Source organism: Saccopteryx leptura, chromosome 9, assembly GCF_036850995.1.
Source record: "Saccopteryx leptura isolate mSacLep1 chromosome 9, mSacLep1_pri_phased_curated, whole genome shotgun sequence".
Lineage (NCBI taxonomy): Eukaryota > Metazoa > Chordata > Mammalia > Chiroptera > Emballonuridae > Saccopteryx > Saccopteryx leptura.
Window position 1 is genome coordinate 33,041,254 of NC_089511.1, and position 283,371 is coordinate 33,324,624.

Consider the following 283,371-nt stretch of genomic DNA (forward strand, 5'->3'; position numbering starts at 1 on the left):
CCCCTGGTTGCCAGAGGTGGACGAGCCCATGCCTGCAGGACTGGTGAGGAGAGTGGAGCCAGGCCCACCCCAGTGACATTTTGGCCCCGCATGCCACCATTTGCGTCGTTGCCTGTAGTCCAGGAACTGTGCTGAGATGGGGACAGCCGGGCACCTGCTCATGCAGCAGGCCACGCAGCAGCTCCTCTCTCCTGGCCCAGACACCAGGCCACTCCTCCACCTCCACCCAGGCCCCAAACACATAGCGCCTCCAAGGCCCTGCCTGGACCTGACTGTGCCTGCGGGCAGTGCCCGGCCCTGCAGGGGGCAGATGGCCGGCTGCCCCGCATGCTGGAGAGAAGAAGCCTGTCAAGGGCCCCGGGGACTGTCAGGTCCTGCGGGTTGTAGCCCAGTGAGCAAGGCACGGCTCTTGTCTGCTCAGACAGACATCCCCTTGGGCTGGCCATCTCCGCGCCCAGCACTCAGCACAGCGCCCCGGTGCCAGCTTCGGACTGCCCTTCTCTAAGGACGGACAAGCAGGATTCGGTCAGGGCAGAAAACTTGGAAATGCAGATAAGAAACAACTCTACTATCGAGCCAGTGATGCTGCTGCTGCTGCTGATGATGATGAAGAGAACACGGACGGTGTCCAACCAGAAGTCAGCTGTCGTCTCAACTCAGGGCAGTATCAAGGGAGACCAGCGAGGTGCCATTTCTGGAGAAACCAAAACCACTCACAAGAGGCTCTGTCTCCTTTTAGGGAAGGAGTCAGGCAAAATCGCGCCACTGGGCCGCAGGAGGTGCTGCCAGTACACTAGCTCAGCCACTCTCTGTCCCTTCCTTGTCCCATCTGTAAGCTGCTAACACCACCACCTGCCTCTGAGAGCGGTGTGAGATGAACTTACACAAAGCGCTGAGCACGGGCCTGGCATCTGGTTAGGATGTGATAAGTCATAGCTCTCATGATGATCATTGTTATTCCAACCTCTGCGTTCTCTCCAGCTCACCGTGCTTGGCCGGCAATCCTAGCCCTCTCCCTCCCTCGCTTGGCTCCCGGCCCTGTCACCTTCGCCCCGAGCCAGTGGGGCCTCTAAGCTGCTTTGCAAGGTCCTCACGGGGTCTGCCTGTGGTTCTGGCAGCTCCAGAGTCCAAACCAGGAGGGGGGAGTACCACCCTGTGCGGATGCAGCCACTCAGCGCTGCGGGGCTCCGAGGAGGAGCAGGACTGCCTCCTCACAGGGCAGGGTGGTGAGCACCGACACCCGCTGTCGGGATGGCTCCACTGCTCTCAGCTTCATCCTGGCCTCCTCTCTTCCCCCCTCCTCCACCTCCCATCCGCAGGCTTTCAACATCATCTCTCTGCCAACAGCCCCACACTGACACCCCAGCCTCAGCACCCAGCTGGAGAGGTCTGCAGGCGTCTCACCGTGGAAGGGCAATGCTTGATTCCCCCGCACTCCTATATTCTCCCCTCGTCATCCATTGCACCGCTGAAACCAGAAAAATGCCGGGGGTTCTTGACACCTCCCTCCTCACTCACCCCTCGTGGGGGCTGGAGTCGGCTCAGGCACTGAGAACCAGATGTACACATCTCTTCCCATCTCTGCACTTCATGTCAGTGGCTTGAAATCTATTGTGGAAGGAATATTTTCACCTCAGGAATTGGCAGATGCTACAAATCAGGGCTCTTCTTTTGGGGAAGTCAGTCATTTGTTTCACATTTAGCAGGATACTGCTGCTCACTCTCCAATTTTAACCCCTCACCAAGTCCTGTTGATGCCAGCTCCAAAATGAGGCAAGCAACCCCTCCACTCTCCACCTAAACTGCCAGCATCTTGGTCCAGGGCACTGCCAATCCTTGCTGAGCAGCCACTGTGCCTACTACCTCTCTCTGTCTCACTCTGCCCAGTCCCAACACGCCCAGGCTTGAAGCCCCGATAATACCCAAGGTTGTCTCTGGGCCTCCAAGGCTCCATGTGGCCTGGCCTTGGCCAGCGCCTCAGAGCTCCTGCTGCTCCTCAGGAAGCAGCCCCTCCCTCCCCTAGGGCTTCCACACCTGCGCACCCGCCATTCCCCCCCTCATCTCCCCGCCCCCGCCATTGGGACCAAGCCCACCGCAGCCGAAATGCCGCTCCTCCAGGAGGGCTTCCACAGCACCCAGCACCACAACCCCCTCTCATTTGCTTCACTCTAACTCTGGACACTTGGCAATCAAGCACTTGTTGGCTTGTCTGGCCTGGTTCACGGAGACAAGGACCCTATTGGTTAACCAAGAACACGCTCACGAAAGCCTTTAGTTAGTATGATATAAGCCCAGCACACACCAGGCCTCAGGAAGTGCAAGCTCCAGGTACCCCTGGTTTGAACAGCAGAGAATCGGAGATGGAGCTAGAGAGGCCTGCCCAGAACCAGAGGACAGAGAGGCGGGCTGTCATGGGCAGAGCTGGAGGCGGCAGGTGAGGACGGTGTGGTGTGCCGCTCTGGGAGGAGGCCAGGGGGTCCGCTCTGGCAGGGCCTATAAGGGGGCCTAACAGCAGTGGGGAGCGCTGGAGGTGGTCCAGCAGGGAGTGCAGGCTCTACTTTGCCATTTGTAAAAGACTCTAGTCTAGAGGCATGTAGGGCCTCAGTAGAAAGGGACAGGGCTGTCCTCATAGACAGGACCCAGAGCCTTTCCACAGCCCTCTGCTTGGGACTTCACTGCTGGGCCTGGAGCTCTGCTCTGGGGCTGTTCTCCTGCCCCGCCACTGAGGGGAGGGGGAGCTCACAGGACACTAAGCGCACCAAGGCCTGGGGCTTTTTTAAAATTTTTTTAAAGCAGAATGTAAAGCAAAGAAAGCAAGTATGCCCATGCTTTCGGGGACAAAGAGCCACAGCTATCAGAGTGGAAACAGATCAGCAGCCCCAGGGCGGCTTCTGGCCTCTCTCTTGAGGTCATTGAACTTGGAGTAGAATGGACCACATACCTCTTAGAAGTGCCTGGAAGCAGAAGCGGCTCAGACGGCTGAGCAGCCTGGTGCTGCTCAGAGGGCTGAGGGGCCTGGGACAGCCCTCGGAGGGGTCACTGGTCCAGGAAAGGCCTCCAGTGGTGTGTGCAGGGCTCCATCTTCACCCTTGACCAACTCAGTATTCTCATCAAAGAAGTAAACATTTGGAAAGCATGCTAATCTATCTGCTCAGGACAGAGCCAAGAGGTCCCATTCATGATCAAAAACACGAGTCTATCAGAGAAGTCTGAAAGCAACAAGAGTGATTCATTCATCCAATTAATATTAGTTGAGCTACTACCGTGTCCCAGGCCCTGGGCTCAGCATTTGCAGAACATCAATGAACAAAACAGAATACAGGACATCCTTGTCTCAATGTGTCTTCACTTATTATGATTACTATTGTTTATTATACAAAGATAATGGCAATTAGAATTTTAAACATCTAAGCTTCCCGGCCCCGGCAATCATTCTAGCTCCCTTGCCCCGCCCCCCATTACTTTCCGGTTCCTGGCCACAGGCCCACGGCATCAGGCACAGCACCCACGTCATTCCAGAGTTGGCTTCCCTAGTTTCTATCATACTTTCCGCCTTGCCACCCGGCTCTGCAACTGCCATTTCCAGCCTGTCCCCCCAGTCTGCAGAATAGTCCTGTCTGAGCATTTGCCACCATTTACTGAACGATTCTCAGCAGTCGGGCACAGAAGTTGCAGAGGCTGTAGAACTGAGTCAGGGAAACCAAATCACGGTAAATGAGCAAGATGACATTGAGGTTCACTCAGTTGGTTGAGTCAATAATTCCTTGGGCTTGTCGTGAGGCCCCCACCAGGGTCACCAGCTGACCCCTGCCATCCCAATGGTCTGGCTCTCCTAAAGATATATGTCTCTTTTAGACCTTGTGACTATTCCTGAGACAGCATCGAGAATGTGGTTTACAAAAAGATGGGCCCTCTGGTGGAAGGGGGCGAATGTCCTGGGCACCTCCCCAGGCCACACAGTCTCCACCGTGTATCTCAGCTCAGATGCAAGAACAGAGGGAGCCCGCCCTGCTGCACACGGGTCTCCCCAGTGAAAGTCCCCATGTCCCCCCACTCCTAAGCACAGTGGTGTCAGAATCTCTGGGACTAGGGTCAGGGCATGGGTATACAGACCTTCGAATTCTCCCCCACGTGATTCTGTTGTGCAGTGGGGATGAGAAGAACTGCTGTGCTATTATTCATACCTCATGTACAAGAAAATGGAAGCTCAGAGAAGTTAAGTCACTTGCCCAGAGTCACACAGCTGAAAGTGGTGGAGCCAGAATACTGGTTTGTCTGACTTTAAAGTGGAAGCTTTTTACACCCCTGGCTGGACTCCTCGTCCACCCTGACAGGGAGAGAGGTACGTTCCTTCTCAGCCATAACTTTTGCCCTGGTTTTTTTTTTTGTTTTTTTTTTTTTTTTTTTTTTAGAGAGAGGAGAGAGAGAGACAGAGAGGGAGAGAGAGAGAGGAGAGAGAGACAGAGAAGGTGGGGAGGAGCTGGAAGCATCAACTCCCATATGTGCCTTGACCAGGCAAGCCCAGGATTTCGAACCGGCAACCTCAGCATTCCCAGGTCGACGCTTTATCCACTGCGCCACCTGCCCTGGTTTTTAAATTTAAAAATGGGGGGAATCCAGAAACACAGAATGTGGCTGGAGCCCTCCCCCCAGCTGACCCCTGTGCAGTCGCTCCTCCAGGGGCCTGCCCCAGACGCCCCCTCTAGCTCCTGACCTCCCTTGTCTTTCTGTGGGGGGCCAGGGCACGGCCTTCCCCAGCATTGACACTGTCTCCCCAGGCATCCATGGTGACCCCCCAGGTCATGAACCTGTGCTGAACCCTGGCAGCTCACACATGTCCTCAAGTGCCATGCAGGGGCTCTGCCACAGGCATACTGAGGTCTGAGCCTCCTCTCCCACTTCACTGCTGTGTGGCCTTGGGCAAGTCCCTCTGTTTCTTCATCTGCAAACTAAACTGGCTGTTGAAAATATTTTCCCAGCTCTCTGGTTGTCGGGAAGATCAGTGAGCTTAGGTGAATGACCAGGCTCTGTAAACAGTGAGGCACAGGGCAAATATTAGTTCCCCTGTCGGGTGCACCAGAAGGGCCAGGTCTTGTCATGCCTGGTCACAGTCCCAGTTCAGCCACATACCGTGACTTGAGGCCACATCTTGCACTCTCAGGGCCTCAGTTTCCTCACCTGCAGCATGGGAGAATAGTAACACCATGCCTTCCTCACTAGACTGGTATACGGGTTGAGTGTATGGCTCCCTGAAACACCCTACAGTGCGCGCGCCTCGTGAAGGGGTGGGCGTGGGGATAGGCGGGCTTTTCAGGAGAGTCCCTGAGCTGTGTCTTTGTACCTGAGACAGGAGGGGACTGTGTTCCTCTGTTTCTTCCTTGTCTGGCTTTTCCCTGGTGGTCCCCAGATTGTGCAGTAGCAGCCTGGGTTTGAGCCCCAGCTCTGCCGCCCATGCTGTGTGGCCTCAGGCTCAAGATTGGCTTCTGAGCTGCAGCTGTGTGTGGAGGAACTTCAGTCCACAGTGCCCAGCTCCTGGGCATACCCAGCAAGTGGCAGAGCTGTGGGAGCCACCACAAGGGAGAAGAGATGAGGAGCACAGGGGGAGGGGGGAAGGGGCATAGAGTGGTTCCTCTGAGTGCTCCTGGGATTCTTTAGGGAGAGAGGAATGGTGGTTTTGATGTGGGGGCAGAGGAGATCCATTTAAGAACCAGGACCTCCCAGAGAAGCATCCTGAGGCTACCCTACCTCCTCTTGCGCTGGTTCCCCGGCTCCCGAGCACGGGCAGGAGGCTTGGAGGAAGCCTGGAGGGTGGGGCAGGGTCTGCCAGACCAGGCAGAACAGGTGGATGAGGCTGAGCTCCCCCCCGAGTTCCAGGTCCCTGCCCTCCGCTGCACTGATCAGCTGTCACCCCCTTGCAAGCCCCGCATTGGCAATACCACTGCACAGATGAGGAATCTGAGGCTCCGAAGGGAAGTGTCTCTCCCACGTCACACTGCCCAGCCCCTTACAATGCTCCAGTGTGACCAACGGTCCTGGTTGCTCAGGACGGCGGGGTTCCCAGGTGCGGGGAGCCTTCAGCGCTAACCCTGGGAATGTCCCAGTCTGCAGCTGCCAGCGGTGGCACCAGGTCCAGCAGAAACCTGATGAGAGAGGAACGTGTAAATAAATGTCCCAGCAGCCACGTGAAACAAATAAAAAGCAACGGGTGATGTTAATTTCAATAATACATCTTATTTAACCCAAGGTGTCCAAAATATTTTCATTTCCATATGTAATCCATGTAAAAATTACTCATGAGTCCTTCCTGCCTCCTTCCCTTTTTTACTGTCCTAACTTGGAAATCTATTTAGTATGTACTTAACACAGTGAAATTTGCCAGATAAAATACAGAGTGTCCAGGTAACTTTGAATTTCAGATAAATCATGGGAAAAAAATTTAGTGTAAGTATATCCCAAATATTGCATGGATATACTCGTACTGAAAGTTTATTTCTTATTTATCTGAAATCCCAAGTTCCCCGGATTTTTACTTGCTAGGCCTTCCACCCTACTTTCATCACATCTGAATTCAGAGGCTCACGTTTCAGGTGCTTAATAGCCCCTTGAACTTGTGGTGGAGAAGGGGACAGGGCAGGCTGAGAGGAACCAGGATGCCCGGTGGAGTCCGAGAGCACAGGTCCCCAGAGTCAGCCTGCCAAGGGCCCGCTCCGCTCCTTCCCTCTCCACAGCCTCCGCTTTACCTATCACCCCTTTGTCCGCCTGTGACATTCTCTCTCTTTGTCTTAGTCAAGCTTTCTGGAAGCAATTCAACACATTCTATTTCTGATAATCTCTGGTCAATAAACAGATGACAGGGAAGAAAGTCCACATCTCGCCCACAATTCTCCATATCAGCAAATATTCAAAATGGGAAAACAGGTCAGGGCCAGCGGGTGGCGGGGCTGGTCAGGGAGGAAATACAGGCCGGAGCCAGGGGATGAAGGTCCCAGGAGCCCCCTTCCCAGTGCTCCTCCATCCCCAGCCTACCCAAGCCTCAGCCTCACCCTGAAGCGGGAGCCTCTGACCCTGGGGTGTCTCTCTCTCTCTCTCTCTGCCTCAGCTTCCACGTCCAAAGCCCTGGGAAGGTGCCCACCAGAGCCCTGGGATGGGGACGTGGGGCCGGCGCGGCGGCCGCGGGGGAAAGGTGCAGCCTGCACGGGAGGTAGGTCACCGTGGCTGTGCCGTGGCCCTCGGGGGCTCCTGTGTGGTCAGACCCCCAGGGATCCTGGGCTGCTTGCGGCCTGCAGGTTTAGCGTGTCAAAGAGTGTTGGCAACGAGGCCACAGCTGGAGCAGGGGCCCAGAGAGGTAGACCACCAGCCCGAGGTCACACACACAGCAGCAAAGCTGAGGCCTGGAGCAATGGGCTTCCCTCTGTCCCCCCACATGCTACGTGATCCCGGGGCGGGGGGGGCGGGGGGACGGGACACTACAGCCAAAGAGCCCAGGAGGAAAGGACTGTGCCTGTGCGTGCATTTTCCCCGGTTAACGTGAGGCTCCGAGGAGGCAGTGCCTCGCCCGAGCTCATCCAGCCGGTAGGGCTGAGCCCCGAGACCAGCTCTACCCAGCCCACCCCGACCCACGCCAGGTGCTGCCCAGCCCGGGCTGGTCATGTGATTGCGTGGCTGAGAGTAAAATGAAAGTGTGGGACTGCTTGTTCAAAAATTACTAAGGATTTTCAGGCGATGACAGCAGCAGTGAACCAAGTGCAGGGCCTTCTGAGGGTGAGGTCCCGGGCGCAGGCACACAGCCAGGAGCCCAGACCGGGCCCCAGCAGGCTGGCCCCGGAGGCTGGCTCCGTGCTGCCGCCCTCCCTCTCATCGCCCCAGCCCCTGAGGACCTGGGGTGGACCCGACTGCCTGACCTCTTCCCTCAGCCCAGGACCACCAGCCCCTCCCCGTGCCAACGCTGCTCCCCACTCTCTGTCTCTCTGCCTCTCTGCCTCTCTCTCCCTCTTCCTCTTCCTCTCTGCATGTCCCAGTAAGTCTCTGCATCCTCAGAAAGCCCTGAAGTCAGACCTGGTCCCCTGTGACCACCAGGATTAGGAACAAGATATCTCCCTGGCACAAAACACAAGGACCACCAGCACACTCCAGTAACCCACACGTAGCGTGCTGGTGAAATGTTTCTAAAAATCAGAAGTCATGCCAAAATCCGGGGTGAATACAATACTGCAACAAGATGTCAAACAAACACAGCACTGGTGATCCGATTCTTTGCACCAGGCTTCAAAATGGCTCAGCACTTCAAAATAATTTTGTTATTTTTTTTTTTTAATTTCATTAAGATGCTTTTTTTTTTTTCTGCTTTTTTTTGTATTTTTCTGAAGCTGGAAACGGGGAGGGACAGACAGACTCCCGCATGCGCCCGACCGGGATCCACCCGGCACGCCCACCAGGGGCAACGCTCTGCCCACCAGGGGGCGATGCTCTGCCCCTCCGGGGCGTCGCTCTGCCGCGACCAGAGCCACTCTAGCGCCTGGGGCAGAGGCCAAGGAGCCATCCCCAGCGCCCGGGCCATCTTTGCTCCAATGGAGCCTTGGCTGCGGAAGGGGAAGAGAGAGACAGAGAGGAAGGGGGGGGGTGGAGAAGCAAATGGGCGCTTCTCCTATGTGCCCTGGCCGGGAATCGAACCTGGGTCCCCCGCACGCCAGGCTGATGCTCTACCGCTGAGCCAACCGGCCAGGGCCCATTAAGATGCTTTCTTGATCTGTCCGTGTTCTTGGAACCCCCTTAAGTTTTACTTGCAAGGTGAGTTCTTCACTCGCCACTCCCAGACCCCTATCCACTGGGCAGGGCTGCAGGAGAAGTCCCCAGATAAAAGGGTGACACGTGGGGGACAATCACATGGATAATGAAAATAACAGCTACTAGGCACACTGAGGTCTGCGGGCCAAACACTGTCCCCGCCCCATCCCGCCCTCCCTCCCTTCTGGAGCTCCTACTGGGTGCTAAGCACTGTTCCAGACGCAGGACAGACCGGAACCAGTTACACTTCCCTCCCCACACAGACCCACATCCTGGTTTGGGGAGAGAGACAATAAAATAAGCAAGAATCAGCAGCATGTGAAGTGTGCACTGCTGCCAGGGAGCACAGCGAAGTGGGAAGAGGCAGGAGGCAGGGTCACCAAAACGAGACCCAAGTGGGGGGGGGCTGATGCTTGACCCCCAGTTTTCAAACAAGGAAACTGAGGCAGCTTGCCCAGGAAGGAGCAAAGCTGGGTTCTCAGCCCAGGCAGCTTGGTCCCAGAGGGCAGGGTTGTTGTTGTTTTTGGGGGGAAGGGGGTAGAGGCAGAGTGGAGACACCAGTGGAACCAAGTGGAATGAGGGGACGGAACTCTTTTCTCCACTTAAAGGGGCCACCTCTACATTGGGCAGAGATCTGTCTCCTCCTCCCTAAGGGAAAAAGCCAGGTTGGCTCATTCAGGGGTCCCTGGTTTCTCCACTCACTGACTGAGCCCCAGGGGTGGGGACCAGCCTCGTCAGCGCCCAGTCCCTCCCTCTGCCACACGGACCACCCTTTGGGAGGACTCCTTTAAGGCTGACCCCGGAGCACGCAGGATGATTGCCAAGTTCATTCATCCAGGGGCCCCTGCTGACTCACGCTTATGAAAGTGATTTTTCTGGCCCCGCCCACCGCCCGCCTCTTCCCAACCCTTGAAATACCCTAGCTTGCCCCGGCCTTTCACAGCTTCTTGGATCCCCCAGGGGTAACAGGCGTCCTCCCTCTGTGGACACCCTGACCTCCCGGCCCTCACAGTGTCCGATCAGGCCAGGCTCACTGGTCCCCCTCATCCCCTGCGGTTCAGGTGAGTAGCTGGGGCAAGGTGAGGGGGAGGGATGAGACATAGTGGCATGTCCTGGGCAAGGGGTGGCCAGCAGGGCCCTGGAGCCAGGCAAGGGAACCACCAGGTGGTCCTGAGAGGAGGCCCACCCTGGCTTCCGGGCAGCAGGATTCTCCCCCACCACCAGGTTCCTCTTCCTGGCCATGCCCGTCTCCAGGTGCTTGGCAACCTCAGCCGGACAGCTGCCTGCTGCAGTCAAAGTGCACCCCGGCCATGTGACACTGCTCTTGGCAGGAAAGAAAGAGGGGTGTAGCCAAACGTGGGCGTGCTGCCCGGTGTCTCGAGGCCACTGGGTTCTGAAGCCAGACTGGGCGCTTCCCTCAGGGTCCCTGCCTCTCCTGTTCACGTGAGGCAGAGTCCAGGGACTCGGCTTCTCGCGGAAACTCAGGGGTGCCGGGATCAGCAAGTCTGGGGACCTCAGGCTCCACCTGACGGAGGCTCAGGGGGCAGAGCGCCTCTTCATCCGCCCCCTGCCACACCCTCCTGTCACTTTCTTGGTGGCGCTGACAGGTATTAAGGGGTAGGATTTGTGATCGCGGGCATGGTCTTGGACATTCCTGGGTGACTTAGTCAAGCCACCTCCTTCCTCCTGACCTCTGGCCTCCCTTCGGTTAAGAAAATCCACCTGGAGGAGTTGCGATGTCACATGAGCAAAGGGCCAGTGTGTCAGCCATGTAGGTGTCCCAGAGCTTAGAGCAGTTAGAAGCTTAAGACCTCAGAAGTTCCAAAGCTACAAATGTAAAAAAACAAACAAACATCATTTCCAGTGCAATTTTTTTCCATTTTGTTTATGCTTATCTGCTTTTGTGAATTTGAATCAGCTTTTTTTTTTTTTATCAGTTTTTAATGTTAATTTTTCTAGATGATATTTGCCAACTTAACCAAAGGGACTTACACAAAAAGTTAATATTAAAAATTGACTGCTTTAGCTCCACAAAACTAAGATGCATAAAAGAAATGGAAACAGTAAAACTGTCAAATTGTCTCTTTCAGTTGGCAGCGTGCCTTCTCCTGAAGTTAGGAGAGCTTTAAGCTGCTCTGGACTTTGTGATGTCTGTGTCACTGCACAGGAAGTGACCACTCGGGTCAGCCCTGGGGTGACCTCATGGGTGCGACATCCAGAACCTTCTGGGAGTTAGCACTGGACTTGGAGCACAAATGCCCTGGTGGGAAACAGGCCCCTCTGCCTCCTGTGAAACATGCTAGGGCCATCAGTCCGATCCCTCACCTGTCACTGAGGGCTCCTGCAGACACCCCCCCCCCCCACATTGCGCCATGGTAGGGTTCGAAGAGAGAGGAGGTGAAGGGGTGGCTGGGGTGGGTGCACCAGGGGAGCTCGGAGCAGGCTGGCATCCTCACTGGGGGGACGTAGGGTATCTAGGTGATCTCAGCCCATGGGGATCAAACTCTAATTCCATCACCCACTGGCTCTGGGACCTCGGGAGCATGGCCTCGCCTCCCCAAGCCTCAGTCTTCTCGTCTGTAAAGTAGGTTACCATGAGGATTAAAGGAGCTGATGCATAGGGAGCATTTAGCAAGGACGTCACACACATCCCCTTTGCTGTTACTCCTGGGGACAGTGAAGATGAGGAGCAGGTGCCCCAGGGGCTGGTTGAAGGCAGCAGGAGAAAGTGAGAGAAGCAGCAGCTCTGGGAACTAAGTTCCATCTCCAGGGCCACCGGTAGTTACGGAGAAGCCGCCCCGTCCCAGCTGGGAGCGTCAGCCTCCTGGCCCTCCTCCCGCCACCAGCGGGGACCGGGCAGTAGGGTGAGCAGAGACAGATGAGCGCTGTACACTTTCACACTTTCAGCCTGGGCCGGGGGCCTCTGCAGGAGCTGTCACGCCCTGTCACACTGCACTCTGGAAAAAGATGGCCTGGACTCAATCCAGCTCAGCCTGTGCAAGCCAAGGCAGAACTCCTCACACAGCATACAGGGATGTAAGAAGCTTTGTGGGCCTCAGTTTTCCCATCTGTAATATGGGAATGATTGTAAGAGCACTTACAACAAACCAATTAAATGAAAATTAAATTAGTTAATGTATACAAAATGTTTAGAACATACTTGGCTCCTAGCCAACTGCACAGCCATACAGGAATGTTAGCCTGTTGTATGAGTGGTGGTGGTTTGCCCCACAATCCTCTCCTCAGGCACACAGAACAGGCCTCTGCAGGAACTGGCCCCCCACATCCGCTGGATGCCACCATTTGTCTCCCCAGGGCGATGCGGGGCACAGCAGGCTCACCCAGACAGGAGAGGGAGGCTGTCCCGGGCCCTAAGCCCTAGCTGAGGTGACAGGCCGAGCGGCATGGTCACAGGCAAAGGCCTGACGCCAGAAGTGCTGCACGACCCCGAGAAACCCCTGCAGCCTCGCTCAGCCCTGGTTCTCACGGCCGTTCAACCGGAAAGCAGTGCTGACGGTAAGGTCTGCACTCCGCCGGTGTGAGAACTTGAGAAGTGTTTAATTACCCACCAGCTAGCAAGTAAGTGCCCACCCACTCCTCAAACACTCCCATGGATGTTGACTTGTGGCCCATGGGACATGGGACGGCAGGGCTGCTGGACAGTCGGTGAGGCGGGGCCCTGTCAGCGGGTTGGGGGATGTGGAGAGAAGGTTGGTCTGGACCAGGGGTCCCCAAACTACGGCCCGCGGGCCACATGTGGCCCCCTGTGGCCATTTATCCGGCCCCCGCCGCACTTCCAGAAGGGGCACCTCTTTCATTGGTGGTCAGTGAGAGGAGCACAGGATGCGGATGCATAGGACGCCGCAAAGCACGGTGTCACTCACGTACAGTACTACTTCCGGTGACGTGGGATGCAAGCATCACTCCGGAAGTGCATCATATGACGCACATCCGGTCTGCGGCTGCGGCGCCCCACATTGAAATACTGGTCAGTTTGTTGATTTAAATTTACTTGTTCTTTATTTTAAATATTGTATTTGTTCTCATTTTGTTTTTTTACTTTAAAATAAGATATGTGCAGTGTGCATAGGGATTTGTTCACAGTTTTTTTTATAGTCCGGCCCCCCAGCAGTCTGAGGGACAGTGAACTGGCCCCCTGTGTAAAAAGTTTGGGGACCCCTGGTCTGGACTCTTCAGCACCTACCGCCCTAAAAACTAAATTTGGGTCCCCTTGAGTGGTTCTGGCCTGTGGCCAGCAGGGGGCGCTGATGCTCCACAAATGAGCAGGTTTACAGGCATTTTCCCAAAACCAAGTTACTCCAGGCTTCCAAATTTCCTCCTAGTCCACGTGTTCCAACCAAATCCCCAGGGCAGGCAATAAACTCAGGTCTTTCCCCAGTTGGCAGATTTGCTGAAGGCAGATGCTTCTCCTACATGACCTCACTGTGTCCCTGACAGCCCTAGGGAGTAGCAACATTATTCCCATTTTACAGATGAGGAAGTTAAGACCCAGGGAAATTCAGGAATGGGCCCGTGGTCACCAGCTAGGAAGCACCTCACTGGGGCCAGGTGATGGCTCCAAAGTCCACCAAGCTACACCCAAGACCTGAGGGCTGAATTGCAGGCTGGGCCAGATGGCTAGCACAGAAGTGCTGGGCAGGGACTGCCCCCTCCCCACCCCTGGCTTGAATATGGATAACAGGCTTTGGGTATTGTTACTGCCCCATGGGTGAGATGGGGAGAGTGGATCGAGGCTCAGAGGGACAGAGGTGAGCAGGCTGGGGACTCTGCATGATTGGGGGAGGAGAGAGGGCCTGACTGGAATGGAGCAGGTGTGAGACAGGAAGAAGGGAGAACAGAGTGACATCCTTATACGCCTCAGGGAGGACCTTGGGGTCGACCCCGAGGACCACAGGAGGACGCCTTATATATAGGAAGGGACCGCGTGACACCCAAGGCTCACCCAGTGGCCCTTCCTTCCCTGTGCCTCCAGGTGAGCTGCCAGCACCAGGCCCCCAGCCCACTGCAGCTATGAGCAACTGGAGGAAGGACCACGTTGGTGCCAGCAGCTCAGAGCCCCTCAAGGTCATCATTATCGGTGAGTGTTCCCCGGGGGCGGGGCGGGGGGGCGTCGCTGAGCTCTCTAGGGGGCCCCAGCATCAGAGGGCAGGAGCTAGACTGGGCCAGACCTGGACTTTTTTCTTTTCTTTTCCTTTTTTTTTTTTTTTCATAATTGTTGTCTTTAAAATTAGTCACTGAGCATTCACTATGTGCCCAGGGCTATGTTTATAATTTATGCAATATTGTTCTATGTCATCGTCCTAAGAGCCTGTGAGGCAAGAGCAGGGAGGGTGAGGGCCTGGGCTGAGTCTGTGTGTTCCTGTGCCCTCCCCGAGCCTGGCACCATGCTGGGTGCCCCTGTGAGAGGGTGCACAGCTGAAACGTATGGCCCTGTCCTCAGGTCTGCAAAAATGGGGAACAGATGGCCCCGCCTCCAGGCAAGCATCAGGTTGAACCACATGAAATATGGCTCATTTTGTACAACAGTTGAACGTCAGCAATTTCATGTGGTTCATCCTTTCTTAGTAATCTACATATGGGTGATGTTCTGAATAGGGCAAGATAAAGGAAGAGGGGGAAAGATAAGAAGAGAAGCAATGTCATGAGGTTAATTGCCCAAGAAATGCCACAGATAAACTGTGTGATTCATGCAGACTTGGGGTCAGGAGGCCCCCAGGTGGCTTAGCACCCTTCCTGAGCACCCAAGGTCCCCAACTCACCCCCAGAGCACGTAGCAATCTGCACTATAATATTTCACTCATCCATCTGACTAGCTGGACGGTTAGCTCTGGAAGGACAGGACTAGTTCAGAGTTATCTCAGACTCTCGGTGGTTTGCTGTGTGACCACAGGCAAGTTAATTAACATCTCTGTGCCCTAGCTTCCTTCAGCAAAGGAGGAAAAGAGTAGTGGGCACCTCACTGAAGTCATTGGGAGAGCTCAGTGGAATGATGCAGGCCCTTCGGGGGCAGGAACAGCAGCAGCAGCTGTCAGTTTATTATTATTTTTTTAATATTAAAATCCTTTGACACAAAGCTTGGCACACAGTCAGCAGTCAGTAAATGTCAACGGTTATCACCACAACCTTACTGTCATTTAAGTGGTACAGCTCCTGGCACCTACTAGGTGCTCAACAGTTGTTCGTTACTTTGTTAGTAACCTGGCACATGCTAAAGGCTTAATAAATGTTTTATTTTTATGAATGAAGAGTGATTCAGTGTACGAGTCAGATCAAGACCAAAGCCCTAACAGCAGCGATCTCTTGCATCCCAGAGCACTGCCCTCTGACCGTGCCCTCTTTCCCCAGGCAATGGTCCCTCGGGCATCTGCTTGTCCTACCTGCTCTCCGGCTACACCCCCTACGTGAAGCCGGGTGCCGTCCACCCACATCCCCTGCTGCAGAGGAAGCTCCCTGAGGCACAGGGGGTCTCCCTCCTGGACCAGGTGGGCCAGGGCTCTGGGGTGGGGTGGCGGTGGGCACCCCTCTGGGGAAGCTCTCCCAGAAGCATGCACTTGTTAGACAAGCCCAAACATGGAACGTAAGAGGCCACAAATAAGCCATGGAGACTGTGAAAGAGAAGCCAGGGCCCAGGGCTGCCTTTTGAGACCTACAAATGCCCCCAGCAGCTGTCCCACCTCCCCTGACTGGGGCTTCTAAGCTGGGCACGATTTTGCTCTCCAGGGGACACTTGGCAATACCCGTAGACAATGGCAGTTGTCACAACTGGAAGGGAGCTACTACTGGCTTAGGGGGCGGAGGCCACAGAGGCTGCTGGGCCTCCTGCTGTGCACAGGGTGACCCCACCACAGCGAGTCAGCCAGCCCAACGTCAGGAGGGCCAGCCTGAGAACCCCTACCCGGGGTTTTCTCGTCCCACTGTCTCCTGCCCAGCAAGCCTTACAGATTCCCCCTCCTCGCCTGTTGCCTTCCTGGAGGCCACTCACTGTCCACCCTCGGTGTCACCAACCTCCCCACCCCCCGCCCTCCAGTTGGTGGATGAGGAAGTAAGCCAGGGTTTGGTCTAGATCAGCATTTTTCAGAATGCTTTCTACAGGACACTAGTTCCTCAGTATCCTACGCAGAGAAAATGTTCCTATTCCAGTATGTCTGAGAGACACTGGATTTAGCACAATTCAACAGGCAAATGGCAGCTACAGGACTTGTCAGAGCCTGTAATATACCGTTGTCTATTATCTCCTTCTGAGCGGCAGCATTCCCCAGCTTATCTCACCACCCTGATATTCGGGTGGGAACGCAGGACTTGGGCAGCCATCGTCTGGTGCCCCTCTGACCTGTCACCCCCTCCAGGACCTGGAGTACCTCTCTGAAGGCCTCGAAGGCCGGTGCCAAAGCCCCGTGGCCCTTCTCTTCGATGCCCTCCTGCGCCCGGACACAGACTTCGGGGGAAACATGGAGTCCGTCCTCACGTGGAAGCTCCAGAAGGAGCGAGCCATCCCCCACGTGGTGCTGGGCCGGAACCTGCCTGGGGGGGCTTGGCACGTAAGTGGGACCGGGAGGGCGGCAAGGGGGTGGCCGAATCTACGTGAAGTCTTGGGGAGACTCCCACCCTAACTCAGGGTTAGGACTGTTCCGTTTCCCACATCTCCCTATCCGCCCAGCCCTCCTCCCTTCCTCTCCCCTCCCCCCCTCCTTACTTCTCCTCCTCCCCTCCCACTCTCCCTCCCTCCCACTGAGTGAGCTCAGGCCTCCTGTGCCCTCCAGCCCAAGTGGGTAGGGGTCTAGCAGAGGCCTGGACCAAAAGACTCCTTTTCCACACAGTGCATTGAAGGCTCCATGGTGACCCTGAGCCAAGGCCAGTGGATGGGGCTCCCGGACCTGCCGATCAAGAACTGGATGCGCAGGAAGCGGAGGTGAGGCCCCCGGAGAAGCCCAGGGTGGGCAGGGAAGGCCAGGGCCAGCCCCCACGCTGAGCCAGGAGCCAGAGGTAGAGGGGCTTTGGGGATCCTCCTATTCCGGGGGGGGGGGTAACTGAGGCTCCGCTGGGAAAGGGACTTGCACAGGACCACACGGCATGTGGTCAGCAGGGCTCACCCCAGGCCTCCTTGTCCACCACTCCTTTTCCGTCCCCCATGGCCCCTGACGAGGCCTTCCCCTAGCATCCCAGCCTCTAAGGAGGGGCTGACAGTCGTCTCCCCGCCATGCTCTGCTCCGTGCTCCCCAGTCCTCAGGCCTCCTGCTGCCCCTCCCACCATTCTGAGTCTGGCCTGGAACAATCTCTCCTTCTAGGTCAATTAAAAGGATATACTTCCTTTGTTTATTTATTCATTTATTTTAATGCTCTTGCATTAGAAACACAACCACACTATAGGCAATTGAACATTGAGAGAGGAAAGTCACCCCGAGCCTACACTTCTGCCTATTGCTGTCTCATCTCAGGCTGTTTTCTCCCCGTCTTGTTTCTTGCTCCTTACGAACACACTGCACACCTCTGACTGCCCTGGAGATAGTTAAGTCACTGAATAAATGTGTTCCAGCGCTGTTTGTCCCGGGGCGCGAGGCATAGAGAAGCCCAGTGGTCCAGAGCGTGGGCCACCTCTGCGTGATGTCTGCCCCATTTCCTTCACCCTCGGGCTGTGATGGAGACATGGTACGCCCACCCAGCAAGCACACAGCCTCTCCAGGACTCAGTCTGTCTCTCTGACATTTTGTCCCTGCAGATTTGGTAGAACATCCAATGCATAGCCATATATTAACAGACAGGAACTTAAATTTCACTTGTAGACATGCTCTTTTATAGCCAACTTAGAAAATGTAACATTATGTCATAGCATCGCATGTGGTGAGTACCGTATTTGCAACCATCCTTGTGCATGGCCACGTAATATTCCCCAGGGAGAGTGAGCATCTCCATTGGCTACTTCCTATGCGCAGAGCCTGGTGCTTAGCTGATGGAGCTGAACCCCCGACAGGGGTACTCCCTGCCCTCGAGGGGCTGCCGCGGTTCCCAAACCACTGCCCTGTCGCGCAGCTTTCACTCTAACACGCCATCTTCACAAGCAGCACCGAGCTAACGTCTTCTGAGGGCCAGTCCTTTAAAACAGAGAAGGGGAAATGAGAAACCCACAGAAATTCCCGAGTTCCAGTTTCAGTAGCAGACTCCTGAGTTAGGCTGGCTGGAGCGGCCCCAGGGGCTGAGCCTGAGCTCATGCTGCAGCTGGTTGTGCTGGCTGTCCTTGGGATTCCTGGTAGGTACATTTACCTCTAAGAGCATGTCCACAGTTGGGGAAATTAACTGCCCTTAAGGGCACGCAGGTACATACAGGGTGGGGCTGAGAGGATGCCACAGCCTGCACCTCAACCACTCCCCACACTGGCCCAGACAGCGTGGTGACAGTAACAAAATAATAATAATAATAATAACAACAACAATGGTCCCTGTTGTTACTGTGAGTACTGGGGACTATGCTAAGTGCTTTTACCTGGGTTATTCTTTTAATAAACTTGTTTACTGAAATATATATGTATGGAAAGGCCCACAACTCGTATGTGTACAGGTAGACAAGATTCCTCTTTCTTTATTTCTTTATTTAACTTATTGATCTTGAGAGAGAGGGGGGGGGAAGGGTGAGAGGGAGAGAGAAAAAAAGATCCATTTGTTATTCCACTTACGTATGCATTCATTGCATGCATTCCTGTCTGTGCCCTGACTGGGGACTGAACTTGCAATGTATCCGAACGACACTCTAACCAACTGAGCTACCTGGTCAGGGCAGTGGATGAAATTTCTCAAAGTGCACACATCGGCGGCCAGCCACCCAGACTCAAGAAATAGATCCCCTCTCCCCAGAACCTCCTCAGACCCTTCCCAATCCCTGTCCCCTTCTCCTCCCCAGAGGTAACCATTGTTGACCTCTGACTCCATAGATTAGTTTTGCCTGTTTCTGAACTTATGAAAACGGAACCCTACCATATTTATGCACGACATGATTTAGTCCTAGAAGTAATATTAGTAGTAGCCAGCCCTTATCTGTCACTTATTGCCTGTCAGCTTCTCTCCTAAGCTCTTCATTCCTATCGTCATGTAATCTGATCAACAATGGCATGAAACAGGTGCTGTCACCGTCATCACTCTCATTTTGCAATGAGGAAACTGAGGCAGAGTTCCAGGAAACAGCTCATTGGTGGCAAAGTCAGGATATGAACCCAGGCCATCTGCATCTAGAGGCCACACTCTCAATCCCACCCTAAGATAATCTTATCAGCTCCATTTTACAGAAAGGGAGACTGAGGCTCCGGAGAGGTTAAACCACCTGGTTGAGTACTAAGGCTGGTGGGTGGCACAGCCATAATTGGCTCCAGGACCTAACACTAGCTTGGGCTTCCCTGTCCCACCTCATTAAGCACCCACACACATGCGCACACATGCCCCAGCCTATTCTCTGTCCCTCACCCTTCGTGTCCTCCCCCGCAGAGGTCTTCGTAACAGCCGTGCCACAGCTGGGGACATTGCTCACTACTACAAGGACTATGTGAACAAGAAAGGCCTGGGGCACAATTTTGTGTCTGGCGCCGTGGTCACGGCCGTGGAGTGGGGGATACCCGAGCCCAGCGGCTCTGGGGCCCAAGACACCAGCCCCCTCTTCCAGGTGAGCGGCTTTCTGACTGCCGAGGATCAGAGCCAGCAGCCCTTCTCCCTGTATGCCCGCAACGTGGTCCTGGCCACAGGCACATCGGACAGCCCGGCCCGGCTGGGCATCCCTGGGGAGAACCTGCCCTTCGTCCACCATGAGCTGTCAGCCCTGGAGATGGCCATGAGGGTAGGCACAGTGACTCCAGCCTCGGACCCCGTCCTCATCATCGGCGCAGGGCTGTCGGCGGCTGACGCGGTCCTCTACGCCCACCACTACAACATCCCCGTGATCCATGCCTTCCGCCGGTCTGTGGACGACCCTGGCCTGGTCTTCAACCAGTTGCCCAAGATGCTGTATCCTGAGTACCACAAAGTGCACCAGATGATGCGGGAGCAGTCCATCCTGTCACCTAGCCCCTACGAGGGCTACCGCAGCCTCCCCGAGCACCAGCTGCTCCTCTTCAAGGAGGATCGCCAGGCTGTGTTCCAGGACCCCAGGGGCCTCCAGAAGGTCTTTGGCATCTCCCTGGTGCTGGTCCTCATTGGTTCCCATCCCGACCTCTCCTTCCTCCCTGGGGCAGGCGCTGACCTCGCCATGGACCCTGACCAGCCACTGAGCGCCAAGAGGAACCCCATCGACGTGGAGCCCTTCACCTACCAGAGCACACAGCAGGAGGGCCTGTACGCCATGGGGCCGCTGGCCGGGGACAACTTTGTGCGGTTTGTGCAGGGGGGGGCTCTGGCTGTGGCCAGCTCCCTGCTAAGAAAGGAGGCCAGGAAGCCACCCTAGCACTCCACGGACATCCTCACACCCATACCCAAAAGAGGAGGAGAGATCACCATAGCCCTGCTGGACACAAGATGCCCCAGGGGATAGGAGTGGCCATGAGCTTACACAACCGGCTTCTTGGATGAAGAGGAGTGTAGAACCCAGGCTGCCGGGACTCAGACCAGTGCCCAGGGTGGGAACAGTGACCCAGAACTGCGATTTGAGGTGAAAGGTGCAAGTATGAGCAGGGATCACCAGGGCCAGCTGAGCACCGAGCCAGGAAGACGTCAGGCCCACTCCTTCCAGAATCAGGTCCCAAATAAAACCAGCGCCTGCTTCTACTCATGTGTCTTGAGAATTCTGTTCTTGGAGAAGGGCAGGGTGCTCAGGAACCTGCTCTAGGAGCTAGGGGTAAGGACAGGGCTATATGGGAGGAGGTGCTTGGGCTGGGGTTTAGGGGACAGGGAATGGTGCCCCAAGTGTGGCAGATGAGAAGGCAGCTTGTTAGAGAAGTGAAGGGAGGGTGTGTATGAGGATTGGGGTGTTGCAGAGGTGTTTCAAGCTTCCTCCCACTCTCCCTTGTAGCACATTTTTGCCTTTCAGCCCCTTATGTCACCATGCTTCCTTCACCAGCCACAGGGCCTTTGCACATGCAGGTCTCTAGCACACTTTCCATCCTTTCTTTAACCCTTCCACTTCTTCCACTCTCTCAGTGTAAGAATCATTTCTTCTGGGAAGCATTTCTAATACAAACCCCTCCATGGGCATCAGGGTAAATGACCAGCTCATGGCCCAGGGGGCCACCTCTTCATAGCAGTTCCGTTTTAATGGTTCATTTATTTGTGGAATCTGTCCAGTAACTGGCTCTGCCCACTCAGACATAAACTCCAGGAGGCCAAGAACCCCAATCCCTTTTGTCCATTATCGGTACCCAGGGCCTGGCACCTAGTTTTGCTCCTTATGGCATCCATTGGAGTGTGAAGGAAGAGGGTGTTCTGGGGCGAAGACTGATCCTGGGAAGGGAGGTCAGAGAGAACTTAATGCCCGCAGGAGGAAGGATGGGTGCCCGCGAGAGTGGTGGTGGAAGCCCTGCGAGTGAGCACCGATCCCGGTAGCTGGAGCCGGCAGAGGGCGCCCGGGGCTCGCCGGACACCACGCTCCGGCCCTGCGGCGGCGCCACGGGCCGGGTGGGGGAATTTGGGGGACGTGGGCAGCAGGAGACTTTCATGGGCAAAAGCGCCCCAGGGATGCCCCCCACGCAGCCGGACCCCCACCAACCCCGCGCTTATTAGGCAGCCCCCTCTTAGGACGGGTCGGGGTTCAGCCCCCCGATCAAAGCCCCAGCAGGCAGCCCTCTGCTGCCGCGCTGAGCCTCCAGGGAAGGGGGGGCGGTGGACACGGGGCACGTGGCTCAGGGTCCGGGCGGAGCGCACACCCCTCCCCGCCTGGTCCCCCCGCGCCGGCCCGTCCCCGCGGTGGCCGCAGCCCCGGGGACAGAGGAAGGGAGGGCGGGGCGGCGCGGGCGGCGGAGGCGCCGGGGAGGGGGTCGCGCGGGAGCGGGAGCGGGCCGCGGGAGGGCGGGGGTCGGCGGGCTTCCGGGCGGCGGCGGCGACGGCGACGGCGGCGAGCGCGGCGCGATGTGCGAGCGGGCGGCGCGCCTGTGCAGGGCCGGCGCGCACAGGCTGCTGAGGGAGCCGCCGCCGCAGGGCCGGGCGCTGGGCGGGCTGCTGCGCTGGGTGGGCGCCAGGATGGGCGAGCCCCGGGTGCCGCTGGTCCCCGAAGCCCCCGACGCCCCCGCCGTGGACCCCGGCCCCTGCCCGGGCCCCGCCTCGTTGCGCGGGGGCACCGCTGTCATCCTGGACGTGAGTACGCGCGGCCCGGGACCCCAAGCCCCCTTTTCCCACGGGAAGACCCCGAAGCCGCCCTCCTTGGTCCCCGCTGGGACCGGCGAGGACCCCGGCTCATTGCCCTCGGCAGCTCAGAGCAGGACCCGCACCCGGCCCCTCTGCGTCCCAGAGCGCGAGCCCTCAGCCCCTCCACGTTCTGATCGGTCTCCATCCCGCTCCAGGCTCGTCCCCAGTCCCGTGTCGTCCCTGGACCAGGACGAACCCCCTCCTCCCGTCCCCTCCCTCAGCTTCTCTGGACTCCCACCTTCTGGGAACCGGGATCCTGGAGCCCCCTCGACCCTGCCACCGCCCCGCTACTTTTGTCCTGGCCAAATCCCCATCTTTCCCCAGCCCTGCTCGTCACCCTTCACCCTCATTCCTTCCCAGGACGGGAGCCCCTGACTGCCCCCAACCCCATCCTCTTCTCCACGCTGGGTCCCTGCCTGAGTTGCTACTTTCCGGAGACCACCTTTCTCTTCCTCGCTAGACCCTGAGCCCTATTCTCACCCCCAAAGACCCTGTAGCCCTGCCACCCCCTCCTTGAAAGGGGAGCTCCCTCCCTACCTCTGTCTTTCTGGTTCCATTGGTCTTTCCCTCTCCTACTGGTAGAGCTGGAACCCACCTCCATGGCCCCTGAATTTGAACCCCATGCCACTTGAGTCCCTTCTGTCCTTCATTCCCTTCCCCACCCCACCCTTCCTCTCTACTCACTCCCCCATCCTCTCTGGAACCCAAACTGTTCATCTCTGGGAAGCCCATCCCTAACTCCCACTCCCCAAGTGGGAGGGAGATTCTGCAGGGTGGCTGGCAGTGGAGGGGGCCTTGCCCTGTGGAGTGCTAGGAATAGGTGGAGGGGCTTCACAATGCCCACCCCACACCCCCAGCATGGCGGTGGGTTGTGCATGTTCCAGTGAGGGTCCTGTGTCTTAGGTGGCCAGAGGATGGGGGTTGGGGTGGATTTTGCATGTGTGTGGTAGGTTTCTGAGAGGTGTGTGTGTACCACAGATCCAAGTGAGTGTGGGGAGTGAGCATTTCCTCTCTCCTTTCCTGGAACCCACAGCTGGCTCTGGGCAGAGGGCTGGGCAGGGAGGGGAGGGGAGAGCTTTGCCAGGAGACCTTGTGGTCCTGGTGCTCCCAAACACACACTCACACATGCACAGCCCAGCACACGCTGGACCCTCTCCATGAGGACCCCAGCAGAATTCACAGCTGCAAGCCCGGGGCCCGCAGGGGGTCCACAGACCTAGGCCCCGCCCTTGCAGGGAAGTTCTGTCCTGACCCCTCCTGATTCTCTCCAGGGTTCTAGAGGGCCGTGTGAGGGCTCTAAGCCTCCATTTCCTCATCAGTGAAATGGGGTGATGAGCAGAGGTGGGGCTCACGCTAGCGCCGACAGACTCCTGGCGCCATGTCCTGTGGTCGTATCATTCACTTAACACCCAGGCCCAGAGTGGGCACCTGAGGGTGGGACCCCAGCCTCAAAGAACCTTGTCAACAGGAGAAGGGGTGTGGGGTGCCCAGGCTGAGGCTTTGAGGAGGGCCTGGGTGCTCTGATAACTGCTCCCCTTTCTGCCCCAGCTGTGGTGGCTCCTGCCTGGTACTCTGGAATCGGGGTTCAGCTAAGGAATGGGGTGATGTCTGAGAAGCCCTCTGAGCTGCTGCTTCAGTTTGTCACAGCCCCAGGTGCCTGATACTGGGTGCCTGCCCCATTGTTGGGGGGGCTTCTGTCCTTGACCTCAGGGAAGGACCAAAGGTGGGATGGTCAGAGGGGCTGTTGCCACCCTCTCCTCCCATCAGTGTGGCCTACCTGGTCCCCAAAGTCCAGGAGGAGTTAGCTGGTCTCCAGGCTCAGGCTGAGGTGGAGGGTGGAGCTGTCCCTTCCTATACCTGCCTGATGCAGCAATGGGTACTCTGAGTTCCTGGCAACCTGCCTCTACTCACTCCCCCACCCCAAAAACCCCATCCTGCCCAATGCTGGTTCTGTTGCCAAGCCTCAAGGTTCCCTTAGCAGACACCTCTGTTCAGCCTTAACCCAACCCTAGAGAAAACTGGGGCCCGGAGGGTTTCTGGGAGGGGTGTGAGGGTGTAGGACCTGTGGCTACATCCATGGGACACAAATTCTGGGTGTGCAGCTAAGCGTGCAACAGTGGGTGAAACTACATGGACCAGTGGCTCTGGGAGCGCATCCCCAAGCATGTGGATGGTGTGAGCCCGAGTGTCCACACATGTGTGCATGTGTCTGTCAGCATGGCGGGGGCAGACTGGCGGCACAGAAGGGAGAGGGGGCGGCCGCTTCCGCTCCTGCCAGCCCCTCCCCCGCCCTGGATTCCAGCCTGCAGGGTCTTCTTCCTGGGGAGGGAAGAGGTGGGGGCTCAGTTTCCCAGGGCTCCTGGGAGGAGTGGGGTGTCTGTACCAGGTCAGGGCCGCTGGAGGGCGCCTGCTCCTCTGGCCCTGGGCTGACTCAACCACCCTTTCTTCTCTGCAGATTTTCCGCCGTGCAGACAAAAATGGTGAGTATTCCTCCCAGACTGGCCCCTGAATGAGGGCCGGGCTCTTTCTATCCTGACAGTTCACAGGAAAAGATCAGGGGCAGGGACTAGACAACTTTGAACCTAAAGGTTAAGAGTACAAGTCTCTGAAGCTTGAAGGCCAAATCCTGGCTCAGCTCTGTGCCTCAGTTTTCCCCTCTGTACAATGGGCTCCCATAGTTCCTGCATAGTAGGACCGCCAGGGGGAGTCTGTGAGTGGATGTCTGAGATGCCGAGATGTCTTGCCTAGGCTAAGTGCTTGGTGTGCTTAAACCCTTACGCAGCTGGGCCCGACCAGGGCAGCCCAGGTGGAGGGAGACCTAGAGACCACCCTGTGAGGAAGCCCCAGCCTCACTCCGGGCACTTTCTCCTCACAGCAACTTGAAGCATTTGGTGCTGCATCCTCTGTTCTATTTTGTAGTAGCCCAGAGAGGTTAAGCAACTTGCCCAGGGTAGCCCAGCTGTGTGAAGGCAGTCAAGGCTCTGCTGCAGCTGCCTTGACTCACATCAGTAGAGGCCCTTCTACTCACATCACATAGCCTCCCTAACAATGTGAGCAGCGCAGTGTTTTGCCAAAGAACGCATGACACTCCACTTCTGACTGCTCCGAAGGCCCCACCCTGCACGGGGAGAACCAGGTTTACCCAGGCCCACCCGAGCCTCGCAGGTGCAACAAAGAGCGGTACCACTTCCTGTTGTCACTACTCTGGGCGCACAGCGACTAGACCTGGCTTTAACCAAGGTGCATTCCCTCCCCAGGCCTCAGTTTCCCCATCTGTAAAGTGGGCTGACACACATAAGCTGGCTACTGCTTCCCTAGGCTATTGGCAAAATACAGGCAGGAGATGTGGGAATAGGCATTTTTTAAGGAAAATTAAGCAGTATTCAGGGTTTATTTGCTCGTTTATTGAAAAAATACTAATTGAGTACCAAAGTCTATGCTGGGGGAGAGTGGGGAACAGGTGGGGCCGCCCCTCTCCTGCATAGGCTGGAGTCCAAGGAAGCAGCGCTAGCCTGGGTCCCAGCACCCCCTCCCTCCCTGTCCCCGGGCGTCGACCTGCTGCCCCATGGTGTTGGAGGATGGAAGTCAGTGCCCAGGGGACTCCATTTCTGCCCCCCATCCCTGGGAGTGATGGCTCCTCCCAGGCCTCTCAGTTCCATGTGGAGCAAGGAGAAAGGAAAGACACTGGGGGGACTTCAGTGGGACCCAAGATGGTGGTGGCATCAAGGCCTGAAGAGTCTTAGAGATAGGAGAAGGGGTGAAGGGGCTCGTCCCTGTCGCGGGCCCAGTGCCCGGCACTCAGTAGGTGCTGGGTAAATGCCTGTGGATGGAGACGAGGGATATATTCACCGGTGAGAGCGCGGCTGTGTAGCGCTGCGGTGCAGCGCCATGTCTGGCTGTCTCCATGCTGCTGCCTGGAGTGCGTGCGCCCAAGTGGGTGCAGGGTTGTGCGGGCGTGCGTGGGTGGCAGCCACCCTGGTTCCCACTCAGGCACAGACAGGCTTTGGTCTTTATTATTTGTTTCCTCGTCAGAGGCTGTGGCTCCGCCCCCAGGGCACAGCTGTGGGCCCCACAGGGGCCTAGCCAGCTCCTCCTCTTTGGGCCTCAGGTCTTCTTCTCAGCGCTGCTGAGTGGCTGGGGGGGGGGGGGGGTCACCAGGGCTAATGTGTGTGTGGAATAAGGATACTATGGGAGGGAGGCGAGGGCCCCTCCTCTGTCACAGAGACTGCCTGGGATCAAGCCCTGGCTCAGCCATTTCCCAGCTTTATGACTTCGAGCCAGTCACCAAACACTGGGGCCTCAGTTTTCCCATCTGTAAGTAGGGATGACGCTAGTACCCAGCTCAGAGGGCTGTTGTGAGGGTGAAGAGTGGGGCTCTGGCCCACTGTGAGGAATCAGTGAGCCCTGAGCCGGCTGAGGTGTGTCGAGCACCTTGGAATATGACTTTGGCTTGTCAACAGGTGTTGGGTTCCCTCCCTGCCCCTCCCTGTGCGCCACAGGGCGTCTGTGGGCTGGCGGAGGCTCCACGGCCGCCCAGCATCTAGGCACCAAGACTGCACGGACCCTCTCGTGTGGTCTTCACTCTGCTCTTTCTGGGATGGGAAGCACCACCCCTCTTACTACTGATGACATAGCAAGGCCTGGAGAGGGCCAGCGCCAGGCTGCAGAGTCTCGGTGGGGGAGAGGGCAGATGGGTTCGGATTCAGCCCAGCACAATTTGGCACCACGGTGTGGGCAGGGGACGGGGGTAGTGTGCACTTAAGGGTGAGTGTGTGTGTAGATAGACGCACAAAGGCACAGGCACATGCACACACTTGTTGAACAGGAGTGGATGCTGGACCCCCTAGCACCCACAGGAGTGAGATGCCTGGGGGGGGGGGGCGGGAGGTGGGCGTGTGGACTGAGCAGCGCCCTGGGTGGGGGTTGGAAGGAAGGGAATAGGCCCTCAGGATTACAGGAGCACGGCCCCTCTGGCCCGTTCTGTGCCTCCCGGGGCGCAGACTCCTTGACGGAGATGGAGACAGCAGGGCTCCGAGGGGTCTGGGGTGGCGGGTGCCAGGCTGCATTTCTCTCCAGGGGTGCAGGCTCCTGGCATTTGAAAGCTCACTGTGACAAGAGGCTGAGCTCATGCTTATTAGGGAAGACACCTGCAGATGGTCCGCTGGGGCGGAGGTGCTGGCCCACTGGTCTAATTGGGCGGGGGCCTGGGTAGGAGAGGCTGCTTCCCTCGTTAGCTGATCTGGGTTCATCAGAGCTATGGTGGGACATTCAAGGTAAATGTCAGCCACGAAGGCTTTGTGCGCAGGAGGCCTGCTGTCCTGAGTGCAGTCTGACAGAGGTACCTGACAGACAGGAGGACAGGGCTCAGGGAGACTCCCTGCCGTGCTCACAGACATGACTAATCAATCATTGCACACTTCTACCGAGTCTGGACTTGGCCTCGGCATTCCTTGTAGCCCTGTGACTGGAGGTCTCGCCTTAAGACCCTGCCCATGATGGGTTGAGGGCACGGACTTGGGAACTAGATGGCCTGCCCCTCCCTGTGCGCCACAGGGCGTCTGTGGGTTGGAGCCTCAACTGTGGGGCCTGGGTCTGTTCCTTCACTGCTCTATGCCTCAGTTTGCAGCTCTCTAAAATGGAGGTGATGGGTACTATCGTGCCATGGGGTGTGGTGAAGACTGAATGAGTGGATACGCAGTAAGAGCCCAGTATTCTGCCCTGATTCTGCACTGTGGTTCCTGGTTTTTATCCCCAGTCCTGCCACAGGGAATTTGGGAAGCCCCTTTTGCCCAGACTACGAAGAGCCACAGCTTAGAGTTTAGTATTTCACAGCTGGTATCACATATGTTTTGTGTTTGGGTCTTCCTTGTGGGTGTATTGGGGTTGGGGGGGGGGGACTCTTGTTCTTTGAAAGTTACAAACTCGCTCTCCCTCTGCAACATTGAAACCTGAGCCGGAGGGTGGGGGCACCCTGGGACCTTGCCCCTTCCCTCGGTGCAAGTGTGCGCTCACATTAGTATTCTCACTCTCTCCCAGCCCCTGACACTTCAGGACAGGGGGAGGGAAGTCACGACAGAGGGTGAGGGTCTCCGTCTCCTGAGCTTGTTCCTCTGCCCTGCTTTGAGCCCACACAGAGCTGCTGGGAGCAGAGATCAAAGCTCCAGAGCCTTTAAAATGTACGAATGACTTCAGGGCTCAGGTAGGTCTGCCATGTATGGTTGGGCAGGTCATGCCCTGCTCAGTGACCTCTACCTGGGCCTCAGACCCAGCCTGCACTCCGCTCCCAGCCCATGGGCCCTGACCCTGGGCTCCATCTCCCCACCCCCAACCAGGCAAGGTGTCTCTTTCTGACCCACGGATTTTTGATTGCAGACTGGCTGGAAGTCACGGAAGGGGGTTCTGCATAGAGGGGCTGGCATTCTCTCTGACCTCCACTGCCTCCCACAGACACGGCTCCTTTAAGAAGGAGCAGGAAGCACCCTGAGATCACTAAGGAGGGGGTGATGGCTGCAGAGGGGTGGAGATCAGCTTTGGGGAATTTGCTCAGGAGGTGTGCCAGGTGGGAGCAGCTGAGGGTGGAAACTTCAGGACTTTCTCCTGGAGGCACTGTTGTTCTGCTGTGAGTACTCCCCTCAGCGGCCCCTCCGCCCCAACCCGTGAGAGCTTCCCCGGCAGATGCTGGAGCCAGGGTGACTGCAGGTGGAGGGAGGGATAGGTGGCATGTATCCGCTGTGGTACCCCTATTACAGAGCCCCACCCCCACCCCATCCCAGGGACCTCCTGGCCGCCTCAGTGGCACAGTGAGAACTCCGTGCTGACTGTTGGCAACATGTCAGACCGCGCAGAGATTTGGGCCTGAAGTTTGCCGAGTGGACGGTGCAGAGTGGAGAGGGGTCGTTCCCTCTCCCCACATCAGGATGGGCGCTAGTGTTGGGCATAATTTAAGTGTGGGGAGATTACCTGAGTATCTGGAAGAGAGAGAGAGATGTCCCTGCTTTGGCCTGCCTCTTACAGGTGTGCTGTGCTGCTCTAACTAGTGCCCACCAGGTGTGTCAGCAGGATAGATGAGAGGAGGCTGCTCAGCAGGGAGCAGGTGCTCTCGTTGAATTCCTGCTGAGGGAGGCCCAGCAGACTCGCTACTTCTTGTGTTTGTTGGTTTGGGAAGTTACTGAATGAGTCAGTAATTCTCCGTGAACTGGAGTTTACTGGTTAATCTGGGAATTAGCCGGGTAGGCAGGGATTACTGATGGGTTTCATCTGTTAGTGTGGGAATTGTCTGGATTGGGGGGTGTCCCCGTTGCTCAGACACCAGCGCTCTCCCTGTTTCCTCCCTTCCTCGCAGACGATGGGAAGTTGTCCTTGGAGGAATTCCAGCTCTTCTTTGCAGATGGTGTCCTCAACGAGTCAGAACTGGAGGGTCTCTTCCACACCATCGACTCGGACAACACCAAGTGAGCTGAGTCCTGGCAGCTGAGCAGGGCACCCAGTGGGTCTGGGAGGAGGCGCCTTCCTTGGTCCCTCAGGAGGGGGCCGGGGCTCTACAGTCCCCAACTCGCTAATCCAGCAGTCAGAGGCCCACCGGCTGGGTGATCTGGGGAGTGGGCAGATTGCCACTGCGTTGGCAAGTTGGTCTTTTCTGAGCACCCGTGGCCGAGCAGAGAGAGACCCGAGATTTTGCAGAATACTCACAGGACGGTGAAAGGGGAAGGTGGCAGTCATGTCACCCTTCTGCGGAGCTCAGTTCTGACCCAGTGCCTGGCGCTTCATCCCGGACGCTAGTGCTGTCACCTTGATCCCACCAGATGCTGCCTGAAACCGACTATACCTGAGTGCTCATCCTAACTCTACTTTTATTTTTCTCTTTCAATTACAGTTTACTTTCAATATTACTTTGTATTGGTTTCAGGTGTACAGCAGTGGTTAGACAATCACTAGTGTTTCCAAAGTGTTTCCTCCCCACCTGGCACCATACGTAGTTATTGCAGTATTATTGACTATCTTCCCCATTCTTCACCTCCCCATAACTCTACTTCTTAACCTGAACCCTACTGCTAACACCACCTAATTAAACCTTTTCTTCAACCCACTCAGAACCCTAACCTGCGTTTCAGAATCAACCAGACTCCTGCCCCAGCCCACCCCTAAATCAAGAGCAAATTCTACTCAAGCTTGCCCAGGCCCTGCCTCAACCTTAATTCCCTCTCTCCCTTTCCTTGGGGTTCCCCTGCAGGATAAGTCCCCTTCTCCACCCCACATCTGGTCACCTTCCTCAAGCCCACCCCTGGAATGCAGACCAGGGTTCCTGGGGGCTGCGTGGGGCAGACTTGATAAGTTGGGGTCCCCTGAGACGGGCTAGAGATGGTTTGAATAAGGAGCTGCCACCAGGTCCGTCTGCAAGGGACCCAGCACAGTGGTGGCCTGGGCCAGAGGCCGCAGCTTCGAGCATCCCAGCCGATGGGGGCCGAGGACCAGGTGGGCCAGTGCAGCGGGCATCTGGGCATCATGGTCCAGAGAAGGCCACGTGAGAGAAGCAGTTACCTACTGCAGAGGGCAGTGAGGGGCTCTGTATCTGAAACCAGGTGGAGGTTTCTGAGGCTCTCACCGTCCCTGGGGAGCTTTGAAAGGCTGCGGCCAGTGATGATTCATTCTCCTTTGCTGCTGCCTTTTGTGTTGGGCCAGCTGGGTGCGGGGGGAGGGGCGGGGGCTGGTGAGAGGATGTGAGCCGGTGTGGGGAGGACTCGAGTTGTAGAAGTTCAAACTCTCAAGACCTTGAGGAGTATTTCCTCCCACACTCCCCGGAGCACGAGCTGTAAATGTTCACTCCTGGGCATGCCAAATAGGCTTTCTGTCCAGACAGTTCACACAGCTCAGAAAGATTGCTGAGATAAGCACAATTAAACAGGCTGCCTTTCTGTAAGACTTCTAAGAACTTTTACTGACATGCAAATTAGGGGAGCCTCCAAGCCAGCTTGCAAAACCTCTGAACCAGATTTAATTGGTCACAGGAGCCGTTTCTCAGCAGCAAACGGTTGAACCTGGGTTGCGGGCACACTGTTCTAGACCAGCCTAGCTCCCTCAGTGAGTGCGCGGGGCCCAGAAAGCCCAGGTGTCAGAACCTGCAGGCCCTCAGTCCCCAGGTGCCCACCATGCAGCCTCCGGGGTCTCTGTTCCGAGGCTGCTTCCCCACATGCACCTTCACCAGCACGGCTGGCCCTCGTTTTCAGCTTCCTAGCAGAAGGACGGATCCTTCTCCATCCGTGCTGTGGGAATGGAATGCAGACCCTGGGGCTAGGGTGAGGACAGGGAGGGCTGTCCCGGGATCCCAGGACCCAGCAGGCAGGAATGCGGGGATGGGGTGGGTGGGGTGGGTGGGTGAGCATTAGCCCCATCCTCGTCCCATCTGCCCATGATGCGGTCAGCAGACTTTGGGAGAGGAGTTGGAGTTGTGAGGGGGTCAGACAGACTGAGGGGCAGACGGATCTCTGCTCGGTCCTTCAGAGGGGGCGGTACCATTTCCCTGTGGCACCCTCACCTATAAAGCAGGCTCATGGTGCCCGAGTATGGAATGAAGAAAGAGAGGGCAGTGTTACCAGCTGCATGGCTGTGCACACTGGGGCGGGGGGGGGCGCGGGGGGGGGAGGACAGGCCAGCTTCTGAGTGCCCCTCTCCCTTGTTCTCTCTCTCTGTAGCCACGTGGACACCAAGGAGCTGTGTGGTAGGTGCCTGGCTAGGCTCTGCAGGGATGGGGTGGGGGTGGGGGGTGGGGGGACAGAATCCTCCTGTGACCACTGACCTTTGCTTCCTCTTCCCCCAGATTACTTTGTGGACCACATGGGGGACTATGAGGACGTCTTGGCCTCCCTGGAGACCTTGAATCATTCTGTCCTAAAAGCCATGGGCTACACCAAGAAGGTCAGCAGGTGTGGGTGGCCCCTGGGGGTCCAAGCTTTGGTTCCAGATTTTTTCTGGGGCACCCACACCCAAGGGTGCCTGGATCTGTGGTGACAGGTATTAGGTGGGCCTGCCTCTGGGGTGGGCTTTGCTTGGGGCTCCTAGAGGGAGCTGAGGTAAACTGTGAGGGGAGTAGAGCAGCTCCATGAATGGCCCTGCCCATCCCCCCCACCAGCGTCTGGGGTCTGGGTGGAGGGTGAGACCCTTTACCAGAATCGGGCAGGGAGAGTGAGCCGCAGGCCGCCCTCCAGGGCCCTTGGACAGGTGTTTGTACCTGACTGTCTCTTGCCCTTCTACAGCAGGGTCCGAGGTGGGAAGGGGAGGGAAAGGGACAGGTTCGCGCATGAGACCATCCCGAGGAGTCCCACGGTGTCCGGTATGAGAATGCTCAGCCGGCCAAGCCCGAGCTGGGCAGTGGCACTGTTAGGAGAGACTCCCTGCGTGTCCTGGAGAGAGGTCTCTGATGTGGCTCCAGAGCCTCTGCCTGCAGCCCCGCCTCCTCCTCGCTGGACCTGTGACCTGGAGGAAGACAGAGGGCAGGGAGATGAGGCCAGGTCGCCCAGCTGGGGTCACTGTGCCTTCTAGGCTGTAGCTCACACGGGTGTAAGCAGCCCACCCCCAGGCTCCATTTCCTGCCTCTGAATGTGAACCCCCACTGGGCTGCCGGCTGCTGGCAGGGACTGGCCGGGTGTGTCCTCTCAATGCACCAGGAAGAGGTGCAGTAAACGTACTGAGGAACTAGGATGGCCAGGATTAAATGCTCAGCTTAATCCTCACAACAACCTAGTGGGTGGCTACTCTCACTCCCCCCATGTCATGGCTATGGAAATAGAGGCTCAGAAGGATGAATCCCACAAGGTTATAGCCAGACAGCCATACCTGCTGGCTGAAGTAAGAGGGGAAACTGAGTCAGGGACCTGTCAGGAGATACAGAGCATAGCATGGGACTTCAGGCCTGCCCAGGGGTGACTTGAGTATCAGCCAGCCAGGAGTAGAGGCAGCCTCTTGGGCACACTGACCAAGGCACGCAGGGAGGGAGCTGGAAGCAGGCCGTGCTGTGAGGGACACCTAGACACCCATGGGCTTGCAGTGACCCGTGGGAGCTCAGAAAAGACCAGCCACATCTGCTAGGTGAGGACAGGGAGCTGAGCTGATAAAGTCAGACCTGGCCCTGGCAGGTTGGCTCAGCGGTAGAACATCAGCCTGGCGTGCGGGGGACCCAGGTTCGATTCCCGGCCAGGGCACATAGGAGAAGCGTCCATTTGCTTCTCCACCCCTCCCTCCTCCCTCTCTCTCTCTTCCCCTCCTGCAGCCAAGGCTCCATTGGAGCAAAGATGGCCTGGGCGCTGGGGATGGCTCCTTGGCCTCTGCCCCAGGCGCTAGAGTGGCTCTGGTCGTGGCAAAGCGATGCCCCGGAGGGGCAGAGCATCGCCCCCTGGTGGGCAGAGCGTCGCCCCTGGTGGGCGTGCCAGGTGGATCCCGGTCGGGCGCATGCGGGAGTCTGTCTGACTGTCTCTCCCCGTTTCCAGCTTCAGAAAAATACAAAAAAAAAAAAAAAAAAAGAGTCAGACCTGGCTGAAGGACTCAGAGCCGGTCATTCTCCTTTCTGAGCCTCGGTTTCTCCATCTGTAAAATGGGAACATTCACTCTGTAGGATCCTTATGAGGACTGAATGAAGTAAAGTCTCTAAGCTGCTTAGCATAGGGCCTGGTACAGAGCCAAGGCGACTAGTTTTAGTATTAGGCTCCTGTTGTATGCCCAGGCATAGGTAAGACCAGTTCTGTGCATTTTTTCAAATGCTACTTAGTTACAGCTTTACAGTGCATTAGAGCAGTGGTCCCCAACCTTTTTTGGGCCACGGACCAGTTTAATGTCAGAAAATATTTTCACAGACCAGCCTTTAGGGTGGGACGGATAAATGTATCACGTGACCAAGACAAGCGTCAAGAGTGAGTTTTAGACGGATGTAACAGAGGGAATCTGGTCATTTTTTAAAAATAAAACATTGTTCAGACTTAAATATAAATAAAACGGAAATAATGTAAGTTATTTATTCTTTCTCTGCAGACCGGTACCAAATGGCCCACGGACTGGTACTGGTCTGCGGCCCGGGGGTTGGGGACCACTGCATTAGAGAACTCCTTTCTTCTCGTTATCCCAAAATAACTGAGCCTAACCCTGAGCCTCCACTGCCCACATTCCCAGGGTCATGCTGTTTTGAGTCTTGATGTTTTAAAGTCTCTTAATAACATGCAAAACCGATTCCATTTCATTGTTTGTCCTATTTGATGTTTGAAAGTATCAAGATGGGAGGTAGATTAAATGGAACATGGAAAGACCCAGACTCTAGAATCTGAGTCACGCAGACAAGGACATCAGCCCCAGATCTCCCAGCAGGCTGTGAGGCGCACCTGTACCCACGTGGGACTCCTCGTGATTGCCACTCCCTCCTTGAGCCTCAGTTTTCTCAGCTTTGAATAGGGCTGCTTCTCAGCAGTGTGGTTGCAAGCCATTGCGAAAGTGCTTCTGGGACTTTGGTCATAACTCTTCAGGAGCCGAGACCCAAGTCTTCATTCAGGAGAGGAATTTAACATCTGCCAGTACAACGTGGACCAGTTTGGGAGGTTTTGCTCTCAGAAATCATGCAGTTGTGATGTTCAGTGCAGCCTTTGGAGCGTTGTTAGTGGTGGTGGTCACAGTAGGTTATTGACGCTGTGACAGGCATTTTTTTTTTCTTGTATATTTTCTCACCAATTTTTTGTGTAGAAATGCAGCTCGTTGATTATTTCAAATGTATGTCTTGCATCCATTGATTTCAGTTTGACTCAATTTGCTTTTGCTGAAATGCAGTCAGAGCATCAGTTATGAACTGCGTTGGTTACTTTCTTCACTCTGACGCGCCTCCTGTTTCTCTGTTGTGTCCCCTTGTATTTATCCCAAATCCTAAAACATTCGAAGGTGCTACGTCAGGATCCTTGTTTTGCTTCAAGTGCATCTCTGTAGTACTTCTCCACTAATCATATTAATACCAGCTCTTATTTGGGGATCCTCTTTCGCCTGTTCAAAAATTATTTTTGCATTCTTTTCATTAAATTTTGTCTTCGGAGGTGGCAGTGAATTTTTTCAAATGCCTTTTTGGGTTTTTTTTTTTAAATGAGCATGTGAGTTTTCCTAAGCGATTGATGGGGTGGATTCTATTATTAGATTCTCTCCTATTGAACAACTCTTAGCTTCCTGCGATCAACCCTAATTGGGACATTATTCTTTTATCACATGGCCGAATGCTCGTCACCAGCTGAGCATTTCGTCTCTGTCTCATTCGGGAGTTGAAACTTGATGATAGTTTGGGAATGAATTGTAGGTGGCTTTGGATATTTTGTGTGTGAATCAGTTTCTCTGACAGAACTGGTTTCCTATTCAAAATTAGAAAAGTTTATCTATGAGGCTTGAGTCAAGGTACTAAACAGGGGAGGGGATTATTTTAGTAGTTATTTTAAGGTCAAGCCTTAAAATAGTTTTAGTTACATTTTTTACTTCTTATGTCCATTTTAGTGTAGTTTTAAACAAAACTATCATAGGCATGGTCAGTTTTATGATCAATTTTGTGTCATATGTCCTTAGAATTTAAAAAAAAATTAAAACATTGATGCAAAACAGGCACTTAATGCAGATTAAGTTCAATAAAACATCTACTGTTGTAGCTCAGTTTTTTATTTAATTTTTGTCCTATTTTGTTACAGTTTAAAGACTTATATTAACAGTTCTGCTCATTTTCATTTGTCATTCTAATAACCAGCCCCTGGTACATTTATTCACATTTCATGATGTTTTCTACCATGTTTATAGTTTTTACCATTATTATTTTCTTCTTCCTTTTTCCTTAGGTCTCTTTATTGTTGCTGTTCTTTTTCACATGTGAACTAGAATGCTTAAATTTTTTATGATGGAGTTTGAATTGAAGCATTCACCTTTGAATGGTATTTTCACTGCAACCATAGATCTTAGTATTATTCTCTAACAGTCTGTGCCCTGCCCTTGCTCATTCTTTATTTAATGGCATTAGATAAAACCAAGTGACCGGTAAGGTTTCTACACTATTTTTTTTAGTGTGTTGTGATTTCTTCATGACATATTATTTGAATTTTTTTTTTCTGAAGTTGGAACAGAGAGGCAGTCAGACAGACTCCCGCATGCACCCGACCGGGATCCACCCGGCATGCCCATCAGGGGGCGATGCTCTGCCCATCTGGGGCGTTGATCTGTTGCATCCAGAGCCATTCTAGTGCCTAAGGCAGAGGCCATGGAGCCATCCTCAGCACCCGGGCCAACTTTGCTCCAATGGAGCCTCGGCTGCGGGAGGGGAAGAGAGAGACAGAGAGGAAGGAGAGGGGGAGGGGTGGAGAAGCAGATGAGCGCTTCTCCTGTGTCCCTGGCCAGGAATCAAACCCGGGACTCCTGCACACCAGGCCGGCGCTCTACCACTGAACCAACTGGCCAGGGCCTTTATTTGAATTTTTTATAAGTATCTCATAGATGGTTGAGAAGATGTGGATTAGACTTTCAAAATTTGAAAATCACTATCTATTCTTTGTTATGAAATCTATGCTGTTAAAAGACAACTTTACAAACAAGGTAAAATCGTGTCTCTTGGACAAATATAAAACACACGCATGCCCGAGATCTTATTTAACTCATTCATTAACGCGAGACCCAGTAAGAGGTTATAGTTGGCCCAAAGGAACCTGCAAAGAGCACATGCCATGTGTACAGGAACCAGGAATTCTTTAATGAAGCCGTGAGTAAATGCAGAGGTAGTCACTGTCCACGGGGTAAAGGTCCATTACATTCTGCCAGACAAAATGTATATGCATTTCTAGGATGAGAATTATTTGCATTACTATCTTTTTTACATCTTCAAGTATTTTTATTTTTATTTATTTATTTATTTATTTGTATTTTTCTGAAGCTGGAAATGGGGAGAGACAGTCAGACAGACTCCCGCATGCGCCCGACCGGGATCCACCCGGCACGCCCACCAGGGGCGACGCTCTGCCCACCAGGGGGCGATGCTCTGCCCCTCCGGGGCATCGCTCTGCCGCGACCAGAGCCACTCTAGCGCCTGGGGCAGAGGCCAAGGAGCCATCCCCAGCGCCCAGGTCATCTTTGCTCCAATGGAGCCTTGGCTGCAGGAGGGGAAGAGAGAGACAGAGAGGAAGGAGGGGGGGTGGAGAAGCAAATGGGCGCTTCTCCTATGTGCCCTGGCCGGGAATGGAACCCGGGTCCCCCGCACGCCAGGCCGACGCTCTACCGCTGAGCCAACCGGCCAGGGCTAGTATTTTTATTTTTAATTTATTGTATTGACATGGTTTCAAGTGTCCCACTCAATATAACACCCTCTATACACTGCATCGTGCCCTCTGTGACCCAGGCAAAATCTCTTTCCACCCCCATTTCCCCTCTCTGCCCTCTTCCCCCCTACTTTACCCCCCACCCCGGGAATTGCTACCCTGTTGTCTGTGTCAATGTGTCATGTATATATAATTAGGCTAATCCCTTCACCTTCTTTGATCCCATCCCCTCCTCCCCCTTCCCTCATCCCTCTGACAGCTGTCCACCTGTTCCCTGTGACCCTGCCTCTGCTTCTATTTTGTTCTTTAGTTTATTGTGTGTTCATTGGATTTCACATATAAGTAAGATTGTATGGTATTTGTCTTTCTCTGCCTGGCTTATTTCACTTAGCATACTAATCTCCAGGTCCCATCCATGCCATCGCAAAAGGTAAGATTTCCTCCTTTTTATGGCCACATAGTATTCCACTGTGTAGATGTACCATAGTGGGTTTTTTTGTTTTTGTTTTTTTATATAAAGTGTGAAGTATATTTTTATTTATTTATTTTGTGTGTGGCAGAGACAGAGAGAGTCAGAGAGAGGGACAGATAGGGACAGACAGACAGGAAAGGAGAGAGATGAGAAACATTAATGCTTCGTTGTGGCTCCTTAGTTGTTCATTGATTGCTTTCTCATATGTGCCTTGACTGTGGGGCTACAGCAGACCGAGTAACCCCTTGCTCGAGCCAGCGACCTTGGGTCCAAGCTGGTAAGCCTTGCTCAAACCAGATGAGCCCGCTCTCAAGCTGGCGACCTTGGGGTCTTGAACCTGGGTCCTCCACATCCTAGTCCAACGCTCTATCCACTGTGCCACCGCCTGGTCAGGCTGTACCATAGTTTTTTTATCCACTCGTCCACTGACGGATACTTGGGCTGTTTCTGGATCTCAGCTATTGTAAACAATGCTACAATGAACATGGGATGCATATCTTCTTTTGAATTAGTGTTTTGGGATTCTTAGTATATAGTCCTAGAAGTGGGATCACTGGATCATAAGGCAGTTCTATTTTTAATTTTTTGAGGAATTTTCATACTGTTTCCCACAGTGGCTGCACAAGCCTGCATTTCCACCAGCAGTGCAGGAGGGTTCTTTTTTCTCCACACCCTCAACAGCACTTGTGGTTTGTTGATTTGTTAATAAAAGCCATCTGGCTGGTGTGAGGTGATATCTCATTGTGGTTTTAATTTGCATTTCTCTGATGATTAGTGACGTTGAACATTTTTTCACATGCTTATTGACCATCTATCTGTATGTCCTCTTTGGAAAAGTGTCTATTCAGTACCTTTGCCCATTTTTAATTGGATTGTTTCCCTTTCTGATATTGAGTTTTATAAGTTCTTTATAAATTTTGGTTATTAATCTCTTATCAGATGTATCTGCAAATATGTTCTTCCATTGTGCGGGTTGTCTTTTTATTTTGTTAATGGTGTCTTTTGCTGTGCAAAAGCTTTTTAGTTTCATATAGTCCCATTTGTTTATTTTGTTCTTTATTTCACTTGACCAAGAAGCTATATTGGCAAAAATATTGCTTTAAGAAATGTCTGAAAGTCTACTGACTATGTTTTCTTTTAGGATTTTTATGGTTTCACAACTTACATTTAAGTCTTTTACCCATTTTGAGTTTATATTTGTGAATGGTGTAAGTTGGTACCTGTAGACCTTTGGTATAATATTTTTATTATATAAATGGAACATATTCAACATGTAAATTTCTGGGAGTACCTGTCCAATTCTCTCAACACCATTTATTAAAGAGACAGCCTTTACTCCACTCTATACTCTTGCCTCCTATGTCAAATATCAACTGATCATAAGGGCCTGGATTGATTTCTGGGTTCTCAGTTCTGTTCCACTGTTCTGTGTGCCTGTTCTTATACTAGCACCAAGCTGTTTTGATTACAGTGGCTTTGTAGTATAGCTTGATATCAGGAAGTGTGATGCCTCCCACTTTGTTCTTCATTTTCAAGATTGCTGAGGCTATTCAGGTTCTCTTTGGTTCCATATACATTTATAGAATATTTGTTCTAGATCTATAAAGTATGCCTTTGGTATTTCCACAGGAGTTCCATTGAATGTATAGATTGCTTTGAGTAGTATGAACATTTAATGGTGTTAACTCTTCCTATCTATGAACAAGGTATATATGCTTCCACTTGTTTATATCTTTCTTTTTTTCAATATTATATAATTTTCTGAGTACAAGTCTTTTACCTCCTTGGTTAAAGTTATTCCTAGGTACTTCATTTTTTGTTGTTGCAATAGTGAATGGAATTATTTCCTTAATTTCTCTTTCTGTTTACACCTTCAGATCTTAAAAATAGCTTCAACACCAGGAAAGATGGAGAGAACCCAGAAGGGTGAACTAGACAAGAAACCCAGTAATCATTTTGCCCATTTTAAGACTCACAATTTTTCCTGACACTATTTATTTTGTCTACTTTATCTGTCCTGTGGGACAGTAATGAGCTAATTTCTCACACTAAATTGTGTTTTACAACTTATCTTTTCAGTGTTTTTCCTTTCTATTTTTTAGCCACGTTATTTGATACCTGTAGACCTTTGGTATAATATTTTTATTATATAAATGGTACATATTCAACATGTAAATTTTTGGGAGTAGAGTGTAAAGAAAAATTTCAAATCACTTCTAATTCTCACTGTCCCTAACTACAGTTAACATTTTAGTTTATTACCTTTGAGCCTTTTTTCCATATGTATTTCTTTAATATATTTAGAATAAAGCCAGAAATATCACACTATCTGACTTTTTTTTATTTTATTTTTTTACAGAGGCAGACAGTCAGTGAGAGGGATAGATAGGGACAGAAAGACAGGAATGGAGAGAGATGAGAAGCATCAATCATCAGTTTTTTGTTTTGACACCTTATGTTCATTCATTGCTTTCTCATATGTGCCTTGACCGTGGGCCTTCAGCAGACTGAGTAACCCCTTGCTCAAGCCAGCGACCTTGGGTCCAAGCTGGTGAACTTTGCTCAAACCAGATGAGCCTGTGCTCAAGCTGGCGACCTCAGGGTCTCGAACCTGGGTCCTCTGCATCCCAGTCCAATGCTCTATCCACTGCGCCACCGCTTGGTCAGGCTCTTTAATATATTTAATATTTTTCTGTGTGCAAATATTTATTTTCTGATTTTTCTACCTAAAATTTTTAACATCTTTTTCCTTAAAACTATTCAGAAGCATCAATTTAAATATTCTAATTTAAAATTATTTTCCCATTGATTTGAGAGAGGGGATCGGAGGGAGAGAGAGTGAGAAGTACCAGCTCATTGTTCTACTTAGTTATTCCACTTAGTTGTGCACTCGCTGATAGCTTATTAGATAGACATGCCCTGACTGGGGATTGAACCCGCGATCTCGGCACACTGGGATGATGTGTTCTCCACTGACCCACCTGGCCAGGGCCTAAATAGTCATATTTAAATTTACTTACTATTCTTCTTTTGCTGAGCATTTTAGATTTCCACGTTTTTTGCTGTTTTGAACAATATTGGTACATAAATATATGTCCACCTTTTGCATTCTTTCTTTTTTTTTTAAATATTATCTTTATTTTTTATCCATTTTTTAGAGAGAAGAAAGAGTGAGAGAGAAAGAGAGAGAGAGAGAAAGAAAGGGGGGGGGGAGCAGGAAGCATCAACTTCCATATGTGTCTTGACCAGACAAGTGCAGGGTTTTGAACCAGCAACCTCAGCATTCCAGGTCAACACTTTATCCACCGCGCCACCACAGGTCAGGCTGCATTATTTCTTAAGGGTAGATTATCAAAAGGGGAGAATTATTGGGCCGAAGAACATGAGCAGTGTCGGGTTCTTGCTATAAGGCAGAACTGCTTTATGAAGTGATTGTATCCGTCTGAATCCCCACAGCCGTGCTTAGCAACTGTCCTCTCCCACTGCAGGAGGATTTAATAACACTCTGTCCTTGTTATGCGTGATGCCTTTGTCATTATGTCCTTACCCTCCTCGTGTAATCCTTCCTCATTCACATTCTACCTTGATGATGATATTGCCACTTATCCTGTTTGTCTGATGAGATTTGGTTGCAGAATCTTTGCACTGACTTTTCTTGGTGAGTTATTCCGTCTGCATGTGCCTCCAGCTGGGTCTCATCTGATCAGACCTGGCTTTGTGTCCTCACATGGGGAAGTTCAGGCTGCGTTTCCTTATTGTCATGATCCGTCTGGCCTGACTGCTCTCATCTCCTTCTATGCTTCCTTTGTCTCTGACATTTGAGCTTTGGATGGTCTGCTTTGTTTAGAGTGTTGAGTCTGACTTTGAAGATGAACATGGTAGTTTTCATTTCACTAGTGACTTCTAAGTCATACACATTGTTAACATTCATAATCCTATTAAGCCTAGCTAATAAAATTATTTCCTATTCCCTGTTATAAAATGCAAGAGCTTTTTGAGACTGTCAATTATTTTTCCATACTTCCATACTCTTGATTGACTTAATCCAGTGTAATTAAAATGTCACAGTGAATGATAAATGCTTTTACTTCCTGACTTCTGTAATCTTTTGTGTGTGTGTGTGTGTGACAGAGACAGAGAGAGGGTTAGATAGGGACAGACAGACAGGAAAGGAGAAGGATGAGAAGCATCAATTCTTTGTTGACGCACCTTAGTTGTTCATTGACTGCTTTCTCATATGTGCCTTGACCAGGGGGCTACAGCAGAGCGAGTGACCCATTGCTCAAGCCAGCAACCTTGGGCTCAAGCTGGCGAGCTGTGCTCAAACCAGATGAGCTGACTTCTGTAATCTTAATGCTTCCTTTGGGTGATCACCATCATTTCACAACTTCCCTGTTCAAGAATTCTAACTCTGATTCGACCTAGATGGTTTGGGGGGAAATTTGTAGGCATTCTGTGCAGGAAAAGTATTCATCTGGTAAAATTTGATAGATTTGCAGATTTCCGAATACCTTCTATTATAGGGCAGATGAGGAATTTGCCCGTGTCATGCCAAATTCCTGCATCTGACCCTTTCCCTCCGGACTCTGTGATCTGTGGACCTGGCCTCTCAGCTGAGGATCGACTGTGTGGATGTGACATCTGTAAACATGGCGTTTTTATTCCTTTGAAAATAACTTGTCTTTTTGGAATTCAGCTAACTAGGTAGAGTTACCCCTGACCAGACCACACCCGCAGTCACTGACCTGGGGGCTTTTGACCCACTTACATTAGCTCATTTTTCTGCTTGATGGATTCTGGCAGCCTTTCTCTCTGTGTTTACATGTTTGGGTCGTCTTGTTCGATTTTGGCCATTCATTCGTCCAGAGCCCACTGAGCACAGGGCTGTGCGTGAGCTCACCTGTCTGCCAGGAAGGCTCATCCATCATTGCATGCGTTCAGTTACCAGAAACTCACATGCTTTTGGCCACAGATTCATTCTCTGTCGGGGCCTCTCTCCAGCGTGCCTAGTCTGGCAGTGGGCCCAGGATGTCCACCTCCATGCCTCCGCTCTGTGGGTGCCCCTCCCTTGGCCTCTCGGCGCCCCAACCATCTGCCCCAGCCTCCATTTCTCCGTCTTCTCTAGCTCTGTTTCCCATTGTGTAATTACTGCTAATTAATTCCCAGTCAGAGTGATGGATGGTTTAATATGCTTTCCTTGAGAGCCCTGTTTTCCCTTGCCTCGCCAGCGACTGGGCAGAGCTCCAAGGTTCCCCAGGGCAGGCGACTCTGGGCGGTCAGGGCTGGCTGGCGTGGGGGAGCAGCCCAGGGTTCCGGGACCAGCATCTCCCCATGCAGCGTCGCTTCAATTGTTATCACCCTTGAGTGGCCAGCTGAACCAGAGCTCTCTCCCTTCCACTGGAAAGCGTTTTGCAGCCCAAGGAAACTCATTGGTTCCAGAAACCTTAAGAAGTGTCTTTGCTGCAGTCTCTTAACAAAAGGGGAAATTCTTTCTCTCATCTCAGAGCAAACCTTGTAGAAAACCCTTTTTATCCACATTTTCCTCCGCGTTGTGTCCTCGTGGCCCCGCCCTCCGCGCACCGCATCTCAGGCACTTTCTTTGGGGAGCCAGTTTACGCTCTCCAGCTGTTTAGATTCTTGTCTGTCGTTTCCCTGAGTAATAGTGTGAAGGCCCAGGAGCCCAAAGAATCCTCCTTGGAGGAGGAAGGGGGAGAGGAGGTTGTAAATTTTTCTTCCCTAATACTTTATCTCTGTCACCAACATCAGGAACAATACCACTCATCACCATCACTACCACCATTGCCACCGTCACCACCACCATCACCATCACCACCACCATCACCACAAACACCATTGTCACCACCACCATCACCATCACCACCACCATCACCATCACCACCACCATCACCACAAACACCATTGTCACCACCACCACCACCATCACCATCACCACCACCACCACCACAAACACCATTGTCACCACCACCATCACCATCACCACCACCATCACCACAAACACCATTGTCACCACCACCATCACCATCACCACCACCATCACCACAAACACCATTGTCACCACCACCACCACCATCACCATCACCACCACCACAAACACCATTGTCACCACCACCATCACCATCACCACCACCATCACCACAAACACCATTGTCACCACCATCACCACGGTTGTCATTAACCTCATCATCATCATATCACCATTTTCACTGTGGTCACCATCACCACTATCATCTTTATTATAGCAGCTACTATTTATTATTTGCTAGGTGACAGGCACTGTGCTGAGCATTTTATATACATTTTGTCATTTAATCCTCATTAGGACCTTGTAAGATATATACTACAGTGACTGCTGGTATGGCTATAGAGGTCACAGAGCCAGTAAGTGGTGAAGCCAGGACTCAAACCTTGGCCTCTGAGTCCATAGCCCCTACCTTGATCCAGGAGCTCTATGGCCTCTAAGATGCAGGAGGCAGTAGTGGAATGGGGTCCCCTCTTCCCACTGCAAGGCAGAGACAAACCCCAGGTGTCCCCTAACTCTGTGCCAAACCCCACACCCAAGATCCCTCCCCAACCCTTTAACACTTAGTGTCCCCTCTCTTCCCTCCATAGGTATACGAGGGCGGGAGCAACGTGGACCAGTTTGTGACCCGCTTCCTCCTGAAGGAGACGGCCAATCAGATCCAGTCGCTGCTGAGCTCCGTGGAGAGTGCGGTGGAGGCCATCGAAGAGCAGACCAGCCGGATCCGGTGCGTCCAGGGGAGCTTGCAAGGTCACACACTGGGGCGTGCTGCGCACATGCACAGGCCAGCTTGCTGCTTGGGGTGGGGATATTTGTGTACTTGAGAGCTGGGTGACTTTGGGCAAGCTGCTGTACCTCTCTGTGCCTTCATTTCCCCAACTGTACAACGAGGACAAATATCTACCTCCTTGGTGCTCGTGAGGATTGAACGAGGTCATGTGTGCTTAGAAGAATGCCTGGTGCGCGTGCAGTACTTACATACAAAGCATACACACAGTTACGACTGTCCCCTACCAGGCGTCCCCAAACTACGGGCCGCAATGCGGCCCCCTGAGGCCATTTATCCGCCCCCACTGCACTTCTGGAAGGGGCACCTCTTTCATTGGTGGTCAGTGAGAGGACCACTGTATGTGGCGGCCCTCCAATGGTCTGAGGGACAGTGAACTGGCCCCCTGTGTAAAAAGTTTGGAGACCCCTGCTAGACTCAAATCAGTTTCAGCACACCCCCACACCGCTCACATTATTGTTTACCAAGACTATTCTGTTGCTTGGCTTATTTTTGAAAACTGGAAATAAGTTTTGGAAACTGTGTGGTTACCATAATTGGAAAACAAGCCTCACATGCCATAAATGAAGTCACTGTAGGACTAAGCACCTGCGGTCAGCTGGACTCCGGAGGCCAGCTCCCTCGCTGCTGAGAGACAGGGACCGTGCACCAAGCCTTGAAGACAGACGTCCCCAGGAGGACAGAAAGGGAGGTGAAATGGAGCCATTTCTCACCATGTTATTTAGTGTTACTTCAAGCCATGACTGCATGCCCTTGGAGCCATGGAAAAGCTTCTGCTCCCCACTCTCTGCTGGGGACACTGTGGAGGTGGCAAACCTAGTGTCTAGAGAGAGACAGTTCTTCTGGCTCAGCGGCCCATCCTGGGGGGTCACGAGCCCTCGTGTTTACTGCCCCAAGTTGAGACGGACTTCTCTTGGCCTGTTCTTCCCAGAACAGCTGACGTGCCGGCATAAAGGGGAAGTAAAGACACGCACATAGACAGGAGCAGGAGCCTGGTGTCTGGGCCACAGGTTTCCCAGGCAGAGGCCTGGCATGGCGGGGTATTGGTTGCTATGGGGTGGGGGTTGGAGTATGTTTTTTGGTTGCTATGGGGCTGGGCCCAGTCAGATATGATTGCAGAGCTGCTCAATGATGCTGTTCCCAATATGTGTTTGCTCTGAGCACTTGCAGCCAAGTCACCTGGGAAATGGGAAGTGCGGGTCCCTGGGGCCCCCGCCGTGCCCACTGGGTTGGGATCCGTGGGAGCTGAGCCCAGAGCTTTGCCTCGGCGATTGGTCTTGTGATTCTGACGGTCCCCAAAGTTAGCCACAGCTCTGGAAGCTGACACTGAGATTTCTTTCCTTTTTTGTCACTATCCTGATTTAAAACTGGCCGTTTTGATCCCGCTGTAGAACAGATAAGACAGCTGAATGATTTTCATCGCCTGTTTCCTGCACTTTGCTGGCTCCATCGCATGTCCGCCCCCACACGGGAATCTGACTTTGGAGTGTTGGTAATGAGGGTGATACATCTCAATGGGGACACATGTCTGCTCCTCACTCCTACTTCAAACTGCCTGAAATCTCAGTTGTCTCGGCTCCTCTGGGCTACAGGTCCCCTTAGGCCATTCTCTTTCCTGCCCCAGGATTATCATGTTCCAGAAACAAGCCACCAGTTCAAACCTGCTGCCCCCATTTATGGTCTGAGGGCCACATCTAATTTGCTGCTGGTTTGTAGAGCTGCCAGGATTGATACCTCAAAGACTGCCAGTCTTTCTGAAACTGCGGGGGAATCAGGTTTACCAGGGGAGCCTGTGAGCTGTCAGATTCAGAAATTCCAGACACACGAGGCAGCGCTGACCGAAGGCGGAAGAGGGCAGGGATCATGTGTGTTGACATGCACATGGGAGTGTGCATGTTGTGTGGACACGCGTGTCAGTATGTGTTTATGTGCCCATGGTGAGTTCTGCAGCATCTTGTGCACACGGGTGTTCAGACATTCACCGAGCAGCGGTTGAATCCCTGCTGTTGTGCCAGGCACAGGGCTTGGTGGGCTGTGTGGGCCTGTCAGAGCATGCTGCAGCTGTGCACGTGCGGTCACATCAGTGTGCATGGGAGTAGGGACAGGTCAGGCCTGGCCGCTCTCTCAGACTGGGCTGACTACACTGTCCTGTCATATGCCTGCCTACTCTTGACCGTGTCCTAAGGCGCCATTTTTCGGAGAGGGTACAAGCTCAGCCCCTCCACCCACACCACACAGGCCACCAGGTTGGCTCTTAGTGAGCTAGTGAGGCAGGCAGGGAGGGGGAGGGAAGCCGTGAGCATAGGTGGGGGCGGGGGCGGGAGTCTGGAACTGAACCTCGCGGAACAGGGCCAGGCCGAGTCCTGGTATGGGGCTGAATTCCTATTCCATCGGCCCCGCCGGTGAGTGTTCTTGGCCAAGTCCCCCACCTGTGGGCCTTGTTTCCTCTTCTATGAAACGAAGGCCGTGAGGCTCACTTCACAGGCATGGGCTCAGGCTCCCTGAAGGACACGGTGCATACTTCAGCCCGCAGTGTGTGCTTGATGTTTGTCAAAGCCACCAAAGTGGTCAGAGCCCCACGCTTCCCTCCTAGTGTGTGTTTCTCTCACTCACACAGCCAGAACCCCAGCAAACCTGCCCCTGGGGTGGCGCAGACCTGGTATGGAAGCCCGACTGCCCCCTGTGTCCCTAGCCACAAGTTCATGGCCACGGAACAGGAGAGGAGCCTACCTTCTGGTGAGAACACGCGGGAGCCCGGGGCGGGGGACATTGGGTGGGGATCCTGGGAGGAGTTCTGATAGTGGGACTGGGACTGTGAGGGAGGCGACAGGTCAGGCCCCTGGGGAGGCTGGGAGCTCCCCTCCCCCAGGCTGGCCCTGCCCAACGTCGGTGTCTCTGCGCCTCTTTCCCAGTCACCTCAGAGCCCAAGGAGGAGGGGCTGGAAGCCCAGATCAGCCGCCTGGCAGAGCTAATAGGACGGCTGGAGAACAAGGTAAGGTCCCCGAGCACCCATCTCTGTTCCCCCACGCCCCCCAGCCCCACCCCAGGGAGGGCTGAGCTAGGTCCGGAGTTTGGGACGGAAGTCAGGGAGCCTTGGGAAGCCTTCCCCCCGTGGAGTAGAAATGGAGGACAGAAAGAACATGGACAGACCCAGGAACTATGTTCACTGTGCAAGCTCACGGAGAGGTGTCTGGGGTGGAAGGGGCTGTGGCGGGGTGGGCGGGCAGCCAGGGTGTGCATCTCAGGGAGCAGGTAGCAGTCAGCAGGGCCATGGAGGCAAGGGGACGGAGCTTCAGGGAGCTTTAAGGAAGCCTGGGCAGGGAGAACCAAGATACAGCATGGTGGGGCGGAGGGATGGTGACGCCCCAGGAGAGATTAATAACAACCCGAATGACCAGTAGCATGCAATCTTTTAAATATGATATGGCACGTCCACAGTTAATGGAATTTACCCAACCTTTGCAGAATCCTGTTTCCAAGGACCGTTTCATAACTCGGGAGGTCCTCACAGTAAGCCTGCACCAGCTTCCTGGGACTGCCATCCCGTGCACCATACACAGGCTGGGGGCTTCAAGAGCAGTGCAGGGCAAGAAGTGGGGCCCGGGGGTGCACCGGGCTGCTTTATTCTGAGGCCTCTCTCCTTGGCATGTAGACAGCTGTCTTCTCCCTGTGTCCTCACACACTGTTTCCTCTGTGTGTCTGTCCTAATCTTTTCTTCTTATATGGACACCAGGCATACTGGATTAGGGCCCACCCCGTTCCCTCATTTTAACTTAAATACCTCTTCAAAGGCCTTCTCTCCAAATGTAGTCACACGAGGTACTGGGAACTGGCCCTTCAATTTGGGGAAGACACAATTCAGCCCATGACAATGAGCATTTCTTGGAAGAAAGAAAACAGGTTGCCTTAAGGTTTACCAACAGACCCAGGTATCAGACTGACCAATTTGAATCTTGGCCATATCACTTAACAGCTGTGTGACCTTAGGTCAGTGACTTACCCTCTCTGAGCCTCAGATTCCTCCTCTAGTGATAGAGGGGGGGAAAAATTGGAATAGTGCATCTCACAGAGTTGTTGTGAGCAATAAATAAAATAATGTCTAAATGGCCCACAGAGCCTGCTGTGAAGTTAGCTTTAACATTAGCAATGTTAGCAATTATTAGACATTCTGGTGCCCAAAGCTAGACAGATGTACATACCGTACCCATATACCTACATAAACCAAGTATCTCAGAGCCCTGGTTGCAGCAATTGTACATTTCTCTGACTTTTATGAGTTTCTAACATCATTTGCAAAAGGGCAAAAGTATTTTGATGGGTTTGGGGCTGGCTCTGAGGTATTCGTGAAGGCAAGGGGAGGCCATATGGCCAGGGGGATGCTGAGGCCAGGACTAGGGGGGAGTTGGAAGGGAGCGGCAGGGATCCCACCAGCAGGGCTGAGGCCAAAGTAGCATCTCCCTCCCGCTTATAGCAGCGTCTGGGTGGGAGCGGTTTTGTGGACCCGTTGGCCCGGTTGTCATAACAACTCCACAGGCGCCTACAGAGGGAGGCTCTTTGAAGTTTATTTTTAGCGCCCTGGTCGCCCTAACAACAGGCTGGCTGGTAACAGCAGAGCACCTGGGTGGCCTGGAGACTGGGTGGGGCTTTACAGGTCTGGCTCCGCCCACCCACCGTGGGCCAACCTGAGCCACTCCTGGCTCTGCCTGGGGCTGGATGGTGGAACCCTGGGGCGGCCAGGCTGGCAGAGCAGATGAGGGTGCCACTGTGCCTCCCCAATCCTCCCCTCATTCTCCTCTTATCCTCCAGCCAGGAGAAGCCAAGAAAACCATCCCCTGCCTTCTGGGAGTCCATCTACATGGTTGTAAAACAATGGAAACAGACTTGCCCCTGGCAGACACATCTTGGCTCCCTACAAAGCAGGTTTATCTGTGTGTCCTGGAAAAGTCAGGCCTCTCTCCAGGACCAGCTGTGTTATTTTTAGGTTCTAGTGCAAAATGAACGGACAGGGCCCCTTGTTCAAACATTATTAAGAATTTCAAGATGGTGACTGCACAGGACACAGGCCAACCCATCTGCCTGTGCATTTCCTTAAAATCCAGCCGACGGGCCACACACATGCTTTGTGAGAGGGAACTAACTGGGCACGTGTGACTGGGCACCAGAGACACAGCTGTCCTCCGAGAAGGTAGACAGGAGCATTTATTGGGGTTCCCAAGTTAAAGGGAGAACCAGGATTCTGTATCAGGAAAAGAGAAGCCCCAAGTTCAGACCCAGGCTCAGTACCTAACGAGCTTTTGTGGCGTTCAGAGCCCGGGGTTCTCTGCTAAAATAGTGACCCCTGAGCATCCATGAGAGTGGGTCCTGTTCTGGACACCCACATGCGGTCGTAAACACTGGGGTTCCTGCTGTCCTGGGGCTTACAGTAGCAGCACCTGCCTCATGGTCTGGAGAGTTCAATGAAATGTATTTGTAAAGCACTCAGCCCGGAGCCTGTGGAAGGCCGGTGAAAACAGGCACCTCATTCAGACCATTAGATTCCAGGGGCACCCAGGGTTGAGATTGGGGTTGGTTTGTAAGTTGATAGGGACTCTCAGGGCTGTTACCAGCAATTATGGCAAAAGCCCAGCAACTTGGATTCAGAGATCTTGAATCCCAATCACTGTCTCTTCCAAGACCCCCCCCCACCTAAGCCCCCAGAAAAATTGGAGCCTCCTCCATGGCTTCTGCTGTAGATCGGCTTAGTCTCTGTGGTTTACTGGGTCCCCTCTGAGCCAGCACTGTACATGGAGGTAGACTGAGCCCTGTCCAGTGAGGCCCTGTCCCTGGGAGCTCCCACTAGCCTGGCAGACTCCAGAGCCCCTAGGACCTTGGTGTGGAGCGGCTGGGGCTCTGTAGTGGCCCTGGGGTACTCTGGTGTCATTGTTGTGGTCCTGGAGGCCTTCCTGATGGAGGTGGCCTTTGTCTCCAGCATCACTTTATGCTTGGTTGTTTCAGACCCTCTGGTTTGACCTGCAGCAGCGCCTCTCAGATGAAGAAGGCACCAACATGGTGAGGGCCCCCTCCCCTGACACCTCTCCTCCCCTCCTGTGGCCCCATCCCTGCCTGAGCCCGCAACTCCAGATGCAGGTGGCTCAATTGACCTGCCACCCCATCCCCAGGGACCACCATGTGAGGAGAGGTTGCCCCAGCACTTATTCTTTAAGGCAACAGGGCTTTTTTTTTTTTTGTATTTTTCTGAAGCTGGAAACGGGGAGGCAGTCAGACACCTGCATGTGCCCGAGGGATCCACCCAGCACGCCCACCAGGGGGCGATGCTCTGCCCATTCGGGGCGTCGCTCTGTCAGGACCAGAGCCACTCCAGCGCCTGGGGCAGAGGCCAAGGAGCCATCCCCAGCGCCCGGGCCATCCTTTACTCCAGTGGAGCCTCGGCTGCGGGAGGGGAAGAGAGAGACAGGAAGGAGGGGGGGAGGGGTGGAGAAGCAGATGGGCGCCTCTCCTGTGTGCCCTGGCCAGGAATCGAACCCGGGACCCCGCATGCCAGGCCGACGCTCTACCACTGAGCCAATTGGCCAGGACCCAGGGCTTTGTTTTAAAATTAAAAAAAAAATTGGCCTGGAGCAAAGTGAGGAACAGGACAGTGACATCAAAACACTGACTTGGTCAGAAATGAATTTGCTGGTCACTGATTTGTTGTATCTCAGACCCGGGTGCCTCGCAGGCCGCTCTGGACTTCCGTAGAGCCTCTTTAAACACACTTTTCAGCATTTGTGGGACTACTACCTGTGTTTGGCTTTTTAAGTTCTTGTTCTTGTTTAGCCCATGTTTGTAAGAAAGGAAAGTGTATGCACGGGTTTGGGGTGATTTTGTTTTATTTTGACCAAAGTGTCCTGTCCTCTCTGGAGGGAGGTCTGGGGGGCTGGGTCTTGGGCTGTACCTGTGAGTCCTGCAGGGGAGCGGGCTGTCCAGGAGCCGAGGGGCTCACTCACCCTGTGGCCCCACAGCACCTGCAGCTGGTCCGGCAGGAGATGGCCGTGTGCCCTGAGCAGCTGAGCGAGTTCCTGGACTCGCTGCGACAGTACCTGCGAGGAACCGCTGGGGCCAGGAACTGCTTCCAGTGAGTACGCTGCGGGCTGGGCGGTGCTGGGGAGCTCTGCCTGGGGTGGAGGACGGGACGATGACCTGAGGACACGCCATACCCCAGGGAAGCGCCCCGCGGGGCAGTTATGAGAGCGGGGTTCAAGTCCAAGCTCAGGCTCTTCCCCTCTGTGCAAATAGGGCAAGTAGTGACTTCATCTCCCTGACCTCAACTTAACTTGTCTGTAGAGTGGGACCCCTGACTGGACCCACTCTGCAGGCTGTTGGCAGCATAAAGGGAAGAGTACACGTGCAGGGCTTAGGCCAGTGCCCAGGGTGCAGTTGCAGCCTGCTTAATGCCAGCTGCTGCTCTTACTGCGTGGCTGCCCCTCGCTGCTTCACCCTCGGGCCGCGGCTGTAGAGACTGGCGTTGCTTCCTGGCAAAGCTGAACCAGGTGGGCGTGGCCGCATCACGTTGGGCCACAAAAGATAACAGCCCTCACCCTGGCTGGGGGTGCTTCCTGAGGGCTGGCTGGCTGGCTGTCCCAGGCCCTCCCATCCGTGCCCAGGCCAGTCACTGCGGCCTTGGTGCTGTTCTCTGCCTCGATTCTCTCCCTCTCCAGTTTGCTTTTTCCATCTTGAGAGCTTGTGTGCCTTCACCCAGATTCCTGGCCAGGCCCTGGGGACACACCCCTGACCCAGGTGGCTGCTCTTGCTGAATGTTTATTCTAGGCGGTGGGAGAGGGGCAAAGGAAGATGCTTCTGAAGGGCGATGGGTACTGCGGAGGCACGCGCACTGGGGCCTGGGGCCTGAGCATCTAGACCGCAGAGTCTGAGCAAGGCCAGCATGCGTAGGAATTAGCAGGTGCCAGGGCCAGGGGAGGCCAGGAGAAGCTAAGAAAACCAGCCCCTGCCTTCTGGGAGTCCATCTACATGGTTGTAAAACAATGGGAACAGACTTGCCCCTGGCAGACACATCTTGGCTCCCTACAAAGCAGGTTTATCTGTGTGTCCTGGAAAAGTCAGTCCTCTCTCCAGGACCAGCTGTGTTATTTTTAGGGTCTAGTGCAAAATGAACGGACAGGGCCCCTTGTTCAAACATTAAGAATTTCAAGATGGTGACTGCACAGGACACAGGCCAACCCATGCTTGAGCAGTGACAGGGGAGGGCCAGGGATGGCGGGCAGGACCCACTCACCTCTGCCTCGCTCATTCGGAGTACAATGGACCATATTGGAGAGGCGTAAGTAGGAGCGAGACACAGTCTGGTGTCCTCTGTGTGCAGAAGGGGGCAGGGGAGGAGAACAAGGTGCAGCAGGGTGGCCAGGGCGGGGCCCCGCGGTGACCCGGGGAGGGGCCCTGGCCTTGGCACGAGCTGGTTAGGGCTGGGATCTGTTTTGGAGTACAGCTGACCAGCTTGCTGGTGTCTGGGGGGAGGGGAGGGGTGGAAGGGAGAGGAGGCAGAACCGGAGATCGGCAGACGCTCGGTAAGAGGCTGCCGCCCTGAGCCGAGCTGGGAGTCCAGGTCAGGCCTCCGGAGCGGGGAAGTCACACGGGCCGTTTGGGCCACGTTAACTTTGAGATGCCAGGTGAGGTGCCAGCGTCGGAGTGCGGAGATCCTGGGAGAGTGGGCTGGGCATGGTCGATGTGCAGGTGGCACCTGAAGCCACAGCACAACGTGTTCACTGCCACCGAGGACAGGGCCTGGGGTGGGGTGGAGCCACGAGGGGCCCAGCGCCCCTCCTCTGCACACAGGGAGCACCCAGCAGGCTTCACACCGTGTCCTCCTGCCCATGCAGAGGCACCCCCTCCCCCCAAAACCCAGTCAGTGCTTCAGCTGAGCAGATACAATCACCATGACTGCTTTCATCTTGCTGCAGTTGCCAGACTTAGATGCACCAGATCGGATGACCTTTGTCAGAGAGAAAAGCCCATTAAGCGCCTTCTGAAGCTGGCAAAGGGCCAGGGCTGGAGCTGATTAGTGGGCAGTGGGCAGCCTCGACCCCCCACCGTCTCATCGAATTACAAGCCTACAGCGCCATGTGTAATTTTAGCTGGATAATAATGAACTAATGGTACCACTATTAGCAGTCTTGTCTCCCTGCTTCTATCCTCTTGGCAAAACCTGGAATTGCCTGTAATTATACAGCAGACGCCACCCATGACAGAGCTCCCCTCCTCGAGGACTGTTCGGGGTTCTGTTCTGCTGAGCAGGTGAAAAGAGAGGCAGCCTGGACGGGCGAGGGCCCGAGGGGCAGTTAGAGACCATGTGGTCTCGGAGTCAGCCTCCGCCCCCCCCCCAGGTCTGCCACGTTCTTGGGAGCACCCCCTTGCTTTCTCCCCCAGTCCAGAGAGCACAGTCCTATTGAAAAGGAGGTAAATGGCCCACCACCATCACACAGGCAGTGCAGGCGTGACCTGGGACCTGCAGGACCACTGGTCCAGAGCAGGGCAGGCCCTGCCCCTCCCTCAGCTGGCCTGTTCTGACTTACAGTATTGTTTTAAGGATTCAATGAGATGACAATTATGAAGTAGAACGTAACAGGAGAAAATGAACATTTAGCCTTTAAAATAATATTTCATTATAATTCATTCAACAAACCTATACTGGCCACTCTCTGCTGCCAGGCCTTGCTCTGGGTGGTGGGATACGTGCTGACCCGATCGGACTCGGTGGCTGGGCCTGCAGGCTCTGGGCTGTGCCCATCAGGAAGGCAGCAGCATTGTGGGTCATAGCCTGGGGCTGCTGACAGACTGGCTACCTGTCCTGGAATACCTCTGGGTGTGCCAGCTTCTGCCGGCTCCCATTTCCAGGGTCTTAGGTATCACAGCCTGGCTCGGTGACGCCCTGTCTATGCTCTTTTGAGAGTAGTGGTGGGGACAGAAGGGCTGGAGGAACGGTTCCGGAGGGCCCAGGTCCATGGGGGCAGGTGCATGGGTGGCCCAAACGTGTCCACTGACCCCGACCTCTCATCGCCCCTTGCAGCATCGCCACTGGGAGGCTGTCAGACGGCTTCACCTTCGTGATCTACGAGTTCTGGGAGACAGAGGAGGCATGGAAGAGGTAAGCAGGGCCATGCCCACTAATACCAGGCCTGTGGCAGCTGGCCGGGTGATAGGACGTGGGAAGGGGGGGCTGACCTGGCCCCCAGCACCGTTCCTTGTCCCCGAGCGTGTGGGAAGGGATGAAGGGGGCAGAGAGGACAGGGCAGTAATGAGCCCAGGTTCCAGCAATATCCACCACCCAGAATGCAGGCCTCATTGGCCGACGCGTGCCCTTGAGCCAGTGGGAGGTGGTTTCTCAGTGTGGAGTGTGACCCTCCCTCATCCCACTCCTCTGAGCTCTGAATCCAGGTCCCTGGGTCCTGAGGACAAGGCCTCTCCTATTTGAAAACTGCTGCCTCAAGGGATAAACATCCAGAAATGTTACCTCATTAAGGACACTCACTTGGGGGCCAAAAACAGGCTGTTCTTTGCCCAAACCTGCCACTCACTCTCCAGGGCCCCAGCAATCAGCCTCCCGGGGGCCTGACCTTCTTATCCTTGCATGACGGCTCTGAGCCCCAAGACTGGCTGACTGGTGTTCAAGTCCCCATCCCGGGCTGAGCCAGGATTAGAGCCCAAGCGCCTGTCCCAGAGGCTGCCCCGGCCACCCAGCCCCGAGGGCTCACTGGTGTCCCCCTGGGTTGCAGGCACCTGCAGAGCCCCGTGTGCAAGGCGTTTCGGCACGTCAAAGTGGACACACTGAGCCAGCCCGAGGCCCTCTCCAGGATCTCGGTGCCAGGTAGCAGCGGGAGGGGCGGAGGGCCTGGAACAACAATGGGGGGTGGTCCCTGGTTCCCCCGGGAGCAGCGGCCATCGCCAGGCCCGGGAGGCTGAGTTGAAGGAAGGGGAAGGCCCGACTTCCGACGACCCTTTACTGTTCCCTTAGCTGCTGGTCCTCTAGTGACTCCACAATGAGCACTCAGCAGCAGTGCCAGGTGTGCAGAGGGTCCTAGAGGCCAGGAGCCAGAGTGCTAGGCCAGCCCCCACACTGGAAGGACAGGGGCAGGGACATAAGTTGGCCCTACAACCTCAGTACAATAGGAGAAGCTGCAGGAAGAAGGCCTCAGACAAGACCAAAGGCGCCAAGTACATGGGCCCAGAGCCCAGAGTGTGGCGAGCCTATGCCAGAGGCCCAGAAAGTACCCCCCAGTCCAGGGTGGGCCCCCCACCCCCACCCCCACCCCCACCCCCAGGCATGTGCTTTGCCATCGGGACACCCAGCGAGCACTTGGCAGCCTCTCCTGTGCACTGGCAGGCGGCCCAGCCCGGCACAGAGCCGGCCCTGGACGGAGGGCACGTGCTTGCCGGGGAGCGGGGGAGGGCTGCCCTGCCCCTCCCTGCAGCCCCACGGGACACGTGCTGCGGGTCCCCAGCAACTCTCCCCGCTTACACGTCTCTCCTGCCCCATCCCTAGCTGCCTGGTGCACAGTGGGCCGAGACTGACCAGCTCCCCAGCACCCCTGCGGATGAACCTGACACCCTCCCCTCTCTACTTACAAAGGACGTCCCCTCTTTTCTAGAAACTTTGGTATATGAGCTGTCTTTTCAATACACTTCCAAACAAGAATGTGTTTTCCCTGCTGTTCGAGGTGAAGGCGAACCCCTCCCCCAGCATCCCCACCCCTCTCACCCTTGTTGGCCGAGCAGCGTCTGAGCGGCGGGGGGCCCTGCTGAAGCCAGCCAGGGCCTGCGGTGACGGGGACGGTGATGGGGAGGCTTCCTGGAGCCAGCACCCCCGCCCTCACCCCACCGAACGGCCACGCATGCCCAGCCTCCCACCACCCCGGCCTCCTCCGTCCTCAGCGAGACTCACCCCTCCGCAGGCCACCCCTCTCCTCTGTCTCTTCCACTCCTGGTTGACATTCCTCTTCTGATAGGAGCCAAGACCCTGTAGTGCCCAACCTAGGCCTGTGCCGAGTCTGCAGGCGGCAGTAGAGCCCGCGTAGCCCGTGCCACACTAGGGGAATACCGCTGAGACAAGCACCAAATAAACTCCGGCGGGGAACAGCTGCGTGCTCTGTGTTTCTGTTTCCCGTTTTCTAATTGGTAACAGCTGGAGGAGCAGAGCCATCAGGATGCATGGGCCCCTGAGCCCCTTATAAGCCGTGAATTCTGGACCAAGTCTCCCTGTACTTCAGTGTTCCTGTCTGAAATGGAGGTGATAACCATGAGGTCCATATTTTGACAACTAAGTTCATGCCTGTTACAAAATTCATGGTCCCCAGACACCCCCCCCCCCCTAAGTTTCAGTAATTCACTAGAAGGACTCACTGGACTCATCAGACTCATTGAAGCCACTACACTCATGTCCATGGATTGTGGCAGCCAAAGGATAGACTAAAATCAACCAGGGGAAGAGGCAGGTGCGTAGCCTCCATTGTCCTGTCCCAGAGCAGTGGTGCAGAAAGCACCTCCTTCTCCCAGCACTAGAGGGTGACATGCAGAGTACCACCAACCAGGGACGCTCACCAGAGCCTCCATGATCAGCGTTGTCATTGGGATTGGTCATGTAGACATGGCTGACCTTGACCTCCAGCCCCTCTGAAGGCCAGACTAATACCAATGGCCCAAGGCCCCAGGTAAACAAAGACCCTCATACCAGGAAGGACATTCCAAGGTCCTAGAGGCCACCTCCCAGGAGCTGGGCACAAAGGCCAGACCCCTGGGCACAGTTCATCGTCCATGCACACTTGTCAATGAGCTCTTTGAATGAGACAGGAGACCCAAGACCCTAGACTTGAAATAATGTTTAAATTCTATTCTAGAACCTGGGTGGCAGCCCTGCTTCTATTTCCTTGTCCTGGTTAACAGGAAAGACACCGCCCACAAAATGCTCCAGGGACAAAGGAGGAGAGAGCCATGGGTTCCTCTCCTAAGGCAGGATGGAGAGGGGGGCGGGTGGGGCACGGATTCTGGGAGCAGCAGAGGCCTGGGGTGGGGGTGGGGGGTGGCGAGCAAGGAGACAGGCCCTAAAGCAGGGTGGCAGTGGGTCGGGCCCAGTGGGCGCCCGGGAGGCAGGACCACGAGTGTGAGTCTTCCCACCTCCCACTCTGGGCCTGGAACAGCAGCCTGGGAAGCATGGTGGTGGTTAGAGCCATCACGTTGGGTGAGGTCTCTGCCCACACTTCCCTGCCTCCTCTAGCATGTCCCCTCCTGCCTTGGGTCCTGCCACCTCCCAGCCACCTGCCTCCTCAACAAGGCCTGGTGCCAGCTGCTCATGCCGAACCAGTAGCACAACCGTGGGCTTGCAGGAAGGGTAAGATGCAGATCAAGTCCCAGCTGTGCAGCTCCGAGCTGACTGTCCTTGCAGCCCGTCCCTCAGGGCCTCTCCCTCGTCTGTAAAGTGCGGAGAGGACCCCCCTACTCTGAAGGTCAGGGACTGCCTGGCCCATAAGAACGCCCCTTAACTGGGTCCTGCTGGTGGCATCGGCGAGCAGAGGAGCTGCCCCCGCCCACCTCACCCCAAAGCTGGTACTGTTCCAATCAGCTCGGCTATTTAAAAAGTACTATTTCTAGGGGGCCGAGGCTCTCTGGGGCATGGCTGAGGAACGCCGCCAGCTGGGCATGTTACACTTCTGCCGCCCATCACACCCGCACTGCAGCATCTCCGCCGGTGGCAGCCCACAAACATCTTAGAGCCTCCGCGAGTCTGAGTGGGTGGAAAAGAGAGAACAACTTTCAACCCTAACAGTATGAGAGTACCCACTACTTTCCACTATAGAGCCCGGCATGGAGTCAGGCACGTGGGGCACACTGTCTCCCTCAGTGCTGCCTATGCCATCCTGTGATCAGCAGGGTGGTGGTGGGGGGGGGGGGGATGTGGAGACAGAGAGGGCAAGTAACTCACCAGAGATCACACAGCAAGTAGCATCACTTCTATCCAAACCCAGAATGGTCTGCCCCCAGCCCTGACCATAGGACCACACAGCATAGATCAATGGGGAGAAAATGCTCCAAATGAATAGGTTTAAATCCCAATCAGTCTCCTTGAACAGTTGGAGAATTACCGTGTGACCCAGAAATTCCACCCCCCCGGGTATAGCTGTGTGCATGCTATGCCCACAAGAATTCAAAAGATCCACTGAAGCAAATGTGCACAAATGTTCACAGCACCGTTCCCAGCGGCCAAAAGGTGGAAACAACCCAAATGTCCATCAACTAATGAATGGGCAGCATGTGCTCTATCCACACACGGGCATGTTATTCAGCCATAAAAAGGAAGGAAGATCTGACACAGGCCACAACAAAGGATGAGCCTTGAAAACAATATTCTAAGTGAAAGAAGCCATCACAATGGACCACATATGTGTGATTCCATTGACATAAAGTGTCTAGAACAGTTGAATCAACAGCAACAGAAAGATTCTTGGTTGCCAGGGGCTAGCTGGGGGAAGAAGTAGGGAGTGACTTGGTTTCTTTGGGGTGATGAAAATGTTTTGGAACTAGATGGAGGTGGTGGTTACTCAACATTGTGAACGTACTGAACGCCACCAAATGGTATGCTAAAGAGGTTAATTCTCTGCTTCATGAATTTCACCTCAAATTAACAACAACAAATTTCAACCATCTCACCTGCCCAAACAGAGAAGTTCACCACCTGCCTTCAGTGGCCAGTCTGCAGCTTTGTCATGTCCGGGTCAAAACCCAGACCGTCCTCGGGAGGCACGCAAGGCAGTCCCGTGTGGGAGGTGGGCAGCTCGCTAGGTGCTTGGGGCCAGCTGCACCCTGGGCTGCGTCGCCGTGCAGTTACACGGGGACACCTGAGTCGGTGGAAAGGTGTTTCCTCAGGAAACTCAGAGGCCCCCCAGCCGTGCCGCTCGGAGCAGAACTAGTCATCATACTATAAAATGTCACTTGGCCACATTCACATACATTACGAGACATGTAGTATAGGTTCCACTCAAACTCCAGTGTCACCATTGCCCAGGAGTGTGTGACAGGCCAGGCTCTGGGCTTCGGGCTTTGCAGGTGCCCAGGCTAAGAAAAGCTCAGAAAGCTGAGGGGAAAGGGCTGCTCAGAGACAGGCCTGGCCACGGTCACGCAGCTGGTGACTGGCAGGTAGGGTCCGCGCAGGTCTTCTAGACCCAGAGCCCATGCTTGAAGTCCAAGGATGCCACCCAGCCCTTGCTTCAGTTAGTGTCTGTCACAGACTTGAGGGAACCGGTTAGTACTGGGGCAGGGCAATCCAAGGGAGAACTCCTACCTTCCTTTACTCTGAGGTCGCTCTCAGCCATCAGAGGGCGACACGCCAGCCGGCATTTCTTTCACCGCATTGCTTTTCATTATGATGGTTGAGTTGAGGCTCACTCCTATGAGGATCACATCTGTACCTGTCACAGATGGAGATGGAGCCTACTGTCCCCAGTGGTGATATCTGTCACTCTTTATAGAGCACCACCTCATTTCACTTTCGCATTCAGTGCCATTCCACTTCCAGATCTGCTTTCCTGCTTTTGGGTGAGCCTGACTGTCCTCTTATTTCTCCGTTTTTCCCTTGGCTGCCAGGAAGCTCAGTGTTTACCTGCTAAGGTCAACCTAGGTTTTCTGGAAAACTACTTTTGTTTGGCTTCCCCTCTAGCTGCTGTAGATACATCGCCACCTTTAATCCTCCCAGGAGGCCACATCGCATCATACACAGTAAGCCTGCTTGCTGGTGGAGAAACTGATTCTTAGAAGAGGTTTGTTAACTTTCCAACTCTTCAGACAGCAAAAGGCAGAGCCAGTGTTTAAAACCAGTCGTCACACAAGTGGATTAAAAAGCTTTGGTAATATACACTATGGAATACTACTCAGCCATAAGAAATGATGACATCGGATCATTTACAACATGGATGAACCTTGATAACATTATACTGAGCGAAATAAGTAAATCAGAAAAAACTAAGAACTATATGATTCCATACATAGGTGGGACATAAAAATGAGACTCAGAGACATGGACAAGAGTGTGGTGGTTAGGGCAGGGGGGCGGGAGGAGAGAGAGGGGGTTGGGGGAGGGGAGGGGCACAAAGAAAACCAGTTAGAAGGTGACGGAAGACAATTGGACTTTGGGTGATGGGAATGCAGCATAATCAAATGTCAAAATAACCTAGAGATGTTTTCTCTGAACATATGTACCCTGATTTATCAATGTCATCCCATTAATTAAAAAAATGAAAAACAAAACAAAACAGTTGTCTCATTCCAAAGCCAATTCCTACACGGCCTGCTTTTCTGGCACAGCCCTGACCCCATCACACTTCGTTCTTATCTGTGACTCTCCGTGCATGGTCCCAGCACCACCCCAGCCTCCCTGGCCAGCGTCGCAGCACCCAGCAAGCACACAGGGTACAACCAATACATGACTGTCACGGCTAACTGCCGGCACTGGAGTGATAAATGCTCCATTAAAGCGATTCTGCCCCATAGGTCCTTGTCTGGGAGGAGGCCGAGGTCACTGAACACAGTGTGGCAGGTCAAGGTGGGGCTGGACACCAAGGTCCTGTGTCCCCTTCACTGGGTCAGAGTCTACACCTGCAGTCACAACTTCTCACCTCCACCAGCAGCCAGGGTGGAGGACAGAGCATCCATCCCTGCCCATGGGGTCAGGCAGACAAGTTCCCGGCCACCTTGGCCACTGGAGCAGAGTGTGAAGTAGAAAGGAAATGGACGAGGGAATTGAATCCCAAATCGGCCCTGACTCTAACTGTACCTCTCCGGACAGGTGGCCTTGATTTTTCCCGCTTGCTGGGGGAGAAGCTGATTCTGAGAAGAGGTTCATAAACTTCCCAAATCTTGAGACGGCAAAAGGCAGAGCCTCGGTTGCCTTACCGATAAAATGGACAACTTTGAAAACATTCTGTTAAATCAAAGAAGCCAAACAAAGAAAAGGCTAGACCGTGCATGAGTCCATTTATGTGAGATGTCCAGGAGGCAGGTCTGTGGCCGCCGGGGACCAGGGGCGGAGGGAATAGGGAGTGGCTGCTGCTGGTGCAGGTTTCTCTGGGGTAACGTCCTGGAATTAGATATTGGTGATCGCTACACAACTCTGTGCATCGACTAGCACCCACTGAATTACCTACTTGAAAAGGGTGAGTCTTTTGGTATGTGGATTATGTATCTCAAAAGAAATAATGCAGGTGGACGAGCTGGAAAAGAAACCCAAAAAATGGTTTCATCATCAACAACCTCACACGGCCCCATGCACACGACATAACAAGCAGCACCCACCCTGAGGGAGGTGTTCTGGACCATCAGCCCCGCGGGCCCCGCTGGCTCCCACCAGACGACCCCAGGCAGAGGAGGAGCGGCCTGAATCCAGCAGCGTCCAAGACATGGTGCAGGGTCAGTGCCGGCAGTCACAGCGACACGGGGGAGCAGCCGGGGCCCCGTCCGCCTCCCCCCTTCTCCCCACCCCACCTCTTTCCCCCCACCTGGCCCTAGGGCAGGCCCTTGGTCCCCTCATCCTCAGCTGCAGGTGTGACTCTTCCCTGCAGAGCCGGTTTGGGCTCGGAATGGATCTGTGGAGCAAACAGTCCACTTGGCTTCCAGGCAATTCAGGTGCAGCCAGTAGAGGGAAAGAGGGTTCTCCGCGGGGTTCCCTCGCCGGAGCGTGGGCCAGGTGCAGGGCTGTGTGGCCAGTTCTGGGCATTCATCTCCTTGGGCACCTCCTGGTCACAGGCAGGATTTCTGCATTTCCTGTGCCCGGGCCAAGGACCAGCCTGAGTCACCTCCACCCCAGCGGACGTCACCCGAAATCCTTCTTTGGGCTCTCATCCCCTGTGCACGACCTTCGCTCTGTGTCTTTGATTTCAGCACCCCAAAGCACGGCTCTCTGGGCCTCGGCCCCTAGGAATTGAATTGTGTACCCTGAAACATTAAGTTCTAACCCCTGGAATCTGTGAACGTGACCTTCTTTGGAAATAAGATCTCTGCAGATCCTAATTAAGTCACTTAAGATGAGGTCATGCTGAATTAGGGTGGCCCTGTAACACAATGACAGCATCCTGATAAGAAGAGAGAATTTGGCCCTGGCGGGTAATTCAGTTGAACATCGTCCCAAAGCTAGTTCTATCCCCCGTCAGGGAACATGCAGGAACAGATCAATGTTCCTCTCTCTCTCTCTCTCTCTTTTTCTCCCCCTCCCTGCCTCCCTTCCTCTCTCTGTAAAATCAATAAAATAAAATTTAAAAATTTTTAAAAAGAAATCTTTATAAGAAGAGGGAATGTGACACAGATACAATGGAAGAAGGCCATGCGGAGGTGAAGGCAGAGAGTAGACAGGTGTGGCCGAGGAATGCCGAGGGTTGCCCGCAGCCCCACGAGCTGGAAGAGGCAGGAAGAATCCTTTCCCAGAGTCTTCAGAGGGAGCATGGCCCTGCTGACACCTTGACCTGTGACTTCTAGCCACCAGGACTACGAGAGAATCAATTTCTGCTGTTTCAAGCCACTGGTCTGTGGTCATTTGGTAGGGCAGCCCCAGGACACAAAGGCATTCTCCTCACCACTGCACCAGAAACCCTGGAACCAGACGCCCCAGTGAGCAGCCTGGGAAGGCAGAGGTGGCCGTTTCTCCAGTGTCTTTATGATGGAATTACGTTGGTCTCCGGTCTGGGACCAGAGCAGGGAGGCTACTCCTGCTCAGGCGTGGCCGCCCTCACAGAAGCTCCAGGACAGCGGCCACTGTGCTCTGCCCAAAGATGAAGGTGCCAATGAGCACGGACAACACTCCCCAGACCTCCAAGCAGCACCTGCCAAGTCAACAAACCCATGTCAACATGCACATCTCTGGGATTTTGCACAGACAAGCCAAGCACAGGCAAAAAAACCCCCACATTATTTGAAGCCCAGTAGAGGTGCCGATTTGGAAAACATTCAGGATATCCTCCCTTACCTGTAGGGACGGGTTTCTGAAACAGCAGGAAAGTAAGTGCCCAGGGCAATTTTTTAAAAAAAAACTCCATCTGTCATTTTTTTTTTTTTTTTTTTGTATTTTTCTGAAGTTGGAAACGGGGAGGCAGTCAGACAGACTCCCGCATGCGCCCAACCGGGATCCACCCGGCACGCCCACCAGGGGGCGATGCTCTGCCCATCTTGGGGTGTCGCTCTGCCACAATCAGAGCCATTCTAGCGCCTGAGGCAGAGGCCACAGAGCCATCCTCAGCACCTGGGCAAACTTTGCTCCAGTGGAGCCTTGGCTGCGGGAGGGGAAGAGAGAGATAGAGAGGAAGGAGAGGGGGAGGGGTGGAGAAGCAGATGGGCGCTTCTCCTGTGTGCCCTGGCCGGGAATCGAACCCGGGACTCCTGCACGCCAGGCCGACGCTCTACCACTGAGCCAACCGGCCAGGGCCTCCATCTGTCATTTTATAACCTCGTTCCTGCCCAAAGTCTTACCAAAGCCAAAGAAATGGGAGGAGGGGCACACTAGTTTCAAACTCCCTTTCCATGCCTGTTCCTTTTGGTGTGGGGCATGAAGCTCCCGGAAATAATGGAGAAGAAAGCCCTAAGTCACACGCGATCAAACAATGGCGAGGGAACGCGTGCGCAGGAGGCAGAGGTGGCTGGAACAGGCAGCCACCAGGGCCACGTCTCAAGCTTCATAACGTAACCAGAAGAGACGGCGCAGACACGAGACAAGAGGGATAGCAATGAGGTCCTCGCAGAATGGCAGGGCCACCAGAGATATTTCTGGCTCCATTAACAAAGGTCACAAGTATCCGTTGTCATGGAAAGAGCACCTCCAATTAAGCAGCATCTCAGAGCGGCAACACAATAGCGTAAACATCATCCATCCATCTGAAGCGGGGAGAGGAGGTGAACGTGACCGGGGGCGTAGGGCTCCTCAGAGCGGCTCTGATGGCCCAGACCGCCCTGCGGCTGTTCTAGAATTAAACCTATCTTGAAAGCCCATCACTAAAGCTCCTGTGAGCTGGGATCAAGGCACAGAACAAGAGCAGCAGGACTTCAAAGAGTGCTACAGACCATGAGCCAAGGAGGGGCCCCCAGGCCATCAGGGCGGCTCTAAGCCCAAGGCAGCTTTAGAGACGTCCAGAAAAACTCTCCTCAGCCCAGAAGGGAACCAAGCCGAGGAAAAGCCAAGCGTGGGAAGTGACAGACAGAGGCACGGCACCAGCCTGCAGGTGCAACCCACATCCGTGAATGCTGTAACTTAAGAGCTTCTTCTGTACTGGGTTGAAAGGTGGTCCCCAAAATTCACATCTACCTAGAACCTGTGAATGTGACCTTATTTGGAAACAGGGTTTTTGTCAGGAAGATCCCAAGTCCACATAAAGCTCCAACCACAGACCACAACCCTCAGGGCCGAAGGGAAGGCCATACCCAGACTGAAAGGTAACAGGCCATGGAGCTGCTTGCCTGGATTCGAATCCTAGCTCAGGCTCCCTCGCGCAGTGTGGACGTGGCCCTACCCCCGTGGCCAGCAGTGTTCTTATCTGCAGGATGACGGGATCTCCCCAGCCCCTGTACCACCCACATTCCCCTCACTCAGAGCCCCTTCGAATGCCTGAATTGCCCCCTTCCTTGGTGACACTTACTTGACTCGTGGTCCTATGGGTTCAGTGCTGATGGCACAGACAAGGCACAGACCTGCAAAAGAGACGGGGTCACCCAGCTCTTCATTATGGAACCTATGGCAACCCTGAGCTCTCGAGAGCTCAGTGGACACCCAGCAGACCCCTGGGACCTGAGAGGCCAGCAGGACCTTCACTCAAAGTGGCCTCGGGCTCACCCTGCTTGTGCCAAGGTGGCACAGTGTGGTGGCCAAGGGCCTGCTGTGAGGTCCCGGCTCCACATCTCCCTGAAACGTTGGCCTCTCTGTGCCTCAGTCTTACAGATGACAGTGACAGCACACCTGCACGTCAGGTCTCTATGATGATATGTTCAGGGCCAGACTCGGGTCTGACACCTGGGATGAGTTCAACAGCCAGCAGTTGCCGTTGTTTCTCTCTCTCTCTCTTTCATTCTCTTTCCTTTGTTTTTAAAAATAATTCTGCTGGGATCTGAGGCCAGACAGCTCTGCCTGAAGTGCCACGGCATGTCCCCCATGCCAAACCTATCCGGGCCAGTCCTTCCCAGCATGAGAAACAGCTGGAGCAACGGCCCCACCCAGAGCATGCGCACCGAGCCCAGCTCAGTACGTGTCAGGCTGCAGATGAGCAGGACAGAAGCAGCAGCCCTGGACCAGGAGCCCAAGGGAGGAGGCGATCCGCCTTCAACACTGTCAGGGTCAGAGTCAAGGCCAGGGGCAGAACGGGGCTGGGGCAGCCGCCCTGAGCGCCAGCAGCCCGTCTGAGGCTGAAGGGTCTTCAAAGGTGATGGAAGTGTGGCCCAGAGGCCGAGGCCTCCTTACCGGTCCCGCTAACCCTCAGGACATGTCGACATTCACTAACATCGGAAAGGTTTCCTAAGGGATTGTTAGACACTGTGTTTGCCTCCCAGGTTGGGGGTGGGGTGGGGACAAAGTGGGACAAAGATTTCATGGGAGACCTTTAAACATAAGAATTTCATGTAACCGAACACAGTTTTACATTTCATATAATTGAGCACAGTTTTCAAAAATAAACTCCTGCGGCGAGTGGCAGCAGTGGGAGGTGGGCAACGCTGTGAGGGTGACTCAGGCCGGCCCGTACTGGCCAGGCCCCCGGGAGGCCTCCAGACCTGGGTCTGCCTGTCTGCAGGCAGGGAAACAACAGAGGTCCCAGAGCTGCGTCCATCGAGGGCGACAGAGATGTTTGCTGAGGGACAGTCTGTAAAGGCCCCAGCGCATGCCTGGCCAGGGAGCCATCCTCCCTACAGGGGCTCCTGCCCTCCAGGACCCCGACTCTCACATGGGGGCTCCCTGCCCAGAGGAGCGTGGAAGTCCAGCAGGCAGGAGGCCCGGGAAGCGGCGCCTCACCTGGGAAGGTGAAGATGAAGAAGGAACTGATGCCGCCGATGATGCCGATGATCTGGCTGAGGTCCGGCAGGAACAGGGCCGTGGCGAGCGTCACGGTGACCCACAGGGCAGTCAGCAGCATGCGGACCGCCAGCCCCGAGGGGTCGGCCAGGGCCCTGGGCCCACACGCCTGGCAACAGCTCCTCCTCCAGAAATCCTGCATCACCGACCTGGAGGCCACGCCAGCACGGGCACACATGGGCATACATGGGTTCCCGGGGCTCCAGCCCTTGTTACCTGCCTGCCATTGACCTTAGAGTCCCCTCCCGATTGCCCTGCACGCCTGGCAGGGCTCCTGTTCCACCAGGGGCTTATTCCCCAGGTACCACGCCAGCCCTCCGGTGAGTCAGTCCATGTCAGGCCACACAGTGGGTGGCCAGGGGGTGCTCCAGAGCAGGCTCCAGCCCTGATGCTACTACCTGGTGATGCCGGGCCAATTACCTAGTTATCTGCCTCCATTTACTCCTCCGGAAACAGAGACGACGGCCGTCCCCACAACACACCCACTAGCAGCGCCTGGCACCTGCTAACCGTGATGTGTGTCAGTTGCCCACCGAGCCAGCCTCACCTCCCCAGGAAGAGCGCAATGGGGTAGACGGTCACAATGGAGACGGCGAACAGGACTCGGGCGATGATGATGACCCCGTCATTCCCTGGGTAGGACATCAAGATGTCAGCAGAAACCTCGGTCCCGAAGGTCAGGAAGCCATAGACACCTGGGAGGCAGGAAGGGCGGACGCCAGGAGAGCTGCTCAGAAAATGCTGTGCCCCTCCCCACTCTGACACACTGACGGCATCCGGCTTCTACCGCCGCTAAGGTTTTCTTCTAGGTGACGAAGGTTCTGAAAGAGCTCTCTGCTCTGCCATTTCCCAAGGCTTTCCTGTTCTCAGCCTATGTGATACTCTGTTCTTTGGCCTCAAAACTCCCGCTGAGCAACACTATTGCTAACCCTCCTTTCAAATGGCTCACCAGTGGTCTGTTTAGGGAGTGGGCTTGACAGGAAGCGCACAGCACTCTGAAAACTGTATCAATGCCTTCCATGCCCCACCCATCCCACTCTGACAGCACCTTCTAAGTGTGCTGGCCATGCACCCATTTTCCTGATGGGAAAAACCAAGACCCAGGGTGTCAGTGATTGCCGGAATCACACAGACAGCTAGTTACCAAAGATCCAGACCCAGCGCACCAGGACCCTTGCCTGCAACACCAATGCTGCCTCTCACGTCCTGGTCACCTGCCCTGTCCTGACATAACAATCTCTGGCCAAGAGCTATGGCTCATTTTGGTCCCATGATCCTGCTGAATCTGAGCCATCTAGAGGTGACTCTCAATCACTGGGTCATGGCCTTCTGATCCAGGGGCCACAGACTGACAGGTACCTCCCTTGCTGGGGAGGGGTCACCCAGCAAGTTTCTTGAAGCCATGGTGCCCAAGGCACCTGACACATTCCCTGTAGCCCAAGGGCTTTCCCGGTTAGTGGTTCTAATAGGCAGACGAAAGAGTGAGCCTCTGGGCATGAGGAAGGTGCCCAGAAGTCAGCATGGGACCTGGGCTGTGCCATGGGCATGCTGTGTGACCTTGGACACATCACAGCCCCTCTCTGAGCCATACTTCCATTACCTTTGAAGACCCTTCTGCCTATAGCACAGATTTGTGGGTACCCAAACCTGTTGAGTCCATGAAAGCACTTTGTAAATTGCTACCCAGATGTAATGCTTATGATGACCATTATTATCGACGTCTGATAAGACAGCGGCAGGTGGGGGGAGGGACACAGAACAGGGGCTTTGGAGATATGCTCGGCCAGGGTTAGGGTCACAGCTTTGCCATGTCTAGTTTGGAGAGCTTGGCCAACCCATGAAAGTCCTCTGAGCCTCAGTTTCCTCACCTATGAAATGGGAACTCTCCTACAGGGTGTTACAGATTAAGTGAGCAAAGGCACTCAAACTGCATAGCGCCATGCCCAGCATACTGTAAGCTCTCTCTAAATACTTGCCATTATTCCCATAACTCCTGCTGACCCTTTCCCAGCTGCTGGGTGCTTCAGGTAGGGCCTCACCTGTCAGCGAGTAGACAAGGCAGCAGGCCAGCAAGGACAGCACGGAGACCAGGGCCCAGTGCGACAGGCTCCGGTTGCGCATGCTGCAGTAGATGGAGACAGCAGCTTCGTGACACTGGAAGACAGAGGTGGGGCGCCATGGGGCCAGCTGGGCATCAGAATCGCCTAGAGCAGGGGTCTCAAACTCGGGCCTGCGGGCCGCATGCGGCCCGCCCACCAATTTTGTGCAGCCCGCAGACTGGCCCGCGCATGTGGCACGCGGGTCCGAGTTTGAGACCCCTGGCCTAGAGCAATCTAAAAAGTGTCAGTGTCCCAAAATACAGGATACCACCCAAATATTCATCAACCGTAAAAGGCATAAGTCAATTGCCAGATATTCCTATGGTGGAATAATACATGGCAATGAAGAAGGATGAACACGTGACACACCCCAATAGGAAAGAACCCCTTTTGTTTTGCAAAAGAAGCCAGACACAAAAGAACATTTCCATGTAAGTGAAGTTCGAATTACAAGCCAAACGAGGCAGAGCAGGGGCATCCTGGGCGTGTAGGATGTTGAGCAGCATCCCTGTCCTGGAGCCACTAGATGCCAGGAACACCTGCCCCCAGTTGTTACAGTCCAACCTGTCTCCAAATACTGGCAAATTTCCACTGGGGGGAAAAGGAAAACTCACCCCTAGCCAAGAACCACCACTTTTGGTGACAGAAGGCAGAGTAGTGGAAAATGTCATAAGGGAGCCTTCCATGGGGGCTAAGAGTGTGCTATATCCTGACTGGGGTGATGGTTACAATGGGACTACGCATAACTTATGATTTCTATATTTTATATGTACCGATTATATTGTCATAAAAGTTTTAAATATAAAACGCATCTAGCCAATGCCAAGAGCTCAGCTGTGATGGGGACCTTGTTTACCTGGGGCGGGTCCTGGACAGTGTGTACAAGCATCCCAGGAGCCCCTGACAGGCAGGCAGGGTCGAGTAGCGCCCCTGCATCTCGACGTGCCCTCTGGGTTCCGGCCTCTTCCCAGGCTCCTGAGACAAGGTTCCCACTCTCACGACCACGTACTCGCTCACTTCTGATCAGAACCAAACGTGCTAATCTACATCTACCCTCTCTCCAGGCTCCTCGAGAGCCACACCCCTCTCCCTCACTGAGCTCAGTCCAGCCTGTCCCTCTGCGGTGCCTCGGGGGACCTTTCTCCAGCCGTTTCCTCCACCTGGGATTCTCTCCTGGTCAGCCAGCTCCTCCTCATCCTTTAGGAAAGCGTGCCAGCTGGGCCAAGCTCCTCTTTCATGTCCCCACACCCCCTGCACCCCATGAGCAAGGCTGGGTTTGCTTGTTTGGCATCTGGCCATCAGAGCCATGACAGCAAGGACCACATCCTCCTCACTCATGCCCAGCAGGGAGTCTGGCCCACAGCTGAAGAATGCTCCAGGGGTTACTCATTTACCCATCTCTTGAAATAACCCACCCGGCCACCACGAGGCTGCCCTCTACCTAGCCCTTGCTCTCTGGCACTCAAATGCTTACCAGGCTGACACAGTGCAAGTCTGGGGTACCACGTAAACTAGCCCAACACGGTCCCTGCCCTCATGCAGTGCACTTTTGGGAGGGGCTGGGAGGCACTGGCCTCAGTCCTCCCCGTTGCAGCTGCTATGGCAGCAGCCAGCCCCGGATGATCTCACACCGCCCCTAGGGACCCTCAACCAAAGGGCAGCGGAACATCGTGGATCAATGCGCCCAAGTCCTGTCTTCCAAACTCAGAAATAGGTAAAATGCTGAGTGGTGGCTGGATGGAGTCCTGCCCTTCTTTCTCAGTCCTAACACTCCTGGGTTGCATTTCTCTTGGTTTTATAGGGGAAACACTGCACGCCCCCTGGTGGCGGGGCTGCCTGCTGGAACAGCCTGTGGGACGGTGGCTGTCTGCGTGCAGGCTCACTACCCACTCAGAGATGGGTGCAGAGCAGGGGCCCCGCATGTACTGGCTAAGAGGTGGAGACCAGCCCTGGCCGGTTGGCTCAATAGTAGAGCGTCGGCCTGGCATGCAGGAGTCCCAGGTTCGATTCTCGGCCAGGGCACACAGAAGAAGCGCCCATCTGCTGCTCCACCCCTGCCCCTCTCGTTCCTCTCTGTCTCTCTCTTCCTCTCCCACAGCCAAGGCTCCATTGGAGCAAAGTTGGCCCGGGCGCTGGGGATGGCTCTATGGCCTCTGCCTCAGGCGCTAGAATGGCTCTGGATGCAACAGAGCAATGCCCCAGATGGGCAGAGCATCGCCCCCTGGTGGGCATGCCGGGTGGATGCCGGTCGGGCGCATGCAGGAGTCTGACTGCCTCCCCGTTTCCAACTTCAGAAAAATACAAAAAAAAAAAGAGGTGGAGACCAGCTGAAGAACAGATAAGTAAACGGTGGCAGTAGAATACGACTCAGCCATGAAAAGGAACAGAGAATGGAGTGCTGACACACTACAACACGGACGAGCCTCAGGAACACGATGCTGAGTGAGAGACGCCGTCACAAAGAACCACGTGCCATTGGATTGCATTGATCTGGGATGTCCAGAACAGGCAGATCCGGAGGCAGAACGGAGACTCGTGGTTGCCGGGGGGGGGGAGGGGGGGGGGGGGCTGCGGGAGGGACGCGGGGGTGGGCAGCGACTGGGAACAGGTACAGGTTTCTCTTGGGGTGACGAAATGTTCTAAACTTGACTGGTGATAGTTACACAACTCCGAGAACATCCCAAACGCCAGTGAATTTTACACTTTAGATGGATGAAACTTATATGAGTTATATCTCAATAAAGCTGTTTGAAAAAAACACCCCACAACAGAGAATGCCGGTTGGCCAGGGTGGCTGGGAGCAGAGCCTGCACCCCACCTCTGCTCCCTGGGGGACCCTCAAGCCAACTCTGTGCAGGCTGGTGGGGGTGCTCCGATGCTAAATGTGGGGGTGGTGTTTGAGCCAGGTCAGAGCCCCTGATGACAGGACAACCTCCCCTTCCCCACACAGCCCCATCAGCCTGCCCCCACCCTGCTTTCCTACCATCATCTACATCTACTCTCCTTCACCCCCAGATCTCTGACTCTTAGGTCCTGGCAGCCCCACCTCTGGCCCCCTTGCACCCTGCAATTCACATCTTATTCCAACTCCCCATGGCTACATCTGTGTCCCTGGAAACCTCAGCCCAGGCCTCGGTTGCTAGGAGAACTGAAGGAGGGAGCCCAGGCAGAGGTGAGGGGGGCGCCCCCTGGTAAGCATCTGAAAAGCAGCCCCCCCACCCCACCCCGTGCGAGCCTGTCACACCATATGGTGCTCGGGCCCTGGAGACAGCGGTGGTTCAAGCACAACAAACAGCTGACAGCAGAATCACTGCTTTCAATCTTTCAAAATATTGGGTGTGCAAGAAAAACACGTGAGAAATTCCTGTAAACAGCTTGCTAAGCCCCAAAAGCAACACCAGCAACTCATTTCTAAAGAAAAGAAATGGAAATGTTTCAGGATTTTTTTTTTCCCTAAAAAATTGTTTCTCAAAACGCAAGAGGAGAACAGAAACGGGAGCTAGCTGATGAACAGGGGAAGGAAACACCCCAGTTCGGAAGCTGAGATGCTGTCACTCCTGAACCGCTTTCAACCCTGCCAACTGGATTTTGCTTTGAGTTGGTTTCATTACTGGTGTGGTGGGTAGGCTTCTGAGAGAGAGGCAGATCTTCCCTAAAATAAACAAGGAAAGAATGAAGTACGCTGCCACCTGCTAGGAGCCAGGAAATCTCTGAGAGAGACTGGAAGGCAGGGAGCAGAGCCCACACTCTCCACTGTCCCCCCAGCTCCCCCCGGGGCACCCACCTAGCAGAGCCCACACTCTCCACTGTCCCCCCAGCTCCCCCCGGGGCACCCACCTAGCAGAGCCCACACTCTCCACTGTCCCCCCAGCTCCCCCCGGGGCACCCACCTAGCAGAGCCCACACTCTCCACTGTCCCCCCAGCTCCCCCCGGGGCACCCACCTAGCAGAGCCTACACGCTCCACTGTCCCCCCAGCTCCCCCTGGGGCACCCACCTAGCAGAGCCCACACTCTCCACTGTCCCCCCAGATCCCCCCGGGGCACCCACCTAGCAGAGCCCACACTCTCCACTGTCCCCTCAGCTCCCCCTGGGGCACCCACCTAGCAGAGCCCACACTCTCCACTGTCCCCCCAGCTCCCCCCGGGGCACCCACCTAGCAGAGCCCTTTACAGCTCTGCAGCCCCCCCCCCCCCCAGCTAGACCGCCCTCCCCTTCGCCTGGCCGCCTCCTACACATTCTTCAAGATGCCTTTCAGACATCAGTGCATGAGAAAGGGCGTCTCTGAACCTGCCCCACCCAGGGCTACATCAGCAGCCCCCCAGCCGGACTGCACACACAGAACCCATTCTCACTCCATGGCAGGGGTCCCCAAACTTTTTACACAGGGGGCCAGTTCACTGTCCCTCAGACCGTTGGAGGGCTGCCACATACAGTGCTCCTCTCACTGACCACCAATGAAAGAGGTGCCCCTTCCGGAAGTGCGGCGAGGGCCAGATAAATGGCCTCAAGGGAGCTGCATGTGGCCCGCGGGCCGTAGTTTGGGGACGCCTGCTCCATGGCTTTGTATCAGAAATTCTGTCTCTCCTGTCCCATACTGTCACCATGCAGCCACCATCAGCCCTCCTAGCCTCCCGAGGCAGGGTCTTTCTCTTCCAAGGCCCCTGGGGCAGAAATCCATCTGGCATTCTGCATGAGGAAGTGGACAATTCCAGGTGTCCGGGCATGGCGACAGTCCTGGGAGGACTCTGCAGAGGAAGGGACAGGTGCCGAATCCCCACTCTCTACTCTGGACCCAACAGATAGGACGCTGCTGGTGGCTGCCAGTGGGGGCTGGGTTCCCAAGTTCAGAGGCAATTCACACCCCACTGAGCCCAGACTCCAACGCACATGTGCTGTCTCCAGAAGACAGCCCATCCCATCTGAGAACAAGTCTTCAAACCTCTCTCCCCTGACAGGGAGGCCACACTCAAGGGAGCAGGGAGTCACCACAGCCTGCAGACGCCTCTCTCTTCAACACAGACATGCAGGTTACCTGAAATCCAAAGCAGATGGTCGGGAAGACGCTAAATACGGAAGTCCAGGAGGAAGGACTGCAAATAGATGAGAATAGGTGTTTATTACAAAAAAAGTTTAATTCAAAACAACCTTCAACTTGAAGATGAGTTTTAAACAATAGCGGGAAGGTGTAGCTAAACATGACTGTAAAATATGTTTTAAATTATTGCACCCACTACCAGGCTCGGGGGAAATGGAAAAGGATGCGTGTTCCGTGCTGCACTTTCTCAAGACATTTGTGCTGACATTTCACTGACTCGATGTTCTCCGCGCAGGCAGAATTTGGAAAGGGCATGACTGACAGGAATTTCCAACCTCTCCCTGAGGCTGCCTGTTCCTGGTGAGGTTAGGGAGTGGGAAGCACAGGCAACATTCATCAGAAAGACCCCCAACAGTGCAAGGATGGTTTGACTTCCATCCGTCTGAGCTGCCTAAAGGGACTGAGGTGTGCACGGGGCAGGATTTTCAGGATAGTGGTCCTCCCACCTCCTTTGACAAGCAGCGCGCTAGGTGCCAGCATCCAGCACCTTTGGGGACACATAGTGGAGAGGGGCATAAACAACACCTGCTATAGAATCCGGGTCCCCTGGCTGTGGCAGAATAATAGCCCCCAAAGAGGTCCATGTTCTCATCTCAGGAACCTGTGAATAGGTGACCTCATGTGACAAAAGGGGACTCTGCAGATGTAATTAAAGGGAAGGACTTGAGATGGGGAGATTATCCCTGCTTGTCTAGGTCCACATGCAGTACACAGATCCATGAAATCAGAGAACCTTTCCAGACTGTGGTCAGAGGGAGCCGTGACTACACAGGAGGGACAGAGAGAAGCAAGCGGCTGGCTTTACAGATGGAGGCAGGGCCACGAGCCAAGGAGTGTGGGTGTTCCCCAGTAGCTGGAAAAGGCCAGGAAATGGATTCTCGCCTAGAGCTTCCAAAAGGAATGCAGCCCTGCCCACACCTTGATTTCAGCCCACGGAGATTCATGTTAGACTTCTGGCCTCCAGAGCTAGGAGATAGTGAATCTGTGAGGTTTTAAGCCCCCGAATTGGTAGTAATCTGTCACAGCAGCCACAGGACACATACACAGGGGCATCTCCCATTCTGCGCTGGGAGCTGGCTGACTCTCAACTCTGGATGCCACCCACAGCGCCTCCCCAGCAAGCCGACTTCCCCGGCTTTCCTCGACAGCACTGTCCCCAACGCCGGGCTTCCTGTGCACAGCTAGGAGCAGAGTGCCCATGTCTGCCTGCTCCATCCACCTGCCTGCGCCCTCAGGGCCCCCCTGTGCTATCCCCTCCGGGACTTGAGAAGAGGCAGTCTGAGCTCCAGCACAGGCTGAGTCCCCAGAGCACAGGGCCCCTCCCTCCCCCAGACCCGAGGCTGTTGACAAGCAGTGAGCCCGGCCCTCTCCTTGGTGGCTTTTTCTTCTCTAAGGGATGGTCCGTCAGCAGAAACAGCGGCTGGCGCCTCTGTCCCCCTTAGCTCCTGCCCACTCCTCTCCTCCCCTCCCCTCCTCAGAAGCATTCCTTCCTGCCTCCTTCCCTCTCTCTGGGACCCAGTGCACCTGGACCTTCACCCCCAATCCTGCTCTGACCAAGTAACCTCACTAGCAGCCTCCATGGCCAAATCGATGCCCAGGACTCGGTCCCATGTGACCCAGAAGCAGCCTTTAGCAATGATCACACTCACTTTCCTAAAATTTTGTGCACCGACATCTCAGATCCACCTTCTTTACCTTCTATCCTGGTTGAATAGTGACTCCCCCAAGTTTATACCCACTGGGAGCCTCAGAATGAAGGCTTATTTGGAAATAGGGTCTCTGTAGATGTAATTAGTTAAAGAACAAGTTGAGTGCTCATGCAATGACTAGTGTTCTTCTAGGGAGAGAAAACCGCCACCCGGGGAGAGGCCGTGTGGCGAAAGGGACAGAGACTGGAGTGGCGTGTTCATCTGTCTGTCAGCCACGGACCACAGGCAACTGCAGGGGCTGGGAGAGGCAGGAAGGACCCTCCCCCAGAGCCTTTGGAGGGAGCTCGTCCCCGCACACCTTTACTTGGACTTCCGACCTCCAGACCTGAGAAAGGACACATTTCTACCCAGGTTTGTGGTCATTTGTCCCAGCAGCTCTAGGAAGCTAGCACATCCTCCTGACTGCCCACCCCTCCTCCCCCTTCCCCAGCTCCTCCCCCTCCCCCTCTCCCTCCTCGTGCCAGACACAGTGCTGTGCGTTCAGAGAATGGTTCTCCCCGGGCTCCTGACTGTAAATGCCATCTGTGGGCTGACACTGACCACATGTCTCCCTCCCGCCCAGGCCTCTCTCTCTCTGAACTCCAGACACACAGGTCTGACAAACTGCCCAACATCCTCACTTAGACGTTTCAAAGCCGACTCCAGCTGTACACCTCCCACCCGTCCTCCTCCCCGAGCCAGCCGCTCCTCTCTGTTTTATCCATCCGAGGAAATGGCACCGTCAGCCTCCCCAGGGCTCGGGCCCAAAGCTCAACATCACCCTGGACACCTCTCTCTCACATTCCACTTCCAATCTGTCGGCCAGGAGGGACCACATAATTTGCAGGGCCCATTGCAAAACAAACATGTCGAACCCTTGTTCAACAACAATTAAGAATGTTGGAGCCCTGGCCGGTTGTCTCAGTGGTAGAGCGTCGGCCTGGCACGCAGGAGTCCCAGGTTCGATTCCTGGCCAGGGCACACAGGAGAAGCGCCTATCTGCTTCTCCACCCCTCCCCCTCTCCTTCCTCTCTGTCTCTCTCTTCCCCTCCCACAGCCAAGGCTCCATTGGAGCAAAGTTGGCCCAGGCACTGAGGATGGCTCTGTGGCCTCTGCCTCAGGCACTAGAATGGCTCTGGTTGCAACAGAGTGATGCCCCAGATGGGCAGAGCATCACCCTCTGGTGGGTGTGCTGGGTGGATCCCGGTGGGGCGCATGCAGGAGTCTGTCTGACTGCCTCCCCATTTCCAGCTTCAGAAAAATACAAAAAAAAGAGAAAAAAAAAAAAGAAAAGAGGAATGTTGGAATGCCCTGGCCGGATAACTCAGTTGATGAGAGCATTATCCAGATATGCCAAGGTTGTGGGTTTGATCCCCAGTCAGGGCATATAACAAGAATCAACCAGTGAGTTCAGTAATAAGTGGGACAACAAATCGATATTATTCTCTCTCTCCCCTTTCCTTCAAATCAATAAGTTAAAAAAAATGTTGGGGATGGTGACAGCATAGCGTTAAACCAAATATGAGGCCTTTCTAAGCAGAAGGCCCTGGGTGACTTCATAGGTCACACACCGGTGGAGCTGGCCTGTCACCAGCTGATCTGATTTCAAGTCCCTGCTGCGCTCAAAACGCTACGGTGGCTTCCCAGCTAAACCCGAGTCCTCACCGAGGCTCCGTGTCCCCACAGGACTCCCAGCCGGCCCCCCTGGTGGCCTCACTCAGGCTGGGCAGGCCACACGGTCTCTGCGCATCCCTGTTCCCTCTGCCCCCGTTCCACTGCCTCCAGGCTGCAAAAGCCTCGGAGGCCCAGGGTGGTGTGGAGCTTAGTGTTTTTCTGTCCCTGGGCCTGTCCCGGTCCTCACTAACAACAACTGTGTCCATTCTGAAGGAGGAAAGGGGCCTTGGCTGGGCCCTTTTTACACCAGAGACACAAGGGCTTCACAGAGAGGAGCCAGGACTCTGTGCAAACTATGGCAGAGGGTGGGTGGGGCAGGGAGGGAAGCGTCCTCCCTTCAAGGGTCCCCTGCAGCGCCCCAGGAAGCCAGGAAAGGCAACCCTCAGACTCACCTCAGCGCAGGGCGAGTCTCACGCACCAGGCCCGGGGGCCCGAGGTAGTATTGCACCATGATGACCAGGGCCAGGTAGCAGGCGGCCAGGGTGCCTAGGATGCTGACACACAGATGACGCGTGACCATAAATGCAAGGGGACACCAGCCCATTCGCCAGCTAGAGCCTGGGAGCCACACAGACTGGGGTCTGAATGCCATTACCCTGAGCCTTGATTTCCTTATCTGCACAATGGGGACAGCAGGAGGACCATTTCGGGCATGACTGTCCTCAGGCCCAGAGGTCAGATTGGTGGAGTTCCTAACGGGACAGTCACCTGCGAGGCTGTGATGGTTACCGCCCCCCCTCAGGAACAGCAACAGCCTCATTGATTGGAATCTAAGTCAGGACACCAGCTGCGGTGGAGGGGGACCACATGACACAAGAGCCTGTGGCGGGCTGGGGGCACCTGGCAGGGAAGGGGCTCCAGTGTCCTGCCCACTCTGTTTGCAAGGTAAAAAACTGCTGCTCTGAACACAACAGGAAACTCAGGTTGCAAATTTGCATGAATTCTTTGGCCAGACTTAATTTTTTAAAAAATATACGTAAAGCCACAGACCACAAAATGAAAAAGAGTATGGGCCCTGGCCAGTTGGCTCAGTGGTAGAGCGTCGGCCTGGCATGCAGGAGTCCTGGGTTCAATTCCTGGCCAGGGCACACAGGAGAAGCGCCCATCTGCTTCTCCACCCCTCCCCCTCTCCTTCCTCTCTGTCTCTCTCTTCCCCTCCCGCAGCCAAGGCTCCATTGGAGCAAAGTTTGCCCAGCGCAGAGGATGGCTCTGTGACCTTTGCCTCAGGTGCTAGAGTGGCTCTGGTCGCAACAGAGCGATGCCCTGGATGGGCAGAACATCGCCCCCTGGTGGGCGTGCCGGGTGGATCCCGGTTGGCTGCATGCAGGACTCTGTCTGACTGCCTCCCCGTTTTTGGTTTTGGAAAATACAAAAAAAAAAAAGTGAAAAAGAGTATGTCTGTGTGCACAGGTGTGTGCATATAGTCTGCACTTAACTAAATGTCAGCAGCAGGCTGTGTCATTATGGTAGTTTTCTTTTTTGCTTATCGATATTTTCCACCACACATATATATTACTTGTATAATTTTTAATTTCCTCCTCTCCAAATGGGAAGGCCGATGCTAACAGCCCCTGTATCAGACGTGGGCAGAACCCCCCCCCCCAAACACCAACCACGCTGGGACCCAGGCGAAGCCGCGGCCACGCCAGGAAGCATCCGCAGCCTCATACCTCGTGTATTTCTGGACCCCAATCTCCCTCGGGGAGGACAGGGGCAGGATGACCAGCACGGAGAGCAGGGTCAAGGTGAAGCGCTGGTCGGTGTACCAGGGCTGCAGGGCTGGCGGAGCACCGGGCAGCAGGAAGTCACACACTGGCAGGAGGGCGGGAAGGAGGCGGGGGTGGCGGTCAGAGCCCTGGCCACGAGCTCCCAGCTCTTGGGCCCTGCTAGGGCTCACCACGGGCACTAAGTCAGCCCTGGGAGGCTAAAGGCATGGGACAAGCATAATGGGGCACCTGTCACATTGTGCCACCACAGAGAAAGGAATCTGGCTGCAGGAAGTGATTCCCTAGACGTTCCCTGAGCCCCTGCCAGCCAGGCACTGCTTTCAGAGCTGGGATCCAGCAAACAGCACAGCCTTACCCTGGAAGCCCCTGGGCCCTTCTGTTCTTGTAAAAGATCCTTTTTGTTTCCGCTCAGGAGCTCAGTGGGTGTTTGGGGCTCGCTGGGGCCTGGAATGGCATTTTGGCACAGGTGCTGGACAGAGCCACTGTTTTAAACTACCCTGAACGGTGGCCTGGAGGGCCCACGTGGTGACCTGGCCATGAACAGGGAGTGAGGAGACGGGGCAGGGCTGAGCTGGCCACTTCTGCTCCACATGGGACTGGTCGGGGAGGGCTGGTCTAGATGCTTGATGGCTCTTCCCACACCAGGTGCCTGGTGGGAACACCTGGGCCTCCCCTGCAGACCTGGGGCCTCTCCACAAGGACCCCTCAGCAGCCTCGTCCCATGGCAGCCAGGGGCTCCCAGAGACCAAGGCAGAAACTGCCTGTGCTCCTGAAGGCCAGGCCTGTGACTGCCATGGTGTCACATCTCCATACTCTGCTGAGCCACGCGGTCACAGAACCCACCCCGGGGCCGTTCTATTCTGCCATGGTATGGTGGAGAACTTGGAGTTGGTGTCAGAGGCAAGGCAGATGGGGGAGGGGAGCGCAAAGGGAAGACGGCAAGGTGGCTTGAGGCAGGAACTGTGGGATGCGGTGGCCCCCACAACCCCACTGGGGGGTGGCTGAGAGCTGAGTGCTGTCATTATTACCCTTTCTTTGTTCTCACCAAATGCTCATTAAAGCCAGCCATGCGAAGAAAAAATGCCTTATGAGAATAGCTTGTTTCTATTGAAATGACACAAAGGGACAGTTCCACATTGCAGTCATTGTATCACGTGGGAGGGGACAGCAGGCGTTCAGGGCCAGGGATACCAGGAGGATGCCTGCACCAAAGCTGCACAGAGACCTCGGTGAGTGGCAGACCCAGCGTGGCGTGGGGCGGGGTGCAAGCCCTTCCCTCCATCTGGGGTTTCTTCAGCCAGGAAACCCCAGCTCTGACATCAGGGCTACAGCGGCTCCTCCCTGCACCCGCACTTTCTAGGACATTCCTCAATGTCCTCAGTACCAGTCACTTCCAGTCAACTCAGCTGTACACAATCCACTTAGTGGCTTCCCCAACCTCTATTCAGTCCTCCTCCAAGAAGCCTGGACCTGCTCACAGAAAGACACTCCCCAAACGCCTAACCAGAAGCACGCACACGGTGCTCTCTCCACCCCACTCATCCACCCGGAGCCAGGTGGCCTGTGTCCCCACCCCCCTACTCAGCACTCTCATCGCTCCAGGCTCTCCGCTACAAAGCCTGAATGCAGCTCAAGAATCCCCCTCCTCACAGCAGCTCTGCCAGCTGACCCGAGCTGAGCTGAAACTGACACGACCTCCACCTGCCACTTGGAAGCAGGGCAGTTTTGTCCCCATTTACCCACCACAAGGCTCAGATCTACCGACCTCAATGCTTCTTGGGATGAGAGCTGTCCCAAAACATAGCTGACAACGGCCCAGAACCAGGGACCTTTTCATTCATGGTTCAGGTGACAGAGAGGACAAAGAAACAGCAACATGGTAAACTGAAGTCTAACCATGTCAATAACTACATTCCAACTAAGTCTGTCTGAACTCATCAAGATGATACAAAGCAAGACCTGACCATATGCTATCTACAAGAAATGCTTTTTAAAACTCGTCACAGTTGGGTTCTCAGTGAATGCACAGGAAGAGAAATACCGCATAAACGCTAATCTTAAGACAGCTGGAGCGAGAAGGTTGATTTAATGACAAAGTATTACCAGAGACAAAAAGGAATATTTCATTATAATAAAAGGGTAATTCATGGGTATGTGCCCAACAATGGAGCTTCAAAAACTAGGAGACAAAAATGGACAGGATTAAAGAGAGAAATAGATAAATCTGCAACACAGTTGGAGATTTTAATACCCTCTCTCTCAGACTAACAGAATAACTAGACTAAAAAAAAATTAGCAAGTCTTAATGGACACGCTGGTCAAACCTGTGGACCACCTAGAAAACACTGCACCCAACAGCTGCAGAGGGCACACCCTTTAAGGGCATGAGAAACGCTTACCAAGACAGAGCATGTGTGACCCACAGACGAGACTCAAATGCCAAAAAATTGAAATCACACAATGTGTTCTCTGACCATAAGGTAATTACGGTAGAACCCAAAAGGGATCTAAAAACCTCCCAAATAATTAAAAATCAAACCACACAATGCTAAAACATCCCAAGTCAAAGAAGAAATCACAGCAAAATTTAGCAAATGTTTTGAATGAAACAGAAAGGCAAATGGACCATATCAAAATTAGTGGGATGCAGCAGAAGCCATGCTTAGAGGGGAATTGTTAGTGGGGTGCTAGTGGCCAAGGTGCACGGGGTCTAGGCTCTGACATTCCCACATCCAAGGCATTATAGGTTATCTCTCAAAGGGGCTTCTTTGCAGTTGAGCCCACTAGACTTCCCAGCCACAGCCGGCTCCGCCCCCTGTCATGACTCTCATTGTGCAGGTAACCAGTAATTCCAAGTCTCCCTTCCCCTGGGCATTAGAGCTCAGGGGTGGTCTTGGTCCTGCTGTCTCCCAGGGTCCAGCTCAGGGTCCATGTCCCGTTCAACAACCAGGAGCCCCGGGAGCATAAGGAACACCCAACCCCGAGGCCACTCCACCTCCAGCACAGGTACTTACACTTCTCCAGCTGGTCCCCGATCACCCTTAGGAAGGCCACAGAGATCATGAGCAGGTTGACGATGAAGCAGGCCTCACACAGCTTCCCCATGGCAGGCCCACACAGCCCTCCAACCACGCCCTGGTAGGTGGCCTGGCCGCTGACGGAGGCAGCGTAGCCCAGGATGACCAGCCCGCTGATCAGGAAGACCAAGGAGACCTGCAGAGCAGAAGGTGGGCCAGGTATTCCCACAGGCCGCCACCCCAGTCAGCTGTCCTGAGGGACTTTGATATGGCTCCTTCGGGGGGGGGGGGGTCGTGCCTGCTGAGGTCACAGCTGCCTGGGGCCGGGGTGGCGGGGGCGGCTTCCCTGCCCCAGAGCTGCAGAGCAGGTGGATTGTTGAAACCTCATTGGCTGTCAGTCTGTTCATCTGGGACTCATTCCATTCTGCCCAGTTGGACATGTAAGGGCTCAGAAAGCCGGAATCTAATTGACTGTCCTAAAACTGCACGGGCTACACGTGTAAAAGTGCACCGATCAAAAAGCTACAGAAAACATACCTCTATCAAGATATGGAACATCTGCCTGACCTGTGGTGGCGCAGTGGATAAAGCGTCGACCTGGAAATGCTGAGGTCGCCAGTTCGAAACCCTGGGCTTGCCTGGTCAAGGCACATATGGGAGTTGATGCTTCCTGCTCCTCCCCCCTTCTCTCTCTTTGTCTCTCCTCTCTCTCTCTCTCTCTCTCTCTCTCTCTGTCTCTCCCTTTCCTCTCTAAAATGAATAAATAATTAAAAAAAAAAAAGATACGGAACATCCCACCACGCTCTGAAGTGCCCTCCTGTCCCTTGCCGGTCACTTTCTGCCCCCATCCTGTCCCCAGCAGAAACCACTGGTCTAACAGTTTTCTACTTTCACATATTTTCACATCTGGCTTCTTCCCCTCGGTGTCATGTGAGATCCAGCCGTACCGGAGGCGTCTGTTGTGGCTCCTGTTTTTGCCACAACAAAATCTGTGCCGCTCCATTGTACGGATATGGTCACAACTGCCTCATCCAGACCTCTGCTGAAAGACATCTGGGCTGTTCTTAGTTTTTGGCTACAATGAATAAAGTACTGAGCACTCTGGAACAAGTCCTTCTGAGGATGTGTTTTGTCCTCCTGGACGCAGACTCCGGAGAATCGCAGGATCATAGGATAGATGCATTTTTAACTCAAGAAATTGCCAAACTGCTTTCCAAAGTGTGTGTGCCACTGGACACACACAATGCATAGGAGCCACTGGCTGTATGAGTTAAATGGTTTTGAGTCTCTCCAGGACTGACGACTACCTGTCCCCAAACTGAGAGTGGTCTCCAGGCCCCAACACCCCTCCCACGGTCCCGGGGAACAGAATAATGCATGCGCAGGGAGATGATCAACCAGGATGTGAGGGGGAAGCTGGGATGGTGGTCTTCAGACACAGTTCATGCCCCTGGACAAGCAGATTTGCTCTGTGTTAGTCCCGAAGCCACAACTACAGCTGCTGAGAAGCATCTAATTAAACTTGAAACTTCAGAGTCAGAAGGGACGCATGGCTCCCCCCACATTCCCCACAGCCATTGAAACTTTGCCCACACTGGTTCCTCTGCCTGCCTCCACCCCTCCCCCTTACCTGGGGAACCCCTCTTCTTCCCCTCTCCTCTCCAAGGTCACTTCCTCCAGGAAGCCTCACTGCACTCCAAGGTGCCCTCAACCCCCCGTCTCGGGCTCTGATGGAACCACGCCTTCTTGGGTACACCCGTGCCCATAGAAGGCTGCATGGTGGTCCCCCAGAAGATACGTCCACATCCTCACCTCCAGAACCTGTGAAAGTGACTGACTGGGCAGTCTCTGAGGATGTAATTGAATAAAAAGGGTCTTTGCAGGTGTAATTAAGGACCATCTGGGTGACCCTGAAACCCAACACCAAGTGCCTTATAAGAGACAGAAGAGAAGACTTAAAATGGAGAAGGCTGTGCGATGGCGAAACTGAAGTTAGAGTGATGTGGCCACAAGCCAAGGATTGCCCGGGGCCACCAGAAGCTGGAAGAGGTAGGAAGAATCTTCCCCTAGAGCCTTCAGAGGGAGTGGAGCCTGGCTGACACCCCAATTTCAGACTTCTGGTATCCAGAACCGTGAGAGGCTACATTCCTATATTTTCTAAGCCACTCAGCTTGTGTTCCTTGGTCTGGCAGCCCAAGGACACATGTTTATAACAGAACCTACATCTCAGTAGCTCCTGCCTCTCTCACCCCAGGCTCTAAGCTCAGAAGACTGCGATTGTGTCGATTTTTGCTTACCATTTAGACCCCAGAGAAGTGCCCGACACACAGCACACACTAAGTAGATATTTGCAGAAGAAGGGAAGGGAGGTGGATGGGGACAGGCGGGACAGCAAAGAGCCCTTATCACCTTGTGTCCAGGCTCCACCTCCCCGCAGCTTCCAAGAGAGGGCCCGAGGTTCACTGAATTTCAGCAATCCTCCAATGCTAACGGGGTCACGGTCCAGAGAGACCTCCAACCTCGCAACTCTGGCCTCCTGGTGGTGGGAATGTTTAAATGCTCCCCCAGCTCGTGTTGACACCTTGAAAGGGGACAGGCAGAAATCTTGCTGGCTAAAAGGATGGGAGAGCTGGGGAGGGCCAGTGTGCCCACCAGCCTGATTCCTTTCCTTGTCCAGGGTTTCCAGGTATTCATGTCTCTAGAGTCTAGACCATCCTGCACAACGTGTAAGCCATACCACCAGCAGCAGAAACTGTGTCACTCAGAGCTCGTCAGAAATGCACCGTCTCAGACCTCCCCAGCCCTGCTGAACCAGCGCCTGAACTTCAGCAAGGTGCCCAGGAGATGGTGCCCAGGAGATGCTGCCCCAAGTGTGAGGAGCAGAGACGCACAGCTCTGCCTCTCAGCCCTGCCTGCCACCCCGGAGCGGCCAGCTCTGTGCTTGACCACGCCCCCGCCCCCGCCCCTGCAACCCCGTGGCTTCTCATTCACATTGGAGCTGGAGATGGGGCTTCTTCCTCATTGTTCCGAAAAGGGCAGCCTTCCTGCTGCACGTGTGCAAACACAACTACATTGTCTCTCTCATGCACCTGGACAAGTTCTCCCATTTCCACTGGGGCTCAGCTCAACGTCACCTCCTCAGAGAGGCCTTCTCCGACCATCCGTCACGTGACCCTTCTAATACTACTGTCTGAAATACAGGCAGCCCCCTGGGTTACAAATGAGATACATTCTGTAGCTTTGTCCTTCAATTGAATTTGTATGTAAATTGGAACAGGTACATTTACCTATTAAATAGAACTTAGATGTTTGTCTTAACATAGTATTTACTTTTACCTTTACTCTGTGCATATAATTACTTAAACATTTCCAAACCTACAGAACCTATCTCGTTCATAGCCTGGGGACTTACCTGTACTTTATCTGACTTCCTGTGTCCAGCCCTGTTGCCTACAGACAGTTACAAGGGGACCATTATCAGCTGGCCGCCAGAAAAAAGCATTAGGGATGCCTGTCAAAGAACTGACCACAAAACACAGGGCTTCTATCCGCCAGGAGAAAGAATCTTTGCAAATAAAATAAAGCTGTGCTAATCAGTGGTTCTCCACTGAAGAGGCTCAGCCCCTGGCCTTTCTGGAAAGGGACTCCAGGCTGGGATGCAGCCAGCAGCAGGGGCCTCTGACATGGCAGAGGGCCTGGCCCCGCTCGGTGTGGTGGCGTCACAGCCAGCCTTAGTCCCGACCCGCCCTGCCCACGGACCGAAGCGTGAGGTGTGGAGTGGGGCCCAGCAGGCAGGTGAAGTCCACTGGCCAGCAGTTGCTGTGAGACTGCGTGTTCTCTGCTGTTTCCCGGCTAGAATGTAGGGTTCACTGGGTTCAGGGGTTGTGCCAAGACCCTCCCAGCCCTGGAGCTGGCAGCAGACCTGGGCATGTAGAGGATGTTCTCTGCCCAGGTTAAGTGATCTTCTCCCCTCCTGAGCTCAGCGGGCAGAAAATCAAACCCCACGGATGTAGTTTGTAAGACAGGCAGCTCCGCAGACCCACTGCTGGGGATCCCGCCTGGATGCTGCCCCGGGACACCCCCCCCAAACGCTCCCCAGGGGCTTACCAGCTCCACCAGGAAGGCGGGGAGCACCCCACCGGCCTTGAGGAAGGCCCAGGGGAAGTTAAGCAGGCCGGCTCCCAGAGCGGATTTCAGGAGGATGAAGACGGCGCCCAGTGAGGACAGACCAGAGCTGGCAGTCACAGGCTTCTCCGAAAGCTCTCTGTTTCCAGGGGCCTGTCCCTCCATGGCTAGAAGCAGCAGAGGGGTGGAGAGAGGGGACAGTCTTCGCACTTTGTTCCCAGGTCACAGGCGGTGTCGTTCTCCGGCTGTGACAGGCTTCTCTCCCCAGTTGTCAAGAGTCTCGCATCTGTCTCACTGCCCCCAAGCTGCCATCTCCCTCTCCCCGTGCCTCTGCCCCCCCTCACCTTTCGCCCATCACTTATGGTCCCCATTGCTTTCCACTTCAAGAAATGTCGCCCCTACGCCATCCCCTCTAGCTTTCTGCCCCTGTTTGTGGTCCCCCCCTAATCTTCCATTCAACCCAAGGCCACCGGATGCCTCCTCCGCTCTATGAAACCTCCAGCTCCTTCCTGCCCATCACTGCCCTCACCCTCCACTTCCCACCCCCTGACAGCCCTGGTCCTTACCACCAACTGCAGAGTGTACAGTGAGAGACGGTCCTCGGCCACCACGGACCACAGGGACTCAGGCTCCCTCCAAGTGGCTCAGCTTCATTTCTTGGGCCCGGAGGGGAGGAAGAAAGCAGATTCTAGGTCTTCTGGGGCAGGTAATGAGTCATGAATGAAGGGAGTCCTAAAGAGCATGTGTTTGGGTCATGTCCGAAAACCTATGGGGACAGGGACAGGAAGTCAGGGCCATCTGTCCCAAGAACTTGCAGCTTCTGAGACTTCTGGCCTGGGAAAGGGAGTCTTAAGATTCCCTCTCCTCCCCCAGGGGCGGGGCTTTCCCCATGCAGAGAGGGAGCTCAGCTGGGAGAGGTCAAGGGGGCACACCTGACCTCATGCAGCGACCTGGGCCCGTGTCCGCACGCAGTGCCTCCTCCCTCCGTGCCTTTCTGAGACCTCAAGTCTGGGCGAGGCGGTGGAAAGAGCTTAGAGCTCAGCGTCTGTCACCTGTTAGCAGTGATCTAGTTTCCCATATGCCCGCCTTGCAGGGGAGGCACTGGAAGCTAGACTGAGGCACACAAAGGCCCAGGGAGGCAGCAGACGCTCCCAACTGCCCGTGCGCAGAATCATGGCGGGGGTGGGGGGGGCTTGTTAAAACGCAGATTCCTATTCACTCCAGCTTGAGAAGAGAAGAGACTCCACCTTCCTCACCACTCGGGGAGGCAGCAGCTGTGGCCCCTGGACTTTGAGTAGAGACCATCAATCTGACCCCACACATTGTCAACTAAGATGACAAGAGCATAAAAAATGTTTTTGTTTTTTTCCCCAGAAGATGCAGGCCCCTGAAGGTCAGGTCTTGAATTCAGATGTGACTGTTCATCCCTGGCGCCCAGCCTCAGAGCCCCTCGAGGGTGTGCTGAGATGTAGATGGCGGGCCCAGTCCCTAGCGTTTATAATTCAGTGGGTCTGATTGTCACCAGCTCCCAGATGGTGCTGACACTGCTGGGCCAGGGGCCCTGCTGTGAGAACTGCTGCCTTACGGTCCACATCTTCGATGCCAGAGCCTCACCCAATCAGCCCTTATCTGTCGGACATCAGGTAGGCCCCACACTTTTTCTCAGTGTGGTTTCTAATAGTCTCAACCTCCTTGAGGCAGACTCTCTTCATACCTTTGCAAGCTCCACACAGCAGGTAGTCAATAAACAAGTGGCCTGAAGAGTGGCCAACCTCCCGGCATGCACTGGGGCGAAGGGAGCACGATTATGGCCCAGGAGCTCAGAGCTGGGCCATGCCTCCGGCAGTATTTACACTGACACCATGCGAGCAGTGCTCCCTGTGACCAGGACTCACCCACTCTCTGGGGGCGCTGCCATAAAATGACACAGGGCTAAATATGGGCTCAGACAGGGGAAGCCAATGGCAAAAGGTCGTCACTGGCAAGTGACAGGACTGAAATTCAGTCCTGAGTGTGTGTCATCTCCAAGTCTGTGATGTCATGCTGTCTCCCACACCATGCCCTGACTCGGACAGTGCCCTGGATGGGAAGTGCTGAGGGAATGAATGACTGAATGAATAAATGAGTGAATGAATAGATGACGGGATGAATACACAGACTCCAGAAAAGAGAATAAAAGCGAAGTGCATGGCTTCCCCTATGTGTTCATCTCGAGTCTGCCGTCAAGAATTGTCACAAGCCTGACCAGGTGGTGGCACAGTGGATAGAGCATCGGACTGGGAAGCGGAGGACCCAGGTTCGAGACCCCAAGGTCGCCAGCTTGAGTGCGGGCTCATCTGGTTTGAGTAAAGCTCACCAGCTTGGACCCAAGGTCACTGGCTTGAGCAAGGGGTTACTCAGTCTGCTGTAGCCCCACGGTCAAGGCACATATGAGAAAGCAATCAATGAACAACTAAGGTGTTGCAATGCGCAACAAAAAACTAATGATTGATGCTTCTCATATCTCTCTGTTTTTGTCTATCTGTCCCTATCTATCCCTCTCCCTCTCTAAAAAAAAAAAAAAAAAAAAAAGAATTGTCACAAGCTGGGGGGCTTAAAACATGGGTCTGGAGGTTAGAAGTCTGAAGTCAAGGGGTCAGCTAGGCCATGCTCCCTCCAGGTTCTATGGGAGAAACCTTTCTGCCTCCTCCAGCTTCTGGGGGCTCCAGATGTTTCTTAGCTCATGGCCGTATTACTCCAACCTCTGCCTCTGTCTTCACATGGCCTTCTCCTGTGTCTGCGTCCTCTCCTTTTCTTATGAGAACAGTAGTCATTAGAGTTAGGGCCCCCTCAGATATCCTAAGATGATCTCCTTTCAACATCCTTAATTAAACCTGCAAAGACCCTTTTTCTAAGTAAAAGCATATTCACAGTCTCTGGGGCACAAACATATTTTTAAGGGTCACCATTCAGCACCCTATACACCATATATCTGGAGTCTGATTGTGTTCTCAATCATTTAGTCAGAGAGTCAGTCAACAAACACGGATTGATTGAGCACCTACCACATGCCAGGCCCTGGGGATTCAGAAGTGAAAGAGAAACTCTCTGCCCTGGAGGAGGGGATAGATGGGGTGGGGGGAAGATTAAGACTAGACAAACAGGCCCTGGCCAGTTGGCTCAGCGGTAGAGCGTCAGCCTGGCGTGCGGGGGACCTGGGTTCGATTCCCGGCCAGGGCACACAGGAGAAGCACCCATTTGCTTCTCCACCCCCCCCCTTCCTTCCTCTCTGTCTCTCTCTTCCCCTCCCGCAGCCAAGGCTCCATTGGAGCAGAGATGGCCCGGACGCTGGGGATGGCTCCTTGGCCTCTGCCCCAGGCGCTAGAGTGGCTCTGGTCGCGGCAGAGCGACGCCCTGGAGGGGCAGAGCATCGCCCCCTGGTGGGCAGAGCGTCGCCCCTGGTGGGCGTGCCGGGTGGATCCCGGTCGGGATCCCCGTTTCCAGCTTCAGAAAAATACAAAAAAAAAAAAAAAAGACTAGACAAACAACCATGGTCCAATGGGAGAGGGAAATCTGGGGGAGCTTCTTGGAGGAGGTGCTAGGAGCTGAAATGTCTATGCACCTTTGGGGAAAGGTGCCAAGGGACACACACAGGAGTGTGGTGAGTCCCTTTTAAAGGCTCAGCCCAGGGGATAAGCCAATGTTCCCAGGAGGGCTGAGGGGTCCTGGGGTGGGGGTTCCCTGGGTGGAGACCCAGGTAGGAGCACCTGGGGAAGGACTTCTTACTGCCCCAGGGCCCGAGGCTGGCAGGGCATGGGGGCAGGGACTATGGGGTGGCAGGCGGAGCCCATGCGGCAGCCGGGTAGAGGCAGGCTCTCCAGGCCTCCCAGTGAGCCCCTCCTCTCCCGAAACTGCCCTGAGGTGGGTGGGGGAGAGGGCAGCGGGCTGTGGCTTTACACTCTTAATCTCAGCACCAGCACCTCCTTGTCCCCGCCTGGGTCCCTCATTAGCTGCCCATTAACGTGCATGACTTAGAAATTGGCCACTGGGCTGTGAAATTCCACTCAATGGGAAAACCTCTTAATTCTGAGGGGCTTTGATATGCTCTCTGCCAATGTCCCAGAGCTGGGTGACCTTTCCCTGCAGCAGAGAGGCGCCCTGCGGGGCCCCATCTGTGTGGGCAGCACGCAGTCTGGTGCACAGGAGGGCAGTGAGGTGGCACATGGTGCCTTTAAGGATGAGATAGGTGGTGGTTTAGCCCAGTGCCCACACCAGGGAGCTGTCTCCTTTCTCCTGTGTCACCCTACCAGGAGAGCGACTGTCATCAAGGGTTGTTCCCACAGTCCCTCGTTCCCTACTCCAGAGTGTGGGTCACAAGACAGGGTAGGCAGTTCCAGGAGAAAGTGACCTCAGCTGTCTCCCAAAAAGTGTGACAGAACATTCTAGAAGACAGACGAGGGCAGGTGTCAGGAGCCAGAGCGTCACTCGCCGACTGTGATCTGGGCCTCGCTACAGTCATCTGCGGAATAGGGTGGTCACAGCTGCTACCCGACAGCGCTGTTCGGAGGGTCCAGTGGAAGGTGCTCACGGCCCAGAAGTGAGCAGTGCGTGTGAGCTGTTGTTGAAACAAGGACACCCCAAGTTCCATTGCTGGCGTTTGTTTTTCTGCCTGATTCTGAGCTTGTAGAACAGCGTTCTGAACCGTGGTCACATAAGAATACCCAAGGCACTCTTCCAAGTGCCAATGCCAGCCCCGCCCTGGGGGCTGCGGATGGAGTTGGTCTGGTGCAGGCGGACTTCGGGATTTCTGTACAGCTCCCAGGAGATGCCAACGTGCTGTGAGAACCGTGGTTCTGAGCAGGCTGTGGCACTGTCTGATCCCCGTCCCTGAGCCCACAGCCCCTTCCCCTCTCACCTCTCTGCCCGGGCCTGGCCCACAGAAGGCAGCTTTGAAACGGCTGGGTGGCGTGATCCAGGCGCTGAAGGGGTCAAGACTCACTGACAGGAGCTGGTCCCTCAGGAGACAGGAACCGTGTGGGCTTGCAAAGGCAGCTCCACCTGCAGCAGTGAGCCAGGAGGGACCCAGGTCCTCCTGCGAGAAATACGTGACAGCTCTGAACAGAAACCCAGCCTGGTCGGCTGGCCAATGGCCTGTAAGGATGTTCTTGGCCTAAGGGCATGGCAAATGGAACTTTGCGATGAGATTAAATTAAGGATCTTGACATGGGGTGAGTATCCTTAATAATCTGGAAGGCCCTAAATAGGGTTGCAGTGTCCTTAAAACAGGGAGGCAGGAGAGGTCAGAGGTCAGAGATAAGGGGAGGTGATAACAGAGGCAGGGGCTGGAATGGCAATAAAGGAAGGGGCCACGAGCTAAGGAATTTGGGAAACCTCAGGGTCCCCAAACTTTTTACACAAGGGGCCAGTTCACTGTCCCTCAGACCGTTGGAGGGCCGCCACATACAGTGCTCCTCTCACTGACCACCAATGAAAGAGGTGCCCCTTCCGGAAGTGCGGCAGGGGCCGGATAAATGGCCTCAGGGGGCCACATGCGGCCCACGGGCTGTAGTTTGGGGAAGCTTGCCTAGAACCTGGAGAAGGCGGGAAAACAGATCTCCTCTGGAGACTTCAGAGGGACCCAGCCCAGCTGACACCTGGTTTTAGCTCATCGAGGCTGTTTTTGGACTTCCAGACTCTAGAACTGTAGGAGAATAAAGGTATTGTTTTACGCCATGTCTTTGTGGTGATTTGTCTCAGCGGCAAGGACAACGGGGCCTGCGTTCTGATCACTGGGAGCCCCCTGGGCCCTCACCCCTGGGCGCTCCACAGCAGGGAGTGTCTTCTGCAGAGCAAGTCTGGAGACTCTCGGTGAGACGCGGCCCCAGGGCCCAGGCCTTGCCCACCCTGCTGTTTCCTCCCTATAAGGAGAGGCTGGTGCCAGAGTCCTGCTCAGGGTAAAGGAAGGGGAACTGCACCTGGAAGGGAAAGGACGCATCTTCGAAGCCGTACTGCTGACCTCCCTCCTGCCCGCTGCATGCTAACGACACTCCAGGGAGGCTGCAGCAGCCAGAGGCAGGCTGCACCACGAGGCCCTGAGGAGGGCCAGCTGGAGGCACGGAGCCCCTGCCGCGGCTTCATCACCTGAATCCCGACCCCAGGGAGCCCCCACCCCCCTCTTCAAGCCGGGGGCTCACCTTGCCTGTTGACAAGAATCCTCTTGGAAATTTGGAGATAAAACTCATGGAACAGGAAATTCACCAGTTTAACCATTTTAAAATGGACAGTTCAGTGGCATTCGGTAGTCACAATGTTGTGCAACCACCAGGCTGCTATCCAGGTCCAGAACATTTTCATCACCCCAAAGGAAACCCCAGACCCTTAGCAATCACTCCTCATCCCCCCCCAGCCCTAAACAACCATGACTGGTGTCTCTGGATCGGCCTGTTCTCACATAGATGGACGCACAACCAGGTTGTCTCTTAGGTCTAGCTCCTTTGACTTAGCATGACGTTTTCACACTGGTCCATTTTACAGGTGAGCTCCGCAGACGCAGTGCGATGGTTGCTGGGCAGGCCCACCAACAGCAGGGCCCGTTCCTGTTCCCTTGGGGTCATCGTGCAAGAGGCCAGAACCTGGAGGAGCACAAGCTGGACAGACAAGTGCACGTGCAGGGAGACCTCAGACCTGCGTGGCCCGTACACAGGGCGGGGCTGAGGGGGCTGCAGCACCTTGGAGCTTCCTGCCCTCGGAGCCCCGCCTAACCCGGGGTGAGTCCTGGGGCCCAGCCCCTCTCGCTCCCCCAGGGTCCGCATAATGTATCTGTGGTTGTGAGGGGCTGGTGGCTTTTTTTTGGTTTTTGAAAAAGAAATACTTGTTCACTAGGACAATGCGAGTCCACACCAGAAGAAAATGTTCCTTCTAACCAGGGAGTTGGCTTGGCCCGGGCCCACAGCCTTTAGGCACAGCTGTCACCATCATCTACACTGTCAGGGACAATGCTGACATGAGTGAGCACTAGCTCTGTCAGGCACGCGTCGGTGTGCGGGCCATGGCCGGGCAGGGAGCAGTGAAGGCCCACGGCAGGAAGTGGCCAGTCGGGGACTGGAACCCAGGGCCAATGCTGTAGTTCAACACCTGTGCCCTAGATGGTGATATCTACTCTAGAACTTTCCTCCCAGGCGGGCCCGGGAATCCCATGGCAGCCACCTGACAAAGCCTTTCTCCTTGGAAGGGCACCGCACGCCTGACCCACCGACAGGGTCTTCCCAGTCATTCCCCACCCGTGGGAGCTCTCTCCACCGGGACTTCTCTCCCAGCTCAGTCTCGGCCACTCCTTCATCCACCTCACTCCTTCTATGACTCTGTCCCAAGACCCCTGTCCAGTCATCCTCCCAATATGTCACTGTCCCTCCCTCAAGTGAGGCAGACACGGGACGTCATGCAGATGCCAGCGGGGGGCAGAGGTGGACACTCAGGCTTCATGCCAATCCTGCCTGCACTCCTCACCGTGTGACTCTGGAGGGTCCTGAGCCCAGCTGCCACTCTGCCCTGAAACGGAGCCCGTGATGCCTACCCCCCATGTCTGTACCAGAGGCCATGAGCGCCCTGCTCCACGGCGCGGTGGGTCCGGCACCCGCTCCTCACAGAACCATTCCGGCCGCGGGCAGGGAAGGGCCTTCGCTTTCTGACACAGCCCTAGTGACACAGCCCCTCTGGCAGGGCAGGCACGTCGCACTGCTGCCGTTCAGGGCAGCCCATTCCAGGCCCCAGGGCTTCAGTTCTGCAGAGCTTCCTGGATTTAAGGACCCAAGTTTCCACGTTGCTACTGAACTTCACCTGGTTAGATTATCCCGCATGCCGGTTCCCTTCTTGGAGCCGCAGTAACCACAGGTCCCTAAATATCTTGGTATCTTGGGGTTTTTTTTGTTTGTTTTGTTTTTGTATTTTTCTGAAGCTGGAAACGGGGAGAGACAGTCAGACAGACTCCCGCATGCGCCCAACCGGGATCCACCCGGCACGCCCACCAGGGGCGATGCTCTGCCCACCAGGGGGCGATGCTCTGCCCCTCCGGGGCGTCGCTCTGTTGCAACCAGAGCCACTCTAGCGCCTGGGGCAGAGGCCAAGGAGCCATCCCCAGCGCCCAGGCCATCTTTGCTCCAATGGAGCCTCGGCTGCGGGAGGGGAAGAGAGAGACAGAGAGGAAGGAGAGGGGGAGGGGTGGAGAAGCAAATGGGCGCTTCTCCTGTGTGCCCTGGCCGGAAATCGAACCCGGGACCTCTGCACACCAGGCCGACGCTCTACCACTGAGCCAACCAGCCAGGGCAGTATCTTGTTTTTTTTTTCATACGTGATCACTTGGAGTTTAATTTGTAAAAATCTTAGTGTCTTAACTCTCTTCTGTCAATGCCTTAGCCTCACTGTCTAGGTGTCCATGTTTGTCCATCTCTGTCCTCTCCTGCCCCAACTACGTGACCCTACAAATGGGCACCGAGACTGCTGTGAGTGTGCTCGGTGCTGGGGCTGCTGGGGCGCCCGCCACTTAAACAGCAGGCCCTGTCTCTGGACAGAGCAAGTAGGGCAGCGAGCGGCCTCCACACTAGGAGGAGATGGGAGTGGGGGGTGGGGGCAGGAGAGCCAGTCGCAAAGGGACACATGTAGACATACAGCTCGGGCAGGAACAGGGGACATCTGGGTGCAAGCACCATTTTGGGGGGTGAGGCACCCGAGTGCCCAGAGAGACAGGAGAACCTGAGGCTGCAGCCAGCGTGGGGACCGACACGAGCTCCCTGCATGGGGTCTAGAACTTCACTCCGAAATCACCTCGCCTACAGTGTTTGGACGACTGTACGCGAGATGGAGAAGCTTTGTCTCGTTTACATAAAACTTTCTGTAATTCAAGCATGCGCCAACATTAAAACTGGGAGGTCTCCAACAGATTTCAGGCTTCTCTAGAAAAACGAGGATGTGCCGTCCCTGAGACCGCCTGGGCCTGGGCGCTCCAGCACATACCAGCCTGTGACCTGCTTTCACGCTGGGCCCATGTCCTCATTCCCCTGTGGGACAAGGATGGGCCGCGGCCCTAGGCTTTGTTGCGTGGAGCAGATGGCGAGACGCCCACAGCTGTGGAAGGTGGGTGGGGAGACCAGAAGGCCCCACAACGAACACCGCACAAGCCCCCTTGCTCTGATTCCTCGAAGTGATGCTCAGATCCTCAGCCCATCTGAGGGCAGCGCGCTGTGAGCCTGAATGCCTGTGTTCCCAGGGGCGCTTGGGATGGGGAGAGCCTTAAAGCGACAGCAGCCACAGAGTGCGGTTAAAAGGGCAAGATCACCAGCGTGACCTGCCAGGGAGAACCCATCACAGACAAGGTAGGCCTTACTGGCGCCTCCATCTCTTGGCATGGGCCTTTTTCTCTCCAGAACTCCCCACACGGCCTCTGCCCACCTCCTTTCCACTCACTCAGTGCATCTCATCTGTGACATGAGGGCCAAGGTCCAACCCAGCCAGTCAGCACACAAAAAACAGCCTGGTCAGGCAGGGGTTAAAAATTACAAGCTGTCATGGATTGGTTTCTTAGAAATGACACCTAGTGGATAAAAAGGGCTTCATCAAAAGAAACACTTTTATGCTTTAAAAAGGAGATCGTCAGGAAAGTGAAAAAGACAGCAGAACAAGAGAAAATATTTGCAAGTCATGTATCTGGTAAGAGACTTGTATCTGGAGTACATAAAGAACTCTTACAGGTCAACGATAAAAGGACAGCCCAATTAGAAAATGGGCAGAGGCTCTAAATAGATGTTTTCTCTAAAGATACAGAATGCACCAGAAGCTCAGTGTCTTAGTCTTTAGGAAAATGCCGATCAAACCACAGGAGATACCGCTTCCCGCCACCAGGACGGCTGGAATCGAGACGGCCAGCAGCGAGGGTTGGTGAGGGCATGGCGAGAGCGGGCCCTCACAACACTCCGATGAAAGCGTAGGAGGAGGCAGCCACTCTGGAAACAGAGTTCGGCAGCTCCTCCAAAGCCTAAGACACACAAGCTGTATGACTCTACTCCCAGGAATCTGCCTAACAGACATGAAAACTCATTGGTGTCCACATGGACACTTGCACACAAATGCTCAGAGCAGCATTACTCACAACAGCCAAAAATCAGAAACAACTCAAATGTCCATCAGCTGAGAAATGAATAAACAAAATGAGAAATATTACTCTGCCGTAAAAAGGAATAAAGTACTGACCTGCTACAACATGAATGAGCCTTGAAAACACGCTAGATGAAAGGAGCCAGTCACAAAAGGCCAAGTAGCATATGGGTCCCTCATATGAAGTGTTCAGAATGGGTAAATCCATAAAGACGGCATTAGTGGTTGCCACGGTGGTGGGGGAGGGAACAGGCTGACTTACCAATAGGGACAGGGTTTCTTTTGGGGGTGATGAAAATGTTCTAGAATTATGGGGGGGGGGGTTACACAACCTTGTGAATATACTAAAAACCACTGAACTGTATACTTTAAAATGAAGATTTTCATAGTATATGAATGTGAATCACATCCCAACAAAAATTAGCAGGCTAATACAGAAACCATTCTAGGCTGTCATCAAAACAAAATGGGACAGGTGGAAACTGAGCTCATGAAAAAATTCTTTTTAGCTTCATACAGTAATGCATATTTATTGAAAATTTTCTTCACCGACAATGGTGAAATCAAGACCCCAAATTACAAAACATGATGGCAATTGAGACTTATAAAAATAAAGCGAAGGTCTATGTCCCACAGATCTGTGCAATTTGCCTTCAAATCTCAGTCCGTCCTTTCATCAAAAAGATCGTGAAATCCGTGTAATTCCTCATGATGGCGTAAAAAACTGCATTCCATTGACAAAAAAAATAGCTTTGCTTCCAAATAGCACAAGTTTTTAAAGTGACTTTTCCCGACAATAAATATAGAAAATAGCCTTAACGAGCATATCTTAGCTTGGTCAGTTGTATCATTGTTTTAAAGTACATCCTCCGTCCCGGGTCAGGAGACCCCGGCAGCCTTCTGGTGTCGTCCGAGTCTTTGGTGTGTGCAGCGGCTGGATGAAGCCCTTCCTGCAGGGCCCGGCCCTGAGATGCCAGGATGTACGGGAGCCTCCATGCATCACAGGGCAGGCCCACTGGGAACGGACTCTCAGACCCCAGCAGCTGAAGACTCAGGCCCTTTAAGCGGGTGGCCCCTCTGGAAACGACACAGGACTACCTGCCCACCAAGGCCATCGGGAGAGGCTCTTTCTGGCTCTCATGGTCAGTGGTCTGTTACACAGAAGGGGTCTTTGGTGGGTGAACCTGCTGCATGAGCTGTGGGCGCTTCACCCGGGGTTTCCTCCGCTTCGGCCTGCTTTTGGCCTTGTTGATTTGTACCACAAAGAAGGCCAGGACCACCATGGCTCCCAGGAAGGCAAAGACAGGGATGGTCTGACCCACCTCCTGATTGTAGCGGCCAGGCATGATCCCTGCAAGAGGACAGCAGTGAACAATCAGTGACACCAGCCTCTTCTCTGAGAGGCAGGCTCATCACAAACGAAATACTAATTTCATTAGCTAGGCTTGCAGGGCAAATATACTTTTAAACCTCAGCTGAAGTAAGCCCGGTCATTTGTAGAGAATCTGTGAGAGTGACCTGCAGCTGCCTGCTGTGCATGCATGTGTGCAAGTGTGTGTATGCAGGTGCGTGTGTATGTAGGTGTGTGTGCACTCATGTCCTTGTGTGCCCGCATATCCATGTACACGCATGTGCATGTGCACACGTGTACATGTGTATGCACACGTGTCTGGAAAGTGCAGTGAGGTCTTTGCTCCCCGTCCCTGTGCTCATCTCAGACAGAGACCAGGACGGGCCTTTCTTCTGTCACAGACAATCTACAGTAGGGTTGGCCAGAGGTGCTTTTTGTTTAAATACAATGAAAGATGGACAAGTTTGGCTGCTGGGAGGAGAGAGGGTGCTTCCATCCTAGCTGAGTGGAAGGAAGAGGGAGAAGGCCAAGCAGGAAGGAGGATGGCTGGCTGTGCCCCACCCTCCCGGGAGAGCCATCCACAGATGGGACATGTGGTCAGAAACCAGTGGCCACTGGAGAACCCTGCTTTAGAGTCAGATGGCTCTGCAACTGAGTAATAATGCTGGGATTCAGAGCACCCAGGCCTGCAGGCAGGTCCTCGGAGGCTCAGCACCACTACACAAAGTTCCCAGGGTTGAACTGAATGGGACCCCAGAGTGTCTGGCTAGTTCTTGGAACCAGGAGAAACCTTGTGTGGCAGTGTAAACCCTTGGAAGGGCACAGGGGTTCCGGAGCAAGAGAGCCGCCGGCACTGCCGGAACAGCTGGATGCCACTGTCCAGGTAAGGGAGAGCCTGCCCAGCCAGGCCGAAGCCACTAGTCTGTAGAGGGTGCATTTGATGCTCCTTAGGGAAAGGGGACAGAATCAGATCAGATCACCTGAATTTAACAGAATCCCAGCGAAGCCCCACCCAGGTGGGGCAGGGCAGAGTATCAGTGGAGACCTCTGGGCTCAGCAACCAGCTGGGACCAAAACCAGCAGGTGACAGGCATCCCCTGGGGTATATAATACATGCTTGTTTGCAGAACTTAAATAAGAACGTGCAAGTCACTCTGTTGGGAAAAATTTAAGTGTAATATCGGGCCATCATAAAAGAAATTCAATTTTGAAAATCACAGAAGTTTCAGTGGGAGATGGTGGTGAGTTCCTCTCTTAGGTCCACTTATGGCCTTGCTGACCCGCACCACGAGGCCAGCCAGGGTCACCACGGCTCTCAGGAAGGCAAAGATGGAACTGTCCAGCCCATCATCTGAGGAGGGAGGACGGAGAGGACCCTGAACAGACTACATTGGGACTCAGTGCAATAATGAAGCCCCTAAGAACTGACCTCCAGGAATGTCCCAGGCACCACTTTCTCCAGGAGACAGGGGTCTCACTTGAGGGCGATTCGATCGGAAGTTGGGTAATACCACTTTGTCCAGGTCGATGGAGAGTAGCTTCTGATGTTTCCAAAGATTACTTTAGGAAAACAGATGAAAATAAAACAAAAATAAGCAACTGTACTAGCCTAGGCGGCTTAGCCAACATCTAAGAAACAGAAAGTGATTTAAAGAGAAATGTGAAATGATGTCCCATCTACATCTACCTGAATGCAACTGTGTAACAACTATAGTCACCACTTCCAGGTCCTGAGACAGAAATGTCAAAACCAAGGCCATACCCACAGATTAATATCTGAGCAGAGATCAGTTCTACTGAGTTTATAACATGGCCATCTGGGAAATTCACCAAGTGCTGGGAGAGGGAACGACACGTCATCTCTGAGAGGGGCTCAGATGGCAGGAACAGAAGCCAGGGCTCTGTGGCAACAGGCCAGGCTCAAGGCTCCGTCTCCAGACACTGGAGCGGGAGCTGCCTTCTGACGAGTGAGTGCAAACCAACGCAGAAGGGGGCTGCCCTGGAACGGGAGCCACAGACAGTCTGCCCTCAAGGGCACCACCATCAGGAGAGAGAGGCAGACACACGGGCACCTGCCTTGCTGCAGGGCTGGGAAGGCCGGGAAAGGAAATGCGTGTTCTGTGAACTGTGCTGACTCGTTCCAGTAGCACTGTTATGATTAATTCTGAGATCAGAACAACTTGTTCAGGCCACTACAACTGAGACCCGAGAGCAGAAGCTGATCCGCAGCAGAGAGCAGCAGAGCGCCTGGGAGGACACCGAGCTATAGGAGCAGAGTGCAAACGGAAAAATGGGAAGACTGTTCTGGCCAAGTGAGGGAAAGGAACGAAATATGTTTGCAAATTATTAATTCCCCATTCCTCTGATTCCTATTCATTTGGAAATGGTTAGCCTGTCTCTTACTTCGGCCAAATAAAAGCAAAGGATGTTCAATCCTATTGGCACTCAGGGTGAAGGTCGGCAGGAAGCCAGGCGACGCGGGATCTGTGGAGATTTCTGTACAGGAAAGAGATAAACTACTATCGTGCGCTTCCACCTGGGTGGTGCCTGAAGATGCCAACGAAGATCACATCCTGTTCTACTTTATATGATTTAACTTTCCATTTCAGGTTTAATCAGTGTGAAAATTAAACTGTCAATGTTCAATTATAGAATCAAATGACATTTAAACTTTATGAATCTGTAGCTCAATACATACGTATTTTAATTCTAACAGGTAATATCCTGTCTGGAAGTTAACTATATGGTAATGGCGCTTTCCTAGTTAGGCAACTGTGGCAACAGTGCCTGACGTTATCCTGAGAATTCCACAACACTCTAATGGAAGGACAGAAGGGGTAGCCTCACCAGGGGCCCCTGGGGGGTAACACTCCTGCAGCTGCTCTAAGGACCCCTGACATTTAACAAAGACACCAGGAAAATGAGCCTGCATTACAGAGACATACAAGACACTGGCACTCAGCACTGACAGACACCCTGGCCATTCAAGGGCAGTCGGTCGCCACCTAATGTCTCAAATATCTTCAGATTCAAAATGCAGACCTAGGTCTGGGTCTCTGAGAACCGAGAAGAACAACCAACAAGCTGTAAAATGTGAGATAAAGGTGAAGCCTCGTGGGAGTATGAGGAAGGAATTCCTGAGCATGACATTGAAAATCAAATTCCAGGAGCTATCAGCACCCTTAATGGGCCAGGTCGATGTGTGATGGATCATCTGATGTAGACAGAGACCAAGGATGGGGCTCTCTGTTCTCAGAGTCCAGAACAGCACCATGAAGAGTAATTAGAGTTCGGGAACTTTGCTAATGGCTATCCAATGAGTATGAATTGTTGATTACGGCTAGAACTGAAATCTGGTTTGAATACTAGATAATGGTGAGTTATAAATAGATGACATGTGAAAATGGAATCTTATTAGAAATTTTTAAATGATGGGATGTTAACTGGAATGGAAAAGTACTCAGCAATTAACATCTCAGGAAGAACACTGCTGACGGGAAGACAACGTGATGAGGCGACAACTGCACTGCTCTGTTGAGCATGTTCTAGACGAGGACACGTGGTCAGTGAGTGGTGCACTCGGTGCTTCTGTTCATGACAACAGTAGAGCAGAGGCAGCTCCGAGGCCGCCTCCTTTTGGCAGCTCACAGCAGAGACAGCAGCCCTCCGTCCCCGGCCACACCAACACCTGCACACACTGAGACCCAAGCAAAGCAGGCAGCCCGGTGGGGGAGAGAAGGCAGGAGCCTCGCTAGAGGGGAGCTCCAGCCGTCAATGTGCGTGCAGGGTGCTGCCCGTGCGGGGAAGACGGGCTCTCGCAGCTCCGTGCACAGGAGAGGCAGTGGGAGGAGTAGCCCACAGCTGTGCCTGGGACACGGACCCCTGCTTCACTGTGTCAGGACCCCAGTCAGGAAAAGCCCCTTCTCCTTGACGGAGCAGGGTACTGTCCATGGATAACTCAAAGTTTGGCTTCTGAAAAGAAATGACGCCAACGAGGTCAAGTTGGACAGTAAGGTGGAGAAGCAGGCACATCAACGACGTCTGGGCTCCATGTACAGAAGTGCACTGACCAACAGCGACCCTGGTAGGTCGCTTTACCAGGCTCAGCACTCAGCACGGGAGAAGGGTACAGACACACATCCGGGCCAGGCCACAATCAAGGACCAGACCCACCCCGAGCAGCCCCAGTCCCTGGGGCATGACAGAAGAAAGGACCCGTCTGTATTTCAGCATCAACATCGCAAACAGGGAGCATTCAACCCCCGAACCCCAAACCCTAGGAGTCAGCGCTTCATCACTATCAGATCACAGCTTTTTAAGCAAGAATCGACCAAACCTCACTCAATGCCAGTCACCCAAAGTACTTCTTTATGCAGAATACCTCCCGAGAACAGCGCTCGCTGATTGAAATAACCACCACAAAGTGACAAGCTAGAAGATTTGGTTATTTGATAATAATGCCAGTATTTTTTTAAAAAGCAATGAATCATAAACCCTGCAGGAGTAGAAAGCACAGGAAAACACTAACCTGGGAGCTGTCTCATTTAAAGGCTGCGGTTTGGCCCACGACAGGTGCGGACAGGCCGGCAGAGCGCGAGGCTCCGGGCCTCCCAGACGGGCCTCCAGGACCTTGGAATACCGGTGCAGGTGGTTCCCTGGGCGGCGTCCACAGCAATCCACAGTGACAGCAGCAAATGATCAGTGTTGTGAAGATGTAAGGGGAGGAATGGAGCTTCATTAGTCATCTGCCTGCGGTCCACTGTGTGCGCCTCGCCTGTCCTCGGGCAGGGGCTGGGAACCTCACTGACTATATATACACGTACCAGGCTATACTTCAGGAGCCCAACCTATGGATATGCTTCGTGGAAAACTCTTTAGCTTTTAAAGTATTTAATTCTCATACAAAAAAGAAAAATCTGCATTTTCAAACTTCAAAATTTCTTTTATTACTTAGATCTATGCTGTCCAAAACTAGAGCCACTATCAATATATGACATCTGAATTGGGGTGTCATATGTTTAAATAACACTGCTGTATACTAGGTTAGTCTTTTATTAAAGTGAATTTCACCCGTTTCCTTTTACCTTCTAACGTGGCCACTGGGAAATTCAGAATCATGTCTGTGGCCGACACTACCCTTCCATGGACAGCGCTTAGAGGCTCAGGCACCTGGGTGTGAGGACCCGGACCAGCCCTGCCTGCGGGACAGCACACGCGAGCCCGGGCTCCCCTCGGAGCCTTCTCCTCAGGCTCCACTGCAGCGTTCCTCCACCGTGAACGCAAGTCCACTACCTATTTCCACAGGGCTCTGAGGACCTAGCGAGGGAATGACTCTGTGTAAAGCACCCGGCCCAGTCCTGCTACCTAGTGAGGACTCGGAAATGTTGGCTGCTCCTCCCAAAGACCCCAGGAGCGAGGTCTTCATCTGTGAGGGGGATGGTCAACCTTAACTGGGAGCGGTTTGGAGACCTAGGAGTGAGCAGGAAAAGCATGTGACACCGAGGCCCTGGGTACAGTCCATCCTGTTCACCTGTTCACGGGAGAAGAGCCCCGTCTGCAGGCCAGAGCTGCTGGCCTCTATTCTGCCGGCAGTGGTTATGAAAAACCAGCAGGGACCCCACTGACTGGCTCCGCTTCCTGGCAGATGTGACTATTTCTGGAAGCAGGCCGAGCTGGGCTGCCCCCACCCCCGCTAAGCGCCCGTGGGCCCACTCACCCTCCATCCTCTCTGGAGGCATCGAGCCGGCCCCGCTGGGAGGGCGCTGCCGGTTCCCAGAATGACTGAGGCTGGGTGGGGTCACCCCGTACGACGTGTACTGAAGCAGTGCATCCAGGAGCCAAAAGCAGTCTGTGGGTTCAATAAACACGCTGCTTAGGATCAGATTTTTTAAAAAGGAGTTTCTACAGGAAAATAAAAGCCCTCAAAATGGAGAGAGAAAGTGAGAGGTGAGTCGATTACATCAACATAAACTCCATTCTCCATGGTCAGAGCTAGCCACAGAGAACATGAAGAAACATGACCTGGCCGTGGGCTTCACCCCGGCTCAGGGCTCGGGCAGGGCGGTAACACTGGGCACTGGCTGGATAAGCTGTCAGAGCACCGCTGGGACCTGGGCCCCTCACGACGAGGACAGAACACAGCTCATTCAGGGTTGGTGAGACTACGTGACACCCATGAGAACAACTGCTCAGACTCGGGGCTCTAGGTACGAGAACCAGGTGCTGAAACTGCTGTCAACGCCCGAAGGCTGTCCTGACTTACACAGTGAAGGCAGAGCCAGGACTACCGTGTGTGCTTCACAGCGAGGTGGCTTCAAGGTCACTACAAGCGCAGAGTCTAATAACTTGGGCTGCCCTTTGAGTTAGTGGGCCCCAACGACCAAGTCTGAAGGAAAATGCTCAGTGGTTCTGGGAGACGATGCAGGGAGTCCAGATGCTGGGCTACGATCACAGAGCCAAGTGGAGGGATCTTTTCTACCAGGAGACAGATGCGATCTCTCCTTAATCCTGAGAGCATCATTTCCAGACCAATTCTCCCCACAGCTGCCACTCCAAGTCCCACCAATGCCAGCCTGGACCAGACGAGACTTCCGAGAGCAACACACCAGGAGCTCCTGCACTAAAGAGCGCTCCTGGAGGAGTGCTCGTGCCCTGACTGCCGTCGGAAGTTTAAGGACCAGTCCTCTCAGGCATCTATCATTTTAACAAGAGTCTTTCTAGAAGATTTCAGGTCTTAAAAAAATATCTTGGCCCTGGTGGGCTGCTTAGTGGATGGAGCATCAGGCCCGGCGGGCGGGCATCCTGGGTTGGATCCTCCATCACGGCACACATGAGAAACAACAATTTCCTTTCCTTTCCCTCTTCCCCTTCTCTCTCCCCTCTCACAGCCTGTGGCTCGAATGGTTCAAGCATTGGCCCCAGGCACTGAGGATATAGCTCGGTTGATTCAAGCATTGGACTCAGACAGGAGTAGCTAAGTAGATCCTGGTCGGTATATATGCGGGAGTCTATGTCCCCTCCTCTTTAAAAAAAAAAAGCTCTGTGTAAATAAAACATTCATCTTCTTTCAACTGTGACTTTAACCTTCACTTTTGATTTTTTTTCCACTTTTGATTTTTAAAAAGACCAACTGGATTCTAAGGACTTACATAAAACCCTAGGCATTTCGTCAACTTCAAGTTGGAGGAGAGGTGCAGCATACAGCTCCCAGCTCGCGCTCCGGGGCCTCGCCCTTCCTGGCGAGCCTGCTAACTGCTCTCAGTGTGACTGATTCCCTACGTGCCCTCAGCCTGCTTCTCCAGGGAGTTCCAAGACTGGGTTTCAGTCCTGGTTTTATCATCATCTGACCCAGCAAAAAGATGTTAACACTTTACCATTCCATTTCCTTCTTTACAAAAAGAGCAAAATAAACCGTGTCCAAGCTTGAAACCCAAATATGGAGGCTACCTCGAGAGATGCTGAAAAAGAGGAGGAGTGTTAGGATCCGCCTCCTGCCCCTACCCACCTACCCACCCATGGACAAAGCAAACGCCCCTCACTGGTCAAGGCTCCTAACAGCCAAAATGCCCTCGTCTGGCCCTCCAGGATAAAGTGGGTCCGCCCTGCGAGGGGCACCTGCATGGCAGTGCCAGTGACGTACCGACCCCAGAGGAAAGCCAGGTGGGGCAGGCCAGGTACGCCAGCAAAGGGCCTCTCCGAGGCAACGTGGCAGTCCTGGCACCTGCTGGCCCCAGGACAATGACTTTGGAGGGGAAGGCAGCAGAGGCAAGAAACAAGCTTCATTTTGCTTATTAAATGCATCCAGACTTATATACCTATCAAAATATTCCAAGCATTTAAAGCAGCAGGTATGTCCCTGGCCACACATGGCCCTCCTGAGCAGGTTCTCGTCAATTCACCAGCATCTCATCGGTGTCTTTCCAGGGACAAGGGAAAGAAAGGATCTGACCACCAGAGTCACAAAGCACAGTCTCCTTTTCAGCCACACTACCCGTCTCACCCTTCTGTCGGTGACTGTCATCTAAGCAATTGGAGTCTCCATACAACACGATTCGGCCTCCACCCTCAGCTGGGATCTGATAAAGTCCCAAAATGGGGACGTTTTCAACAACTGCTGTTTCCTGTTTTAAAACCTCCAATCCTGAAACAACACAAACAAAAACAGCAATGAGAATTATCGAGGAATAAATGATTTTCCAGTTGCCACCTAACATGTGACAGTAAATCACAGCAAAATCCACTCTTTAATCACATCAATGCAAACTTTTAGCATAGAAAAACAATGCCTTGAGTGCCATTAATTTGGGTTTTAGCAAGATTCACTTACATGTGTGTATATAATGTATATATATTTCCATACACATCTTTTTTTTTCACTTGAAATGGTGGTAACAGTATTTACAGCTTTAAAAATTTCATGTTTCCCTTTTTTATCTTAAAAACATAAACTTTGATCCCTTCTTATCATGCTGAATGGCTATGTCCTTGGCCGGCCAGGCAGCTCTTGCTAAACACACAGACACCTCTACAGACACAGTGACAGACATCCCGTTTCTGGTCTTATTATTCAAAGCTAGGACAAACATAACTGATTTTTAAAATATATGTCCACGATATTTTAAATTTAGATTTAAGATATGTTACATACATCTCACAAATACAAGTGTTCCAAAGCAGAGCCTTATCTCTGCCCAAACAGATGGCCCAATTTACAATGTTTAATGAAACAAGAAGTCAAAAATGCATAAATGCCACAGACGCCGAGTGCGAGTGACATCATATCATCTCAGTCTCTGAGCCTGAAGCAACCAGAAGCAACCTCGTTCCTTGGCACTAAATGACAACCATCTTCGCCAGAAGCCAGATATACCCCGTTGGTAACATCTAAAATGTCCGTGGCTATAAAAATGCAGCACTTCCTGTTCTCGGTGTATAGTTCCACGAGGAGCTGCGTGAAGGGAGAAGCAAGGCTTTCCTGGTGCGCGGGCAGAGACAGAGCGACACAGCAGCTGAAAGGGGAAAGTGCCCCCCGCATCGCCACGGGCCTCATGGGTTAGCAGTGTGGATTCCGACAGCAGTGTGGTCCTTTGAGATCCAGCATAACCCAGATCTTCAAATTCCTTCTGCACCCAAGAGATTATTCAACTTAAAACCTATGTGGAAGTAAAAATCCCCTTAAGGATTTCGAGGTGACTTTTATTTTCAGGCTAGCAGAACCTCAGAATAAAGCACACACCTTTAAATCTACTTCTTACTCCTCTCCTAGCAAAATGGGTGCTACCAGTTGGCCATAAGACCACTGCCGTCACCCCCGTTTGGCCCTTACCAGAAATGACAACTGCCCTGTGAGAAACTGAATCCAGAAAGAATCACTAACCTACGGTAAACTATGCCAAGTGACTGAGAAATCATGATTATTTATGTGCTCAAGTTAAACTGCAACCCTGTGCACACACACCTATTGATTGACCTGGCCTTGCTGAAGGGAAAAACCCCTTCCAGGTAATACAAAAATAATTTCAGCCTTGCAAATGCAAATAGATGAGCAGGAAGTCCTTCTTGCCTTCTTAACATTTTAAAAATGAAACTGTCCCTAACTTCCAATTACAGAAAATGGCAAACTTTACAATGGAGGGGACTCCCATTCTGAAATTTTCTGACTTGCATGAGAAAACGAATCCTTCCTGTAAATTTCCACAAGCCTGTCCCATTGGGCACCGAACAGTCTCACAACTCTTGGCAGAGGTGAGAGAGACACATGGTGAGGAATCCCGGCTCCGGAGTGGGGACGGCAGGAGGCCGCCCAGAGCCGGAGCAGGCAGACAGCTTCCCGCGGTGGGAAGGGCAGATTCAGTCCAGGCCGCCCGGCTCCTCCCTGCTCCTGGGTTTGCTCAGGGCACTCAGCAGAGTCCCGGATGCTGATGTGAGGGACCGCAGTGTTTGCCTTCCTGGGTGATGTCTGGCTGAAGTCAGATCAAAACTGAAAGGGAAGACCTTTCTTCCCTTCAAATTCTTAAGGGAATTTTAAGAAAGGACCCTACAATTAATATTCTTTACCTTTATACAGTTAAAAACATCAAAACATGGTCAACATTTTCCCCAATTTTAGTGATCTAGCAATCATGGGAGCAGAACAATTTACAAATAGTAACAAAAATTTAAAGCAACTTTAAAGATAGTTTTAAAAAATATCTACAAATATTTAACAGCCCTTCTGCAGGAAATGCAATTTATTTTGCAGTAGTCAGTATACACATATATTCAAATTATCAGCAAGGGGCAGTCTTGTCTATCTCTGCATCTATCAGAGCCACTACCAGAAGTCCTGCCTAAAGTAGGTACTACACAAATAGTATTGCAATAAATTATTAGAACAAAACAAAACTGCTGGTAAGTACGGCGATGTCTTTTGGAGGTACTGAAGATCCTCTGGAAGTAGTCGTGATGAATGCACAACTGTGTGAAAACACTAAAAATCACTGAATTGTACACTTTAAAATGGTGAATTGCATACAATAAAACTACTACTTAAAAGGAAAAAAGAAAGAAGGAAACCAAAAAGCCTATGAAGAACATCCCTTACCTTGGTCTTTAAACGTCTGTGTTATCACTATGCCATCTTCTGGAAATTTAGCGATGCTGCACCCTGATGCATAGTACACTGGAAAACAGTTGTCCGAGTTGAAGAACACAGAAACACGGAACGTTTTATTAACAGCTACTCATTCACCTAAAATGCATTCTTTAGACATTATATATTTTCTAAAATTGCTTTTAATCTTAGAAGAAGAGCTGCTATTACTGATATTTAAATTACAAAGAATGACCTCAAAACTGAAGTTGAAAAATACTACTAATAAGATGTCTGAAGAGATTTCTGAAGCCTGAGCTGTTACAGACTTGAAACAACTAAGTCAGGATAAGCAGAATCAGTAACAACTGTGCTCAAGATATTGTTCTAGAAACTAGTTCCCAAAAATCTATGGGGAAACTTCTTAAACGAGATTTGCCAAGTAGTTTCACAAACAGAATTGTGTAAATAATCAGGAACCTGTCAGGTATTTCCTATTTGGGAAGATGCAAAATACAGAGCACCAATGGGCGGCATTAAAAGGAAAAATGCTTGTGGGAATTATCATTTAAAATCCCGGACAGAACTAGAGGGGTCAACACCAGCTTCCTAGACGCCCTCTGTGGGACACTGAACCATGTTCTCCACAGCCTCGCGTCCTCAGGACTCACTCCATCCTCCGTCTGACACTCAGACCCTGGGCACCCCGTTAACACAACACGAAGCTTACTGTCGTGGCTCGCCAAAGTAAAATCCCCTTCGTACAGGCCATCGCTGAACCCCATGTTCCAGACAGACAGAAGTTCGTTCAGAGCTGGGATGTTGGCTCCTCCGGTGTCTGGCATCCACCACTGCCTGTCAAAGTGACAAGGAGGCGTGAAGAGGACTAAACTGAAACACTCCACATACACTTACTCTCTTCTCAACAAACTGTCCTCTTTCAGAACCCAGTCCAACCACACCGAGGGTTCAGCTGAAACTGCTAGCCTGGGGGTGAGCAATACCATAACATAAATGCTTCAGCCAGTGCACGAGGGTGTTACTTATTAAAGTGCACCTCATACGACATAAGTGCATTGGAGCCCGAGAGAGGGGGAAGAGATGAGCAAGAAGCTTACAAAGTTCATCACAGACTCTGAAGAAAAAAATTCACCTTCATAATACATTGGATAATATTCATAACACACGGGGAATCTTTGGTAACTAATCTACTAGAAGCTTTCTTTAAATAATAGGTCCTTTGGTGCATTTAAATTTGTACAGATTCAGTAATAAAGCGACAGAAGAATAGAAAAGAATGGAACAGAAATTTAAAGCTCAAGTATCTATGATCAACAAGGAAAGACAATGAAGCCTTTAAATTAGCACCTGGAATCAACCAGCACTTGACTTACTGGACAGACAGCCTCAGGAACATTGCTACCACCCCGAGAGAAAGCTCTCTCTAACCAAGCGCCTCAACCAGCGGTCCATTTCTGACCGCTGAAAGGACCACTAGTGGGCCAAGCAGGCACTTAAAGTATTTTCTAGGTAGAAGTTAATTCCCAAAAAGTCAGATTTCTTATCCAAATACCAACTCATATCAGTACCTCGTGTTTTCATCATAGAACTTGACTTTTCTCATAACAGACGTGTTGTACCAATCACTGAAGACAATGAGTGAGAGGCCATTGTCCACGTCCCGCCGCAACTTGGCGACCTCCTCGGGGAAGTACTCCTCTTCACTGTCCACCATGAGCAGCGTTCCTGAGGGACAAAATGCCAAGCTCTGAGAAGCTTCACCTCTGAACGACAGGGGTCCCTGTCAGAGGCAGCATCTCACTGGCCTCCACACCTCCGGTTACTGGCTCCTGGCACTCGGTTTGTGCCCTGGGCCGCGGGAGGAGCAGGTGAGAGAGAAGCCTGGAGAGAGAGAGGCCCGGGCCTGCAGTGCACACCAGCCAGCGGTGGCCTTCTGTTTCATCTGCAACGCTTATCACAGACACTTTACTTTCCGCAGAGGAGGCGAAATACAGCGCTAGAGCTTCTCTAATTAAAAATAAACAAAAATGAGCAAACTTCTTTGTCCCCACTTACTCTGGGTGACGCTGGTTACCACCGTCACTGCACAGAGGAATGTGCGCTGCTCCGCCTGGGGCCTTCTTTTGGCTTCCAGGGGACGGGGAGACCCCACACACGCTCCCTCTGCTGGCCTCTCACCTTTCAGACTTCCCACAAACCCTGACAGAGGAAAGGGCCCTGGCTAGCACACCGTTGCTCACCATACTGACTGGCGTCAAAGCACGTGAAGGGGGAGCCGAGGACTTCAACAAAGTAGCCCATGCTTCTCAAGTGTTGGTACATGTCCCTGAAGTTGGTGTGGATGTGGTCACCATTCCTGAAAAACAGCAAGTCCCGGCACTGCACTGGTCAATCTCTCCTCGGAAGAAAGGCCCTCCGGCCAGAGTTACCTCCGAAGGCCGGCGTCTCTGCAGGAGCACAGCTCCACGCCCAGCAGAGGCCTGGGGACCGGCCGCAGCACAGCCGTCACTCACACTCCCAGACCAGCTGGACTGGCATACAAAATGGGTAACAGGAAATCATGCTCATAGCACAGGTAGGAAGGGATGAAGAGACAAGAAGAAAAGGCCAAATAAATGCACTGAGACCTCGCTTTAGCAATGGCACACATGTAAATGGCACAACCAGCATTTGACAAATTCAGCACGGGAACACAGACATGCTGGACCAAGCCACACAGGGCGAGTGAACTACGATGGTGATGGACAGTTAATCTTATGTTGCGGCTACTAGTCACTTTTCCATCCCGTCTCCTCCTCAACATGCTCGTTTTCCCACTGTGTCCTCTGTCAGCCACCTACCCAAGTGCCCCAGAGAACACCCCCACCTCACTGCCCAGCAGTCTGCCTGGCCCCAGAGAACACCCCCACCTCACTGCCCAGCAGTCTGCCTGGCCCCAGAGAACACCCCCACCTCACTGCCCAGCAGTCTGCCTGACCCCAGAGAACACCCCCATCTGACTGCCCAGCAGTCTGCCTGACCCCAGAGAACACCCCACCTCACTGCCCAGCAGTCTGCCTGGCCCCAGAGAACACCCCCATCTCACTGCCCAGCAGTCTGCCTGGCCCCAGAGAACACCCCCACCTCACTGCCCAGCAGTCTGCCTGGCCCCAGGGAACACCCCCACCTCACTGCCCAGCAGAGTCTGCCTGGCCCCAGAGAACACCCCCATCTCACTGCCCAGCAGTCTGCCTGGCCCCAGAGAACACCCCCACCTCACTGCCCAGCAGTCTGCCTGGCCCCAGAGAACACCCCCACCTCACTGCCCAGCAGTCTGCCTGGCCCCAGAGAATACCCCCATCTCACTGCCCAGCAGTCTGCCTGGCCCCAGAGAACACCCCCACTCACTGCCCAGCAGTCTGCCTGGCCCCAGAGAACACCCCCATCTGACTGCCCAGCAGTCTGCCTGGCCCCAGAGAACACCCCTACCTCACTGCCCAGCAGTCTGCCTGGCCCCAGAGAACACCCCCACTCACTGCCCAGCAGAGTCCGCCTCCTGAGCAGGGCTGAGCCCGTCTGCTCCTCTCCAGACCTGTGGCCACTGCCCTGGTCTTTCAGCTCCTCCTCATTTCTTGTCTACCTGCCTCTGGTCTGAGCCCCCTGGATCTGCCTTCCAGACACCTTTTTAAAGAGCAGAACTGACCTAGAAAGTGTCCTGCCCAAATCTTTCAGTCATTGCTGCTCACCATTTTCAGCATCAAATCCAAACTCCTCTGCTTACACTAGGGCAGAGCTGAACCTGGCATATGGGCAGAAGGCAGCCCAGCTGCCCGGGAGGGGCTGCGAGGGGGCAGGGCCTGGTGGCTTGAGGATGACATACCAGGAGGTCTGGATAAGCAGCCACTGGAGTTTTATGCAAATTGTGAGAGAATTTATGTTTTTAGGTGACCAGGGCTGCTGTATGGACAAGGGATTTAAGGGAGCAAGAATGGCTACACTCAACAGGAGGCGACTGATACCATCCAGGCAAGAGATGACAATGGACTGAACGACAGAGGGAGAAGAGGCGGTGGCCAGAGAGGCAGGAGGCAGGACACTCTGGAGGGAGGACTACCAGGGTTTGCTGAATGAGTCAACAGAAGTAAGGGAAAGAGCCATTAAGGACGAGTCCAGGGTTTTGTACTGCACAACTGTACAAGTCTAACACGGTACCCTAAGAGCACAATGAGGACCTGCAAAGGCTGGGGCTGCGGAGGCCCAGGCTCCGCGAGGAGCGACATCTGCTTCCCACAGGGACAGCGGCCCCTGGTCCTGCTGCAGAGGACGGGTGAGGAGCACTGTACTGGGTGGCTGCTTACCAGTCCAAAGGGTCGTTCTTCATCCTCAGGTTATCCCTGGGGAAGTAGCCGGGGGGGTAGCGGAGGTTGTGGTACTGGTCCCAGAGAACTCTCTTGCTTCGAGGAGGAGCAGGAATTATCTTCACCTTAATTGGGAGCTTCACTGTTGAAGTCTGTTCTGCACCATTTTTTGACTGAAAAAAGTAAAAGAAACTTGGCAAACTCCCTTTTGCTCAGAAGAAACTTCCTGGTTTAGGGGTTTATTTAAGAAGTCGATTCTGTTTCTAATAATTTGAACACAAGAATTTCCAGTAACAAATGTAGAAAGGAACCTCCATGTATCACAGTTAATTCCATTAAAAATCTTAAGAGTTTGAGACTTAAATTTGAATCACCCTGTTCCTGAAACACTAGTGCTATGTAGAATTACCCCTGCATTCCCTTTTAGAGAACACATATTTTCTGCAATCATTCTGAGCCTGAAATTGAGCACAAAATGGTCCTATCTGCTGTTGCTCAGCAACAGACTCAAAGGCAGCATCACTCATTACTGCGCTGGCTTTTCAACTCCAGCTGCTCTGTAGGCCCCGGAATCAATGATCATGGCCTTCAAGCCTAATCACACCAGCTGTGCTTCAAATGCGAGACCCTAGGTGTTCAGCCTGTCCCTCCCTTCCCAGTGGCGATGGTGAAAGGTTAAGAAAAGCCCTCCCTGCACTCACTTACTTCCATCTCTGCTGGAGATGCGATGGTGATCATGACGTGCCCCTGTGCAATGCCCTCCCAGGAAGCTGCTTTCTTGGTGACAGAAATCGAAATGGCCAGGTAGCCTGACCAAGGCCATAACACCGAGGAGTAAGAGAAAGCCACTTCGATGTTGTCCCCATTCTGTGGTAAATAGGGCTGCCAGTCAGGCTGCAAGAGAAAACAAGCAAAGGCCAAGGTGAATGCTCAATTCCTAAATTATCTACAGCAGTTTTTGAGAAATAATGTCATACTTTAAATAAGGCAAAGTGAAATTTATATGCAGACACTAAGTAACCTATAACCAAATTAGCCTAAGGAATGCCTAGGACATCATCCATTAAAAAAGTCTGGAATCCACTATTTCTGACAGCCTCCAATTTTAAAGAGAACTTTCCCCCACACTTAAATAAGAAACAAAATGGGACACATAGTTTGCCATACAACTTTACCTGATGGAGAACTTAAATAAATGCAAACTCTCAGGTTTGAGGTTAGATTCCAATTAGTTAGTTGTACGCTTAAAGAATCACATTTATTGAAAGGACCCAAATAATAAAATGACATGGAGGCAAACTGTCCCCAAATCCTGACGCCAGTGACCGAGCGGGCGGAGGCTCCTGGCGGGCCCAGAGGGAGGGCTGCTCAGCTGGCCGGAGGCCGCCCTTTCAGTCCAGTCAGGTCTGGGGAAAACGGAAGGGAAGCATGACCGGAGAGCATCTGCAGGAAGCGTAAACTAGCTCCCATAACATTCCAATTTTTAATATTTCAATAACCGACATTTCAAACTAACCTAAATTACTCATTTCCCTCATAAACCAGAGAACAACAGTACATTCCCCAAGTGAGTCAGCATATTAAAAAATATTCTGAAAAAGGTGAAAAATATTTGTAGGATAAAGCATCACAAATAATGAGGAAGGAAAGGGATTTTTAGTAAATGCTCTTGAGATAACTGGTTAGCAATTGAGAAAAAAAAAGTTAATTTTCATCTATCATTTATATCACACATCAAATTAAATGTTTTAAATTACATATCTAATGAGCATAAAAGAAATCAATATAAAGTGAAATTGAGATTTGATTATATCTGTGGAGAAATAAGTTTCTAATTTTTCAAAGAAATCACAAAAGATTAAAATTCAACTACATGAAAATGTGAAACTCTCAAGAGAACTTCCTCCCTAAGATAAAAACCACCGCTAATATCAAAGAGAAAATTAAACAATAATCTGTGGGAATTTTTTTGCGTAAAATGCAACAATGGTTAATTTCTCTATGATATGAAGATCTTGCTAGGATGAATAAGAAAAGCCTAACTTCCAGTACATAAATAAATGGGCCAAGTTGATGAAAAGCTAATTCATACAAGAGGAAATACAATTAGTAAACAAACCTGGAGATATTCACCTCACAAATAACTGAAGTGCACAATAAAGAAGGCACCCATTTTATCCCCTCTAAATTTAAAAGATGAACCACCTAGCCCTGGCCAGTTGGCTCAGTGGTAGAGTGTCAGCCCAGAGTGTGGAAGTCCCGGGTTCAATTTCCGGCCAGGGCACACAGGAGAAGCGCCCATCTGCTTCTCCACCCCTCCCCCTCTCCTTCCTCTCTGTCTCTCTCTTCCCCTCCCGCAGCCAAGGCTCCATGGGAGCAAAGTTGGCCCGGGCGCTGAGGATGGCTCTATGGCCTCTGACTCAGGCGCTAGAATGGCTCCAAATGCAACCGAGCAACACCACAGATGGGTAGAGCATCGCCCCCTGGTGGGCATGCTGGGTGGATCCTGGTTGGGTGCATGTGGGAGTCTGTCTCTCTGCCTCTCCGCTTCTTTCTCACTTCAGAAAAATTCAACAACAACAACAACAAAAAGATGAACCACCTAGAAACAAACCAAATGTCCATTAGACAACATGAGATCCATCCACGCAATGAAGTATTATTCAGCCACAAAAAAGGCTGGAGCATGGACACATGCTACGGTATGGATGCACCTTACAGACATCTCATGAGGTAAAGGCCAGTCACAAAAGACCACGTATTATAAGACTCCATCTGTAGGAACTACTTGGAATAGATAAACCCCGAGACAGAAGGTGTGTTAGTAATTGCCAGAAGCTGGGGGGGAAAACAAAGGGGAAGGACTGCAAACAGGTATTTTTGGGAGGATGATAAAAAGTTCTAGAATTGTATATAGTAATGATGGTGGTATCAGCACTTGTGAGTACACTGAAAACTACTGAACTGCACAACTTAAAAAGGTAAATTTTATGGTATGTAAATTTTATTGCATTTTTTAAAAACCTCATTGAATTCAGAAAGAATGTACCACCCAGCACAGGCACGATCGAGATGGTGCCCTTGGCATAGCACCGGCAGCAGTCTGAGATGGTGTGTTCTCTTGGACATAATCTGGTCATTTGTGCCAAGAGCCGTAATAACGTCCACACCCTTTGTATTCAGGACTCCAATCCATGGAGTTTCCATCAAGGAAATAATTCAGAAAAAACATTTGCAAAGCTATTCAGTGAAATGTTTATATTTGAAAACCATCAATTTTTGTTTATGCAAGGGGAAATAGAAAGCAAATTATGACTTGACAGTTCTATACAACATTAAACAAACATTAAAATGTATACTGGTGCCTGTATACATTTTTAAATGCTTTCAACTAATGAAAACTAAAAAAAAAGACTAAATATTTGGCCTGCTGCATAACAAAAAATATATATTTCAGATAAAGGCTAGAAAAGAACATTTATAAATTAGTGCCTATGACCACTAAGCTGTACAACTGAAACTAATATATATAAAATGATACGAAAGTGGCCAGTTGGTATGCAAAATTTTTTAAAAATGGCTATTAGTGTGTTGGGACTGAAAGTAATTTATCTGTTCTCTTTCTCTATTCTTTACTGTTGTGATCATGTTTATGTAGTTAAGTATAAAAATATATAAAAATGAGCCCTGGATGGCTAACTCAGCGGTAGAGCATCAGCCCAGCGTGTAGAAGTCCCGGGTTTGATTCCCGGCCAGGGCACACAGGACAAGTGCCCATCTGCTTCTCTCTTTCCTCTATGTCTCTCTCTTCCCCACCCGTGGCCAAGGCTCCATTGGAGCAAAGTTGGCCCGGATGCTGGGGATGTCTCCATGGCCTCTGCCTCAGGCCCTAGAATGGCTCCAGTTGCCATGGAGTCCCCTGGTGGACATGCCGGTGGATCCTGGTGGGGTGCATGCGGGAAGTCTGTCTCTCTGCCTCCCCGCTTCTCACTTCAGAAAAAAAAAAAATTAAAAATAACATATATACTTATTATTATATAATAATAAATATATAAATATATATATATTTAAATGAAATTCAAAAAAGACTATACTGGCTAGACCATAAGGCCCATTCATGCTCATTAAAGGATAAAACAATTACAAGTGTGCTTTTAATTATAGGAGGGAAATAATAAAGAATCAAATATAATTAGTCAATTCAGGAGGCAAACTCAAGATGCCAAAGTAAAACAATAGCAAATGGGTTTCACAAATTTATCCCTGACTTATATGTAAAAGACTTAGGGGAAATAAATCACTGTATCTAATCTAATATTCTGGGACCTGGATAGGAGGAGAGAACCATTCATATTTTAATTTCAGGAGAAAATGCTAGGGCACAAAGGTCTGGGCCAGGTCTAAGTTCATGACAAGCCAGAGAGCAGTTTTACCTTGTCTACAATTCTTCCTGTGACGCCCATGCCGTTGAGAATCGTGACATTGACGATGGTTGGCATTCCTCCATAGTAGATGGGCTGGGAGCAGTAGGGCCACATGTAGGGACACTCAGTCAGATCTATGTAGCTGGGGCTCAAACTGAAACAAAGAAGACAGTTTAGAGTACAGCATGTTAGAAAATAACAGTGAAGCAATACACCTGTATGGGAAGTCAACATGGTGGACCTGAGCCTTAGAAGGGCCTGCTTCTAGCGCTGCCCTCAGCAGGCATCTGGGAACTTGGCTTTGAAGTGCTCCCTGTGCTGAGCAGGCCACTGGGGCAGCTTGCCTAAACTATCTGCACAAATGACAAGATGATGCAGACACCTCCTTCCTTCTGCGAGTCTGAAACGTTGGTGGTTGTGGCTGGAAGAGAATGAGGACGTGACCAGCCCGTGAATGCTGCGTACTCAGAGTCTCAAATTGCTGGGGCAGCCCTGGCTGTCTGGTTCAGTGACAGCATCGTCCTGGCGTGTAGATGTCCTGGGTTCGATTCCCACTCAGGGCACACAGGAGAAGAGACCATGAGCTTCTCTACTTCTCTCTCTCTCTCTTCCCCACCCTGCAGCCATGGCTCAATGGTTCCAGCGAGTTGGCCCTGGGCACTGAGGATGGCTCCATGGCCTCTGCCTCAGGCGCTAAAAATAGATCCACTGTGAGCAACAGAGCAATGGCCCAGATGGGCAGAGCACTACCCTTAGGGGGCTTGCTGAGTGGATCCCAGTTAGGGCACATGTGGTAGTCTGTCTCTCTGCCTCTTCACCTCTCACTTAAAAAAAAAAAATCACTGGGGCAAAGATGAACTTTTTTTTTTTTTTACAGAGACAGAGAGAGAGAGAGTCAGAGAGAGGGATAGACAGGGACAGACAGACAGGAACAGAGAGATGAGAAGCATCAATCATCAGTTTTTCGCTGCACAATGCGACACCTTAGCTGTTCAATGATGCCTTCTCATATGTGCCTTGACCGCGGGCCTTCAGCAGACCGAGTAACCCCTTGCCAGCAACCCTGAGTCCAAGCTGGTGAGCTTTTGCTCTAACCAGATGAGTCCACGCTTAAGGTGGCAACCTCAGGGTCTCGAACCTGGGTCCTCGGCATCCCAGTCCTACGTTCCATCCACTGCGCCACCACCTGGTCAGGCAAGACGAACTTCTTAATAAATGCAGCTATGACAAATGGGTGGTCATTAGGCAAAAGATAAAAATATAAAATTGGATCCAGACCTCACATCACATACAAGAATAAATCCCGAATGTTTCAGGAGTCTCAAGGAAATAAAAGAAAGCAAACAAGTATTAGAAGAAAACCTGGGTGAATGTTTTTTCACTCCAGTGCAGAAAAAAGCTTTTGTGATTTAAAAGCCAGGAGCAACAACTACAACAGACTAATAATGTAGACTATATATATTAAAAAAACCCCGGCATGACAAAACACTTCACAAAAAAATCAAAACTGACAAACTGGGAAAAACACCTGCAAATACACATCAACAAACAATTACTACCCTTAATGTATAAAAAACCGTTAACACCTGAGAGACAAAAACCCCAGAGAAAAAATGGGGAAAGAAATGAACAGATACTTAACAAGAAAGGTATAAAGATGGCCTTTAACCGCAGACATAAGTGTTCAAACTCACTCATAACTATAGAAATGCAAATTACAACAATCCTGAAAGACCTCTTCTTACTTCTGAACTGATATAATTAAATATCCTTCTTTATTTATATTTAAATAAATAAATATAAATATTCCTCATAGATAAATATTCCTCATAGAATTCCAATTAATGAATGAGAGAAACAAAGTCACCAATGGGGCAATCTCTACAGTAATAATCCCTGCAGGCAAGAATCATCAATGGATGTTAAAGTTAGTGGAAGTACGTTAAGAAACAAGCATCTGAAAGTGCATCCCCACAAGGAACACTTAGTAGTCACAAAGGGACAGACAGTAACTGCAGTGCAGAAACCCGGCAGAAACCACCAAGGCAGGCACCGCGAGCCGCGCTGCTCCATCTCCTGTCAGAAGCACAGCTGCTGTCCCCTCCAGACCCTCCGCCACCTCTGTGCCCTGGCTCCACTTTCCCTGGGCTGCTCCTGGACAATGACTGAGCATACGGAGGTACTAGTGCAGGCCAATCCCTGTGGGACACTCTTACAGGTGACCTGGGTCAGATTCCCCACAGCAGAAATGTCCTGAGGCCTGTGCTGCAGTCTGAGAGTCTTCCTCTGCAGTTCCCCTTCCCCCACTCCCGTTCACAGGCACCCGGCCAGCAGGACAGTGCTAAGACTCTCCCTGCCTCTCCCCATTATCCTTCATATGCCTGCCCCCCCCCCCCCCACTGCCCGCGCCAGAATCTCTCTTAGATGGCTAACCCCATCTTGGCGTGTGCTTCCAGGAGGGCCTGGACTGACCCATAACCTAAATTAAATGTACACAAATGAACTCCACCATTAATAAGAGGAAGAAAACCGAGGAAGTGTCCCTGATTGGAGGAGACCAAGGAGAGTGACAGCTAAATCCAATGTGGGATGCTAGACTGGATCCTGGGTCAGGAAAAAGAATAGGACAGTAGGTGAAAACTGAATGGTCTATAAATTAATCAATGGTAACGTATCCATTAATTCCCAGGCTTTGAGGATTATACTACAGGGTGAAGCAAAAGTAGGTTTATAGTTGTTCATATGAAAAACAATAATTAATAAATAATAGTAACTTTCATGTACTCACAACTGTAAACCTACTTTTCCCCACCCCTGTATGGTTATGTAAGATGACATTAGGGAGAGCTTGGTGAAGAATTTATGGATCCTCATGTACTATTTTTGAAACTTTGTTGTAAACCTAAAATTATTTCAAAAAAAAATAAAACTTACCAAATATATATATATAACTTCAAGCTAACCATGAAAAAGCATCAGAAAAACCCGTATCAAGAGAGTCTATAAAATAAGTAACCCACATTCCCAAGGAGTCAGAGAAATGAATAACAAGGCAGATGAACTGTCCAAGGCTATAGGAAACCCACACGACAGGACAACTACAGGCGACATGGGGCCTGGATCCTGGCCCGAACGGAGATCACCAGGGAAACTGGCGAACGTGAATAAAGCCTGCAGACTGATTACAGTACAGTATCAGTGCCACTTGTTGGTTTAAATAGTTAAATTATGTTTATATGCTAGCATTAGAGGAAGCTCAGTAAAGGTATATGAAAACTCTCTAAACTATTTTCACAAGCTGCTATAAACCTAAGATTATTTCGAAAGAAAGTTTTAATAGGAAATCATTACTTTAAACCATTCATATGAAAAACAGAACATCAGGAAACGGAAAGCAGTCACGTTCTGCCAGCCAGCACCCTAGTGGAGGCCGCAGAGTGAAGCCCTCCACGGGGCCCTGAGTGTGTGTGACAGGTGATCGGTTCCTTCGGAGGCTGACATTTGTGCAGAGGAAGAAACCCCCTCGGCCCCAGTGAAGAGAAAGGCCTAGGCGAAAGGAAGACATACTGACCTGGCCTGTGGTTTGTAACTGTTGAGGATCTGATAGGCTCTGAGGAGGTCCAGCTTGCCGTGGCCTTGCTCAAACATATTGACGCCGGGAAGCCTCCGGGCCGATGCAATCAGGGCCTGCTTCATACTGGCCGGATTCACCAGTTCACGTTTCTGCACTGTGCTGGGGGGAAATTACGTAGCTGGTCATTTTCTCGTAAAAGAGTGAAAATCTGATCAGTCCTAAACTGCACATGTGACCTTCAATCTAGTTCTGGCTGTAATGAAAGCTTCCTTGGCAGGGCCCGCGCCAAGATGAGAATAAAGGTGTGCTCATTTCTGCACCAGACTCAGGAGTGACCGGTTATTAACCTTCCTCACGGCTTGGGAGAACAGTGACTCAAGCGGCCAGTGCCTATTTATACTAAATGGATCAGAAAAACATATTTTCCAACTGAATCAACCTCACAGGTTTTAGGGGGGCAAGAACAGGGAAGGGTACTGGCTCCTCAGGGGATGCCAGGAGGAAGGGTACGAGCTGGGATATGGCCTCGCTGGGAAAAGGACAAGTAGACAGATGGGTCCTGGGAAGAGAAGCTGACACAGGACGGGCGAGAGGCTCTGCATCTCAGTGAAGCCCACCGCCTCCCCAGCAAGACCCCGCCTCCTTTGTTTGGAAGGCCTGTGTGTGGCGCCCCACCCTGGTGACGGAAGCTGACAGAACCATGCAGACCAGAGGCCACCCTGAGAGTTTCATCCTCAGGGTGAGTCTGGACAAACCTCGACACAGCTCCCTCTGGCTAGGAACCTAGTGACACTGAGGCAGTATCAACCTCTTAAGAAACACTCACTTTTGTATATCTATGCATTATAAACACAAGTAAATTTTAACCTCTAAATGCTGGGAAGAAAATCCAGTAAGCAAAAGAGAAAAACGTACTCTCCTAAATTCCTAAATCTTTTTCTATAATGGTGGTTGGTCTTGAAGCGTTGGCAGTTTTTCTGACAGGTCTAGATGGGAAATCGGGCATAAGGAGAACAGGACATCAAGTGGAAGCGACTCTCAATGGCAGTAAGGAAACTGCTAACAGCTCAGCTAGAGGTGAACAATCTTACCTCCTCCCGCTGATAAAGTAAGACTCAAGGTCGGGCTCTAGCTCTTCACAGAGCTGGGTGGCGGGAAGCTGAGGAAGCACTTCCTCGTTGCTCAGCATCTGTCATGAGGGACTGGTCAGGCCACAAAAACACTTCCGAACTACCACGGTGGCATTTTTATCTGCTGCAGGGAGACGAGGGGAGCGAAAGGTCTCCTTGACACTGACTACGTCTGCACTGAGAGAGCATGGGAACAGAGCACACCCCTCGTCTCCCCACGCGCTGGACAGGAGGGAGAGCTGAGGACCGAGCAGTGGAGCCCGAGGCCACGCTCCTGGTAACAATCAGGGCAAGCGGGGGACACAGGCCAGCATGTCTTGTTTCACACCCAGAAAGAGTGGAAACAAAAGCCCCACTGGCAAATACAGAAGCCCACGGGAGCCAGGGGACTCCGCAGTCTGCACGCCCTTCCTTCTTCTCTCACCCTATGGAACGGGGTGAGAAACAATTGAACAGAAAGGCAATGTTTCCAAAGCGCACACGGTCATTCTCCAGAAACTACACCGGCCAGGCAATAATTTCAAGAACTTGGCTCTGAACTACAAAGAAGATGGAAAAGGAGAAAAAGGTAAATACCTACCTTCATGATGAAATATTAGTGAAAAACATCTCTGCCATTAGAAGCTAATCTCAACACAAATTTACTTCCCTTTAAAGATAATTTTAAATATAAAAACATTTACTATGGTTGGTCTATTTTAAATTTAATTTTAAAATTAACATAAGAGTTTAACTTTGAAAAATGTAGAGCTTTGTTATCACAACACAAAAAGCTCAACTAAAGCCTCACCTAGATAGACTTTTTCTTGGGGAAGGGGAGTAAAATACAAAGGCCCTGGCAGGTTGGCTCAGTGGTAGAGCGTCGGCCTGGCGTGCGGAAGTCCCGGGTTCGATTCCCGGCCAGGGCACACAGGAGAGGCGCCCATCTGCTTCTCCACCCCTCCCCCTCTCCTTCCTCTCTGTCTCCCCCCCCCCCCCACCGCAGCCGAGGCTCCACTGGAGCAAAGATGGCTGGGGCGCTGGGGATGGCTCCTTGGCCTCTGCCCCAGGCGCTAGAGTGGCTCTGGTCGCGACAGAGAAACGCCCCGGATGGGCAGAGCATCGCCCCCTGGTGGGCGTGCCGGGTAGATCCCGGTCAGGCGCATGCGGGAGTCTGTCTGACTGCCTCCCCGTTTCCAGCTTCAGAAAAATACAAAAAAATAAAAATAAAAATACAAAGTAAGTGCCAGCTCCTAAGACATCTCTTTACGATTGTGCGTGTAAGGCACCATGGCCGAGCTAAGTCAGAGCATGTGAGAATCAATTCAAGTCGAATTGGAGAACTTCAAGTTTCATTAACTGCAAATTAAAGGTCGATCACTAAGTTCCATTCCAACAGTGGATAGGATTCAACAAGACAAAGAGCATATATAAATAACATAGCAAAACTTGTCTCTCATAAAGAAGTGGTGACTGTCACCCCCACTGCCTGCTCTGACAGCTCCTTAGCTAACAGAGAACATTAGAAGGTGAGTCCCCAAGGACATGGAGGATATGGCAGGGAATATCTTACCCTTTGACCCCTGCCTGACACACACTTTTTCGGATAGAATAAGAACAACTCTAGCATAAAATGGGGATGTGGGAAGCTCTTACTTTCCTCCCAGTTCTGCTGTGAACCTAAAGCTGCTCAAAAAAAAAAAAAGGTCATAAAACAAAACCAGACGTCAAACATAAAAAAAGCAACAGTATTTTGAAGTTATATATTGCTTTATGGTTTAGAGCAGGGGGTCTCAAACTCAACTCAGCATGTGGGCCGCAGAGCAAGATCACAGCCATTCAGCGGGCCGCACTAGGTCTACAAAAGGCAACTGTTACGCAACACTTTTCTCACTGCAGTTGAAAACAAAAAAAAATCAGTACAACAAGCACAATCGTACATGCAGTTTACTCAGTGTCACAAAACGACCAGAAACTGTAGTTCGCATTACAACTGCTGTTAACTAAGCTAATATCTAGCTAGGATGCTAGAGAAATGAAAAATACAAGTAGGCCCCTAGGCTTACTTAATTTTATCCAAAATATTTTGAACTTCGTGGATTAGTCTGCGGGCTGCATAAAATTGTTCGGCGGGCCGCGAGTTTGAGACCCCTGGTTTAGAGTTTACAGAGTGTGATCCCATGTGTGTACGGTAAACTCTCACAGGAATCCTCTATCGAAGAATGAACTCTGACCTCTTCTTTTGTAGTGATGAAGCAATGGATGGAGCAGGTCACAGGATATGCTCCTAAACTCTAAGTTTGTGACAAGTGAGGCTTGGCTCCTGGTCTGCTGGCACCGCCTTCTCTCTGCTAGGCAACACTCACCTTACTAGCAAGGTGACAGCACCGGCGACCACTGGAGAAGCCACGCTGGTCCCCGAGAGGGCTCGGCAGCCCCCTTTCATGCCGGAGCCCCTCACTCCCGCACCATAGGTGACAATGTCAGGTTTCACACGGCCATAGCCTCCTGGTAGCTCCTACAATAAAAGTAGGTTGGTGTCTACCACAGCACATACACTGACACAGGCATGTGTAGCTATCAGTGAAGAGAATGGGAACAGAAACGTGGGTTATTTGAATACAGTGTAGCCTCAGTAAGGTACTAGTTTTAGTTGAAATTCACTGCAATACAGGGGGAAAAAAAGTTTATATGATAATGTATAAAATACAATTATTTTTGGAGTGTTTTATAATAACCAGTGCAATAGTAATGCCATTAAGCAATTAAAAAGTGAGTATTTTTATTTTGTTAGTATGCAACACTAGATACTCGAAACTAATTTATCTTTAGATAACTTAAAAATTAGACATCTTAGAAAAAATCAGAAAATTAATAAAATTTAAGAAAAGAAAACCATTTTCTTTATAAGGAAAAATTATATAATAAAACTGACCATTTCAATCTGCCACCAGAGGGGAAAGAAAAACACCAATCAGAATGATAAATGTAATCACACAAGTAACTTAAGTTTTAACTGAGTACTGTAAAATATCCTGCAAACTGAGGCAAAATGAGACAATAGAAAGTACTATTCCAATTGAAGTGAAAACACCTTTCATGGCAATCAAACATAAATGGGCTTTGCATTCATCTACATGGGTTACTGCATAAAAGTATCTTCAACTACCGCTCTGTAGATGATTCAGGAACATTTTTCAAAACGCCATTAAAAAACAAGGTCTCGAGCCAAACCAGTGGTGGCGTAGTACACAAGCGTGTTGGCCCGAGACACTGAGGCCCCAGGTTCGAAAACCTAAGGTTGCCGGCTTAAGTGCAGGATCATCGACATGATCCCAAGGTCGTTGGCTTGAACAAAGGGTCACTGGCTCAGCTGAAGACTCCAGTCAAGGCACATATAAGAAGCAATCAATGAAAAACTAAAGTGACACAACTACAAGTTGATGCTTCTCATCTCTCCCTTCCCGTCTCTCTCTCTCTCTCACTATAAAAAACAACAACACGAGGCCTTGACAAAGGCCAAGGGCATGACATTGCACTATGTAATTCCATGAAAGTATTTACAAGAGAGCCAGAAAGACATCAACTGAGGGAGGTATCGTTTCCAAGTATTCACCAGTACAAAGAAAGTACTCGGAGCACAGGGGAACGGATACAAAACCCAGCCCTGGGACAGACTTTCTCAGGGTGTGGTACACCAGGACTATGGCGACAATGGAACATCATCAGGAAGAAGGCACCTGAATGCGCAAGGCATGGACCTACTGTGGAGCTGGTTGAAAATGGCACCAGGAGACGCGACCGTAGAGGGAAAAGGATATCCCATAAACCAGCGCCAGCGTGGACGAGGCCACAATACTTTCAGAGGCTGAGACTCTTCTGGGACTTCCCAAGACATCAAAGCTGGGCAGCCTTGGGACAGAGCACCAAGAGGGGATCGGACCCTGCAGACCTCAGGGGCAGGGAAGAGCACCTGCTGCCTGAGGGAGCACCTATCTGACTTGGACTCCACCTCTGTTCTGATGGGTAAGAGGATGAATTAGCTGCATGATTAAATCCAGAGCAACTGAATTAACTTGCTGACGTTATCTCCACTTTGTCCAACTAAATATATACTGCCCACAAAAATTAGGAGATACCTCAAAATTAATATGAAGCTATAAAATATCCCCTAATTTTTGTGAGCAGTGTAATTATTTTTGTGTTAGTAGGATTGGTATTAAATTCTTCTCACTGGCTTCTCTTACTTCTTAAAGCCAAAAAAAACATCTCACCTATCACCAAGAATGACTACTCACTTTCCTACTAGTTAGGATAAATGGATATAACTCTAGTTGACCTAAAAAGTGAGTCATTCAGAAATAAGTTAAATAGAAGTGGAACTGGGAAACACCTCTCAGAACCAGCACCCACCTGATGCACCACAGTGAAGCAGATGTCAAAGGGGTCAGGTTTCTTGTTTTCACAGTTGGGCAAGTACCCACACCCTGGTTATGCCATCTACGCATGTGAGGGTCAGGCTTACAAGCTGCTTTTCTGTCTGCACACTTATAAATACACCCAAAGGTTCTTAGACAAATGGCACATTCGACCAACGAAAAAAGCCTACCCAGGTAGTCATTCCCCTTGAAGAGAAACGGGCGATGTTATCCTCAAAGTCAATGCCACCTACTCCAATCACATCCATTTGATCAGCAGGGTTATTCAGAGTGCTAAATTGAGGCACAAAAAACACAAGGAAAGAGAAATAATTTTAAATGAACAATTCAAATAAGGGCAAATATTCCCAGAAAAATCTAAGACTGCATTAGGGCCTTCTGTGACAGGAAATGCGGCCAGGATGGACGGCGGCTACTTACCACTGTCCTATGGAGGGCCATCCTCACACTGGCTCACATCCTTTTCTTGCACTTGGCACTCCCTTTCTGACTTTCCCTCCCTGTCAACTTACTGTACTCTGGCCCAAGGCTTACGTTTTCCCTCACTACCTCCGGGCTTGAAGGAATCCCTCTTCTCTAATGTCACAAGACTTAACACTATGACAATTCATCACCTACTCATACATTCTCACATCACTTTCAAATTGATCCAAGTGTAGTCATCTTGCCTCCCCAGTTAGATCCTATATCTCTCTGGGAAGGAGCTGTAATCACACGTTTGCATCTGCCAGCTTTCAGAAGTCAGTTTTCAACTGGTTGTTTACAAGGTGTTTCACCGCCCTCATCAGGAACTGTGTAACTTACTACTCCGTAATCTAGAGCCCCTCAAAGGGAAGATGCAAAGAAAATACTGTACCACATAATTCTTCTCAATACCTCAAGTGGACTATTGTGCAAAGAAATTATAATGAAATCAATAATGACAAAATGTGTAAACTATAAAGTCAAAATGCAGAAACTATCTGAAAATATAAAACAACCAGTTATGGAAGCACACTTCTGAGCTTTATCTATTATTGCTCTGTTCCCCCCAAAATTAACTCTGACACTCCAACAACCAAAACTGATTCCAAGTGGCTTAACTGATATTAGTATCAAGATTCTAGAGCATGTGCTTTTAACCAACTACTTTAAAAAGCACATTGTGTCAAGCTGGCATTGGCTTCTTTGCCCATTGGACACTGACATGCTACCAGGTGGTTGATTGGAGGTACCAACAGTGATATTTTATGGCTGAGGCTAAATATTTATAAATTTCTATGAAATCGAAGAGAGGCAAGATGGCGATGGAGTAGGCAGATGTACCAACTTCGACCTCCCAGAACCAAACTAGATTACAAACTAATTTTAAGAACCATCATCTGGAAAAACCAACTTTGAACTAAACTAAGAGGACTCTTCAACCAAGAAACACTGAAGAAGCCACACTGAGACTGATAGGAAAAGCGGAAACACGGAGAGGACTGCCCAGCTCCCAGGAGCGAACGGCAGCCGGGAGAGACTCGCGTGGCGGGAAGTGAGTTTAGCAGAGAGGGGAGGGTCCTGAGTCCCAGGAACAAAGCCCCAGCCTGCAGCCCCAGAGCCTAGAAGGGCATATGGACAGTATTTAGCTGGAAGCAAGACAGGATACTGTTTGTGAGAAAGAGACTGATTTCTCAGACCCAGGATTCTTCTTAAAGGGATCGCGCAGAAAACCTCTCTCACAACCACTCACCCGGGGCTCTGGGGACGGAGAGAGAGGAGAGGAGCGGAGTAGCAGGAATAGAGTGTAATCTAGGAGGCACAGGGAGAAGCATTTTGAGAGACAGCCACCCTAACGCCTGGGACAAGTCACTCCCCAAATCTGAAGTGAATATTTCCCCTGGAAACAGCAATACCAACAAAGGGAAGCAGGACACCAGCCAAACAAGCTCTCTCGCGGCACTCAGAGCAGAGTCGCTTAGAAGGAGGGAGCTTCCGGGACTATAGTAGTGAATTTTAGGATCTGAGCTGCAGCGCCCCCACCCACATGGCTGAGGACTCGCCCGAGGGCGGGCAGGAAGCAGAAGCGCAGTTCTGTGGGCAAGGGCGGAAGCCAGCTGGCCACCACTGGGCCCAGGTGTGAGCTCAGTCTTGCCCAACTGGGGAGGAACGGACATGCAAAAGTGGTCAAGCCCAGCTGCGGGCCACCTGCAACCCAGCCTGCTGGGGAAGGGCAGGAGACCCACCCTTGAGCAAGGGCGCAGGAGCACAGCCTTGCCCTGCCCGTGGAACTGAGGCTTGTGGCCTGACTTGGGAGCCGGCTCCTCCCACAGGGGTGGAGCCAAAAGCCCAGAGCAGGCGGAGTCCCACTACTGAACCACGCAGTCTGGCCCTGCCTGTGGAACAAAGGCTTGCAGCTGTCCCACCAGTGGGCTCCTCCTGCAAGGGCAGGGCGAAAGCCCGGAATCAGACGGAGACCCACAGCTGAGCAAAGGTGCTCACCCCTGCCCTCAGGGCTGAGCATAATGCCACCTGGGGGGTCGGGGCGAAGGCCAAGACCACCGAGGCTTGTACACCCGAGCACGTGATCACAGCCAATCCCATGAAGGAGAGGTGGAAACCACAGCAACAGCGCCAGTGGACAGGCACTGGCAACGCCCATACCCGAATGCCCTAGGCAGCAACAGCAGAGGGGGTGGAGAGGCTGCAGACAGACCACACCTAGGGAACACAGAGGCCACACCCAGTGGACTCCAGTGGCCAAAACCTTCTTTTACACAGACAAAATGAGAAAGCAGAGAAATGCAACACAAATGAATCAAGAGAAATCCCCAGAAAAGGACCAGAATGAATCAGATATAACCAAATTACCAGATGCAGAGTTTAAAATAACGATTCTTAGGATGCTCAAAGATATTAGAACAACAATAGATGGTCATTACAAACACGTAAATAAAGAGATAGCAAATATAAAAAAGGACATTGAAATAATAAGAATCAGTCAGAAATGACAAATGCAATATCAGAAATGAAGAACACAATGGAAGGAATTAAAAGCAGGATGGATGAAGCTGAGGATCGAATCAGCGAGTTAGAGAACAAGATAAATAAAGGTATAGAAGCAGAGCAGGAAAAAAAAGAGACTCAAAAAGTCTAAGGAAACTCTGAGAGCTCTGTGACAACATGAAGAGAAATAACATCCGCATCATAGAGGTTCCTGAAAGAACAAGGGATAGAGACTTTGTTCAAAAATATCATAGCTGAAAACTTCCCTCAATTAAGGCAGGAAAACATCTCACAAGTTCAAGAAGCACAGAGAACTCCATTAAAGAGAAACCCAAAGAAACCTACACCAAGACACATCATAATTAAAATACCAAAGCTAAGTGATAAAGAGAAAATATTAAAAGCTGCTAGAGAAAAAAAGACTATCACCTACAAAGGAGCCCCCATAAGAATGACTTCCGACTTCTCAACAGAAACACTTGAGGCCAGAAGGGAATGGCAAGAAAAATTCAAAGTAATGCAAAACAAGAGCCTACAACCAAGACTACTTTATCCAGCAAGGCTATCGTTTAAAATTGAAGGAGAAATTAAAAGCTTCCCAGGCAAAAAAAAAAAACTCAAGGAATTCACTACAACCAAACCAAGGCTGCAAGAAATGCTAAGGGGCCTGTTGTAAACAGATCAAAGGAGAAAAAGAATATAGCAAAAGAGGAATACAGTTTTAAAGAATAAAATGGCAATAAACAATTACATATCAATAATAACCTTAAATGTAAATGGATTAAATGATCCAATCAAAAGACATAGGGTAGCTGCGTGGATAAGAAAACAGGACCCGTACATATGCTGTCTACAAGAGACACACCTTAAAACAAAAGATGCACATAGACTGAAGATAAAAGGATGGAAAAAATTATTTCACGCAAATGGAAATAAAAAAAAAGCTGGGGTAGCAATACTTATATCAGACAAAATGGACTTTAAAACAAAGACTATAGTAAGAGATAAAGAAGATCACTATATAATGATAAACGGAGCAATCCAACAGGAAGTTATAAACATTATAAATATCTACGCACCTAATGTAGGAGCACCTAAATATATAAAGCAGACTTTGATGGATTTAAAGGGCGAGATCAACAGCAATACTATAATAGTCGGGGATTTCAAAACCCCACTAACATCACTAGATAGATCCTCAAGAAAGAAAATTAACAAAGAAACAGCACACTTAAAGGACATACTAAATCAACTCGATTTAATAGATATCTTCAAAACCTTTTACCCTAAAGCAGCAGAATATACATTCTTTTCAAGTGCTCATGATACATTCTTTAGAATAGACCTCATGTTAGGGCACAAAAGCGGCCTCAACAAATTTAAGAAGATTGAAATCATATCGAGCACTTTCTCTGATCACAATGGCATGAAACCAGAAATCAACCACAACAGAAAAACTGAACTCAAACACTTGGAAACTAAATAGCATGTTATTAAATAATGAATGGGTTAACAATGAGATCAAAGAAGAAATTAAAAAACTCCTAGAAACAAACGATAATGAGTATACATCAACTCAAAATTTATGGGACACAGCAAAAGCAGTCCTGAGAGGGAAGTTCATAGCATTACAGGCATACCTCAAGAAGCTAGAAAAAGCTCAAATAAACAACTTGACCCTGCATCCAAAAGAACTAGAAAAAGAATAGCAAGTAAAGCCCAGAGCTAGTAAAAGGAAGGAAATAATAAAGATCAGAGCAGAAATAAATGACATAGAGGCTAAAGAAACAATACAGAAGATCAATGAAACCAGGAGCTGGTTCTTTGAAAAGGTAAACAAGATCAATGAACCTATAACCAGACTCACCAAGAAAAAAAGAGAGGACTCAAATAAATAAAATTAGAAATAAGAGTCGAGAAATAACAACTGACACAACTGAAATACAAAATATTGTAAGAAAATACTATGAAGAACTGTACGCCAAAAAACTAGACAACCTAGATGAAATGGACAAATTCCTTGAAACATATAGTCCTCCAAAAATTAATCTGGGAGAATCAGAAAACCTAAACAGACCAATTACAACAAATGAGATTGAAACAGTTATCAAAAAACTCCCCAAAAAGAAAAGTCCTGGGCCTGATGGCTTCACAAGTGAATTCTACCAAATATTCAAAGAACTAACTCCTATCCTTTTCAAGCTATTTCAAAAAATTCAAGAAGAAGCTCCTTTTATGAGGCGAGTATAATTCTGATTCCAAAACCAGGCAAAGACAACACAAAGAAAGAAAATTACAGGCCAATATTCCTGATGAATATAGATGCTAAAATCCTCAACAAAATATCAGCAAACCGGAGCCAACAATATATGAAAAAAATCATACACCATGATCAAGTGGGATTTATTCTTGGGAGGCAAGGCTGGTACAATATATGCAAATCAATCAATGTGATTCATCACATAAACAAAAGGAAGGAGAAAAACCACATGATAATTTCAATAGATGCAGAAAAAGCATTTGATAAAATCCAGCACCCATTCATGATCAAAACTCTCAGCAAAGTGGGAATACAGGGAACATACCTCAACAAGATAAAGGCCATCTATGAGAAACCCACAGCCAACATCATACAAATGGGCAAAAATTAAAAGCAATCCCCTTAAGATTAGGAACAAGGCAGGGTGCCCCCTTCCACCACTCTTATTCAACATAGGTCTGGAAGTCCTAGCCACAGCAATCAGACAAGAAGAAAAAATAAAAGGCATCCAAATTGGAAAAGAAGAAATAAAGCTATCATTATTTGCAGATGATATGATATTGTATATAGAAAACTCTAAAGTCTCAGTCAAAAAACTACTAGACCTGATAAATGAATTCAGCAAGGTGGCAGGATATAAAATTAATACTCAGAAATCAGAGGCATTTTTATATACTAACAATGAACTGTCAGAAAGAGAAATTAAGGGAGAAATCCCCTTTACCATTGCAACCAAAAAAATAAAGTACCTAGGAATAAATTTAACCAGGGAGATTAAAGACTTGTACTCGGAAAATTATAAAACATTGATAAAAGAAATCAGGGAAGATACAAACAAGTGAAAGCATATACCGTGCTCATGGTTAGGAAGAATAAACATCATTAAAATGTCTATATTACTCAAAGCAATTTACAAATTCAATGCAATACCGATTAAAATACCAATGACTTACTTCAAAGATATAGAACACATATTCCAAAACTTTATATGGAACCAAAAGAGAACATGAATAGCCTCAGCAATCTTGAAAAGGAAGAATAAAGTGGGAGGTATCACACTTCCGGATATCAAGTTATACTACAAGGCCATTGTACTCAAAACAGCCTGGTAGTGGCATAAGAACAGGCACATAGATCAATGGAACAGAACAGAGAACCCAGAAATAAACCCACAGCTCTATGCACAACAGATACTTGACAAAGGAGGTAAGAGCATACAATGGAGTAAAGACAGCCTCTTTAATAAATAGTGTTGGGAAAACTGGACAGCTACCTGCAAAAAAATGAAACTAGACCACCAATTTACACCATTCACAAAAATAAACTCAAAATGGATAAAAGACTTAAATGTAAGCCATGAAACCATAAGTATCTTAGAAGAAAACATAGGCAGTAAGCTCTCCGACATGTCTTGCAGCAATATATTTGCTGATTTATCTCCACGGGCAAGTGAAATAAAAGACAGGATAAACAAATGGGACTATATCAAACTAAAAAGCTTCTGCACAGCTAAAGACAATAAGAACAGAATAAAAAGACAAACTACACAATGGGAGAATATATTTGACAATATGTCTGATAAGGGGTTAATAACCAAAATTTATAAAAAACTTGTAAAACACAATACACCAGGAAGACAAACAATCCAATCAAAAAATGGGCAAAAGATGGCCCTGGCTGGTTGGCTCAGTGGTAGAGTGTCAGCCTGGCGTGCAGGAGTCCCAGGTTCAATTCCCAGCCAGGGCACACAGGAGAAGCGCCCATCTGCTTCTCTATCCCTCCCCCTCTACTTCCTCTCTGTCTCTCTCTTCCCCTCCCACAGTCAAGGCTCCACTGGAGCAAAGTTGGCCCGGGCGCTGAGGATGGCTCCATGGCCTCTGCCTCAGGCGCTAGAATGGCTCTGGTCACAACAGAGCGATGCCCCAGATGGGCAGAGCATCGCCCCCTGGTGGGCATGCTGGGTGGATCCCGGTCGGGCACATGCAGGAGTCTGTCTGACTGCCTCCCCGTTTCCAACTTCAGAAAAATACAAAAAACCGCCTGACCAGGTGGTGGCGCAGTGGATGGAGCATCGGACTGGGATGCGGAAGGACCCAGGTTCGAGACCCCGAGGTCGCCAGCTTGAGCGCGGGCTCATCTGGCTTGAGCAAAGAGCTCACCAGCTTGGACCCAAGGTCGCTGGCTCCAGCAGGGGGTTACTCGGTCTGCTGAAGGCCCACGGTCAAGGCACATGTGAGAAAGCAATCAATGAACAACTAAGAAGTCGCAACGCGCAACGAGAAACTGATGATTGATGCTTCTCATCTCTCTCCGTTCCTGTCTGTCCCTGTCTATCTCTGCCTCTGTAAAAAAAATACAAAAAACCCACACAAAAAAACAAGAAACCATAGAGATGTTTTCTCTGAACATATGTACCCTGATTTATCAATGTCAGCCCATTAAAATTAATTTTAAAAAAAATGTAAATCATCCCTCACAAAAAAAAAAAAAAAAAACAGAGCTTAGACTAGGAGTCACTGACGAAACTTTCTACAGGAGCTGATGCAAAAGAAGCCACCTTCCCACCCTCCCTCTACCTGTCAATCCCTATAATACTTCATGTGCTTTAAACCTTTACAACATAAAGGAAAGCATCAAGAGATCTTTGTTGGTGCTTAAAGGTGGGAAGTTGCAGCTGCGGACCCTGTGCACCATGAGGTCTCAGTGTCAAGGTTGCAGGACCCTGAGAGGGCTCATAGCAAGGGATATCTAGAGATCTGAGCATGATTTCCACAGTGGCTGACAGCTCAATGCCTGCAATAAGTGACTCAGCAGTTTGTGTACATTACTGTCATCAAATCAGCCCTACCCAACGCCCAAGCAGTATGCCAGAACCACACAGATGTGCCATGCTGACTCTATGCCATTCCCAGCACCACATAGCAGTGGCAGATGCCAGAGCTCTGCGCAGCTCTGAGCATACACAAGCAGTCTGACACAGGGCCCTCCTTTCCACAGCTCTTAACACACTAGAAAAAAAACAATTTTCTGATTAGAAGCCACTGAGTGTGACTGACCAAAGAAGTCACAGGATTTCAGAAGAGCAACTACTGTGTGACAAAGCAGTCAGAATGGCAATGTAGGGTCCTGGCCAGTTGGCTCAATGGTAGAGTGTTGGCCCAGTGTGTAGATTCCTGGTCAGGGCACACAGGACAAGCAACCATCTGCTTCTTTACCCCTCCCCCTCTCACTTCTCTCTCTGTCTTCTCCTCCTGCAGCCATGCTCTATTGGAGCGAGTTGGCCCGGGGCACTAAGGATGGCTCCATGGCCTCGCCTCAGGTGCTAAGAAGAGCTCGGTGGCTAAGCAACGGAACAACACCCCAGATGGGCAAAGCATAGGATGGGTGGATCCTGGTAGGGGCATATGCGGGAGTCTGTCTTTCTGCCTCCCCGCCTCTAACTGAAAGAAAGAAAGAAAAAAAAAGAATGGCACATGAAAGAGCAAGGAGCCCACAGCTGTGAACAGAAGAAAGACACGCTAGGAGGGGTGGCAGGAGGGACAGGTGATGGAGACTGGGATAAACATGGTCTCCACAAGGAGACCCAGAAGACGACCAGATCTGAGAGGTGTACATGCAGCAGTGGAAAATAAAGCTGAGCCAACAGCTTCAGGCAACAGATGGCAAACTATGGCAGGGGGCCACAAGAGGCCCACCCTGTTCTGGTATAAAATTTTATTGGAACAGAGCCATGCCCATTAATGTACACATGCCAAGGCTGCCTTCACATTACAAGGGCCTTTGAGTAGTTGTAACACCACATGGCCCGCAAAGCCTAAATATTTATTATCTGATCCTTTACAGAAAAAGTCTGCTGACTTCAGGCTAGAATACTGAGAACCTTGAAAACCAAGAAGAAAAATTTGGATATGATTAGGCAATTACCCACTGCAGAATCTTGAATAAGAAAACTGCTAGAATATGTTTTAACAGTAAACACATACACACACAAAAGGAAGAAAAAGAACCACCACCACTTGTAAAGGCTCACTATTCATGTACTTTCCCTCCACCATGTAATTTCATCCTCAAAACCACCAACGATATGCATCTGTGACAGGTGAGGAATTTGAAGCTCAAAGAGTGAAGGGCTCATAGCCTGCAAAGGACAGGTGGGACTAGTCCAGCTCCACACCTGCGTGCTTCCCACTCCCCCACGTAGCCCATGCAGGAGCTGGGGTGGGGAAAGACTGAGGCAAGAAGACTGGCTAGGAGACTTGACTGACAACCTGAGGACTGAGCAGATGAGGGCTGGCCCTGGGTGGAGACATCGGAAATGGGAGAAGTGGCAAAAGCATGAGAAACACTTGCAAGAGAAAACAAGAGAACTTGATGAGATGACTTAGAAACTAGTATATTTCATGGTAGAGCTATAGTTAGATGTGTTTATGCCACCTATGAGGCAAAACACTACCTACGACACAGAAAAAGCCACAGCCTTGAACCCCTGACAAGGAGCTAGGGCACTGCCTAAAGATCACTGAGATCAGAACATGACCGCCACATGCATGGTTTTTGACCTATAAACACACTAATTTTGGATACTCAGCCTAACCCTACGCCCTGAATCCTCTGCATAAGCTCAGACCACGTTCAAGGCTACCTGCTGGTTTCCCCAGCACACACTCTCGGGGATGTCGCTGCGAGATGCAGCGAGTCTTTCTAAAGGCACAAGCACACATCCCACTGTATTCACCAGACACCACGCATGCACGGGGGGGGGGGGGGGGGGAAGGCGGGTACATGCATCTCTATGTTTTACACCCAGGGCGGCCTCTGCATTTTCTCTTTCCATTTGGTAACCTCAGACTCTTTGTAACTGCACCGAACTTCATACATCCCAATAAGAAAGAGTGACAAATTCTACTACAAAAGCATTTCAGCACCGGAGATTATATACATTACTTGGAGAATAAAAATCAGAGCTGTAGCTAGAAATAAAACTGGGACCTCTAGCCCAGTTTTCTGCCTGTGATCAGTGACTAATGCTTTGCATCTTATGCTGCATTAGCACGGTGACAGCCAGGTTACAAAGGGGCGTTTTCAGGTCACCGTGCCTTCCAGCTGCCCTCATGAATTCCCACAGCACCACGTGACTGTTCTGTGACCTTCTCCCCCCTTAGCTGAGCTGTGTTCATACCTTCTCCCCTAAAGGGGCAGGCCCTCCTCAGCCCACCCCTTTGCTCTGTGCCTCGTACAAGTGGGTCTCAGGAAACACTGGAGAACCCACTGATTTCTAACAGACTTTCCTCACTGATTTTGAAATAAAAAGAATAAAAACTTCAGGCCCTCAAATTTCTATTTATAGCAAAGTAATTAAACAGAAACAAAACCGGCCCTGAGTCGAGAGGTGCTGAAGCCAGTGATGGAAGGTGAGGTCCATCACACAGCCCGTTGTTTGGTATATTGAAAACCCCCACATGCAGGCTTAATTATAGAGCTATAAAGAGGTATAGAGAAATACAGAAACAGACTGACAACAGTTTTTCAGTTATTTCAGGGAGAAAAATACACCTTTAAGTTCATCCTCATTGGAGATACTTACCCATAAAGAGGCCCATCATTGCCAATAGCAGAAACCATGATTACGTTGTTAGCTGTTAATTCCCACACCTACAAAATTAGCAAACATTTATTTATGAAAGTATATCACTTTTAAACAATCAACAAATAATTGTCAAGAAATAACCACAACTTTAAAAAATAGTCCTAAAAAGCCTGGCCTGTGGTGGCACAGTGGATAAAGCATCGACCTGGAATGCTGAGGTCGGCAGTTGGTAGCCCAGGATTGCTTGGTAAAAGCACATATGCTTAACAGCTACAAGCTGATGCTTCTCGCTCCTTCCCCCACCTCCCTCCCTCCCTCCCTTTCTCTTCCCCTAATCTAAAAATTAATAAATTAAAAATAATTAAAAAAAGGAAAAGAAAAAGAATCCTAAAAAAATAAGGGTTTTCCCTGAAAATGTAACACTAGACCCTCCTAGGCATGAATATGTTTGGTAACCGGTATGTTAGGAGATGATAAAGCCAGGACTTAGGACTATGTAGCAGGTGAAGCAGACATCTGTTTTCCAGGCATGTTCAGAAAGCATGGGTTATGTGTTTACATGAGGAGGAATCAACAAGGCACCATGTGTTACTTCTGACGCAAGTCACTAAAGCTTGCTTGCGTCATCACCCATCTGTCCTTACAAAGCAGTCACCTCGTGAGTATAAACCACCACTCAATGGATAGAGTGTTGGACTGGGATATGGAGGACCCAGGTTCAAGACCCTGAGGTCACTAGCTTGAGCGCAGGCTCATCTGGTTTGAGCAAGGCTCATTAGCTTGAGCCCAAGGTCGCTGGCTCCAGCAAGGGGTTACTCGGTCTGCTGAAGGCCCACGGTCAAGGCACATATGAGAAAGCAATCAATGAACAACTAAGGAGCCGCAACAAAGAATTGATGTTTCTCATCTCTCTCCCTTCCTGTCTGTCTGTCCGTATCTGTCCCTCTCTCTGACTCTGTCTCTGTCACAAAAACAAACAAACAGGCCTGACCTGTGGTGGCACAGTGGATAAAGCGTCAACCTGGAAATGCTGAGTTCACTGGTTCGAAACCCTGGGCTTGCCTGGTCAAGGCACATATGGGAGTTGATGCTTCCGGCTCCTCCCCACCTTCTCTCGCTGTCTCTCTCTCCTCTCTCTCTCCCTCTCTCTCTCTCTCTCTCTCTCCCTTTCTCTCTCCTCTCTAAAATGAATAAATAAAATTAAAAAAAAAAATAACAACAAACAAACAAACAAAAAAAACCCACCACTCAAAGTTGAGACGTGGGAAGGAGTCATCATCAAATGCAATGTTCTGGGCAGTGTTGTGACCAACCTTGTCGACGAAGGGATGGTCCATGAAGTCAGGGCCGCCGATGCTGAGGTTGAGCACGTCGATCTTCTTTAAGATGGCATAGTTGAAGGCGTCCAGGAACCAGGATGTGTAGGAGACCTGGTTAATGTTAAAACAGTCCTTCAGGTGTGTCAGGAAAGCACAACAGAGTTCTTAATGTGAAGGGTAAAGTATAAACTCTTAGTAGCATGAAGTATTAACTTAAATATCAGAAATAAATCCCAAGAATAAATAATGTTGTGATATGTAAACTACTAGTCCCTGGAGGGAGCTGGACTTCAGCCAGAAAGCATGTTCTGAGGATGCCTGTCTCTCCAGGTCTAAGATACAGCTCTTTACCTTAAAGTATACCTTCCAAGGCAAAATCCCAGACTTCTAACTGCTCATCTCATAAAACAATTTATTCTAAGATACTTGTATTAAGTTGAGCGTTTCTAAATACAGTGTGTCCATAAAGTCATGGTGCACTTTTGACCAGTCACAGGAAAGCTACAAAAGACAATAGAAATGTGAAATCTGCACCAAATAAAAGGAAAACTCTCCCAGTTTCAGACCTATTCAGTGCAGTTCGATGTGGGCTCACGCACAGATTTTTTTTAGGGCTCCTTAGGTAGCTATCCTGTATAGCCTCTACAGACTCGTCACTGACTGATGGCCTACCAGAACGGGGTTTCTCCACCAAACTGCTGGTTTCCTTCAACTGCTTATCCCACCGAGTAATGTTATTCCTATGTGGTGGCACTTCCTTATAAACGTGCCGATATTCACGTTGCACTTTGGTCATGGATTCGAATTTAGCGAGCCACAGAACACACTGAACTTTCCTCTGTACCGTCCACATCTCGACTGGCATGGCCGTGGGCTGCTCTGCTGTATACACGGTGTTACGTCATTATCTGCGCATGCGCACATGCTGCCACATCATCCTACAGAAACTGGGAGGGTTTTCCTTTTATTTGGTGCAAGATTTCACATTTCTATCATCTTTTGTTGCTTTCCTGTGACCAGTCAAAAGTGCACCATGACTTTACGGACACACTGTAGTTTAATGTATTTGTCTAAATATATTTGCTAAATGGGCTGAAGGACAAATGGCATCAATAAAAGTTATCTCACAGAATTATTTCTTTGATGTTCAATTCCTCCTGGTTTCTGGACAGAAGTTAAATTACTTTATATATCACCATTTAGATGTTTCTATAAAATACAAAATTAACGATGGAAACAGAATGAGCATAATAATTAATAATATTTTTTAAAGGCTTTTAAAAATAAGACTACATATTTATATTAGCTTGAATATGCTAAAGAAATCCAGGGAGGAGGAAATATAAGAAATTCTGAAAGTGTCACATGAGAGCCGGGGGGAGTGGGGAGTCAGGTAAGCACCTGCCAGATGGTGACACGGTTGGGAGAATTACCATGTTGCCTTTTACATAAATACATAAAACTGTGTATTACCTATACAAAAATTAAATTTTAAAAATAAATACTAGGGCCCTGGCCGGTTGGCTCAGCGGTGGAGCGTCGGCTTGGCGTGCGGGGGACCCGGGTTCGATTCCCGGCCAGGGCACATGGGAGAGGCGTCCATTTGCTTCTCATCCCACCCTCCTTCCTCTCTGTCTCTCTCTTCCCCTCCCGCAGCCAGGGCTCCATTGGAGCAAGGATGGCCCGGGCGCTGGGGATGGCTCCTTGGCCTCTGCCCCAGGCGCTAGAGTGGCTCTGGTCGCAGCAGAGCGACGCCCCGGAGGGGCGGAGTGTCGCCCCCTGGTGGGCAGAGCATCGCCCCTGGTGGGCGTGTCGGGTGGATCCTGGTCGGGCGCATGCGGGAGTCTGTCTGACTGTCTCTACCCGTTTCCAGCTTCAGAAAAATACAAAAATATAAATAAATAAATAAATAAATAAATACTAGGACCCTCCTCCTTCGCTAGAAATAGTTTCCAAATGAAGAGTAAGGGAAAAGGCTCATAAAGCAACATTACTCAACACGATGCTGGATGCCAGGCTACACAGGTGACCCCTAAGGTGGTCACAGTCTAGTAGGGGTGGAAACACACAAACGTGATTATTCTCTCACATAGAAAGTACTCAAGGCCCTGGCCAGTCGTTCAGTGGATAGAGCATTGGCCTGGTGTACAGACATCCTGGGTTTGATCCCCAGTCAGAGCACACATGAGAAGTGACCATCTGCTTCTCTTCCCCGTCCTTTTCCCCTTCTCTCCTTCTTCCCCTCCTACAGCCAGTGTCTCGACTGGTTAGAGCGTGGTCCTGGGAGCTGAGGGTAATTCAGTTGGTCCCAGCGTATCAGCATCAGGCTCTAAATATAGCTCAGTACTCAAGCATGGGCCCCAGATGGGGTTGCCAGGTGGATCCTGGTCAGGGAGCATGCAGGAGCCTGTCTATCTCCCATCCTCTCACAGAAAAATAAAGGGGGGGGAGGAAGTACAAGAAACGAGTCCAAGACATGGTGGCACAGGAGCCTCAGCCAGGCCCAGAACAGAGGACGGAACACCTGTGTGCACCTGCCCCAGCGCAGGCCTGCGGGGTTCAAGTGAGACTGAGGAAGGTGGTGGTGGGAGAAGGGCAAAACCACACAAAGAGAGAGTGGAGACAGCATGGTACACGTGGGACGTCAGCAGCAGCTCGGCTCACTGATGTGTGCTGCATTTAAACCAGTATGTATTTTCTAGGGTTTCCATTTTTTACATTTTAATACCAATTCTTTAAGTTTTGGGGGCCCTCAACACCCACCTGGTTGTTGGTAAAGACTCTGAAAATATGAAGTTCGGCATCTGGAGCAAATCCTTGGCACTCCCTCATGCTGGCTATCACACCTGCCACAAACGTGCCGTGGCCCAGCCCTGATGTCCATAAGGAAAAGTAGTCATAAAACTGCTGGTAACGTGCCAACACATTTCAAACCACCAATTCAAACAGACTCATCCTCCGAGTCCTCGTTCCAGAATCTGTCCTCCACCCCGTCTTCCACTCAGAGCCCAGGCCGTACCACCCAGCTCTGGTCTGGCCACTCCTGCTCTCTTCCAAACAGGGAGCTGCTCCTTCTAGGCACCCTTCTCTCCGTAACTCTACCTCCCAACATCCTGAGACATTTAGAAAAATTTCTGCCAAAAGGCACAACAACATGAATTTGTCTAAATAATTATTGCACATGAACTGTTTAATCACTGACACACAGAACACTTAACTGATAAAACGGGATGGGAGTCATGCACGAAGCCCATGTGACCAGAACGCCCCACTCATGGTCTCACCCCGCTACACTGCCACCTACCGTCGTCCAGTGTCCGCTCGTTGGTCCAGTTGGTTCTCTCCTTCACATTTTTGAAATGGGGATGCTTCTCACTCAGCCCAGTGTCAAAAACAGCAACCCTAACGTTAGCACCTTATCCCAAATAGAAAGCAAAGCACAATCAGGTTTGAGAAATAATTTTTTCAAATTTTTGTCTATAAAATACAAACCTCCTTGAGACTCAGAGAGAACATAGCTTCAAGGGCCAAAGCCAGCCCAGAGAGCGCATGGTTAAGTCAGATGCCCCAGGGACCCCCGGTGGAGCTAAGACTAAGAAAAGGGCACAGATGGAGAACACCACCATCTACTGCTAAATGAGATTTGAGGATCAACCGAAAATCTCTGAACATTCCTCAATTGTCACCCACACTCAGACATGAACCAACTCTCCCCACTCCTCCACCGATGACAGATTTTCCCCCTTCTGGTAATTTCCTCCAGGTCTCCATCCCCTCGTCTCCTTAGAGGGGCAGCCACAAAGCACACACCTCTGGGAGAGGGGGAAACTATCTCCAGTTCCAACAAGGACAACAACTTCATCACTGCTGCTCATGTGCGACAACAAACTGCAGAGAGGGACTGTCAACAACACACAGGGGTGATCCCATTTCAAGAAAAAACACTTTTCTAAGATAGGAAGTCTGTTTCAGATACTGGTCAAAGTCATCTGCACCAATATCAAACAACTGATCCAATCAGATCAAGAAATTCTAGAAAACACGTAGGAAAAAAAAGTCAGATAATTCTATTATGTAACAGCTAACCACTGTAATGCAAGTATTATCTTTCTGGTATGAAAGTTGTGTTTCCGTATCAATACTACCTTAAATGATTACAGTGAGATAACCATCAAAATGTATTGCTTACTTTTTTTTAAATGCTCAGATAAAATTGGAAACCATTCGGTTTGGTGGGGAATAAGAAATGCTTTTCTGAAGATTAGAGAATTTGTTTTGTGAAGGATTTTCACCCTAAAAAGATAAAACCAAGAGGGAACAATTATTTTAATAAAACGTCCATCTACCAGGCTGAAGCAGGTCGGCATGCTCAGAGGCAGGGGTTAGGAAACCAGAGAGGTGAGGGCTCTGAGTCCGGGAGCTACGAAAAGACACCTGGACACACTGATGTGCCGGGGAATACAGAAACCGGCTGACATTTAGGTCAGGGTTCAGCCTGACCAACCAGTGGCACAGTGAATAGAGCATCATCCTGGGACTCTTGAGAACCCAGGTTTGAAATGCCCAGGCCTCCGGTTTGAGTGCTGGGTCATCTGGCTTGAATGTGGGATCACAGACATGACCCCAGGGTCACTATCTTGAGCCCAAAAGTTGCTGGCTCGAGCAAGGGTCACTAGCTCAGCTGGAGCCCCCCAGTCAACGCACATATGAGAAAGCAATCAATGAACCAAGGTGTCACAACAAAGACTTAATGCTTCTCAGCTCTCTCCTCTTTCCTGTCTGTCTCTGTCTCTCTCTCACTAAAAAAAAAATAAGTAAATGTCAGGGTTCAAATCTTCACATTAGTTGAAAAAAATTTTCTGCTATGATGAATCAATAAGAAAAAGAAATTATTAAGTGTGAATTTCTTTCATAGGAAATGGTCATTAATATTGTTTCCTGTCCTAAAACAAATGATCAACCAGTGCAACAGTCAATGACTTAGCCATTCTGCACACAGGGCACCACACTGGGGTGATAAACATGCTCAGGAAATTGCCCAAATCAAGGTACCGCTGTATAAGATGCACCCTTCTGAAAAATCTGGGGTCTGGCCTGACCTGTGGTGGCGCAGTGGATGGAGTGTTGACCTGGAATGCTGAGGTTGCTGGTTCAAGGCCCTGGGCTTGCCTGGTCAGGGCACATATGGGAGTTGATGCTTCCTGCTCCTCCCCCCTTCTCTCTCTCTCTCTCTCTCTCTCTCTCTCTCTCTCCTCTAAAAAATGAATAAATAAAAATAATTTAAAAAAAAAATCTGGGGTCTGAAAACTGGGTGCGTCTTATACAGTGGTTGTGGCATTTCAAATACCATAGATGGAACTGAGGACAAAGCAAATATGTGAAGACAATGATTCTTCATCAGACACAGATGAGGACAAGCTAATGGATGGGAGTTTTGATAGTGATGAGGAGTTGTATGAATTTTATGATGACTAAAACTTGAGTTCAATAACTTTATATAATACATTTTTTTTTAAATTTCGAGCCCCAAAATTAAGGTGCATCTTATCCATGGGAGTGTCTTATCCATGGGAAATATGGTAAGTTTCTCTGAATTTGATCTCTTTCCTTGAGAAGTACAGAACTTTGCAGGGCGACCTGATCAGCTCTAACGGTGGGCAGCGCTGTGTCTGTGCCTGTGCGTGTTGAGAGCAAAGAAATGCTTCACAACCTACCCCTTCTAACCTCAGAAATGGTGCAGGAAAAAAAGACACAAAAAGTGAGAAGGATTAAACTATTAGAAAAGCCACAACACAAGAGGGGTCAAAGACCAGGGGCAGTCGACTGTGTCCAGCTCAACAAATAATGAGAAGCATGGATGCATGAAGCCACCTGGCTTCAGTGCTTAGCACTCGAGAGGGAGGCCTCCTGGACGCCAGACCCTGCGCTGCTTCCGGTTCACAGCACACACCTGTGTATCCCATCTGCCAAAGCACGTCCGCCTGCAGCGTCTGGGCAACCTGGCGCGGGATGGCTCTCAGCAATCGTCGACTCGAATGTCGTCCCGTAGCATGCCAGAACCCGGAGCCCAGGGAGAGACTGGCTCTTCGCAGGGGACGGGACGACTGCCACTTCTGGCTCCATCGGGTTTCATTACAGGGCACTGTGGGGTCAGCTAGAATCAAGAAAGAAAAAGTACTGAAATGACACAGTACTTGTCAGAAAAACAATCATTTTAAATAGCAACAATTACACTCTGAAATCCTGTTGGAAGGAAAACAGGATTCTCTCCCTTTGCTAGGAGTTTCTCAATGCCTTTATAGCCTATTATTAGCCATCATATGATCCCCAAATAGTTTTTTACCTGGAATTTTCTAACCAATGTTAGAAAGACTAAGGTAATAATTTTTAAGCAATAAAGTGAATTGTGATACTAAAACTGAAGATTTTTCATCAGTAACTTGTTCTCACTGAACCACAAAAAGAGGGGGGGAAATGGAAGAGAATGGCCACTACTCAGTCGTGAAATTTCATTCACAGCACTGGACTTCTGGGCCAGAAAAGTGTCATCCCCTTACCCCCCCCCCCCCCCATCTCTGGGCAATCATCAGTGGGACCTTTTCCCAACTGTCTATGTCTTGATATTCTAATATGCTTATCTACTGGAATGCCACCTTTCAAAAAGCAAAACTACAGAGGAGGCAGGGGCATTTCTAAGGGCAATGGAACTACATTGTATCTTGATTTGGTTGCTGGGTCCCTGACTGTATACTTCATCAAAACTTGCCAAATTGTGCATTAAAAAGCATGGATTTTACTTTCTGTAAATATCTTTCTTTTAATGGAAAAAAAAAGAAACAACATGGGTTGCCCCTCTACCTTTCATAGACCATGCTATAATGAAGAAAAAACTGTATTTCAACTCAGTTTTAAGAAGAGAAAATCTGTAATTCTACTGAAGTTCTGGTTCTAAAGCAAATTACTATCATTTTTATTCTGGTCTTACCAGGCTACACCCATGAAAGGGCAGGGAACTGGAAAAATATATAGTCATGTCAATTCTATTAAGTAATTATTAGCAGTCCAGCTGAAATTATTCTGTACTGAACTTCCTGAGTTGATTCTGTTCTTTAAGTCAACAATATCAGAGGTACTCAATAAAGAGCAGTATTTAGAACAAGGAGGGGTATGCTCTGCTTTACCTTAAGTACTGAATTCAGTTCTGGCCTCATTCTTTGAAAGCAATTTAGAAAAACTGAAGAATAGTCCAAGGAAAGCATTTAAAAAAGGAAAGTCAAAGGTGAGGGGACTTGAAATCATGTCATATGAATAAGGGTGGAAGGAACTAGAGACTTTTGTTATCTTGAAGAGGCAATTCTCAAGAGTGGACACCATGGATATCTTTAAAATACATCTTTAAGTAAGAACTATCTTACAGAAGACAGGTTAGCTCTGAGTTGGATTGGATTGGGGATAAGATCCAGAGTGAGACAGGTTTCAGCCTAAAATAAAGCAAAGCCTTCAAACAGAGCCATGGAAATAATCAACATTTAATGTCTACTTACAATACCCTAAAACCTCTGCTGAGTTGTCTTCACATGCACTATTTCATCTGATCTTCACAGGAACCCTGAAGTAGGTAGTATTATCTCCATTGTTAGGTGAGAAAGTTGAGACTTAAAAGAAAAACTGGTTACCACACCAGGTCAGGAATAACGTGAAGAAACTAGGCCAAGGGGGAAGTAGATTCTCTCCTAAGTCAAGGACAGTCAAGCACAGCATCAGGCAACCATGGTGGAGAGTGTATAAAGAAGCCCAGCCATGAGATTCTATGATTACTGTGTGAAAATTAGGCATTTCCATGTTGTCTAAAATATTCTGAAGCTTTTTAAGACAAAAAAAATAGCCTGACCAGGTGGTGACACAGTAGACAGAGCATCAGACTGGGACACAAATGACCCAGGTTCGAGACCCTGAGGTCACCAGCTTGAGCGTGGGATCACAGACATGATCCCCATGGTTGCTAGCTTGAGCCCAAGGTCACTGGCTTGAGCAAGGGGTCACTCGCTCTGCTGTAGCCCCCCCCACCCACCCACCCCCATCAAGGCACATATGAGAAAGCAATCAATGAACAACTAAGGAGACTAAGGAGCCGCAATGAAGAATTGATGCTTCTCATCTCTCTCCCTTCCGGTCTGTCCCTATCTGTCTGTCCCTCTCTCTGTCGTTCTCTGTCTCTGTCACAAAAAAATAAATAAAAATAAAAAGGAACAATGTATAATACATTTGGCTAATTGTACAGGATTGATTTGTTTTTATATTCCTGAATTGTTTTGAGGTTATTGCTTTTTAAAGAGAAAAAGCATCACAAACATCTGGACTAGTAGAAAGAGCTCTGAAGACATCAGACACCTGCGCTGTAGAGCGGACTGAGAAGCTGCCACTCACACTATGCAAATTAGTTAGCCTCCCCCCCACACACACCCATGCGTTTGTTTTTTTTTTAAACCTTACTGGCTCTCAGGCCTAGGAATAAAAGAAATGATAACAGAACTAGATTGTTACCTCGATTTATAACATGTAGGGGAAAAAACTTTACTAGTACACATACTTTGGAAAATATTATGTAATAAACAGATAATTAATTTTTGAGAATAAACTCTATCTTAACAAGTCCAAGGTGTAAAACTGTAGGAAAGAATAAGTCCTTGAGCTGAAAAGGCAATAATGGAGGTTTTTGCATCTTCACACCAGCTTGGGGCTACAGTGAGCCAGGGAAGGCACCACGGAGCCCGAGGCAGCACTGAGAACACAAAACAAAACCAAGGCAAAGCCATTCTGCAAGATGCCGTGAAAAAGGAAAACATACAGACAGAGGCAAAATGCTAGAGAGGGAGGAAGCTCAGAGACCCCACCTTTCCTGTAAGGAACATCATGGCCTCACTGTCTGAGGCTCTGTGATCTACCTGGGTGAAACTCACCCCCCACAGAAACAAAAATCACTATTATCCTCCACTGGAAACTGTCTTTTTCCCACCAGAATAACATGAAGCCTCTTTTTTGTTTTTAAATTCCTACCAAGAAAATGTTCAGAATTGAGGAAGCTAGATGAAAGGACATGGATATTCACTGTACTATTTTTCAACTATTCTGCCAGTTTGAGAGTTTCCAAAATAGAGCCAGTGAGGTTGAGGGTGGGGTGGGGTGGTGAGGCACAACATGGGTGAACAGGTACACTCTCTCCGTAAATCCCAACAACCCGGAAATGGACGCAGACCAGTCTGAGCCCAGTACTCACACTCGGCGTTCTTGAGGGAACGGAAGACTTTCCGCTGGGGTGTTACCCGTTTGATGTTTGGATGATCTTCAAGTGTTAACAGCCCCGCTTTCTGTTTCTCTTTTATCTGAATCACCTCAAAATCACTAGGGTAGTCACTGGATGGATTATTTCGAGGAATGATTCTCCAGTTGTCTATTTCACTGCTCTTCAGGGCACTTGAAATAAATGAATTTCTAGCTTTTGCTGTAAAGTATCCATTGAAAGCCACAATATATTCTGAAATCAATGACCACAAATAAAAATAAGAATTTATGTACATATATAAGAGTATATCTAATCTAAAATTTCCCTGGTAAAAGAAAACTTACCATCTTAAAACCCACAGTGGAAAGAGCAGTAAACAAAAAGATTAGTTTAAATGATCTGGACAGCAGTTCCCAGAGTTTTGAATTAAAATGAATTGTATAAATCCCCTGATCACAAGCTACATTACTCAAAATCAGATGTTTTATTTTTTTAAAAGCAGTTATTAACAGAAGTTTGAATATACAGCAAAGAAATACATGTACATTTTTCAAACAAGCAAAAGGAATGCAGAGACATAAAGGCTCAATTTTGTTTTACCGAAAACAGCAACAAAATCTGGAGATGATATAAGACTATTTGCTAGTTATCATATCTGCTCTCTTGAACTTCAGAATATAAACATTCAGCCAAACTCCCCACCCTCACCAGTAGCACCTGTTCCATGGAACCAAGGTTTAGAAAAATAATTCAGATCATCAATTTTCCTTGCTTCATATAAGCCAGCTATGCTACAGCAAAGTTAACATCCAAGCGCTATGCACTCAACCCATTTAAAGTATATTGTAAACAAACAAAAAAATTTTTTTTGGTAAAAGCTAATGTTTAAAGTAAGTTTGAAACAAAAAACATGGATGGAAACATTTAAAATAGTATCATTACCATATTCCACAACTGTTGAGGAGAATTCCACCTTCAAAGTCAGGTGGGAACAGCCAGGGCATGGGGCCTTTTCAAAAGATCTCTTTTCCAGTCGGTCACCCAGATGTTTCTTCCCACAGAGCAAAACCACTAGCAGAAGCAGCCAGATGTTGACAAGCTTCATGGTCATAAGTGAATATGGTCATAAAATCGCATAAATTCAAATCACACTTTTTCTTTCTTGATTATAAGTTAATTTTTATTTCAGCTAAAAGCTGAAACATTACTGACCAGCCGCTTTACAGTCCTGTCCAATGTAAATAAAAGTTAAATTTCATGGCCTTTTGTTATTTGGCCTGAAAAGAGGCTTTCATTTCTTTCTTCGTTTCTTCTCCATCTTGGACATTAGGCTTCTGTCATTCTAGCCCAGACAACTGCATCCTACACTCCATTTGCACCACAGAACCACAGTCCAAGGGGGGGGTGAGCAATCTTCTGCGAGCCAATCTACAAAACAAGCACAGAGACATTAGTAGCACAATGACACAACCAGGTGGGATTTACTTACAGGTGCAATTTAGATAAAGGGTCAAAAAGATACCCCAGTTATGAGACAAAATAAATGTATGACACAACCATGAAACACCTTATTATTTCACTTTGTTAGTCCTCATCTCTTTCAGGGAAAAATAAAGTTTTAAGTCTGTTTCAACAAAAAAAAAATAAGGAAAGATAAAATAAATGAGAAAAATGAAGAAAGCTAAGGATGAGAATTAAGGAATATTAAGCATATTGGCTCGAACATTCTGGCAGCAAAGAGAAAGGGGAATCACGTACTTTGCTTATCAACCTTCACTTTGCTTCTATTTAAGATTCTGTATTTTCCTATCATTTGCAATTCCTCACCAACAGGCATTTTCCCATCAACACTTTAATTCCCCACAAATTTCACTAATTTTTCAGGCATATACACCCATATTTTCTAATATAAACTTAATACCTAAAAACAAATTGATTTGTATTCAAGTCATGTACTTAACATCTTGAAGAGACACTGTGCATTAAAATTACTCAAGCTACACTCAGATTGTGAAATATTTTCTGCCAATTCTATGAAATAAGTATCAAAGGGTTTTTACAATCATTAAATTTATTTTATCTAATGCCTTAACTTAAAAGAAATTTAACCTGCTAAGTATGTTATAAAACCAGATTATTTTTTTATTGGAAGTACTGTAATATGAGAAAACAGTTTGTGAGGTAAGTTGTTCCCAAAGAAAAATGCCATATGAATATTAAATTACACATGGGCACAGATACATTTCAAAATACCCAGATGGTAGAAAAAAAAGATTATTCTAAAAATCGAGCAGCAGTAAAAAACAATGCTGGCTGCCCTGGCCGGTTGGCTCAGTGGTAGAGCGTCGGCCTGGCATGCAGAAGTCCCGGGTTCGATTTCCGGCCAGGGCACACAGGAGAAGTGCCCATCTGCTTCTCCACCCCTCCCCCTCTCCTCCCTCTCTGTCTCTCTCTTCCCCTCCCGCAGCCGAGGCTCCATTGGAGCAAAGATGGCCTGGGCGCTGGGGATGGCTCCTTGGCCTCTGCCCCAGGCGCTAGAGTGGCTCTGGTTGCAACAGAGTGAAACCCCGGAGGGGCAGAGCGTCGCCCCTGGTGGGCAAGCCGGTGGATCCCGGTCCGGCGCATGCGGGAGTCTGGGAGTCTGTCTGACTGTCTCTCCCCGTTTCCAGCTTCAGAAAAATACAAAAAAAACAAAAAAAAAACAAACAAACAAAAAAAACACAAAAAAAAACAGTACTGGCTGTAGCATGCCCCCCAAAATCAGTTGCACAGATCACATCAGAAACATAAGTCCAGCAAGTAAGACAGATGAGTAAGATCGGATAGGCCTTATATTGCCATTTTCTAAAATGGAAACACCAGTTAGCCCCCTTTCAGGAGAGGGCTGCCAAGCTGTTAAAACTCATCTTTTAGCAGAAATTGGTGCTTTAGAGTAACAAGGAGTTTGTAGTTTCTGGGACAATTCATATGTGCTTCTATAAACATGACAACACTGAGTAAGGGGCGAGAGTCTAAAGAATTCTGATAAGGTTAATAATTAGGACTTTCATTGCTGTAATGACAAATGATCCTGAAAATGATCTCAGGAACTAAAAACTAAGCGTGCTGACACAGAGCTCATCAAGTAGAAACTTTAAAAGTTATTTCCATATCGACATTAAAACAATGAGAAGGCCAACCATAGAACAAAGAAATTAAAGACAGACAGGAACAGAAAGACCAAAGAAAATGAATAGGTGACAGACACCAAAAGCCACACCAAAGTGTTTCATAGCAATCTGCTTGGAAGTGAGCCCCAATTTTTTTTTTTTTTTTACATTGACACTTGAGCGATGAGGTATCACAGAATTTAACTGCATGAAGCATATGTCTCACATAATTATAGTATTACTGGTCAAAGAAGAGAAAGCTAATCACTGGTGATGAGTAATCATGATATATTAACTTAACTTATAGTTAAAAAAAAGATTTAAATGGGTCTCTCACTTAAATTAAAAAAAAAAAAATCTCTTCTGCCTCAAGCTAAAGAATCCATGACATATTTGAGCTACATTTAATACAAATATTAGAGAGTGATACTACTGGGAAAATCTTAGACCTACCCGGATCAGACCAACTTTAATTAAACCTGTTCCCAAAAAATTCAATGCAGCTTATGCAGAAAAGATAGCAGATGTTCTCTTACAGCTGTGGCAAGAGCCTGACTTTTAAAAAAAGAGTAACAAAAAGAAAAGGCTGGGAGAGGGGGCATTAAATTTTAAAGTGTTTAAGATAATCAGTTCTCTCCCAAATAGAAAACAAAACTTTTTAGGCTTTTGGAAAATAGGACATTGCACTATCCTAAGACGTTCTACCTTAATTTATTCATTAAATCTTATAAGTTTATAGAATGCTAAGCAAGTTGAAGACACCGCCAGGTAATGCACAAGAAACAAGTATTGTTAGTGAGGGACACAGTCCTCGAAGTGTGACCCAGCAAATCGGCCAACATACCTGCAAACTGCTAAGCATGGCACAGGAAAGTGCCAAAGGGAGGCACAGGGAGAGTAACAGGGCCACAGGGTTGAGAGTCCTTCCCGGGTGTAAAGAGGAAGGGGAGGCTCCTACTGATGAAGTGGAGGCAGCAGGCTTGAATGGATGTTGAGGGGGTAGGGCTGGGAGCAGGGAAAAGAGAGGGGAGAGGGGCATCCTGGGCAGAACCCCATCACAGAAGAAGAAAACACAGGCCATGCACAGAATCAGCAAGTCATCATATGAGGGGGGGCGGCAATGAGGGGCCAGTCTGGAGAAGCTGAAAGGTGGAGGGCAAGGCTCTCAAGCAGGTATGAAGTCTGAGCAGAACATCAGCAAACAACTGGACACAAAGACCCTGTCCATCAATAGGAGTGAGCTGCACAGAGATAAAAGAGAGGCAAGGTGGGACTGCTGAGCAAGTCTGTTCTCTCAGTACTCATCTACTGAGCAATTCTAAAGAGCCAGGCACTGTTTCCAGGTGGTAGGAACAGAGCAGCAAACAAAATAAACAGAAACCTCTGACCTCATGGAACTGACCCTTAGTGTGGGAAAACGGGGTGATATACAAGACAATTAAAACATACTAAGCTAGTGATAAATACTGTATTTTAAAGGAGTAAAAAGGAAGAAGAGGATAGACATGTTGGGGGAAGCGCTGAACTTTCAGAGTGCTCCAGAAACCTCTGAGCCTCTGATGGAATCGGGAGGCTTGTCCAACCATGTAGAGAAAGAACCTCGGGCACTGGAAAAACAGGTGCAAAAGCCCTGAGGCGGGAACATGCCTGGCTCATGTAGAGAAAGGAGGAGCCAGTGTGCTTGGAGGGTGTGAAGGGAAGCAAAGATGAGATGTGATGGCAGGGAGGGAGACTAGGCAGGGCCCTGTGGGTGAGGACAGGCCACAGCTTCCTCCGCGAGGGGGAAGGGAATGCATGATCCGGGCAGAAAAGCAACACAGGCAGGAGCAGGACACCAACTCGAAGTCCTGTAAAGAGGGTGGCTTGGGTCGGGGTGTGGCTGGGGAGCAGAAGGGGTGAAGAAAGTGGTCACATTACAGATGTGAAAGCAGAGTTAACAGAATCTGCTGACAACCAGAGGTGGAAGGTGTGCAAGTGAAGAGCCAAGGATAACACCGAGGCCTCCTGCCCCTCACTGACATGAGAGGGAGAAAGCTGCTGGACAGCTGACTTGGGAAACACCAGCGGGAGGTGAGTTCTCAACATGGGAAAGTTTAGGAGCATCTGAGTTGGGAGGGCATGGCTGAAGACAGAAGGGAACAGGGATAAAAAAATCAGTGAAAAGAACTTTCCAAATGAAGGGTGGTCAAATGAAAGAGACCACTGGCTTAGTAATGAAGACATCACTGACCTCCCCCCCTTCCCCAAAAGGGCACCTTAGGGAAGGCCAGCCTGCTCTAGTCTCCAAACCCACCAGGGGCTGGAAGGAAGATATCCTCAAGTAGAAAAACTCTATGGGGACAAATAATAAGGTTGAGAATAACAGGGACAAAAAGATAACTGTTTTGTTTGGATCTGGCTGACCTGCTTACGTACCTTAAAGATGAACTAAAGTCTGGGTTCTGAGAATACCCTCTCTCCAAAGATCTGTATGTCATAAAAGTTATGACATATACTGAGGTTTCTATGGTCTTCCAATCCCAAAATAAGAGGGCTTAAAATATAAATTTGCTTTGAGGAAAACAAAAAATGCCACCAGGGAGACTAGAGGTATGGACACTGGGGTCGCAACACCAGCCACTTACAACCAACCTCCGTGCTTTTGACCTGTTTGTTTTGTTTATTTATTTATTTATTTATTCATTTTAGAGAGGAGAGGGAGAGACAGAGAGAGAGAAGGGGGGGGAGGAACTAGAAGCATCAACTCCCATATGTGCCTTGACCAGGCAAGCCCAAGGTTTCGAACCGGCGACCTCAGCATTTCCAGGTCGACGTTTTATGCACTGCGCCACCACAGGTCAGGCCTGACCTGTTTGTTTTAAAGGTGGCCAGTCCCCCTACTGGGCCTTTGAAGGCACAGACTGCAACTTCCCATCTAAACATCTATTCATGTGTGTCCACGACCTTCCTCGCTCTCACCATATAATGCAGACATGTGAGCACTCTCCCAGGGCAGGCTTACTATCTAGTGGCAGGTAGATAAGTAACAAGTGTAAGATAAAAAGAGAGTATATAGCCTGACCAGGCAGTGGCGCAGTGAATAGAGCATCAGAATGGGATGCGGAAGGACCCAGGTTCGAGACCCCGAGGTCGCCAGTTTGAGCACAGGCTCATCTGGTTTGAGCAAAAGCTCACCAGCTTGAACCCAAGGTCACTGGCTCCAGCAAGGGGTTACTCGGTCTGCTGAAGGCCCACAGTCAGGTACATATGAGAAAGCAATCAATGAACAACTAAGGTGTCGCAACGCGCAATGAAAAACTAATGATTATGCTTCTCATCTCTCTCCGTTCCTGTCTGCCTGTCCCTGTCTATCCCTCTCTCTGACTCACTCCCTGTCTCTGTAAAAAATAAATAAAATTTTTAAAAAAGAGTATATAAACAAAGACACATACATATACACATATGACACACATGAAAAGAAAAACACATTTTAAAAAGACTTCTCATTTCTCCTTTTCTTCCCTTTCTGAATAATTCAGCTGAGGACCAGACCTAGTCACTGGTGGGAAGGCCACAGTGGCCTGGAGTGGGGCAACAGGGCCTGCGAGGGTCAGAAAGGTCCACGTGTGGCAGAGAGGGACCTAGTAAGGGGTATCAGAGCCTGAATGGGGTGATGGCAGCAACAAAGAAAAATTGATTTCATCAAATATTTTACAGATAATGGGAGGCAGATTTCTCACTGTCAGAGAATGAAGTCACAAATATGAAAAAGGAAGAAACTTGAATGAACCATGCAGAATCTGACTGAAATTGGAAGTACTGGTGTGAACTCAAGGTTTTCAATATATAGACAAATACAGAAAAAAGTATATGCAGACGTGTGTATGCATGTGTACTCACACATACACATTTCCTAGCTTTGCCTACTGAAAGGACGTGGGAGCAGTGACATCCCAGTAAGAGGAAGCCACCTCACGCCCAGAACTAGTCTTCTAAACACTATTCTCCACTAAAAGAAGCCAGGCTCTCCAGGGAAGGAACTAGTTCCAGGATTGGCAAGTTAAAAGCAGCTGAATCTGGAACATCTTTCTTGCAGGAAGGGAAAAAGTGCTCAAAGAATTATGGGGATGTGTCAAAGGGACACAGAGGCCAGCTGGGAATAATATGAGCATCAAAATAAATAATGAAAGCAATAGATCCTAACCCACTGAGTAAAAAAGGAAAACATGAGTCCACAATGACACAAATAAATCAAATAAATTAAAAGTTTAAAGAATGAGTTATTTACATAGTCTTGGAATGCCTCCCAACAAAATCCTGATTTACAAAGGGAAAAATGGGTAACTTTACGTGGAGAAGCTTCGTTAAGTTAACCAGCAATGGACCACTGAGCAGATGCCTTGGAAGACCGTGGCATCCCCCCGGGGTTCCTGCCAAAGATGTACAACCTGAATTGGATCAGGAGTAAATGTCAGAACCCAAATCAAGGGACAGTCTTCAAAATAGCGACCTAGAACTTTCCTAAGTACCAAGGTAATGAAAGCCAAGGGATGATTTAGATACGGCTCCAGGTTAAACATGACCCCTAACTACAACTCAAGATTCAGAAATGGGGACCTCTGCCAGGCGGATGTTACAAGAACAAGTGGCAAAGCCTGAACGGGCCTGCCTGTGATTAGATAGCAGTGCTGTATCAAGACTCATTTCCTGATTTTGAAGGCTGGGCTTTGATTATATAAGAAGGTCCAAGCAATTGCAGGAAATGCCCACTAAGTATCTGGGGATAACTGGCATCGGGCCATTTGAACTTACTTTCAAATGGTTCAAGGAGGAATAAAGGTTTTTACTGTTCTTGGAACCTTTCTGGTCGGTTGAAATTGCTTCCAAAATATGCAAATAAGTAAGTCCTATACTTAGTCTCCGGTGCTTCGAATGCACTGAGAATGGTGGGATTTCTGAATTTTAAAATGTGAGGAGAGCACTTACAAGCCTCTTATATTAAACTGTGTACATAACCAGAACACACAACATGTCAAAGAGATTTACACACATCAACTGTTAGCAGTGAATGACATCTTAACAGATGAGACTGAGCTAGTCAAAGTGAAATTAAAAGTATTTCTCATTATAAGGGATTGAAAGAACTCCTGAAAAGATCCATGATAAAGTAAATTTCAACTAAAATTCACTTGTGTTCCTATAGTTTATATTATAAAAATTAAACATCATCTTCACAGACATAAATTGAGACTCAGTATAAAATACAAATCATGTTTAAGGTCATTTGGGGTTGACCCAAATGAGTACTCTCATATGTTGCTCGTGAACATAAAAGAAATTCTTACCGTCTTTCAGAATGGTAATTTGCCAATGTGTATTTAAAAGCCTGAAAAATGAATATAAAACAAATGTTGGTCTAATACATCCAGTAATAACAAAAAGGAACACTTGCTGAGCCATTCCAAGTAATCTGCATGTATTATAACTCATTTAATTCTCAAAACAACCTGTTACTACCCCATTTTTAGGTGAGAAAACTGAGGTCCAAGGTAGCTTAGAACCTTGCCTGGAGCCACATGGCCAGAGAGCAGGAAAGCTGGGCTGCAAACTTGGGAGGTCTGGCTCCACAGGCCACACTCTTTGGCTACACTGCTTTTCTAAAATCTCCCCTAGAAATTCTTTCCATATATGTGTGAATTTGAAAGCACACAGTGATTCATATCCAAGGATTACAACTGAGAAAAATTAGAGACCATCTGCCAGTGTAAAAGGGAACTAGCTAAATAATTCTGGTTCATGGAATGCCATGCAGCAATTCTCCTTTAGAGAGCTGAATAGTGGTCCCCAAAAGATGTCTATCTATTATACATCCTAACTCCCAGAACCTGTAAATGCTACTTTATTGCCCAAAGGGAGTTTGCCAGTACGTATAATGAAACCAAGGATCTCGAGATGGAGAGGTTATCCTGGATAACCCAGGTGGGTCCAATGTAAGTACAGTAAGAGGGAGGAAGAAGCACTGAGCTGGTAGTTGGAGATGTGATGATGGAAACATGAGGCCAGAGAAACCAGAGGAAGAAGTTTGGAGCCAAGGAATGCAAGTGTCTCAAGAAACTGAAAAGCAATAGAGCCCTGCTGACCCCTTGACTCTAGACTAGTGACACTGACTTCAGACTGTAGACCTCCAGAACTGAGATATTAAATTTGTGTTGTTTTAAGACACTAAATTTATACAGATTTGTTATAGCAGCAATAGGAAACTAATATATTTCTGGCCCTGGCCGGCTGGCTCAGTGGTAGAGTGGCAGCCCAATGTGTAGATGTCCTGGGTTCGATTGCCAATCAGGGCACATAGGACAAGTAACCATCTGCTTCTCCACCCCTCCTCCTCTTCCTTCGCTCTTTCTCTCTCATCCCCTCCTGCAGCCAAGGCTTGAATGGAGTGAGTTGGCCCCAGGTGCTAAGGATAGCTCCATAGCCTCTACCTCAGAGGCTATGGCCTTGGTTGTTGAGCAACGGAGCAATGCCCCAGATGGGCAGAGCATCGCCCCCTAGTGGGCTTGCTGGGTGGATGGGGGTGTGTGCATGCGGGAGTCTGTCTCTCTGCCTCCCCTTCTCTCACTAAATTAAAAAGAAAAAAAAGAAAGAAACTAATATATTTCCAAAAGACTATGGGGAAATGCTAATGAAACATTAAGTAAAACAGTTCATGTACAGTGTGATCCACATTCTAATTTTTAAGTATGTATTTTTTGTGCACAGGAAAAAAAAAACATGAAAGACGTTTACCAAAGTGGTAACAGTGGTTCTACATTTCAATGGTATGATTACAGGTATTTTCATTTTAATTTTACTTATGTTTTTACAAAGAGTGTGTTACATTTTTATAATTAGGTAAAACATATAGTATTTAAATACCTTATAAATCTTTTAAAATAAATTTCATAGAAAACCATTTTCTGGTTAAGACAGTGTGGCACACAGAGATTCTTAAAATTTTAATTTTATTTGTAATATAGCAGAGTTTAAAAGAGGTCTATTTTCCTAGGAATTTTTTATTAAAATCTGTGTCAACCTCCTCAAGTTAGACTAAACTTTTAGTTAGTTCATTCCGAACAGGCTTATCATCTGCAGTATTACTTACAGGGCCTATTAGGGCTGTTACTGAATCCACTAAGTGTCTATTGGATTTAGTATCTATCACTTCTTTATAGAGAAGACCTGATTACCTTTCTATACCAGGGTTCGGGAACCTTTTTGGCTGAAAGAGCCATGAACGCCACATATTTTAAAATGTAATTCCATGAGAGCCATACAACCACCAACCATGTACATTAGGCATTATCCAATAAAAATCTGGTGTTGTCCCGGAGGACAGCTGTGATTGGCTCCAGCCACTCGCAACCATGAACATGAGTGGTAGGAAATGAATGGATTGTAATACATGAGAATGTTTTATATTTTTAACGATATTATTTTTTTTATTAAAGATTTGTCTGCAAGCCAGATGCAGCCATTAAAAGAGCCACATCTGGCTCGCCAGCCATAGGTTCCTGACCCGTTCTATACAAAGGTTAGCTCTAAATGATGGCATTTACATAATCACGGGTTTCCATAATTAAGTATAATTATGCCACTAATACAGGTATAATCAAAACATATTGGATATCAAATACTAAATGCAAATAAAAAAAACAGTTCAAATAATACATGCCAAGAATAAGATTTAATGATATATGTGTAAACCGGATACAAAGTAGAGGAAATATATTACCTGGGCAATCAACTGGTCTGGCTGATAGCTAACATTCCTTGCAACTCTGAGATTCCTCTACTTTGCATCACAAAAGATTGTTACTATAAGGTTATAACTCTGGGTACAGCTAAAGTGCATTTAAAATTACTCTTTGTGCCTGACCAGGCGGTGGCACAATGGATAGAGCGTTAGACTGGGATGCGGAAGACCCAGGTTCGAGACCCCAAGGTCACCAGCTTGAACGTGGGCTCATCTGGTTTGAGCAAAAATTCACCAGCTTGGACCCAAGGTCGCTGGCTCAAGCAAGGGGTTACTCGGTCCGCTGAAGGCCCATAGTCAAGGCACATATGAGAAAGCAATCAATGAACAACTAAGGTGTCGCAATGTGCAATGAAAAACTAATGATTGATGCTTCTCATCTCTCCATTCCTGTCTGTCTGTCCCTGTCTATCCCTCACTCTAACTCTCTGTCTCTGTAAAAAAAAAAAAAAAAAAAATTATTCTTTGCAAATAAATTTTTTTTTCCCCCTGAAGCTGGAAACGGGGAGAGACAGTCCGACAGACTCCCGCATGCGCCCGAACGGGATCCACCCGGCACGCCCAGCAGGGGGCGTCGCTCTGTCCCGACCAGAGCCACTCTAGCGCCTGGGGCAGAGGCCAAGGAGCCATCCTCAGCGCCCGGGCCATCTTTGCTCCAATGGAGCCCTGATGCGGGAGGGGAAGAGCGAGACAGAGAGGAAGGAGAGGGGGAGGGGTGGAGAGGCAGATGGGCGCCTCTCCTGTGTGCCCTGGCCGGGAATCAAACCCGGGACCTCTGCACGCCAGGCCGACGCTCTACCACTGAGCCAACCGGCCAGGGCCAATAATTTAAAAACAATTCAGGTGAGAGAAAATTACTTGTACCACCTGATAGTCATCTAATTATGCAGATATGCTTTGCTTTTTAATGAACCTTCACTAAAATAGCTCCAGAGAAAACTGAGCTGTGTTTAGGATATGAAAGGGTACCATTCAGTTCAATTAAAACTTGGCTGTAAAAAATACCACTTTTGTAACTAATTGCATAGTTGGCTGTATTATCAATGTTTAATAAGCTAACATTTAAGTGATGCCAAACCACATTATCTTTTTAAAAGGTGTGTTCTTGGCCCTGGCCAGGTAGCTCAGTTGGTTAGAGCATCGTCCCAGTAAGCTGAAGTTGAGGGTTAGATCCCTGGTCAGGAAACATAAAAGAATCAACCAATGAATGTATATATATAGACATGGAACAACAAACCAATGTCTCTCTCTCTCTCTCTAAAATCAATCAATAAAAAATTTAAAAATCTAATACTATATTTAAAAAGGTATGTTCTCAAGCCTAATTGAACCATTACTCCTAGCACATTCTGTCCTTTATTAGTATGTTCTGTAGAGGAGGAAAAACAAATAACTCAGCCCAAAGAGTCAACAGTGCCAAAGTTAAAAAATATTGGTCTGCACTGTCTTTTATTGCCTATTCTGTACAATAATATTGTACTATAGTATTGCCTATTGCTCCTGTCTCCTGTTCTCTTTATCCTTCAGTCCTCTAGTGCTGGCTAGTCACATATGGGACACCTCCAAACTCAACACTTTCCTCATTTTACTTAAAATCATTTCCTTAAGCAACAGACATTGTCAAGATTACTAAATCTAGTTAACAGATTTCTGCAGCACATCAAAACTGATGAGGAAGACAGAGAAGAAAAAAATCAACTTTAAGTCTCTCTTAACCACCTCTTAACCTGTCTTAGGCAAAACACTGGAAGAGACCAAAGTCCCCTACCCAATTAACAAATACAAGGTCTAGCCTCCCGTTCTAAATATGTCAAGTCACCAAGAGTTGGAGTTGTCAAGTTTTTCCAATAAAATATGACCAATGTCTCAACTCTCTTCTAGTACAAAGAGGCAATTACGAATCTACCTCTCTCCCCAAAACCCCTGCTTAAATCACTAATGGGAGCCATGTGCAGTTCACCTACATCTTCAGCCTTCCTAGCTTTTGCTACTTTATTTGTGCCACCAAAATAAGAGGCAGTGAGAAAGAACTGCCACCAGAATGACAGAAAGTGCAATCAAAGAACACGTGGATTTGAAGGGAATGCTAAAACCCTCTTGCCTAAAAGAGAGCCCATGGATGCTTCAAAGGCTCTGCAAGCACTTAATTAGGATTTCTCTTTCTTCATAGGTACAAGCAACTTTTGATTATACTGGATGCTTGAGGAATGCAATGGAGAGAACTAGTAGACAACTGTCACTACCCCAACCTCCAATAAAAGGCTTTAGCCATCAACATAAATTTTATTTGCAAAAGGTGTTCTGCATGAATGAACAAAATATTTTTATCCATAAAAATAAAATACTGGGCCATAAAAAGGAATGGTGATACATGCTACAACATGGATAAACCTTGAAAACAATTATGCTAAATTAAAGAAACCAGACACAAAAGACCACATATGATTCCACCTGAATCTATTAATTACTGTATCTGAAAAAGACAGATCTAGGGAGAGACAGACAGACTAATGATGATCTGATCTGGGGCTGGGTTTAGAAAAGAGTAGTGACTATAAATGGGCACCAGAGATCTTCCTGGGGTAATAGAAATGTTCTAAAAGTGGGGTGTGGTGATTGACTGCACACCTCTGTGAGTTTAATTTGAAAAAGTCACTGAATAAGTACCTTAAAACAAGTGAATTTCACAGTATGTAAATTTTAACTTAACAAAACTCTTACATTAAAAATATGTATGTATATAACATGGGTGCTGCAGGTAAAAAAACAAAACAAAACTGGGAAGAATCACTGTTTTCCAGGCCCCTCATTTTTATACATATGCAAAATGAGACCCTGAAGTCAGAAAACTAGGTAAAGTACTAGCATAGTTAAGACTAAAGGGCCATAGGAAACTAAATTCTCCAGAGTTCAACTCAGATCTTATGCCACTCTATCTTACTTGGCATAAGTAAGTCAATGTAAATAATGAACTTAATTTGCATTCACAAATAGGCCAAGATTCTCACCGGCCCTAACAAAAACAAGGGGTTAACAGCTTAATAAAAATGATGCTGATCTATAATATAATAGTCATAGGAAGCACATCAGGACAGAGCAAGGCAATACTTTAAGATCCCACAGATCTGAAAGGCATTCTGGTTCTGAGAGTAAACCCAAGAGCGTCAGGGGCCCAACTTGTGACGAGTTTCTCACACTGCAATTCTGAAAATCAGTGGAGCAGTGTGCACAGACTCAGCTAGGGCAAAGGACTGAGGTCATCTAAAATCTGATACCAGAACCCTTCTGGAAGTATACCTAGCACTACGGGTACGTTCGGAGGCTGAGGGTCAAGTCATAGCCTGACATATTGTTTCACTCCATTAAAGCTTATTTCACGTAAAGAAAACGAAATTGAGCTAGCTACCACACGGTGTAAACACGGAGAAAAGGCCGGGCAGGGACCCCAGCCGTAAATTCAGGCCGAGTCGGGCGAGCGGAGGTGACCATTCATATCCTACCGCCGTGCACGCCGCGCAGCGGTGCATTTAAATGCCTGGCTTTACCGCACGCCCCCCGGCCCGCGCCCCACGCCCCGCGCTGCGGGTCTGCTCCCCACGTGTCCAGGGTCCAGGGTCGCAGGGAGGCCCCAGCCACGGTCCGCGCAGACCCCCACCCTCGGGGCCTCAGGCACAGGAGCGTTGCACGCGTTGGCTGCCCCGCAGATGAGGAGAGAGGGGCGGTGCCTCCAAGAACTGGCCGTCTGACGTACCTGCGGCTGCTTCAAGCTCGGGTCCGCAGGGCCCGGGTTAACGGCGCCTCCACGGCAGACATACCTCGAGCCCCCATTCGGGGCTGTTTATTCCCAACTCTCGCGAGACTGCGCCATCGGGGCGGGGAGACTGACGGCTGAGAAGGCCAGCCCCGCCAGCCGTGCGTACCCTGCGTGGGTCTGCGTGCGCGCTCTGGACGCTGGGGACCGCTGGATCCGGGCTGGGAGGACGGTCGACAATCTCGCGACGTTTGCGACCCCGGTGAGGGGGCGCGGCTATAGGCAGTGGGATATGGTCGTTTTTCTCGGACTGAGTTGTCGCGGAGAACAGATTGCAGGAGCCACCCAGCGTGGGATGTGCTGGGCTTGGGGCCAAAACGTTAGAGAACGGGCATAGGCACGAAAGCGGCCGTGCTGACCCAGGTCCTGCGAACAAACTTGACCGAACGCCCCAGTGGCCAGCATTGCCTATAAATGCTTGAAGCTGTACTCTAGCGCTTCCTTCCTTTGACTTTTTGGTATCCAGATCCAGAGCCAGGCTCGGGCGGCACCCCCTAGGCATCCAGTCTGCAAACCTCTACCCACCGACGTGACAGCTGAGACGCGGGCAGGTGGACCAGTCACCTGTGAGTCAGTCACCTGACTTCACCCTGATAGGTGAAACCCCTGTCCCAAACCTTGTCTGCTCTACTCCTGACCCCTCTCCACCTTGTCTGGATCACTTAATTCCAAGTGCTACCCTTTTTGAAGAAACAAGGATCAAAGTTTGCCTCCCAAAAAAATGTCTGGGTGACTTAGATACTAGGATCACAGACTATTTTCTGTCTAAATGCTGACTTGGCACACATATTGCATGGGGCACAACTGAGGAACTAAAAACGTGTTAGGTAATGGTAATGGAAAATGCTGTGCTATCTAAGTCAGATAAAACTGCTGTCTTGTTTAAACTTTCCACCGCAGCAGGATATGCTGAATGAAACCAATATGGCCAAAAAGATAAATAAGAATCGCAGCACTTCATCTTCCCTTTAACAAACTGCTTTATTATAGTGGATAAATACAGAATCACCTGCTAGCTTTGTGATCATGGGCAAATTGTACGTGTTTATACTTTACCGTCCTCACTCCAAAAAAGATATTAATACCTACCTCATAGAATGAGGGTTAACTAAAACATAGAGCCTGTGACACATGTTCAATAAATGGTGACATATCTAGACCAACCCACACCTGATTTAAAAAAAAAAAAAAAACCTACCCCATTTTGAGATTGTATCAATGTTAGGAACTTTCAGAGAATTCTTGACTCTCTAGCATTTGTAAATCCTCAAAGTTAAGCACTCCCTGCTGCCACCATTAATGCACTTGATCTCAAATTTAACTGTTCTGATTTGGGATAAATTGGTCTTGGTTAGGGTTCTTTTAACAGCCCTTTATGTCACTATGCCATGGAAAACACAGCCCAACAGTTAGGGTCTGAGGTAGGCCAGTGAATTGAAAACATCCTTGTCATTGTGATAGTGAAGCTCCAAAATGGGAAGAGAACAATGCTGCCAACTCCTGAGAACTCTATAAACTGAAAGAGGCCAGGACATGAGGCAGATAGCTTGGAAATCTACCAAGAAAGGATGAGAGGCCCAGGCCAGTTGGTTCAGTGGATAGAGCATTGGCTGTGTGTGCAGATGTCCTGGGTTCAACTTCTGGTCAGGGCACACATGAGAAGCAACCATCTGATTTCTCTTCCTCTCCCTCTCCCCCTTTTCTCTCTTTCCTTCTCGCTAGCGGCTTGATTGGTTTGAGCATTGGCCCCGGGCACTGAGGATAGCTCAGCTGGTTCAAGCATCAGCCTCAGGTGCTGAGGATAGCTCAGTAGATTCAAGCATTGGCCCCAGCCGGGCTTGCTGGATAGATCCTGGTCAGGGCATATGTGGGAGTCTATCCTCCCTCCTCTCACTTAAAAAAAAGACAGAAAAGAAAGTCTGAGAGCCACAGGATCCTGGTCTTCCAGTTTTGTACCACTCCAGGTTCTATAATAACTTCTTAAAACCACGCTTCATGTGTGTAATAAAACATTTGCAATTCCATGGAAGGTAAATCTTTATTTAAACTAAATGTTGTTTTAAAGAGTAACAGCTTAGCCAATACTGAGACAGAGACACAAAGAGACTGGACTTGGTTTCAGAGGGCACACAAATTCAAAGACAGGGGACACCATCTAAACCCTCTGATTCCCAAATGTGACAAGATTTTAAGTGAGGTTAAAACAAAAAGATGCCTCAACAGAGCAGTCTCTCCTTGCTGTCTCCCTGTTCTTCTCATTCTTTTTTGAACCCACTATAATCTACCTTCCCCACCAATCAATGAAATGGCTGATGGCAAAACTGCCAGTGATCTCCATGGTGCCAAAGTCAACCTTCATCTTACTCAACCTATCAGGAGAATGAGATGAAGAAATCAACCTAGTATTTTCAAAATACATGCTTATGTAAAATTTTCTTGCCAAATTACTGGCTCTTAATGAACTGCATCCACAGGTGTTAATAAATTCAGTTTTTGCTATTTTTAATTAATTGTTTTTCTATGGGAAAAAATGTATCTCTCATTCCAGACAACCCATTTACAAATATATGGAGCAAAACCTCTTCCAAAGTAGGAAGCAACCACTTTCATTGTTAAATTCTCAATTCACAAATTGTTTCAAAGGTTATTTCCCACATTCTTAGTAAGATACCCCATCTACAGTGGTCCAATTGACAAAAACAAACTCTTGGAAAAAGTATTTTATGAAAAACAAAACCTAAAGAAGAATCTTGGTTTAGGTATTTCACTAACTTTACACCAATCAGCTTATTTACATGTGTCCTTGCCAAGTAGATAATTTTAAAACATCACTGACATGATTTCCTTCTTCTCATCATGTAACAATAATTCAATACCTAACCTATAAATGTAAGACATTGCTGTACTACATAACACCTTAGGTATAAATTTGGTATTTCTAACATAAAAAGTTGCTGCTGCTTATTAGACATCAAACTTCAGGTCATTGTGGCAGGAAGTCCATTTTTTTTCAAGCTTTAATGACCATAAATTAATTGTTGGATGAGGGAAAATGCCAAATATGACCAAATAAAGGTTTCTAAGCTTAACTCCATCAAAATTTCCAGTGTTATGTAGTATCACTAGTGTGTAGTATCACATCTAAGTATCTTCCTCTGGAATGATAAAGGCCTGCTTTGTAAGTGGAAGAGCTTCTGAACTGAGTCCAAGTCACACCTGGAAATACTGAGGCAATGTCACTGGAAAATTGTGGGTATAACATAAAAGTATGCTTAGGCCTACTCATAATAGAACATCATCTCAGGAGAAAACAATTCCATAAAAGTCCTGATTTTGGCCCTGGCCAGTGGCTCAGTGGATAGAACATTGGCCCGGTATATGGACATCCCGGGTTTGATTCCCAGTCAGGGCACACAGGAGAAGCAACCATCTACTTCTCTCCCTCCCTCTCCTCTCCTTCCCTTCCCACAGCCAGTGGAATGATTGGTTTGAGCGTGGCCCTGGGCACTGAGGATAGCTCCATCACAGAACCACAGCCTCCAGGAGCTAAAAATAGCTCAGTACTTCAGCATCGCCCCGATGGGGTTGCCAGGTTGATCCAGGTTGAGGCGCATGCGGAAGTCTGCCTTACTATCTCCCCTCCTCTCACATAAAAAAAAAATTATGAAAAAGTCCTGATTTCAATAAGGTTACTTAGCTTCTGCATCAGTGTCCCAATATTAAAGTCTGAATTTTTACTTTACACATATTGTCATATTCAGAGTGATTTACAATAGTCAAAGCACTAGGCATGTGATCCTCAAAATGTCTGACTTTATAGGACCCGAACCAAAACACTTCACAGTATGTTTTAGTGCTAACCCATATTGTGGAGGGTTGTGCATAATTATCTTCACACAAATAAAAGTATTCACTACAATGCATAAATTAATTACAAGAACCAAGAATGAGCTTCTTATTTCAACAGATACAATGCATATCACACACACAATTTGTCCGTATTTTAACTACTATGCCATAAATACTTGATGTTTACACCAATTATTACTGGAATGGAATAATATTACATAGAAAAGTATGTGAAAACCAGATATAACAAGCTCAAAAAGACTAAATTTTAAGTTTTAAATTGGGTCATATGCTGAGAAATCACTATTTAGCCACAATAATTATAAATCAAGAGACTACTCACAGTCAATCATTACATGTCCAAATCAAAGAATGAATTAACTCCAGGGAAGAGTAAAAAAAAAAAAACCAGAATGTTACAAGTAATATTATACATGGCAAGCCTATAGCACAATTGGGTAAGCTTGTTTAGTATTAAGAATAATATAGAATTTTAATACCCTGTAAGTTTATACATTAAAACATCTTGACAAAAAAATTTTAACTTACCCATAAAGTTGCCCAGATGCACACAACATTCATACATATATAATTCTCTAATGAAGAGCAGCACTTCATACACAGATAATCAAACAACTAGAGCTATACAACATTAACACAACATGGATTTCCACTGCTAATCATACCAGCAATCTTATAAATAACACTTTTAAATAGTCTTTCCTGATGAACATTTGAAAAGCAGTACTACAATTCATTTACTGAAATAATTTCCCTTAAAAAACACCTGAAATTATAAGCGGTAACAAGTCACGTTGTAAGTACATTTCACTATCAGATTGCTGCAGCTCCTAGAACAACATAAATCACACAACATCTGAACAGCTTAGGGGAAAAAAAGCATCAAAGTGTAGGTTTCCTCAATCAGTTCTTGTACCTCAGTCATTATTTACTCTGTGCCATCCACATGGTCCTTGAAGTTTTTCCACAGCATTCTCTAAAAGTAGTATGTCTGCTTTGCAAATGATGAGTCAACAGTATGCTAAATAACCAGTAATAAAATATAAAAGATAAAGTAAATGTGTTCTTCCACATGTCAGAATACTGTAGGTTCCCATGAATTGGCAAAACTTCCTAAACCATCATCCAGTTTCATGCTTTGCAGGATAAGGCCTCCTTACGTAAAGAACGATTGAGAATATTTGCTCCCCACACCCAGAGCCATTCAGGCATATACTGGGCAAAAAGAAACTAAAAATGAAAGAGAAAAAGGTTACAAGATTAGAACCCGACACCACTGACACTGAAATGTACAGATCAGCATCTGATTTAGTCCAACAATTATCACCAATCACTTTAAATACAAAAAAGAAAAAAAGAGTTTATGTACTTTTACATAAGACCCTATGTTAGACTCACAGGACTAGAAACATGATCACCATCCACCCACCCACCCCCTTTCTCTACTGAGACCTACATGCAGTAATACAATTCCATTTTTACATGACATGAATAGTATATCAATTTGCTTTATTTGGTTAAGAATTACAAAATCATTCCAGAAGGCAGCTGAAATAGATAAATGCATGTGTTAGTACTACGTGAGAAAACAGCTTTGAGAGGCTGAATGGAGCCAGGTTGAACAAGAACTGAGCCCAAAACCCCAAGACCCTAGCATCTTGTCTTGAGATGTGATGAGGATGGCTTGGGAATCCAGGCAGGGAGTCCTGCTGATGTTGTTTTGCTACAAGTGTTCTCAACCAGGGCCATTTTGTGCCCCCATCCAGGGGACATACGGCATTGTTCAGAAACATTACTGGTTGTCACAACTTGGGCAGTAGCACAACTGGCATCCAGTGGGTAGAGGTCAGGGATGGGCTAAACATCCTATAATGCATAGGACAGCTCCACAGCACGGAATTACCGAACCCCAAATGCCAATAGCACTGAGGCGGAGAAACCCTGTGTGATACTGACAGATCTGTCAGTGTAGTAAAAGTTACACTGATGGAAGTTCTAACACTTATATGCTAAGAAAAGGAGATGGGCAGGCCCCAGGAAGTGTGGAAACTCTAGCTTCGGTTACTCTGCACCTCCAGAGAACCACAGATAGGTTCCCCGGAGGGGTCCCAGTATGACGAACTGCAGGATGATGGTCCTGGCACTGCAGCCATTCACAGCAGGTTCCAGAGAAGCTCCAGCTTGCCACCTCAGGGACAGGAGCCCAGCATTCAGCCTGGGTCACTTTCTGGGGAAAAGACAACGGTCTCTTTAGACCTCTTTCAAGAGCCAGGATCTCATGGGGGAAAATATACCTGGATCTTCCTCCTTGGAGCTGCTGTCCTAAAGCAAAAGGTTCTAAATCCAAGGAGATAAATGATGTCAGCTTATGGTCCCTGAGGAGGACCCTATAAATGTTACACTTCAACACATAGGCACCAGAGACAGACTAGATAACTAGATCCCCCTTCAAAGTACATTTTTCAGTCTTTAGTAGAGAAAGAATCATCATCTAAAATCTGTTTGTTTTCAATTTCCATCCATGACCACTGCCTACTGCAGAAGGACCAGCATTAAAGTGTAGTTTGATCGTTTCCTAAGGTGTTGCCCATGGAGACTTCACTGGCACACCATGCCTGGCCCATCCCAACGAGGTTTCAGCATCCTGGGAGCAAGGTGGAAAGAGCGTGATGAAAAGAGCTAATGGAAGAGGAGGGGAAAATTTCATCCCCTGGGTACCGACAGATAAACTAAAAGGGCTGACTCATTGGCCTGTTTAGATAACAGTCACTGGAAAGGAATGCCAAGTCTCTGGGCACCGCTAACTGCAGAAGAGTACCCAAAGTGAAGAGGAAGAGGGTGTGAGTGTATATATGAGAGAGAGGGGAGGTTCTGTAAGGCGTTGTGCATGTGCAGGACTCCTGTTACTCTGCACATCAAGGGTGTCCAGGCCTAAGAAAGGAGCAGGTCCTCCTCTGCAACAGAACCCGAGGGAAGGGATTTAGCTTCTGACAGAGGTCAGCCTGGCCCTTGAACCTTAACCCACATTTCAAGAAGGCCACAGGGCCTTCTCCTTTCCACAGAGCTCCACCTGTTCCCTCAATGCCATGTTTTCTCTTTTCAACAGCAACATACAGAGTATGCATGAACAAATACATCAAAAGTAGGCTGAAATTCAGAAAAGGCTATGAGCCAATTGGAGAGCTCAGATTTTCCCCTCCGCTCCCCATTCCCCGGAGCTTTCTGCACAGATCCTATCACTTGGAACACAGCCTCCATGTTCAGGAGCAAGAGACCTACTAGTCAAGCTGTCAAATTATTGTTTTTTTCAACCAGACACATACCAGCATGTTTTAGGCCTTCATGTAAAGGATCACAAACAGGTGTAAAAGGAACGCTCTCCTTTTTCTGTGGGACCTACTCAGTGTTCCAAAGTTGGCAATTTAATATTGCCTAATGCCACTTCTGAAAATAAGAAAAGTCCCCAAATAAAAGCAAATACATTTGACTCCTTTCTAGCTGTTTTTAAAGTCCAAATCATTTTTTTTAATTTTTTGTTTGCAAAGTCTTATTAAGACAACTAGCATAATATACACAAGGTACAACTGTTAAATTACATGAAAGGTCCTGAGAGAGCAAAGATGTCATGGCTGTGAGTCAGCTGTAACTGCTACTGTTTAGAAATGCAGTTTACAGACCTGTGTAAAGAAATGAGGATGTGTGTGAGGAAGGCTGAGGCATGGGTGGAGTGAGGAAACCTCCCTAACCTCTGTGCTAGCTCATCAAAACTAACCCCTTTTCACCCAAACTTAGAATGTTCTCAGTAAAATGCTATGAGATGCCTCTGGATGCCATCTTTGAAATGGCTTGCAGAAGGGTAATGCACACGTGGCCATGCTGAGTGCTGCTGGAGAAAGCCATCAGTTCTCACCCTCTACCGTCATCACTCGGGCCTCCAGCCTCCGCTCTGCTCAGCAACCCCGATGGTTCCTCAGGTGCCTCTCCCTTTCTCACAAGGGTTATTTCAAACGTCCTCACTCTCTCCAGCCTCACACCCCTTCCGCCTCACCCTCACTCTGAGCCATCAGACGGGATCCGTCGGCCTCCAAGTGGACTCCCAGCCTCTCCTCTCTCCTCCTTCACTTTCTAGTTATGTCCGCAGTCCATATCATGTCCCTTCTCCCTGTGCTCTCAGCCCTACTCCCCAACTTCCAGGAACCATGCCTGCTTTCTCCTGTCCCTACATTCTTTCTTCTCCACACACCCCTTCCTCCAGCGTTTAGGTCAGGTCGCTGCGAACCTGCACAGATGAACTAACAAGCAAACAGAACTCCTTCCTCGGACCCAACCTGCACAGCCTTATTTCTTGAGCACACTGTCTCCATGTCCCCATCTTCTCCACACTCAGCTACTCTCTGCATTCCGGCTGCTCCCTAAAATGCCTTCAAAACTAATTTCATAAGGTCACCGAGAATTTCCAAGATTTTAAATTCAACAGACATTTGGTCCTTATGCTATGGGACAGATGGCAGCACAGGACACTGATGACTGTGCCATCTCTCCCCTTGGCGCCCATGCTCCACTCTCCTCCTCTCCCACTGACCCAATGGCTGCCCTTCTCAGTCCCCCTTCCCCTGAAATGCTGGCATGCCCCGAGTCTCTGCCCAGGAAGGCTCTCTCTCCTCCTCTGCACACTCTCCTTGGATAATGTCACCGGCTCCACAGTTTATCATCCAGCCAGCACTGATGACTGGTAAACCTACACTCCATGCAGACCTTGCACCTGAGCTCCCGTCTGTGCAACTGCCGCCTCACGTCTCCTCTCCCCAGAACCTTCAAATCCAGCATGGGTAACACTCTTCCTGTTTCTCCAAAACCTGGTCTCTTCCTCTCATGCTGCCTATTGAAGTGGCACCACTGAGGTTCTGAAGCCAAAAACCTGAGAATATGTTCTTCTTTTCCTTCAATCCCTCATGTTCAATCTGTCACCTATCTTGTCAAGAAACAAATACAGTCAGTCTATCATTCTTATTTTAGTCATAATTCTGTGACACAGAATTATGTATATATTATGTATATATTATGTATATTATGTGACACACAGAATTATAAAACAAAACAGCACAAAACTAAACTTCATACAGTATGTTTGGAATATCATACTTCATATACTACATTTCTTATAAACTAAAAACAGACAGTTGAAATCTTGACAAAATTTAGATCTTTGCAATCTGAGAAAAATGAATTCAGAAGAAATTATTATAAAAAAAAGTCGCATCAGCAAAAGCTATCAGAGAACTCTTCTATGGACAAAACAGCAATCAATGAATCAGATCTTTGATGTAAAACTGAAAAAAAACTGACAATGTTGAAAATACTTTGAGTGAAATAAAAATGAAAATAGAAAAAAATGGAAAGGTTTAACTTCTCTGTATAGAAAATTATTCTAAGAATTAAATTAGCTCAACAGAATTTCTTGGCAGAAAAATATACATACATTCTCAAGAAAATGAAGTTTAATTGTAATTAAAATACTGGTATTTATAAATGCAGTTCAAATATCTACTGCAGCTAAACATCACCTTTAATATACCTTCATTTCTCAGGAAACTACATGGTTAGTGGCTTCGAAAATTATTTTAGGTTTCTTTGCTTTTCTCCACTAATTGAGGACCTGGAAATAACCACTTAAATAAAACTGTTTTTTATTAATGAATCTTTTAGTTAAAACTTTTGATAGCCTGACCCGTGGAGGCTCAGTGGATAAAGTGTCGACCTGGAATGCTGAGGTCGCCAGTTCAAATCCCTGGACTTGCCTGATCAAGGTCCATATAGGAAGCTACTACTACTTGTAGATGCTTCCTGCTTCTCCCCCATCTTTCTCACTCTTCCTCTCTTTCTCTCTCTCTCTACCCCTCTATCCAAAAATCAATAAATAAAATCTAAAAAAAAAAACAAAAAAACTTTTCATAAAAAGTAAAATTTCACTGCTGATTTACTTATGGTATTGGTCAAGTTAATGATCTTCGTGCAAAAGTCCCCCAAAATATCTGCTGGTAATTTGGGGAAATCTACATAATCAAAAAAAAGAATTCTACACCAGGGTACATCTACTTACTATGCCAGATAAATATACACAAGTTTAAAAAAAAAAAAGAGATACACAAGTTTTATATAATAAATTATGAGTTATCTAATACTTAGAATCAAATTTTCAATTATTTTATAGTTACTTTTTAAAATATTAAAGACCCAAATCATTGTCATGCAAAAAAAGGTCTAAACTTCTTAAACAAATGAGTCCAAGGATATGCTGCGATTACTGAGCTATGTGACAATTATGTTACTTGAGATTTAGACCTATTTTGTGGTTTTATGTCTTTGAATCACACTGTTGACTTAGAGGTGACCTCTCAAGTATTACTATAATCTCTTTCCTTTGAAATTCCCATCTAAAGTCTTAATATCTTTATACCGCTACCATCTATTTATATTAACACAGCATATTTCATCTCTTAAGTGTCAAGTAGATTGAACTTCTGAATGTTCTTAATACCACAAAAGAATATTTAGTGACTTAACCAGAACCATTAAAAGTGTCATGTTTGGAACCAGCTCTTTGAGCATTAGTTCACCTGTCTCCAGGCATGGACATTTCCTAAAAAATAAACCCTTACTTTCTTTTTTTGAAAAAAAAAAAGAGGAGTGTCAGGTTTAAGAATCAGAATCTGGCCTGACCAGGTGGTGGCGCAGTGGATAGAGCGTAGGACTGGGATGCGGAAGGACCCAGGTTCGAGACCCTGAGGTCGCCAGCTTAAGCACAGGCTCATCTGTCTTGAGCAAAAAATAAGTAAGAAAAGCTCACCAGCTTGGACCCAAGGTCTCTGGCTCAAGCAAGGGGTTACTTGGTCTGCTGAAGGCCCACGGTCAAGACACATATGAGAAAGCACTCAATGAACAACTAAGGTGCTGCAATGAAAAACTGATGATTGATGCTTCTCATCTCTCTCCGTTTCTATCTGTCTGTCCCTATCTATCCCTCTCTCTGACTCTCTCTCTGTCCCTATTAAAAAAAAAAAAAAAAAAAAAAAAGAACCAGAATTTGCAATCCTCATCTTTCAGCTTTAGGCTTCAAATTCCCATGTATCGTTTAGAAAGATTTAGAATGCATTAACATAATTAGAAGAGTGAATGCATACTGTTACCTGGATAGAATGTGACCAATATCCTGTGGTCCTTTTTGAAATGCCAAGGGTAGAAACAGCATGGTGTGCGTATACTTTTGGTGAAGGCACCAACCACGGGCACTTGTGCAGAAAGCTGCCAGGTGCAGTCATGTTGGTGGCCACATAGAAAGGGATCAGACTCTGTACAAAGATTCCTTTGGAAGCATATTCATACTGCAATGCTCTGCTGAAGTGGTCTAAATATGCCTGTTAAAATGGAGCAAGGGAAAAGACTTTTAAACTTGGAAAAAGATTCTGTAGGGAAATAAAGGCTTGCTTATTATCATTTCAGAAAAAATACAGCATAAGCAAACATGAATCGCTGACAAAGAACTCAACAAATTGGGCCAAACCATTGTAATAAATGTCCTATTGCATTATGATTTCACTGCCAATCGGGAATACATTACCTTGGAAGCAGAAAAGGCAGCCAGCTGAGGAGTTGGTTTGCAGCAGGATCCGGAGGCGATAGTGACGACAGCGCCTTTCTTTCTCTCCACCATCCCTGGTAACACTATGTGGACCATCAAACTAGCTGCAGCAATGTTTACATTTATGATGTCCCAGAGTTTGTCCTCGGAGACCTGAGTGAAATACTGAGGGTAGGGATAAAACACGCCCACATTATTTACCAAGATGCCAATGTCTTTGTCTTTTAAGGCTTCTCGAATGGGCTCATAGATCTCACGGCCATTGCTGAAGTCTGCCACTATAATATCGGTTTCTACTTTGTAGGTGTCAGCGATGTCTTTAGCAACCATCTGCAACTTCTCTTGGTTCCGACTAATCAGGATGATATTGAGACCACGGCTTGCTAACTCTTCTGCGTAGGCTTTTCCAATCCCATCTGTCGCACCTATAATACAACCAGGAAAAGTGAGCACACTCATTTCATGGTGAGATCTTTAATAAAATGCACCTTAAATACCCCACTTTGCGTTTCTAGGCTTAATCAGGGAAAGAATTATACTAGAAGTGAAGCAAGTTATTTTTTTTTTATTGATTTTAATTTATTATGTTTACATAGATTCTAGTGTTGCCCTGAATGCATCCGCCCTCCCCCATGAAACAAGTTCTAATACTGCTCAGTCTAGCACAATGTCATAATACAAATAACTGGGAGAGTTTCTACCCTAATAGGTAGAAAAAGAGTTGTTTTACATTAACAAAGCTGAAGATGAGACACAGTAGAAAACTGTTTTTAAACATGTATATCTAGCTTGAGTAAGTGCCAGCAGGTACTTTCCTAGGAAACAGTAATCTGCCTGGCCTATGGTGGTACAGTGGATAGAGAGTTGACCTGGAATCCTGAGGTCACTGGTTCAAAACCCTGGGCTTGCCTGGTCAAGGCACAAACAAACAATCCATGAACACCTATAGTGAAGCAACTATGAGTTGATACTTCTCATTTCCCACCCACACTTCCCTCTGTAAAATCAATAAATAAAATTTAAAAATAAAATAACGAAGCATTTATGGAAGTGGTGACAGTTTGTAAGGACAATTCCAAAACAGAGAGCAAAAGGAAAAGCAAGGCGTAGGAAGGTGGGGCGGGAGCCACACTGGGACAAAGGAGGGGAGACTAAGACCAAAATCAAAGGAAAATTCTTCCAAGGTGCTGGCAGTAAGAAAATGTGAACATAATCATAGCAGAAGTAATAAGTTTTATTTTTGTATCAGCAAGTTCCCATGAAAACATCACATTAAATTCAGTAACTCCTTGAATAACGCACCCAACTGAAAACACAAACAGGAGAGATTATTCCCATGTTAAAATAGACAAGAATCAGAATCTCATTTCTCACCACTCACGACCGCCCATCGTCCATACTGCTTGATCAGATCTGCTCTGCTCACCAGGCGAGGGACAAAGTGCAGCCTGATCAGGCTGTAAAAGTCACAGACGACAGTGATGCTCTTTCTGGCTGTATACCACGCTCCCACCAAGGCTAGAGCTTCCATGTAGCAATTGCACGACCTGGCGATTTCCCTGTACAAGAGGTAGAAGCTGTCAACGGCAGCCATGGCAACCTGCAGGGAAGGGAAAGAGAGGTGTTCTGTGCTTAAGTTTAAGGAACATGCATAATCTGAAAGAAGAAAAACATCTGAGGACATCAGAACAGAATAATTTTGCATTTGAATAATGGTAATAGTTCAAATTCATGTAGCTCCTGTATCTAGCTCATTAACATTTGTAGTTTATAAAGTCTTTTCTTCCAAGATTAGTCAACACAGCTACCAAGAGTTACCAAATTCCTACTGAAATTCAGGCACTGTGCTACATGTTGTGACACAGAGAAAAATATAATATGCTCTGTGCCCTAAAAGAGCTCCAAGCTCTGAATAATAACATACAAAGACTTTTTAATTCATATAACAGATGAGGGGATGTTTACTTCTTTGCTTTATTCATAACCAGCAAGTAGAGGAGGCCTACTGCCCATGTGGACAAAGTAGAAGAAATAGAAACAATATTAAGTCATGGCCTTTCCTGCAAAGAGCTTACAATCCAATTGAAATGAACGTGTATACTTAAAAAGAAATACTCCCCAAACTTGATGAAATGGTTTTCTCAGATGACAACGGGGTAAGCACTCCTCCATCTTACCAAGTTAATTTGTACAACATTATCGTTGGCCCCTTGTGTGAGGGAACAAAAGTCAGTACAACTCTTACAAGTGTTCACATAGTAAACATCTACAAAGCACCTACTGTACTCCATGTGCTGTCACAGATGATAAGGAATCAAAAATGAGTTAAATAATTGTACCTAAAAGTAACAGACATTTAACAGAACAATTTTTTTCAATTTTATTTATTTATTTATTTTTTACAGAGACAGAGAGAGAGTCAGAGAGAGGGACAGACAGGGACAGACAGACAGGAACGGAGAGAGATGAGAAGCATCAATCATTAGTTTTTCGTTGCGTGTTGCAACACCTTAGTTGTTCATTGATTGCTTTCTCATATGTGCCTTGACCGTGGGCTTTCAGCAGACCAAGTAACCCCCTGCTGGGGCCAGCGACCCTGGGCTCAAGCTGGTGGGCTTTTTGCTCAAACCAGATGAACCTGCGCTCAAGCTGGGGACCTCGGGGTCTCGAACCTGGGTCCTCCGCATCCCAGTCCGACGCCCCATCCACTGCGCCACCACCTGGTCAGGCTAACAGAACAATTTTAAATGCCATATGAACTGGTGTACATGTGCCTGCAGAGGTAGACAAAGTCTGGGCATGAACAAGGTTGATGAACTTCATCCTATATGGGATCTAGGGAGCCACTTATCCAACTGTGCACTATCAATGAGGGACAAAGTATCAGACCAGAAGAGAGAGCAATTAAATTACAGGGTGCTCAGATATTCACAAACACAAGGCTATTATAGCACTTATTAAAAAAAAAAAAAGAAAATTTGACTTTAAGCAGATATACATGTACATAAAACTTCTGAGATTAGTCTCTTTTATACAAATCTCATTAAAATAGAAATAACAAATCCTGAAACTAAGAAAATACCCAACAATAGCAGTAAAACTTGATATAAGCTTAAGGAAGAATGAGTGAATTTCCTCTCACTCTGCTACAATGTGAGATCAACCAAGTTGAAAAGTAAAAAATTAACTAAGCAGGAGAAAATAAATTAACCACAAATGAAATATGTTTATATAAGAATGATACCATATTGTAATTAAAAGTTACGTAAAATAATAAAAAACTATTGAATAGCTCTGGCCGGTTGACTCAGTAGTAGAGCATTGGCCCAGTGTGTGGATATCTCGGTTCAATTCTCAGCCAGAGCATACAGGAGAAGCGTCCATCTGCTTCTCCACCCTTCCCCCCCCCCTCTCCTTTCTCTCTATCTCTCTCTTCCCCACCCACAGCCTAGGGTCCATTGGAGCAAAGTTGGGGGGGGGGGCTGAGAATGGCTCCATGGCCTCTGACTCAGGTGCTAGAATGGCTCAGGTTACTGCAGAGCAATGTCCCAGAGGGTCAAAGCATCGCCCCCTGGTGGGCTTGCCAGGTAGATCCCAGTCAGGGGCATGCAGGAGTCTTCTCTCTGCCTCCCTGCTTCTCACTTCAGAAAAATACAAAAAAAAAAAAAAAACCCACAAAAAACTATTGAATATACATATGAATATATGTGCTGAATATTAATTTTCATAGTCCAAATTACAAACTACCAAAACATACAAAAGAAATAGGAAATAGGATAGAAAAGTGAAGTAATAGATGGGCGGTAGGATTCTTAAATGTCCCAGAATAAGGGTATAATCTCTCATACAAAATGTTTTATATTGCTACAATACTACAAATTAAGCTGATACGGCATTAAGTAATTTAAGAATGTTTTTCTCAAATAACAATATGTGCCCTGACTAGGGATTGAACCTGCAACCTTGATGTATCAGGATGATGCTCTAACCAACTGAGCTACCTGACCAGGACCCAAATACAGCAGTCCCTCGTCTATCGCTGGGGTTAGGTTCCAGAACGCCCTGCAATAGGCAAAAATCCGCGAAATAGCAATCTTATATTTATTTTATTATATATCTTTTAAGGCTTTATAAACCCTCCCCACACTCTTATAAACCTTTTCCCATACTATTATTAACCTTCCCCACACTCTTATAAACACTACCTATGCTCTTAAACACTTTCTACATCTTAAACATGTAAAATCCTGCAATATAGCAAGAAATATGTGATACAAAATTAGATATATACAATTTTAAAATCCACGGTACAGTGAGTTTGTGAAAAGTGAACTGTGATATGGCAAGGGACGACTGTACCTAGTTGTTTTTTTAAATCATAGTTTTGTTATTCCTAATTTTATTACATTTTGTTTGAAAAGTACTAGTGCATGCAAGTGACCACTGGCCCTACTTACTTCCTATAGATAAAAAGCTATATAAGGGGGATCTGTTCATAGAAACTGATCACAAAAAGAAAACATAAACTTTATTAAGCACACAAACCAAATACTTAAAAACAATTAAATGTTCCTTTTGGGTAACTTTTCTTCATGGACCAAACTGGGTAAGATTTCCTAAAATATGAAGTACCAAGACCAACAAAATTTGGAATGAAGATGCCTTACTCTTCCTGATCAATCCACCAGACAACAGACAATAATTCTCCTTGTTGCTCCCATTTAAAGGTAGGATCATTTGTCTTGAAACTGTTTATTCTTTTTCTGAGGTACATGAATGCCTCTCAAAGTTTCCAGACACTAGAGGAGCGAATGAAGGGTCCCTTGCTCTGCCATTTCAAGACACAGCTAAGTCTCTGCTGAGGCAGGAGTTGACTGATGTGCCCTGGACCTGACGTGGTATCAAAGGCTTCCCACTGGTCGCAGTCCCTGCATAGTATAGACAGCAAGATCCCAAAGAAGTAGCCAAAACATTAATTTCTTATAACAAAGAACATAAAAACTGAGATTCCATGTTAAACCATCCTATGTTGAAAGTTCCTGAAATAACATTTTAAAGGGTACATGTGCTTTGTCATAACTAATCAAATACTAGGTCGTGAGATGAATAAAATAATCACTTGCATGCACTAGTTTTTCAAACAAAATGTAATAAAATTAGGAATAACAAAACTATGATTTAAAAAAAAAACTAGATACAGTCGTCCCTTGCCATATCACAGTTCACTTTTCACAATCTCACTGTACCATGGATTTAAAAATTGTATATATCTAATTTTGTATCACGTATTTCTCGCTATATTGCAGGATTTTACATATGTTTAAGATGTAGAAAGTGTTTAAGAGCATAGGAAGTATTTATAAGAGTATGGGGAAGGTTAATAACAGTGTGGGAAAAGGTTTATAAGAGTGTGGGGAGGGTTTATAAAGCCTTAAAAGATATATAATAAAATAAATATAAGATTGCTATTTAACGGATTTTCACCTATTGCAAGGCGTTCTGGAGCATAACCCCAGTGATAGACGAGGGACCACTGTATTTGGGCTCTGGTCAGGTAGCTCAGTTGGTTAGAGCATCATCCTGATACATCAAGGTTGCAGGTTCAATCCCTAGTTAGGGCACATATAAGAACCAACCAATGAATGCATAAATAAGGGGAAAAACAAATTGATGTATCTCTCTCTCTCTCTCTCTCTCTCTCTCTAAAATCAATAATATAAAATCAAATAAATACTTGGAATATTAAATATTTTCTTCTAAATAACAGGTGGGTATATATCTAAGATGTTAAAATAATGGTTTCAATGAAAAAATAAATACCACATATCAAGATCCAATGGGTTGTAATCAAAGCAATACTTGTGTGAAAGATAATTGTACAAAGTTCTAGCTAAAAAGGAGGAGGTTAAATATGCCTCATGGAATGACCTCATACTAATAAGAAACTAAATTTCTTATCCTCAAATAAAAAAATGTTTTAAAGAATTTGAAAGATGCTTGACTACGAAGAAGTTTCCTGATTTTCTGCTCTAGTCATCAACTACCCTGGTTTCCTCTTACCTCCTCTGCCAGTCCTGGGCCTTCAGGAATATGCTGTTCTGTCTCTTCTTAAGGCCAGTCTGTGAACAGAAACCAGCATAAAACAATTTCCTTTCTGGTGCCCTTACAGCTTAGCTGGGAAAACTTTACATAACACTAAGATCAAAGATTTTTAAAATTAAGAAAATGCAAAAATTCTTGTGCCATGAATCCCTGTACGCACATACACATATAAATTATGTGTATGTATATATTGTATGTGTGTGTATATATACATGCAGCAAAGCACTTCCTCATCTCAGAATAAGGAAGGCACCAAAAGCATCTGTCTGGAGAAAGGCCCGGCTGGAATGGCAACCTGTTCCTGCACCTCTTTTCTTAAGGAACATTTCATCAAATGGGACAAGACCTGTTCAAACAGAGCAGAGATGGCTCTCTGCACAGATACCAGGAGCTCAGGACACAACACACAAGAAGAAGCCGGCCTCCCAGGAAAGGAGGCAGCCACAGCCATCCTCTCTCGCTCTCTCCCTGGTGTCCACCTGGCTCTCTTCTGGGCCTCATCTTTCTGCATCATCTTCCTGCGTTCCACCTGCAGAGCACTTGCACTTTCATACAACTGCAGCCACCTGACATCTCTATTTCAAATTGCTGGCAGAGATTCTGGCTGGCCCACTGAGCTCAAGTATCCAGGAATCAGCGGGTAGAGGTGGCAGGGCGGATGTGTCCTGCGGTATTTGGAATAGCCCCTTCTAGCCTGTGAGTGGGACCGGTGCTGTGAGAATAAGGAATTGGTACACCTTTCCCTCTTTCCACCCTAGACACTGCGTTATAACTGTTCTGTTTTTGAACCACCTCGAGGAGGCTGAGTTCCTCTAGGGCTGAGGCCAAAGCTTACACCTGTTTCTCCAGTACCTTTTAGAACCCCTGGCACAGAGCAGGAGCCTAACAGGTGTTTGTTGCATTAAGCAGTACCTCCCAGTCCCTGCCCACCTCCCAAGCCATTTTCCCATCCAGCTCTCAGTCTCCACACCACCTTGTTCCTCCCACTCCCGAGGGGACCAAGAAACTCCTTTGATCCTTTACAGAGAGAAGAACCCCATGTGCAAAATCCACCAGGGACTTCCTGCTTGAGTCCAGCAGGAGAGATGCCCCCACTTCAGGGGTGAGTTGAAAACAGCAGTGTCAAGAGGCTTCAACCTCAGGTTGGCCCCACTTCTCAACTCGATTCAATTCTCCTTCACCATCTTGGGGGGAATATCATTACCATTTTCTTTTCTTTTTTTTTTTTTTTTTTTGTGACAGAGAGAGGGACAGATAGGGACAGACAGACAGGAAGGGAGAGAGATGAGAAGCATCAATTCTTCATTGTGCCACCTTAGTTGTTCACTGTTTTCTCATATGTGCCTTGACCAGGGGGCTACAGCAGGCCAAGTGACCCCTTGCTCGAGCCAGAGACCTTGGGCTCAAGCTAGTGAGCCTTGTTCAAACCAGGTGAGCCCGCGCTCAAGCTGGCGACCTTGGGATCTCGAACCTGGGTCCTCCACGTCCCAGTCCGATGCTCTATCGCAGGGGTCCCCAAACGTTTTACACAGGGGGCCAGTTCACTGTCCCTCAGACCATTGGAGGGCCAGACTATAAAAAAGCTATGAACAAATCCCTATGCACACTGCACATATCTTATTTTAAAGTAAAAAAACAAAACGGGAACAAATACAATATTTAAAATAAAGAACAAGTAAATTTAAATCAACAAACTGACCAGTATTTCAATGGGAACTATGCTCCTCTCACTGACCACCAATGAAAGAGGTGCCCCTTCTGGAAGTGCAGCAGGGGCCAGATAAATGGCCTCAGGGGGCCACATGCGGCCCGCAGGCCGTAGTTTGGGGACCCCTGCTCTATCCACTGCGCCACAGCCTGTCAGGCTATTACCATATTTTAACATTATAGTTCCACTATCGATGAAAAACACCCACTACCATTGCTATATGTTTAAAAAGACACAGAGAATCTGAGGGCTCACGGCATTCCTGGTCTGGTCTTCAGCCCTGAGGTACAGAAAGGCAGCTTGATCATTCCCGAGAGGCAGCTCAAGTTGAAGAGATCTGACTCACACCAACCAAACTCACAGAAGACTGATAAATTCAAACGTCAATTTATTTATGAATAATAGACAACATAGCCAAGAAGCCTAAGCATGCACAGTCACTGATCTGTAGGAAAGTCTTCGTGGAAATCCAAACTACTAGAACAGAAATGAAGAAAACTACGTGTCGGATGCTGAGGACCGATCTCGAATAAGCCAGGTGTCCCTGCCACCCCATGTACACAGAATTTGTTAAAAGATGAACAAAACGATTCAATGCCACGTGGCGAGGGTACTGCTGAAGAAGGTGTAAGACTCTCCTGGGCAGAGGAGGCAAGGGCCCAGCAATGTAAAAATCCAGCGTGCCAGGAAATGGTGACAAGTTCAAATGTGCTTACAGCACCCAGGGCTGTAAAGGGGCAGAGGAGGCCAAATGGTGAAATGCTTTTATGCCAAATGAAAGCATTTGGCCATACTCTCTGAGTAAGTCCCTTGGCCAGTGGTCCCCAACCCCCGGGCCACGGACCGGTAGCGGTCCGTGGGCCATTTGATACCGGTCCACAGAGAAAAAATAAATAACTTACATTATTTCCGTTTTATTTATATTTAAGTCTGAACGATGTTTTATTTTTAAAAAATGACCAGATTCCCTCTGTTACATCTGTCTAAGACTCACTCTTGACGCTTGTCTCGGTCACGTGATACATTTATCCGTCCCACCCTAAAGGCCGGTCCATGAAAATATTTTCTGACATTAAACCAGTCCATGGCCCAAAAAAGGTTGGGGACCACTGCCTTAGGCCAAAGGAATGAGCTAATTGGGTTTGCAGTGGAAGTTAGCTGGCAGGAGAGGAGGTAGAGTAGTGCAGGCAGAAGTGAGGAGTCTGCAACCCAGTCTATCGGATGGGGGATGGAGCAAGGCGGGACGGAGAGCACAGGGCTTTGGGATTGATTCCTTGCTGCTCCTCAGACACACCATTTTCACACATTTGTTCATGCCTTAATGGACCATAAATGGAAAACAAGAAATTACAAATTCCTTATACTCTCTCAATTTTCTTTCTTTTGTTAGTCTCTCAATTTTCTTTCCAACCCTTACGTACATGATGAAAAGAATGTCTTTTTGCCTTGGCAGGATAATATGGTTGGTTAGAGCGTCATCCCAATACGTAAACGTTGCAGGTTCGCTCAATCTCTGGTCAAGGCATATACAGAAACAGATCAATGTTTCTCTCTTCCTCTCTCTCTCCCCCCCCCCTCCTCATCTCTCTAAAATAAACCAAAAGAATTTTTAAAAATGAAAATAATGACTTTTTAATGAAAGAGGACATCAGGACTTCCCCCAAAGCAACTGAATTCCAGGAAAGCTCATGGTAACACAATTTTAAAGGCGTATATTACACACATAAACCTAGAAGCGACAAGGATGTGTACAACATCAGCTGGATTTCACTTGCTGTGGACATTAGACTAGTCCATTTCTCTGAGGGTATTAGTCTAAAACTTAGAGAAACTCATTATTTAGAAAACAACTCTTTTTTTTTTTTTTTTTTTACTTTTTTTTTTTACTGGGCCTCAGCGTAATCCTATTGAGCATGATTTTTATGTCATCATCTCTCTTCGAGACAATAAGGGTTGTCATCATTGACTAGAAAACAACTCTTAATCACAGTAAATTCTGGTCTCTGCACAACCTATCTCAGAAGTTATTATCAAACTCAGTTTTCTTGCCTTACAGAAAACTAAAACATCAAGGGACAAACAGGAAAATAGTGAGCAGGAAAATGGAAAATAGTTAAGTCAGGACTGTCCCAAAACAGGAAGAGCAGGCAATTCCCTGCTGTCTGTGAGGCACCTTCCACTCCAATAAGGCGATACTCACCAGGGCTAGTTCATCAAACACTCACAGGTCTCTTAGGTAGACTGTGGACTTCGGGATTGCGATGTCAATGTAGTTTATTTTTGGTAAAAAGATGCTGTTCTGATAACTGATTTTGATAATGGGGGAGCCTCTCTCTGCCTGTGTGGGAGAAGGTGGTATGTGAGAAATCTCTGTACCTTCTTCACAATTTTACTGTAAACCTAAAACTGCTCCAAAAAAAGTCTAAAAATAGAAAATTGTAAAAAAAAAAATCTTTAAAGGTAACAATACAACTATAAAAGTGTCAGGGGAAAATTATGGTCAAAAGTACAAGCAGCAAAGTCACCTTCTCAAAGCACAACTGCTTTGGCCTGTACCATTATCCTGACCCAGAGTTCAGCTGACTGGACTCAGCAGTGACAAGGGCAACCGAGTCTACTACAGGCATACCTCGGAGATAATGTGGGTTCGGTTCCACCGTATGCCTGCACAAAAACCTTCAGGAATCAAGAATTCTGGGAAAAGTGTCCTGCTGAACACAGATATCACCAGGCCATCCAAAAGAATGACACTTGGGTTGGATGATAAAAGAACATAAAACAGACTGGCCAAAATGTTTCAAAGAAAATAAAGCAAGTATCATGGGAAGAAGACGAAGCACCACCAGTCGGGTATTGCAGTTGTCTGAACAATGGTCCTCCAGGATGTCCACATCCTAATCCTCAAACCTTGTAAATATGCCATCTTATGTAGCAAACAGGACTGTGCTGGTGTGATTATGTTAAGGATCCTGAGATGGGGAGATTATCCTGATGATCCAGGTCTAATATGATCACATATATCCTTATTAAAGGGAGGAAGAAGGCCAGAGTCACAGGAGATGTGACGAAGAAGCAGAGGTCAGAGAGGGACAGAAAGAAGAGATAGAGATTGATTTAAAGATGCTAGGCTGCTGGATTTGAAGATAGAGAGAGGGATCACAGGTCAAGGAATGCAGGCACATCTAGAATATGGCAAAGGCAAGGAAATGGATTCTCTCCTGGAGCCTCCAAAGTGACACAACCCTGTTGACACCTTGACTTTAGCCCAATGAGACAGATTTCAGACTTCTAGCCTCCAGAACTGTAAAAGAACAAATATGTAATGTTTTAAGTCACTGAGTTTGTGGTTATTTGTTACAGCAGCCACAGGAAATTAAGATGGATGGATGGATGGATGGATGGATGGATGGATGGATGGATGGACGGATGGACGAACAGATGGATAGACAAACAGATGCATGGACCGACGGACAGTCTAGTTTTTAGGACAGTAAAGAGACACGTTGAAAAGCTCGCAACACCCTTTAAACCAAAACCTCCTGAACTCTATTCAGGAACCAGAAAGTAGCCTCAGAGATTCCTATGATCTTCAATTCACTAGGGTACACCTGAGGTGGTCCTCTCCATCCTCACCAACAGCCAGTATTGCAAAACTTTTCAGTAAGACTCCAGGGCTTGGACTTTATTTTCATTAACATTTTCTTTAGGAATCTTACTTCTTTTACACAGAATCTGAATCTGCCTTGTTTGCAGCACTCCAATCCTATCTGTCCTTCTAAGAACAGCTCAAGAGATGGAAGTCCCATTCCTTCTCCACAGTTCAATCCTAGCACTGACTGATAAGCACCAATGCACCAAGTCCAGAGGCCCACACACCTCTTCCCTTTCCTTCCCAGCTCAGTGCAGGAACTCCCACCTCTGAGTTCCCCTCTGACTCTCTTGCCCACATGGCACTTACTGCCCTGCTCTGCATTCTACTTAAGAGTTTAACCTACCTTTGTCTTGGTTCCTCAACTACCGCATGGGTCTCTTGAGGGCAGGAAATGTTATCTAAATTTTTTTATCATTTAAAAAAACTGAAAAATACACACAAAAGTTGTAAAATACAGTGTGTCCGTGAAGTTATGGTGCACTTTGACCGGTCACAGGAAAGCAACAAAAGACAATAGAAATGTGAAATCTGCACCAAATAAGAGGAAAACCCTCCTAGTTTCTGTAGGATGATGTGGCAGCATGTGCGCATGCGCAGATGATGACGTGACACCGTGTATACAGCGGAGTAGCCCACGGCCATACCAGTCGAGATGTGGACGGTACAGAGGAAAGTTCAGTGTGTTCTGTGGCTCACTAAATTCGAATCCGTGACCAAAGTGCAACATGAATATCAGCGCGTTTATAACGAAGCGCCACCACATAGGAATAACATTACTCGCTGGGATAAGCAGTTGAAGGAAACCCGCAGTTTGGTGGAGAAACCCTGTTCTGGTAGGCCATCAGTCAGTGACGAGTCTGTAGAGGCTATACGGGATAGCTACCTAAGGAGCCCTAAAAAAATCTGGGTGAGCCCACATTGAACTGCACTGAATAGGTATGAAACTGGGAGAGTTTTCCTTCTATATGGTGCAGATTTCACATTTCTATCATCTTTTGTTGCTTTCCTGTGACCAGTCAAAAGTGCACCATGACTTTACGGACACACTGTATATTATGCACAGTTGAAAGAATAAAACAAAACACCCACATAGTCACCCTACTTCACAAATAAAGCCACTCGTAGAAGCCCCCTCTGCTTCTAAGATCATATCCCCTTCCACCATCCTGGGGGTAGCCACTCTCCTAAATTCTGACATCATCATTCCCTTGGTTGTACTATTACCCTAGCATGGATTCTGAAATAACCACATTCAGTTCTGCCTGGATTTGAACTTTATATAAAGAAAGCATACTGCATTCTTTGGGGACTTGTCTCTTTCACTTACATTGCTTTAGAGACTCATCCATACCCCTGTAGCTGTCAGTTACACTTTCACTGTTTGCACACTATCTCATGGTACTAATACATTATATTCATATATTCATTCTATTAACGATGGGCACCTGGGTTGTTTTGTTGGTTTTTATTTGACAATTATAATTAGTGGTGCCATGGACATTTTTATGCATATCTCCTGGCCATGTGTGTAAGTTTCTCAATGAGATAAGCCTAAGAGTCAAAGTGTTAGGCCATAGACATCTGTGTATTCGAGTAGACACTGCCGAAGTGGCTGAACCAATTTGCACACCCACCAAGTGTGAGTTCACACTGCCTCTTCCTCAGTGGCTGGCAATGTCCAACAGTTCACCTTCTGTCGTGTGGTTAAGTGGGATCTCATTAAGGTTTTAATTTACATTTCCTGGTTACTAATAGGCTGGCATTCTTCTAACATTTACGCACTGTGTCTTCTCATCCATGAAATGCCTAGTCCTACTTTTTGCCTTATTTCTATTTCTTTTCATTTCAGAATTATAAAAATTTTTTCTATAGTCCAGGTACCAGCAGTTCTCTGTATGTTTTGTCTCTTTATATAGTACATTCAATAAACTGTCTTAATTTAATGTAGTCAAATTTATCAATCTTTTTTCTGTATGGTTTGTGTTTATGTTTTATCTCAGAAATCCTGCCTTAGCCCCAGGGTATAAAGATATTTTTCTATATCATTTCCTAAAAAAGTGTTCCCAGTTTTGTTTTTTCAGATTTCAATCTTTAGTACCCCTGCAGCTTTGGGAAGGTGTGCGGCTGGAGTTACACCCACCTTGACTGCTCCTCTTCAGAACCTGGCATGGCGCTACATATCCAATATTTATTTAATAAACAGAATTACTGCTTTGCATTCAAAGCTCAAATTTCATTCTTTTTTTTTTTTGCATAGGGATTTATTTTATTTTATTTTATTTTTTGTATTTTTCTGAAGCTGGAAACGGGGAGAGACAGTCAGACAGACTCCCGCATGCGCCCGACTGGGATCCACCCAGCACGCCCACCAGGGGCGATGCTCTGCCCACCAGGGGGCGATGCTCTGCCCATCCTGGGCGTCGCTATGTTGCGACCAGAGCCACTCTAGCGCCTGAGACAGAGGCCACAGAGCCATCCCCAGCACCCGGGCCATCTTTGCTCCAATGGAGCCTTAGCTGCGGGAGGGGAAGAGAGACAGAGAGGAAGGAGAGGGGGAGGGGTGGAGAAGCAGTGGGCGCCTCTCCTGTGTGCCCTGGCCGGGAATCGAACCCGGGACTTCTGCACGCCAGGCCAACGCTCCACCGCCGAGCCAACCGGCCAGGGCCATCAAATTTCATTCTTAAGGAGAAAAAACTTAAGAAGCTTCTCCAATTTGGTGTGAGCACTTTGACAAAGTTATTATTGGTGTAGGGTGATTTTTGGAATTTCCTTAACATCCTTTGCCAGTTTTTAGGAGACCACTAAATTGAATTAGTGGGAAGCTAAGTAGAAGCTGAGTTAAGTGCTCATTGAAGATCCAGTTTCATGGTCTCCATTGTGAAGTGGGAATTAACATAACAATAGCATCTATTCCTAGGTATACTGTATACCTAAGATAACTGAAAACTTATGCTCACACAAAAACTGGTATAGCCATGTTCATATCAGCACTATTCGCAATTGCTAAAAAGTGGAAACAACACAAACGTCCATCAACAGATGAATAATAAACAAAACATGGTCACTCCAAACAATGGATAAAAAGAATGAAGTACTGACAGAGACTACAACCTAGACAAACCTTTAAAACATTTTGCTGAGTGAAGGAAGCCAGACAGAATAGGACAAATATCATGCTGTCAAGTATATGAAATGTCCAGAAAAGGCAAATCCACAGAGACAGGAAGTAGATTAGGGTTGCCAGGGGACAGTGGAGTAGAAAATAGGGAGTGACTGCTAATGAGGTGAGATTTCTTTGTGGGGTGGGAATGTTCTGGAATTAAATAACGGTGATGATTGCACACTGAATATGGGTCTATGAAAAGCACACTTTTAAATGGCTAACTTCTATCTCAATTTAAAAATAATACCATGCCCCTGGACTATTACTGTAGTGATTACAACCACAGACTTCCTGGATTCGAATCCGGGCTCTCCATGTAAGAGCTGTGCGTCTTGGGTGAAGGTGAAGTTACTTCACCTCTGAGCATTTCTTACATCACCTATAAACATGAGGATAATAGATCCCGCCTAAGATTATAATTAAATAAGGTCATACACGTATAGCACTTAGAACAGTGTCTAGGACATAAGTGCTCAAAAAACCTTAGCTATTAGCCACTATAATTCAGTGTTCAATGTTAGCTATTGGCTATTTGTGGTGGTCAGGGTTAAAACTGAGAGCTGGCTTTATGCAAAAGGCTCCTAAGTGCTTTTTTCCTGTCCGTTCACTTATTCTCTCATCAACCTTATGAGACAGTGTTATAATCATCCCCAGTTTACAGACGGGAAAACTGGTGCTTACAGAGGTGAAGTGACATACCCGGGACCCCGCAGCTAAGAAGTGGGTGGTGGGAATTCAGATCAAGGTCTGTCAAAGTCTAGAACTCTGGCTGCTGGCCGCACTGAGAGACCCCCCCCCCCCCAGGCGGGCATCCTGCTGGCACCACTGAGGGCCGCAGGGCTTGCTGGGCTGTGTCTGGGTTGCACGTTCCTTTGGACAGAGGCAACCTCACGGTTCTCCAGAATCCCTCCCCTCTAGAAACTGCCAGGGCCAAGCAAGCCCGAGCGAACACCGCCGCTTTGGGAACTGGTGGTGCCCTTTCTTCGAGTTCTACCTTAGTCTTAATTACTTGTAATTCAGAACAAAGACAACAAATCCCACTCATACCAAGTCCTTGGTAATAAGAATAAAGAAGCACAAACAAAGGGGGTGATTTTTCAGATCCTCGTGAGGAGCACCGGGTCAGGGTCTCGGGGAGATGGGGGCCCAGCGCTTAGGGTGGGTGGGGCCCCAGATCCACTGGGTCCTGGGGGGAAGGGACGGGCCCAGCAGAGAGGGTCCTCTGGGATGCAACGCCGAGATGAAGTTGGGGAAGGGCGCTTTGGGGTTGGGGACATGGTCTGGAGGGAAAGGTGCTGGAGGTGAGGGTCTAAGGGAAGGGAGGGACGAAGGGCTCCGAGGTGCCGACACGCAGAGGGGCACCGGTCCCAGGGGGCGTGGTAGAGTGCGGAGGGAGAAGACTGCCCCAGGCTCCGCAGTCGCTTAGGGGCACGAAGAGGGTCTGGGGCTCGGGGTCCGGCGCGGGGGTCGTGGTACCTGCAGAGGCGGCGGAGTCTTGGAGCCGCTCCCACCGGACCCGCGGGACCGCCACCCCCCTCACCGCGGCCGCCGCAGCTACCATGGGCCGCGCCTCCACGTGACCTGCGCGGACGCCGCGGGGCGGAGCCGTTGTGAGGCCCGCCCCTGGCGTCCCGACGTGCGTTCCCATCCCAGTGCGCGTGTGCAGCAGTTGCCGTGGAGACCAGGGAAGCGTTGGGCTGCCAACGTCGCAGGCGCGAGGGGCGGGCAGGAAAAGAAAGCCAGACCTCTCTGGCGCGGTCGAGGGTAATAGCACCCCGGCTAGACAGGGCTCCCCATTGCCACGGGTGTACGGTGTTTCCGGAATAAACATGCACCCCGAGGTCTCGGATCCCACGGCGGACGAGGGAGAGAAACGGGACTGCGCTCAGGAGCCAGGCGTGGACTCCGGCGTGGAGGAGTCTGCGGGTGACCACGGGAACGGAGGCCAAGTGGGCTGCAAAAAAGGTGCTGACCGCCACCCCAGGGAGGCGAGGGAGTCTACGGGCTGCGTCCAACACCACATGCTTGATCTCCACAGCCAGCAATAACAGTAATAATAATAACAATAGCGGCCCACACTTATTAAAGGACGCGCTCACCGCATTTGAGCAATGCACCCACCCTTAGCGGTAGGCACTCGTCTCCCCCATTTCATACAGATGAAGACACGGTCTTTTTTTGTTTTTTTGTTTTTTTTTTTTAAGTGAAGTGAGAGGCAGGGAGGAAGAAAGACAGACTCCCGCATGAGCCCACACCGAGATCCACGGGCAAGCTCCCTACCCGGAGATGCTCTGCCCATCTGGGGCTGCTGCTCTGTTGCTTGGCAACCGAGCCATCTCAGCACCATGAGGGGAGGCCGTGGACACATCCTCAGCGCCCCGGGCCAACTTGCTCCAACCATTCGGGCCATGGCTGCGGGAGAGGAAGAGAGAAAGAAAGAGGAGGGGGAAGGATGGAGAAGCAGATGGTTGCTTCTCCTGTGTGCCCAGACTGGGAATCAAACTCAAGACTTCCACACGTCAGATGAAAGCTCTACTGCTGAGCCAACCGACCAGGGCCAACAGGGACTTAAAGAGATTACAGAAACTGCTTCAAGCAGATTACTCTTAGCCAGTCCTGTACAGTCTGACTCCGGAGCCCAAGTCCTTACCCAAAACACCATTCTCTCCCTACCAAACTTTGTTGTGTTTTGATTGTATTCCTTTATTGCTATCACCATTTAAGTTCACAGTGTCCATCCAGTCCAGTGCCTGACTCATGACAGAGTGAATGAAGAGCTGGTGGTTCTGGAGTCAGCAGGCGACTTCTTGCCAGTTTCCCAGAATGAGCATAGAAGACAGGTTTCAGCTTTTGTTCCCACTTGGCTGTGGCCCCAAAGGAAACCTTTTAGTGACTGGATAAAGAAATTACTTGACTTGTGTTTCACTTTTTGAACCCAGTCAACAAATATATCTCAAGTATCAACTGTCCAGGCCAGCCCTGTATAAGGAGCTGTTGAAAAGCCATGTTACTCTGTAGAAAGCCACTCAGGTTGGGTTCAGATTACAGCTCTACAATTGGACAGTTTATGGCTGTTGGCCCAGAGCTTAATCACTCTATGGAGCAGTCTCCTCATCTGCAAACAGGGATAATTATAATAAGAGAGTTTCTGTCATACAGTGGATCATTAACACATCTTATTAATGTAATCAATTATTATGCATTTTGAGTACCTGTTCTTTATTTCACAAACCTTAATCTGGTGTTTATTGTGACTGGGCATTGTATGCAAGGGGAATAGGGGAAGTGTAAGACCTAGTCCCACACATTTGGTGGTGGTGGGGGGTGTAGAGTCTTATTCAATAGACCTCACAAACACATAGAGAGCAGAAGCCAGAGACCCTTAAGATTAAGTGCATTTGAATTGGCCAATTTTGTTTGACCTTTAAAAAAAGTAAGTTCATTTGAATGTATTCATTTCCACTATTTTTGTTTTTGTATTTTTTTCTTTTGAGAACTTTTAATAAAAGAACAGAGAACATTATACAAAACACCCATATATCGTCTGACCTGTGGTGTCACAGTGGATCAAGCGTAGACCTGGAATGCTGAGGTCACAGGTTCAAAACCCTGGACTTACCCGGTCAAGGCACATATGGGAGTTGATACTTTCTGCTCCTTACTCCCCTTCTCTCTATCTCTCTCTGTCTCTATCTCTCTTCTCTAAAATGAATAAATAAATAAAAATAATTTTAAAAAACAACACCCATATATCACCACTAAGAGCTGAAAATGATTACCATTTTTATCATATCCACTTGAAGTCTTTTTAAATCAAAGCAATAAAACACTTCAGATAATTTTTTTATTAAATGTATTGTGGTGACATTGGTTACTAAGATCATATAGGTTTTAAGTGTACATTTCTATGATACAAGATCTGTATATTGCATTGTGTGCCCATCACCCAAAGTCAAATCATCTTCCATCACCACATAGTTCAGATAAATTTGACGCTCCTCCCCTCCCACCAATCCTAGTCCCATTCCTTTCTCCCCTTCCCCAGAATTTTGTATTGATATATAAATTCTTTCAATCACTTCTCACTCTCCATATATATATATAATATCTTAAACAATGCATAGCATTGGCTTGTGTATTTTTAATTTATATAAATGATATCCTATGCCTGACCAGGCGGTGGCGCAGTGGATAGAGCGTTGGACTGGGATGCGGAGGACCCGGGTTCAGGACCCCGAGGTCGCCAGCTTGAGTGCGAGATCATCTGGTTTGAGGAAAAAGCCCACCAGCTTGAACCGAAGGTCGCTGGCTCCAGCAAGGGGTTACTCAGTCTGCTGAAGGCCCACGGTCAAGGCACATATGAGAAAGCAATCAATAAACAACTAAGGTGTTGCAACGCGCAATGAAAAACTAATGATTGATGCTTCTCATCTCTCTCCATTCCTGTCTGTCTGTCCCTGTCTATCCCTCTGTCTGACTCACTCTCTGTCTCTGTAAAAAATAAATAAATAAATAAAAAGAAAGGTAATATTAAATGATATCCTATGCTTATTATGAAACTTGCTTTTTTTACTCCATGTATATTTTGGAGACTTAGCCATATTGGTGATATAGCTCCAGTGTATTCTTTTCCAAGGCAGAATAATAATCCATTATTTTATTTAACTAGTTCCTATGGATGGACATTTGCACTGCTAGCGGTTTTTGGCTGTTACAAATAATGCAGAAATGATTATCTCTGTACACGTCTCCTTGTACACTTGTACAAGAGATTTTACAGACGACCTACCTAGAAGCAAAATTTCCATAGTGCTTTAAAATTGTTACACATTTAAAGAGTTCTGGTGTTCCACACTATGAGTGGACAGTTATTAATCAAGTTGCAATTGGGGGAACTTTTAAATACCAGTACATTTTTTATCTCCATAGAACCAATCTCTTAATTTTACAGAAATTAATGATCCTCAGGAAACATGTGCGGGTCCTTGTGCCACATCCTACGAAACTGAGCAGAAACAGAGTGGTGACAGCAGGTCAGATGGTTGCTTAGCACACCAAAGAAATGACGAGGAAGATCATGGCCCCAGGTATGTGGGCATGGTGCTGCCAACTCTAGCACACATTTACCAAAGAAGGCAGATGATGTAATCACCCCATTGTACAGATGAAGAAGTGTGGCTCATGGAGACTAAATAGCCCATTGTCCGTAATAGTGGGGTCAGGGTGGCCTGCTTCTGTAGTACAACTAACCACAATCTATCAAACTTTAGTGTAGCAGCTGGAGAGAGAAACATCAGTTCTTGATGACACTATTATAAGTATTTTTATTAGAACATATGTTGCAACTTTTAAGAATGCTGAAAGTAACAATTTAGATGAAGCCTTGAAAGCTATACAAAAAAAAAAAAAAAAGAAAGAAAGAAAGAAAAGAAACACTCAGTTATCAAGCAGATAGGATATTGTGAATTTGGGGCAAGGAATGGATGTGGTAAAGAATTTTTGGAATATATTTCAAAGCTGACAAATAAATTTCTTGTTTTCATTTAACAGAATGACTAAAACTTTCCTGCAAAAACTCTGCAAGCAACACAAGCTTTATATTAACCCAGCATTGAATGATACGCTGTATTTACACTTTAAAGGTAAGGATCTGGTAGAGGAGGTATCTCAGTCAGGCAGAAAGACTGGTGGTATAAAAAATTACTTGCAGGAATCCTCTGGAGTTCTCAGATTATATTTAAGTAGAAATTTCAGAGTTTAGTGAAGATTTATGGAAAAGCAAAGTATTTCTTTGAAGAAAAAGTCTTGGCCCTGGCCGGTTAGCTCAGTCGGTTAAAAGCATCATCCCAAAACAAACAAGGTTGTGGGTTCGAGCCCTGGTCAGGGAAGCAACCAACTAATGCATGACTTAGTGGAACAACACATGAATGTGTCCCTTCCCCCACCCTTCTCTCTCCCTTCCTCTCTGTCTCTATGAAAATCAGTTAAAATTAAGCCCAGGCCTGATGGTTCAATTGGTTGGGGTATTGTCCCAAGTGCAGAGGTTGCCAGTTCCAATCACTAGTCAGGGAGCATACAGGAACAACTCAATGCTCCTGTCTCTCTCCCTGCCTCTCTCTCTCTTTCTCTCTCTCTGTCTATCTCAAAAAAAACCCAAAAAGAACACGAGTCTTACCTTAGAGTTTAAAAAGGGGCCACTGGCTCTATGGATACAAGGAAAACACATTGATGTCTTTTATTTCCATTTTCCAAAGACTTAATAATTTTTCAAGCCAGAAGCTAGCTGTAAATGCTTCTGGCTTGGGAGTGATACGCTGTGAAGGACTGAAAACTGACTGACATAGACAAAAAAGGATGAGGGTCACGGGGTGCCTCTCAGAATGGAGAGGTATAAACAATGGCAGCCCCAAGGGCGCACGGTTGGTGCCCAGTATCATAGATAAGCTTAAGTTCGGGTTCATAGAGAGGGATATTCCTTGCAATGATCAAGACTGACGACTCCCAGTCAGGGCTGAACTGGGGATGGCCCACCTGCCTTATCAGCCCTCTGTGTTATTTAGCACATGTTTTCCGATGGCCTCAGTAGACATACGGCTCACTGCTAGAGACCCGGAGCTGGATATGGTGATGATATCCGTGGTGTCCTGGGGGATGGCACAGCCACTGTGAGGAGTGCCGGTCCAGGGACCTTCAGCAATACAAATACCTTAACGATCTAGGACGACTCCCAACTAGTCTCCTCGCCTCCACGTTGTCTCCTTCAAAATTCTCCGCCCAATGTCCAGGTGTAGCAGTGATGACTTAGAAAGGTAGATACCAGGGAACCAATATTTAACAGGTGGAAAGAAGACCCAGTCAGTTAGGCCAGGTAGGAAGAGTCAGAGAGGTAAAAAAAAAAAAGCTGGGAGAGATGTGCTCATGTTATCTACTGCTGCATAACAACTCATTCCCAAATTTAGCAGCTTAAATGCATCATCTCACACTGTTTTGGAGGGCCAGGAAAATGGGGATGACTGAGCTGGGTGGTTCTGGCTCAGAGATCACAAACTGTTGACTGTTTTGCTAATCTTTAATTTGGCTCATGAGACTGAAAACTGAATTAAAACAAGGCCCACAGATTGCACTAGCTTCAGGCTTAGCTATATCCTGGTGCTCATAACGTACCTCTGTAAGGTACTTTCTCTCTCTTTCTTTGCCCTGCTTTCCTCTAATTCATTTTAGGTAAGTCACCCCTCACCCCCACCCACTTGCAGTGTGAAGGGAACATAGCTGCTACAGTGCCGGGACCACCTTGCCACACTGGCCACTCCCACATAAAGACTGCCTTTTTCCAAAGGAGCCAGCCACACTCCCCAGGATTCATCCAAGTTGGCCCTGCTTGTCTAGGCATGACCGGCCCAGAAAGAATCGTTGTGACTCTGAGAGCCATAGGGTACTGTCAAAGAGGGATGTTCCCAGTGGTGGGATTCAAATAATTTAACAACCAGTTCTCTGCCCTAATGGCCGTTTTAAGTATAAAAAATATATACCAAAGGTAGTCTATTATTTCATGCATTTAATACTTAAATAAGAACGCTAAAAGAGGCACATAAAACTAGATTCTGTTATAAGAAAGAGTTTTAAAACATTGATGAAAAAAATATTAAATAATACCTGACAAAAACCAAAACTGCTATTTAAGATATTTCCAAGTTGCCGCTTGATTGGCATCCTCACTTGCAATTTTTCCCCCCTGTGGATGGAATGAACATTACTATGGGTGCTTCGAACACGCTGTTGTGCTGATGAACGTTAAAGAAGAGGAAGGAATATAAATGTGTGATTTCCACATTGGGAGGCTGCCCAGGTTCCCACCTTAGAGAAACTCTGATTACAGTATCATTTTAACAACCAGTTTGCCGAACTCAATAAAAAATTAACCTGACCTGTGGTGGCGCAGTGGCTAAAGCGTCAACCTGGAATGCTGAGGTCGCAAGTTCAATCTCTGGGCTTGCCTGGTCAGGGCTCATTTGGGAGTTGATGCTTTCTGCTCTTCCCCCCCCCCTTCTCTCTCTCTCTTTCTCTCTCCTCTCTCTCTAAAAATGAATAAATACAATCTAAAAAAAAAGAAATCTTAAAAAAAAAATTGGGTATCAGTTCTTCCAAACCTGGCTGAATGCCACCACTGGAAGTTCCTCAGAGCAAAGTAGCAGCACCATCACTAAAGGAAGGAGGTGTGGATGCTAAGCCAGTAGGCAGAAACAAGGGGGATTCCTGTGTCTCCTACAGGCACGGACTCACTAGCCTAATCGACAGCCACTTCTCTTTAGGTTTCGATCGCATCGAGAACTTGGAAGAGTACACAGGACTGCGTTGTCTCTGGCTGCAGTGCAATGGAATTCAAAAAATCGAGAACCTAGAGGCCCAAACCGAACTGCGCTGCCTCTTCTTGCAAGTGAACTTGCTTCATAAAATCGAAAACCTAGAACCTCTGCAGAAACTGGATGCTCTTAACCTCAGCAACAATTACATCAAGACCATTGAAAATCTCTGTGAGAATGCCCCCACGAGGGGTTTTTCTAAATGCCATGATGTCGACTGCTTTCCCCTGGGGGAGGTTCTATAATTTTATATTATGGGGGAAAAAATTTTTATACCTTTGTTGTTTACTTCTACTGACCTCATCTTGCAGCCTGTCTGCCAGTCCTGAACACCCTCCAGATAGCTCACAATCACTTAGAGACGGTGGAGGACATCCAGCACCTCAAGGATTGTTTGAGACTTTGTATCCTTGACCTTTCCTACAATAAGCTGACTGGCCCAGAGATCCTGAGCATTCTGGAGTGCATGCCGGATTTGGTAAAACACACAAAACTTACGTATTTCAATGTTTTTTAGATATTAAGTCTTTTCCTCTCCTTCCTTCCTTCCCTCCCTCCCTCTCTCCCTCCCTTTTAGACACTCTTTTCCTCTTTGTATTTTTAGCTGGAGTATCTCTTTTTTTTTTCGAGCTAGAGTATCTTAAATGCCAGATGCTATATTATTTCACCCACAAATATTTAGTGTGTATCTTTGAGAGATAAGGACCCCTTTTTAGCACGAAGTACTGTTATTATATCTAAAACATTGTAATAACAACATTTAATGTGCAGACCATGTTCAATTTTCCCCATTTGTCTCAAAAATGCATTTTGACTGTTGGGTTGTCAAATCCAGACCAGATCCATGCATTCACATTCGGATTGTCTCTCAAATCTCCCGATCTCTCACTGTTTCCCTTCTTTGTTTTCCCCTGACCCCATTCATCTGCCAAAAGAAGCAACAAAAACAAACAAAAACAACTGGGTCCTGGCCAGTTGTTTAGAGCGTTGTCCCAATAGACCACGGTTGTGGGTTTGCTCCCGTCAGGGCACATACAAGTGTCAACTGGTGGATGCTTAAATAAGTGGAACAAGTCAATGTCTCTCCGTCTCTTTCTCCTTCTCTCTAATAATTAAGAAAGAAACTGGGTCCTTTCCCTGGCAGTGTGCCACACTCTGGACATGGTTGATAGCATCCTCATGGTCTTGTTTAGCACGTTCTACTGTGCCCAGTAGTTCTTGCAGAATGACAATGGAGGCAGAGGCTTCATCAGATCCAGGTTCAATATTTAACTTTGCATCACAGTTGCATCACATCATAGAGTGTATAACATCTGGCAGCCTCTCTTTTAGTAACTTTAAGACTGATTACTGGGTTCAACTGTGGTCAGCCTGACAGAGCCATTATAAAGTCGCCATTGATATTTCTCCCAATTGCTTTAGCAGCCACTGATGGGCATTGCCTAGAGGTGTTATTCCATTAGGAGTTGCATGATGGTCATTTTCTACTTCTCTTCCTCCTTCTGCACCTTATTAGCTGGAATGCTCTACAAAAATGAACTTCTCTCATCAACTAGTGGTTCCCTAATATATAGTTGATACAGAAAAAGCCAGGAAAAAAGGCTTTTTTTTTTTTTAATTTATCAATTTTCAGAGAAGTGAGTCAAGAACCTAACAACAATTAATGGGAACAATGAAGGGTTGGTTTTTTTTTCAGTATCATTATGATTTATATGTACAGCATTTGATATGATTTAACCCTTGCTGTCATTTTAATTTTGTATGCTCAAATGGTCCTATCTTCTGGACTCTGACAACCCTTCAAGGTGGCACCTGTGTCCTTTTGACTCAACCCCAGGGGCCTTTGATGGCTTCCGTGCTTTTTAGGGTGTATATGCTGCCATTTGTGCTAGGAAAAAAATATTTATAACACCACACAAACTCCTCGAGTTCACTGTTTGCTGCTTAGGGTATGGATACATAAGAAAAGCGAGTCAATGAAAAGAAACATAGTTCAGCAATAATCTGCAGAGGATACTATTAAGAAGGACTATTTTAGAATTGTTAACACATGGTGATTATATAAAACTGTATTATGTCATAATACTTTTTTTTCTCACCTAGCTTCCATAACAGATTACCAGGGGCTTGGGGGCTTAAACAACAGGAATTTATTTTCTCATAATTCTAGAGGGTAGAAGTCAAAGATCAATGTGTCAGCAGGGTTAGCTTCATTCCAGGCCTCTCTCCCTTTGGCCATCCTCTCCCTGTGTTTTCTCTGTGCATGTCTGTGTCCCAGTGTCTTCTTTTTATAAGGACACCAGTCATATTGGATTAAGCCCCACCACTGTGACCTCGTTTAGTCTTTTTTTTTTTTACAGGGACAGAGAGAGAGTCAGAGAGAGGGATAGATAGGGACAGACAGGAACGGAGAGAGATGAGAAGCATCAATCATTAGTTTCTCATTGCGACACCTTAGTTGTTCATTGATTGTTTTCTCATATGTGCCTTGACCGTGGGCCTTCAGCAGACTGAGTAACAACCCCTTGCTCGAGCCAGCAACCTTGGGTCCAAGCTGGCGAGCTTTTTGCTCAAGCCAGATGAGCCCGTGCTCAAGCTGGCAACCTTGGCATCTCGAACCTGGATCCTTCTGCATCCCAGTCCGATGCTCTATCACTGCGCCACTGCCTGGTCAGGCTCGTTTAATCTTAATTTACCTCTTAAAAGGCTCTTTCTCCAAATACAGTCATATTCTAAGGTGCTGGGGGTTGGGACTTAAGTATATGATGCCATTACAAAAGCAGCCTGCCTGTAGTTTGTTTTGTGATTGCTTTAACATGTCCCACACCCCCAGTTAGTGCCTGTACTTGGAGCATGCTGCCTCCACCACCCCAGCCCCCACAGGGTAGGTCACTTGAAAATATGACAAGAACAGTGAAGGCAGTAAGAGAATAAAGTTAGGGAAAGGCTAAACTAGTCCACAATATATTTTCTCCAACAAAAAAGAAAAAAAAACACCCACTTTTGATATGAAAACTATTTCATCAGTCTAACCAATTTTAAATGGTTCACCCACATGTCCCCTTATCCGTTCGCCCTCTTTGAGTTTCACAGACAGAAGAGGGGGTGACAGTATTTAAATATGGGGGACGGCGGCACGCTGTCACTGCATATTCCTTTCTCTTCCGTGATCCCTACGTGACATGTAGGGGATGCTCAGGCCTGGAGAGAAAGGCCCTCGCTGGAGATGAGCGGGCATTTTCCATCCTTTCCCCTTCGTCACTGCTTTTTATCTGTCTAGCGCTGTGTACTCTTCTTAACACGAGTCCCGGCTGGGAAGAGGAGGAAAGACCATCCAACTGAGATAAATTTCCGCCGGAGAGATCGTGTGAGCAAAACTAATGTAACCACTGCTCTTGGAAAAGGCTTTGGGAAATGTTTTGCACTGTTGTTCCGGAAGGACAGTGAGCTGAAGGGTCTGAAGCTCATGACAGAAAGGGCTGCCCTGTTACAGGACAGTCCTGATGGCACCAAAACAATGGCACTCTTCTGGCTTCACTAAGGAAGTCATCAGGACACGATGTTGGCACTTCCTTTTTGGTTATTTAGTCTTAGCGTGCAGCACATATAAAACGTTTAAGTCAACTCCATTTTTTAGTAATTAATTTGGTTCTCCTGTTTGCTTACAGCGTGTCCTGAATTTGATGGGAAACCCAGTCATTAAGCAAATCACTAACTATAGGAGGACAGTCATTACTCGACTAAAACACTTAACGTTCCTGGATGATAGACCAGTTTTTCCAAAGGACAGGTAAGGAAGAGAAGACTTCTGATTATATTTTAATATGCAGTAGTTGAGCTTGCTTATTAAACTTTTTTAAAATTCTAATTTTTGAGCATTTTCACCCATCATAAAATTTCTTGGAAACAGGTTTAATGGTTACATAATTATTCATAATAGAAAATTCTGTATTTTTGAGCATTTATTTAAATGCTCACAGGTTTTTTTAAATAATCCTTTGATAAATATTGTTGTACATAAGTCTCTCACCTCATTGCTGATTATTTCCTTAGGATGCAATTCAAGGAGTTATATTGAATCAAAGAATGTGGTCTGAGTTTTTTCAAAGGTGTTAATATTTTCTGATTGTTTTCTAGAAAGTTTGTAACAATGTATATAGCTTCACCAGATATTGCCATGTAAAAGAAATATTTGCCAGATGAACTGATGAGTGAAAATGGTGTCTCCTTTTAAATGAGCATTTTGGATAACTGATGAGGTTGGTTACAGTTACTGTCTTTGTCAGACATTCATATTTTCTCCCCTGTGAGTGTTCCATTCATGACTTCCTCCCAGTTTCCTTTATTCTGGGATGGCTTTTTCTTACTGATTCATAAGAGCTCTTTTTATATTAAGAATTATGAGCTAGGAACAGCCATATGTATTGTCACTATTTTTATCTGTGTTTCTTTTTTTGTGTGTGGGGGGGTTGTTTTTTGTTTGTTTGTTTGTTTGTTTTGTTTTGTTTTTGTATTTTTCTGAAGTTGGAAACGGGGAGGCAGTCAGACTCCCGCATTCACCCGACCGGGATCCACCTGGCATGCCCACCAGGGGGCGATGCTCTGCCCATCTGGGGCGTTGCTCTGTTGCAACCAGAGCCATTCTAGTGCCTGAGGCAGAGGCCATAGAGCCATCCTCAGAGCCCGGGCCAACTTTGCTCCAATGGAGCTTTGGCTGCGGGAGGGGAAGAGAGAGACAGAAAGGAAGGAGAGGGGGAGGGGTGGAGAAGCAAATGGGCACTTCTCCTGTGTGCCCTGGCCAGGAATCAAACCCAGGACTCCTGCACGCCAGGCCGACGCTCTACCACTGAGCCAACCGGCCAGAGCCTTATCTGTGTTTCTAATTGTGATGACTATTGATTCTAACTTACAATAAAACCTCAGTCATATGGACAGCTTGAAGGGAAGTGCAGTCTGAATTTGGCATGATATAACATTTAAAAAGAAATGTAGCTGGTAATATGTTTTAAACTCACAAATTTCAGTCAAACTAATAAATATTTCTAGTAGAAGTGAGAGCCTCCGCTCCAATTAGATGAGAAAACCAGACCTGCTTCTGGAAGGTGGGTGGAAATACACACAGTTCCCTGGGCCCCCAACCCCAGGGTGGTGCTGGGGCAGCCGGTGGAGCCTGTGTGCTGACTTGAAAGACCAGCTCTGTGGCCAGAGTCATGTCTCCTTAGGTTGGCTTGCTAAGCTCCTAAGCCTCATGTTCCTCATCTGGAAAGTGGGGACAGCACCAATCACAGGGTCTTCGTGTGTACCTGTGAGTAACATATGGGACTTGAGCAGGTACAAGGCTCATAGAAGTGAACCAATGGGCTCAGCTGTTGCTGAGAATTCTGAGCTCCACCCTGGGGTAGCACTGACCAGTGGGAACGTGTACACTGGGGTGTGAGACAAACCCTTCACAGTGATACCCATTGCCCTGTACAGTGTAGCACGGCTCCAGTTCAGGGGTCAGATTCAACTGGTGCATCCTAATTCCACCACTCACTAGCTGATCCATGTTGGGCATTTGCTCCTCGCTCTGCCTGGGATGCTCATCACAGGTGTTGGCAGGTGTCTGCTCACCTGTCATCTTATTAAGATCTCCATGACCCACCACCATATCCAGCTAGCACCTTTTCCGCCTGGTGTCTCTTCAGCCCAATTTCTTTTCTTAGGATGTAACAGCCGCTGACTGTTCCCTTATTTAGGGTCTGTCTTTCCCCATTAAGAGCAGCTCTAACAAAGAGCAATGGCATCTCCTATGTTACCTGCTGAAGCCCCAGCCTAGAACTAGAACAGTTCATTCAAAATATTCAATTCAGTGGTTTTGAGTAAATCCATGGAGTTGTGCAACCACCACCACAATCAAGTCTAGAATATTTTCATTCCCTTGGAAAGAAACCCTTATTCATTAGCAGTCACTCCCCACTGCCTCTCTCCCAGCTCTTGGCAATCACAAATCTACTTTCTATCTCTGTAGATTTGCCTATTCTAAACATTTCCTGGCCCTGACCGGTTGGCTCAGTGATAGAGTGTCGGCCTGGCATGCAGGAATCCCAGGTTCGATTCCCAGCCAGGGCACACAGGAGAAGCGCCCATCTGTTTCTCCACTCCTCCCCCTCTCCTTCCTCTCTGTCTCTCTCTTCCCCTCCCACAGCCAAGGCTCCATTGGAGCAAAGTTGGCCCGGGCGCTGAGGATGGCTCTGTGGCCTCTGCCTCAGGTGCTAGAATGGCTCTGGTTGCAACAGAGTGACGCCCCAGATGGGCAGAGCATCGCCCCCTGGTGGGCATGCCGGGTGGATCCCGGTCGGGTGCATGCGGGAGTCTGTCTGACTGCCTCCTCGTTTCCAACTTCAGAAAAGTACAAAAACATAAATAAATAAATAAATAAAATAAAATAAACATTTCCTTTAAGTGGAATTAGATAGGCTGTGGTCTTTTTTTGACTGGCTTTTTTCACTTAACATAATGTTTTCAAGGTTTGTTGTAGCAGATGTCAGTAATTCATTCCAAAGTAATGTAAAATAATATTCTATTTGGATCTGCCACGTTTTACTTACCCATCAGTTGATGGACAGTTGTGTTGTTTCTACTTTTTGGCTCTATGGCTAGTGCTGCTATGAATAATTGTGTGCAGATTTTGTTTGAACATTTGTTTCCAGCTCATTTGGGACAATATTTAGGAGGCTGATTGCTAGTAAACTATGTTTAGCTATGTAATTTCCAAAGTGTCTTCTAAAGTGGCTGCGCCATCTTGCATTGTCACCAGCAGTGAACTAGAGCAGTGGTCCCCAAACCCAGGGCCGTAGACTAGTACCGGTCCGTGGGCCATTTGGTACTGGTCCGCAAGGAAAGAATAAATAACTTATATTATTTACGTTTTATTTATATTTAAGTCTGAATGATGTTTTATTTTTAAAAAATGACCAGATTCCCTCTGTTACATCCATCTAAAACTCACTCTTGACCCTTGTCTCGGTCACTTGATACATTTATCCGTCCCACCCTAAAGGCCGGTCCATGAAAATATTTTCTGACATTAAACCGGTCCGTGGCCCAAAAAAGGTTGGGGACCACTGAACTAGAGTTCCTGTTGCTCCACATCCTTAGCAGCGTTTGGTGCCGACAGTGTTGTAGATTTTAGCTATTCTACTAGGTGTGCTGTGGTATCTTGTTTTAATTTGCATTTCACTAATCTCATAGGAAATTGAACATCTTTTCATATGCTTATTTGCCATCTATATATCTTTTTTGGTGAAGTGTCCAGATCTTTTGCTCCCCCTTTTTTTAAGTTTTGAATTTTAATAATTCTTTGTATGTTTTGTATTTTTCTGAAGCTGGAAACGGGGAGGCAGTCAGACAGACTCCCACATGTGCCCGACCGGGATCCACCCGGCACGCCCACCGGGGGCGATGCTCTGCCCATCTGGGGCGTCGCTTCTGTTGCGACCAGAGCCATTCTAGTGCCTGAGGCAGAGGCTATAGAGCCATCCCCAGCACCCGGGCCATCGTTGCTCCAGTGGAGCCTTGGCTGCGGGAAGGGAAGAGAGAGACAGAGAGGAAGGAGAGGGGGAGGGGTGGAGAAGCAAATGGGTGCTTCTCCTGTGTGCCCTGGCCGGGAATCGAACCTGGGACTTCTGCACGCCAGGCTGACGCTCTACCACTGAGCCAACCAGCCAGGGCCTCTTTGTATATTTTGGATACAAACTATTATTCATTTTTCTTTCTGCAAATATTTTCTCCCATTCTATGTCTTACCTTCTCATTCTTTAAACCTTTACCCATTTTTAAATTGTGTTGTCTTTGTGTTAATTAGTTGTAAATTTCTTTATATATTCTAAGTACAAGTCCCTTATCAGGTATATGATTTACAAATATCTCTCATCTTTGGTGGGCTGTATTTTTACTTTGTTTATGACATTCTTTATACTACAAACATTTTTAATGCTGATGGAGACCAGTTTCTCTATTTTTTTCCTCTTTCATCATGCTTTTGGTACCATATCTAGAAGACTTGCAAACCATTCATTCAACTTTAAAGATTAAAATGTACAAAAAATGATTAAAATGTACATAGGTTAATGTCTGCCCTTGAAGTCATGTGTTTTGTGTGGCTTTGGTTTGATTTTGGGGGAAATAATCAAGTTTGGTCCGACAGTATATGTGTTGAGTTTATCTTTAACCTATGAAAATTCAAACCTCCCTGATTTCTGTTTCTTCCTTAAATCCTTCTGAACAGAGCGTGTGCCGAGGCCTGGGCTCGGGGAGGGCATGCGGCCGAGAAGGAGGAGAGACAGCAGTGGGAGAACCGGGAACGGAAGAAGATCACAGACAGCCTCGAGGCCTTGGCCATGATGAAGCAGCGGGCAGCCGAGAGAAGGCGGCAGAAAGAGAGCCGAGAGAAAGGTGTGCCTCTAGCCCACGGTGCCACCGGAGCCCTGTTCACATTAGAAATCCACACTGTCACTCTCGCAGTCTTTTATCCCTGGGATGTGGGGGTGTTTTTTTTGGACCATTTACTCACCTACCTACAGATCCATCTGCACTTGGCCTCCTCCACCTGCCAGGGGCAGTGAAAATCCCCAACATTTACGTGCAGTTTCAAACCACTTTTAGTGATTAAAATGCAACTTGTTGCCCTGGCCGGTTGGCTCAGTGGTAGAGCATTGGCCTGGCATGCAGGAGTCCCGGGTTCGATTCCCGGCCAGGGCACACAGGAGAAGCGCCCATCTGCTTCTCCACCCTTTCCCCTCTCCTTCCTCTCTGTCTCTTTCTTCCCCTCCCGCAGCCAAGACTCTACTGGAGCAAAGTTTGCCTGGGCATTGAGGATGGCTCCGTGGCCTCTGCCTCAGGTGCTAGAATGGCTCTGATTGCAGCAGAGCAATGCCCCAAGATGGGCAGAGCATCGCCCCCTGGTGGGCATGCCGGGTGGATCCCGGTTGGGCGCATGCGGGAGTCTGTCTGACTGCCTCCCCGTTTCCAGCTTCGGAAAAATACAAAAAAAAAAAAAATGCAACTTGTTAACAGAGCCTGTTTTCCAAATGAAATGATATACAGTACTGTATTAGTTTGCCATGACTGCTATAACACATCACCACAAATTTACAGGCTTACCCAACACAAATGTATTATCTTACCACAGTTCTGGAGGTCAGAGTCCAACTCAGGTCTCCCTGGGCTGAAATGAGGGTGTCAGCAGGACAGGACCCCTTCTGGAGCTTCCAGGGGAGAATCTGTTTCCTTGCCTTTCCTGCTTCTAGAGCCACCCACATTCCTTGGCTCGTGGCCCCTTGCTCCACCTTCAAAGCCAGCAGCACAGCACCTTCCAACGTCTCTCTAGCTCTGACACTTTTTCCTCTCTCTTTTAAGGATACTTGTGATGACATTGGACCCCGCTGGATAAATCTAGGATATTCTCTCTTCCTCTTAATCCCATCTGCTAAGTCCCTTTTGCCATGTAGGTCACACATTCACATTCTAGGATTAGGACGTGGACCTCTTTGTGGGGCTATTATTATTTTCTGTCTACCACAAGTGAGTATTACGGCCTCATATCAAAGCAGCGTGGTATTGGGCTAATTTCCTAAGCTCCACATCTAGTGTCATTAATAGAAATAAAATCAGCCAGCATATATACAGGGTGCTCAGTCAGTACCCTTTTTGCCTTGTTTGCATCAGAGGGGTATGGCAATCTTGATTTTTTAAGTTGTTATTAGGGTTTTTTTTATTATTCCTGTTGCCCCTTTGAATCGACATGTCTCTGCACACAGAAAGGTCTCTCTGCCCGTTTGGTGGAGGAGCATTTATAAATGAATGGGTTTCTGCACACCAACCTCAGGTGCGGACACACTCACGCACACACGTGGAACGAGCACGCAGACATGGCCGCAGATCCCAACAGAGGGAGAGATATGGCTCTGCCTCCTCCAAGGAGCCTACCGTTTCCCTGGAGGGGGGCACAGAGGGATACCAGACACCCAGATTTGGAATCCAGTTGTAAATTGGGAAATTATATAAGGTTAGCTAGGCTGGGTGAGATCTGATCAATAAGGGCCTTGGAAACCAGCCTTAACAGGGCCGGAGTCGGGAAGGCATGGGCTACGAAGAAGATGGCTGTCGTGGAAGTGGTATTTGCGGCATGAATTGGTGGCGGGGGGGGGGGGGTGCAGGGTACACACACCGGGGAGACAGGCAGAGAGCTGCGGCCCCAGGGTTGGACAGAGACCTGTGCAAATCACCATAGAAAAGCTTGGAGGCCCTTGACCTTTTTAAAAAGTGAGATGAAATCCACATAACATAAATTAACCATATTAAAATGGCACTTAGTACATTCACAATGTTGCACAACCAGCACCTCTATCTAGTTCCAAAACATTTCCTTCACCCCAGAATATGACTTGACCTTGACAGTTCAAGTCTGTTAACTCTGAAGGATGGCTGCACTGCCTCCCTGTGGCACAGGTCGTTTTTCCTCTGTTTATCTGGATGAGTGTATGAAATCTGCTAGACCCTTGAAAGAACCAGGACTATCCTATTCCTGACTTGGCCCCACAGACCCTGTTCTCGGATCTTGGAGTCTCTCACTGCTTATCCCCTCACTTTCTTTCTGTTTTAAGGCTCTATCCACTCCCAAGTTGGGTGTCAAGGAACCTGTCCCTGCCCCACCTGTCTACTGCCTCTCATCCGGGACTCAGAGCCCCCTGTCCACACCCAATGCCCCTGGCTAGCACTTGGTAGAGGCTTCTACTGAGTAAATGAATCCTGGGTCAATCCTAGTCCAACCTTGATGCAAGCCGGTGGGGTGGGATCCTGGGGGTGGTGCTCAGGGCACCTTAATGAGTAAGAAGTCCCTTCCTTGTCCCATGCCCAGTAGAAAAGCAGGAGTCTCCATGTCTGTTTCTAAATGGCAATTATTGTTTTTCACCTGATTACAAAATGTGAATACACTCCATGCAGAAAAGCACAAGGAACAACATAATCTCAGCAAGAACCACTCAATATTCAGTGTGGCTATTTCCTGGCTTTCCCCTGGCACGTAACACATGTGTTTTCTAGAAAAGTGGCATAATTATATTGCTTTCTGCCTACTCTTTGGAAATTGCATAATATATTTTCCATAAGATAAACTTCCTCCTACAGCATGTTTTTTCTTTTCTCAACTTTTTATTTGGATATTTTATAAATTTTTCAGAAAAGCTTAGAGAATAGTAAAATGAATAGCTATCTTTAGGTATCTTTAGGTTAGATGGTTTTTAACATTTTCACACACACACACACACACACACACACACGCGCGCGCGCGCACGCACTTTCCTGTTCTAGCTAGATTTATTTAGCAATCATAAAAGCTGTGCTTTGATGGACAACCTGCAGGCAATCCTTTACTGGTCCGTGACAGTTCCCTGGGCTCACTCTCAGCACTTCACTGCATGTCCCCAAGAGACATGCAGGTGACACCCTAGTCCTCCCAGGACATTTCCCAGTTTACCTGTGGACTTCTCCTGTCCAGGGGAGGTGCCAGCGCCAGACGAGAGTGAGAACACGAGTGTTGACGAGGAAGGGAAGGAAGAGCCTCGTGAGGATGGAGAAAGGCAGCAGAAAATGGAGCTGTTTGTCAAGGAAAGCTTCGAGGCCAAGGATGAGCTCTTCCCTGAAAAGTCGAGTCTCTTAGAGGAGCTGCCTGCGGATGTCAGCGCAGAGAGTGAAGACCGGGATCCAGGAGGGGCGCTCCCAGCGGAAGCCCCCCGGCCAGCCACCCTGGGAGCCACCTGGGAAGGTAACATGATCCAAACAGGTGGCAGCTGGCTCAGGGCAGCATTCCTGGAGTCGCTGCCTCCCAGCCACGCACCCGCGGGGCCCAGGGCAGGTTTCCACTCTGCTGCTGTTTCTGTGAGACAGAGTACATGCATCTCTCATTATCTGGAGAAGCGCAGCTCACGGACATAACAGGAGCCATGACCACATAGCAGTCACATTAAACAAAGTGAAAAAGAAATGGGTGAAACACTAACACTATAGGTCATTCAACCCAGCGTGTCTAAAATATAATAATTTAAATCAATATAAAATTATTAACGAGATCCTTTACTTTGGGGGAGTAGTAGGTCTTCAAATCCAGTATGTCTTTTACACTTAGACAGCACATTGTAATTCAGATGCTAACTTTTCAGCAGTTAAAGTGAAATGAAATCCCACTAAAAGAAGCAGTTTGTGTTACTGCTTCAGCTTTTCAATTTAATTGAAAATAAAAACAAACTGTAAAAACCAGCTCCTCAGGAGTACTGGCCACACTTGACGTGTTCAGCAGCCACACGAGGCTCTGGCTCCCACACGACTGATGCAGGTATCGGACCAGGAGCTTCGGCAGGTTCCAGCCCAGGTACTCAGGTCCTGCTGACTAACAGCTAACCAAGGCTCACCTGGGACGCCACCCTATCACTGTGGTACCCGTGAGGGTGAGCCAGACCTGGGGCCTGGCCTGTTCACAGGGCCTTGGGAGACAGGGATCACTCTGTCCCCAGCACACACGGTATTTGAGGTCTCTTTGGGGACTTCAGCTGGTCTGGCCCAGAATAGAAAGTCTCCCAGAACTAAGGTCCCCACTGTCGGGAGAGACCTAGAACATTGATTTAGGTGTTGTCCTGTACCTATTCCTGCATAATCACTCCCATAATTTTTTACTTTGAAACTGTATCTAAGCTAGCAGCAGAACTTCCTGTGAGTGAAACCAGCCTCTGCCTTGCTGAATAAAGGGCACATTTCAAAACGAGCGGGTTGACTGCAGCATCTGTAATGAACAGATGCTGTTAACTGAGACAAAACCAGCTCTATATTTAGCCAACATTTGTGGGCACTCAGTGACAGGCTGTCTGTTTGGCCATCTCAACAACCTGACGAGCCAGGTGCTATTATCATTACTGCATTTTTTGGAGTTAGAAATTGAGGCTGAGAGAGGTGAATTAACTTGCTCCAAGTTGCAAAGCAAGTAAATGGTGGAGCCGTACTGTGGGCCCGGGGCACCCACAATAGCACCCATAAAGATTCCCTGCAGGGTGGACACACTGAACCTATGGGTAGTGAGAAATATTAGGCCATTAATCTTTAAATTAATAACTGAAGTCTGGCCCTGGCCTGATAACTTGGTTGGTTGGAGCATCATCCTGAAGCTCAGAGGTTGCTGGTTCGATCCCCGGTCAGGGCACATACAGGAGCAGATCGATGTTCCCGTCTCTCTCCCTTCCTCTCTCACTAAAAATCAATCAATACAAAAATTTTTTTTTTTTTAATAATTGGAATCTGCCATTTCCTGGCAAGAAAGCAGAAAACAGGATTCAAGGATGGAGCCTCAGGAAGCTTAAAAAGTGGGGACCTGGAGGAGGAAGAGGGCCCCATCTGGAGTCCATATTTATTCCCCAGGCCACCTTGAGATCATTTCACAGGTCTCCCCGACACTTGTGCGGAGGGATGGGCGTGTCCCCAGAGGGACAGGCAGTCCAAGAGGGCGGTAGGTTCAGCCCTTCCAGCCAGAGCTGTGAAACTGGACTCTCCGGCTGGCCTCTTTTCCAGCTCCCAGGTGGCCTTTGATGCTGTTGCCTTTCTCAGTCTCCTTGCTCAGCATCGTGCCTTGTCCAAGGTTCCTGCGTATTCTGCACTGATCCCTGGCTGGCACTTTCATCTCATCCGGGTCATCGCCATACTCCAGACGGGGACGGACAGCTCTGTCCCTTTCCCTTCTTTTTCTTTTCTTTGTAGACATAACCCCATCCTAACCTAGGGATTCTCACAGCTTCGGTCATAGAGGCTGGGCCTTGCAGGCCAAGGACAGCTTAGTCCCTCCTCTGCTCTCGGAAGCCACCTTGACCCTGGCCTTGTCGATCTGACCACTGTGTGTAAAACTAACTCCAAGATTAATACCTCTTTGTTGTTGTTCTTTAGAATCAACTCCCCAGATGGTGGCCACTGAGAGCACATCAGGTACAGAACGTGACGGAGATGAAGATTTGGGAACGGTGACGCTGGAGACAGAGGAGAAGCTCTGCATCGATGTATGTAAATATAATAGGTGCTCAGATACAACCCTTCAACACCCCACCCCCCTAAGAGTAGTCCTCGGACCAGCAGGCTTAACCTCCCCTGGGAGCTGGTTAGAGCACAGAATCCCAGGCCCCCCAAAAAGCTACAAATCTGCGGGGTTTTTTTGTTTTTTTAATTTTTATTTATTTTTTTTAATTTTTATTTTATTTATTCATTTTAGAGAGGAGAGAGAGAGGGAGAGAGAGACAGAGACGGGGGGAGGAGCTGGAAGCATCAATTCCCGTATGTGCCTTGACCAGGCAAGCCCAGGGTTTTGAACCGGCGACCTTAGCATTTCCAGGTCGACACTTTATCCACTGCGCCACCACAGGTCAGGCCAAATCTGCGTTTTAATAAGATCTCCCCTGGGGTTCATACATGTGCACAATAAACACTGAGAAAGACTGGTCCAAATGATTTCCCTTGAACTATGTCTACCAAAGTCTTGATTTGTTTTCCCCAAAGAAGTTACACCACTAAGCCATTCTGTCCAGCTAGCCTTATACATAATGGTTGAGAACATTGCATTTTATCACCAAAGCCTCGATTCTCCTATGGATAGCGGCCCAGCATGCAGCTGATACCACTGCCCTGTCCTGTGGCTGCTCCACCTTTCTGATGTGGCTGTCCAGTGTCTGGTCCACCGATGCCGGTTCAGTGTGGGGCTGCCTGACCTCATGACTGATCGCAGCCTCATGAATCCTCTCCTTCTGGAAGCTCTTCCTGGTTTGAATGCTTTGGCCCAAGGAATGAGCACCATGAGAATTGTCACCTCGCCACCCCCGCCACAAGAACTGGAGTTTGGTGGGGCAGGGAGTGGGGTGGCATGTCTCATAGCCATAGCCTCACACTCAGCCTGCTCACCCGGAAGGACAGCCCGCTTTTCCGCCCATGAGCGAGCTCCTTCCGTTTAAACTCGTGGGCACAACTCTTCCCCCTGCCCACTTCCTTGATAAATTTCCAAACTGTTTCATTGCCAACTTCACAATTTCATGTGGCTCAATAAGACAGACTGGAGTGGGTTTCTAGTTTTTTGGGCCTGTGTACACTAAGAAACAAAACTGGGTGATTAATCTCCAGCATGTGAGAACCATCTGTCTATAGGACAACTAATAGCTAGTACATTGTTCCCACTCTTTGGCACTGTTCTAAATACATCTTATATTGATTGATTTACTCTTCCATACTCTGAGAGGTAGATACTATTCTCACCCCCATTTACAGACGAGGAAATTGAGAATCAGGTTGAGCAAACCGCCCATGGCTACACAGCGAGGCAACACTGGAGGAGGAATACCAACCCAGGCAGTCTAGTTCCAGAGTTCATGCATCGAACCGCACATGATGTTGCCCGCCTTGCACGCTGGACCAGTTACTAGAGATAAAGATGTCAAAAACACAAAAGCCCTTCTCGTTTTGAAAAGGTCCAAAATATACTCACTTTATACCACAAAGAATCCTGAGACTAATTTGCACATAGAAGGCGCATTTGTTTGGGCCCCACCACGTCCTGCCAGATAACCTGGCTGTATGTCTAATGACAAAAGTGGAGAAAGATGTGGAAATTCTTCAAATATGTCACACCTTGCAAATCTCACTCATTGATCAAATCCAGAGACTTAAAGTAGCCGTGTGTGTGTGTTGTGGCTGCCTGAGTGGTTCGAGTCCTTCCCCATTTGCCCTCCATGCTTTGCTTGCACATAACCCAGGCTTATTTGACTGTGTAGATGCAATGGTCTCACATAGACAGCGTTCAGTGTGTGCACGCCCTCCTGCTCACACGGACTCATTTGCTCTTTCAGGACCTACCTGACTTGGAAGATGATGATACAGGCACATCTTTGGAGGACCAGGACAAGGTCATAACCCAGGTTTTCCCCAAATCGGCGTAACTCCACTTTCACTTTTAGTCTTGTCATCTACAAAGTATATTATTGCCTTGATTCGAAAGGAAAATGCTCTTTGTGCTTTAAAGCATGGCACATTCCCTATATTCTCACCTTCCAAAGGCTGTTGGCCGTTGCTCACTTTTTAAAGGTTTTATGATTAACCATTGGGGTTTATTTAAACCTGTTATCACCGATTTTTAATAACTATGTACTTATGTAATTCCCTGGCATTTTCCTGCCCTTCTGATGTATTTATATGTCTATCTTATATATGTCTGCAGTACAGCAATACATAGAGAGGGAAGCAAAGGAGAAGGGGGAGGAAGGAGTGTGGGAGGCATGATGGGGAGTTCCCCCAATCTGACCTGACCCTCCTCCCTCCAGCGTTACTGAGAACCTATGTGTGCCAGACCCAGGCCCCCTGGCAGCGGAAAGAATAAAACACAACCTGTCTTGTCATCAGAGGACAGACACGAGATCGCAGTTTCCATGGGGCCTGAATTCCAAGGGGGCTAAGCACAGTGACCAGGTTAGGTGTATGCCAGGCAGAGGCCACAGCTCGGAGATGAGCCCACTCAGGGCTCCGGAGAGCATAGGTATAGCCAGAACAGAGTGGGCAGCGTCAAGATCCAGCAGAGGGTGAGAAAGACACCACACATGGTTGTAGAGCTCTCTTCCACTTTAGGGCTCAGAAATGGCTGGCTAAGGGTGTCCACCCTGAGGCCCAACTTTCCAAAGGGGGGTGCTCTGCTTCCCTGGCCCTTTCTTGTATGTATGTGGCAATAGAATATTTTGTGCTAGATAAAAGTGCAGGTAGCACTGTGCATTTTAGAGCGACTATTGTGAAAGCAGAAATATTTAAATACTTTTTTTTTTTTTTTTACAGAGACAGAGAGAGAGTCAGAGAGAGGGATAGATAGGGACAGACAGGCAGAAACGGAGAGAGATGAGAAGCTTAAATCATCAGTTTTTCGTTGCGACACCTTAGTTGTTCAGTGATTGCTTCCTCTTATGTGCCTTGACCGCGGGCCTTCAGCAGACCAAGTAACCCTTGCTCGAGCCAGCAACCTTGGGTCCAAGCTGGTGAGCTTTGCTCAAACCAGATGAACCCGCGCTCAAGCTGGCAACCTCAGGGTCTCGAACCTGGGTCCTCCGCATCTCAGTCTGCTGCTCTATCCACTGCGCCACCGCCTGGTCAGGCGCTAAATACTTTTTTTTTTTTTAACAGATGTGTTTTCCAAAGATGATAGCCATCTCGAGCTTGAGTGATGACAGTGACCCTGAACCAGACTACGCCTCACTGCCAGTGCTGGAAAACATGTCACCAGACACCCTTTCAAATATATTCTCGATCTCTAAGAGTCCCTCCGGGGAGGCTGAGACGCCCTTGGCACACTTATTTAAAGAAACAGCAAAGAAGGACTTGGAGACCCAGAGTAGAGACATGACACCCTCACGCCTACTGATTGAGGAGCTCAGCGATGACAAGCCTGTGGGACAACCACCGGCACCCCCGACCTGCGAAAGGGACGCCGCACTACCCCCTTCCGGGGAGGACGAGGACAGTGACCTACTTTTGGTCTCTCCTGCAGGTAATGCCACCCTACTTTGAAAAGCTCAGGGGCTGAAAGCTTTGACAATGGGGAAATGAACTACTGACCACTAAAACCCTGCAGGGGATAGCCAACTGAGCCTCTGCCCCAAGAACGCCCTGTTCTTGGAGAGGGTCACTCCTGACTAAACACGGAGATGGCTGTGATCACGTTCCTGACTGTATGCCTCTTTGACGCTGCCACTTTCCGGTCACTGGCCTGTGCTGAGAAGCTGCTGAGCCAACCCATTCCCGCAGTGGCATCTCCAAGCTACTCAGGGCTGTGCAGATCTTTGAAATCTTGTTCAGCAGATGTAGATGGGGCTGGGAGTCTGCATTTTCATCCCCTTCCTCGCCATCCCGATCCTCAGCATTTCCAGACCAAGTCTCATGAGGGAGGGAGGGGGCCAGTGACACCATAGCTGTGCATGTGAGACAAAAATGAGGGTGACAATAGGCCAGAGATTGTAGCCCCTGCACAGTAAAGGTCCAGAATCAGGGTGCATGACGTGTGAGACAGTGCTGGCAGGGGAGGTTCATTCACCAACCAGGGACAGTGTCCAGAGCAGCTGGGCTGGGTGGGACAAATGAAAACACAATCTGGCCCTGGCTGGTTGGCTCAGTGGTAGAGCGTCGGCCTGGCGTGCAGGAGTCCTGGGTTCGATTCCCAGCCAGGGCACACAGGAGAAGCGCCCATCTGCTTCTCCACCCCTCCCCCTCTCCTTCCTCTCTGTCTCTCTCTTCCCCTCCCGCAGCCAAGGCTCCACTGGAGCAAAGTTTGCCCGGGCACTGAGGATGGCTCTGTGGCCTCTGCCTCAGGCGCTGGAATGGCTCTGATTGCGGCAGAGCATCACCCCCTGGTGGGTGTGCCGGGTGGATCCCGGTTGGGCGCATGCGGGAGTCTGTCTGACTGCCTCCCCGTTTCTAGCTTCGGAAAAATACAAATAAATAAAATAAATAAATAAATAAATAATTAAAAACCAACAAACACAACACCACAATCTGACATAGGAGCCTGGGCTGGTGACAGGGGCCTGAGCACATGACCAGGGAGTTGCATTTATAGGGGGTGCAAGTGTTGACTGGTAACACACCAGCGGGCATTTGTTCAGCCTCTATGGGAGCGCAAGTCGGGGTATCTGTTGAACCGCGACAGTTCCTGCTATCTGACTCTGCAGTAGCCAGATTTCTCTGAACGCCAACCCGCATGGCTGACTTAAGGCCCACATGCAGTAAGAACCAAGGGGCCGCCTGACTGGTGGTGGCACAGTGAATAGAGCTTCAACCTGGACCGCTGAGGTCCCAGGTTCGAAACCCCGAGGTTGCCAGCTTGAGCACAGGCTCATCATGATCGTCCCAAGGTCGCTGGCTTGAGCAAGGGGTCCCTGTGTCAGCTTGAGCCCCCCAGTTAAGGCACATAGGAGAAGCAATCAATGAACAACTAAAGTGAAGCAACTATACTCTTGCCTCCCTCTCTCTCAAAAAAAAAAAAAAAAAGATTGGGTGACCCTACTTCCCAAGAATACTGATCACCCTCTTCCCCTTTAGGAAAGAGCAGGGAAAAGGATGGAGTGCGGCCTGAGATGGGGCCGGAAGAGCCCAAGGTGGAAGACCAGGACGACATTGAGTTTGGCCTGGACTAAGCCCCAGGACAGTCCCTTGAACTAACAGGGAGCTGACGGCGGGGCTCCCCTTCCCTCCTGCAGTTCCTGGGAGTGCTCTGGGGCCTTGGCTGAGACGTGGACCTGCCGCACAACTCACCTCTCCGTGCCCTCAGCCCCTGCAGGTGGCGGGCAGCACTGTGGTGCTTGTTCTCAGAGCATAACCCGTTTCCCCCGGTTTTGTGGTGTAACTGTATTACCATCAATGTCTCCTTTGAACGTTATAAACATTTTAGTATTGTCAGGCACTGTGATATAGGGTTATTTAATATCTGTGTGAGTGATGTGAGAGCCACTGCACCGGGTACCTTGAGATGAGACCATTCCTTGCTCCACGTGTGACGAGGCATCTAAAACAGACCCTGGTGTCCTGGGAAATGTCAGGTGGGTGTTCTCCTCCCAGGAGAGCCGTCTGAGAAAGTGAACTTTCCGCATTAGACATCACAAGCTATGTAAGTGGACATCTCCCACCCAGTCTTAAAACTTTTATCATTCAAAACCACACTCAGGTGACAAGTTTATTCAATCCCTAAAGGTGGGTCCAAACTGTCTCCTACAAAATGTCAAATCATGGTAGAATTTGCTTAACACACACAAACTAGCCCCAGAAGCTGCCGATGCCCACCGGACACCGCCACACCGGCAGCTGCTCAGTGTCTCGTCCCACTGTCACCAACCACAGTAGGGGCTGGCACTGTTACCCTGTCACCGGGGGACACAGGGAAACACCCTGCCTGAGTGAAGCCCCTACTTCAAGCATAGCACTGCCTGCTGGAGGGAACCCTAATGACACACCTTCAAGACAGAACCACTGGAGCCTTGTCAACCTGCCTTTGGGAGTGTCTTCAGGCAGAAGAAACCCCAGGAGAAACACTTGTTCCTATTCCTCCAGCATGGCTGACATCATTTCCGAATGTCTCCCAGTCACTGCGGCCTTCAGGAGCCGGAGAAGTCTGTACCCTGAGACTGGTCCCTCTCCATGCCCTGAGTTTTAGTCACAGAAGTCACAGCTGGTCCAGGACAAGGCTCCCCAGAGTGGGGGAGCAGCTTCCTGGGCGCTCAGAAGCCCATGCGGGGCTTCTTTCGGTGCAGCCGAGGGCCAGAGGGGGTGGCCCGGATGCTGGAGGTCTGTGAAGATGGCACAGCGGTACTGCCCAGGGTGTCCCTTTGGCATGGCAGTTCAGCTGTGCCATCCAGAAGGGTCCGCTGCCTGGAGGTGGTGGCCCGGTTGCTGGAGGTCTGGGAGGGGGGTGCAGAGGCACCTTCTGGGGTGTCCCCTTGAAGAGGTTGCTTGGCCATACAGTCCCGGAGGGTCTGCTGCTGCTCTGAGGGAACGTCACAGGCTGACGGATCCTGGGTCAACTCTTGGGAGGGCAAGGTCACTTGGGACTGAGGCGTGGACACAGGGAACCTCCGGTCTGGGCTGTGAGGGGGGCTGGTGGCACCTGAGAGGTCCAGGTGGCCACTGAGCGAGGAGAAGGTACTGGACAGCTGCGTCCGACGCTTAGGCCGCTTGCGTGCTTTCTGGGGCCCGGAGCTCCGGCCCAGCCGCCGCTCCCACCAGGCAGCCGCGGGCCCTTCCCAGGCCGCTTCCAACCGCTCACTGAGCTCATCCTTGGGGCCCGGCTCGGGGGCCGGGGGTGGCTCTGCTGTGGGGAACAAGCCCAGGTCCCTCTGCTGCAGTACACGCCCTGTGGCCATGGCCGCCCGGAGACCCTCTGGCACCTTCCCCTCCACCTTCTGCTGCTCCTTGAAGCCCAGCAGATGACGGTGGGAAAAAGTGGGTGCGGTCCACACAGGGGGAGCCGGTGGCACCTCCAGCAGGGCCTTCAGCCACCTGCGGCAGCAAGCAGTGGCCCGAGGGCTCCAGGAAACCGTGGGGGCAGAAAAGTTGGGCTCGGGGTCTTCCCGGAGGTGGAGGCGCTGGTGGAAGATGTCTCCAGCTGCTGAGAGCTGGAAGAGCCACAGGACTGGTGCGGAGTCAGAGGGCGCGATGGTGGTGGCCAGACCTGGAGACAAGAGTGATGATGACCTCGTGGCCTCATGGGGGTGCGGCCCCCCAAACTCACTCCCTCATCCCAGCACACCTATGCTTGGTGCTTGTAGACGTTCCTCCAGCTGCCACTGACTCTTGGGTTCCAGCAGGGGGAATGCGGAGAGAGAGTCACTCCTGGGAGGGAGAGACTGAGGGGGCCCTGCCATCCGGGGCATGGAGACCCCTTCCCCTGGAGGAAGGACAGACAGCTGAGGTCCGGGCCAGGCTCCAGCCCCACCCATCCTCTGCACGCTTCTGGCCCTCACCGGACCCTCACCTGTGATGTGCAGCAGCCGCAGCTGCCCACCCCAGCCTCCGAGGATCAGCGGCCTCGGGCAGCCAGGGCGGGGGGAAGGCAGCAGCTGGGCCAGCAGAGGAGCAGAAGGGAGGCCGTGGTCCCACTTCAGCATGGGAACCAAGGGGAGACGTTCATCCACCAGGTAGAGCGAGAACTGGGGCCCCAGGAGAAACAAGACAGAAGGGATGAGACTGAGACAGGGAAGAATGGTCGGATGAGAAATGTCTGTCTGGGGGGCCCCACACGGACCCAGGATGAGTGGAAACCCCGAGTGGTCACACACTCCGTGACCGGCCCTGACCACCTCTCCACCTTCACATACCCAGTCCGCACAGGAGGCGTTTCCCGAGCGGGCAGCACCATCCCTCATCCTGACAGGGATCTCAGGAGAGGTGCGAAGTCTTACCTCATAGAACCCCACCTGGCTTTCACTCAGCCTCTACTGCAGTGGTTCTCAACCTTTCTAAGCCGTGACCCCGCAATACAGTTCCTCATGTTGCGGTGACCCCAAACCAAAAAATAATTTTGGTGGCTACTTCATAACTGTAATTTTGCTGCAGTTATGATTCGGAATGTAAATACCTGATATGCATTATGCATTTTCCGATAGCTTTAGGAGCTCCCGCCAGGGTCGCGACCCACAGGTTGAGAACCGCTGCTCTACTGGCTCACCAGACCCTGGAATCTATGCTTGAGACACACTAACATTCTGGGGACTTGGGGGGGGGGGGCAAAGGAGGAAGGGCAGACCGTCGGGAACCCTTAGACCTCCTCCCTTTCCTGAGCACACAGGGAAGTGTCCAGATATGCAAAGACTGCTCCCCACCCCAAGCCTGTCCTCCTTACCTGGTCCATCCCCACTGGCACCTTAAAGCCCTGCTCAGCTGGCACCCCTGCGCAGCTGTTCCCACCTGCCTGCTGGCATGTTTCAGCCACAGACTCATCACGGTTTTGTGATTCTTATTTCTCCTGCAGTTACTTGTCCCAGGACCCTCTCTAGTAACCGGCTGAGACAGTGCACAGGGGCAGGAGGGGGAAGGTGTCACTCACCTGGGTACAGACGAGATGCAGTGTGGGCTGCAGAGAACCAGGGCTGCCCTCCCCCAGGTACTGGGTTAGCAGGACACGCTCCCCTTTCTGGCACGACGCTTCCGCACCCACGCGGAAAAGCAGCAAACCACAGCCTGGTGGGCCCTGCGGGAGCAAGCCAGGTCGGCCCTCCACAGACAGGGGTCTGAGGTTCCACCAGTCTGTCGGAGTCCCTGGCCCTGTTGCTTTCCATGCCCTGGGGAAGGTCCCCACGCCAGTCACCACCCTGTGTATCTGTTCTGTCCCACTGCTGAGCGTGTGACAATCCCCCACGCCTCACCTGAGTGTCAATAATTTTCACTCCAGTGCGGTCACCCACAGTCAGCACCCGAGGGTGGGCAGTGAAGTCTGCCCAACGCCAGGGAGAAGGGTCTCGAAACACAAGGGTCTCAGGATCCTTGTAGATTTGCTGAAGCCTTGGGGAGACAGGGGAGCCGTGAGGGGGAAGATGAGCTAATGGGGGGTGGGGGGAAGACGCGGGGCAACCTGGCCCTGGGTCCAGGACACGCCGTGCGGGGAGTGCGGGCAGCAGTTCAGGGAGAGCTGTTGGTGGGGGCGGAGGGTTTTCGGGAAAGCGACATTACCTGCCCTGGGGTGTCCACAGACAGATGGCTCCTGAACGGCTGCACACAACCAGCTCCCCGGGCAGGTGAGGGCTACAGGGCATAAGCATAATTACTGCTGGGCCACCCCCTCCTCCCATGCCTAGCTCCTTGCCAACCAGCCCGATTCAGCCCCCTTACCTGAGGTTGATCCCTGTGGCCCCCTTCTCAACCTGCAGCACCTGGAGGGGGGCTGGCTGCCCCTGCTTCCCGACCTTCCACAGGGCACAGTGGTAGTCAGAGCGGACAGCCAGCAGAGCTGAGGAGGGGACGGAGAGGGTCAGGGTCAGGCAGCAGGTCAGTCAGCACGGGAGGAAGATATCTAAAGGCCTTACATTCTCCCTGCACAGTGCAGGTCACCACCTGCCGGACAGGTCCCCGGAGCTGGATGTGGCCAGGGTCCCCAAGGATCCGAGGGTTACCACTTGGGGTCAGACGGACCTTTTGGAAATCTGGGCCTCTCGCTAAGGATAAGTGCATGAGCTTTAGTCACTGCAGATCCCTCAACTTCCTGCCCTTCCCCGGACCTGCCCAGAGCACTTCCTCCACCAGCGGGAGCTGGCGGGGAGCCTGCCCGGGAGAAAGGATACACAGCCTGTCCAAGGCACCTCCTGCAGGGTAGATCAGCTGCCCAGCCGGGGGCGTCCTCCCAGGCAGCCAGGCCAACGCCCCTCCGGTGAAAGCATCGTCCAGGAGCAGCTGTTCCCACCGCATTGCCAGCTCCTCATGCAGCAGCTCCCCCAGGAGGTTCGACACCGACTCTCCCAGGACCGGGTCCCCTAGGATGGAGAACCGGCGCTGTCGGTGGCTGAAATAAGCCCAAGGACACCTGGGGACAAGAGAATGGCAGAAGGGTCAGGTTGTAGCAGTGATGAGGAGGACTGGATACCATCCCTAGGGAGGCCAGCTGTAGCAGACACCTTTTTAATCTACCTAGACTTTCTTCCTGTAGGAACTCCTTCCCCCCGCCCTGTTCCCATGCTCCCGAGGCAGTCACGTGACCTAGACCTGGACCCTCAAGTACTCCATCACCCTGACCAGTGACTGGCTCACAGATGGGCACGACACCCAGGCCAAGCCAGCAACACCCTTCCTGGGACTTCTGATGGTGCCTCACGAAGAGTCACTGGCTCTTTATTAGAATCATAAGCCATCTTGCTGCACTTGAAAACTGTCCAGGAATTAAGCCAAGCAGAGGCAAATGGATGAGAAAATAAAGAGACAGAACCCTATTTTAAACATTCTTTTAAAACTTGGATGCAGCCACGCCTGCAGCCCATGGATTTAAATCCCCTTAGGCTAATGGAGCTGGGAGTTCTGTCTGAGTACCACGGCTCATGACTGCACAGGGTGGGGAGCAACTGTGATGGAAACCTGGATCCAGCCCTGTCTGGCTCCTTCCACGCCCCACCACCAGCTAGGTCTGCCCGCCCGTCCTTTCTCACTAGCCACTTGCCCCCAGGGCTGGTGTCCACCGAGGTCCTGGAGTATCTTCTTCACACTGACCACTGTCTTCTTCTTAGAGTAGCTCTGCGTGGAAAGGCCTTGTCAAGCTTGCACGCCCGCAGGCTCACCCTGGTGTGAAATGGGAGTCCCTCTCCTGGTTGACCAGTTACTCACCCGTGCTCCTTCCAGCTTGAAGTTCTCCAGCATCAGTCTCCCCAGGGGTGCAAAGGCTATGTCCCCATGGTCCCACAGGAACCGGCTGAACTGTGGAAGAAGAGGACACCAGGTCAATAAACGGCCCCACTCACATAGCACTGTCCACGGTGGGGCCACTCACCTGTTCAGTAACATCCAGCACAGCTTTGGGCTGTCTCCTGAACTTGGGAACTCCCCGGAAAAGCAGGTCCTCGGCAGTCAGGCCAGGGTCCCAGGGATCTGAGGGAAGAGTGAGGTTGGGGAAGGGGTCTGTCCTGGGGACCAGGAAGGGGCCAGTCATGTCCCACGTGACTGGAGGTAGCCAATAACAATGGGGGTGGAGGGCATCAGCAGGGAGAGGAAAGATCTTAGGGAAGGGGAGGGGTGAAGGAGAGAAGCAACAGGGGAGCAGCTTGGGAGGGGGACCCCAAAGACCAAAACCCTTACCAGGACCAGGAGGCAGCAAGGGAAGGGGCCCAGGGGTGTCCGGCTCCCAGAACAGGCCCTTGGCCAAGTGTGACGCCCCAGGCTACGGAAACACAAGCATGACCACAACATAACAATGAGCACACTTCCAAGACAGGCACTGTCACTAGCACTTGTCTTTTATTAATGCATTCAGTCCTCACAAGGAGCCTGCCCAGTTGGTACGATGATCATCATTTTACTCATGAAAACATGGAGGCACTTGTCCCAGGTAACAGCCAGTAAAGAGAGGGACTGGGTGTGAACCCCAAGAGCCTGACTCCAGCCTGTGCTTTTGACCTCCAGGCTGTAATGGCTCTCAAGGGAACCCCTTCACCCTTACCGGCTGACCCAAATCCTGCCAGATTCTTATTTCTATTCAGGACATCTCATGGTCACTTACTTGGGGTACCCACAGGCCACTCTACTCCGCCTGCTGCAGGGCTGGGGATGGCTCGGCTCAAACATGTAGGAGATGGAAGGGTTGGCAAGCCAGGCTCCCTGAGGGGACTTATCTAACTTTTCAGTCCTTCCTTGTCAAGGAATCCCCACTGCTCCCTCCCTGGTCCCCACCATCTCTTTTAATTTCCTCACCCACTTATCTCTGCCTGGAGTAATACTTAGCTAGCCTGTCTCCAAGTAGCAGGCAGCTGGCTTAGGCTTCCAGGGAAAGAGCCGGCATCCTGTCCCAGGAAGTCTCGTCTCTCCTCTCCTCTCCTCCCCGCCTCACCCTAATGTGATGTTTCGGCATACTTTTGGCTTCACTCAAAGTTACTATCACACTTTGTAATGATTTTGCCTTTGGACTGTTCACTTGTCTATTCTCACTCAATCAAACTCTAAGTTCCCCAGGACTTATTCACACTGGAGTCCCAGGACCAATGAGGTATCTGGCTGTTCAGTGAGTCTGGGGAGAGAGGTAAGAAAAAGCAAGCCAACAGCTGGCACTCAGTAAACCCTCTGTGGATGGTAGGTTGTCCCATGGACCCCAAACAAAGAAGGAGATTCTGGTTCAGCCTGTGTCTTAGCAGATGCACCACTCTGTACTCCTGCCAACTGGTATAAATGCTCGAAACAAGGGAAGGTACCCACTCCAGAGCTGCCAGGACTCTCCCCGCCATCCTCACCTTGGAGTTCTGGGGCAGGGACTCTGGCAGGGTCAATGCATCTCTCCAGCTGCACGTGAAGGACACGTCTGGGACATTGCTCACACCGAGAGGACCAGTCATAAACAATGTGGGGCGGAGGGAGCTGGGGAAGTCCATCCTGGGAAACGAGAACCACTCGTCACACTGGTCTTCTCAAAGGTCTGAATGTGACCAACAGCCTCCAAGGTTCCTGGGAGACTGAAAAGTATCCTCAAAGGAGTATACTTTCTTCGGGGAAGCAGTTAACAAAGAACAAATGAGTATGTAGCCTACCACCAGATAATAAGTGCTACATTGAAACTAACTAACCAACCATAATGGACAGGATGGCTATGGGTCCAGGGTGTGGTTTTAGCAATAGTAGTAGCTAGGGAAAGCCCCACGGAAAAGGTAGCATTTGGCACAGCCTGAACCTCACGAGGGAGAGAACCACAGACAACTGGGAAGAGGCTTCCTGACAAATGAATAGCAAGTGCAAAAGTCCTGGGACAGGAAGTGTATGAGAAACAACCAGGAGGCCATAGAATGAACAAGGAGAGTGGTAGGGGATAAAGTTAGGTGGCAAGGAATCAGCTTCAATCATTACTCTTAGGTATTATAATTACATATTTGTAGACTACACATGCCCCATATTCTAGGCTGTACTCTCAATACTAAACTCAAGTTCCCCAAAGCCAGGGACTGAATCTTATTTGTCTGCGAAGTATAGTACCTTCCAGAAAATGTACTGTGTTTAATAAAAATAAATTTAGCAAAAGGGCTTTATTAAATACAAAGTGCTCTAAAACTATAAGTAGCCACATCATCCCTTTTTCTTTATTAACAGTAAAAATAACAGCAGGGCTCACTTACTGAGTGCAGACTCCTGACAGACATGGTGCTACGTGTTTTATTCTTCTGTTCTCCCTATTTTGGAGTTCAGGAAACTGAGGCTCAGGAAAGAGCCACTTGCCCAAGGCCAACAGCTTGATTCGCCCTCTCCACCCCCCATCCAATTCGAAGTCCAACTTCTGCACCACTCCTCTCCTGTGTACCCGAAAGCAAGCAAAGGCACCAGGGTCTTAGTAAGCACAAATCTTTCCCCTTGGAACTGCCATTGCATTTTATCAGTTTATTCTGTAAGCTCTGTACATTCCCGTACCCTCATGACTGTGCAAAATACCCATCACCCAGTGAATGCCAGTAAATACTTGTTAAGTGAATGAATATGCTTCTCTGGCATGTCAGCCTCACTTGAACTGTGGCTTTTATGTATAGTCTTATTTCTTCCACTACACTGCAAGCTGTCTGAGGGCCATTCTGAGTTACTGGTGTCTGGCTGCTGCAGTCATTCTCTTTTCCATAACCAGAGAGGACAGTGGAAGGAATCGAGGAGGCGCTTAGTGAGTCTTTGTGAAAAAAACACTTGCTTCCATAGGAATGATTGTACTGATGCAAATTGAGCAATCAAGCCTCCTAAAGGTGGCTGCATCCCTGCTAAAACAGCACACAAGTTTCTAGCTCATCTCTAGTTCCTGGGCTCCAATCACACTGACCCCTCTCTAGGTTCTTCCTCACCATGCATTTTTTCATCAAGGGGCCTCTGCACACTCTCTGTTTCAAATGAGTACAAGTGCCGTTGCTACCCACCTACAAAATCCTACTCATTCTTCAGATTTCAAGTCAGAAAGCCTCTCTCAATTCCCCCAACTCTATCCTCCCACAACACCCTGGATGCTTTCTCCAGAACACCCATGCAACCTGTAACTACATATTTAAAGATAAAACTGTTTGATTAAAAGCTGCTCTAATAGTCCTCATGGGAAAGGGACTTTGTTTAGCCCCAGTGCCTGGGTATTTGCTACATGGTATAACAGTACAAGTACGCTGAAAAAACAAATCCAGGAATAAATGAACGAGAGGAGAAAGGAACCTAAGAGCCTCAAACAAACCGAGGCAGCCTGAGAGCGCTGGTGGAACCTACGACCTCAGAAAGGCCCCTAGACAAGGCAGCCTCAACTTCCCAAGCTCACCCATGGCTCTTCGGGTCCCTTCAGACCTGCAAGGCTGCACTACTGCCATGCGCGACACGGCAAAAAGTGAGCCTGTCACACGGGCTGCGTGAGGGGCTCGGGACCCTCTTCCCACACACCTACTCAGCCACATCTTCCCTAGCCCCCCTCTTCCCTCCCACTCCACCTCCAGGTCCTAAAATAACAACGGCAGAGGACTCTCATCAAGCGCTGTCCCACCAGACAGCTGCTTCCACGCTTTACATGTGTAGGATCCTCACCACTCCACGAGCTACAGGCTAATAACCCACTTTGCAGATGCCCCAAAGCCACGCAGCTTGGGGCCGGTGGACCCCCGCAGAGGGCGGACTCGAGCTCTCCTCCCGGGCCCTCTCTCTGCGGTCCCGGCAGCGCGCGCACTTACGTACCTGGGAAACAGACCTCCGCGTGACGCTCGCCCGACCCTGGCGACACGAAGGCTCCAGAAAGCGGCACCCTACCTCCATCAACCCACGCTGCATCCGACTCACAGCAGCAATTAACAGTCTTCCGGGCGGGGGACGGAAGGGCTCCCTTAAAGGCACAAAGTCCCGCCTCCCAGCCTGGCCTCACGAGTGCCCTAGAGCGCCACCTCCCGGGAGGAGGGGGAATGGAATGTAGGCGGTACCACGGAACGAGAAATAGAAAATCTTAAATCCCAGTAGTGAAGGCCAGGTTGAAGGGAGATCTAATTCCACCTCTGCTTAACTAACTTCCTGTTTCACAGGATCTTGTGAGTAATAAATTAATTCACTCAACAAACACTTACTGAGCACCTATTATGAGCAGGGCACTGTATTACTCAGTAGGAATCTCAATGATCCTCTTAATACCCTATGAAGCAGGCTTTACAAGTAGGGGTACAGGTACTCCTGGGAGTCATTTGGAGTGCTCAGTTTGGATCTCCATGGTTTTGGTGAAAATATATTGAAAGAATATTTAAACTTTCGACTAAAAAATTGGAGATGCATAGTTTTTCAAAATTGTACAGGTATGTATGCAAAAAAATTCAAGACCGCTGCTGTAACAAGTTACCTCTAACTTAGTGACTTAAAACAATACAATATTGTACAGTTCTGGAGGTCAGAAGCCAGAAATGGGTCTCACGGGGCTAGAATCAAGGCACCAGCAGGACTGTGTAGAATTTATTTATTTATTTATTTATTAATTGCCTTTTCCAGCTTCTGAAAGCTGCCTGCATTTCTTGGTTCATGGCCCCCATCCAACTTTAAAGTCAGTAATGTCCAGTTGAGGCTTTCTCAAGATGCCATTTCTGATTCTGACTCTTCTGTCTTCCTCTTCCCCATTTAAGGACCCTGGCAATTACATTGGTCCCACCAGATAATCCAGGATAATCTCCTTATTTTAAACTCAGCTGATTAGAAACCTTAACTCCACCTGAAACCTTCAATCCCTCTTGCCATATGATATAAATAACATGTATAGGCTGTGGGGATCAGGCCCTGAATATCTTGGAGGAACCATCATTTCCTTTACCACCCTGTGACACACCCATCCAACTTCTGCACTAGGAGACCAAGTTCACTTCTTCCTTCCCTCCTTCTTTCTTTTCTCTAAACAAGCTGTTATGTTACAGTGGCCAGTGAACAGAAAAACAGGACCAATGATTTTCTATTTCTCGCTCCTTTTATTACTTACATATACATGCAGTAAAGTGGCCAGTCTTAAATGTGTAAGGTATTTTTCCCCACCGAGAAAGAAGGGAGGGGCCAGAGCCATGAAGTGTGGAATAATAAAAGGCTTTATTGAATACAGAGCGCTTCCCGCCTGACAAGATTCCCTAGCCCCGGGGACAAAGGCTAGGCAAGTGGCAAGGGGTGACCTGTGTGGTGGATATTTAAAGGGTCCCTAGGGTGGTAGAGCTAACATGACGTGATGAAATCTCACTGGCTGACGGAGGTGTCGCTCTTTTCCAAAGGGCTCCTGGGAAGTTTCTTTTGGCGCACTTGGTTGTGGGTGGTTCTAGCCAAAGTTCTTGGGTCTGGGTTCCCCACGTGACCATCCCCCATTATCCACCGACCTTACAAAATGTACAGCTCATTGAGTGTTTTACATACATTATAAACCCACATAACCACCACCCAGCTCAATACAGCATTTCCATTACTATAGAAAATTCTCTGGGGCCACTTTCCAGTCAATACCCCCTTCAAGATTCTGATTCTTGGCCTGGCCGGTTGTCTCAGCGGTAGAGCCTCGGCCTGGGGTGCAGGAGTCCCGGGTTCGATTCCCAGCCAGGGCACACAGGAGTAGCACCCATCTGCTTCTCCACCCCTCCCCCTCTCCTTCCTCTCTGTCTCTCTCTTCCCCTCCTGCAGCCAAGGCTCCATTGGAGCAAAGTTTGCCCAGGAGCTGGGGATGGCTCTGTGGCCTCTGCCTCAGGCACTGGAATGGCTCTGGATGCAACAGAGCGATGCCCCAGAGGGGCAGAACATCGCCCCCTGGTGGGCATGCCGGGTGGATCCCGGTCGGGCACATGCGGGAGTCTGTCTGACTGCCTCCCCGTTTCCAGCTTCGGAAAAATGAAAAATGAAAAAAAAAAAAAAAAGATTCTGATTCTTATCACCATAGATTAATTTTGCCAGTTCAAGAACTTAATGTAAATACAATCATGCAGAAGTTATTCTTTTTAGTCTGGCTTTTTTCATTCAACATACCTACAAAATTTACCCATGTTGTGTATATAATGGTAGGTTTTATTATTATTATTATTATTGAGTAATAGTCCATTGTATGACTATATTGCTATTTGTTCACAAAATTTCCTGTTGATGATGTTTCTGGGTTTGGAAACTCTATCCAAATCTCTTTGGGGCTATGAGCAGTCATTATCCCATTTCTGAACACCTGTTGTGCTGGTGGTGTTCTATCTCCTAGGCCTAATTCTGCTCTCTGAACTACACCCCAAAACCAGAATTGTTCTTCCTGGTGCCAATCCTTGAAACGTTTGGGAGGTTGAATCTACCCTGCCCCTCACCCCTGTGCTTCCTAATTCATGCATTCCTGGTTCCATCAACTGTTCCTCATACGCCCCAGCATCCTCAGGGCCACAGTCCTGACTACCACTGTCAGACCCAAAGGTAGCACACTGCAGCAACAACGTGACAAGTCTTACAGACTGTGAACAGAATTATTGGTCCTGTTTTTCTGTTCACTGACCACTGTAAGACTCAGTTAAATTTTCTGCCTTCTTCAAGCAATTATGTGTTACATCATAGCAAGCCACATGTAAATTATCTTCATCCCTAATATCACCTTATTTTTTGTCATTTCTACTTCATTCCTAGTTCCTCATCTTAAAGGATCACTATCCTGTGGTATTTTTATGAGCCAACTCAAAATCCCTTCTGAAGAAAAAAAGGGCAAGTACCAAATGTTTAATTTCAGCTAGAGAGCACTTCCAGTTGGCTTCAGGAAGGCGTACACTTAACAGTTTTAAAATGTAGGTCCTAAAAATGCTGTGGGAGTGCTTCAACTGAGCACTTCATTTATCTGATGGGGGCCTCCAGGCTCAGCCAAGTGGCCGGGGTCAGCTGCTCTGATGGCTGTGGTTTGGGGACTCTCGCAGGGGAGCCAGGTGGGACTCTGGCCTCAGGGCCCCCAGACCCATTTCCTAGTCTTCGCTTCCCAACACCACCCCAGAGTGGAATGCACCCACACCGTCTTCGCCCACTGCCCCCGCAAGTCCTGCCCTAGAAGTGGAACGTTGGCGGGGCAACCACTCTGTCCACGTCCAGGCTGCGGCCTTTTGGGGGATTGGCCTTCTGGTTGGTTGGCATAACTGTCTGCCACAGTCCGCAGCTCCCATTGGCCAGCAGCACGCAGGGGCTGAGCTTATGGCGCTGCACACTGCACCACTGGATCTCCACGTGGGAGTTGGCTGGCGGCAGTAAAAAGTCACGAGCGGCAAAATCCTCAAGCTGTCCTCTCTGGTCCTTGCATCCCGCCATGGCTTTACCCGCCAGTACGGCCCCAGGAGTGGATGACGGTGGCCGCAAAAAGCCCCGCCTGGCAGCTTCATTGCAGATCAGCCCCAGGAGTCCTACCGGCCAGAGCCAAGACACCTGGGAGCCTCTGCTTGCCCACAGCATCGACGACAATGAGGGGGGTGGGCAGGCCCTGGCCTTGGCTGCGGGGAACCATGGGCCCTTGGTGGAAGCCAGAGTCGGAGTACTGGGGATAGCTCAGGCAAAGGGAGATTTGGGGGGACAGATGGGAAGGTCCCCGAGGGTCTCTGCCCCCCCTGCAGGACCCTCTGGAGACTTCCTGAAGGTGGCCAGACAGCTGGGCCAGCAACAGGAAGATCTACAGTCTAGCCAGGCCATGGCCTTGCTCACACAGTACGCAGCCAGTCTAGGAGTCTCCTTGATCTTCCGAGAGGACCAGCCGGCAGGTGAGGCCCCGTGGTCTGAGGTTGACCCCAGATGAAGCAGCAGGGACCCTAAGCTGGGCCTGTGCCTGGGACCTCAGGCACCCTTCACCGCCCTGTGAGCAGTGAGTTGCTGGTACTAAGACCACCAACTAGCTACAATGGACATCTAACTGTGGCAGGTCAGGGCAGAGTGAACATTAGTCCCATCTGAAGCTTGTGGAGGTTGAGGGCATGCCCCAAGCTACCCAGCCTTTCAGCACAGTGTTTGCCCAGCATACAATTAACAGTTGTCATTCCAGCATTGAAGATACCTGAGTTAGGGCCAGCTCCTGACTTAAAGACATTATCAAACAGTTTGATAATGAGAACACTGCATAGAGATGTAATCATTGCTGCTGCTGTGATGGCTGTGGTTTGGGGACATAATGTAATCATTATGTCCTTTTTCCCTTCCTCAGTGCACCCCCCTCAAACAGACACAGGCACGTGGAATAATAATACACCAGGTCCCAACTTCAGGTTCCCAACCTTAAGCCAGTGCATTCTTAGTTTCTAAGGAGATAACAAAAGAATCATTCCTTAAACTGTTGGGACCTTTTGTAAAACTAAGAGAACCCCTAATGAACAGCTCAAAAAGAGATAATATATTAAAACTATATTTGGGATTTGTTGTAATCAGGTATAGTAGGACAGCAGATGTGGAAATTATTGTCATGAAAGAAGTGAATACAGATTCCTAGAGATGCAAGGCCCAGCTCACCACTCAGGGTTACGTGGGAAAGGGTCAGGATGGGTCAGGAGGCATAAGAGGGAGGGGAAGTGTCGGGCTCGGAACCAGTCAGATATTTTCTTGGAAGGAATGGTTGGGGCAATGTACGTACACTGAGTTTAGGATTGAATAAAGCAAGACACTGAGTAAGTTTAGAGGTCCTAGGGGTGGTCCCTAGTTGTCTAGTGATGATCCCCACAGGTCTTGGGGTGATTTAGGTTAATGAGAAATATTGGCTTGAGTGAGAGTTTGATGGTTGAGGTGTGAGTTCTGGATTGGTTGGTTTCTACATCAAAGATATGCTTGCCAGAGAGCCATTGACTATCTCTAGCATTTGGCAGCCCTGGAAGGGACAGTTTGTACAGGACACAGGCCCAAAGGCCAGAGCATCAAGAATACAGAAAATAAGTTCAATACAGACGATAACAGCTTATATTCATGTGTTCTGGATGATGGGCCAGGCACTGTCTGAAGGGTTTTGTCACCTTAACTCATTGAGTCCTCAAACTATATATTATTTAAGGAGGTACAATACTGTTACCACCATTCTACAGGTGGGAAGACAGGCTGGAGAAAGCGTAGCTGTGTGGCACAGTGTGAACCAGGTCTTTTTCAGAACCTCAGGATTATATCACCCCTCCCTTCTGCTTAAGGTACACCATCCACTGTTTACATAGGTGGGCATGGTTTTTAGTCATTTTTGTTTTCTATTTTGACAAAATTTTTTAAAAAAGTATGAAACAGCTCCCACATACTCTTCACCTACATTCTCCATTTAACATCTTTGCTTTGTGTATATGTCTCTGTTTCCTTTCAATATATTTATATATATCCACATTGATTTTTTTAAAATTTTTATTTTCAAGAGAAACACAGGCAGAGACAGGCAGAAATGAAGGGAGAGAGATGAGAAGTATCAACTTGTAGTTGCGGCACTTTAGTTCATTGATTGTTTCTTATATGTGCCTTAACCAGGATGCTTCAGCCACGCCAGTGACCCCTTGCTCAAGCCAGTTACCTTGGGCTTCAGGCCAGTGACCTTTGGGTTCAAGCCAGTGACCATGGGATCATATGTCTATGATCCCAGGCTCAAGCCGATGATACCGTCCTCAAGCTGGTGAGCCTGCACTCAAGCCAGATGAGCCTGTGCTCAAGCCGGCAACCTCAGGGTTTAGAACCTGGGACCTCAGTGTCCCAGGTCAATGCTTTATCCACTGTGCCACCACCAGTCAGGTTTCACATTGATTTTTTTTCTGAACAATCTGAAAGTTAATTTATCTCTTAAACACTTCAGAGTGTATTTCCTAAGAACAAGGACATTGTTTTTATAACTACAGTACAATGATCAAATTCTAGAAATTTAGTGGATATAATAAATACCATTACCTGATTACTGTTCACATTCCAATTTTGCCAGTTGTCTCAATAATGGACTCCCCCCCCCCCCAAACCAGCGCGAGCTATCATATTTAGCAGCCATGCCTCTTTAATCTCTTTTCATCTGAAGCAGTTCCTCTGTTTTTGTCTTCAGGATCTTGATGTGTTTGAGGAGTCAGGGCCAGTTGTTTTGTGGAATGTCCTTGCACTGGGGTTTGTCTGTTTCCTCAGGCTTGAGTTCAAGCTGGGCATTAATGGCAGGTGCATGTGGGCCATACACCCCCCCAGGAGGCCTATGATCTGTTTACCACCGGCAATGTTAGCTGGGAGGGCCTGACTAGGGTAGTGTCCAAGCGGTGTCTTCACTTTCTTCTTAGCGCTTAATCAGTCTGGAGATGGTGTGAATATCCTGTTTCCTATAACACTGTCACCTTGTTTGTTTGTTTGTTTGTTTCTTTTTTTTTCTTTTTTTTTCTTTTTTCTGAAGCTGGAAACGGGGAGAGACAGTCAGACAGACTCCCGCATGCGCCCGACCAGGATCCACCCGGCACGCCCACCAGGGGGCGATGCTCTGCCCCTCCGGGGCATCGCTCTGTCACGACCAGAGCCACTCTAGTGCCTGGGGCAGAGGCCAAGGAGCCATCCCCAGCGCCCGGGCCATCTTTGCTCCAATGGAGCGTTGGCTGCGGGAGGGGAAGAGAGAGACAGAGAGGAAGGAGGGGGGTGGAGAAGCAAATGGGTGCTTCTCCTATGTGCCCTGGCTGGGAATCGAACCCGGGTCCCCTGCACGCCAGGCCGACGCTCTACCGCTGAGCCAACCGGCTAGGGCCTTTTTTTTTTTTTAAATGATTGTCACTGCTGTGCTGGCTGCTGCATGTTGGTTTCCAATGCCAGCCTCCCTTCTGCATCTACTAGTTGAATTCTCGATGCACTTTTAAAGCAGGTGAATCAGAGCGCTGGTGAGCAGTGCTGAGATGGGGGTTCTTTTCTAAAAGGGCAGTCCTTTTGGGAAACAGGTTAGCAGCAAATACCAGCAACTACCATGAACTGAAATAAGTTTATGCCCTTTGTCCAAGTGATCCCAGTTCTAGGGTTTTCATGTCTCCTTTGTGTCATAAGTAACACCTGAAATGACCGCATTTGGTAGTTGACACTTTCAAAGGTAGAGGAGAAATAGGCTTGGGGAGAGGCGGCGGCGGCTATGTGCTCAGGGCCATTATCCTAAAGACAGCACGGCCCTGGATTTGGGTCCTGACACTACCTGGGCACACTGTCTGCCCTTTGTGTGTCCCTGTTTCAGAGGGGTTTGTGAGGATTGTCTGAGTGATGATGGCCCAACACACCAAGGCACGTGCTGTGCCTGGTGCCGGAGTCGGCAGTCTCGCCTTCTTGTCTTTCTGGCTGTCCTGGGTGTCAGATGTCAGGAGGAAGCACAGCTGAAAGCTGCTATGGGTGAGGTTGGGCAGATATCATGGCCCTCCTAGAAAGGGCCCATGATGGGCATGAAGTGCAGGGCACCATTTCATGGCCCCCTCCTTCCCTAGACCCCTGCTTCCCCTTCTCTGCGGGTGTGGAACTGGATGGGGTAGCCTGCCCCGCGGGCATTGCCAACAGCAAGAAAGAAGCCAAAGAGCAGGCAGCTCTCTCTTCCCTTAACTACATCCAGAGTCAGCTGGAGAACCAAGGTGAGGGGGCAGGTAACCCAAGTGACTGAGCCCCAGCTGGGAAGAGGGAACTGAAAGCTCCAGACACCCTGTGCGCATGTGCATGTGTGTGGGCAGCTTGAGCTGCTGCACAGACCATCTGGGCATTAGGACCAGGCCTTGAGGGAGCTGGCGGGGCAGAGGGGGTGAGCTGATCTTTGCCCTGGTGTCCTTTGAAGCCTGCCCATCCGGGGGGCGAGGATTGCTAGAGGAGCAGTCAGGAGCTGGTCCCTGGAAGATGACCCCACCCAACAACGAAGCCTCTTGGCTTCCTGAAGGGCAAAGGACAGGAGGACAGACCCTGGCACCAATGATGAGCCACCCCTCTGTCTCTGTTCTAGAGCCCCCAAAGACCCCCAGCAGTCTTCCGCTCTGTGATCTGAGTGTAGGTAGGTGGACCCCTGTTAACCCGACCCCAGTGGTGAGGGGAGAGGCATGGCCGGTGGGGCCCCCACTCGAGCCCCCTCCCCATGTGCAGAGAACATCCTGACCCACGAGCAGCGCTGCGCAGCTGTGGTCAGCGCTGGCTTTGACCGCCTGGTGGACGAGACCTCACCATACTGGGCCTGTAAGGGGACAGTGGCTGCTGTCATCCTGGAGAGAGGTAGGGTTGCCCTGCCATCCCCCTACTTCGGAAGGCCCCCATGGGTCCCTTGCCTGACTTAGGCCAGGCTGTCTCTGCTTTCTCCCTTTGCAGAGGTCCCGGGTGCCAGGAACCATACCAAGGAGATATACGAGCTGGTGGCACTGGGCACAGGCAATGACAGCTGTGCTGGCTGGCTGGAATTCTCGGGCCAGCAGCTGCATGACTGCCACAGTCTGGTCATCGCCCGCCGCGCCCTGCTGAGGTGACGGGTGGGCTGGGTGGGCACTGCAGCAGCCCTGGTCAGGGCGCAGCGTCTCCCAGCTGCTCCTCCACCTGTCTCTCCCAGGTTCTTGTACCGGCAGCTCTTGCTGGCAACACAGGGTGGCCCTAAGGGCAGGGAGCAGTCCGTGCTGATCCCCCAGCCTGGGCCTGGGTTCCCCTTTGCCCTCAAGCCCGGGATCTTCCTACACTTCTACGTCAGCAACACCCCCGAGGGAGCTGCTCATGACATTTAGTACGTGGGGAGCTCCCGTGGGGTCCCTTGGCGTGATGGGTTGGGAAGGGCAGTGTCGAGTGGGGTCAGAAGAGCAGCCTGGTGTCCAATGTCCTGTTTCATCTCCTGCCTCTGCAGCCTTCCGCTGCCAGCCTCCGAGGGCAGCCTCCTGCACAGCGCCCCCTTCCGTCTGCAGGCCCACATCCGAGGGGAGCTGAAGCCTGTGTACTACATGGCCCCCACGATGCGGGACACCCACGTGGGCTGCCTCTCAGCCAGCGACAAGCTGTCGCGCTGGACCGTGCTGGGACTGGGTGGCGCCCTGCTGGCCCACTTCTTGCCTCCCATCTATGCCACCAGCCTTGTCCTGGGTGAGGACCCTGAGGGGCGTGCGGGTAGAAGGTGGGTTCTGGGTGGTCTGTGGGAAAGGGTGGTGACTCAGACCTTATCTTGTGCCTTCTGCTTCCACAGCCGACCCCTGCCATGACGCCCCCACTCTAAGCAGTGTTATCCACACTCGGCCCAACCTAGATAGGGTGGGGGAGTCACGCCTGCCACCTCCCTACACCCGTAACACACTCCACATATTTTCGGGGCCCCCTGTGGCTCCTTCAGACCTCACCTCCAACACCTGCCATGACCTGAGCCTCAACTGGAGCCTGGGGGACCCTGACATCGAGGTTGTGGACGTGACTACCGGGCGTGTGAAATCCGAGTGAGAAGGGCTGTGGGTGGGATGAGGGAGGGGCCTGGGGGTGAGGGATCCCCATCCCCCTGCCCGTGGGATAAGAGCGTGCATCTAGTTATCAGTGTGGGTTCTAATCCCAGCTCAGCCTCTTGCAGCAATGTGACCATGGCTGGTGCCTCTGTCACCCACCCTGTGACACCCCATGGTATCTCCCGAGATTGTCATGGCATGAGAGAAGATAGTTAGTTAGTTCAGTTCATCTTCTCCCTCCTCTGATCTTCCTGTCCTTTCCTCTCTCCAGTGCCGCCCTCGGGCCTCCCTCCCGTCTCTGCAAGGCCGCCTTTCTCCGGGCCTTCCGCCAGGCTGCACGCGCTCTCGGGAAGTCTCACCTCCTGGCCTTGAAGACCTATGAGGAGGCCAAGGTCAGCTCCTTCCCTCCCCTCCGCCTCCTTCTCCTGCACGCCCAGCAAGCACCTCTCCTCACCACTGTCCGTCCCCTCCCCTAGGCTGGGCCCTACCAGGAGGCTCGCCAGCAGCTGTCCCTCCTCCTGGAGCAGGAGGGCCTGGGGGCTTGGCCCTCCAAGTCACTGGTGGGCAAATTCAGAAATTGAAGCGGACTGCGGGGGGCTGAGGTTCCTGAGCCAAGCTGGGCCCCAGCGGAGGAGCGCTGTTTCTGGGGAGGGGCGTGGTGGGTGGGGAGTGATGGGTGCACAGGGTAAAGTCGGGGTTAGAGGGGGGCCTGCCTGGCATGGCGAAGCAGTGGGGGCCACTACAGATTTGGACTTGAATAAAGAAGCTGTTTCTGGGGAGGGGCGGGGTGGGTGGGGAGTGATGGGTGCACAGGGTAAAGTCGGGGTTAGAGGGGGGCCTGCCTGGCATGGCGAAGCAGTGGGGGCCACTACAGATTTGGACTTGAATAAAGAAGCTGTTTCTGGTCGTTCTGTGTGGTGTTGGCTGTTTTGGGAGGAGGGGGAACCTGGAGCCCTTTTGTTGGTGAAGGAGAAGCCGGTGCCCTGGCCTGTCTTCCTCCTCACAGAGCGACTTTGCTGCTGCACCAGCCCTAGCTCCTCCCCGCCTTGCAGCCTGCATGTTTCGGGGGGCTGAGGCTGTGACATGCCAGTCCAGGCTGCTGGCAGCAGGTGGGCAGTGAGAGCATATGCTCTCCAGCTGTGATGGAAGCTCCAACCCTTCTTCCTTACCCAGGACTCAACTTGGGACACGTGGTAGAAAGGGGAGGTGCCTGTTCTCAGGTCTTTCTACCTCCAGTTGAGCAACCTTCATGAGTGCCAGGGGGGCATGCCATGTAGAGGGGCGCCTGGGTGGTGTGGGTGCTGTAGTCCCCAGCTGGAGGGAGGTGTGGCCCTGGAAGACAGCAGCTCCAGTGCCGTAAGGCCTGAAGGTTATCTGAGGTTCTGCCTGGGGGTAGAGCCTGGAGCCCTGTGGGTGGACTGGGGTGAATAGTGTCCCCCAAATTCACCTTTACCTGAAACCTGTAAAAATGACCTTACTTAGAAACAAGATTTCTGCAGATATAATCAAGTTAAGATGAGGTCATACTGGGTTAGGGTGGGCCTGAATCCAATGACTGGGCCCCTTAGAAGTAGAGACACCCGATATACAGAAGGCCATGTGAAGAGGGAGGTAGTGATGGAAGTGATGCTGCCAAAAAGTCAGGGACTTCCGGGAGTCACAAGTAGTTGGCAGTGCCCTGGCTGGGTAGCTTAGTTGGAGCGTTGTGCTGAAGCACAGAGGTTGCCGGTTCAGTCCCTGGTCAGGGCACATATGGGAACAGATTGATGCCCCCCCCTCTAAAAAATCAATAAAAATAAACATTAAAAAAAAAGCTTGCCAAAAAAAAAAAAAAAAGCTTGCAGGAGGCAGGGAATGTTTTTTCTCCAGTCACCAGAAGTAACCAGCCCTGCCAGCACCTGACTTCAGACTCTGGCCTCAGCACTGGGAGAGAATAAATGTCTTGTTTGAAGGCACCCAGTTTGTGGTCCTGCATGGCAGCTCTGAGAAGCTAAGCCTCCCACCCGCCATGCACAGTCGCTGTGTCGACAGGTGAAGAAACTCACAGGTGAAGCTGGGTAACTTCCAGAGGAGCGCATGGGGTCGGGTGGAGCTGCAGGTCCCACGCAGGCATCTACTTCCCAGCCCTGCAGGACCAGTCACTGTACTGGGTGGTGCTGGACTTGCTTCTGTGACCTTGGACGAAACTCCCAACCTCTTTTATAAACAAAGAATTGGACGATAGGGTTCCTAAAGTTCCCTCCTGGTTATGACGTTCTCCCCTCTGCTCTTTCCCAAGGGCCACCAGAAGTGGGAGATGGAGAGGGTGAGACAGTGGCTGGTGGGAGGGCAGGAGAGGGAAGGCCACACAAGAGGAGCAAGACAGGTGTTCAGAAAAGTGCATGCGAAAGGCATGGGAGCAGGAGCAGAGGAGGGAGGTCTGAACTGGGGGGAGGGTCTCAAAGCCAGGTAAACACTGATCTTTTCGAGAAAACTGCTATTTATTTACTGTTAGGTTGCTGTTTCTTTTTAAACAACTTCCAAGGCCAACTTTGAAATGATGATTTCTTGTGGTTATTTGTTTTGAGATGGAGAGGATTTTTTAAATGCCCAAGTCTATTAATATTAATTAGCCCATTTATCACACGTTATTTTCCCCAGGAGATAATTTAAATTGATTTACTTTTTTGTGCTGCCGTGGTAACTACAACCAAATCTAGATATATACCAGCCATTCAAACTGCAATTTTATGCAATGAGCCTTTTTTATATTCATTAATCACATAATCACTGGGTAAACAAGTTATTCAAAATGACATAAACTCTACTGTGTTCTGCCAAGTAATATTTGTCCCCACATTGCATAAATCTGCCTGTCCAATCCTTTCCTCCCAAGATAGTCCTCATTACAAAATATTCTCTCAGTTCCTTTGACTCAGCTTATTTATTATTGCTGCGTGATGAACGCTGCTTTTGAAACAGAGAGTCTGTTAATGTCTTCTTAATCCCCTCTGGGTGAAGTCTCAGCAACACTGGCATATTTAAATCAGAAGGTGATGTAACCTAGCTGGGCACAACTCAAACAGCTGCTTCCTCCAGCTGCTATCACCCCCCTGTTCTGTTCCCTGCAGCTCTGAGCTCTGCAGATCCTCCCTGGACCCTGGGCACCCCACACTATGCTGTTCCTCTGCTGTGTATGGTCTTCACTGCTAAGCAGAACTGGGGACCTAGGAGCCCCAGGGGTACTCCACCTTCCCAAGCCCCAGTTTCCCCATCTACCAAGTGTGAGTTGGTCACAAATGCATAGCCCACAGCGCTATGGAGAAATAAACCAGTATATGGGCTGAGGATTGTTCCAGGTTCTTGACAGCCCTCAGTCAATGACTGTCATCAGTCCCTGTGTCCTCAGCTAAAGAGGCAGAACTATTGTTTGTTTGTCTCCATTCCCTCCTGTGGGATCTCCCACATAGGAGATGCCCAACAGACTAGCATCAAATGGGAAACTAACGATTTATAGGATCTCCTCTTTACAGGAAAGAGTTAGAGAAAGAAAATAGTAATTCTGTTCTAAAATATGGTGTTAGATGACATTTTGGAAATTTTCGTCTTTTTTTTTTTTTTTTTTGTATTTTTCTGAAGCTGGAAACAGGGAGGCAGTCAGACAGACTCCCGCATGCGCCCGACCGGATCCACCTGGCACGCCCACCAGGGGCGACGCTCTGCCCACCAGGGGGCGATGCTCTGCCCATCCGGGGCGTCAATCTGTTGTGACCAGAGCCACTCTAGCGCCTGAGGCAGAGGCCATGGAGCCATCCTCAGCGCCCGGGCCATCTTTGCTCCAATGGAGCCTTGGCTGCGGGAGGGGAAGAGAGAGACAGAGAGGAAGGAGAGGGGGAGGGGTGGAGAAGCAGATGGGTGCTTTTCCTGTGTGCCCTGGCCAGGAATCAAACCCGGGACTTCCGCATGCCAGGCCGACGCTCTACCACTGAGCCAACCGGCCAGGGCCTGGAAATTTTCGTCTTATTGTGGCCCTTTTCCCCCTGTCTTGTAGAAGCATCAATAAGACCTAGAAAACTTAAGAGTCTAGAGAAAGAGGTTCTGCTCTGTAAATTGTCACTCTGCTCCGTGGTTCAGTGGTGAAATGACAGTTTAAAAAACATGAATACATGTTAAGATGCTGTGACAAACCCACATACTCTGCTTTCAGTAGAATTTATCTTCACAATTGTCCAGAGGTGATCAGTCCTTGGATGACTGTCCACCATTCTCACCTCAACAGAAGGTGTCTTCCCCCTGAAGGACGTAGCCCAGAGGTTTTCCTCATCTCCCTGTTCATATGCCCCGTCGGTCCAAACTTAGTTACACACCACACCTAGCTGTAGCAGTGACTGGGAAATGGGTATCTAGCTACAACTTGGGTGGGTTCTATCACTAAATGATGTGAGTGAGAATGGTATTGGCAGTGGTGAGTGGTCTTTTCCACACGGAGCTGGGAAGAACCGATAGGCTCTACCCCTTGTGGAAGAACTGGGTACTGCAGGGAGCACCACACAGCCAGGAGGGGAGCATAAGCAGACTCCACCCAGAGAAAATATCACATGTGGACATGGGCCTGCTCTGGGTGCAGGCTGCATGTCCAGCACCACATTAGGTAGCCCTGCCCTCTGTCCCCTGTTGGTCCCTGATCTCTTCCTTCTCCACTCCATCTATTCCCCCACTCCAGTTGTGCTGTACCCCATGCCATCCTTTGAAGGCACAAACCCATTCCTGCCTCAGGACCTTTGCACCTGCTGTTCTTTCTTCCCCAAAGTATTTCCTCCAGAGATCCACACGCCTCCCTCCCTTTACTTTTTTTTAGGATTTACTCAAATGTCGTGGTTTAGAAAGTTCTTCCAGGTCACCCTTTACAAAATTGCCACCCTCACTCTGGCAGTCTCACCCCTACCCTGCCCTTGTCAGTTTTGTTCCCTGCTGGAACCCCGGTGCCTGGAACAGTGTCTAGCACAAATGACTTGCTGATGAATTAATAAAGAATAAATTTGGGGGAAAAAAACACATCAGCATGCCCTGCTGTCACTGCAGGGGCCTGGCAACCTAGTAAGTCACAACCTTGACACCTCAGCCCCTTTACATAGCCTCACCCATGCCTGGGTCCTCCTCTGACTCCCTGGATTTATCTTGCTGGCTTATCTAGCGCTCTCCAGGGTGAGCCTGGAGTTGGGTAATTTACATTCTAAAGCTCCCAATGTCTTTAGCTCAGACAATTAATTGTGAACATTTGGGTATGCATCTGAGAAGTTTGGTGGGGAGGCAGGCTCAACCTCCTTGTGGATGAGACTGTGTCAGCCTCACCACTCACCGCCTTGTCCCCAGCACTGACACGGTGGCTGGCATACAGGTGGCACTTGGTAAAATGAGAGGAAAGGAACCTTCCTGGGAAAAAAGGGATGCTTACATTTGCTGCCCACTGACGGCATGCCAGGCCCTGCCACCGAAGACAGAAATGGGCTGGAGGCTAAAGCTGGTGGCTTTTAGACACATTTGTAGAACTAAACAACTGTGTCATCATGAAAAGGAATAATTCAATGTCTACAGTAGGTGTCTGCTGAGAAAATATCACATGTGGACATGGGCCTGCTCTGGGTGAGGCGGTGATGGGTTGGCATGCATGTTTTCCCCATAGAGCTTTGCTGTTGCACTTTGGGTAAGGTTCTTGTTTGCAGGGTGGCAAATTGCCAGAGCCAGTCAAGGAGGCCGAAGAGGGCTAGCAGCTAGGGCATGTGTGTCCCAAAGACACCTCATTTATACAGAAAATGAGCACTATGTGGGATGCCAAGCAGAAGGTCGGACCAACTCCTACGACATACACCCCTCACTCTCAGTGGCTTACACAGGAGAAGTTTTTCTCTTGCTTGCACAATCTACTGATGCAGGTGGTCAGCACGCAGAAGTTCGGGACACATGCTCCTCGGGCAGGGCCTGCAAACTTGTTCTGCAAAGGGCCAAAATAAATGTCTCTAGCCTGAAGGCTGTAACAGTCTCTATTACACGACTTGGCTCTATCATTATAGCCCAAAGCTCCATAGACAATATCTGAATGAATGGGTCTGGCTGTGTTTCAATAAAACTTTAGCTGCAATAATAGGCACAGGGCCAAATGCAGCTTACCAAACCCTTAGGACTTTGAGTATTCATTGAGTCTGCATGCAATTTGCAGGGTAGAGTACAGCAGGGAGAGTATAGAAGATCATGCATGGGGTGTTTGCAACTGGTCCTCAGTGGCACGAGTCCCTTCCACCACCTTCCAATGACCAGAACTTCAGCCTTGACTCCCTACCTGTAGGGAGACTGGGAGAGGAAACAGATGTTGTTGACAAACCCATTGCAACCTCAGAAGACTGTTCAAATTCGGCACCCCTGTGCCCCCACGTACGGTTACTCCCACTCTGCCCTCCTCCTTCCTAGGACTTACCACAAGCTCTGCTTGTCCTGTTTATTTCTTTTTGACTTATTATTTGGTCTGCCTTCCTACCTCCCTCTTCCCATCCACCCAGACCCACATGAACATTTGTCTTGTTAACTACTGTCTCCACTGAGCTAGAACAACATCTGGCACATGGCAGACACTTAGGAAATATTCCCCAGAACCCAACAACGGCCCATCCTGACTTCTAACTTGGCAGTGGCTCTGGTGTAGGTGACCCCTGACCCCTGTCACTCCTCGCTCAGGGAGCCCTCCCCTCTCCTCCCACATCCCAAGGTCAGCTCCAGCAGGCCCTGACGTTAGTCCTGCTCTGATATGCCAAAGAAGCAGCACGTCACTTCTTAATATTGTTTAATGTTTCTCTGGAGCGGGGGGGAGGGGACAGGAGGGCTCTGACAGCTTGTTAGGAGGGCACCAGGTGACACTGCTGAGCTTTCCAAGGGATCTATTTCAAGCTGGTCATTGGCAGAGTACAATGGAAGCCTTTGGAATAGCAAGATTGGCTAATTTTAGCTCAGGGCACCCAATTTGTTCCCTTTTCCTTGGCTTCGTCCCCCTTACAGCAAAGATGAGTTATGACAGTCACACGCTCTCTTGTTCTCTCGTCTAGAGTGGGCAGCATGAAGGCAGGGCCGGGCTCTGTGCAGCCAAGGTGGCTTCAGACAACCAGAGAGCCACAGGCCCACAGAGACAGCCAGCAGTGCTCCCCGGTCTCGCTCTGTTTGAAACCAACATTGTGCTCCTGGAGGTGGCCCTGGGTTAGATGTCAAATGCTGGATGAGAGAGGTGCTGGGCAAGGACCAGGAGGCAGAGCTGAGGGCTCTGGATTGGCAGTCCTGGCTTTGCCACCCCTGGCTTTGTGACTTGCCACATTAAGTCCCCTCCCTGAGCCTCTGTGTCCACAACTGTAAAATGGGCGGGTTGGGGTTGGTGACCTTCAAGGAGGTGCTTTTAGCTCTGAGATTCTATGAGGCAGGAACTCCTGAGCAGGCAGGGGTGGGGAAGGGCAACGGAGGGTCCCCTCCTAGTGGCAGGTGGAAAGAGATCACCTTCTCTGAGTCTCTGGGACTAATTTATCTTCGAGGCACACACTCATCTGCTCTTGACAGAGGCGGCCTGAGGTGACCAGCACACTGGGCTGGCCTTCCATTGTGTTCTATCTGGCCTGCCCAGGAGCAGAAGTTAATTTTGTTCCTCATTTAAATACCTTTGAGCTCGGTCAGCACTTCCTGACCCTTTCTCCTTTCTTTTCTCATTCTCCACTCCCCTGCCGGTGCTTCCTGGGGTCCCCTCCTAAATAAAGGGCTCATATTTCACTAGAGAGAGCATGGTGTCCCTAGATGTGATACCCAGAGAGGGACACGACCTTACGAATGCAGTGTCTGTCCGGGAATGCACAGCCTCAATCTAAGCCCAGGGAACGTTATTAGGAGGCCTGGAATGTACACAAAATGAGGCGGTTCTATTTAAAGGTGGGGGGTGTTATAATCATCCAAAATTTCAGTGTCATCTACGTCAAAGAAAGGCTGGGGAAAGGTTCAGATCACAGGAGACTGAAGAGATAGGACAAGTAAACGCAATATCGGATCCTAAACTGGACCCAGTCCTGGAGGGGAAAAAGCTAGAAAAGATGTTATTAGGTCAGCCGACAGAATTGGAACAGACGGTAGATTAGATTAAAATATTGCATCCAAGTGAAATGTGCTGACGGGAGTAACTGCACGCGGTTTTACTAGAGAGTATCTTCACTCTTTAGATCTGCACACAGCGGTGTTCTGGGTTTTCCTGGGCTCTCCTTCTTACAGTGAAAGAGCTGGTTTGCCTGAGAGCTGCCTATATCAGCTTTTGAGGGAGAATCATGGATTCCTTTGAGAATCTGATGAATGAAATCTCTGGGCACTTCACACTATGAAACAACACAATGTACACATTCTTTGTTGTACGTCATCTCCAGAGGTCACAGACCCTCATGGAAACTCTCAGCTAAGAATCCTTGCACTGATGGTCTTTGATAGGCCTTCAGTTACCATATTCTAAAGTTCTGAAGGCAAAGAGCATGATGTCATCAACTTTCTCTCACAGGGTCTAGAAAAACATACTATCTATACAAAATAAAAAATAGAACAAATGATAAACAAATAGGCAATATGTTTTAAAAAGCGGTGTATTCAAGTGTTCTATGTACTATTTTTGTTCTTGCAACACTTTTTGTAAGTTTAACATGTTTTTCCAAATAAGATGTTAAAAAATGCTTGCCTGTTGCATAAATCTCATTCAGTAAGTGAAGCCCATTATTAGCATTTCAATACAAGGAAGAGGAGGCAGGGAGTTGAATGCTTCTGAGAAGGGTAGGCAGCTGGGCACATACAGCCATGTAGCCAGGCGTTAGCCTGCTTGGGGTTGGGATAGGCTGAAGAGCCCAGATGGGGTGGGTAGGAATGTGGCAGGCTGACGGACAGAGATCTCAGTGAACTCCTATTCAAACTTGACCTATTTGCTGATTTTTGCTAAGGGAGCAATTCTATGGACAGTCAGGGACCATGGTCTGTTTTTCTTTCTCACTTCTTTTTGTTTCTTACCTGCCCCTCCATGGTATAAATTGTTGCAATGAACTGTACTTCCCAGAATCACAGATTGTCCATGCTGGAAGGGACTTTAACCACCATCTCCTCCACCTGTTAGAGATGGAATTAAGCAAGACTCATGGAGACAAAATACCTTGGCAAGGCAATTTTAATAACTTCTGCAGAAGGGCGTGCTGCCGCTAGTGAAAGCCAGCCCAGCAAGCGCACAGGCAGAGGGCAAATTTTGTTTTTATCCTTAACGCAGGCCCTAGGCTGCTGGGTCTTGCTCCATTGGCTGGAGTGTTGACCGTACAATCTTATTCTTTCTTGATTGGCTAGTTCAAATGGTTGCGCCAAGGGAGAAGGGAGAGATAGGGATATCATTAACTAGGTAAGGGAGTTTGGGGAATACTCAGAAAAAAAACAGATGACCAGAAGATGAAGGGGGCTGGGGGAATTGGTTGAAGAAAAGAACAGGAGGTGAACAATTCCTTCACACCCTTTCCATGGGATCAGTGAGAAAAGGAAGGCCCAGTAAAATCAATTTCCAAGTCCACTATTACACAATGAAGGAAGGGTGAGAGTGGGTACCCGAGATATCCCAAGACAACCCTATCTACATTGCTTAGAATAGCATGACAGAGTATTGCTATAATCTTATCTTGAATATGTTCTTTGAGGGTTTGGGCATTGTGTCAGATGAGTCTAAGAGCTGCAGCATCATATACTATATAGAGCATACTGCTGGGAACCAGGATACTTGGATCTAACTAAATGAACTGGCTATGTGGCTCTGGCAGGTGGCTTTTCCTCTCTGAGCCTTGGTCTCACCATTTAAAATGCAGGAGTTGATTTAGTTAAGAACTTTTCATTCTTTTTGCAGAGTCATGGATTCCTTTGAGGGTCTGATTAAATCATCAGACCCCTTTTCAAAGCTGTGCATTTTGAAATGCACAATCTCCAGAGGTTCACAGAACCTCTTGTGGAAACTCTTTGCTTAGACTGGCTTCTGATGAGCCTTCCAGTTACCCATTTCTCAAGTCCTAAAAGCCATCAAAAATGGAGCCAGTGGGTGGAGCCTCACTTGCAATGCATTGAAGAATTAACCTGTCCATCCCCAAGTCACTTTTTGGGCTTACTTCCGTCTGGCTAGAGAGACATTGAAACAACATTTTCAAGTTACCTTTTGGAGACATAGCTGCAAGACAACATGAGAATGGCTTGAAGTAAAGGTCATCGGCTCTTTACCAACAGCTGGAAATTTTCTCCTTTGGGCTACAGTCACACCCATTGGCCTCAGATAAATCAAGCCCTTAAGGGAATCACAAGGCTCCTTCCAACCAATAGGGATAAACAGAGTGCCTAGCAACTAGTTTGTCATCCCTATGCCATCCAATTAACATGAAAGATAGTCTGCTCCATGAGGCTAGACTAATCCCCCAGAACATTACTGGGGAGAAAAAATAGATCATCTGTGAGCAATTGATTCCAATTTGCCACTTCTATTTTAGTAATGAATTTTCACTGGGTGCATACTAAGAAACTATAGAGCCTCCTAATGTTGGTGATGGGCTCACCTATTTTTCATTCAGTCCCCACACATTTTTTGTTGAGCTGCCTGGCACATGACACAGAGGAAAATGGAGATGTCTGGGTGGAAGCAGACAGTCAGAGCTGGAGCAAGAAGTAGCACAGTGGCTCAGGGTAGGTGCCACTGAGACCTCCCCCAGGTATGCTTTGCTAAGAAACAATAGACAAGATGCGAGGACTTGGCATCGCCATGTACAATTCATAACTTGCAGGAGGTGGCCCTTGTATCTCACCTGAATTGCTCAATGGTTCTCTGTTCCAAACTGGTTTTCCCACATCCCATCTGGTCATCATCATCATCTACCCCTGCAGTCCATTCACATCACCTCTCCCTCCAGTGTCTCCAACATCTCCTTTCCAGCTATCAAAACTCCTAAATCCTCTGCACAGCCCCCACAGCCCACCACCTTTTCACCCCAACCCACCTCTCCAGCTTTATTTCCCAAACATCCCTCCATACTCAAGTCTCCCTGTGTCTCTGTGAAAAACCTCGGGAGCCAAATGCTCAGAAGTCATTGTTCTTTTCTCTCTGGTCTCAGTGAGCACTGCTTTTTATCTCGGATGACTTGGTCCTACATCTGCCTCCAACACTGGATGCAAAGGGCCAAATTTTGTTCGTGAATGAATGGATGAATAAATGGATACATTTAAATATAAGCTGAGGATGTCTATCCTCTGGCATCAAAGGCTTGGTCCAGGGGGACAGTGAGGGGCAGATCCTAGGCTGCCCTTGTTTCGGCACTGAAGCTACGATGTGTCCATGGTGGCTTAGCTGAAGGTGGGAAGCCTAGGAACCAGCAGCAGGAACAGCCTTCTCAAGAAACAGTGCAGAACCTTACAAGAGTTAGCCTCTGTCAAGGCCAAGGACTGGGCAATCGAAAAATGTCCCACCAGGAGTCCAGCGCTGGGAAGTGGCACTCCTGCCCAGGTCCCAGGCAACTCAGGAAGTATGGCAGGCTTGCAGCCACTGTGCATTTTCACGCAAAGAGGTCAGTTCTGTCTTCTTGGATAAGAGCTTCCAGAGCTGGGGGAAGCGGCTAGGTTAGGAAACCATTGGTGGCGGTGAGCAGACGGAGAACAACACACTGATTCCTGCTGGAACCCATGAGAGGCCTAAGTGGGGAGATCTGATCAGATTAGTTTGCAGTTACTGGACCCTCCAGTCCTGGTGCTGGGATGGCCCAGGAAAGAGGGTCTTTGGGGAGAAATGGAATTCTGTAGGCTCAGTTCTGCAGGAGTCTGGAACGCAGCTTGGGATGTTGAAGACTGTGCTGAGAAGAAAATGAGAATGGAAATTGACCTAATCCAGCAAAACTCCATATGCTCAGGGATGAGCAGGGAGAGAAAAAAAGACAAGTGACATGGATAAGGTCAGCTGAGATCGCGGTGGCCAGGACGGTCAGGAATCACAACCGTCCCCATTTTTGGCCTTGAGCCCCTCTTAGCTTCAGCAGTTGCACCTGAGCTCATGAAACACACCACCAGGTGGTCTATGCCTGCTTCTCTCGAACCCCTGACATCTAAGGGGGAAGGAGTGAAGTCCTGGCGTGTTCATGAGGGGTTTCGAGTTAAACGTATTTGATGGGGGAGGTGGGCCCCTCCAGGATCAGGTCATCCACATCATTCAGGAGTTCGTGTTCACTGGTGGTGGCGGCGCTTTGCAGGCGGCGGAGGCGGGCCTGGAGCTGCTCTTGCTCCTTCTTGAGTTCCAAGTAGGAGTGCGAGAAGGTGTGGAAGATGGACGTGGCTGGGAATGCCATGATGAGGATCCCACTCAGGATGCTGCTGAGGGCCACCATCTGGCCCGGCACGCTGCGTGGGACCATGTCTCCATAGCCTACTGTCGTCATGGAGATGATGGCCCACCAGTAGGAGGCCGGGATACTGGTGAACTCCAGGACCCGCCCGGATTCATTCTCAGCCACATAGACCAGAGGAGAGAAGAGAGTGATGGCCACGCAGAGGAAGAGGAGGAGCAAGCCGAACTCGCGTGTGCAGCGGCGCACGGTGAGGCCCAGCGTCTGCAGCCCCAGCGAGTGGCGGGCCAGACGCATCACATATAGGATGCGCAGCGCACGCAGCACGCGCAACACCAGCCCCACCTTCTCCAGGTAGGAGCTCCCACCTGGCCTTTCATCGTCCTCCTGGGGCTCCTCAGACACCACCAGGGACACGTAATAAGGAGAGATGGCCAGGATGTCAATGATGTTCAGGGGCCCTTGGAAGAACTGACACTTGTTCTGGGCCTGGACAAACCGCAGGCAGAACTCCAGGGAAAACCAGGCCACGCAGACGGTCTCCACGATGAAAATGTAGTAACACTTCTGAGAGCACTCACCCTAGAGAATCAACAAAGCACGGGGTACAGTGTATGGGCAACAGCCCTGGAAATGGGGGGAAATAACCATGCCAAAAAGCATGGTTATTCCATATATCTATTCCATATATCTATGTTGATATTGATATCAATAGGTATATATGGAATATTGACATATTGAATATTGATATAGATATTGATTCTATATATAGATTCTGCATATTAAATACATTCTATATATATTCTATATGTATTATATACTCTGTCTTTATTCTATATATTATCTATCTCAATTGAGCTGTGCTGTAGACTCTTACAGTCTACCAAAACTCTTTTTTAAATTAGTCAAATTGTGGCTGGGCACGTGGCTGGTGAGCTAGATCAGAGATGTCCCATCTCCCTGGCAGCTAGGTGTGGCCACATAACTAAGTCCCCACCTGTAGAATGTAAACGGAAATGATGCATAACAGCTCTGGTTCCAGAACTAAAGATGTTGGTATGAATTCCTGCACACTCTTTCTCCCCATGAGCCAGGAAAGTTTATTTGGTCCTGAAACCCAACTTGGAACCAGCAAATTGAATTGATGTCCCAGGGGAGGGTGGAGCATCAGGGTAGGAAAAAAAAAAATCTGAGTCTCAGAATGAAAGCTGCCCATTCACCTTGATTCCTCTTTGTGAGAGAAATCAATGTCTATTTTCTTCAATGCCGTTCTGTCATAGGGCCTCTTTGTTTTAGCAGCCAAACTTCACTTTTCCCAGTGTAAGCCCCTCTGGTGTACCAGGCACTGCTCTAGTGCTGCCACTGAGGCCCCGAAGTGATGCTGTGAGCAGGCAGCCCTCATTTTATGGCCCAGGACATGGCTCTGAGCAGTGAAACGACTTGCCTGAGCTCACATACATAGTAGGTGGTCTCTCAGCCATTAAACTCTGTAACTTCTTTGCCTGCCATCTCTCATTCGTTTAACCAAGAAAAATATTTAAAAAGTTCCACTTTTGTGCCAGGCCCTGAGCTAGGCTCTGGGTGGGGTAAAGTAGTAGAGAAGCAGATGTCGTTTCTGCAGTCTTGGAGGCTGGTGGGGCAGAAATGGCTGTCACATCCCTAGAATGGCACTGTGACATGGACAGCAATGGTTCACATGGATTGTCTGGAAGATCCCAGCTGGGGGCAAGGGGCTGTAGTGGATTTACTGTTGTGTCATTAACGTGCCCTGCCTCTGATTTCTAACAGAGAGTCCCCACCAGTCCCTATGCTACTCAAAGTGTGGGCCTCGAACCAGAAGATTCCAGCTCCCCTGGGTGATACACAGAATCTTGCACCCTATCTTAATCTTGCACTTTAAGATGATTTATATGCATCTTAAAGTTTGAGAGGCACTAGTCCTGGGAGGTGTTTCCCAGCATGGGCTGCACAGTAGAATCACCTGGGAGCTTTGAAGAAGTCCTGGTGTCAAGCCCTGGCCGGTTGGCTCAGTGGTAGAGCGTCGGCCTGGTGTGCAGGAGTCCCGGGGTCGATTCCCGGCCAGGGCACACAGGAGAAGCGCCCATCTGCTTCTCCACCCCTCCCCCTCTCCTTCCTCTCTGTCTCTCTCTTCCCCTCCCGCAGCCGGGGCTCCATTGGAGCAAAGATGGCCTGGGCGCTGGGGATGGCTCCTTGGCCTCTGCCCCAGGCGCTGGGGTGGCTCTGGTCGCAACAGAGCGACTCCCCCCAGGGGCAGAGCATCGCCCCCTGGTGGGCAGAGCGTCACCCCCTGGTGGGCGTGCCGGGTGGATCCCAGTTGGGCGCATGCGGGAGTCTGTCTGACTGTCTCTCCCCATTTCCAGCTTCAGAGAAATACCAAAAAAAAAAGAAGTCCTGGTGACTGGGCTGGGACCTCAGAGATTCTGTTTAATTGATCTAGGTTTGAGCTTGAGCAGTAGAATTTTCCAGAAGCCCCATAGATGATTCTCATGTGAAGCCAGAGCTGAGAACCTAACTCTAAATATTATATATATATTTATATATTTATATTTATGATGGATGAGAAAATGAATGACCGAAGCCAGCTGCCTGAATGAAAAACAAAATGTTGACAACTGCACTTTTCTTTGGATTAAAAAGCTCTGAAGTGGAAAAAAAAATTATTTTCAGTGCCTGGGCCCACGGGAATACTAAGTTGAAATGTTCTTTATGCCTGGCCACTGGAGGAAGAGAAATGGGCTGGTCTGTTCTGATCTCTGTCTACCTGTCCAGGGCTGGGCAGCTTTCTCCCTTGGTGCATATCTGGTCTACTGAAGGGGTGGGATGTGGTGGGAGTGTTGTTGAGGGTATGGAGTCCAGAGTGTCTGTGACCAGGTTCAAATCTCACACTTGTGCTTACTCAGCCGTGTCATTTAGCCCCTCTCAACTTTTCGGTTCTCTGCCCCAGAAGTTGTTGTGATGAACGGAAATGATGCATGTAAATGCAGGTAGTAGGCTGCCACACCTGCAGGCACATACCTCGTAGCCATCTTTAGTTGATGAGCGACTGGTCACAGACATAACCTGCCTGATCAGTTTAAGGGCAACAATATCCTTCTCCTGTCACTGGATTCTATAGGAACCTGAGGAAATTCTCCAACACAATGACAGGTCTTGGCCACCACTGTCCAGGCTTGCTTCAGGATCATGGAGGGCTCAGGAGATTAGGATCCTGATTCATCCATCCTACTACCAATTTCCTGTGTGAGCAAGCAGCGGTCACTGCCCCTCTTTGTGCTCCAGTTTCCAGTGAAGGGGTTGGAACAGAATCAGTATTTCTCAAAGCTGAATTAGAACCCCCTGCATCAGAATCCCCCAGGGTGCTTGTTACAAATGCAGATTCTTGGGCGCCCATCACAAAAGCAAAACCCTGCGTTGGGACCCAAGAATCTGCATTTTGGCAAAACCGCCTATTGACTCAGAGTCATCTGGAAGTTCTTCAGACTCCAGGCCAGATTTTCCCTACAAGGCCTCTTTCATCGCTGATATTCTGGGAGCTTTCCTCCTGGCTTAAGAGCTTGTGGTTGCTGGGAGTAACTGTTCCAGGCCAGTGACCCAATAGCTCAGAAAGGTGACTCCTGAGAAGGCCCTGTGGGTCCTCCCTCTGCCTCTGGTGCTGGTGCTTGGATATTCAAGGCATGCACCAGCTACCTCCTTCCTAGGCCAGCCCTGGCTGCGCTGGCCACCTCCCCGCACTGCAGCAAGTGCTGGCTGCACTCTGCCAAGTCACCTTCTGCACTGCCGCTCTGCTCCGCATCCTTAAACCAGCCTCCCAGCCTTGGTCCCAGGGAAATGCCCCCTTAGTAGCCAGCATGGGGGCTGCGGGGATTTATGGGGCTCCAGCTAAGGAAACAATTCCCAGGCCAGCTAATATTTGAAGAAAAATAACCAGAAAGGAAAGAAGTGGTACTTGTTTTCTCTCCAAGGAAGTTTTTGGTTGTCTTTTGTAGACCCAGAACTTTCCAGATTTGAGCATGTCAAGTCCCAGGTCACCAGAACCTCCTTGGTCCCTGGGCAAACTGGGATGGCTGGTCACCCACGTGGTGGGCCTTGTCACAATGGAAATGAGGGGACCAAGGCATGCTCTGTTTCCCTCATGCAGTGAAAAGGCAAGAGTGGGGCTGAGAAGGCTGGAGGTGTGAGCGAGGCAGCCTCGCGATGAATCTCACAGACAGGACGGGGCCGAGACAAGCCAGATGTATGTCCCCATTTATGTGAATTTCAAGAATAGGCAAAACTCATCCAGGGTGGGGAACACTGTCCAAACAGTAGCTGCCTCCTCTGGGTGGGTAGGGATTGACCGTAAAGGGATGTGGGAGAATTTTCTGGGGCGATGGGCTATCCAGTTTTTAAGTGACATAGCTAAATACATTATGCATTGCAATGCATATACATTTTACTTATAAAACTGTAAAGTAAGAATAAAGTGAATGATAATAAGCAACTGGGGATAGGGAGAACGTGAGGAGAGAGAACAAGAATGGCAGATGTCGTCCTGGCCGGTAACTTGGTGGGTTGGAGAATCATTTTCATATGCCAAGGTTGTCGGTTTCATTCCTGAGTCAGTGAATGTACAGGAAACAAACAACCAATGAATGCATAAATAAGTGGAACGACAAATTAATGTTTCTCTCTCTTTCAAGTCAATAAATAAAAGTTTTAAAAAAGAATGGTGGACAACTGTGGAAGCTGAGTCATGGGTACTTGGGGTGCATTATATCTCTTTACTTTGTAAATGCCTGAAATTTTCCATCATGAAAAGTTTATAAGAAAAACAGGGTCAGCCTGACCAGGCAGTGGCGCAGTAGATAGAGCATCGGCCTAGAATGCTGAGGACCCAGATTCGAAACCCCAAGGTCGCTGGCTTGAGTGCGGGCTCACCAGCTTGAGTGTGGGGTCACCAACTTAAGCATGGGATCATAGACACAACCCCAAGGTTTCTGGCTTGAGCAAGGGGGTCACTGGCTCGGCCGGAGCCTCGTAGTCAAGGCACGTAGGAGAAAGCAATCAATGAACAACTAAGGTGCTGCAATTATGAGTTGATGTTTCTCATCTCTCTCCCTTCCTGTCTGTCTGTCCCTGTCACTCTCCCCTCCCTCTCTCGCAAAAAAAAAAAAAAAAAAAAAAAAGTACAAAAAATGGGCAAAGCTTTTTGAGAGCAAAGCCACTGTCCCTGGGGGACAGCTGCAGGTTCAGTGAGTTCCATCAGGAAGGGACTCAGAGCTGATTTCTTGACCTTGGAGCTTCCTCCCAACCTCCTTCTGTCCCTCACAGCAATGCCTGCCAGCTCCCCCATGGGGATGTGGCCCATTCAGCCACTTCTCACCTCCTCTTGAGCTCAGTGCTGGCCCATAGCTCCATTCAGCAGCCCAGCTGTTCCCTCCTTCCCTCCTTCCTGCCTGTGATTTCCCCCATTTGTGCCTCTGGCCCTGGTCTCATCCTCTGACTCTTTTCTGGACCTGGCCGTGCTGATTCATTCCTTTCCTTGGCTTTTCCCTTCCTCTCTGCCACCTCTCGTCTCCTTTAGGACCCTTCCAGAGCCCTCTCCTTACTCCCCCTTTGCCTTGAGCCAAAGCTCCCCCCCCAGGTCTTCCCCTGCACTCCCTCCCCCCACCGCCCCCACTCCCCAACCCTGAGACACAGGGAATGGGGGGATGCTCTGAGTGGGAGGGGGGATGCTCTGAGCGTGTGTGGAGCTAAGTAGATGAGGCCTAGGAACTGGTCACAGAGACAGAGCGTGACTAGGCAGCGGGAACAACATGAACTATGGACTCAGGAAAGGTGGACCCTGGCCAGGAAATGGAGGATACTTCTTGTTGGCCCAAACATAGAGACATTCAGCTGGGGAGAGAAACCCCACCACCAAAAAACCAGGTTAAGAAGAATTCCCTAGAGCCATTACCAAATGTCACCCAACACAGAGAAGCTACAGAGAGCAGGCAGTTCTTTATGGAGCTGATTCATGATCCAGGAAAGGGGCGGGGAGGAGGAGGAGAAGCCGGCTGCAGCGTGAGGCTTTTCATTAAAGGCGGGAGGTAGAAATTGCAGCCCCAAAGTTGAGCTGCACTCACAGGAGGAGGGCAGTGGCCATATCTCCAAGGAGGAGCTGGCAGGTACTGCTGTTACAGATAGAATTGCAGGAAAAGCTCCAAGGTCAAGAATTCAGCCTTGAGTCCCTCCCAGATGGAACTTCCAGAACCAGTCCTCACTGAACCTGCAGCAGTCTGCCAGCTCCCCCTTGGGAACACAGCCAGGTTCGACCACTTGTCACCTCCTCTTTAGCTCAGTGCTGGTCCCACAGCTCCATTCAGCTGCTCAGGCCTGCCTCCCTCCCTCCCTCCCTCCCTCCCTCCTTCCTTCCTGTAACTTCACCCATTTGTGCCCCTGGGCAGCCAACTACAGGTTTAAGGGGTCCCCAGTAGTTCCGCCTGGTCTTTTAAAAATCTCTCTGTGCCCTCCTTCCCCCCTAAACCACCGTACAGGATGAGGGGCAGTGAGAAGCAGAGCCCTCTGACTTTGCCGCTGCCATTGGGGTTCTGTGGAGCTGGGAGAAAAGATGCTGAGCGAAGCAGCGGAGCAGGTGGACAGGGCGTGAGCTGAGTCCCACAGGGTGGGCAAGAACAGTGAGCTTCCCTTCTGTGCCTGAACATGATGAATAGGACCGTTCAATCCTACCGCCGCACTGTCGGTAGGTGTTATGGTTATCCACTTTGATCCGTGAGAAAACAAAGGCAGAGAAGCAGAGTGACTCACCCAAGGGCAGAGCCAGGGAGCACCAGAGCTGGGATTTGAACCTGGTACTAGCAAAACAGAGACTCTGGCTCCTTTCCATGATGAGACACTGTCTGTCTGGAACATATGAGATGTCTCAGTAACAGTAAGGAGGGAAAAAAAGAGGTCAAGAGAGGAGGACTGAGTGTTCAGCTGCAATTGGCAGTGAGATTCAGCCTCCCCCAGCAGGAGGGAAAGTGCTCTGACCAACAGAGCCGCCTGGCAAGGGCTGAGGCCGTGTGGAAGGGCGCTAGGAATGGATGACAGAGTTGACCATCTTTGCAGAGGACTTGAGCAGAAGGAAGCAAAGAACCTGGGAAATCGCAGCATTCGCCACCAAACGTTTGGATAGACAAACTGTGGCATGACAGACAGTAAAATATTATTCAGTCACAAAAAGGAGTGCTATAACACGGATGAATCTTGAAAACAGTATGCTGAGTGAATGAAGCCAGAAACAGAAGGTCACGTATTGTATGATTCCACGTGTATGAAATGCCTGGAATAGGGAAAGCCATGGAGACAGAAAGCAGATTGGTGGTTGCCAGGGGCTAGGGGAGGGGTGGAGGGTGGGGAGTGACTGCCTAATGAGGTCAGGGTTTTATTTGGAGTGGTGGGAATGCTTTGGAACTTGACAGAGGTGTTGGCTGTACAACATTGTGAATGTACTAAGCTGCCTTTAAATTAATTGTTCACTTTAAGGTGGTTGATTTTATGTTTATGTGAATTTCACCTCAATTTTAAAAAAATGGAGCAGAGGTGCTCATAATATAAGCTCCAAAAAGGTAAGAAATTTTATCTGCAGCACCTAGAATATGCACTTAGTAGTCACTCGACTGTTGTTGAATGAATGAAAGAATAAATGGTGTGATTTTCTGTTGGCTCGAACTAAATGCATAATGATGCTGACACGACTACCATCTACTGAGCACTTATGTGTCAGCATTATTCCTACTGCTTACATGAGTAACTCACTGTAACCCCTTGAGCAAAGGGCTAATAGCATCTCTAATTTACAGAATGGGAAACTGAGGCTCAACAAGGTTGACTTTTTTGAGATCAATGAGATCACTAAGGGGGGGAAGGCCAAAATTCAACCCCAGAGCACTGCATCTGAACCATCACACCAGACAGAGAAGCACTTCACAAGGTCTGGCTGCCTCCGAAGCGCTAACTGCTGCTGAGGCCAAGGGTCGGGACGATAGGCAGAGTGGCTCAGCATGGGAAGATGGTTTGGGAGCCAAGCAGAGGTGAACACAAATCCTGGCTCTGCCACTTACTAACTGTGACCTTAAGTGAGTGATCAAACTTCCCTGAGCCTTAGTTTCCTCATCTGTAAAACAGAGACAGCCATAGTACCCACTTTTCAAAGCTGCTGCAAGGACTCAGTTTGTTCTGTCCAATTCCAGCCTCAGGAGGGGTGCCCAATAAGCATTACTCTCTCATCCCTTCGGAGATGAGTTCTCCTGAGGAATCCAGCCAGGTCTGAATGCTCCCGGAGGTGCTAAGGCCCTTGCCTTGGTCCTTTCTGTCTGTACTGCCTCCTCCTTCCTCCATTTTAATTTGCAATTTCGAGCACAGACCTTTCATCCCAGCTTCTGTTTCCTCCAGATGTTGCTGCAAGAAGTTAGAAGAGAAAGGGAAAGGAAGACTGCTTTCTTCGGGTGTCTTCTAACTCTCCAACCCAGCGTTATACTTCTTCCATGTCTGATGGAGGGGTTATGTGGGTCCTAACCTCGGGGTGTTTGTCCCCACAGGTGGCATTAATTCATCTGAGCGGATGGTGCCAGGGCCCCTCAGGACGGCTGGGGACCCGTGCCTTGCTGCACGGCCTGCCCCCGGGAGCAGCCTGCCAGCGTGGCAGCACCCGCAGCCGGGTCGGTCGCTGAATCGCTGCTTTCTGACTGACATCCCTGGGGCAAAAACGAAATACCTGGCGAGTGTGGCAGGGAGAGAACATTGTCTTTTTAGGCAAATATAAGGACAGGGTCTTGAAAGAACAAAGGCAGCCCCGTCCTCAGGGTCCTGGTTCTCTAAGTTAGTATTATTACTGAAACAGGGAAATAGACACACTTATTTTAAGGGCCATACCGCCCAGCCTCTCTCTAGGCAGCACACAGAAAGGCACTTTCACAAGGTGACACTCCCCTCTCCCCAGGAGTAGAAATGACAGCCTGATAGCTCCGCTCAGACTTGGGGCTGCCTGGTTCCACGGCCTCTCGCCCACATCTAATTTGATTTTCTGAGTTTCCATTACCCCAAGCTTGGGTTCATATTTTGGGTAATTTTCAAAGCAGTATGCTTTGAAAAGACCTTGTCTCTTTGCACAGTCCAAATCCTGGCTTCCTGAAAATCCCTAAGAGGAGCGGGCTGGTAGAAATCCAGGGGTCCTTCCTCAGCTATTGGATCAAGGGTACCCTCTGCAAATGGGAACAAAGACCATTTATTTTGTCCTAATCTTTTTACTGCGGTGCCCACATGTAAATATTTCTGTGAACGAGCAGGATCTTAACTCATATGATATTCTGCTGAAGAATGAAAAAAAATGCCTACAATTGGAGCAATAGTCCTCTTTGGGGAAAAAGCTGTTTGTAAGTCAAACATTTTGGTTGGTTTGCTTTAGGCCTGAACATTTATAAGTTGGATGAGATGCATTGTATTTAACAAATAATTGTTGAGAACCTACTCTGTGTGAGGAACTGGCTGGTTCTTCATATATGTCCTTGCTATCTGAAAATGTCTCTGATCCAACCATATTGCCCTGGAATATATCTTTAAGGGAAGGGAGCTTAACATCGGCTGACAATAGAGATGGGTCACATACAGGATGCACTGTCATATGTATGTGTTTCCTTTATGGGCCCCTCCATCTGCTATAATGTAAGCTCTATAAGTTAAGGTGATGGGGAGCCATGGAAGAGTATAGAGCCAAGCAGGAGCAGCATTTTAAATTAGGAAACAACCCAGAAAGGTCTTAGTGTGAAGCTCTCCAATAACCTCTCCAACCAAATGTTAGATTCTTATCTCAATTTGACCGCCTAGGGGCTTGAGATTCCTGTAGCTCCTAGAAAGAGAACGCAGGAGTGAGTGGGCAAGAAATTTTTTTTGCTCTGGCATCCTGGGGGAAGATTCACTTAGAATAAACTCGGTTCCCCATTCAGTAAGACTGACTGAGAAGCTCAGGAGTGAAGTTAGAAGCAGGAAAACTGAGAATGGAGTATTCTCTGCCACCATTGACATATTTACTTTGTAACCTGGAGGAAGCTAAATGCCCCGTGCCTCAGTTTCTTCATTTGAAAATGGAGGTGGGATGCCTACTGAATGATGGCTCAAGAAGACAGGGATTTCTGGCCTGACGTAGTGCACAGCACAGAATAGCTGCTCAGTAAACTGATGACGAGTGCGTTGCCTGTGCAAGACTTCATAGAAATGTTAGTCGCTTTATGGAGGAGGGAACGGAGGCTCAGAGAAATGAAGCACTTTGCTAGTGGTCACAGAGCCAGGAGCCATGAGACTGGACCTACCAAGGCTGCTAAGAACAGGTGTGGTTTTGTCAATGTCCAGAATTCACTGTTAGAGGCAGGGCCACCTCGTGACCTTTGGGCCCAAGGTACTTTAGCCTTTGTGGGCCTCTTTCTCTAAAACAAACAAACAAACAAAAAAAAACCCTGAAGATTCTTTTTCATGACTGTGTTGGTCTAAAAATGAATATAATCCATGCTGAATAATATTCATTTTTTCCCCTTCTTGTTTTCAAAGACATTAAAACATTTTCATGAGCCCTAAGCCTTGTGGGCCCCGGGCCCTGCCCCTGATGGAGAAATGGACCCTGCCCAGAAGCCACTCACCTTGTCTTCCTCGGCCCTCAGGTCGGGCATGGTGCTGACACACAGGCTGACCGCTGTGGTGGCCACAAAGAGGATGGACAGACAAGCGAAGACCTTCCCGGGCAGCCCCGACTGTGGGTTTTCCACCGTCTCTCGCAGCCAGTTCATGAAGAGCCCCCAGCGTGAGGTGACTACGGCGGGGCCGCACGCCTCCGCCTGCTGCTGCAGCGCCTCCTCCCGGCGCAGCTCCGCCAGCTCCTCCAGCTTCTTCAGCAGCTTCCGCAGGCAGCACTTCTCCAGGTTGGCTTCTTCGATCCCCCAGTAGGTCAGCTCCTCCTGGAAGGACAGCACGCACATCTCCCGCAGGAGGGCCAGCTTGCCGGCCGCCAGGAAGCTCACGATCATCCCGAAAGCACTGGGGCTCCTGTCGAAGAAGAACTCCTGGTTGTCCTCATCGTAGTCGTCGCAGAGCTGCGCGATCTCCTCCTGGTTCCGGCAGAACTTGAGCTTGCTCAGGCGGCTCAGGGGAAACTGGTCCAGCGTGCTCCAGGGAAGCACGTACCTCCTGCCCCCCACATTCACCAGGATCTCCTTCTTCAGGTCTGCCGTAGGGGAGGCGTCCAGGGCACTCACCTTCCGGGCCCTCTGGTAGTAAAGGCCCTTGATGGATGGTGGCTCCTCGGGGCCAGGCAAGAGCTGACTCAAAGGGCTGCAGGAGCTGGAGTGATGGTGTCTGGGATGCAGGCCCCTGAGTCTGGAAGCTATGGGCATCGCCCTAGATGTCCTGGCTCCCAAAGAGAAAAAAAGCAAGAAAGCGGGAGAAATCAGTCTCAGGGCAGAATCCTAGAGGTCACAGACATTCTCTCATAGCTTGCTTTCCTGCAACTGTATCAGTATTATTCATTCTCTTAATCTTTCATCTAACACAGATTTATTGGGCACCTACTATATACACTTGGGATCTGTCAGTGAACAGAAGGAGACAATGCCTTCCCTTATGTCTCAGAAGAATCTCCCTGGAATAGACATTAGACAGACTGGGATTTGGGGAGCTTGGTTCTGAACTGGACACGTCAGAACTGTGCCTCTTCCAGACTGTGTGGTCTCGGGCATGTACCTTAACCTCTCTGATCTCAGCATTGATCATTCCAGGATGAAACTTGTACCAACCTTGCAAGATACAGTTGGTAAAAATAGAGACTAAGTATGTAAGAGGTTCTCAAGTTCGTCATCAGGTTCCAACCCTTTATGAACTGCTGCCACGCTCATCCCTTTGCTTTGTCTACACAGTTTGAGTGCCTACCTCATGGGGCACAGTGAGGGTTTCATGCTGTAATAGACTTGTAGTGTATTTTAAAAACACTTCTTGATTCGTCTGACAAGCCGGGCACCATGTATGTGCTCCCCTATATTAACTTATCTCAGCAACTCCATGAGGTAGACTTTACTATTTCTATTTTACAGGTGAGGAAACGGAGGCACAGGAAGGTTAAGTAAGGAGGAGTATGATCATGATAACATAGCATCTGACTCTCAGGAGATGTGGTCGCCTCGTCCCTCCTGTTTGCTTTCCATGACGGCACTCCTCCATGTTCATCGGGTGCTTGTCTCAGCCACACTTGCTGTGTGACTTTGAATCAGTTACTCACCCTCTCTGGGCCTCAGTCTTGTTATTTGCAAAATGAGGGGGCCTCTAATGCTTTCTCCATTTCAGACCTATTGGGGGCTCCTGGTTTAGAATGGGGTCTTAGATTTTAGCCCTTGCCTTTGAAAAAATCACCTCCATGATAATCCTCATCCTCAACACCCTGCAACAATTTCCCAAGCTATTCGTTGTAGCCAGAGCTGTTCTCAGAGAATCTATAACCTTACGTTCCAAGATGCACTCCAATCAAGAGAAACACTCAGCCACTGAGTGGAAATAAAAGTTCCTCTCCATTTCAGAGCCAGTTGGATTCCGACAGACAGCGAAGAGTTGAACCACAGCCTGTGTGTTTCACACTTGCTCCCCACACATCAGGTTATTGTGCATGCATTACTCCATCTAAAACGTAGGGCCAGAGGAAGATGAGCGGCCTGCAGAGAGAAGAGTGTTCTCAAATCCAGGGAGCCCTTCCCGAGCACTTCCATTTTCTGATCGCAAAAACCGAGATCCAAAGAGCTGAATGAAGTGACTCATCCAAGGTCACACAACAAATCCAAACCCAACCCAGGACTCTATCTCCCAGCCTGGGGCTCTGGTCCAAACCCCCAAAACTGCACTTTCTGCATTCACTGCACAACCCCAACTTTGCAACCCACTGCCCCCCCCCCCGAAACAGTCACACACAAAGCTCATTCCAGAGCATGGGAAAGGTGGTCACTCAAAACAGCACCTTGGCCAAGAATATTTCAATGTCCTGCCAATGCCTATCCCTGCAGTAAACACTAACTTCTTCCCCAAAAGTTTAACTCACCTTTCCGTCTCAGGGAGCCCATTTCCAGCCGTTTCTCTGCCGGGAAAGAGGAGCCCACGTCTCAATGTCCCAGGGAAGAGACGGGAAATGAAGGGAAAGAGAAGAAAATCCCGAACACAGCAGTTTCTGGCAGAGTTAGTTTCCAACCTTTCTTCCCTGTCTCCTCCGAAATCCATTCATTCTGCATCTCTCTCTCCAGCAGCTGCAGAACAGCCCTGGAGGAGTGGGGTGAGGGTTCTACGAGGACCTACAAGCCCCCTTTCCCATGAGAGGTAAGATTCTGAGAGGTTCATGCTAAGAGGGAGCCGGGTCAGCTGTCCTGCTTCAGCCGCGGGTCACTCCGAGTCCCACAGAGACAGCCGGTGTGGTCCTGCAAGGGGCGGGGGCAGGGTGGGGGGGAGGTGGAGAATGGGAAGGGCTTAGGAGTAATCTCTCCATCAGGCAGGAAGCAGGCTGGAGCAGCAGCCGCTGCTCTGCCAACCGCCTGGAAAGCAAGGAGAGTTGTCCTCCCCTCCCCTCCAAGGAGGAGCATAACTTGGAAGGAGCAGAGGACAACTTGGGGCCAGGGCATCTGCAGGGCACCCTGGAGGCTCCTTAGGGCATGCTGATGATGAGCAGGTGCTCAGCTAGAGACTACAGGGGGAAATTTTTGCTGCTTGAACCAGCCCACGTCTGGGACAGGTTCAGAGAAGCCCAGTCTCCCACCACTGGGGTGGGAGTTCTGGAGGCTGCATGATGGCCCGGAAAGAGGTGTGAGCCTGGAATCACATACACCTGGATCCCCAGTTCTGTTGTGAATGGCTGGGTGACCTTGGGCAGGTGACTTAGTATCTCTGAGCCTCATTTTTCTTGTTTGTAAAAAATATGCAAGTAAGGTGGCTGGGGGGGGGGGTGTTGGAGGATGGTCACAGCAGAAAGCACAGAGCAGGCCCCTTCTGTGGGTTTGGCTGGTATTGTCATGCCGAGGAGGAAGAAGCATCATTTCTAGGGTCTGGGTCCTAAACTCGGCTCTGCACTACCTTGCTGTGTCTTTGGTCAGTCACTTCACGTCTCTGGGCCTCAGTTTTGTCACTGGTCAAGTGAGGACAAAGAAATGACGGCTGAAATTGTGAAGCCGTGTTCTCAGGCAGGTGCTCCATGTACACTGGCCCATCTTAATTTTCTTAAGAGGTTCTGAGGCCCCGTCTCTTGGCTTTCAAAGGTGAGTTATCATTATCAGCTTTGCTTTGCAGACAAGGTCCAAGGTCCAGATGCCTAGGGAAGAGGCTTGCACAAGGTCACCTTGCTGCTTGGAATCTGCATTTTAAGGAGACTTCGTGTTCCAATGCAAGGATCCCGGAGGGGGTAGCAGGAGCTCAGAGGGCTCTCTGTGACCCGGGCTATGCGGACAAATTCACATAGGATCAGAGAAGCTGATCAAGTGGAGGTAGCCTTGGGTAGTAGTTTTTAAATATTCAATAGTATTGCTTGAAACCCGAGGGTTCTGCAAAAATGATTGAGGAACCAGAATGGGGGGGGGGTGTGACAAAAGGGAAGACACAGGGAGGAGACTCCCTGCTTCTCCGTGTCAGCTCCACTCTGATCAGTTTCCCATAATAAGTCTATAAATATACATATAACCCAAATAAGTGCTGTGGCCCCACAGCACCCATCTCCCCACTCAGCCCAGGGCACTTGTTAGTGATGGAGCCGCTCGTCCCCTTTCCCCTCGCTCCCCAATGATCTCAGACCCCACAGCTGCTCTAACACCTCTTATTGCTAGAATCCAAAATAATCTTTCCAGCTCATGTTGTTTTTTACCCTCTCCTTTCTCTCTGTCCTCCCACCTTTCTCAGCTCTTTATTATTTATCTCAACTTACCCTCTGGCTAACTCTCCCCCTACCTGTCCCCCTGCCTCTCAGTTCTCTTTGGATCTGATGTGCATGGGCTCAAATCAAGAATTTGCCACTTCTGTGCTGGGTGACCTTCAGCAAGTGTCTTAACCTCTCTGGGCCTCAACGGCCTCATTTGTGAAATGATGATAGAATGTACCTATTGATTTGTTATGAGTTTTGAACAAATCAATTTATGTTTATAAGATGCTTGGAAGAGTGTCTGGGGCAAAACAAGTCCCAATTAATTGCTGTTATTATGAATATTATCTGAACAAATTCAAGTCACACAAGAGAGATTTTGTTTGAAGAGAGGAGTCTGCTGTTAAATAAAGGGTTTTATAAGAAAAGTTGAGGGGTGCTGATCTAGTACAAGCGCATGATAACTCAGAACGGAGGCCCAGAAAGGGGGCAGGACTGTCTGGGCTCTCATGGCCAGTCAATGGCAGGGCCAGGCTCAGTCAGCACTCACAGTCCAGTGACCTCTCCACAGGAGAGATCAATGCCTTCTATCAGCACTGTCACTTCACCCCAGGATCTTTGACTTTAGCCTGATGTCCAAGCCCATCAGCCCCTAGCGCAAGCCTTCACTAAGTCTTTTCACAAGGCTTGGTCAAGTTTCAGTCACTTTTTTAGCTTAAGGTCACTGCCTGTCTGTGTTTCTCCCTTTTGTGTGCACTTGACCTCAGCGAACCAGGGAAGAGAGCCCAACCCCTGCCCCTTCCCAGCAGCCTGGGAGTCTGGAATACAGAACAGGCTGTGCTGGCCCATCCTTATTCTCTTTGAAGGACTGTTGCCGGCCATGTATTTCTGATAAAGGGCTGGGCCACAGTGACCAGGTATGAGTTTCCTATGGCTGTTGTAACAAAGCACACAAATGTCTTCTCTTGCAGTTCTGGAGGCCAGAAGTCCAAAATGGGTCACATGGGACTAAAATCAATGTGTTGTCAAGGCTGCATTCCTGCTGGAGGCTCTAGGGGAGGTTCTATTTCCAGCTCTTAGAAGTTGCCCGCGTTCTCTGGCTTGTGGCTGCATCAATCTGATTTCTGCTCTGTCCTCACATCTCCTTCTATGACCCTCTTGCTTCTCTCTTATTAGAACCCTTGTGATTGAGCCCACTGGAGAATCTAGGATAGTCTCTGACTTTTAAAATCCTTAATTTAATCACATCTGCAAAATTCCTTTTATTATGTTGGTAACATATTTGCAGGTCCCAGGGATTAAAATTTAGAGGTCTTTCAGCCCAGTGAGGCCTATTTTGGCCTCCAGAACTATAAGATAATAAATTTGTGCTGTTTTAAGCTACTAAATTTGTAGTATTTATGATATTTATTACAGCAGCAAAACAAGTCCTGACGGGGAGTGGGGCAAGCAGTTCACACTGTAAACATCAGAGATGCTTGCAATTTGTTGTCTGTATAGCCAGGCCTCCAAGCACCTGCTTCTAGACGTTGGGGTCCATCCATACATCCAACAAAGATTTGCTGAGCATCCACTCTGCTCTGGCTGTTGCTCACTGCCTGTGTGACCTTGGGCAAGTCACCTTTCCTCTGAGTGCCTCAGGAACAGTGGGGTAATAACAGTCCTTGTTGCAAGAAGTGAATGAATTAGTGCATGGAAATCACTGATTTCAGTGTCTGACGCCTGGTAAGTGCTCAATTAGAAATTATTATTTTCATCATTACTACTATTTATTATTATAGGAGCTCAGGTCTCCTGGTCATAGAGATGAGAAGGGTTGGAGTAGATCCCAGGGTGCTGTGAATGAGAAGAGAAGGCAAGAATTGATGGTGCGCTATTAAATGATAATAATTGGCTTTCTGGGGTGAGGAAAAAGTCCTGATTATAACATTTTCCAATTACTGTGATGTAAATACTGCCTGCCTACTGTGACTAGTTATGTGCTAACAATATAACATCCCCAAATGCTGAGCAGGGAAGAGATGCTAATATTTGGCTCTTGCAAGCCTGTGCCAGGTAGCTCCATATGTTACTGCACACTAGGGAAGCCTGGGCAGTGCTCCCCAAGGCAGGACCCCGGGTAAATCTTGATGCGTGGGTAGCAGATAAGTGAAGCAAGAGAGCAGAGATGCAGATGAAAATCAAAAAATGATGGGCTCTCTACTTACCTAACAACAGTAAACTTTACACTGGCCTGGGAGCCACTGATGATTGAAGCTGTGGTTCTCTACCCTGGAACCTTCTAGCATCACCCTGAGAGTTTAAAACAACTCCGATGACTGGGCTACATCTAGATCAGTGAAATTAAATTTGGGGTTTGGGGATCCACACATAGGATTGCTTTGAAATTTCCCTGGGTGATTCTAACATGCAGCCGGCGTTGGAAACGGGCTCTTGAAGTCAGGAGTGACGGGATCAGGTATGCGCTGTTCCAGAGCTCACTATAGCTCACTCAGACGTTGCTGGAGGCAGTGTCAATTGGTACAACCCTTTTAGAGAGCAAGTTGGCACTACTGATCAACATAAGATATGCCCACGCCCTCCAGGTTTACAATCACCCATCTAGGGGTCGATTCTGCAGACATGCTTGTGTATGCACACAAGGACATGTGCATAAAGCTATTCACTGCAGCATTGTTTGTGATAGCAGCAGATTGGAAATGACCAAACTATCTCTCATTAGGGGACTGGCTGAAATAAAGGCTGGTCATAAAGGCAAGAGAAAACTCTGCAGCTATTTTGGGAGCAGGAAATCTATATATACATACTGCCATGGGAGGACCAGCAAGATGTATGAAGCGCAATGTGCAGAACAGATCATACCGCATGCTCTGGTTTGTGTAAAAATAGATGGGAGGGGGGGTGTGTATGTGTGTATGCACATAAAATACTCATTTCGGGAAAAATGTGTAAAAAGCTAGAAACTGTGATTGCCTCTGGCGAGGGAACTGAGGAGTTTTTAGAAAGGGGTGAGAGGGAGAGGGAAATTTTCTTTTCTCTATCATTTTATATTGTTTAATTTTTTTAAAAATACCTTGGGCATGCATTTATTCAAAACTTTTTTTCAGTTAAATTAAAAGACTCCCGGTCCCAGTGCCAAGGAAGAGCCAGTCTTGAAGGAAGGGATGATTTATCAGACCTGGCTCAGGTGATATGCGCATGAATAAGGCAGTGATTGTGAGGTTGGAGGGGAGGAGGGGAAAGAAGCCGGATAGACAGCAGGAATCCCATGGAAGGCGCTAGAGAAACAGCAGAAGGCAGGGCAGGTGCTAGAAAAACCCTGCCCTACCTTCAGCTGTTTAGATTTAACCACACCCGATCAGGGAGATTTGGTTAGCTACCAAGATCACAGACTGCACAAGAGTGACCTGATCACAGTCCTTGGGCCATTTAGCATGACCTGATTGGGGAATCCAAGGCAGCTCAGTCATTCTTAGAATGGATTGGAAGTAAAAGCACACTTGGATCTCTTACCACCAGGAGTCCCAAAGTCAGGGTGCCCCAGGAGCCAGGCGGACGTTGCAAGGTACACTGGTGGGAATTATGGCAAGCGGGGAACACAGACCTTTGACTCAAATGGGGTCTAATTGTTGAGGCACTTTTACATTTTGAAAAAAAAGAGCTGTAATGCTGACTTCATGCTAAAACTCTCAAGTTCTAAATGTTGCCAACTAGCTCAGAATTTTATAAAGCCCTGTGGGGCCAAACATGCACATATCTGATGACCCAGCAATTCTGCTCCTAGGTGTACGCCATAAGAAATGTGCACATATGTGTACCAAAAGACATGGTTAGAAGGCTGATTACAGCACTTTTTTCTAACGGACACAAATTGAAATGCCTACTAACAGAAGAGTCGATAAATAAAGTGTCGGATATTCACACAATAGACTCTTATACAGTAGTGAGAATGTATACATGACAACAATTTGCCACAGCATGAAAGAATCTCATAGTCAGGGTAAGTGAAAGAAGCCAGACACAAAAGAGCAGATACATTATTCCATTCAGACACAATAAAAAAAACACTGGCAAAACTAACCTATGGTGATAAAAGGCAGGAACACGGTTACCTCTGGGGGTGCATTGTGGATTCTGGGGGCTGGTCATGTTTGATCTGTTTCATCTGGGCGCTGATTACATAGTGTGTTGAATTTGTGGAAGTGACATATGTACTTCAGTGCATATGCTGTATTTAAATTTTTAAAGCGCTTTGTTGTTGTTTTGTTTTGTTTTAAACAACCAATGCCATGGAGGTCCAAATAAGCTGCGCCAGAGGTCTGGATTCAGTCTCGGACTCCCAGTTATGAGCAGGTTATCCCAGTGAATGTCTTTAAAGTGCTCAGGCTTTCAGAGCTCCTCCATACTGGAATGTCTATTGTCCAGTCAGTCACCAATGAAGCCTGCAGTTACACACAGCTCTGGGTTCCTTTTCTCCCTCTCTCCCTCCTGAAAGTCTGAAGTCCTAGACCAGTGGTTCTCAAAGTGTGCACCAGGGTGCACTGGTGCGCCCTAGAAGATTTCCAGGTGTACCCTATGGTATTCCAGAGAAATATGTGCCTGTTGGGGACCAAAGAACCAACAGGGTTTTTGGGAGTTTAGATTTTTGGGGGACAGAGGTGTGGGGAATTGGCTGTAAACTGACAGTCTGCCCAACCCCCCACCTCACTTGCCTGATTAGGTTGCAAAAGGCTGTTAAGCTGTGGTGCTGGATTGTTTACACTACCCCCCATGTTCCCCAGAAAGACTGGAGGCAAGTTTCTTCTATCCTTAGTTTGGTGTAAAGCAGGGGTCCCCAAACTACAGCCTGCGGGCCACATGTGGCCCCCTGAGGCCATTTATCTGGCCCCCGCTGCACTTCCGGAAGGGGCACCTCTTTCATTGGTGGTCAATGAAAGGAGCACATTGACCATCTCATTAGCCAAAAGCAGGCCCATAGTTCCCATTGAAATACTGGTCAGTTTCTTGATTTAAATTTACTTGTTTTTTATTTTAAATATTGTATTTTTTCCCGTTTTGTTTTTTTACTTTAAAATAAGATATGTGCAGTGTGCATAGGGATTTGTTCATAGTTTTTTTTATAGTCTGGCCCTCCAACGGTCTGAGGGACAGTGAACTGGCCCCCTGTGTAAAAAGTTTGGGGACCCCTGGTGTAAAGTTAAGATTTGCTAATGGCCTCACTTTGGCCTATAAATAAAGCCAGGTGCGGTTTCTGGGCACGCTTTGTTCTTACCAGCAGCAATTACAGGGCCCTCCTGACCCAGTGTTTTCTTAATTCTGCATATTTTGTTAATTCCGCACCGTTCCCATTCAGGACCTGGAATTACTAGCTGTGCTGGTTTGCAGCATGTGCCCAGATATAAAAATAAATAAAATTACTCTATTATACCATTTCACTACTGAAATACCACTCTTTTTTGTTAACACATCATTATTATATTTATTATTAACACATCATTATATTATTTTTAGATAAATACACCCAAATAAAATGGAAAGATTTCTCAAAAAGAAGCGTGATATTGAAGAATCCAATTCTGGAAGTGAGCAAAAGTTAAGTTGTAAATAAAATAGGACTTGAAGGCTGACAGGCAGAATTTAATTTATAGCATTTTCCATCACTTATCACTGAACAATACAATTGGATTAGAAACCCATTCATGAAGCTTCAAATGATTTTGGTTTAACATCAACAGAAGAAGAAGAACTGGCAGCTATATCCATTGATTGTGGATTGATGATTAAACGTAAGAAATTGTCTCTTGAAGCCTTTTGGATTTCTATAAAAGAAGAATATTTGGCAATATCTAAAAAAGCTTTGAACATTTTACTAGAATTTTCAATATCCTATTTATGTGAATTCGGATTTTCTACCCTCAACACAATTAAAAGTAAAAAGAGAGGAATTCTTCAATGTATTGCTGAGGAAATGAGAGTTTACCTTTCAAATATATACCCAAACATTGAAGAAATCGCTAGGACACATCAGGTTCATGTTTCTTATAAACACAAGAATGAAAAAACTTAACACATTTGCGCCGGGACCTGCCGAATTTACTAAATCTTACTAAGAATGTATCCATATATTTAAAAAGATAACTTTTTGCCATTTTATTTTTTAACCCCTCCTTTTTACGAATTCTAAAAAACAACTCAAAAAATGTAACATAAAAATGTTTTTTAATGCCAGAATAAATTTAATTTTGTCGTATTTATTTTGTTTAATTACCAGAAAAGCATGCTTGTACTTTACATTTTTTTCTTTAATATTTGACTTAATTATTATAACATATTTCTCAGAAATTTGTATATAGTGCACCTACAATTATTTGTAGGATTTTAAATGCGCCCCAACTTCAAAAAGTTTGAGAACCACTGTTCTAGAGGAAAGTCGGGGGTGAAGGTTGGCCCTACCATCTTTTACTTCCTTTCTACCTTCCTTTTCTGGAAGGAAAGAGAGAGGCAGTTGGACCCCTTACAGCTAGGTGCTTCAGCTTTCTGTTTAAAAAAATTGCTCCAGGTTTTAATTATCCCCAGTGAAAGACGCAAGCTCTTTCTGAAAGCGACTCTGTCCTCCGGGCAGCTTGCAGAAGTTGTGAACTGTCAGGGACAGCCTCTGTTACAAAGGGAGGCGTTGTGTTTGAATGTTGGGCAGCTGAGCTCTGAAAGCTGAGTCCCTTTTATTGGAGGAGGGATCACCTTCCCAGGAGACCGGCATTTTCTATTCTGACTGTGGGGATTACAGAGTGGATCACACAGTGGTGTCTCAGGTCCTCCCACCCCCAAGGTGCTTGTAGCTTTTTATTAGGACATTTTTTAAACAAGCGGAAAAAAATCACAAAACTAATGTCATGAATATCCCTATTCACTGCCTAGGCTCATAATTACTAGGATTTTTTCATATTGACTTTAACTATGAGCATATACATTTTTTCCTGAAACATCAGTAAACTGACACTGTGACAATTCTTCAGCACAGACATCCAGAAAAATAGACGATTCATTACATAACCACGAAACCATTATCACATCTAATACGATTAACCATGATTCCCCAATCCTCTGATACCCAGTCCATAATAAAATTTTCCTGTCCCCAAATGTCCTTTATAGTTGTTTTTCAAACACCAAGATCCTAATAAGGACCACATATCCCATTTGGGAATTATGTTTCTTTACTCTCCAACAGTCCTCTGTCCCCTCCCAGCACCTTCTCTCCCCACCTCTGCTCCATGGCATTGACTTTTGAAGAGATCCAGCCAGTTGTCTTCTATTCCTCTTTCTAGATTTATCTCATCGTTCCTAGGTGCTCTTCTGTCCTCCCTGTTTCTGGAAGTTAAGTCTAAAGTATTGAATACACTTGAGTTAGTCTGGAGAAGGATGTGTCATAGGTGAGGATGCTGGGAGCCCATGATACGTGGCTGTCCTCAGAGCACAACACTGAGATGTACAGCTGGGTCAAGGTGGCCACAGCACGTGTGTTGGTATAAGGGAACTCTTTCCTTTCGCAGTTAGCAATATGAGTAGGAGTCTGAGTAGTGACACTGACAAAGGCACCAGGGACTAAGGGCAGTGCAGGAGTGAGAGTTGACATGCACAGGATGGGACATCTCTGGGGAGTAAGGTGTGCAAGTCAGCTCCAAAGGACAGTCAGCGATTAGGTTATAAAGGGACATCGGGGTCAGAGAGAACATGGTTTTGAATGCTGGACTGAAAACTTAGATCTTATTCTAAGTCATCAAGAGAACTCAAAAAGAATATGATCAGGTCTGACGGATCTCAGGGAAGACACATCTAGGGTGAGATTCAAAGAGTAGATGAAGATGAAAGACAAGGCAGGAACCGCAGTTAGGAGACCATGTGTGTGCCGGAGATGATAAGGACTGGAATGAGGGATATGGGGGGAGTAGGGACATGTTTGAGCAGAAACATTGGCAGGGTGTGTGTGGGGGCTGGGTGGATAGAGGTGGAGTGCAGGGAGTGAAGGAGCCGGGGAAGGCTATGGTGACCCCAAAGTTTCTGGTTTATGGGGCAGAGCAGAAGGAGCGGGCAGTAACCCAAATGGGAAGCAAAAGAGGAGGAGAGGTTTGGGAAAAGAGGATGTCACCTACTGCAGGTGTTTGGGAATTTGAGTCTGAGCCCAGACAAGAGCTCCAAAGTGAGCCTCCTCCTACTGATGTTCGGAAGTCGTCCCCAGGGAGTTTCAACTAAGAAGGGGAGGTGGGAGAAAGGAGCAGACAAATGAGGGGTGGCTTAGAAAGCAAGGTTATTTGTAAAGCAATGGCTTTCCTCCACGTACTGTGAGACAAGAAGGACAGAGTACCTCTGGGTCTTGGAAGGCCTTAAAGGCACTTAAAGGAAGGAATTGCTCTAGAAGGCCAGTTCCTGGTATCATTTTTTTACAAATAGTCTGATACCATCGGGCCCTGTCCAATCAGAACTGCACAGCTATCCTTATTTGCACCTATACTGACCAATCAGAGTAGCTTCCAAACAGCCAATAAGAATTCAAGAAGCCAACCAATCAGGACAGTGCTGTGCAAATTTAGATCCCTCATTTGCATAAAAATGAACAATCAAGAACCAGAGCAGAAACTTTCTCTATGAAAGGCAGCCTCTTCTTTGTCTCTTGAGTGCCTTTTTGTTTCTTCCAGAGGTTGCTTCTCCTTACTTGCAAACTGTTTACCTGAAGAAAGTGTCCCTTTTTACCACACCCCAGACTGGGATCCTGTTAGCATTAGATTGGCAGCAGCAAACTTTTGTTGATGTGTCTGAGAGGCAAAGAATGAGCCTGAATTTAGGCTCTTCTGAAGGGTGTGAAAAGGGGCCGATCCTGGGTGCTTGGGCTCATGCCTGGTCATGGGGGTGGGGGAAGGGGATGGCAGGTGGGATTGTCTTCCTGCCAAGAGAACCTTCTGGAGAGCCTTGAAGAGAACCCCCAGGGCATCTTAGAATGTCCTAGCGATTTTGAAGAATAACCTGACTCTGAGTCTGTGTGGCCCAGCAAATGAAACTCCCACAGGGGTCATAGTGCCTTCTCAGGTTGAGAATAACTTCCTGTGAAAGGGTGGAAAGGGTGGCAGGACGCCTTCCACCAGCGTCACTCTGTAAGAGTGGACTTTTCCAGGATTGAAGATGGCAAAAATGCCAAATGACCAGAGGTGAGAAATCCTGCCTCTGTGAGGCCCACACGGTTGGCTGTCAGGAGCGCCCCTCCCGGGTGGGCACAGGGAGAGAGAGAAGCAGGCCCATTGCCAGGTGGTCTTACCTCACCCCATGGAGCATCCAACTTCTTAATTGCACCCCCATCCCACATCAAAGAAGTGCTTTGCTTTGCAAAAATGCAAGAACCTATGTATTTATTATTGTGCTTTTGAAATCTTTTAGCTGCCAGCAGATCACTTTAATTTATGATTTGTAGGACTCTTTGGTGCACTTTGTACCTGCTTCTGATAAGTCTGTTCAAAGTGAGACAATAAAGTGACTATTTTTAAATGTAATGAAATATTTTAGATGTGAAGTTGGCCAATGAATAGTGAATGTTACCCATTGAAATCTATATTTATAGTAGGGTTTTTTTTCCCCTCATAATTTGGAAGCTTTGTCTGTCTATTTTGGTCTCTGAGAAGCTGGAGGCTCCTGGGGTCTTGGGGCCCAGAGGGGCCTAGTGAAGAAAGGGGAGGCAAGGAGTGCTGGGACCGTGGGGAGCTGTGGGTGGCTGAAGGGCTGAGGTATCCAGGAAGACAGTGGCCAAAGTGGGGAGGCAGAGACTGATGTCCAAATGGAGGATTTAGAATCGGAGTAAGGAGGGGTACTAAGGTCCCAAGTAGTGGCAGTGTGTGGTCCAGGGGGCAAGTGTTTCTGCTATCAGGACTCTCAATGGGAAAATGACAAAAAACTTGAAAGTGCGGCAAATGGATGCCTGTGTGTCCTTTCAATGTCACACTGTCACCTTGACTAAGAGGCCTGCCCAGGAGTTACTTATATTTCATTCTCTAAGGAACTGTGCCTTTGTATGGCTCTTTTTACTATTCATTAGGGTCCAGATTCTGAAGTGAACATGTTAACTTGTAAATTTGTGTCTGGTACAGATGAATAGAATTTCTCTTTGGAAAGAAACCCCAAAGTTACAGTTTTGTTGTTCTGCAGAACATTCACCAGTTTTGTGTCTCCCTCAGCATCTTATCCCAACTTTCTTCAGTGCTTGTGAGCACTGGGTCCTCAAGTGCTTCTCGGATCAGCTTTCCCGCCTTGCTGGCTCCCTCATTAGTGAGTACGTACAGTAGGTTTTGACATGTGTTCATTTCATTTTGTATGAGAAGCATCTTTAAAAACTTTTGGAAAATTATATTTTGATGCCTTTTCCTAGCTAAACATGTCTCCTGGAGACCTAGATAGGGAAGGTCAAAGGTGTACCATCGGTATATTTGGGAGACTTATTTTATGATGCTTGTGGTGTTTCAGATAGAAGCAGAAAAACCCCTGAACTCAGCTCAAAGTTTATTAAGGTCAGTTCCCATTTCTGAGTACCAAATTCTGTTCCAGGAATCTATTGCTATGAAACAGACCATCCTGAAATTAGTGGCATAAAATAATGACCACTTATTGTGGGTGAAAAAATGAATAATGGATTCTGTGGGACAGCAGCTTGAGCAAGGCACAGCAAGGAACACTTGTGTCTGCTACATGATGTCTGGGGCCTCTATTGGAAGACCCAGAAGCTGCAGTGACTCAACTATCTGGGGCTGGCGGAGCTACTTCCAAGATGGTCTCTTCAGTCACATGCCTGACACCTTGGCAGAGATAGCAGCAGGCTGGGCTAGCTGGTCCAGTTGGCCAGAATGCCTCTAGCTGACCTCTCCAGCATGGTGGCCTGAACAGGTGGTTGGACTTATAACATGGTGGCTTATGTTCCTGTGAGCCAAGTGGGACCTGTGTAATCTTTTATGGCCCAACATCAAAAGTCACATGGTGTCCCTTTTGCTGCATTCTATTGGTCAAAGAAGTCAGAAGCCTGCCTACACTCAGAGGGAGGAGATACAGCTCCACCTCTCAATGGAAAAAGTGGCAAAGAGGTTGGGGTCACGTTAAAGCTGCTATAGCTCCGTTATAATTTCCTTCCTCTTTGGTCATTTCTGATGACTTTTAACAACTCAAATCTTTGTAATAAATCACGAGGCTTTGTCAGAAACCAGGGAAAGAGCAGACCTTCAAATTCAATATTTAGTCCCACTTCCAACTGTCATCCTTGGGATGTTTATCTGGTCATGATAGCTTCTTTTCCTTGGTTCCTCCGGTCTTGGGGGTGGAGCTTCCAGTAATGTGTGCCCATGGCACTCAGACACAACAGAAAATATCTTAATGACATGAGAGAATAGTCATGCTTTGGTTGGCAAGTGCAGAAGGCAAAGAAAAAATAAAATGGAGGAATATTTTCCAAGAGGCTAAGTGGTCATCTTGAATGAAACATGATTTCTATTTTGTTGTTGCATATATGTATTTTTCCTCTCTTACACAAAGCTCAAGTATCATGTGGAGATTAAGATTGCTTGCTCAGGAGTTAGTCAGAAATGTCAGTTCTTTCAGTATCTAGCTTTGTAACCTTGGACTCTCTGAAACTAAGTTTCTTCATTTGTAAAATGGGGCTAATAGTACCTGCCTCAAAAATGGGATTGTTGTAAGGATTAAATAAGACAATGCATGGAAAACACTTAGCAGAGAGCGCTCAGCATAAAATATGCAGTCAAGGTTAAGGATTATTCTTAGTGGTATTATTAATAACTTTAAAAATATTGTTTCTAATGGTCTGACAATAGCATTTTGTGTGTGTGTGCATTTGATCAGAAATATAAACCCCATTATATTGCTAGAAAAATCTCATAATTTGCTTCTACACCTTTTAAAAGCTGTTTGTTCCAGATATACTCTGCCCTCATGAAGATTTTGAAAATCTAGGGCAGTGATTTTTCTCAGAGGGGACGAGAAGGTCACCAGGAAAGTGTGCTGTCCTACAGATCCTCAATCTTCTAGAGTAAGTATTTAATCAGGCAAGATTGAGAAGCTAAAAGCAATAGAATAATTGACCTGATTTTTTTTTAATGCAGAAGCTTTTTAAACTAGAACACAACAACATTTTTTATACTAAAGATGTTTGTTTGACTTGTTTCACTGTCAGCAGAAATTTTGTTTTTGCACTCAACACTTTTTTAAGCTAAAAAAATAAGAAGGACAGACAGGACTAAAATGTATTTAGGGCAACCCAGAGGAGGAACGGTGGCGGAGAAATGGGGTGATGGTCTTGACGTCACAGGCCAGAGTGGAAGCCTGAGACCTGGCAGAGCTCTGCTCTGTCGTGGGAGCAGGCTGGCCTGAGGCTGTGGAAGTGGGCTCGAATCTAGCTTGACTTGCAGTGTCAAAGTGGAGCCAGCGCTGGAAGGTTGTCACTTCTGCTCCTGACATAAAGGCTGGCACGGAATGCAGAGACAGTAAAAAAAGGATGGATGGATAAATAAGGGAATTGAGTGGAATGGAAAACACTTTCCTGACCTCCGACCCACTGGGGATCAGAGGAGGATTTAACAGCGGGTAACCAGGTGCGTGCCCTCTGCCCTGACTTTTGAAGGATCTCGAAAAACCCCAACTTCACACTTTTTTCTTTTTCTTTGTATTTTTCCTAAGTTGGAAACGGGGAGGCAGTCAGACAGACTCCCGCATGCGCCCGACCGGGATCCACCCGGCATGCCCACCAGGGGGCGATGCTCTGCCACAATCAGAGCCATTCTAGCGCCTGAGGCAGAGGCCACAGAGCCATCCTCAGCGCCTGGGCCAACTTTGCTCTAATGGAGCCTCGGATGTGGGAGGGGAAGAGAGAGACAGAGAGGAAGGAGAAGGGGAGGGGTGGAGAAGCAGATGGGCACTTCTCCTGTGTGCCCTGGCTGGGAATCAAACCCGGGACTCCTGCACGCCAGGCCAACACTCTATCATTGAGCCATACGGCCAGGGCACTTCACACTTTTTTCTAATGACACCAAGTACGATTTCATATGTGCAATTTCAACATTAATAATACATAATATTTTTTATTTATTTAAAAATATGATTAACATGTATTTTTATTTTCCCTCTCTCTCTCTCTTTCTTTTTAAGGGCCCAATATTTTCTTTTTCTTTTTTTTTTTAAGTCTTTATTCATTTTTTAGAGAGGAGAGAGAGAGAAAAGTGGGAAGGAGCAGGAAGCATCAACGCCTATATGTGCCTTGACCAGGCAAGCCCAGGGTTTTGAACCGGCAACCTCAGCATTCCAGGTTGACACTTTATCCACTGCGCCACCACAGGTCAGGCAAGGGCCCAATATTTTCTTCTGTGTTCGGGGTCTCAACCGATCTTAATCCACCTCTGCTAGGGACTGTGCTTAGAAGCTATGTGTTGTTTTCAATATTTGTACAAAATTTATGTCTATGTAAAAAAAAATCCAAATGCACACTCTCCTCAACAAAGAATCACCGTTTCCATCTTGTGGAGCATGTTTTTCAACACCTTTCATAGGAAATATTTGAAGGCTTGCTGCATTCTTTTCATCATGACCTCAATTAGCCTTTCCTACAACTTTGAGATGGGGGCTCTTCATATTGTCTTTTCACAGATGAGAAAACAGAAGCTCAGAAAGGTTAAGCAATTTGTCCAAGGTCACACAGAAGTGAGGGCAGGAGTGTGGGTCTAACACCTGAGTCCCTGCCCTTAAACACCCTGCTGTATACTCTGGTAAATATAATGTAACAAAATTAATTTGAAAATATATTTTTTTGTGATCTGTAAGTGAATTCACTTTTTTTTTTATGAGTAAAGGTGGAGATGACAGCCAGCTGATAGATACAGAAGACCCGATGACCTCTCTTTCTTGTGGCTGCAAAGATGGCCAAGGTGAGACCACTGGTACAGAGTGGCCTTTGGAAACACCCTGGGAACTAGGCTTTCGTGATCAGCATGGAAAACACAGCTCTGGTGGATCAGAAAGGCCCCCATGTAGATAGAGTGTGCGCTCAAAGTATGGAAATAAATAAACCAGTGGGCTTTGGGAGCTGGGAAGAACAGGATGGCCACCTCATCCAGGCAACCCTTCTCTGCCTGGCAACCCAGGCGGTCCTTTGTCACTGTGAGGCATGCGCCAGAGAAACTCTCCAGGCGCTCCTTTGCCCGTTTGCCATATCAGCTCTGGTGTACTTTGTGGCCCTTACACCAATGCACATGCTGTTACCCTCAGGCAGGAGCCTCTCTAGTGGCCAAGAATGCAAGTGGCGAAGAAAGGATAGAAACCCCCAGCGAGGGGCGGACCTCTCAGCCATAACCCTGCTGCGCTGGCTCAGGGTTCCAGCTCCCATTGCGTGAGTGTGCCGAGGAGGCTAAAAGGCAGAGGAGTGACCCTACTGTCCATCCTGTCCTCCCTTTGTCATTCGGAACCCCTTTCCGGAGGGTCACAGTCATTTTGATACGCTCAGGTTTATTCTTCAAGCTGTGAGGACAGAGTTTAATTTCTCTGTAATAGGAGTTTAATTGCTTTCTTTTGCACCTCCGTATCTGACTATAGGTGTCAAGGGCTTTGAAGATTAAAGCATAAAAAACATTAATTATTTAAGGAAAAGCATTTGAACTTGAGACAGAATAAATGTAGATTAAAACCCAGGAGGTCCAAATTGGCAAATACCGGTGGCCAAGATGAATACCAGCGGAGAGTAAGGCATTCTAATTCACAAACTTGCACCATGTGTTGTTCCACTCTTGCTTGTAAGCAGGTCTCTGATACGAGTGTATCACTCTAATCTTACAATTTAGGATGCCAAGGCCCAGAGAGGGTCAGAGCCTGGCCCAGGGTCACACAGCTTCAAAAAAGAACGGAGTGGAAATTTGAGCCCAAGTTCAAAGTCTGTATGACTTTTAGGTTCACTGTTATTCTGGGGCTGGCTCAATAGACTTGATGTATTTGTTCTCATAGGAAGTGTTCAATAAAGCTCTTTGTGACTCTGGCTTTTCCTATTCATGATGTATTGATTTGAGATTAAGAAATAACCATTTGCAAATATATTTAGAAAGAAGAATAAATCCCATAATGTCGATCGGGACACTTAAACTATCAGAAATTACACGGAAGATTCGCTGTTGCTGTGGGCAGAATGTGGGCTGTTAGTTATCAAATCCATTAATGATGACAGCACTATAATAAGGCAATTGACTGGGCTTCCACAGACTAATTCTGATCCTTGTGTATGCAGAGAAGTCAGATTTCCATTTGAGTGCAGTATCATCAGGCCTGATTGTCTTCCCGGCTCACAGTTATTAAACGCCTGGGGTTGATGTTAATTTTAAGAGGATGAGATGGTAACCGCTGCTTAATCGGGTAGAATCTGCAATTGTGGTTAAGCACTAGGTAATTGGACAGAGGCCAGCTCAGCCTCCTCGGAGCGAGCGGAGTGACTTCAGGCAGAATGCCTCACTGCTCGCCTAAGCCTCCATCACCTTGTCATTCCAACGGGAAAAGAGTAGTGTCTCCAACCTAGCAGTGCGGTAGGCGTGGCCTGCTGGGTGCCTCCTAGGTTCATAATAAGCAACCAGTAAAACATTTACCGCTGCTTTTTTTTTGCCAAGGGTATTGGGTTGCGTGCATGTGTGCATTTGTGCGTGCATGTGTGCGTACACGTGTATGTGCTTTAAGGCCATGAGAATGGCTAAAGAGCAGAAACGGGACCCCGGAGACCTGAATTCTCATTTAATTGATGACTCAGAAATCCTGGAAAAGTTGTTTATTTTCTTTGAGACCCAGTTTCCCCACCTATAAAATGGGATTAACCTAGATTATCTGTAAACTTCCTATCTGTATAAGGCAGCAATTTTCAACCTTTTTCACCTCGTGGCACACATAAACTAGTTACTAAAATTCTGCAGCACACCAAAGAATATATTTTTTGCCGATCTGACAACAAAAGGCATAATTTTGATTATTCACACTGGATGGCTATTGTTGTGTTGACTGTTGTCATTTTTTTATTTGACAATCTAAGGGAAAAGAGTTCTAAGGGGAAATAGGTATTGCACGCTTTTTAAATTCTGTGGCACACTGGTTGAAAATCGATGGTATAAAGCATTCTTTGAGTTTCTAATTCTTTTCCCATCTCATACAGATGCCGAAACATCACCGGTGGGAAAGGAGCTGGTCACAGACACAGATTGGCTGGGTGGGGACAGAGACAGTAGGGCAGGGGTCAGGAAACTTTTTGGCTGAGAGAGCCATGAACGTCACATATTTTAAAATGTAATTCTGTGAGAGCCATTCAACGACCCATGTACATTAGGCATTATCCAATAAAAATTTGGTGTTGTCCCGGAGGACAGCTGTGATTGGCTCCAGCCACCTGCAACCATGAACATGAGCGGTAGAAAATGAATGGACTGTAATACATGAGAATGTTTTATATTTTTAACGTTATTATTTTTTTTAATTAAGGATTTGTCTGTGAGCCAGATGCAGCCATCAAAAGAGCCACATCTGGCTCACAAGCCATAGGTTCCCGACCCCTGCAGTAGGGACTGGTGAGGACTGTGGTGAGCTAAGCCCCATTTGAAGGGGTCACTAGTACTCAGGAACAGCTTATTAGTGCCATAGGAGAGCAGGCTCCACACTGCCAGTTTTCCCTGTTTGCTCAAGAGAAGCTAGAAATATAGATTTTTTAGATGAAACTTTGCCATTTTAAAATATTAGCAGCTGATTAAAAACAAAACTGTCTTGAGTGTGAGATTCAGACATGGCCCACATTTGTGGCCTCTGATTCAGCCATATCATCAGTTCAACATCATTCCCAGGCAAGATCACCTTGAGGGAGGATTGGGCGATCTTTTATTTTAACGTTGTTTTATTTTTAGCATTTTCTCTTAACATTAAGACCCATACAGTTTCATTCGCACCAAGGAGGAGTAGAAGTTCTCTGTTCTGGAAGTGGGCTCAATGTAGTTGATGCATCGTCCTGCAGGGCTGCTCTTCCAAGCAAAAGGTTTCAGGGGAGCTGAAAGGTCCTGGTGTCCCTAAATCTTCCTCAGACACCTAGGTGCCACCATCTGTGCTGAGGACACTGACCTTCTTGGACCCAGGCAGGTATTCCTTGTTGCCAGACAGTTTTTCATAGTGCAAATAAGTTTCAGAGTCCTTTGGGGTACTTCATTTAATTTAAATTTTTTTTATATATATATGGCTTAACCAGATGGTGGCACAGTGAATAAAACATCAGCCTGGGACACTGAGGATCCAGATTGAAAACTCCGAGGTCACCAGCCTGAGTGTGGGATTATAAACATGACTCCATGGTCGCTGTCTTGAGCCCAAAGGTCACTGGCTTGAAGCCCAAGGTTGCTGGCTAGAGCCCAAGGTCGCTGGCTTGAGCAAAGGGTCACTGGTTCAGCTGGAGCCCCCAGTCAAGGCACATATGAGAAAGCAATCAATGAACAACTAAGGTGCTACAACAAAGAATTGATGCTTTCTCATCTCTCTCCCTTCCTATCTGTCTGTCTGTCTGTCTGTCTCTCTCTCTCTATATATATATATAACATACATAAATTAAAATTTATAGTATATGTGCTGCCGAAGTGAGCACTAAAATTTATAAATTATATAAAGATGTGCATAACATAAAAGTTACTTACCATCTTAGCCATATTTAAGTGTACAGTTCAGTGGCATTAAGCACATTCACATTGCTGCGCTACCATCACCACCATCCATCTGCAGACTGTTTTCACTTGCAAAACTGAAACTCTGTCCCCACTAAATGATAATTTCTTTTTTCCCCTCCTCCCAGCCCCTGGCAACCATCATTCTACTTTTTCGCTCCATGAATTTGACTATCCTAAGAATCTCATGTAAGTGGAATCATACAGTATGTGTCTTTTTTTTACGAATGGTTTATTTCACCTAGCACTATGTCTTCAAGTTTTATTTATATTGTAACATGAGTTAGAGTTTCTTTCCTTTTTAAGGCTCAATAATTGTCTAGCGTGTGTGTAGATCACATTTTGTTTATCCATTCATTCATCACAGGAGAGTTGGGTTGCTTCTACCCTCTGGCTATTGGGAACAATGCTGCTATGAATGTGGGTATGCAAATATCAGTTTGTGTCCTTGCTTTCAGTTCTTTTGGATATATACTCAGAAGTGGAATCGGAACATATGGTAGTTCTAGTTTTAATTTTTTGAGAAACGTCCATACTGTTTCCATAGCAGCTGCGACATTTGACATTATGTCTAGCAATGCACAAGGTTCCAATTTTTCCAGTTGGTGCCGTCTTCACCAACACTTGTTACCTTCTGTTTTGTTTGTTTGTAGTGGTTATAATGGGGTACCTTTTTTAAGGCTCAAATAAGGGGAAGAGGGAGATAACATGAGGGGCCAGGGAGATACAAAGAAATCCTTGAGAGGAAGCAGTTATAAACCACTCCACCACACGCAGCAAGTGCTCCAGAGCTGTGCTGTCCAATGAGTGCAATGAAAATTCCAGCTCTGCCCTGGCCGGTTGGCTCAGCGGTAGAGCGTCGCCCTAGCGTGCGGAGGACCCGGGTTCGATTCCCGGCCAGGGCACACAGGAGAAGCGCCCATTTGCTTCTCCACCCCTCCGCCGCGCTTTCCTCTCTGTCTCTCTCTTCCCCTCCCGCAGCCAAGGCTCCATTGGAGCAAAGATGGCCCGGGCGCTGGGGATGGCTCTGTGGCCTCTGCCTCAGGTGCTAGAGTGGCTCTGGTCGCAACATGGCGACGCCCAGGATGGGCAGAGCATCGCCCCCTGGTGGGCAGAGCATCGCCCCTGGTGGGCATGCCGGGTGGATCCCGGTCGGGCGCATGCGGGAGTCTGTCTGACTGTCTCTCCCTGTTTCCAGCTTCAGAAAAATGAAAAAAAAAAATAATAAAATAAATAAATAAAAAAGAAAATTCCAGCTCTTCTACTGCACCAGAACATTTCAAGTGCTCCATAGCCATGTGTAGTGGTAGGTGGCTGCCATATTGGACAGTGCAGACCCAGAACATGCCATCATCACAGAAGGTTGTATTGGTCAGTGCTGCTATGGGGTTTACAAAATGCACGCACACAAATATATCCCACTTGGATGTTTGAGACTCCAATATTGGCTCTGTTTACAAGCAAGAAAACTGAGGTCTGAAGAACACAATGACTTGATCTGTCTTGTCATACAGCCTCTGGGTGACAGAACCCCCCTAGATTCCTGGTCCAGTGTCCCGTGTTCTCTCCTTCTCACCACAAGTTTACATGGAACATGACGGGCAGGGGCCGGGAGTGAAGGGAGGGAATTGAATATAATGGGTACTGGCTCCACAGCATTTCCCAGAATTTCTTTTTAAAGATGATTAGCCTGTGTGTTTATTTCCTGTGCGCTCTGCTAATATTTCTTGCCTCGTGGTTTATTAAAAGTAATTCAGATGCTTCAAGGACCATCTCGCCCTCATTGCCTGGTGGCTGACAGCCTTTGGCTTTAATCAGCTTCGTTACTGCAGTGGGCCCAGGAGATTTTATGACCTCATGTAGCCGATTCTCTTTTCTTCCACAGTAATATAATGTTAGCTGGGCACATGGCCATGCAGAATAAAGATGACATTTCCCAGCTTCCCATGCAGTTAGGCGTGACCAAGTTCTGGCCAATGGGATGTTAGCGGATGGTTAACATGACTGATATGCAGATCTATTTTAAGAGATGACTGGCAGGCATATGCCCTCTGCCCTCTCTTTTTCCCTGATCCCTTTCACCATCCTGTTGTCTGCAGCTGTCACTGTGGACCCTGAGGACAAGGTCAGATGTTAGGGATGAAGGAGTGAAGCAGAGCCACCATGTAGCCCTGAACTGCTGTTTGGCTTTTTATGCGGAAGTAAACCAAGCTGCTGTCTAATTTAAGTCACTGTTATTTTGGGTCACTGTTACTCACAGGCAAACCCAAGCCTAGCTGATAAGCCAGGTAACGACAGTGGCTAACTGTGTCAGGCTCTGTCTACAAACTGTTGACCCTCAGAACAACCTTAGTAAATTAAGGATTCTCAACTGGGTATGAATTTTGCCCACCAAGGGGACGTAGGTATTGTCTAGAGACATTTTAATGGCCCTGACCAAGGGGAAGGTGTGAGTGAGTGTGTGTGTATGTGTGTGTGTGTGTGTGCGTGCTCATGCGCGTGTGCTACACTGATCTAGTAGGCAGAGGCCAGAGACGCTGTTAAACATCCTACGATGGACAGGACAGCCCCATCACGAGAATTACCTGATCTCACATGTCAATAGTACTGAGGTTGTAGAGCTGGTTTTTTTTTTTTTTTGTGTGTGTTTTTTGTTAGATTCAGGGAGTACTGACATGCTGGGGCTGCCAAGAGTGTACAAGGTCCCTGTGACACTGAGAACAAAGAGTTCAGCAATATCCTGCATTGAGTCAGAGACCCTTATCAGAAGTTTATGTTTGAAATTCTCCACTGAGTAATACCCCCCCCCTGTAACTGCGCACGACCTCCCTAGCCAATGACTAACAGCCACATCAGCTTCTGTATGATGCTTGCTCATCCTAGACAGCCACCCTATAAAAAGGAGCCATTTTAGAAGCTCGGAGCTGCAGTCCCTGCGCAGGTT

At 49.0% G+C, this 283,371-nt stretch overlaps 9 protein-coding genes, 1 long non-coding RNA gene and 1 other non-coding gene across 20 annotated transcripts; 4 read left to right on the forward strand and 7 right to left on the reverse strand.

The window, feature by feature from the left end:
• Positions 1-518: 518 nt before the first annotated feature.
• On the reverse strand, positions 519-3,317 carry LOC136381048 (uncharacterized). The gene is made up of 3 exons (XR_010747013.1): positions 2,942-3,317; positions 1,519-1,608; positions 519-694 (listed from the first exon to the last, which is right to left on the reverse strand). It is a non-coding gene; the product is annotated as an uncharacterized lncRNA (long non-coding RNA).
• Positions 3,318-7,116: 3,799 nt separating this feature from the next.
• On the forward strand, positions 7,117-20,533 carry OSGIN1 (oxidative stress induced growth inhibitor 1). Of its 2 annotated transcripts, none has more exons than XM_066349320.1 (6): positions 7,117-7,201; positions 13,778-13,882; positions 15,151-15,287; positions 16,152-16,343; positions 16,623-16,714; positions 19,276-20,533. In XM_066349320.1, exons 2-6 carry the CDS (start codon positions 13,816-13,818, stop codon positions 20,222-20,224), a joined length of 1,437 nt encoding a protein of 478 aa, XP_066205417.1. In that variant the 5' UTR covers positions 7,117-7,201; positions 13,778-13,815; the 3' UTR covers positions 20,225-20,533. The 2 variants fall into 2 exon arrangements, with proteins under 2 accessions (XP_066205417.1, XP_066205416.1); XM_066349319.1 differs by lacking the exon at positions 7,117-7,201 and adding an exon at positions 9,723-9,845.
• Positions 20,534-21,840: 1,307 nt separating this feature from the next.
• On the forward strand, positions 21,841-56,840 carry NECAB2 (N-terminal EF-hand calcium binding protein 2). Its single transcript, XM_066349467.1, has 13 exons — positions 21,841-22,065; positions 24,572-24,596; positions 29,459-29,567; positions 31,806-31,831; positions 31,931-32,028; positions 44,518-44,654; positions 47,332-47,450; positions 47,627-47,706; positions 50,709-50,762; positions 51,716-51,828; positions 54,775-54,852; positions 55,481-55,572; positions 56,248-56,840. Exons 1-13 carry the CDS (start codon positions 21,841-21,843, stop codon positions 56,274-56,276), a joined length of 1,185 nt encoding a protein of 394 aa, XP_066205564.1. The 3' UTR covers positions 56,277-56,840.
• A 6,165-nt stretch (positions 56,841-63,005) lies between these two features.
• Positions 63,006-87,016, reverse strand: SLC38A8 (solute carrier family 38 member 8). Its single transcript, XM_066349466.1, has 11 exons — positions 86,780-87,016; positions 86,196-86,380; positions 82,086-82,284; positions 79,015-79,156; positions 77,737-77,838; positions 73,920-73,977; positions 68,826-68,940; positions 67,334-67,481; positions 66,727-66,935; positions 65,366-65,417; positions 63,006-63,562 (listed from the first exon to the last, which is right to left on the reverse strand). Exons 2-11 carry the CDS (start codon positions 86,376-86,378, stop codon positions 63,469-63,471), a joined length of 1,302 nt encoding a protein of 433 aa, XP_066205563.1. The 5' UTR covers positions 86,379-86,380; positions 86,780-87,016; the 3' UTR covers positions 63,006-63,468.
• A 9,832-nt stretch (positions 87,017-96,848) lies between these two features.
• On the reverse strand, positions 96,849-162,395 carry MBTPS1 (membrane bound transcription factor peptidase, site 1). Its single transcript, XM_066348409.1, has 23 exons — positions 162,254-162,395; positions 148,522-149,007; positions 147,574-147,831; positions 144,247-144,450; positions 141,601-141,711; positions 141,060-141,169; positions 138,291-138,407; positions 136,975-137,042; positions 126,334-126,436; positions 124,091-124,242; positions 120,613-120,774; positions 117,051-117,195; positions 113,323-113,511; positions 112,618-112,790; positions 110,521-110,636; positions 109,849-110,005; positions 108,990-109,114; positions 108,272-108,349; positions 105,689-105,829; positions 103,406-103,537; positions 102,218-102,344; positions 99,119-99,249; positions 96,849-97,689 (listed from the first exon to the last, which is right to left on the reverse strand). Exons 2-23 carry the CDS (start codon positions 148,688-148,690, stop codon positions 97,493-97,495), a joined length of 3,165 nt encoding a protein of 1,054 aa, XP_066204506.1. The 5' UTR covers positions 148,691-149,007; positions 162,254-162,395; the 3' UTR covers positions 96,849-97,492.
• Positions 162,396-164,332: 1,937 nt separating this feature from the next.
• HSDL1 (hydroxysteroid dehydrogenase like 1) lies at positions 164,333-190,028 on the reverse strand. Of its 7 annotated transcripts, none has more exons than XM_066349013.1 (7): positions 189,924-190,024; positions 183,833-183,970; positions 179,883-179,941; positions 175,197-175,381; positions 173,802-174,247; positions 173,371-173,598; positions 164,333-167,413 (listed from the first exon to the last, which is right to left on the reverse strand). In XM_066349013.1, the coding sequence occupies exons 4-7, from the start codon at positions 175,351-175,353 to the stop codon at positions 167,315-167,317; spliced, it is 930 nt and encodes a 309-aa protein (XP_066205110.1). In that variant the 5' UTR covers positions 175,354-175,381; positions 179,883-179,941; positions 183,833-183,970; positions 189,924-190,024; the 3' UTR covers positions 164,333-167,314. The 7 variants fall into 7 exon arrangements, with proteins under 7 accessions (XP_066205110.1, XP_066205106.1, XP_066205109.1 ...); XM_066349009.1 differs by having other exon boundaries at positions 175,197-175,422; XM_066349012.1 differs by lacking the exon at positions 179,883-179,941 and having other exon boundaries at positions 175,197-175,422.
• LOC136381634 (small nucleolar RNA SNORD115) lies at positions 183,521-183,601 on the reverse strand. Its single transcript, XR_010747121.1, has one exon. It is a non-coding gene; the product is annotated as a small nucleolar RNA SNORD115 (small nucleolar RNA).
• A 118-nt stretch (positions 190,029-190,146) lies between the features above and the next one.
• DNAAF1 (dynein axonemal assembly factor 1) lies at positions 190,147-216,219 on the forward strand. Its single transcript, XM_066348735.1, has 12 exons — positions 190,147-190,412; positions 193,399-193,534; positions 193,998-194,089; positions 196,757-196,978; positions 197,119-197,285; positions 200,476-200,597; positions 205,077-205,243; positions 208,347-208,613; positions 210,773-210,882; positions 212,713-212,769; positions 214,028-214,391; positions 215,939-216,219. The coding sequence occupies exons 1-12, from the start codon at positions 190,277-190,279 to the stop codon at positions 216,031-216,033; spliced, it is 1,935 nt and encodes a 644-aa protein (XP_066204832.1). The 5' UTR covers positions 190,147-190,276; the 3' UTR covers positions 216,034-216,219.
• Positions 216,220-216,527: 308 nt separating this feature from the next.
• On the reverse strand, positions 216,528-225,840 carry TAF1C (TATA-box binding protein associated factor, RNA polymerase I subunit C). The gene is made up of 15 exons (XM_066349243.1): positions 225,762-225,840; positions 223,309-223,447; positions 222,164-222,245; positions 221,859-221,956; positions 221,696-221,785; positions 221,532-221,605; positions 220,666-220,904; positions 220,411-220,527; positions 220,217-220,334; positions 220,058-220,129; positions 219,754-219,889; positions 219,435-219,578; positions 218,364-218,538; positions 218,139-218,276; positions 216,528-218,060 (listed from the first exon to the last, which is right to left on the reverse strand). Exons 1-15 carry the CDS (start codon positions 225,824-225,826, stop codon positions 217,111-217,113), a joined length of 2,637 nt encoding a protein of 878 aa, XP_066205340.1. The 5' UTR covers positions 225,827-225,840; the 3' UTR covers positions 216,528-217,110.
• A 3,430-nt stretch (positions 225,841-229,270) lies between these two features.
• Positions 229,271-236,034, forward strand: ADAD2 (adenosine deaminase domain containing 2). 3 transcript variants are annotated; one of them, XM_066348889.1, is made up of 10 exons: positions 229,271-229,773; positions 233,443-233,583; positions 233,943-233,990; positions 234,080-234,205; positions 234,299-234,449; positions 234,534-234,701; positions 234,819-235,051; positions 235,152-235,395; positions 235,670-235,790; positions 235,875-236,034. In XM_066348889.1, exons 1-10 carry the CDS (start codon positions 229,329-229,331, stop codon positions 235,977-235,979), a joined length of 1,782 nt encoding a protein of 593 aa, XP_066204986.1. In that variant the 5' UTR covers positions 229,271-229,328; the 3' UTR covers positions 235,980-236,034. The 3 variants fall into 3 exon arrangements, with proteins under 3 accessions (XP_066204986.1, XP_066204988.1, XP_066204987.1); XM_066348891.1 differs by having other exon boundaries at positions 235,296-235,395; XM_066348890.1 differs by having other exon boundaries at positions 235,152-235,369; positions 235,875-235,993.
• An 8,555-nt stretch (positions 236,035-244,589) lies between these two features.
• Positions 244,590-261,209, reverse strand: KCNG4 (potassium voltage-gated channel modifier subfamily G member 4). The gene is made up of 4 exons (XM_066349525.1): positions 260,884-261,209; positions 260,300-260,503; positions 258,449-259,211; positions 244,590-248,354 (listed from the first exon to the last, which is right to left on the reverse strand). Exons 3-4 carry the CDS (start codon positions 259,196-259,198, stop codon positions 247,584-247,586), a joined length of 1,521 nt encoding a protein of 506 aa, XP_066205622.1. The 5' UTR covers positions 259,199-259,211; positions 260,300-260,503; positions 260,884-261,209; the 3' UTR covers positions 244,590-247,583.
• Positions 261,210-283,371: the final 22,162 nt, after the last annotated feature.

Excerpts from the sequence above, each read along its gene's own strand:
- OSGIN1 (XM_066349320.1), top strand. The coding sequence starts at position 13,816 with ATGAGCAACTGGAGGAAGGACCACGTTGGTGCCAGCAGCTCAGAGCCC. Across the intron at positions 13,883-15,150 it reads CCTCAAGGTCATCATTATCG|GCAATGGTCCCTCGGGCATC; the intron begins GTGAGTGTTCCC and ends CTCTTTCCCCAG. Across the intron at positions 16,715-19,275 it reads TGGATGCGCAGGAAGCGGAG|AGGTCTTCGTAACAGCCGTG; the intron begins GTGAGGCCCCCG and ends CCTCCCCCGCAG.
- NECAB2 (XM_066349467.1), top strand. The coding sequence starts at position 21,841 with ATGTGCGAGCGGGCGGCGCGCCTGTGCAGGGCCGGCGCGCACAGGCTG. Across the intron at positions 47,451-47,626 it reads GGAGAGGAGCCTACCTTCTG|TCACCTCAGAGCCCAAGGAG; the intron begins GTGAGAACACGC and ends CCTCTTTCCCAG. Across the intron at positions 47,707-50,708 it reads TAGGACGGCTGGAGAACAAG|ACCCTCTGGTTTGACCTGCA; the intron begins GTAAGGTCCCCG and ends TGGTTGTTTCAG.
- SLC38A8 (XM_066349466.1), bottom strand. The coding sequence starts at position 86,378 with ATGGAGGGACAGGCCCCTGGAAACAGAGAGCTTTCGGAGAAGCCTGTG. Across the intron at positions 68,941-73,919 it reads CCATCTGCTTTGGATTTCAG|TGTCACGAAGCTGCTGTCTC; the intron begins GTAACCTGCATG and ends TCTGTCTTCCAG. Across the intron at positions 67,482-68,825 it reads CCTTGTCTACTCGCTGACAG|GTGTCTATGGCTTCCTGACC; the intron begins GTGAGGCCCTAC and ends CCTGCCTCCCAG.
- MBTPS1 (XM_066348409.1), bottom strand. The coding sequence starts at position 148,690 with ATGACCATGAAGCTTGTCAACATCTGGCTGCTTCTGCTAGTGGTTTTG. Across the intron at positions 144,451-147,573 it reads TTCCCTCAAGAACGCCGAGT|CTGACCCCACAGTGCCCTGT; the intron begins GTGAGTACTGGG and ends TCTTGATTCTAG. Across the intron at positions 99,250-102,217 it reads TTAAATGAGACAGCTCCCAG|TAATCTTTGGAAACATCAGA; the intron begins GTTAGTGTTTTC and ends GTTTTCCTAAAG.
- HSDL1 (XM_066349011.1), bottom strand. The coding sequence starts at position 175,416 with ATGGCTGCCGTTGACAGCTTCTACCTCTTGTACAGGGAAATCGCCAGG. Across the intron at positions 173,599-173,801 it reads CTGCCTTTTCTGCTTCCAAG|GCATATTTAGACCACTTCAG; the intron begins GTAATGTATTCC and ends CCATTTTAACAG. Across the intron at positions 167,414-173,370 it reads ATTGGTCACATTCTATCCAG|TTTCTTTTTGCCCAGTATAT; the intron begins GTAACAGTATGC and ends TTTCATTTTTAG.
- DNAAF1 (XM_066348735.1), top strand. The coding sequence starts at position 190,277 with ATGCACCCCGAGGTCTCGGATCCCACGGCGGACGAGGGAGAGAAACGG. Across the intron at positions 200,598-205,076 it reads CCAGTTTTTCCAAAGGACAG|AGCGTGTGCCGAGGCCTGGG; the intron begins GTAAGGAAGAGA and ends CCTTCTGAACAG. Across the intron at positions 210,883-212,712 it reads AGGAGAAGCTCTGCATCGAT|GACCTACCTGACTTGGAAGA; the intron begins GTATGTAAATAT and ends TTGCTCTTTCAG.
- TAF1C (XM_066349243.1), bottom strand. The coding sequence starts at position 225,826 with ATGGAGGTAGGGTGCCGCTTTCTGGAGCCTTCGTGTCGCCAGGGTCGG. Across the intron at positions 221,957-222,163 it reads CTTGCTGCCTCCTGGTCCTG|ATCCCTGGGACCCTGGCCTG; the intron begins GTAAGGGTTTTG and ends CTCTTCCCTCAG. Across the intron at positions 220,335-220,410 it reads CTGCACTGTGCAGGGAGAAT|CTCTGCTGGCTGTCCGCTCT; the intron begins GTAAGGCCTTTA and ends TCCCCTCCTCAG.
- ADAD2 (XM_066348889.1), top strand. The coding sequence starts at position 229,329 with ATGGCTTTACCCGCCAGTACGGCCCCAGGAGTGGATGACGGTGGCCGC. Across the intron at positions 234,206-234,298 it reads TGCTGTCATCCTGGAGAGAG|AGGTCCCGGGTGCCAGGAAC; the intron begins GTAGGGTTGCCC and ends CTCCCTTTGCAG. Across the intron at positions 235,052-235,151 it reads TGCCACCAGCCTTGTCCTGG|CCGACCCCTGCCATGACGCC; the intron begins GTGAGGACCCTG and ends CTGCTTCCACAG.
- KCNG4 (XM_066349525.1), bottom strand. The coding sequence starts at position 259,198 with ATGCCCATAGCTTCCAGACTCAGGGGCCTGCATCCCAGACACCATCAC. Across the intron at positions 248,355-258,448 it reads TGAGGGCCGAGGAAGACAAG|GGTGAGTGCTCTCAGAAGTG; the intron begins GTGAGTGGCTTC and ends TTGATTCTCTAG.